At 41.2% G+C, this 288,358-nt stretch overlaps 10 protein-coding genes, 1 long non-coding RNA gene and 1 other non-coding gene across 19 annotated transcripts in view; 8 read left to right on the top strand and 4 right to left on the bottom strand.

Annotated features, from left to right (window-relative positions):
- The first annotated feature begins 6,351 nt into the window (after window positions 1-6,351).
- On the top strand, window positions 6,352-91,807 carry lekr1 (Leucine-, glutamate- and lysine-rich protein 1). The gene is made up of 12 exons (XM_085130351.1): window positions 6,352-6,471; window positions 9,168-9,250; window positions 28,418-28,902; window positions 43,674-43,751; window positions 46,402-46,565; window positions 54,764-54,845; window positions 65,000-65,077; window positions 67,889-68,092; window positions 74,645-74,720; window positions 78,718-78,882; window positions 82,411-82,614; window positions 91,241-91,807. The coding sequence occupies exons 1-12, from the start codon at window positions 6,468-6,470 to the stop codon at window positions 91,694-91,696; spliced, it is 2,079 nt and encodes a 692-aa protein (XP_084986477.1). The 5' UTR covers window positions 6,352-6,467; the 3' UTR covers window positions 91,697-91,807.
- A 14,574-nt stretch (window positions 91,808-106,381) lies between these two features.
- On the top strand, window positions 106,382-115,720 carry ccnl1a (cyclin L1a). Of its 2 annotated transcripts, XM_085184557.1 has the most exons (10): window positions 106,382-106,758; window positions 106,989-107,063; window positions 107,489-107,598; window positions 109,470-109,590; window positions 109,779-109,843; window positions 112,071-112,170; window positions 112,289-112,393; window positions 113,747-113,997; window positions 114,115-114,213; window positions 114,344-115,720. In XM_085184557.1, exons 1-10 carry the CDS (start codon window positions 106,519-106,521, stop codon window positions 114,816-114,818), a joined length of 1,641 nt encoding a protein of 546 aa, XP_085040683.1. In that variant the 5' UTR covers window positions 106,382-106,518; the 3' UTR covers window positions 114,819-115,720. The 2 variants fall into 2 exon arrangements, with proteins under 2 accessions (XP_085040683.1, XP_085040684.1); XM_085184558.1 differs by lacking the exons at window positions 106,382-106,758; window positions 106,989-107,063 and adding an exon at window positions 108,021-108,196 and having other exon boundaries at window positions 107,483-107,598.
- On the bottom strand, window positions 115,507-206,351 carry veph1 (ventricular zone expressed PH domain-containing 1). 2 transcript variants are annotated; one of them, XM_085184555.1, is made up of 15 exons: window positions 206,160-206,351; window positions 193,615-194,169; window positions 193,229-193,447; window positions 189,872-190,046; window positions 168,267-168,430; window positions 166,643-166,852; window positions 157,746-157,966; window positions 155,047-155,259; window positions 152,711-153,084; window positions 147,735-147,874; window positions 147,342-147,476; window positions 137,018-137,135; window positions 125,465-125,601; window positions 122,762-122,815; window positions 115,507-122,446 (listed from the first exon to the last, which is right to left on the bottom strand). In XM_085184555.1, exons 2-15 carry the CDS (start codon window positions 193,750-193,752, stop codon window positions 122,264-122,266), a joined length of 2,481 nt encoding a protein of 826 aa, XP_085040681.1. In that variant the 5' UTR covers window positions 193,753-194,169; window positions 206,160-206,351; the 3' UTR covers window positions 115,507-122,263. The 2 variants fall into 2 exon arrangements, with proteins under 2 accessions (XP_085040681.1, XP_085040682.1); XM_085184556.1 differs by lacking the exon at window positions 155,047-155,259.
- ptx3a (pentraxin 3, long a) lies at window positions 176,418-185,897 on the top strand. Its single transcript, XM_085184559.1, has 4 exons — window positions 176,418-176,798; window positions 180,049-180,208; window positions 180,573-181,009; window positions 183,976-185,897. Exons 1-4 carry the CDS (start codon window positions 176,663-176,665, stop codon window positions 184,626-184,628), a joined length of 1,386 nt encoding a protein of 461 aa, XP_085040685.1. The 5' UTR covers window positions 176,418-176,662; the 3' UTR covers window positions 184,629-185,897.
- On the top strand, window positions 181,016-182,223 carry LOC146504214 (uncharacterized). Its single transcript, XR_014877911.1, has 2 exons — window positions 181,016-181,275; window positions 181,307-182,223. It is a non-coding gene; the product is annotated as an uncharacterized LOC146504214 (long non-coding RNA).
- Window positions 206,352-207,731: 1,380 nt separating the features above from the next.
- Window positions 207,732-214,949, top strand: LOC146504215 (lysosomal amino acid transporter 1 homolog). 2 transcript variants are annotated; one of them, XM_085130257.1, is made up of 8 exons: window positions 207,732-207,898; window positions 208,221-208,593; window positions 208,702-208,831; window positions 208,988-209,075; window positions 209,989-210,098; window positions 210,193-210,294; window positions 211,499-211,684; window positions 213,936-214,949. In XM_085130257.1, the coding sequence occupies exons 2-8, from the start codon at window positions 208,391-208,393 to the stop codon at window positions 214,050-214,052; spliced, it is 936 nt and encodes a 311-aa protein (XP_084986383.1). In that variant the 5' UTR covers window positions 207,732-207,898; window positions 208,221-208,390; the 3' UTR covers window positions 214,053-214,949. The 2 variants fall into 2 exon arrangements, with proteins under 2 accessions (XP_084986383.1, XP_084986384.1); XM_085130258.1 differs by lacking the exon at window positions 207,732-207,898 and having other exon boundaries at window positions 208,388-208,593; window positions 208,706-208,831.
- A 910-nt stretch (window positions 214,950-215,859) lies between these two features.
- golim4a (golgi integral membrane protein 4a) lies at window positions 215,860-235,370 on the top strand. Its single transcript, XM_085130253.1, has 16 exons — window positions 215,860-217,794; window positions 225,612-225,686; window positions 225,919-225,968; window positions 226,114-226,167; window positions 226,349-226,499; window positions 227,769-227,851; window positions 227,978-228,061; window positions 229,560-229,697; window positions 229,821-230,087; window positions 230,385-230,671; window positions 230,848-230,918; window positions 231,051-231,130; window positions 231,489-231,698; window positions 232,165-232,233; window positions 232,432-232,509; window positions 234,241-235,370. Exons 1-16 carry the CDS (start codon window positions 217,608-217,610, stop codon window positions 234,385-234,387), a joined length of 2,031 nt encoding a protein of 676 aa, XP_084986379.1. The 5' UTR covers window positions 215,860-217,607; the 3' UTR covers window positions 234,388-235,370.
- Window positions 235,371-238,547: 3,177 nt separating this feature from the next.
- On the bottom strand, window positions 238,548-247,022 carry LOC146504217 (uncharacterized). Of its 2 annotated transcripts, XM_085130260.1 has the most exons (7): window positions 245,034-247,022; window positions 244,055-244,184; window positions 241,652-241,745; window positions 241,287-241,417; window positions 240,969-241,111; window positions 240,034-240,231; window positions 238,548-239,130 (listed from the first exon to the last, which is right to left on the bottom strand). In XM_085130260.1, exons 1-7 carry the CDS (start codon window positions 245,042-245,044, stop codon window positions 239,013-239,015), a joined length of 825 nt encoding a protein of 274 aa, XP_084986386.1. In that variant the 5' UTR covers window positions 245,045-247,022; the 3' UTR covers window positions 238,548-239,012. The 2 variants fall into 2 exon arrangements, with proteins under 2 accessions (XP_084986386.1, XP_084986385.1); XM_085130259.1 differs by lacking the exon at window positions 245,034-247,022 and having other exon boundaries at window positions 244,055-244,518.
- A 124-nt stretch (window positions 247,023-247,146) lies between these two features.
- serpini1 (serpin peptidase inhibitor, clade I (neuroserpin), member 1) lies at window positions 247,147-266,116 on the bottom strand. Of its 2 annotated transcripts, none has more exons than XM_085130254.1 (10): window positions 266,000-266,116; window positions 265,229-265,424; window positions 253,955-254,243; window positions 252,218-252,448; window positions 251,645-251,839; window positions 249,375-249,579; window positions 249,116-249,213; window positions 248,341-248,427; window positions 248,158-248,247; window positions 247,147-248,027 (listed from the first exon to the last, which is right to left on the bottom strand). In XM_085130254.1, the coding sequence occupies exons 3-10, from the start codon at window positions 254,220-254,222 to the stop codon at window positions 247,951-247,953; spliced, it is 1,251 nt and encodes a 416-aa protein (XP_084986380.1). In that variant the 5' UTR covers window positions 254,223-254,243; window positions 265,229-265,424; window positions 266,000-266,116; the 3' UTR covers window positions 247,147-247,950. The 2 variants fall into 2 exon arrangements, with proteins under 2 accessions (XP_084986380.1, XP_084986381.1); XM_085130255.1 differs by having other exon boundaries at window positions 265,990-266,106.
- Window positions 253,218-253,323, bottom strand: LOC146504219 (U6 spliceosomal RNA). The gene has a single exon (XR_014868902.1). It is a non-coding gene; the product is annotated as a U6 spliceosomal RNA (small nuclear RNA).
- The window catches only part of pdcd10a (programmed cell death 10a), a 23,983-nt gene continuing 1,693 nt past the window's right edge, over window positions 266,069-288,358 (top strand). For 2 of the 3 annotated variants that reach the window (XR_014868609.1, XM_085130261.1), the window contains exons 1-6: window positions 266,070-266,185; window positions 266,329-266,396; window positions 268,014-268,207; window positions 286,659-286,712; window positions 286,909-287,026; window positions 287,615-287,741. Coding sequence is in view for 2 of the 3 variants with exons in the window: in XM_085130261.1 (XP_084986387.1) it covers window positions 268,118-268,207; window positions 286,659-286,712; window positions 286,909-287,026; window positions 287,615-287,741 (389 nt within the window). In the remaining variant the exon portion in view is untranslated. Of the gene's footprint in view, window positions 266,186-266,328; window positions 266,397-268,013; window positions 268,208-286,658; window positions 286,713-286,908; window positions 287,027-287,614; window positions 287,742-288,358 lie in introns of all 3 variants that reach the window. The other variant, XM_085130262.1, reaches the window with a different exon arrangement.
- Window positions 272,379-285,356, top strand: LOC146504221 (uncharacterized). Its single transcript, XM_085131074.1, has 5 exons — window positions 272,379-272,444; window positions 272,544-272,606; window positions 272,705-272,767; window positions 272,875-277,319; window positions 285,332-285,356. Exons 4-5 carry the CDS (start codon window positions 273,421-273,423, stop codon window positions 285,354-285,356), a joined length of 3,924 nt encoding a protein of 1,307 aa, XP_084987200.1. The 5' UTR covers window positions 272,379-272,444; window positions 272,544-272,606; window positions 272,705-272,767; window positions 272,875-273,420.

Raw genomic sequence — 288,358 nt, forward strand, 5'->3', positions numbered from 1 at the left:
CTGTGACATAACTCAATCTGTGAAGTTTGATTTTTATTCCAGGCTCATTGTCAAACTAGATTTACTTCATATTCATTTAAAAACCACATTTATTTATGTCAAATCAGTACTCCATCTGTTAAAATGTACATTAGGTCTGTGGATGGCAGGTTCCGTTAATCTAAATAGTCATCACAGTGGCCTAACATCTTTTCGTTGCTTCACTGATACTTGAACTTTTGTATTCCTCAGGGGTTTGTGAGCTGACACAAGTGACAACAGACTAAAAAAATGTATTGTTCCGACTGGAATTTAGAAGCCATTTAAAAATGTTAAGTAGTAAAAAAATACATGGTATTTAACACAAGCAGGATAGCTACACATTTGTAGTGTAGTGTAATGTGTGAGTGTGTAGTGTGAGTGCCTCTCTCTCCCAGAGGTCATTGTCTCTGGGCTCCGAGGGCTCGGACTCGGCTTCTCAGTGTGTCTTCACTAATCTGCGTTAATTGTGCCTCGCCGCCAGCTCACTCACAGCCACATATACATGCATACACTCCTCATCTCCCCTACTTGCTCTCTCTTTGTCTCTCTGTTTTCTCAGGAGACCATAATCGTAGCCGCCTCAGGGTTGCTGGCTGTGCATGTGTGTTACACGGTGTTACCCATGCTGCTGAGAAAGAGCTCCAAGGACTCCCTTTACAGCTACAGCGCAAACAAAAAACGTCTTCGTGACTTGCAGCAAAAGGGTTTTCCAAAGCGAGAGCCACCTGCCGCACTCATCACACACTTCTCCCAGTTCTACAACTGTGACGCATATCTTCCTCGTGTTTCATCTGTCGTTGTCGTTGTCGATGCAAGAGCTCAGCGGGCATCCAGAATCCACACCACTTGAACAGGCTTGTAGCGGTTTAGTTTAAAGGTATGGCTGGTTGATTTAACCTTGAGATCTTTTTTTCTTCTTCTTTTGTAGTACGCATTTGGCAACAGTGGGAAGGAAAAACTCCCTTTTAACAGGAAAAACCTCCACCATAATTATCCTCAGGGAGGGAGGAGCAGCCATCTGCTGACCAGTTGGGGGTCAGGGGAGGGATAAAATCTTACATTGCCAAAGCACACTCCATCCATACATCCTTCCATCCATTTCTGTGGCTTATCTGAGTACTGCCTGTCCTCACTGTCTTCATGAAACATAGCCTTATGCCACTCCCTTGGCCCAAAAATGACTTGACAGCACATGAAACACTTATTTTTGGTTAAGCTTCAAAATAAGCATTTTTCACAGCACTGTAAATCTAAAGTAGTAACAGTACCACACGGGCAAAAACTGTAATCACAAAGCACGTTAGTGCACATTTATATGGAGCTTTTCCCACAGCTGCAATGCACGGTAAACAACAGTTATGTGACACACACACACACACACACACGACAACCTCAAAAGAAAACTGTCAGCACCGTGGTTCGTTCTTGTGGTAGATTTAAAAATGTCCACTGCAGACTTGTAAACAGTCATAGGTAGATATGGCAATGACCTTAAATATGAACCTTAGGTTGGCTATTTTTTAAGTACACTAGAATAGATGGTGTTTGCATCGGCGTGGGCGCTGCATTGCACTCTGTTCATTGTCACTCACTAGAAACGTCTACTCCAGAAAATAATCTCCTACAGACATGACAATTTTTTATAAAAAGAAACTTTATTTCCTTTTGTCTTTTCAAGCTTATTAAGAAAATCAATTTAACATGCGTTTTTAAAAACTGTAGCTAATGGTTATAAAATACGCAGTAGCTGTTGGAAATACACAAGAAAATGAAAGGAAATATCAATCTGAATGACCGAATGGGAGCAGGAAGCAAATGAAACAGGCGTAAAAACGAACCTTTTGTTTAAGCAAACAATCCAAAAATAATTAACTTAATTAAGATCCAGTGTTTACTGCCCCCGCCTGCACCCTCTAAAATAACACGTCTATTTTAAATCTCAGGCATCACGACTAAGTGTTTTAAATGACAATTGTGGTCAGTAGTCATTATAATTGCAGTGATGTATGTCAAAGTGAACTCTATTTAACCCCACAACGGCGTTCATGTATTCAGAAGGCAGGCTGGCCTTACAGGACGAACCTGTTCCTGTCGAAAGGAACTCCGTGGAGTGTTTTGGCCCGTGTGTCACTCTGTGCAAACCCCACTGAGCTCATTAAACTGTTAATATCTGTCTTCCTCCTCACGAAACCTCAAACCTCACAAGATACTGTGCACCACCCTGGACACACTCACACACATATATACAGAAGCACTCACTCCTACTCACATACAAAGCCCAGCAAAGCCTTTTCTGGCTAAATGCGTGCCTGGCTGTTTGCTTCAACGCACACACACACTCACACACAGAGACGCACACATGCACGGCTGCAGCACAGGCGCTCTTATTTAAACTGATGTGAGTGCTGTCACGACATCCGACCAGTCCTATTTGTTCCACAGAAGCCTTGGCGTGAGAGAGCAGGGTCACCCTACTGGCTCGCATGCAAATCCATTCAGCACACACGCAGACACACACACACACATACTGTGAGACGGTCACTTAATAGATCCATAGATAAGCAAAAATACAGAGAGAAAGACAGGCAAGCTACCAGAAATTCAAGCAGAAAGGGACCAGTAGAGAACCCATTAGGCTGAGAAAGAGCAAGAAACACGCGGGAAGGGCCAAAGACAGACAGACACAGAGGCAAATCAGAATCACACACAGTGAAACTGGTAGATATATAGCTGGACAGATATGTCTACAGCAAACAATGGCTGAGGTAGTCCATAAAAGATATCCCAAGCTGCTTCTCTCACTGGTGGCTTCAAATGGTAGGACAAGGTACTGCAAGCATCTTTATTAGACTCCTGTGACTTTCAGGAAACTGCCTCGTGACCGGTGCAGGTCAAGTTGGGTAAAAGGTTCAGCCCTTTTTGTCAAAGATATGCTCATGCATGTGTGCCAGCGATGAACCATATCTGAAAGCAAAAGTGTTTATTGTTCTAAGTGGCCAAAAACTCACTGGAGGTGACTTGTGACTATAATATAAATATGGGTAAACGGACACTCACCTTTGGTCAATCTCTCACAAAAGGTGTTCACAGTGTTGTCATTTAAATGTTTGAATAAGTGAAAAAGGACAGCTTTATAATAAAGTTCATATCCTTGTACCAAAGCGGAACATGGGAGCCATGGAACCTGAACAGTTTGCCATATGGGCAGACACATAGAGCAATACCTGCATTTAAATTTAGATGGAGACGACTCGTTATGTCTCATATGGATTGCAAATGGTGCCGGGTGCAAAGATGTTGGAGTCAATTATGGAATAAATAAGAGATGGATTACTAATTACTATATATACAGTATATACATGAGGTTAGACTATAACTATATATAAATATAGGGTATAAGGATTTGTACAACAGAACAGTATAAGGAGCATGCTTTGATTCAACATAATTGTAAAATTTCCATACCTCAATCAGTTTTAAAGACTGTGTGTGTCTGCGTGTGTGTGTGTGTGTGTGTGTGTGTGTGTGTGTGTGTGTGTGTGTGTGTGTGTGTGTGTGAGAGAGAGAGAGAGAGAGAGAGAGAGGGAGGCTCTAGGCCTATATCTGGGCCAGCATCTGTCAAGGTTTTGGGATTTTAAGGGAAATCATCACCAAATATGGAATTGGTGTACAATGTAATATCAGCTGAGTTATAAACAACAAGTCAACCAAATGTGAGCCTCTGACTGACAATGGAAGTCAAAGCATCAACTGCCTTAGCTTACAGTAACGCCACAGCTAAGACTATACCCATCTAACAAAGAAGATGATTTGTTTTCTCTATTACTTTTTGGTAATGTTTTAGTATGATGTTCGCCCACTCAGAGTGGGCTTGCTAAAGGAAGATTATTTAAATCAAAACTGGGCTATAATTGCGATTTTCTTTCCGGGTCTCCTATGTGGGGATCTGAAGCCTGATTTGCGCAGGAGCACTTGAATATTTTAAACAACAGATCTTGCTGCTGTGTGCGTTTGGGGGGGGGGGGGGTTAACAAATAAGTATTCTGAAGATCTTTCGTGAATCACACATGGGGGTTTCTTCTCTTACTCAAAGAGGAAACAAGTGAGTGGATGGTTGACAAAACTGGGCAGGAGAGCCAGCCACAGTGACGCAAGGTAACAGGTGGACATGTCTTACGTTTACACGGAGCTGACAATGCGTGAGGAACAAAAGGAACAAAAAAACAAAACAAAAAAACAAGCAAAGCTGCTCACGTATACACTGAAAAAAGTGTGTGGGATGGGAATGTTTGGCTTATTTCACAAAAGTTATATCCCAAAACATGAAAATAAAAGCCCGTGGTTATGTCTGTGGCACATTTGGCCATTTGGCAAGGTCTTTTGGTGAGTTCCACCTGCGTATTTGGCCTCGACATTTAATTTAATTTATTTATTTATTTGTCGCTGCCTAGCCTAAATATGTCAGGCGTGACAATATTAGTCATTTCGTGCCAAAAAAAGAAGAGTGGGTCATATTCACCCCTCCTCCCTTCTTTACTTGCACGCACAGATAGACGCACACACACGCACTTTCTCCTGTCGCCCCTCCCCCTCCCCTCTCCTTCCTCCCTCACTGCACACACACACGTACGCACGCGAGCAGACACTCAGCATGCTTCATTATACACTTGCCCACACAGCATAGCGTGCCGGAAACAGACTCAATAGACGCCAAGCTCCCGGTCCCTGCAGGCTCAGAGCCCCTAAAAACACTGGAAGCACCTTACCGAATTAGGTTAATTTGCCGCAGAGACCGCCTCAAATGCGGTTCAAGGGTAAGTCAGGCAGTTATGACAGGGAATGATTATTAGTCTTATTGTTAATATATTATAAATTACAGCTCTGGCCAGTTAACTTTGGCTGGGTTCAATTAGCAGATCAGCTCATGTAGATGGACAGTTATGGCAGAGTTTAAATACACATGAAGCAATAACTCGTGACGTGACAAAGGACTCAGCTGTGGTCACTTTGTGCTCTTGTGCTTATTTTCATGCCCTTGCCATGGGGGGTATTTGGGGATTTGGTCAGTAGCAGAGGCAAAGAGGAGGGGCGTCTTCTGTCTCCCCATTTTTGTTACGGTAGGGTGAGAGGTTTATTGTCTCTGCTTGAGTACATCCTTTCCCGCTTTTGTCACGATCACCACTCGCCCCCCCCGCCCACTTTCTTTCTGCTGCCGAGGCAGATAAACAGGCACGGAAGGGAGGTAGGCTAGACTTGAGTGGGCGAATGCAATTTGCATCAGAGCGACTGAGTCTGCACGATTCATTGATGGGTCCATAAATAGTGCGGCACGCATCCCAAATAAAATCAGACCAGGGATCTCACCCTGCCTCACGCTCTCAATCTCTATTAGGAAAGGCGACATTCGCAATTTTCCATCAGTCACGGGGAAAAAATACAAAGATGACAGCAATGATGTCCCAGGATAAGGCGCAAATGTAGGTCCAATGACATTTGTTAACCATTTACTACTATGAAACAATGTGTCCTGTAAAAGCCGACCCCCTGCGGGAATGTCTGGCCGCTATTTCGCATTAGTTCTGAGGCAATGAACTACATGCACACATCCCAAACAGCGCATGGAGTGTGTGACCTGTGCATGCGAGCAGGAAAAACTCGGATAATGTGACTTCACGGCACTGTGCGTGTCGCTGTTTTACACACAATAACTCAAATATGTCCTTTAAAAGTGACCCATTACATCTATGGTCTCAGATTAGGCCTACATGAGGGGATCAACGCCAGTGTCGCCTTCCTGTGTGGTGCTAATGAGTGAAGGCAGCTTCGTTTGGTAACTAAGTTAAAGTTTGTAATTGAATCACACACAGTATCAGTGGTTTTGCTTCTTTTCTTTCTTTCTTTTTGCCAAACTTGCCCATGTGAAACATGACACAGCTGGTCTGTTTATGCATTTAATATTTGTGTATTTTTTTTATTGTAGTCAAACTTGCTTTAGTAATAAACTTATGTATTATGCTGATATTATTTTATTTGAAAATATACCCATGTATACATAATAAGTATGGTTATGGTTAAAACTAACTAAAAGTACCCCATGTGCCTTCAGCACACTCCAGCTGCCCAAAACATGGACGAAGCAGTTGTCTTAAGTGTTGCTCAAGAGGTTAAAACAAAGCTGCTATAGCAACAAAGCAAACGGTTTCACAAATAAGTAACCGCTTCAAACGTGGTAGTGGGTGTCAAATGAAACAAAGGTCTCCAAGGTGGCTGCTTTTATTTTGGTAGACGATCGAGTATCCGGTGCTCGCGCTGGTTAACGTCGTGGTGATCTTTGGACGTTCTACATGTAGTTACGTCGTAGCCATAGCAACAGCCAGCGGGTGGCTCGCGCAAGTTGAACTTGTTAATGCCTTGTTGTTAGTTTTACCAATTTTTCAGGCCAGATAATGGGTAGGTAGCAGTTTGTTCTTTACTTATTTACATAGTCGACACATAAAAAAGTAACAAGCCTGTACATTCGTTTAACCCCAGTTAACTAGACCGAAGAAGAAGCGCACTGATTTGTTTCTAGTGTTAAGAGTTTATTTTTTTCTTTTTTATATTAGCCTTAGTTAATTATTCTCTTTGACTCATGTCCTTATGGGTTTTTTTTTAAATTACACTTTGTGACATACTGAAATTAAAAAGTAGCTGGCTACATTCTGTACACAGCGGCTAAACACATCGCTAAGCTGATCCAGCGTTTAGATATGTGTCTGCCTTCATTAGTAATGCATGCTCAGTGCTGTCCAGTTTTTAATATTTTATTCAGATTCATTATATTATAGACGTTTCTTCGCGCCAGCTGCTGCAGGAATACAACATGGTGTTGTGTTTTTTTTTGTTTTTTGTTTTTTTTTTTGGGGGGGGGGGGGGGGGGGGTCGTGGGAAAGCTGCAGAATAAGTTTTAGGTCTATGAGAACCTCTGAAATCTCATTCTAAACCTTCTTACACCTCTGCAGATTTGGGTGTTTTTCAATCATGCAGTTTGACGCTGTATTTACCAGACAGCACAGGCATATATTTGTCATATATTGTAAAACTATTACAGACTTCATGCTGCTATACTTCTTAAGCAGACAGTAGTCTTGGTGGATTATTAAAACACAGTTATATAATCTCACCGTGCATCCTTCATGATGATGATGGCTGAAGGCACATTTTCTTTCGCAGTAAAATCCTTTTTTTTTAATGGCCCTCGATGCTTGTCTTTGTGTTATTTAAGCCCCCTGTGAGCCCTGTTGACTTTTTGTGTTGTTGTGTATGTTTCCTCTCATGATTCAAGGCTTACACCCGTGCTGAATAGATGAGTTTATGAACAGCTTGCCTCTCTCACATTAGATTGATTAATAGTCCAATCAGGGCTAAAGCAGGCAAAATGTCACAGGGGAACGGTTGTCATGCAAAATCGGCCTTTTATATCTGTGTCCACGAAAAAGGGTAGGCTGGCTTAATGCTCTCACAGGGTGTCACTAATTTATCTGTGTTGTGTGAGCCAGTGATTGAGGATCTCTGCTGTGTTTTAAATGCAAAGCCTAAAGCTAGTAGGGGGGCAATCAGGATATTAGCGTGCGTAAGCATGAAGCCTGGTCTTTGATTGGATTGGGTTTATGTGTCTGCATTGCCGTGAGAGTGTGAAAGACACAGAGGGAGTACTCGTGCTTGTTTACATGCGAATGCTTGAAGGTTTCAGCAGGTGCATTGGGGCCAAACTGTCTGTCTTTGCATGACTTCATGGATTACTTGCAGTTGTTGATGTTTGTCTGTCTGTTTGCATTGTGCTGCTGGCCAAATCCTTTGTGTCTGTGCTGTACGTTTTCCCATACGTCTTCTCATTCAATATCTGCCAATGACCCGCAAAGTGCATTTAATGTGTGGCACATAGCAGGTCATCTGATGGGAGCAACCTCTGGGTCTGAGTGAGCCAGAGGTATCTAATTTGCGGTCAAATGTTGGATTGGTGTGTTCCGTTCCCCTCACTAATGGCAAGCCGATAGATAAATGCCCTAAAAGCGTGCACTCGCACATAGACAGAGGCCTGGTTACGCTTGTGTTGCTGTTCTCCTCATGCGACCTTCTGCATCCATTCCCGCATGACTGACTTTATCTCAATGGCGTCTATTACACAACAGGGAAAAGACCTTATCTGGGACTGTAGCAATTACACAAACTGAGAGCACAAGGCAGACAAATAATTGTTCTCTTGCATTACACCTATATATCACCTTCATCCTTAATAAACCATGACACACAGCACAGAAAGTTATTAAAGTCCCCAGGCTTGAAAATTGAAACAGTTTGCAGTTGAGGACAGGCAAGTGTTTGGCTGTGAAGTCAAAATACCTCCAGCAGCAAAAAGCTGCTACGGTCTCTTAGCTTAATGCTGTAATCTGAACTGATTAATCTACTGAATAGAGTGTACCACAAATGGGTTTAATATGGTGGACATCACGCTAAGGGATTTGCCCTTACATTAACCTTAGAGGCAAAGTGCTATTCATCAGTTTAAAAGTACCACCCACTTTTATGCTGAAAACAGCAGCCAAAATGCAGAAGCAGTGTGTGAAAAACTAACTACACCCCATGATTCAGTGACTTTTAGAACCACTTTTAGCAGCAATTCCTTAAAATAATTTTTTTCTGTATGATTTTCTCACTTTCTCACAGCTTTGTGCAGACATTTTGGTCCACTTTTCTTTATAACATTGCTTCAGTTAATTGTCTTGTTCATCTGAGGTTGTACTCACCTAATTTTAAGACCTGATTGTTATGCCCCAATACATAAAACCACGGAAGTGAAAGGTGTACTTTCTTTTCACTTTGCTCCATAAAAAAACTCCAAGAAACTATCTTTCCATTAAAAGCTTTACTTGACCAACAAAATTGCTCACAAACAATTTTTAAATCAATTAGTCATCCAGAAATGTATTCTTATGTACCAATTTGCTTCTGTTCTCTGTTGAATCTCAGCTTGCATTGATTATTTTGGGCTGCTGGTCAAAAGAAGCAATTTCAAAATGCCATCTATCCGATGTTATATAAATGGTTTGATTACTTTATTCTCTTGAAAGTGAAAGACTAACTAAGCTAATTCTGCTTGTTTCTAGGAGACCAGAAGGTGGAGGAGAAAGACATAAGCGCAGACCTTCACAGTCCTCTGATCTACCCTTTGCCTGAAGAGATTCAAAAGGTTAGCACTACTTTGAAAGTTCCTGGAGGCCCTTCCTGATTATTTTGGTTAGAATTATATCTGAACACACAGATTCTAGTCTTAACAAAGCAAAATTAAGTCATTTTTATTCTATACATGTGTTTAGTTTGGACCGTACTGTACCTTTTAAAGCACCATGTTAATGAAACACCATCTTGAAACCACATATGTTGTTAACAAATGTGCTTCTTTTTACAACTCAGAAATGTAAATGTGTTGAAATTACATTTGTTGCAATGTGAGGTGTGCTTCGTCGCTGCACCCTGTCCATATGCTGCACTAATCCATATAATTTGAATAAGAAATGGAACAATGCTTCCTCTTGTAATCTTCCATCTGTTTTAACGTAAAGCTCGCTCTTAGTAACACGGCAACGGCAGTGTGTTGCTTTGTCTCCTTGTCAATGTGAGGTGGCGGTTGCATTTTCCCATATGATATGCCATATGGTATGAATATTAATGATCAGGGAATCTTGCTTGTTTTTCCTTTTTAACCACGAATCACATTACAGTGGGGGAAATAATTATTTGACCCGCTGCTGAATTTGTGAATTCTGAAGGGGAAAGAAATGAAAGAAATCTCTTCCAAAGAAATCAAGAGTTTCTAAATTCTATGGCAGTTTCATTTTAATGGAGAGAGACAGAATATCAAACAAAGATTTGGAAAAAAAAATCCAAACATAAAAGTTATAAACTGATTAGCATGTCATTTAGAGAAAAGTGTATTTGATACCCAAGTAAAAAAAAAACTTAGTACTTGGTGGAGAAACTCTTGTTGGCAAGCACGGTGGTAAGATTTTCCTTGTTGTTGGTCACCAAGTTTGCACATGTCTCAGGAGGGATTTTAGGTTTCTTGGCTACTGCTTGGCAACTCGAAACTTCAGCTCCTTCCACAGATTTTCTATAGGATTGAGGTCTGGAGACTGTTAGGCCACTCCATGACCTTAATGTGCTTCTTCTTTAGCCACTCCTTTGTTGCCTCGGATCATTGTCATACCGGAAGACACATCCACGACATGTCTTCAGTGTTTTGGTTGAGGGGAGGACGATTTCAACCAAGATTTTATGTACACGGCCCCATCCATTGGCCCAGATGCAGGGAGGTCGTCCTGTACCCGTAGCAGAAAAACAGCCTCAAAGCATAACGTTTCCACCTCCGTGCTTGACTGTGGGGATGGTGTTCTTTTGGTCACACTCAGGATTTCTCTTCTTTCTCCCAAGCCTTTTCTGATCCTATAACCTCATCATTTAGATGTTCACTGGCAAACTTAAGACAGGCCTGTACTTGTGCCTTATTTAGTAGGGGACCTTGTGGGGACTGCATGATTTCAGTCCATTACAGCGTAGTGTGTTACCAACGGTGTCCTTGATGACCCAGCTGCCATTAACAAACTCCTCCTGTGCAGTTTTGGTCTGATCCACCACCTTTCTCATAGTCATCTTCACACCACAATAGTGCCCAGCAGACTGTTCACAAAGCTGAGGGATCTGGGACTCAACAGACGTCTGTGTGCATGGGTGTTGGACTTCCCCACTGGCAGAACTCAGGTGGTGAGGGTGGGTAGATGCGTCTCTAACAGCATCACCATCAACACAGGAGCACCACAGGGATGTGTCCTCTCGCCACTGCTCTACTCCCTCTACACTTCAGACTGTGTGGCCACCCGCGGCTCCAACACCAGTTTGCTGATGACACAGTGGTGTTGGGCGCCATCTCCAACAACGATGAGGCGGCCTAAATGGATGAAGTGAAGAATCTGACATCATGATACCAGGACAACCATCTCCAGCTGAACGTTGGCAAGACCAAGGAGCTCGTGGTGGACTTCAGAAGGAGTCAGCACAGAGACTACAAGCCCATTATTATCAATGGAGCTCCAGTGGAGAGGGTGCAGTCCTTCAACTATCTCGGTGTCCACATCTCCTCAGACCTGACATGGTCTTCCCACATTCAGGTCCAGACCAAAAAGGCTAGGCAGCGCCTGTACCACCTACGACAGCTGAGGAAGTTCAGGGTCTCTCCAGAGATCCTCAGGATTATCTATACAGGCACTGTGGAGAGCATCCTCACACAGAACATCACATCCTGGTTTGGGAACAGCTGTGTTAAGGACCAAAAAGCCCTTCAGAGAGTGATCCATACAGCTGAACGCTGCTGGAGGATTGCTCTCCCCCCGCTTCAGGACACCTACACCAGGAGATGCCGGACTAGAGCAGCGCAGATACTGAATGACTGAATGACCCATCCTGGCAACAAACTGTTTCAACTTCTGCAATCCGGTAGAAGGTTCCGCATCATCCGGGCAAGGACAGAGAGACTCAAGAGGAGCTTCTATCCCCAAGCCATCCGGGCCCAAAACCAAACATTTCACTGTGTGTTATACTTGTATAATTATGCATGTGACGAATAAAGAACCTTGAACCTTGAACCTTGAACACCATGAGGCAAGTTTTGTATGAAGCCAAATTTTCCAGTGACAATAGTATCGTTAGTATCCTTACAGCCAGCAGGTAGTTAATAATGATGGGGACCTTTGAAACTGTCTTGCTGTATCTGTAGATCTCAAAAGTCTACGGAGCTTGACAATACATCCTTGTCTTTGTCTGTCTGCGTGTGTACTATACCCTTGCTTTCGCTGCCTAGGGTTGGGCGTATAATTTTAAGACACTATCATGATTTTGATTAAAACTGTATTCCTGACATACAAGGTTTTTCTTTTTCCCATTTGCATTCCTATCCATTGAATGCATTAATTATCACTTCATCAAACAGATTCTGATGTGACTCATCATGCGAACGGTTTAGTTAGGTGATGGTGGGGTACGTGGGATGTTGCGCCTCTGCTCTTTCTCTCTAAAATAACTGAGACACTCAGTTTTTTTAGGTAATACTTCCACATTAAACTTAACAGTGCAGTTTCAGATTTGGGGATGTGGACTATTTTTGTTAATGTTGTTGATAATATGAAACTTTAAACACACACACTGAAACTGAAAAGGTGCCATATGATATGCTTCATCCCTGTTTGTTTTTCTTATTATCTCACACTCTTGTTGCAATAAATCTGGATTATCTTTCAGTATGTTACATTTGTCATTTATGACCCATTTATGTAGGCTGATCCAGTGTAGCAAGCGCAAAGTAGTAAAAAGTCCCTGTGCGTGTGCGCGCTTCTCTCTGCTGTTGCTTTGCTTCTTCTTTGCTGTTGCACTTCCTCTGTCTGCTGCTGTCTAGTAATTACTGGAATATGCTATGGCTTAGAACAATACACTCCCTGGTTTAATGTAATGGTGGCCATTCCATCCCCGAGTTCATAAAAAGGTCCAATAGTCTCCCCCAGCAGTCTCCCATAAACACCTTCATTCATTCACATCCCCCGTCTGTCTCTCTGCTTGCTGAGAGTCAAATGGGAATCCATTCTGTTATTGATTTCTGTGGCAGGTACCTACCATCCATTTCTGTCCTTCTGTGTATGATTTGTCACAGGGGGCATGTGATAACCAGACATGGAGCAAAGGCCTGAAAGAAAGGGGCATTAACATAATCTAATGCATACTGGAGAAGGAGACTCATTTTTGCCCCTTTGATTTAGTCAGGGTCTGTCTTCCTCCTTTCCTGTGTTCCTGCCTCTGTCATGTACTCAGATTCCAATAGATCTGTGAAATAGAGGACATTCTGGGCTTAGCCCCCCACCCCGCACACCCCCCAATGGGTGCACTTCAGTACCGTTTATTGGAGTCTTAGGCAGCCTGGGTCGAGTGAAGAGCACAAAAACCACAGAGGTCGTGTGTGTTGCATGAGCAAAGCTGTGGGCAGCACCATGTGTGCTGGTTGGCGTGGGAGGCAAAGAGGAGGTGGTGTACTAACAGGAACATTGAAGTGCTGTTAATCCTGGTGTGCTGGGAGAGGGCTGCCTGTGAGCTTTAATGGTGGGCTGCTGTTTTACACACACTCACACTCACACACACACACACACTCACACACACACACCTACGTCATGCCTCTCACCCACGCACTCAGGCACTGAAACAAATACTTTCACTTAACTTTCATGCCAACAGTATGTTTATTGTGAGGGATGCAGGTGATGAAATGCAGCCACAGGTTCACAGTCATTAAAGCTCACATTTCAGGACAGGACATAGTGCAACGTCACCAACTATCAATACAGTTTTCATGCACATGTAGGCTCTCTTATTTTATTATTTTTTATTTAAGCTGTTCATTCTTTTAACTTTGTAACTTTCCTCTGTATTGATTATTTTAGTGAGCCTCATTGAATGCCAAGGCAACAGTACCAGCCATCCTTTAAACAAAGCAGAACCTTTGTTGACCGATTTATGTCTCTGCGGTTGGCAGTTTTTTTCAAGAGAAACTAAAATTTGGTATTTGTACTTTCACTCAAACATGCTGCGAACGCATGCTGCTGCTTTGCAGTTTCACCCTGTATCATGTGAACGCAGTCACACTTCCCTTCAGTCTCGTTCTTTGTCTTTCTCAAGGACACATCAGTAATCATTATTCATGGAGCAGATAACACTGCCCCCCTTTTTCCATTGCTGGTCATAGAATTGAAAATCAATTCACACCTAACTGTCTAAGCTGATGATCAGACTGCTGTTGGCATGTTTCTACAGGTACCAGTGAAGACATTATTCAATTTGAGGACTCTGATGGTAAAGCTCTAAAATGCAATGGTATCATCCTTTTAGTCTGTCATAAGATAAAAATATATACATTTCTGACCAAAATTATATTTTTTGCAAATTAAAAAAACAACCAAAAAAGTAAAAAACAAATAAGCAAACTACCATGCCTTACTGTGCAGTACCTTAAATGAGTGCTTGAGGCTGACACTATAAACTATGATAGAGGAAAACAATGATTATATGCTATATAAATGCATATAATCATGCATTTATATAGCAAAATGGTTATGCCACAGTCGCTCTGAACAAACAGTGGCTGGAGATCACAGCAAGGCCAAAATTAGTGTCACTGTGTGCAATGGATTTTGTGACACTTACCTATGAAGTGTTTTTGCCAACTTATTACTGTGATGCCTGTATATAAGTTGGGAAAAATGCAAACATGTTGCTTGCACACACAGAAATTTATATAAAGAACAATTGCAATCACTCATCTCCCTGCTTTTCTGGGGGCTCGGCCTAATACATTAATTGATTTCTCTATGTCAATAAGACATGTCCATTTCTTCCAAATGATTAACACTCATCGAATTATTTACATTCAGAGTCCAGCTGGAACCTGATTTGAAATAGAAATTCAGAAAGTCCCCCGCAAATAGTGACATCATTGCTGCAGGATGGCAGTTTAACTCTATAATGACATAGGTGCTCAGCAACCTTACTATTATATAGAACTATAACTAGAATGCAACTATTTGGTAGCCAGTTGACTTGAGTCCCTGTTGCAAAGAAATATGTAGTAGATGAGTTCTGCTCTTCATCGCAGACTGACTCAGATCGATTACAACATGTTGGCAATCGGTCTGTGTTTATAAATTTAAAGCAATTATTTGCAAACCTTCACAAATCTGTCTGAGAGTGATTGCAATCAGTCTGAGACACATCGTTGCTGTTTAGAGACAGGTAGCCTCCCACATGGCAATCGCCTATCAATTGAAAATCAGCACCCAGAGGCTAAGAGTGTTGTACGTTGAACTTGTGGGGGACCAGCTGCTTACAGCCACTAATTAAAATCAGTTATGAATTTTAAAAAATTCAGTTCAATCACTAATCATCAATTTTCTTAGTTTATCTTATTTTTAGTTTAGTGTGCCATTAACTAGCTTCATTAACTAACTTCTTTATGACCAATGATGTTTGTTTTTTTTAAATAAGTTGCTTTTTTAAATTGTATTAAGACTTAAAGTTATAAGGGGGAACTCTGATTGAGAGGTGGATGGTGACATATGCAGCTATAGTTGGTAGCTATTTGTAAGCTAATTTGAGCCACTTATTGGGCCCTTTTGCTTCAGGATCTTCTCCTTTGCTAACACAGTGACACAGCATAATTCTTTGTCCTGTACTGCCCCCAAAACTCACAACAAAGTCTTTTCACTCTCTCCTTGCTTGTCAGGACTTTTCTTTATTCTCCAAGATGCCAAAGTGACACTTTAACTTAGAAAAGTGCTCCTTGTTTCTTGGCATAGTTTTCAGACACATTTGGCCTAGAAGGATGAGCTGTTTTCAGCGCAGCATCTGGCAGAGTACACCACAGTCTATTTATGCAACAGCAGAGCACCTCTTGTTCTCCATTAGCTGCTTACACCACCTATTTACTTCTCTGAGACGACCTGAAACACACACAGTGTAACAGGACAAGGCGTTCATCTTCTGAAGAGAGGGAAGCATCGTGAGAAAGAGATACAGAGAGGAAGCAAAAAAAAAAAAAAAATTAGAGAAGCAAGGGACATTACTTGGTGTTAACTTCAGAAATGTTGTGGTCTGTGAAGCAAAAACAGGTCGAGTCGTTCACTTTATGTGAGCAAGTGAGATGAGCGAAAGATGGTCTTTTTGTCTTTTCATCAGAGGAAGTCAGTGCAGAGAGTGACATCAGAAAGATGCAAAGTTCAAAACTCTTTCACTCATATATTTATATAGAGACAGAGACCCACATATCTGCATGTATGTTGATTCCTTTCAAAGCACAACACACGCTTTCTCAACAAAACAGGAGATCCTAAACAAAACATTGGTGCTTAAAAGTGCAAAGCTAGTGACACATCATTATATCCGGGTACAGAGCAAAGATCAAATGTAAACACAAAAGTAACTTAGGCAGTTTTTCTCCTGGAAAGTGTAATTGTAAAATAACTGCTTTAAACTTTTTTTTTTAAATGATAACTAAAGTAACTTAACCCTATAACTCTTATCACATAGTAATACCAAAAAGTAATACCTGGGATGCTGTATTTTGGGTCAAGCTTTTTAACCAGCAGCTTAACGTTCTACTTTTCCACCATGTGACCCCATCAGTAATTTCCATCTACTGTCCCTGTTGTATGGAGCACAATTAGTGAATGCTAGTGCAGTCATTAGTTTACTTGGTTTGCACATCACTGGCTGCTAGTATCTCCTTCTCTGTAGCCTGGTTTTCCTCGTTCCTGGTTGCTGAAGTAGCTCCTCTTTAGGTGCTAAATAATGGGAAGCTGAAATGTGGCTCCTGCTCCCAGATATGCCCAGGGCTGTTGCATGCAACATAAATGTGGGTCGTCATAGCAATGATATCACCAAATGACATTTTTATATCACATACAAATTGATGTGCCATATTGTGATATATGCATATATATCCTATTGCAAAGATGGGAGGGTCCTGTGGCTGCAACGCAACCTGAAATCACCAACCCTCCACCACCAGGCTTGATAGTTGTTATGAGGTGTTTGTGCTGACATGGATTATGTCCAAACAGTGCTGTGCATTAAAGCCAAATATCTCCACTTTTGTCTTGTCTGTCCAAAGGACATTGTTCCAGGAGTCTTGTGTGAGAAGTGCAAATGAACCATACTTGTTCAGTTTTTTTCTAATTCTACCTTCACGAACAATCACATTTAACACACTAATTGACATCTGTAGAGTCTGAAATGTAGCTTTTTTTTTTTTTTCTGGGCATTGCACGGTTTAATCTTGAGGGTGAATTTGCTGGGTCATCGTCAGCTGCTGTTAAGATTGAAAAGTCTCTTGACTGTTTTCCACTTAGAATGTCAGGCTTCAGATTGTTTGGAGATGGACTTGTAACCCTTCCCAGATTTATGGGGAACAGCAATTGCCTCTCTAGGTTCCCTGCCTTTTCTTGTTAGCATTGTGTTAACACACGCAAGAATGCTTAAGGCTAGCAAAGTGATCAATCAAGTGCATTTGATTAGCAGCAGCCGGGTTCTGCTTACTCTCTTAATTCCTATGTAATCAGTGAGGGTTTACTTAGTTATTCACATGACTGGATAGAGTCATGTGAATAACTTTGTTTTTCATATGACTATTCTTAAATAAGACAGTAACAGTGTTTTTTTTACGCATTAATGTAGAAGTAAATGTAAAAATGATGGTATTTTTTTCTTATTTTAATAATTTGGGACAAAGTGTTTTCCTCAATCACTTTTTCACTCTTCATTTTTTTGTTTAAATGTTTTCCTGCATTCACATTGTGTAATTGATGAAGCCCCTGTTTCCCATGTAGGATTACTAGTCTGCAGATACAGAGCTGCTGATGTCATTAACTGTAATCAGAGTCCATGTTGTGACCACATGCCCTCTGCGTTGATAGGAGAGAAAATAAGATCACGTGGCAGCTTTATCTTTATTACATATTGGAAGACTGAGTATTAGCAAACCTGAAAAGAAGTTTCTCCATGGTCTCTACCTACTCCACTTTTGCATGAGTCCATTTTTTTCTTCTTTGTTTTTTTGGCCCACACACTGAAATAAAGCTTGTGTATATATTATTAATGTCTTAATCTTGGTCTGCAAGTGCTATTACAGGAAAAACTGTTAAGACTGGGCCGTGATGCTTAGATTTTAGGCAATGAAAAATACAAGTTGTTATCTTATTAATTCTAAAAGTGCAAATTTGCTACATTTAATTGTTTTTTATGGCCTGAGTAATGAAAATTTTTAACATCCAAGTGCCTTCATCCAACATCTTTCTCTGGGTTTATTGTTATAGATGCCCAGGTTCAGATCAAAGTCATAAAGCCTCTGCCTTGTCCTATCCTTTGACTGTCCTGCTTAGGGCTTTCAGCTGCTCTTGTTCTGCTTCCACTCAGCCATCCATATTTAATGTGAGCATGGCAAAGTATTCCAGACAAAAAGGAGGAGAGGAGACACAGTCCCCATGTCTGAGTAAATTACACCATGGTACACATCTCTCCTTTCTTGTGTTGTTCTCTGTCTGTATTTTCTTTTTCACGTATCCTCCCCCCGAATAAATGGTAGTTTCAACCCCAAAACACTCCTCCCTCAATAATATTTCAGGAGGTCGTTGGCTAATGGTAGCACATGTGTTGTCTGTTCGCTATAATCATTATTAAGCCCCCCCCCCCCCCCCCCCCGCCCCCACATAAAAAAATTCCTCCTTCTTTCTCCTTCTGGCTGTTTTTTTGTTCCTGTTCCACCCTCACCTCTCATGCCCCCTTTTCAGTCTGTTTTTGTAAATCTAGGAGAAGACAGAAAGATTAAGACAGAAAGACAGAGGGGGGAGAGGGAAATGTTTCATCAGTTCAATGCTTATCTGCTGTAATGACTAAGAAACAGCAGGGGGATTATTGTGCAATATTGTCACGGGTGTTGTCAGGGTACCGGGTAATAAAAAGTGACAATATTGCATGATAACCTCACTGCTGCTATTAGGAAGGAGTTGGTTGTGAAGGATGCACACACATTATTGTACATTATTAATTGTTGTATATGTTTGTATTTGCTTGCATCTTTATTCCTGTTTGGTAAAACACCCCAACTTCCTTGGAGGTCAAGTCACGATGTCAAGTTGCATCTGAGCATAGGGGTGACAGGATCAAAGACTTCTTTTGCACCGATTTTTCAACAGAGAAGTTTGCTTGTATAAAAAATTATTTTCTCTATATTTGCCGACTGTTTTCGCCGCTTACAGTTAATTAATAGCGTGTTTTCTGGGTGCTTTCAACTAAATAATTATGGCAGATCCCATTAACTGAGGGATTTTCTCGTGAACATTCATTAACTTCGACATTCTGCTTTTCTCAGAAGGCGATGGTGATCCAGCCAAGCTCAGAACCTCTCTGTCTCAGTCATTCACGCGCATAGATTTTCTTTTTCGGATTCAGCGAAGTGCTAAACAGAACACTTGTTTTCACTGGCTGGAGAAGGTGAAATGAGGCTGCATTTGCTGCGCTCCGCTGATTGCCATCGGGTTAGACAGACAGTCATTCAACCCAGTTTAAACTGCAAATGAAGGACACAAAATTAGGATAAGATTAAGACGACACGGGTTCACCGACAAGCTGCACGTCAACAAAAAAAAATTGAAAATAGACACAGATACACAGAAAGGGCAGACACACACAGCTCAGTCGGCGTTACCTCCTTTAGCCCCTCTCCGCTGACTGCGCCCTGCCATGTCGTGCCGAGCCGTGTGTTGTGATGTGTGGCCTAGTGGGGCTAACGGAAACACATGTGTTGTCTGCTAACTCTGATTAACGTAACAGACTACAATGCCTCTTCTCTCTCTGGCTCGTTTTGCTCTCTGGCTTGCCCCGCTGTCCTGTCTCCACCTCCTGTGTCTGGACTGTGTCTGGGTTTCAAAACTCTCAGAAGACAAACCAAATCATCAGATCCTCTTGGCTTGATTGTACTGGTGTCATATAATTACAGTGCACTGTAGTCTATAGTGTAAGCAATCAAAAGGTTAAATCATAAAATAGTTATAAAGCGCAGGGCCTAGGACAGTTTTTGGAGAGTTATTATCACTCTCAGGAGATTTCCTGTCTCACAATCAGCTCTTGAAAGGCTCAACTTGTTGTAAAGGCAACAGGTCTGTATGTGCAACAATGTAATATTTATGACTGTTTGATGTGCAAGAATGTCCGTTATGGAATGGTAAATGAAACTCAAATATAAAAGCTGATAAAAACTGTGAGTTATAGACCTTCTTCTTATCATTATTTTTTGGTCTTCAACCTGCACATGTTACATGTTAGTAAGCTCATAATATTGTAATTAGTTTGACAGTCGTTAAACCACTTCATCAGGTGATGACCTCCATCTTGGACTGGTGTGAAACAGCAACAGTGAGAATTAGTACCAAGTGTGAGGCCATGCTTTAGGAAAAAAGCAGGAAAAAAGTGGAGCTCCCACTCCAGGTCGGGAATGAGTGGTTGCCCCCAGGTGGAGGAGTTTAACTATTCACAAGTGAGGGGAGAGTGCCGGACGGATTGGTGCTTCATTGACAGTGATGTGGACGCTGTTCTGTGTTCCTGCACCTTGAAAAGAGCCAACTGAGGTGATTCTGGCATCTAGTCAGGATGCCTTCTGGGCTTAGGTGAGATGTTTTGGGTGTGTCCTGCCAGAATGGGGCCCCAGGATTGAATCATTCAGGTGTTTCGGGAACACCTTGAACTCACGGCCAAGGTGGAGGAGGATTAACTTTTCTAGAAGTGCTAGAAGATGGATGGAAAGCCACCTAGCTACACTCAAAGCTAAGCACTGAGTCACTTCAAAAAAAGCAGAGTGATTAACTCCCACACAGCCAAAGTCTTCAAACAGGCACACAAGCAGAGCAAAATGAACACAGCTAGACCTCTGCCCACTGTCTACTCCTCGAGCTATGGGTTTTGTTGTGTGCCGTGCCGTGCCATGCCATGCCGTGCTGTGCCTCACCCAGTGTTTGTATGTGACGTGATGCGTGGCCGAGCGCCGGTCGAGGGGAGCCATAGGTGATTCTTTGCCTGCCGCTGCCCTTTCCCTGCCTCCACCCAATGGAACACGTGAGATAGTCAGCTAGGCGGACAGGAAAAGGAGGGTCAGGAAGGAGAAGACATGCAATCCTAGACACCATCCCCCTGTGAGCCCCACTATATTATCTTTCCTCTGTATTTATTTTTACAACCTGAGAAGTACCCCTCCAACACACATTTCAAACCTCTCCTTCCTTCCTTTGTCTCCTCTACTGACTTTTCCCTGATGCATTTGTGACCGTTGCTGATCATTTCAACCTCTCTTGCCTATGTACACACATCTGTGTGTGTAGGGGTGAGTGACTGTGGATTCCTCAATGTTAATCTTCCATATAGGCACACACAATCCAGATACTGACCCCTAATCTTTGACCCTATTTAGTGAGGGGATTCAGCATTTCTGATTTGCTGTGGTGCACATTTTGCTGAAGTGATCACATTTATCCTGTGATGGAATATTTTTATCCTGATGGGAATGGTCTCATCCAGGTTTACAGTGTGCTCGTGTACGGGACACGAGGGCGTTACTGATTGCTTTTGAAAGTATGAAAATGATGAGAATCATGTGCTATGGCCTTTGAGGTCACCAGGTCTTTGATTTATTTTAATTTGTCCCTTGCTGTGCTTTCATTCATCCACTCTGCAGATCCGCACCCCCCCCCCCCCCCCCCCCCCCCCCCCCCCTTCCCTGGTCCTTCTGGTCACTCTCTTTTCTCCTCTCTGCTATTCACAGCTCCCAACCCCCCTTTGTGCCTTGTGACTGCTACCACCCCTCCCTTCTTGCTTTTCCACACACATACATACATACACACACACACACACGCACACCCACGTAAGCTGAAATAGAAGAAGATATTCATTCACCGTGGCATGCACATGAGTGTGATGGTCGAAGAAGTAGGAAATATTCATGCACATGTCCACATCTACACTCACACACTCACTTAAAAACACACACGCACTCCTCATGTGATGTGTACGGTGCGCCACGGGGTCCAGATGAGTGGAATCTCAGTGTTGGCTCTCGCTACACTGAGCGCCACAGGGGGTCTTTATCGTCGCGAAAATCAACAAAGCTGCAGTCACGAAGTGCCGCCTTGATCCCACTCGCACACAATCAGGAACACCATGCACACCAGCGACGGACAAACAAAAAAATAAAAAGGAAAAAAAGAATAATCCGAAACACAGAAAAACAAAAAAAAACAAAAAACGTGCTCACACGCACGAAAAAAGTGACATAGCTCTGAAATCCCCCCAAACATTCTCATATTTTCATGCGAAAAAAGAAGAGCACAGCAGGGCAGTGTTTTCTTTAAAGTACACACACTCCACAAGCACCCTCATAATGTCACCGCCCAAAAAAGAAAATCATTTAAAAAAATTAGGAATAAAAAACCCACAAAAAAAACCCCCACGTGTAAGTCCTTTAACTACTTAATCCCTTCTTTAAATGCTTGCGTGATCTGCCATGTCTGTGATTTCACAGACGGACAGAGGCAGAAGCACGATGAAGTGCCAGATTAGCAGATAGCAGAGAGAAAGCATTTGTTAGATTGAAAGAGCGAGAGAGAATTGGAAAGCGAAAGCGTTTTGAAGGATACAGGTACACTTGCCTTTGTTTTTTTCCTCTAAATCCACCGCCCTTGATCATATCACTTGATTAAATCTAATCCTAATGCCTCTAATCCCCTGGGCACCCCCCCAGCCCACCCTCCAAAAAATGCTTAAGTGCCTTGTACCCCAAAATGACATTTCTAGCATGACATCTCTTTTACTATTTCTGCCCCTTTATGTATGTGCATGTGGGTTATATATTACCTTCCAAAATTACACAACAGGGTACGTGGCTTTCAAGTACCGAGGATTAGTGGAAAATAAACTGTTTAGTCTGTCTGTCTGTGATTATCTGCAGTGGCCGGCTACAAATCTCTGTTTCTGTGCACTGTGAGCAACCTGCACGCTGCACCAAAAGTGTTGGCCTTACTTGACAAATATAAAAATAGGAAAAAACACGACTTTCTTTTTTTTTTTTTTTGGGTCAGATTTTGGCTAAGATGATATGGAATGGTATTAGTGTCTGTCTAAGTACTATGAAATTGCAGTATGACAGCCAAAGTTATATTTAAGGTTTAAGAAGACCAAAACAAGCTCGTCTAAGCCTTTTAAAGAGTCCGTTGTCTGCTGCTTAAGAGACAGATTACATTCTAGGTTTCCTAAAAACGAAATCTCAAAATACATGAAAAATGTATGTTTTTTGTGTTAATTATTGTGGAACGTAAAAAATCGGAGTAATCTAGTGATCGTTAAAACGTGTTTAAAATTTAATACTGACGATCATTCATCTCATAAATCATGACTGTCGCATCAATATCAAAATTTGCAGTATTTCACAGCGCTATTATGTGTGACAGCAGACGGAGGTACATACTGCTGTGTATGTGTGCTCAGTGCATGGGGCTTTTTTTGTGTGTAAGTAAGTGCATGCCTGTTGGGCCAGTTTTGGTCACGGAAAGCATGCTTGGGTGTGTGAATGAACATGAGGGGGTATGCTGTGTCCATGTGTGCGTATCTGATGTCTGCATGTGTGTACGTGCGCAACATGAAGGGTCCGTGTTCGTGGCAGTGACCCACTTCTGGTGTTTTGACGAGCCAGATGGGTCACGGCAGCTGTAGCTTAGGAAGCAGAGTTGGCCTAGGGAGATGAGCAGGAAGAGAGGGAGGGAAAGGACAGTTGTTTGGGAGGAGGAAGAAAGAGGCAAGGACAAAGTGGAAGGAAAACTGGAATAAAATGTCAGGAAAAGGAATGCCGGAGTGGCTGTAAAAGGAGAAAGGAGTTGTGAAATATTTGATCTTTTTATTAACAATATATGCAGTGAAAAAGTAAAATTATTAACAAGATAGAAGAAAGGAGAAGACGGGAGTTTTTCCTTCCCACTGTCGCCAAGTGCTTGCTCATCGGTGTCACATGATTGTGCTAATGTTAGATTTTTACCTTACAATATAAAACACCACTAGGCCACTATTTTTGTGATTTGGTGCCATATAAATAAAACTGAATTGAATTGAATTTATGTTTCTGCTGTCTGCATGATTACAATGACAATTGCACAGAAACGCACGCATGCAGACAGTCAAAAAGTCATCACGTATATTAATTATGCTTCTTGTCCTGGAAAGACACTAACTACACAAACAGAACGACCCCACCCTGTTGTTTCCACTGGAACCCCAGCCCAACTAAGTGTTTCACATCAGGGGAGAAGTAATAGCACCATGTTTAATTGATGGAATATAGAGGAATTCTGGTGATAACAGGGACTGTAAACATGTTGCAAGTCACATAACACAGGCTACAGTCTTCATACCTAATAGTTGTGGAGACAACCCGTACATTCAGTTAAAGTATAAGTGATCAGTCAGTAGTTACTGACTGAGGACTGAGACAGACACACAAACACTTACATAGCTACAGCGCTGCCAATGCACCCTGAGGCAGTAATGCATGGTTTGCATAATTTTGAACCTTATGTAGGCTGACTAACAATCTCTCTCGGAGCAGATATGTATTAAACATACATATAAAACACAGGGTTCATTGCTTGAGTAATTAAACCAATGTGGTAGAAGTTTAAGAGCCTTATGTGGTCTGAAATCTAATGTTTTAAACCACTTTGGCAACAGTCCAGCATGCTAATGGAGTCAATCAAGGGACAGAATGAAAGGGAGATAAGAGCGAGACAGAGAGGGAGCTGTGTTGTGTGCACTGGAGGACAAAGAGGTCTGGTGTGTAGAAGAGAAGCATCGGCTGCTGGCATGAAACATTCAAAGGGCAACACGACCTTTCTCCCCTTCCCCCTCACTCCCTCACTTTTCCCTTTCTTTTTCTGTCACTCCGCAGTTTTAATGTGTCGCCTTTCTTTCTTTTTCTCCTCCTGTCAGGTGTTTCTCCAGGCGTTCATGCCCATGCCCGGCGTAGTAGTCATGTGCGAGCGTGTGGAGAGGTTAGGGGTTTTTTTTGCCATTTGAGCACTAAGTGAACGTGTCAGTGCCCAGGGCAAGGGGTCTCCCCGCGGGCCTGAACTCAGTCACGGGAGCACACAACCCACTGGTGGTGCAGACATTCTGCCCTCAGGGTGTGTATAAATGTGTGCGTGTGTGTGTGTGGTTGTTAATGGCGAGTGATTGTGTAAGTTTCCTGTTGGCCTGTAAATGCTTATATGACTAAATTTGCCTTTGTATGTGCCGGCCTATCTCTGCATCCTTTGTGTATACCATGTACATGTTTGCGCTTGTATCAGGGTCGGTTTTAACGTGTCCGTTTGTTTTGTCAATGTCTGCCTCCGCCTTTCATCTGCCTCCGTGCGTGCAGAATGTGTTTTAGACTGTTTGAGCAGTGTGAGAAAGCGTCTGTGTGTGTGTGTGTGTCTGAAACCATGGAGGAGGCACAATTCAGCCCTCAGGTCACTTAAACAGTGTGTATTGCCCCCTTGTTGTCTGTCTTCATGGCTACGTCATCATGGCTGGCATAAAGAACTCTCTCACCACACCCACCCTCCCACATGCACGCTCAAACGCACACAAATTTACATGCATAAGCATTTTCCAACAAAATATAAACCGTACTCTCTCTCTCACACACACACACTTAGTAGTCTTTGCTGTATCTATGCCTGCAGGAACCACAAGGACATCTGCACAGTAAACACTAAACCCCCCTGAGTCTCAGTCCCAAATATTGCTCACAGTTGCACGCTCTAACTCTCCCCGGATCTCCCTGTCTCTCTCGCTCTAACAAATACACTCACAAATAGATAATAGGCCTGATTCTCCAGAGTGCATTCTATGGCAATATAATGTAATAGGTTGTCATCTTGTGGAGCTTTTTCTCCATCCACCCACACAATACAGTCACCCCTCTCTCTTTCTTTTCTGCCTTCTTTGTTTCTTTTTTCCCCCGTCAGCCTGTTTGTAGACCTTGATCAGGCCAAACATCCAACAATAGGAACTTTAAAATAACATTTAGTGAGCCCATTAAGGGCTCTCCTTAGTAATTTCAAGCATCCAAAAGCACGGGGGATCGTGTGAAGCTAAGACGTGAACATACTTTGCTTAAAATATTTAGGAGTGGGAATTAACAAGTGTGTGTATAGCAACGTAATACTGTTAGATGGTGAATATTGCAAACATTATACCAACTATATGTCAGCTGATTTAAGTTTCTGGATCAGCTTCAGTAACAACAGTAGAGCTGTGCCCTCAGCCTTCAGGATTGCTGTGTTATTAATCGCTGAGCATAATGAGCGCATACAAAGTGATCTTCTAATTGTCTGTCTGTGTGTCGTGGCTGCTGAAAGACCGACTCCCGCTGTCTTGATGACATGAGGCAGATGCAATATGCACCTTTACCTGATATGGATTGACACGGTGCTAATACAGAGCAGGATCACTCTGATAGGTGGGCACAGAAAGAGAAAGTTGATTGTGGCGACTGCAGAGACAGAGAAACAGGGCCTATCTTGATTAACCTGTCACATGTCAATCATTTGTCATGTGACAAGCACTTTGCCACGATGGTGTGTTTTCTTTCAATCATGCCGATTACCCTCATATTCCCTTTGACTTCTGTCTTAACTGTAAAGAAGAAAGAAACACAAGGCACAGAGGAAGCACGAGATAACAGGACTGGAGATCATTTAATTAAACCCTTCTCAGTGTCTTTCAGGACTTTGAAGCAATGGCTTCCATTCTTTTGATCTCTGTCCTATTGACTGTCTTTTCATGTTTAGTATCTTTGCATGTCTTTAGACGTGTTTGTAGATCATCTCAAAGGACAAGTAATGGAATTTCTAGACACTATTTGAAAGCTGTCTATAGTCATGTGAAGAAGACAGTTTTTGGCAGGACTCTGTACAGTCCTGCTAAAAACTAAGCACACTTTTAAGCTTGTAGAAACTTCTTTATTGGCAAAAACTTTTTATCAGCCTCTCACATCTTTTTGAAGGACCAGTTTTCTTTAAAATGCAGCTTTAGTTCAATGAGGTTTCTGCATATTTGTTGATGCACAGCTCTCTTAAGGTCCTACAAAGGTATTTTAATCAGGTTGATGCCTGGACTTTGGACCATTGCAACACCTTGATTCTTTTCTTTTTCAGTCATTTTGCTGTAGATTTTTTGCTGTGCTTAGGATATTTGTCTTGATGCATCACCCAGCTTCATGCCAGTCTTTAGCTCTTGGACAGATGGCATCATATTTGACTCTAAAATACTTTGGTCTTCAGAGGAGTTCGTGGTTGCATCAATGACTGCAAGGTTGGGGTGACGATAGATGTCTAAATGTGTCATTGCAATCACAAAACCACTAAAATATCACAAATAAATGTGAACACCAAATTTCATGGTCATTACTTCTAGATAGTGAAAGTGCTCTCGAACTAATAGATCGTCAAATGGGTAAAAGCAATTACTTGACCTTTGAGACTTGACCAAAATAATCTGTTTTGTAAGCTGTTGTACTCTCAAGCATGCCATCTTTGTCTGCAAGTTTATTTCATCTTGTTTACATCATGTAGCAATTTATTTGGAGCTTTCTGACATGGGAGCTGACAGCATGCCATCCAAATATCTGTTGCCTCGCTGTAACATGTCATCATAAAGATGAAAGCTCAAGGGATACAATCTTATCCCTCATAAGCCTGAAAAAGCTTGGAGAGAGTACATTGACATGTACAGAGAAAGCAGGAATTATTTAGGAGAGAGGACAGACATCGGTGAAGACAATATCTGAAGGAGGGATCAGAGTATCTGTGCATCCACAACTTTGAACTGCTGACAGATAGAGTGAAAATACATTTTTGATACAGTGGTTAAAGAAGATTTTGATCAGTAACAGGACCTGCAGTTCAGTCTGAATGTGTTAGACTCTTTGAATGGTTAGCTATCTTTAGTCTCCCCATACATGATTTAAGCCATTAAAATCATATTCTAAACTCATCCTTAGTTTGATATCGGACAAAAAAATTATAGATTGTCAATTTATTTGCATATTATATGCTATATACAGGGTGTATCAAAATGAATCATATGGTTTCAAAGTGGTTTAATCTCGCAGTTGTTAGCGATTGACATGGGTAGAAAGAGGAGATTCATGAGTTTCAGTGGTAGTTTGAAGTGACAGTAGACACGCCCCAAGAACTATAGGATTAGTTTGACTCTCGGTATGGACATTAAGTACTTATGATCAAAAGTTTTGTATGTAAATTTTATATTCAACCATATATTTTGAAATTTACGCCATCTTCCATGTCCATTACTTTAAAAAGTGTAGTGTTAAGTAAAAACCACTTGTAGCCAGTTCACCTTCACTTAAGAGAAGGACAGCCATCCATTTTCTGTGAAAGTGATTAGTGATGCAGTTAGTTGTACCAACTGTTGTTACTTCCTTTGCTTTAAAATAAAAATTGTGGATTTTCTTCTTTTCTTTTAGACATGCCACCAAAGTGGTTTGGCCATGCTTTCGTGCTGCTATTAATTAGATTCAAAGCACAATCAAAGTTAGTGTTAATACTCTAAATAGATAACAACTGGTTTCAAATGAAGACTCAGCTATAGAGAGGTGCGGGTGTGAAAATGTTTTTCTAAATAGTTGCACTTCATTTAGTATTTTTAACACCTTGTTTGTTTTTGCCCTCAGATGGAGCGCACTGAGACGGTGTGCTGCTACTGCGGCGTAAGCTACCTCATCTTCCACGAGTTTCATCAGCTCCGCACCCAGCTGGCTCAGTTAGAAGCTGAGCTCCAGGACCTGAGAGAGACTGCCCAAAAAGAGAAGGCCCAGCGTGAAGCACTGGAGCTGGGCCGGTTGGAGTGGGAGAGGGCACTTCAGCTGGAGATGCAGAGACAAGCAGAAGTCAGAGAGAGAAACACACGAGAAGAGCTAGAAGAGAGGAACCAAAATGCAGTGAGAGCTCTGAGAGATGAGTTTGAAGCAAAATCTGAGAGTACAAGGAAGGAGGTGGAAGAGGAGCGTCGGAAAATATATAAAGAAAAAGAGAGTCGAGTTAGAGGAGAGCTGGAGAGGAGGAGCGACGAGAGAGAGAAAGTTCTGCGTGACGCACTTCAAAAGGCCAATAAAAATTCAGACGAGCTGAGAAAAGAACTCCAACAGCTGGAAGAGAGGTGAGGTTTGGAGGTGTCTGTACTTCCCATCACTGGTGTGAAATGATCGCCGTTGCCGGGTTTTGTGTGGGCAATTATCCCGTGAGTCATGTTATTCACACAAAAACACAAAAACTCGACTCTCAGGCACATCAGCTACCCCGCAGGCCCACATGAATATGTACATCTTGAAATATATTTTGCTCTGTAATTATAACTTCTGCAGTCGTCTTCCACACTGTCATCATAGCCCAGTGCCTGTTTTGGGCGCTGTTACAATGTGAGGATAATGAGCTAAAAGGAAAGTGAGCTTTTTTTAAAAAGAACTTGTGTTAAGTAAAAACATACCACCTTTCACTTTGGATCAGCAATGATGCAAGGGAGGACAGAGGCTATTTCTGGATCAGGATGTGTGGAGGTGTTTGTTGGACAAAAGATATCCCTGCAGGTTTTGGAGCTTTGCAGTGTTGCTGCTTGACTGACAGCTTTTATCTAATTACCCTGTGAGCACTGATGAAATTTCTCCTTTTTTCTGTATTAGAAGAAAAGCAGTTTGCTCTGAAGCATGCTCTACCAGTGCAAAATGCTTACAGGTGGCTGTCCAAGACCCTCAGATTTAAAGAGGAAAGATGATATTCAGTACTCACTGTCATGCGTTGGCACTGAACACTCACACGGAAGGAAGTTGATAGACAGCTTTCTCCATTAAAACCAGCTTTCTCGGCCCATCATTTATTGCTGTGCCTCTACCCGCCTACACATGTACTGTATCAGCTGCATGCAACAGGCTCCGGCATGTTTCCAGAGGGCTGTTGACAGCTATTCTGGGAAATGTAAGTGCACACCAGTAGTGGAGTTGCTTATGCTGCTCATAAATGTATAGCAGAGGGATCATAGTTTGCAATTATTATAAAGACATACTCTATATTAGTTTTAGCTAATATTAATCCCTAGTGCATATGTGTGTGTGTGTCTGTGCTGCAGAATCATGAAGACGATGGTAAATTTGCTGTTGCCATTTAATTTTTTTTCCCACTTAGTATGCTCAAGTTCAGGAAAAGTTGACATCATGGAGTTAGGGAAAGTCGTTTTTTGTGTGTGTTTGCACTTATCCGTAATATGGTGCACACACTCACTCACACACAAACAAACAAACAGGTGGTTAAGACTCCTGCTGGCTTACTTACATCAGCCTTCACATTTTTGGTAATCAAATAGCAGGCGTCCGCGAACAATCAACCATCAAAGGCTTGCTTACGTTGCTGCGTTTATGGGAAATATGTAGAAAATGCTTTTAATGTTGTGACTCATGAGAAAGCTACGAACAGCCCAAACTATTAGAAGTCTGTGCTGCTAAAAAACAAAACAAAACAAAAATGACACGGTTCTAAAGCAACTCGCCCTGTAAGTGACTGACACACACACCTGCACGTACACCTTGCAAACCACAAATTACCGGTTTACACTATTAAATTTGAGAGGATGTTGTGGATCAACAGAGTTAAAGGGTCGTTCATTAAAACACACGCTGACAATAAAAATAATTCTACATTAGCTCAGTTGGAAGCCATTTAAATAAAGGCCCTCCCAGGAGTTTTCCCTTGATTGACATTTTCTCTTTGTTGGCCTGTTTGGATGAGACATCTTGTACCTATTACTCAAGCATGAGTTTTGATGACTTCATGTAGTTCTTGGTAATAATGCTGTAGCATTGCTCCACCCACCTTCTGCATGATCAGATGCAGAAAGTGGAAATGTGTGGTTGTTCTGCAAGAGCCTCTTTCGAGCCAAGATCTACTTTTAAAGTCTCCCAGTATCTGTCAGCCCAAACCACGTTTTTCATGTGTACACAACACACAAGATAGTTCTTTAAATGAGAAAAGTGGAAACCTGTTTATCTCCTAGTCAGTAGGAGCTGACTGGAAGCCTTGGGCAAGCCATAAGGTGGCTTTGTCACGAGGTCACACACAGCATAAATAGGATGATCTATATTACTACAGTCACACCAGAGGAAATAGTGAGACAGCAGCCTGATGAAAGTTATTGTGACTGTGCACAATGAATTTGCAAACTTGCTGCAAAAGAAATGCATCAAAGGTGGGGACAAGATTTGCGACCACTTTCAGTTAGTTGCCGTATTTAAAGTTAATGTGTCAAGATGGTGAAGTTGGCAATTACATGTAATCTGTGATAATACCCAGTTAACTGTGATAAATCCATGAAAGTTGCAAATCTCTTGCCGTCTACAACAGATTTGTAGATGGAAAGTCTGTAACATTAAACAGAAGTTTAAAATTGACTATATACATTCATTGTTCAGACAGAATCTCATAGACCTGAAACAGAAACTCCTCCACGAATAGTTGCTGCAGGACGGCAATTTACGGCTGACTCCGACTGATTGCAGTGTCTCAGCTGTCTGTCAACAATCCCCTTGATCGAAGTTTCGATCGCAGGACCAATTGGACACAGCTACATGTGATCATTTGCAGAATAGAAAAAAAAAAAGAGTACCATCACCTGGCAACCAAAAGTTTATCCTAGTAACAAGGAGGTTATCATGCTGTTTTTGCTCTAGTGTGACTGAACCACAAAGTGGTGTCAAGTTTATTTTCTGCAGGGGGATGGTTTTGTTCCTGAACTCTCCATTCAAAAAGGTGTTGCCCTAGATTTGATGTTATTGTCATTTAGCAGCGTAAGAATATCTGTGTCAGCAGCAGAGATAACAAAATGGAAAAGTGATATTACTTTGGAAGCAATGCAACCTACAGTTTCACCAAATGACAAACAAACACACCTAGCTGGTCACAGTGTTGGATGAAAAGTCAGTAAAGCACTTATCAGATTCTGACTAAATGATGTCAGAGCTCTGCCTGCATGTCAAGAAAGTTTCTGAGATCACACCATTCCAGCCTTCTTGACATCAGATGTAGCTTGCTTTTAATCTTGTTGACTAAACCAATCACTGTGATGACATATTTATCATTGCCTTGCAGCTCTAAATTAAACTCCTTGAGCAAGTCATTGAGATCTGTCAGGAACACTAAATCCAAAAGCTACTGCTGAATATTCTACGTTTGGAAAGCTTCAGAAGATTTAGGATTTCAGGCAGTAATTTGGTGAATCTTGCCAGAAATTTAACTCTGCTTAGCCGCCTAATGCCTGTGTGCTGCAAAATAACCTTCTCTGGATGGCTCCTGGCCTGAATGGATTACATAATCTTTGCTACAACATCCATCATCTCTGTCATATTTAAAATGTTTGCCCTAAAGTGTTTACTCGTGAATTATACAATGATAATTAGGGAAGTCTGGAAAAGATTCACTTTGTTTATACAAAGCATTGAACCCACCAGTGCAACCTGGCATCACTGATGGAGATTAGCTTAAACTGAAGAGAAAAACCACTCGGTGGATTTCTCCTCAGCATCCTTTGCCTTTCCCTCATTGGTTTGTAACACTTTCTCAAGATAGTTGTATGTCTTTGGAACCACGATTTCCCTTTTGTTGTCAAAGTAACAGAAGAGCATGTTTATTCTACATTCTTTTAAACAGCTTTAACATCCTTGAAAGACTTTTTGTCCGTTTGGAAAAATGTGACTGATGCAATAAAATGTCATCATGTCAGCCTGACCCTTGGCAGTGGGTCTGGTAAAAACTGAGTGTTGCTTACGAAGCTTTCCATTCCTATACTTTTGGAGTGCATTAAGTTGTTTTGCACTTTTTAGAAATGCCAAACCTACTTTCCTTCCATTGCTATGCCAAACTGGCATTGCATATAAAACACATGAGCTTTGAAAGTTTTACATTTATTTTTGTGGATTCCATATTTGTTTGTCTACTTAGCTACCTAAATAGTTGACTGTGGACATCAATCAACCTGTCAAATTTAACACCGTAAATGAACTAAAGTGTACACACAGAAAACCACTAATAACTTTTTATCTTGTAGCTCTGGGTGGAGTACACGGTTCATGAAATCTGAGAATCAATACCGTATTTTTTGGACTATAAGGTGCACTAGTCAGGAGCCTCGTGGAGTAATCTGGGTCCAAAACTCCATCCGCTTCAGGTCCCAAAGTCACTGCGACATCACTGAGAGTTGAAAACTGTCTAAATAATTTCATCTTTAACAAAATGATCAGCGTTGCTGCTTTACCAGGTGTAACAATTAAGTTTAACATCCAGGCATCAATGAAAACAGAATTTATTAAATTTCACAGTTAGAAGTTAGCAGGAAGTTAGCTCGCTAGTTTTCACCTAAACATGATATAGCATGTTCTGACTGAGAGATTTCTGAACAAATTAAAATGTACAGCTCTGCTACCACTTCCAACATAAATGAAGGCAGAAAACTAAACAGCAGTGACGTTTGTAGGGTTACTGAAGTTGCACTAGCTGTTAAATAAAGCGACCCACCTATGTTAGTATAACATAAACACAGTGAAGCTGGAGGATGAATGCTAACCTTTTTCCACTCGTGAGGGTTCCCGATGGTTAAATGGACAAATGCAAATGCATGGGAGAATGCTGTAAACGGACCAAACTTCAGTCAGGAGAACAACTGAGATAATCCATCCACAATACGAGGTTAGTCATTAATATACTGCAACAACATGGGAATAGAGCAGCTGCGAGAGAATTCAACATTAATGAATCAATGGTACGGAAGTGGAGGAAGCAAGAAGAAGGAGTTGAGTAAATTTTATCTTATCTGACTGTTTTGTTTCGCTTAATGCGCCTTATGTATGAAAACAGACCCGTTCATTAACAGTGCACCTTATAATCCGCTGCGCCTTATGGTCCGAAAAAAATACGGTACTCATACCAGTGCTGACCAGTAGAGCACCTTTGGGATGTGAAGGAACGGGAGATTGTCATCATGGATGTGCAGCTGACAAATCTGTATCAGCTCTGTGATGCTATCATGTCGATATGGACCAAAATGGCTGATTTCTAGGACCTTGCTAAATTTGTGCCACAAAGAACTGAGGCACACTGGGAATTTATTATACTGAACGATTTCATTTTAAACGTTCAGATCAAATAATGGATAGTGACTGTATATACTGTATATACTGTAGTACTGTATAGTGTAAACAGAGTGTAGTACATGAGTGAAGTACATGTTCTCCCTGGTACTCTGGCTTCCGCCCACAGTTCAAATACATGCTTGTTAGGTTAACTGGTCATTTTAAATTGGCCTTAGGTGAATGTGAATGCTTGATTTACTGCTCAGTACCTATTAAGTACCCACTGGGAACATTGCAAATACTATCTGGCAAAAACAATAATTAGTATATTAGAATAATATAAGGAAATACCAAGAAATTACAATATACAGTAGGAATGCCAAAGTCTGGTTTAAGCTTCCAATATAGGTTGGTTAATGACGGATATTTTACTGTAATTTACAGTTTGTGTGTGTATGTGCGTGTGTGTGTGTGTGTGTGTGTGTATGTGTGTATACACCAAAGCCGTTGTGCTCATATGGCGAGCTGGGTTTTAGGGTGTCCGTATGTTGTTATTTGTGTGATAGACTGGTGAGCCAATCCCCAATCTGGTGTAAAGCTGATTATCTCTCTCTCTCATACGCCGTCTCTTCATGGAGCCAAAAACACATGTACACAACACACACAAACAAAAGCACACACAGTCGGAGACTAAGGGCCAAGGGCAGGTCAGGACGTCAAAGTTCAGACAGAGGTAATGACACAGTGAGAGGCCAGCATGGGCCCACAGCAAGGGAGTCTCTTTCTTTTTATACAGATATGAACGAATGTTTCATGCCAGGAGGGTACTGCCTCTGTTTTAATACTGTTTTTCTTCTTGAGCCAGAACATAGACACGATCAGACCTCCCTGAACTGGCCTTCCTACTCCCACATACACACAAACTGAAACCAAACTCTCACACAGGTTTTTCTTTGCTTCTTTTGATAATCTGTCAGCTGTCTGGTCTTGTGTTGATCTGACAGGATAGGAGATTTCTGTGTGTGTGTGTGTGTGTGTGTGTGTGTGTGTGTGTGTGTGTGTGTGTGTGTGTGTGTGTGTGTGTGTGAGTGCACATTCAGTGGGAGAACCTGACTGGTAACGTTACAAAAATAACCAAAAAATAAACCCCACCCCCTTACACAAGCTAAACCTAACCGAAAATGTCACCTGTCTGACCTCGAGTGTTTTTTAACGACACGTGTGTTTGAATGCGTGCTGTCTGTGTAACAAGCGTGTGACAGAAAAAAGAAAGGTGAGAAAAACCGTCATGTGCGCAGTGCAATTAAACCTGGTTTTAAAATGTCACCTGCTACTCGAGTTCAAGCGCAAACAAGCTGGAGATGTTTTGGTGTTGATGAGAAGATTAAAAAGACAGAAAGGGAAAGAGATAAGTGCCGTTTTTAGGTCATATTAGAAACCAGAAAAGCGCGTCATATCCAGCTTTCACCCAACGATGTCTCACATCGTCTGTGGACTTCTACTTTTTATGTTCCTACAATCTACTTCTATCATTCAGACGAAGACTGCAGCATTTTTACCTCTTGTCCTTGGGACCACATGCTGAGGCAATGTTCCACATTTTTATTGGCTCTAGTTTAAAAAAATAAACACATTTCGGTCTCACAATAAAAAGCAGCTCAAAGAGATCTACAGATGCATCACCACCAAAACCCAAAGCTGATTACAGTCAAAAGTTTTTTAGCAGTTAAAAAAACAGTTAAAAAAAGGAATACATGACTGGAACAAGACTGCATAAAGCCCTAAAAACAAACTTCAGCTTCCGTTACGTGCGATGTGCTTACTTAGTGATTGAGTTGGGGAAACTGCTACCGTGCATCGTTTGTGTTAGTCTTTGTTTAGTTTAGTTGTGCTTGCCACACAAGCATACTCTTTGCCCCACATTTAGTGTGTTAAAGCTCACCTTAAGCACCTTATTTCAGTTGTAAGGTTTTATCAGGACATGATAATGAAAAGATCATCTGGAACTACTATCTCAGATGATCAACAACAAGTGAGATTTTTTAGTTTTAATTAATCGGCCCCAAAATGCAGAGTCAATGGAGACAGTCAGTTACCTTTAGCAGCAATAACGACGTAAATCTTTTCTGTGTGACTCAATCAGTGTCTTACATTGTTGTGGTGAGTGTTTTGTTTTGGACAGCTTTTCTTCATTGAAATTTTGTTAATGCGATGCTCTGCTGGGTTGCTGGAAACCCTTCCACAAAAGCTATACTGGTCTTTTTCCAGTTGTACCTTCAAGAACTTTTAGCGTGATAGCTGAGCATTGTAGAGTCTGAGATGTAGCTCTTGGGTTGTTGCAGTTTCTCTGAGCATTGCACGGTCTGACTTTCAGATGAGTTTGCTGGGACCTCAATTCCTGGTAACTGTCTAGAGTGTTTTCCACTTGTGGATAATCTCTCACTGTCGAACGATTTATACTTCCATACGTTTGGAAATGGCCTTGTAACACTTCCCAGATTGTTAGGCAAAACGTCTGCTTTCATAGAGGTGCTCACAAATGCTGATGATCAGTTAATCAAGTTACATTTGATTAACATTGCTTTGCTATTAATTCTTGTGGAAGCGTTTCTTTTTAAGAGCTATTAACAACCAGTTGATTTTTCACTATGTCCTGATATGTAGAGCCTTAGAATTGAAAGAGTGTGTACTTTCTCTAATTCAGATTACATACAGCTGATTGCAACTTTATTAATGTTCAAAATTGAACCTTTAAGGGCAGTCTTACAGTCCAGTACACGTTCTTGATAGGCAGGAATGCTGAGCGGGCAGTCAAGGAGGCTATGTACGTGAAAAGACAATGACCATCTCTGAATCGAGGAGGGGTGCTAAGGGTACATCTTACACCATCTTACAATGCTGTGATTGCAGCCATTCCCCAATTCTCTGTGAATGGCACTCATGGCCCCTGATTAATGATCAGTAGTCTTTGATCAATGGGCTTTGATCAGTGGTTGTCGATCAGTGGTCATGACAATTTGCATATTAATGATCAAGAAACTGACCTCCCCGTCCATTGTTCCTTCAGTGGTGCTAGTTTCAGTCATTATGCAATGTACTGTTTATAAGATTGGGGAAACCTGCAGTCAGCTGAGAATGACGAAGTCACTTGGATAAGTGACGAAACGTTTTCCCACGGAAAACGCTACGTCGAGATGAACAGAATCTTTTAGGCATTTCCTTACCTGGAAGACTGAGCATGCATCAAGACTTATAGTTGTTACATATGATTTTTAAAGCAGATGCAAACCTGTTTATGTAACAGAGTTAATTCTTGTTGAAGTTAAGATAAAAGCCACCATCTGGTGCCTGACTTGCAGTTGCACTGAACTGCAGTTCTACAAAAGAAACATTTACACTCTGTGATTGTTTGCCTAAAAAAATCTAGCTTTTTCAAGTCTGTTTGTACAGAGGTTGGACCCAGTCAGGTGGTACACTAGTTTGTGTCACTTTGCTGATCTGAAAGAGTTAAGAGAACATAAGGGAACTGAAAAGTTCATCGCTGTATTTGAGGCAAAAATAGATTTGAGGATGGCTCATACAAAGGGGTTCCCTTTGTATGAGTCACTGATGAATAGGTATGGACGGACAAAGGTTACCTCACTGAAGACAGGTTGATATTGCTTGTGTGCGAGCATTGAAAGGACTGTCTGGGGTTTTTTATGCTCTGCTTGCTTCTTCTTGGCTGACTTGTCTCATTCTTGATTCAAATGCAGTGTTTTGATGTGAGTCTGTGTATACGTCAGTGCCCAACTGCGTGTACAGTGTATTTGCCTTCACCTGAGCCTGCGTGTATGCGGACAAGCCTGCATATACTTGTATGTACCTGCAATTGAGAGAATAATTACACTTCCACTCAGTAACAGAAATTAGACTTGGCAGTTATGAAGAATGAATCATAAACATGTGGGAGACATGCACGCACATGCACACACACACATATTCTATCTCACACATACACTCACTCTCTCTCTCACACTCACTCACACACACACACACACACACACACACATATATATATATATATATATATATATATATATATACACACACACACACTCCTGGGGCTGGATTACAATAATGATAAGACGACTTGCAGGTGGCAGAATGGGAGTGAAGGGGAGACAAATGATGGATGGCAAATAAAAAAGGGATCCATTTGTAACAAGGAAGTATTTTGTGGGAAATTAGTTATGTGCTCACTCATGTGGTTTTATTTCAATTCCTTGTTTCCAGTGGCAACCACAGAAACAATACACAAATCCACCGTTTGCCCACACATATGTGTTAGGTAATATGCCGAGCCGTAATGTACAGAGTCAAGAAGCGCTCGCAGCCAGCATGTGAGGTATTAGCAGCGATCCAAGCTGAGGTTCACATTACCACATCAAACAGTCTCTCTGTGTCTCCGCTTTGTCTGTGCTGTGTACATATTAGTTACACATTAGAGCTCTCAACTTTAGAGGACCTTTGTGCGGCTCTAACGTGGGCTTCAATTTATTGTGGGGCTCATGACAACACGATAAACAAAAAACAACTATATTACTGTGCGGTTCCTTGTGTCAGCGGCGCAGCCTCCTTCGCACAGACACACAATGACAAGTTTATCTGGTAATCAACAAATCCTTGTTGAAGCAGTAGCATAGCAACACACACACAAGTGAAACAAAGGGATGCTGTTTTTGAGAACTGAAATATACAAGCTGGAAAAACAAATGCATTTTCATTTCCTATGAGTTAATTCTATTAACTTCAAAATGATGTACTTGATTTGTGATTTCTACTTGTGTGTTTGTGCGTGTGTGAGTGACTGTGTGTGTGACTCAATGTGTGAGTGCATATGAGAGTGTTTTGATGATAGCAATCACTGTTATGGCGTCCCTGACATGGTTACCAGATAAACGGAAAGCAAAATATATACGGACAGGTGTTCACACACATACATACACACAGCCTTTTCCAGTAAGGGATTATGGTTAGCTGATAAAGTATTGACAGAAGCTGATTGACAGACCTTATTAAAGAGCTGTTAGTTATTACTGAAGCATTTACCTGGCTGCTGACAGGACACTGTTGTGTTTTTTAGCTTTGAAAACATGGAAAAGCTGAAAATGAATTGTGTGTGTGACTTTGTGTGTGTTACACTCCTTTTTTGCTCAAAGTAAAATGGCTTTGTGCTTTGAATGTCCTGCCATGCTGTTGATCAAAACAGTCTTTCAACTCACAAAAACACACAGTCACACACACACACAGACACGCAAACGCACACAGTGGGTGAACAGATGACACTTTGATATGGGAAAGCTTTTATGTCACTTTCAGTGACGACAGAAAATACCACTTACGCAAATAAAGTAAATATGAGGCCAAATCCACGCTGACATGCACTCATTTCACCTCGGCCGCTGTCAAAAGGCCTGCAGCCATAAGTTCTGGAAAATTCATTTGAAAATTATGGCTCTAATCTGATTAACTCTTGTGGTTAAACAGGGGATCACACCAGATTATTTTGTCTTTTTTTATTCCGTTGTGAGGACATCAGTGATGATTAGCTTGAAAACAAAGGTTGAGCTTGTAGAAAAAGGACAGCAGATAAAACAGCAAATGTAATAATCACACAATTCACCCGTCAAACAAAAGAGGCAGTGAAAAATGATAAAGTCTGGCCTAAAGGTCATAAATATCGCAATTACATGTTTCACTGAAATCAGGGTTGAAAAGACAAAGTGACTGTGAACATTTTGTACAGTCAGCTGCTGAAAATAAGCCTGCTGGATTATAAGTTTAGCTTTGTGATGCTGCCCTTCAAACAAACCTCCAAAAACACAGAAGAGCGCAAACTTGTAAACTGTCTGACACATACACGCCCCAAAACGGAAAACATTTGATTTGGTTGGACACGGTAACGCCGCGGCTGAGATCAGCATTGTTGATGTGTGTGGCTGACTGACTGTGTTTGGCGTGTCCTGTGAGTGTGCGTGACACGTCTCGATGATGCGCTTGATTTAGTCTGCCGGTTTGGGGTACTCTAATCCGCCACGCACTCGCTGGTACTACCTAGTTATTCCACTGACAGCTACTGCCTTGGGAACAGGAGCTGGAGCTCACGCATGCAAAGTACTCACAAATTTGTACACACAGGCAAAATTGGGACACACACACACTTCTTGAGGCACCGTTCATTCTGATCTCGCTTTGGGACTACTGGAGACAGATGGGTGAACAGTGGGAGTCTGGGCTGCCATCACTCCAAGAGCAAAGGCACGCAGGCATAAATACACACATTTTATATAGAAAGGATCACAGACTTGGTCAGAAAGTGGCACACATACAAACAAACGGGCTAAAATACTCAAGGAAACGGCTAACTCACACAATCTCACATACACACGCAACACGCTGGCTAAGCCACAGTCACACGCATACTTATTTAGTTGTAAACACTGTCTCAGAATTAAACACTGCTTCTTCTTCTTCAAACACACACACACACACATGCACACACACACACACACACACACTGGAAGAAACATGCATAGCTTCATCTATTCTCACACATCGAGAGAACAGTTAGCTTTTACTTGAAGAATTTTAAGCAGATATGTTACACAAGAGAACCAGAGCTGGTTTAATTGTGCGAGCAAAACATGAGCTTTTAGTTAGGTGACAACTGATTGCCCTTTTGATCAGAATCAGAATCGGCTTTATTGGCCAAGTAAGTGTGTATACAAGGAATTGGGCTCTGATTTTGTTGAGCTAAACACAATAAACAAATGTTTTCGTGTGTTTGCTGTCACAGGGGTGTTATCCTGGGCCAATCTGTACAATATGTACAGCACATAGGCACAAGCACATGTAGGGCTAACAATTCACAGGTCATGTAAATTACTTACAGAGTTTGATATATTTCAGATCAGTCTCCACCACAGATATCAGACAGTCCACATACAGCATACCTCATAACATATAGACATTTTAATAAGGAGAGATCATTATCATTTTTCTATTTTCTTCTTCTATGTGTTACTCCATTTCACCACTTAGAGAACCATGAGTATTGACGTTTCTTTCTCATCTAGTTCCCCTCATAAAATTTTTTTTCCCACCAAAGCACAAAAGCATGGAAGAGGATTAGGGCCTATTATTACTGTATTATGCATTACTCACTATAAGTGTATAATTCAAAGGTTGTCCAAATAAATTGGGTGGGGTTCGCCTTTCATGATGCACTGCTCAAAGTTTGACCCTGCGTGCCTGTATATTATCAATAGCACTCACTCTTTCCCATTACCACACCCATAGCTTGGTAATAAACAATAAAGCAAGTAAAGGTCATTATATTACTGTAAAACATATACTGGGCAGTATGTAGTTGCTTGATTTTACTACTAATAGCGGTAAATGTCCCGTAAACAAAGATAATGTTGATGTATAAATTCATCTCTTCCCAGAGACTTTCTTTGCACAGGGTCTCTAAACAGCTTACTTCACCTTTGTTTCTAGAGCAGAAAAATCCCCTGCCGAGTTCATAACATGTCACTCAAATTGCACTTCTTGATTAAGCTTCATGATTATTGTCTGTCTGGTTTTGTCTAGTCTGCCATGCATAACTCTGAGTGCTTATTATGTTTATTCTTCCTGCTCTCAGTGGTTATTTGCGGTGTTTTAGGAAAGAACGGGATGTTTTGTTCCTGCTTCCTAACTGTCCAGGTCACACAGTCTCACTCATTATGGGTCTCTGATTGGGGTTGATTACAGAAACATGTCAGATTTGATTGCTTCTGTCTGGGAAATGTACGATGAGAGACGTGTTCAGGAGTAGTCGAGAACATATCATAACCCTTAGCTTCCTTGTGTCTTTTTTTTAACCAAACTGTGGAAGCATTACTGATAACGGAGCAGATTTTTTTTTGTTGTGCAGCCGTTGTTAGACGTGTAAAACTATTCATTCCACTCAGCACAGTGCGTTCACTGAGTACCTGCTTCAGCTAAAGAACAGGTATCCATATATGCACATACTTTGGCAAATTCTTAAATTCAATTCGTAAATGTTACGTTTACACATTTCATCTTACACTTTGATAGATATCTATGCATGTGTATAGGTATGCATTATAAGTGAAGGTATAAGCGGCGCCCTGCAGCAAATGCTTTTAACCTTGGCTAATATATGTCTGTAAGCCATTAATAAAGTGGCTCTTCTCACTTTAAAAGGAGATGGATGCTGCCTTTGTTTGACGCTGTTACTGTCGTTCATCCATCCATTCTCACAGGCCACACTGGGAGCTTTGCCACGGCTAAAATAGAGAGACAGACAACCACAAACTCACATCCTAGTACAGGCCAGCTCCACCTACAGAGACACAGGACACTGACCAAGAGGTAAACCAAAGCTGCTGGAAGTTTATGCATGAAACGCACTTGTAGTCAGTCATTTTTAAAGAATTCTTGGGAGGTAATTAGATGAATCATCATGATCACACCAAAAACACACCTGGAGCTGTGGTTAGAAGTTCCTCATGGGATAATATTTCATCTAATCCAACTGTCCCTTGGTCGTATTTCTGTATATGATATGGCCTACTTTCACTTCACTGTTAATGGCTCTGTCACAGTTTGAGTAAAAGTAGGACAGGAACCTGCTTGTGAGTACCTGCGACATATTGCTGTTGGAGACTGATTGCAAGTAGTTGCAGATTGAGGTTGCAACACCCTCAACCTCTGGACAACCACTTTTGATCGCAAGGCTATTGCACAGGTTGTCTGGTGGGAGGCAATCGGTCTGCTTACTATTGTATTACTATTGGGGCGATCGTGGCTATTGGGGCGATCGTGGCTCAAGAGTTGGGAGTTCGCCTTGTAATCGGAAGGTTGCCGGTTCGAGCCCCGGCTTGGTCAGTCTCGGTCGTTGTGTCCTTGGGCAAGACACTTCACCCGTTGCCTACTGGTGGTGGTCAGAGGGCCCGGTGGCGCCAGTGTCCGGCAGCCTCGCCTCTGTCAGTGCGCCCCAGGGTGGCTGTGGCTACAATGTAGCTTGCCATCACCAGTGTGTGAATGGGTGGATGACTGGATATGTAAAGCGCTTTGGGGTCCTTAGGGACTAGTAAGGCGCTATATAAATACAGGCCATTTACCATTTTACTATTGTGACACACAATACTGTACCTACAGAGGCAGATTTCTAACACATCGGATTGCACTCAGTTTGAGCCAGTGTGTACCACTGAGCACAATTCATGTGCAGTTCCTCTTTTTAATAAGGTACTTGATTCAACTAGATGACAACTGGTTGTGTTTTGTTTATATTTTTATATAAAATGAAAGTTGCCAATCGCCTATGACATTTTGCAGTTAAATCATTATCCTGCAGCAACTTTGTTACTATTGTGAAGGAATTTTTGTTTAAGTCTACGAGGCTCTGAGTGTAAGAAGTCTGAGTTTCAGTTCACATGTGAATTTGTGTGTGTGTTAACACCAACAGAATTGCAATTTTTTTTTACTTATCTCAGTTAACCATGAATCATTAACAAGTTACATATAATTGCGAACTTGACCCCATGCAGTTACAAACTGATAGCAGACTGGCATTTTATTGTAATTTTATTGCGAGCTTGGTGCACAGTCTTTTTGAAGACAGCAATAATACACCAATAAGTTCATTGCACATAGTCACAATAATTGTTGCCATTGATCACTACTTGAATGGGAAACATTTTTCAGGGAAGTCTCATTAAAATGACAGATTTTCTGTAATTCTGTACTTTTTCTTCTTCCTCTACAGACTGGCAATAACAGCTGCCAAGAAAGAGGAGGCAGAGCAGATACTTGGGAAAGAGAAGCAGCAAGTTGAAATTCACAGGTAAATTTATGACCAGGAAAAAGTAAAATGGCATGCGGATGGGGGAATACGGTTATGTGTTAAGGATTTTGTAAAGAAGCCAAAAACAGCTTGAAAGTTTCATTTTCATCCTGTTGGTGTGCGCCACCCAGCTTGGCTGTTTAGTTCTGGACAAAATACATGACAGGGAAGTCCAGGGCAGATGGGAAACAACTGTGTGAGATGATAGCAGGAGGACAATAAAATAGAGAGTGGGAAAACAGAAGAGAGAAGGTTAATTCAGTTGACCCAGTGGTTAATTCCAGGAAATAGAAAAAGAGGATGGAAAAGACATGAGCAGCTAATGACAGGACAGAAGCAGATGAAAGAGGTGAAGAGGTAGAGAGTGGGAGAAAGGATATGAGAAACACCGAAAGCTGCTAAATGAGTAAACCAGTATGGGGAACGAACATGTGCAGTCTCTTTCTCTGAGTCTCAATTTTTCCACTGTTTTAGGACTGATCACCAATGACAGATCTGGCCCATATCTGTTCCTCCATTTGGTCCTGTCAGCTTCGTGATTTATATCATCTGACATTATAAAACTGGCTCTCGTGACAAGCAGTGCCCGTACTCCCCTCACCCTGCACGCACACATGCACACTCTGAGGCACTGCAGACCAGCTCAAGGTCTGCCCTCTCGTCCCGTCTTGTCTCGTTTCGTCAGAGACTCTGTTCATTTTTTTATCACCTTAAACCACAAACCCCAAATAAGCAAAAACAACCACTCAACCCTGCAGAGCTCTCAAAAACAGTCCCATCATATTGCTCGTAAAACCCAGCCATGCTCATAATGTTAGCTTGTTACTGTGTATGTCTACCTGTGTGCGCCTCCATGTGTGTTCCTGTGTCTGGATTGTGTGCTTCCACATCTATGAGTATGCAGGAAAATAGGAAACTGTTCGGCATCCTCTCACCCACAAAAGTGGGCTCGGAATAACAGAATGTTCTATTCCATTGCTCTAGTTTTCCATGCTTTACATTGGTCTGTGTGTCTGCCTGAGTTTGTGTGCGTGTGTGTGTGTTTGTATCCGTATGCAGATGTGAGTGAGGGCTAGTGATCTTTCATGTTTCTCAAAGTGCTTTTCGTCTGAACATATTTCTTTAAGAGTGAGAGAGATTTTGGTGAGGAAGAAGGCAGAACACCAAAAGACACTTTGTTTTTTTGTGGTTTTTATCCTCAGTCGCCTGCTGTCATTTATTTAGCTTCTGATTTTTGAAACTTTTACGTTTCTCCATTATTTTCCCACTAATTTATTACCTGCCCTACATTGCCTACATCTGTAGTGACAAAGCAAGACCAAAGAATTTAAGCAATGTTCAGTCCATGAGTCAAAATTTAGGAGAAATCTATTTGCACTCTGCCTCGATTTCCTCCTTTCTGTATATATTGTCTGCATCTCCTTCTATTCTTTGTCGTGTCCTCACTTGTTATGGGTGTAGCTTCTGTCTTTCTAGTTTCCAGACAGACTGCCAGCCCTGTTATACTTTTGCTTTTGTTTTCATGATATTTTACCAGCAAAAAAGCTGCAATTCTAAGTTTATCTCTGTCTGCTGAGTCCTGCACTCTGGGTCCACTTTCTGCCTGTCACACGCTCCATTTCACATGACACTTTAAGATAAACGTAGCTCTTTTTTCACACAAATTATTGTTTTATCCTATCAAATTAACAATGCCCACATGTGCCCACATGTGCCAGCCAGGTTAACATTTGGTGTGAGCTTTACTGACCTCTCAAAGTTCCCCGTAAAGTGTTGTTAAGTGTCAACTAGCAGTGTGCCAACTAGAGGGGGTGAAAATGGTACTATTGTTATTGATACTGCTGCAATTGAGTGTCTTGTATAATAGCAATTTTTAGTATTGATTAGTATCCTTTTTTTTTTTAATCCCTACCAGTCAGCCTAAATTGTTTCTCCCTGGAGCAAGTGTAGAAGGTTTCTAGTAACCGATAGCATACAGTATTGTTAGGAATATCAGCTGAATGAGAGAAGAAGATTTAGCTAAGCTCTCTTACTGAACTGGAACAGACAAAGTTGCTAATAATGGACTAACATCACTTTAACTTTACCTCTAAGACATCACCCCAATGTTCAAAGGCATCTGAATAGCTGTTTTAAACACTTTAAAAATGAAACTAGAATTTCTTAGTTTCAACATTTGTTTTGCTGTTTTATACTATTTTCAATTAAAATTAATGTTTACATAATGTGTAATTGATATTTTCTTTTACAGTTTTCTTTCAAAAATATTACATCTGGTTTTCACAGTGTGTTATTTGTTTCACACCAGAACAACGCCACACTTTGCTTCTCTCTTTATCACATTGATAAACTCCAGTGGAGTAACAGCCTTAGTATTTGTAAAGGAAAGGGAGAAAGAATTTCCGCTCTTAGTTTGCAATACAAAACAATGATCTTTCCAGGCAGCACCATTAAAAGTTAATGTGTGATTCGCACACAGCGCCCGTATCTTTATACAGGGCGCTCTATTTAGAGGTTCAGATATTATAATCAAATGTGTCAAAGCAATGAAGTATTGTAAATTTATTTTTTAAAAATCAAAGGCTTTTCTGGAAATTGTAAAATCTAAACTATTTCAAGCTGTCAGTTTGTGTGTGTTTGTGTGTTTCAGAGGTGCTTGTGTGCGGCAGCATCAGGCCCTGCGAGCAACTCTGTCTTTGCTCCGCTCCTCTGGCAGCGCGCTCACAGATGTACGGGGTTTCCTCAGCCAACTGACAAGGGCCTGGCAGGCCTTCAGGTCTCAGATAATGCAGCACAACACACAGGTGTACTCAGGTAATACAGACTGTGCATGCACACACACAACACACACACACACACTAGTTCAAAAGAGTGTAAGAGAAACAAAGGTTTATATGTATGAGAGTCATTTACAGGACAGTAAAGCAGAGCATGTGTTTTTGTAGAGTGCTAAAGTGGACATGAAAGAGGCAGAAAGAGTTGAGCAAATAATCTCTCAACAGGAATAAATATTAGTTTAACTGTGCCGTCGACTCTTTTAGTTCTGAGAGCAGCTCCCACAATGAATGGATCGCAATATGTGTGCGTGTCTGTGTGTTTATAGTTAATACACAAACTCTAACAATCTTTAAAGAGAGGTTAGACAGGATGAAATGTGTGTGCACGTCTTTATGGGTTCATGTGCCTAAAGTCTGTAAACCGATGAACCTCCTGCGATAAAATTTAAATAGATGTAAGCAAGTGAAGCAAGACTGCAGGCAGGCATGTGTTTGTGCGTTTTGTGTGTGTTCTGCACTGACAGTAAATGCCTGAAGGAGAGTTAACCTCCGGCTCACCTCATGGGTGGGTCGTTTTCTCTGTGCTGCACGTTCCAAACAGCTGCGAAGTGTAAGCATGTATGTGTGTGTTTATAGCGAAGAGAAAAAAGAGAGAAGGGGTTTGATGCAGGAAGTCAAAGAAAGTGGTCTACTGTCTGTATTGATGTCGTGTGAGTGTGTTTGCTCAGTGACGTGTTCGTGAAAACAGCTGCTGCACGAACCAACGGATATAATAAACTACACACTGAAGAATGCACGCACCCACCCCCATGTGGGTTCGTATACACAGTACATATGTTCAATGAAAGCAAATCTTCTGTAAAACAAATATAGAAACCTAATGTCGACGAGGCATTCTCTATTTGTTTTTCTCATCTTTAAAAACAATTTTTGGGTTTCTGAATATACCAATGCTACAATTTTATACTTTGTACACAGGCTTACAGATGGGCCGGCCCCTCCCAGGGAAACTTTGTTTGCTAGGCAAAGACATGCATATTTACTAGCTGGTTGCTGGAAGTTGTTGAATGTCGTCATGTGAAATCCGCTGCAAATAAGGTGCTGCACCCAAAACTTCCTTGTGTTTGTTTTGGTCGAAAGCATATTACTGCATAGTCCGCAGTAGTTTGGATGGAAGACGCGAACTTGAAAATTAGCCACCAAGCAGTAGTGAAACTACTACATTTGCCTTCAAAGTAAAGTTGCTCCTTTTGAAACGTGTTGGTTGCCTTTTACTTTAAAGGCAAACATTCATCCACTTCAGGGCCACTTTTCCTAGTTTCACTACTGCTTGGCGAGAAGTGTGTTCTTCTACAAAAAGTACGAGCAGCCTGCTAGTAAAGCAGGAAGCTCTGTATACCAGTGGTTCCCAACCCCCGGTACTAGTTTTATTTTGTTGTATTTATCTGCGACACCTTAAAGGCCGGTCCGTGAAAATATTGTTGGGCATAAACCGGTCCGTGGCACAAAAAAGGTTGGGGACCACTGCTATATACCACTCACATAGTGACTGCCAGCAATTCCAGCAACTACTCCCTTCCCTCACCCCTAACCAATGATAGCAGATGGCTTCCGCTCCCTGAGTCTTGTACTGCCGGATGGTTCTTGCTGTAAAAAGGGATGTTTTTCTTCCCAAGTGCTTTCTCATAAGGGGTCATCTGATTGTTGGTGTTTTCTCTTAACTTATCAAATAAAGTGGCTTGAGGCAACTGTTGTGGTGATTTGGCGCTACATAAATAAAACTGAATTGAAAGTAGTTGCTGTACCAGTAATTGGCAACACTATTTCTCCAAGCAGCCAGTGGTTGTCAGGGGATGCCCAACTGGTCTCTAGACCTGTATGACTGCGACTTCAGCAATCGATTTCACAGACAGCCAGCAACAAATTAGCAACTGGTAGGGGGGGTAGACATTTTTCCTTAAAACCAACCTCGGGGGTTGCTGACTGGTCTTAAGGCCTGTGTGAATGGGGCCTAAAGCTACAGCTTGTAGTCACCATGAGTCCCCTCTTACCTTACATAATCTAATCCTAATAGTTATACATATGAGTGTCGGTTCAGTTTAGTGACTAAAGTTCACCAGTTGCTGTATGTTTTGGTTTTGTGTAGTTTAAATTTAACACTAGTATTGTGTCTGTTGTGTCTTGTTACAAAAGCTCAAAATAGGTTACCATGCTGCGCATTATAGTCAAACTGATAATGTGCATAAGAAAGGCTTTTAACATCTTTATCTGCAACGTTTGATTGACAAGCAAAAATCCCATAATTATTCAGCTAGTTCTGGCTCGTTCCAACACCAGCTGGTTAATCAGTGACATGTTTTTAGCCCTACTGTGATACAATTACTGTAATTTCAAAACTGAACCACAAACCCTTTGCCAGTCACCTGAATGCGACTGCAAACTGATATGGGCGTTTGTCGGCTTTTAAACTGTGCTACTTGTCTGTCAGCATTCTGTGGTTAGCGCTGAACAGCAGACGAGCGGAGCAGGTGAGGTGGGGAAGAAGGAGCAGAGGGAAACATAAGGAGGTTGCCCCATGTGAATAGATAAATGTGGTTTATGGTTAGGTGGAAGAGAGGAGGGAGGAGAAGCCTTGAGGGGTGTGGAATTTTACAGAGAAAGCAAGATAGAGACACACAGTGAGATTGGAGGAAGATGAAGACGCGATTAATCCAACTTTACTTTTGTGCAAATGTCAGCAGTTGACTTGTATGACTTGACAGTTAGAGGCGATGGACCCAGAGGTTTGAATGTGTGGGATTTTGGTGGAAACAGACTCGAGTGTCATGTGACTAAGCGTGACTAAAGACACACAAATGTGCGTGCATGCTTGTGAGCATGTGTGCGGGTGTGTGTGACCGATCCGTGAACCACATATATCTGCCAACACCGTGGGCCATCCCAACACTCTATAGTATCTATTTCCCTGGGAGCCAACTTTCTACATGTGTGAGTTGATACTGATTGGAGGAATATAAAAACATCAAATATATGTTCACACAGCTTAGCAAATACTGCCTCCACATCTGTCTGTTTCCATTTCTCAGTCGCTCCAAAGCATTTTAATGTAAACATGGATAAGAATTGTATTGGGGTATAATCAGCTAAAGGTTTATGAATTCCTGTAGGGAGGTATTCAGGTAAAGCTGGTTTCTAAAAGACAACTACAATGCAGTAATAAGCCGTTATTACTGAGCAATTTTCCCTTCATAGCACTTACTTTCTCTGAGAACGTGTAGTGCGCTCCTTGGTGTTCTAGTTAGGTAAAAATAATTTCGAGGTAGGAACAGTAAACTCCTTCAGGGGTCTGCTGTGCAGCACTTACATCAGATTTTTTCCCCTGAAGCTGCTGTGGTTCAGAAGGTGGTATGCTTTTATTATGCATAATAAACTAGGCAGACACACAAAAATGCATGTGGTATGCTTGAGAATGTGATGTTATAGTAATGTAGACTCCAGTGTGTAAAAATTCCAGTGTGTGCGTGTGTAACTGTAAAGGTAGCTCCAATTTTGCAAGATCTTAATGTTGCCTTGACTCCTGTAGTGTAGGTTACTGTAACCTAGCTACGTTATGGGAGTCGGCTAGTTATTAGTGGCGTTGTTTGTTTCAGTCCATCCACAGCTTTAGCCTCAGGCTGCGGCAGTTGCTGCATGTTTGCAAAAGCAGTTGTAAACTGCTGTTTATGTAAATCACATGTAAAAGATGTTGATGCTTTGCCAAAGATAATCTGTAGTTTGACACCCCCCCCCCTCCCCCCCTTATCTCCCTCTGAAGGGAGCGGGCATGCAATCGGTTTCATTTGGTTGCTTGTCTGCCTGTTTGTTAGCAGTCGAGCATTTTAAGATATCATTTGTCAAATTGCTGATTTAATTGTGGTGAAAATCACTTCCAGGTCAAGATCACAACAAATGTCTAAATCAGTTAAAACTTACTATATTGCCCACATTTTTTTATGGATTGTTTTCAAAGTTCACAACAATATACTCGGCCTTGGGAGACTAATTTCAAAAAACCATAATCAAGCAATATGTCATGTGGCATGGAGAGATGTGGGTAACGTGCATACGATGCCCTATGACCCACAAAGCAAACTGAAATCATCATATTGCCATAAAACATCATAAATAAAACATAAAAGTTTTAGTTTAGCCCCTGCACTCTCTCAGTGATTTACCACAGTTTATTCTGCAGTTAGATTAGTCAAACTGTAGCTTTGTTTTTTGTCCTGTAACATATTTTCCCCTCCATGGAGTAAATCTTATTCTTGGTGTTTTTAGAGTGCTTTGAGTTCATAGCGTTGTGTTTGTGGTCCTAAGAGTTCTTATGTTTTCTGGATTGACTTTCTGATCTCCCCTGGTATTGGGTTTGAATTATTTGCAGAGCTGTACTCACTCAAAGAAAATCTTGGTCAGCTGAAATGTCCCAACACTTCAACCAATGCGTTTTTCACAGGGAGGCGTTACCTCAACATTAAAGCTACCGCAGTGTGTGGTGCGCACTCTACCTCCAAGCCATATTACAGCAAAAGAATAATAATTAGGTATAAAAAGCCAGTATACGCTCACTGAATGATTTGACCTCATCACTTTATACTTAAATGTTAGCAGCAGACTCCGAAGTGACCCGTGCCCACCTGCCAATATTGATGCAATTTTCTGAAATTAGAAATATATCAGCTGTTGATCTGAACAGGACAGTTGAGCTTAATGTTAACAAGCCTCATGTCCCAGGGGGAAAAACAAAATCATGATATAATTTTTCCATTTAAATCAGAAGAGGCTTCAGATCCAGCTTGGTCTAAGGGTGGAGCTGCTGCTGCTGCTCACAGAAGCTGTAGCTGGATGCAATTGTCATCTAAACCTATAATTAAACCAAACATATAGACATATGCCAATTCCATCATGTTGACACTCAAGCCTCAAGCCCTAAACACAGCCTAACAAAGACAAGTTAGTTCACTGCTCTTGGATGCTCTTCCTTGTTGGTTGTTGAGCTGTTATATGCAAACCGCCGCAAAGTTTCCAGTTGACTACTTGGCCATCTTACTTAACAGAATGGAGCCACATTAACGACTTCTTTGACATTGTTGTTTGCAGCCAAGCAAATGTCGAGAACACATAAACACTAAATACACTGGACCTGGCAGTTTGCGTTAGGTTGGGCGAGTCCAAAGTTGCTGAGGACTGAGGAGTTCTCACATGTTGTCTCGTCCTCCCTTTGCCAAAAATAACAAAACAAATGCTTTTCTCCCTAAACAAAACATCAATGATCGTCCAATCTGGAAGGATGTGGTCAGATGAGAACATATCAACCAAACAATCGATCCAGCCCCACATAACTGGTCAAAGGGAAGAAGTTGTTTATTAAAGTATTGGCACTCAAAAGCAGTCATGTACTGCTCTGTGGTGTATTATAGAGTAAATAAAATGTTCTGTGACTGCAGCACAGCACAAAGTACTACCCCAGTGACAATACAGCGAGGCTATTCTAAAATGTCTGTGGCCAGCTGCTAGTAAGTTGCTGTAATTTTTACAGCCACCTTGTTACACTGTGTGTGTCTTTTTGTTAGCAGCGAGGACACAATAGAAGAGCTGCAGAGAAAGTCAGACCAGCTGGTTCGCTGTCATCGCAAAACCTTTCTGCTCCATCAAGTATTTATACAGCTATTGCTGTTTGGACACGACTGCTGCTGCAGTGTTTATTTGCGAGTCTTTCTGTGCGAGCCTTTTGTCGGGGCTCGTGTTTCTGTGTGTTCGCTGCTTTTCACGCACACACTTCTTGCCTTTGCTGTGTGTGTGCGCGCGCGTCCTTCTGAGCGTGTAGCTGTGCCGCTTTACCCTGGCAGACCTTGTCATGTCACAGTGACCAGAAAGCAATTATCAGTGTATTGCCAGTTGGAGAAGGACCTCCTACACTCCCCTTTTCCTGCTGAAAGAGCGAGCGAAAGAAAGGGGGAATGGAAGTTAGAGCCAAGATAAGAAACAAAGAGACACAGAAAGAGAGGAAGCTGGATGAAAAAAAAGACTGAGAGAAGAGAGACAGTGAAGGGAAGAGTGAAAAGAGAGAAAACAAGAGAGGGAGAAAGCAAAGAAAACAAAGACGGGAGCAGGAGAATGTCAGGCTGACATTGCTGGATGGGTTTGAGAGCTCTCCAGGCCTGCAGCCACGATGCCCTGCCGTAACAACGCGTTATGTGGCAACGCAACAAAAATGCTATAAAGCTCCACTTCTCCGGCATGATTTCAAAACATCATAAATAACTTGAACTCAATTATGTTTCTACACATTTCTTCATACTGCAGCAGGTATTACAACCTGCAGGAGCTGCTTTTTTATTTTTAAATTTTTGAATATGTAGTACTTATGTAATGTACTAAATTTCCTAATATTAAATTAGGTTTGCTTTAAAGGTGACTCTCGTTGTTAACAATAAATAGCCACACACCACAAAAGAAGTAACAATATAAGCTTTTTTATCATAGTTATCTGACAAATATTACAATTCATGTTTCTAGACAACCATAAAATTTCAGTTTATGCTTTTATTTCCACCGGGATTGATTATTGCAGAGCCACAGAAACTAACAGTAGTTCATGCTAATAGCCCTCAGGGTTTAACTTAGTGAACAAAGCATTAAAAATCTACAGTTAAGTCCAAAAGTTTTTGTACAGTAACACTTCTTTTGTAGTTTTGAATAAATGGACAATTGACTGACAAGCAGTTTGTATTAGTTTAGACAACCTAACGTTACTTTAAATATAAAGATCATTTTTGACAGTTTTATAGAAGTCTTTTACAGTCAATTACTCCTTAAAGTCTTGAACTCATGATCACAAAATGCTGTGTTTCCTCCCTTGAGATGCTCTGCCAGGCCTTTACTTCAGCCGCCTCCAGTTACTGCTTGTTTGGGTGTCTCTCTGCGTTCAGTTTTGTCTCCGGTAATTCAAAAACATGCGCTATCGGGAGATAAAATGACTGACTTGGCCAATGAAGAATATCCCGTCTTTGCGTCGAGAAATTCTCGGGTTGCTTTTGCGGCACGCTTTGGATCATTATCTATTTGCACTGTGAAACTGAGTCTGATCAGTTTTGTAGCATTTCTCTGAATATGAGCTGAGAGTATTGCTCTATACACTTTACAGTTCATCCTGCTGCTTCTATCAGCAGAACCATCATCGATAAACACTGGTGGCCCACTTCCACTGGCAGCTGTACATGCCCGTGCTTGCTGATTATGCAATTTATGATTGCAAGCCTTTGTCATTTTATACATATTTAGCTGAAGACGAGGGCTGGTATGCAAATATTTACACTTATGACAGCTACATGCACATGGTTTTTCCAGTGAAAACAGTGGCATGTTATTCACTATTCAGAGTCGAAGCATAAGTGCTTTTCTCTTGCATGAGAGCCACTCTAGCATGGAGAAAGAAGTCCAGCGCTGCAGTGTTACAAGCTGTTGGCCTGACATAAAGTCTAAATATCTCAGTCAGCCATTTCCTCCATGTCCGTTTTTAATACATGTATTCAGTGGCCTGGAAACCGGCAGAATAATGATTGCCCCCCATACCTGTGCAGCACGCATCTAGATTAAGCCTTTGTTTAAAGATCCTTTCAAGATTCATGTTTCTCTGCTATTTTATTCTTGTTTTATTTTTTTAATCTAGTGATTTGGTTTTGTCTACATGCTGTATCGAACCACCAAGGTGGCAGTGAAGGAAAGAAGCAGCAGCAATACAGCAGCTACTTTGCGTCAGACACACAACAACACAGGCTACCCTACTGTCTCACTGTTTTACCTCCCGAGTCCCAGCTTTCCTGTCAACACATTCCCATCTTTCGGCTCTCCCTCTCTTCCTCGTGTTCAGCTCGTGTCTATGACTTTTTATTTTAACCAACCCTCGTGTATTTCTGACATCAGCTCTTGTTTATGATACACTATGAGCTTTATTTTGTGTTCTTCCTCCACTTGTGTTTTTTCCTCATTATTACAAATGTCACATTTGCACAGTGTTTTATTTGATGTGAGCCGTCCTCCTTTGCTCAAGTACAATGAACCATCTGATAGAAAACACGGCCCACTCCGTCGCTCTCATATACGCTCTCATTGTCTTTATGCAGGATGACTTTTGTAAGCTTTTACCGCATCTTCATCGGATGAAGTAAGCGTTTGTGTGTCTGTCTGTGTAAACAGCACTGAGTGAGGAGTTGAAGAATTCCAGCGTGGTGCTTCAGAACATGAGAGAAGAGAAAGAGTGCCTAAGTCAGCAGCTGATGTAAGTGTCTGCAGTATGTGGTAAAACAAACAAAACACACACACACAAACACACACGCAAACACGTGCACCGATGTGGACGCAGGTGATCCGTGGTATTTGAAATATGCCGGGTAAAGAGCAGGTCACTGCAACGCTTTTACTCTACACATAACTTCCCTCAGCCAAGTGCAGCCTCACTGACTCCACCCAGACCAGGAAATGCTCACTGTCTGCATACCAGGCTTGTCAGGTTGCAACACCAGAGGATTTTACTGTAAAGACTAAAACAAAGGTCTGCTCAGAGGATAAATACACGATATGTAGAAAATAGCTTTCTCAGGAGTGACTGTTTTTTTGTTTTTGTAGTCCATCCAGATCCTGGGTGTTGGTGTTTTATTTTAGTAACACAATACACAGACGTCATTGACATAATGCTGTAGTTGTTACATTCTGACACTTTAAAATATGTCATATTGTACATTAAATTTTTTTTATTGCCATCACATATTTCTGTCTGTTTGCACATACACCTACCTCAATTCCTCCTCTTTCCTTTAGGGAAGCACTTTATTAATTGTGACTGTAGTTTTTAGCTAGTCTTTTTTTAATAAATAAAAAAATGCAACTTTTTAATCAGACAAATAGCTAAAGCTGTACGTAATGTTATTATGTGGTGCTGTTGGAGGAGCTTTTTGATGAGCAGATGAGAACAAGTTGTGATTTTATGACTCAGGATGATAGTTGGCTCATATGCTGCTTTAGGCTTTCAAAAGTTGTTTTCTTTAAGAACATGAGGAACTGGGTCCAACTGTGCCAAACCCAGAGAAACTATGCAGTTCCTGCCAGTCTTCAGGTTTTGACAACTCTTGGGTTTATTGCGCTTCAGAGGTGTGAGTAAGATTGTTAATTTAGGTGAGATATATCATATTCGTCATTTTACAGACAAAGTAAAGCAATTTATTGCGCTCGCATTGTAAAAAAGAGCAGCTCGGGATGATAGAATAGTGTTTGTAACATGACGGCAAATTCATTTTGTCAGGGTGGAAATCTTTTGTGGTGCTCAAATAGTTTTGAGAAATAAAGAGGTTATACACACACAATATGGTAATATTATGTTGAAGCACAGTACGTATCACTCCGCGAGGCGCCTGCCTAATATAGCCGTAATGCTCCGACAATCCATCAAGCAGTCCGGGTTCGTAGCTTAGACAGATTTTTCGAGCGCCGTGTACGACATAAAATCGTTTCAAGGTCAGTAAACACAACCAGAATTCATACATAAGGCCCATTGGATTATAAGGGGCACTGTTGATTTTCAGAAAAATCAAAGGATTGATTTCAAGTGTGCCGTATTTTCCAAATAACACGGTAATAACGACGGCCCGCTAGCATGCTCTACCAAAAATAGTGCTTTGTTGTGTATCTGAGTACACCACTGAAGTTGCAGCATTTTTACAAACCAATTCTGGTTTATCCGTTTCATTCAACAATCTGCTTTCGCTGCCATGCTTTTTCCGCTGTGTGCGTATGAAAACAAAGGCACTGCGCATGCGCGTTTTACCCATATTCTATCGCGATATTTCATTTTTCTATCGTTGCCCAACATTATACTGGTATTACCGTGAACAGTATGATATGGCCCAGCCCTACCACTTACCATGCCAGAAGTCAGTCAGCAGTGCCGGCTTGATACCAGATCTGGGCCAGACCTGCTTGCTATGTGGGATCTAGAGGATTGTGAATAGCTGTGGTTGTTATATTGTGCGTTGGTTCAATTTATGTTCCTAACGAAAGGTGTCTGTGTTTACGAGCATTTAAGTCTAGATTATGAAATAAGGTAGAAAAGGTGTGCCCGAGTTTTTTTGTTTGGCATCTTTTCCAGTTATATCAGGCAAAACATTTTCCCGCTCCGTTAATTCTGTTGCAGTGTTGTCAGTGTTATGAATGATATCTGTCTGCGATTTCCATAAAGCTGCCCGTGTGTGGTGGAGAGCGGTACAGACCTGCAGCAGCATATTTTCCTTTTGCAGATTCACCTGTGCTTCTGGAATCATGTTCAATAAAATCTTGTATAAGAACCTCCGTGAGAGCACTCGAAATGGGTCATGGAAGGGGCTTTCTTTCAGCGTGACAGTAACCAGAGACATCCCAACAAGGCAACAAAGGAGTGGCTAAAGAAGAAGCACTTAAGGTCATGGAGTGGCCTAGCCAGTCTCCAGACCTCAGTCCTGTAGAAGATCTGTGGAGGGAGTTGAAGATTTCAGTTGTCAGCCAAGAAACCTAAAGGTTTTAGAGAGTTTCTGTGAGGAGTGGGCTAAAAGATGTGTGCAAACCTCGCGACCAAGTACAAGAAACATCTTATCACTGTGCTCGTCAAAAAGGGTTTCTCCACCAAGGATGAAGTCATGTTTTGCTTGGAGAACAATACTTTTTTCTCACAATAATATGGAAATTTATAACATTTATATAATGCGTTTTTCTGGATCTTTGGTTAATATTGTGTCTCTCTCTGTTACATTGAAAGTAAAATTATAGATTAACAGTAGAGGAGCTTGTTTCAGGCAGGGGCTAGACTGAGGGGCTGGGACCAGTGTGGGAGAAATAAGGATTATTTTGAACTATAAATCTTGCAAAGCAACTCTCCAAAGTCCCAGGATATGGAACTAAAAACGAGTGCAATATGTCTGCTTTAATTAAATGTTTTATTAAAATTCAGTCTGTTTACTAAAGTGACCAGTCCACCGAATTTCACCTTGGCTAATGTTTTCCAGCTCATGAGTTAGCTCTTGGATAAAGGAACAGTTGCTGGCCATCTTGCTGTCGACAGGCTTTCCACTTCTGCCACTGAGTTGACAGCCTCAGTCATTCTGTCGCTGTTTATTCGTGTTTGTTCTGTTCATGATTCCAGATCTGAGATAACCATTCAGTTTCGCATTCAGTGAAATGGCACTTCTTCTTTGCAGGTGTTTTATTGCCATGTTTGGCAAGTTCTGTCATAAGCCACAGGTGTATAAATAGATAGATAAATAGATATACACACATGCAGCTGTGTAAATTGGACAACAAAAAGAAACATTTGCATCCCTTTGTAAAACTTCACAGAGCATTTTGCTTCCTGCCTTTAGCCTTAAAGATAAAGATACGCAAAAAAATGGAGCAGGATGTTCGGTTAAAATTAATAATTTCTCAAACCCTCATGAGTCCCATGAGGATGTGTTCAGGAACATCAGTCTGACATTTATTGCTGTGGTAAAATGTCTTTTTACAGCTGTTTGATAAGCTGTGACTTGGCAGCGACATTTCATCAAGCACGAATAGTGTTTTCACATGCACACTTTAACTGCTCACTGCAGGTCAAATGTTCCCATCGATTACCTTTTTTAACCCTCGAAAAATTATTCACTAATGTTTCTTCTTTTTCCTGTTGTGACAAAAATTCGTTCTGTGTTTTTGGGGCAGGTTTGTGCTGCTGTCAGTTACACAAGCTTATCAGGTGGGTGGTGGAGTGGAATTCATGTGTGTGCTCATTTCTTTACATTTCGCTAGCTCTTTAAAGCTCAAACCGTGAAATTCTGATTTTTTTTTAATGGAGCGTTTAGTGAGGACTAGACTGTAAACGAGTGAAGAAGTAACCAAGTTTTAAGTAGCTTGATGAGGCTTGATAAGAGGCTTTCAGAATTGGAAACTTGATTCTGGAAGGTCTTCTGTCTTAAACAATTGGTTAGATTAGCGTCGTTGCAGAGGCATTGTATCAAGGTACCAAAATGTCAGAAAAAACACCACCCACGACAAAGAGATCACCCCAGTGTTCCTCAGTGTGATGATTTTGACGCCCTCAGGAGAGCATTTCAGCATTGTATCAAAGAAAAACAACACCTGAGAAAAGGTTAAATAAACAATGCAAGAGGAGAAAACTCAAGTGGAGGAGAATCACAGAGAAATGCAGTGCAAAGTCCAAAACATGTAGACAATAAACCAAGAGACGCAGTGCAAGCTCCAAGATATGGAGAAAAAATGAGGGCCTGCGAATGATGTTTAGTATAGCGCTCCAGAGAAATACAAAACTGCTAAAAGAGAAAGAAGAGCAGGAAACTAAATACAAAGACCTGCAGTTCAAGCTTCAAGAAAAACACAAAGAGATACAGTGCAAGCTTCAGAACATGAAGAAACAAAAGGAAGGGTTTCAAGTGATGTTTAATGAAGCGTTTCGAAGAAATACACAACTGCTGAAAGACAAGGTACAATTGGAAGAAACACAAAGAGAAATGCAACATGTTCTCCAAGACTTCATGAAGAAAAATACAGAATTACCATTATTTACAAAGCAAAGGACAAAAACAATAAAATTGAGGATAAGAAACAAGAACAGGGGAAAAGATGCACAGAAATTTAGAGTAAAATCCAAGCAATGGTGAGCAAAAATACCAATTTGAAAGGACTATATAACAAAGCACAGTACATAAACACTGAAATGCAAGAGAAGAAGTGACGACAAGAGAAAAAACATAAACTATCCAGTCTACACTTCAAGAACTGCAGAGGAGACATCAAGAGTTGCTGGGCATCCAAGACAAGGTACAACAAACAAACCACAACATGCATGAGGAAAAGAAAGTTCAAGAAGAAAAATATAAAGAGCTGCAAGAGAAACAGTGAGAACTCCAAGAAAAGCATGAAAAAAATCACGAAAAATTAAAGGGCTGGAGAAAATTTGAATTACAACACGAAGAACTTATTATTGAGATGACAAATCTCATAGCACAGAACAAAAGTCTACAGGAAAAGTGCCTGAAAAAGAAGAAGCACTTCACTTTTTCCAGAAGAAGGACTCTGCTGCTTCTTCACTTCAGCCTGGACAAGAGTAACCTCATCTTCCTCCAACAGGAGCAAACTTTACAATAAATGATGCAAATAAATTCACTGTGCTTCAGGATTTTTTCAATGCTAATCGGGTTTAGAAACATTACTGATGGTACCGAATGTAATATATGCAGAATGATTGAGATTGTGGAATTAATTCATAATTATTCTGTAGCGTGTGGGTCTGTGAAACACGTATCATGTGCATAAGAAAACCCCAAACACACAAAAAGGAAGGATCATCTTCAGAAAGCCTGGAGAACTATTGCTTATTGCGGTTCAAGACTTTTGCACAGCACTGTACACAGCAGTGTGAATATAATTCAAGGTTAATATTCACTGATGTTACTGGTGCGTATTTAGAATTAAAAACCTGCTTAGATACTGGTCTCCAGTTACTAGTCTGTTTGCAATCAATTGCAAAGAATATTATATTTCTTCAGTGAAACTGAAGAAAGCAAACAGTTTACTGTGGTGCACAAATAATAGTTTTCCTGTGTTTCTTTTCATGTCCGTGTCCTCTTCTCTTCGGCTGCTTTTGCATGAAACAGATCGTTCTCATTCTGTACTTTTGTTTTATTTTTAAGCTAATTCCATCTGACCCGCTGCCCTCTTTCTTGCCATAAAAACTGCTCACGCCTCTGCATGCTTGCATGTACCCAACCTTAATTTGACTTTGTGGCCACGCATGTGGAATGTGCACATCCATCTAACACAGGGATGAATGCAGAGACAGAGATGACGGAGGCGAGGTTTGCAGTCTGACGCGACCTGACATATGGAGATACAATGCTACAGGGAGAATCAGCCTTAAGGCCATGTTGCATGATGAGTTAGGTGAGGAGGATCAGGCAAATATGTTCAAGCCTAAGACTTTATTGCATGATAAAGGGTGTGTATGGAGATGATGACAGAGAAACAGGGGCTGACATGTAGGTATCTGAGCAGTTCCTCACTGTTGTCAATTACAATGGTAGCTGTAGGCCAGTTTGGCGCGCCAACTGTCTGAACATGTTTTGTAAATTTGCTTGAATATTTATCAAAACTGGGTACATTTATTTTTGTATCTTGGTATCATATTTCCTTCTTTAATCTTTTTTACCTGGAAATCAAATGAAGTACTTCTCGAATAAAAGTACAAAGTGCCTTAAGTGTAATATTGAGTAAACGTTATGTCAGTTAATTCAGGAATAATTGTGTTAGTCTTGATAAAAATTCATCTTGCTTTGCTTAAAAAAGTGCCAAAGTGTTAAAAAAAACCCAAACAAGTTATATTCATTCATAAATAATGTTATTATTACTAAAGCTGCCAATTTTGTTATTAAGTAAGTATTATAAGAAAGTGCAATAGAGAATATTTTTCAGTTTTATTAATTTAAATCCCGATGCATAAATATAACAGCTGATTTTAACTGCTGTGTGGTTTGCATGTTCTAAACAAGTTGTTAAACACTGCATGGGTGTGCCACAGATTTGTGCTCTACTTGAACGAATGTCGCTGGTTAGAAAAAACAATGAGCACAAGGGAGTGATTACTCTGTTTCGTGTGTGGCAGACAGTCAGCCGAGGTCAAGACTGAGGTCCAGATGGGACGTCTGAGTCGACCCTCCTTTCACTGTCCGCTTGACGCTGACTAAAACGCCCACAGTCGCTGTTTTGTGGGAGTTTATGGGCGTCTCTGTGCATCCTGAATCCTTTTAGTCTCAACTTGTATCTTCACGTCTCCAGAGCATGTTGGACCCTTGATTCACTCTTGATATTTAAGAGCATAAAAAAAAAAATCTTTCTGTAAAAGCCATCGCCATGACAACTCCCCAACCTTTGATGCACACCTCAATCAGACATCCACACCTGTTTTGCTTCTGTGGCACTATCTGGTTGCTTTGGAAACACACATATCTGAGGACAGTCCACAGCTGTGGAATTTTTTTTGATCCTGTTGTGCATTCTGACCAGCCAAGGGCAGCTTGTTCTCTCATTTGCAAACAAAGTGACTTACAGACTTTTAGGATACTTTTATAACCTTCCTTTCATCCAAAAATAACACTAATTTATAATACACTGTGCATGCAAACTCTGCTCCTTGTGTGGATTAACTTTTATTAATCTGATTTACGACTCACGCTACTGGCTATGTATCATCTGTCAGCATTTGTCAGTGTATCACAGAGAGGTTCACAAACCTCCGCCTATATTTCTGGATGAGTCGTTTGGAAGAGGTGTTGGGAAGAGTCCTGCTGCTTTCTGATTGGCAGGAGACACCGAGCTCGTCCTTTCATCAGAGGACGAACACATGGCTCATCCAACGCAGACGCAGGCCCGGTTAAAAGGATGGATTAGTTGGAAGAGAGGGTTAGATGAAAGATGGGATAGGACGCATGGAGCACGAGAGGAAAGATGAAAGAGTGGTTGGTGAAATGAGTGAAGGTCAAGAGAGAAAGAGCAAAGGATTGATGTGATTGATGTGAAACAGCTTGTTTTCATAAGGACGCTGGCTGCCCTGTGTATGTGTGTGCCTGCATGTGTGTGCATTAAAGCCAGTGTGTGTGCATTATGTCATATGTCTGTGTGGTTATTGGCAGTAGTATAGCGACTGCTCTCAGGATGCCCCGTTTCCCACGAGTTCTTTTTGTCCGTGACACAGAAACAGATTTTTTCTGTCTTTTTTTTTCCACCCTCACCACACTCTGCTGTTTATCACATGCTAGATAAAAATCAGCCACAGCCCTTTGAGAAAGAAGACTTTTTTTTTCTTTCCTCTTCCCTTTTCAAATTCAAAAGAAATCTCACTCTTTTGTAAGCACGCACCACAAAAATAAATGCATTTCCCTAACGTTGCAAGTGTCTGCTTTCCTGTGACCGGTTGCCAAGAACAACACCACTCTGAGTCAGCATTTCAGTTTTGGTGTTGCGATTCACCACATCCTCCACTGACTGCCACCTGTCCTGCTTCAGGCCCGATCGGCAGCAAACCGTGCGCAGCTTTGGTCACTCTAATATTTTCCTGGTCTGCTTCACTTTTACAAGGCATTCCTGAACTGTGTGACACATCTAATTACGCAGGGGGAAAAAATGTGGCCACGAAGGACGGGCGAAGATTAATGTGATTCCTTTTACCATCAGTCATCCAGCTGAAGCCTGCAAACAAGTGACGGCTCTGATCTGAATGCTACGTGCCGTCAGGCTGTGATTGCCACATCTGCTGTGGTTACCTTGATTAAATCTTGCACAACCAGGAAGCTTTTTCACCTTGTTTTAAGTTCGTGCAGGGTTTACCGATAGTGACATAACTCGGTCCACTCAGTGGGAAAGACAATTAAGGGATTTTATTGTTTTTATTCTGAACCCATCTCTCCTCCCCTGGAGGAACTTTCCTGGAATCCTCATGTTGTGATTGTAACCTGCTTCTGACACATCTACTGATAATATGTAATAATAGATTCTTCTAGAGTCTGACTTTGTTTCCATGTGCACACTGTGTGCACCACATGCCTGTAGCCACAAATGTGCCCAAAGTCCTCCGTGCTCTCACGGAGCACTGTGCACTTGACTGCACTTTGAAGCCTGCAAAGTCACAAAGAAAACACCACCGACCACCGTTTTACTTTGTCTTACTCTCTCTCTCTCTCGCTCTCTCAGTCATCCTTCTCTCCCTCAAAGGCCCTTTTCACCTCAGAGGAAAAAGAGTCAGGAACAGGAGACCGGGAGGTAAAGAATAGAAAGAACGGAAACAGCAGTTGAGAGTAAGATATTGTGAGATAGATATCATGAAGATATCATGTCATCTCTGACCTTGAAAACACAAAGGGAGGGAGAGAGAGAGGGACAAGGCATAGTGGTTTGTAAAGTATGAATTGTATTATGCTGTAGCTGAATAGAAAGAATGCAGGAGGTCTGTTCCAAATCATCGGTAGATGCCCGGGAGGAAAAGAAGGTTAAGAAAAAAACAGAGCAAGCGAGAGAGCGAATGGGATGGAGATGTGTGTGTGATAGAAGGTACAAAGAGCGGGAGGCTGATAACTGGAGCCAGACAGCTGCAAGTGTTACTCTCATTATGTGTCTGTATTTGTGCTTCTGTCTGTGACTAACATTCGCATACTTTCACTGGCTGCTATCACATTCACACCTTACGTGTCACCCTGAACTCATCTCTCCGGCATGGATTTAATGTGGTTGTCTGGCATTAGCTGCCGTTACTGTGTTGCCTTTTCTTTTCTTTTTTTTATATAGTTTTAGACGTACATCTCAGGGGGAAAGCTGCCATTTTTGCAGGGTCAGAGCTGTTAGTCCCCAAGCATTGGCTTGACAAATAATCAGAAAGGTCAGGCTAAAGCCACACTTTTAAAACTTTGCCGAAATTACAGTTGGTTTAGGCCTGCGCATTCTGATTCAGGTGTTTGTGCGAAGCATTTAGACATATTTCATGTTGCTTTTAGAGCTTGTACTGTTACTAAAAAGCAATCAAATCACTCATGAAATGCAGATTACAGAACTTATAGAGTGAGGAGCTGCTCCGGCTGTGAATCCACTTTTGTTGAAATGTACAAATAATTCCAAAGTGAAAACAGGCCGTCTCCCTCTGAGCTCAGACGTGCAGGCCTTCTCAGTCTATATCCTCGTTGCGTGTGTTTGCAAGGTCACAGGGCTAGACGGCCGAAAACATACTGGCACGCACACATACACCAAAACACATTAACTGATCATGCCGCCAGAGAGGGGATTAGACTGAGAAGCCGGCAGGGTTAGGGGGGTTAGGGTAAAGTATGTGTGTGTCTGTGTATGTGTATGCATGGAAGGTAGGAGTATCACACACTGTCATGGCACGCACTATTAGAATTAAAGCCGATTTACTTTCTCGAGAAGAGGCAGCAGCTGCCCATAGAACAAGAGGTGATCTAAAAAACACTATCTAAATTTTTTTTTACAATAGAATCACAACAAAGAAACTCAATTTAGTTGCAAACTGACAGACAGCAGCACTTTTTTGTGCTCGAAGAGTTACAGTATGCTTGAACTTTTGCTGATCCCAGAGGGAAGATTCATTGTTAAGCTTGGCTTCTTCCACATGGAGATTCAAGTCAAGGAGTGCGCAGAATAGCAGCTGTATTGATTTGGCATCTTGCTCAAGTACTCACACTCGAGATTGTAAAAAACATACCCAGGGAATATGGATTTCCTTCTGGCTGAATGTGAACTGTGGGTATGGGAGTTAATGCTTGCTATATTAGATCTATGCTCATAAATTGGTCATAAATGTATTTACTCAACAAATGGTGGAAATGATCACCTGTGCCATGTGCTTTTTGTCTCCAGAGAGCAGAAGAGACGGAGTGAGGAGCAGCTGTCCCAGCTAGAAGACTCTGAAAAGGAACACAGAGTAAAGCTCCTCAGGTTTGCTCCTCTTTCTGTTTCTCCACGCTCCGTGCCGATAAATTCTCTGTCACTCCAACTTTCCCACAACCACAACTCTCATCCCACTCATTCTTCTCCAATTATTCTCTTCCTGTGCTCCATCTCCTTCCTCCCAAAGAGAGGTGGCTGTATAACTGTTGGCTCTTGGATCATTTGTGGAGATCTTAGGCTCCATAAAGTGCCGGCGACACAGCCAAAGCTCGTGTGAGGCTGGCATGACAGATGGAAGCACTTCTTAGCTGCCATGGAATCACGTTTCACACACACACACACGCATCCGTAGACATACTGTACTGTAGCTATGCCGAGGTAAAACAGTAGTCCGTCACACTAACACACATGTGTGTCACACTCACACAACCCACATGTGTATACCCACAAGGCCTCTCATCTTTCCATGCAGGCGATAAATGTAGGGTGTGTATTTTTTCACATGGTATTTGCTGGTATTCCCGTTCTAAGATGCTGGCAGCCTGATGCGTTCAATTACACCGTCGATTTATTTCCCCTCCCACACTGAAGCCTCTGATCTAACCCTCTGGCTCCTATACGGCTCAACATAAAGCGGTGCTCCGCTGGGGGAGGTGGAAGCTATTTTAGAAGGATGAGAGATTGAAGAAACATCCCCCCATACCTGAAAATGTAACAGGAGACAGCAATTTACTAAACTGCCCCAAAAATGGAGACTATAGGTACCAAAAGACAATGTTTATCTGGTCAAAACACTTTGGCTTCTGCAGGGAAACCAATGAGTGCCTGCTTTCTAACGCTGCAGGTACTGATTTCGAAATTGAACTTCAATCTGTGAATCTGTCCAGTTACGCTTGCTTCAGGTGGTTTGAAATAGGTTTATTTGAATGTCCCTGCAATTTCCTTTAATATGTTCCTTTAAAGCAGATAAAAGCGAGAACAGACAAGAGAATCCATATCTTTCCGTGTTTGACGCCACTTTAGAGCTCTGTTTCTCTTTGTCAGCCCATCTCATTCTCTGTTTTCTCAAAAACACTTGATCCTGCTTGTCTGCCTCCTAATAAAGCATCGAGATCTATGACCAACGTAGATAGTGCACCTGCCCGTTCATTATTTTTCTCCTGTGTTTTTTCATGAATGAACAGTCAAGTAAATTTGGTACTCTGGACCAGAGATGGATACGGTAATCTGATTACTTTTTTCAAGTAACCAGTAATGCAATGGATTACTATTGCAAAAAAGTAATTGGATTACTGTTACTCTCCCGTAAGCACGCTGCGTTACTGCGTTGCTAAACTGTGATTTTGTTTGTGAGAGTGTCTCATGACAATGACGTACGAGCGTGCGACGTCCGTGGCACAACAGACGTATGTAGAACAACAATGGATAATCTGGGGTGTGGGGGAGAGAACGGCCATGCAGTGCTTAAAGCTTGAAAGTACTGACATTACTTTGAGTTTGATTCTGTGAAAGGTGACAAAAACATTAGTGTCTGCTTTTTAACTGTCTGCGGGAAGAAAACTTCTTTTTACAGCGAAAGATTTAACTTCAAATCTGAGCGAGCACCGAGCACGCTGCTACGGGAATGTGAAATTCACAGAGAGACACTCGGATCTCCCCACTGACATGACCGCTCCTGCTAAACAGGTGAAGATAGATTTAACAGCGACAGGACTTAGTGCTGTTGAATCTTTGATTTTATTTATTTTTTTGCTGTGTTTTACTTGCATCTATTTGAAAGAGCGAGTGTAAACACAAAAAAGTATTTTATTTTATATGCTGGAGAATGCAGAAAATAGGTTTAAATGGTAAACAAATTTCCTCCAGTCAGAGAATGTTGCATATAATTGCATTTTTGCTTGATGCAATGTGCATAAAGTTAAAAGATTAAAACTAATAAAGGAGGAAACATCATTTTCTAATTGGTGCATGGAAACGTTCTTACCCTGCACAAAGGACAAGGAAGACGTGATCTGTCAGCCCCAAATAGAAACTCCTGAAAAAAAAAAAAACCCTGACTCTCCAGCACCCATAGCACAGTGCCAAGAAATTAGACTCTGAGTGATGACATCTGGCAATGATTGAAGTCCTTTTTAATGGAAGATAATAACATTTAAGATATGATAAGAGGTAATGGAATATGTACGTTTGCAGTTATGTGGGCGTTGCACCAGTCTATTGAGTTTAAGACAGAGCTGAGTGTAAACATGAAGCTCGTCGATCTACATCCCCACCTTCACCCATGGTCACGAGCCAAAAGAATGGGATCGTGGATACAAGTGGCGCAAATGAGCTTCCTCCATAGCGTGGCTATGCTTTCCCTCAGCTGTAGTATTTATTTCCTTTACATGCCTGCTTTTGTAGTCATGAACACAGTGTTTTAGACAGCTGTATATAATGTCCAAAAGGCAATAATAATAATCAGATTGATTATTGTTGTTATTAGTAGCAGTAGTAGTAGTTGGCTTAGACTTGTGTTTAAATTCCAGCCGCTGGTATTTGTTCGTACGCACGGTCAGGTAACTTATAAATTTGTTCCTAAAGTACGAACAAATTCATAGCCAAAAATATTGGTAAATCATAGATTTGTGTATACACACTGTTAGTAAATGAGGCACAATGAACTTTAAAGGTCCCAGTTTTTTCTCACCTGCTGGATTCCTGACTTTTGGAAGTCTGATAAGGTTGGAGAATGAACGGCTTCTCTCTTATCTAACAGACTGTCCTTGGTGCTTACACAGACCGGTTGACCTGTCAGTACAGAGTTGAAAAGCAAACCTTGCCATGTGTGCACGCTCATCTTATGTGTCTTTTTCATAGGTTACAAGTGGAGCTGGAGGAGAAACATGAGAGGTGGTTGTCATGCCAACTGAGATGTGATGCCATGCAGAAGCAGCTGTTGTCTTGCAGTCAGAGAGAGGAGCAGATGAACCGGAAGTACTTTGCAGCTGCAGAGGAAGTGACACAACTAAGGAGAGCTCTGGAGAATACAGAGCAGGAAACAAGAGAGCTGGAGAAAGAAAGGTGATGACTGTGACTTCTGTTCTATTCTGTAGTTCATCATTTTGCAGCATAGGTGCTAACTTTGATCTATAGAAGTGCTGCCAGTGAAACAAACAGCAGTAATTCAATCTTATCAGAGTTTGTAACAGAGACACAGTGTGGAGAAAAAGCAACCAATTTTAGGAGTTACAGATGCACAAAAAATTAAGACAATTGTGGGACAGGGGGGTGCCGTGGGAAGGAGACATGGGGCCCCATAGCTCAGGTGGTATACTGTAGCATTTTTCATCTTCACACCTATGAAGTTTCATGACTCACACAGACACAGATTCACAAGGTGAAAATGATATCACCCTCTCTGTGGCTGCTGGTGAAATGTCGTGAAACAAAAGCCCTTTATTTTTTTCTTGCTGCAGACAACTTAACCACCTCCACCGACCTCCAGCGACCCATGAAAGGACATGCAGTTCTCTGGTCTTTCTCACCCTTTTCACATTACAAACTTTTGCTACACATCTGCAGCATCTGTCTTATCACCACTCCTTCTGTGCTTCCACTTAGAGCGCTACCTGGGTCCAGCTTTATCCCCTGTTGACACCCACCCACAGGCACACATTCCTCTCTACAGTATGTGCTGCACATTATCCCCTTCCAGCACTTTTATTGCCTGATTTGAGCAGAAACACTCGTCGTAGTTCTGTGCTCAGCATCCTCAGCAAGTATCATTCACCCAAACGCACGTGTATCCATCTATCCAACTCATTTATTTTATCTAACATTCACATGGATGCCTCGAAAGCAACTTGAGGTTCACTCTGGCCCAAGGAGAGATTGACCATCTGATTGGTAGATAGCCTGCTGTACTACCTGAGCCACAGGCTGTGCTTGCTAGTTTACTAGTTTACTATGTAATAATCCTTGGTCTGCTTGTAAGGATTCAAATCATCTTTAATATATATCACTTTTCTATTCTTACTGACCGCTCAGGGCAGCCTCTACTGTACTAGAGGAACTATAGGTACTTTATTTATGCTTTATGGTATATGCAAAGCCATTTAGTGAGCATATGTGAAAAAGGACTAAAAAACAAGATTGAAAGTAAAAGTGCCAGCTGTGTAATAAAGACAGCCAAATTACTGCTACTACTCAGTTGCAGCAGCAAGGATAATTCACCCCATCATCTCTACGTTAACTCAGAATGGCAGCTCTTTAAATAGCTGCCGATGAAAAGCAGTTGTGAAGTGACAGTGAAAGGGCAATCTTAACAGCTGGCAGGCAAAATTTTCCCCAGGCCAGAGTAAGATTGAGGGGGTGGTGAAATTGCAGGGATGGACAAGAGGGTCAGTACAGAGGGACGGTGAAGAGAGCAGAAGGAGGCAGGAAAAAGGAGAACAAATTATGGAGAAAGTGAGGATAGAAAGTGGGAAAGGAGAGTGAAAGAGAGAGGGAGGTAGGAGGCTAGGAGTGTTTCAGGGAGGAGGGATGGAGACTGGGACTGTGGTTTCGGTGGTTACTTCACACACTGTCTGGCTTTCGCATGCACACAGCATGGGTCACAGGGGCCGCACACAATCTACACACTCACTCATACACTCACACACACACGAAACTTGACAGCGTGCCCTTGATTCAGTCTAACTGACACAAAGTTTAAAACAGAGAGACGGAGCGGAGAGGAAAAGTGGAGGGAGAAGGAGGAAAGAAAAAGTGGCAGAAAGCGGGTTCAGAGTGAAAGATTTAAAAGTCAAGAGAGGTCAGGAGTATCCGTGTGCTTCCTCATCCATAAATGGGTGAGGGCTTGTTTCCAGTGGTTTCAAACTGCAGAGTTTTCATGACAAATATGAACTCGAGACTGAACTCTTTCTAGCCCCACAGAGAAGCGGTTTTAACGCCTCTGGCTTTTCTTATATAGGCTAATAAAAGAATAGAGGAGATTTATTTCAACCACACATCTAAGATATCGCCTTCATCTGTGTTTACCCTTCTCTCTTGCTGTCGGTGTTTTTTTAAGCTCGCCTCTTGGTGTGCTCTTGATCTTCAAACTGTTTTCTTGGGTGGAAAGTATTATATCATCCTTGTCTGGTTCTTGACTTTTATTATGGCTCTCCCTCCTTTTTTTTTATTAACAGTTCATAAATTGCTATTGCTGTAAATTTATGTCAATTTTTTCTTTACAAGGCAGCCCATTTGTGCTTTGAAAGCTCGAAAGCTTTGAAAGTGTGTGTTAGTGTGGGAAGATTCTCGCCTTTGAAATCTTCATCATCTTTCCAGGTGGAGAGTGGTGTCCCTGAGGATGTATTATGTCAGCAGAGATTTGTGTTAGCTGTTGATCCGCTTTGTTTATTCACAAACACGCAAAAAAAAAGGGGAAAAAAAGTGGAAATTGCCTTTGTGATGTGCGGACAGTTTAATTTCTTTGTCTGTGTGTGTGCACACAGATTTTATCAGCAGAAGTAGGCAAATAGAGTGTGCCTTTTGATGAGGCAGCACCCGCTGCACACAGCCGCTCACACACACATGCACACACACACACACACACACACACACACACACTCTGCACAAAAACACATTTGCCTGTCCTTAAAAGCAGCCTGGCGTGTGAGTGAACGAGAGAGTGTTCCCGGATTTTCCCATCATTCCTCCCTGTAATCCCCCGAGACCTCCTTCTGAGGGCTGAACTTGCACGCTCACGCTTCCCAGGGGGTCACACATGACAACACACACACACACACACACACACACACACACACACACACACACACACACACACACACACACACACACACACACACACGCACTCACTGCAAATTTAAAAGGTCTGATACACTTCATAGCTGTGGGGGTCTACTTATTTGATAATCAGAGGGGAATTATATCTGACAGTGAAACACATGCACACGCTGCTGAAAACACTCACATAAAGACACACAAATATTGTATGCATCAGCAGTTTCTCACATATTAAGTCTTCAGCTTCATGAAACTGTCAGATCCTAACTTGGAGGGTTCTTCGTCTTCACCAGCTGAACTGAAAAACATCTGCAGGCTCTGTGCTTTAGAAAACACACATACTCAGAACAGGCAAAAAAAGTCATTTTCTCAATATACTGAGTATGCAATGAAATGTACTTCTCTAAGCAGTTGCATGTAAGCAGCATGGACAAATGACACCAATCCTTGCTTCTCAGTCAGTTATCAGTCAACGAACATTTAAACTGACACCAGGAATATGCTTTGATTAGATTAACGGTATTTAAGCTGTTTGAAATATGACTGCCTTGTCACTGCTGCCCAGAGCACTGCAGCGACGCTGAAACGACCAACTGATGGATCATTTGCTAGAAATGTAACTTAATCTGCACTTGGTTTCCTAATTTATTGGACAAACACACAGTTTTTCTCTCTGTTCAATTATGATGTGACTGAATGCTGACCTTTAGCAGTCCTTTCATTTTTCATGCGGAGGCTTAAAGATAATTGAAGTCTAGGACCAATTTTCATCACAGAACGCTGTGTTTCCTACCTCGAATTAAGACTTTTACAGCAACAACCTTCAGCTGCTCTCTTAATTCAGTTATGTATTTAATAACTGAAAAGCTGCTCTACTGAGGGGAGATCAGGTGACTGACTTGGCCATTGGCATGTCTTTGCCTTGAGAAACTCTTGGGTTGCTTTTGCAGCATGATTTGAGTCATTATTCATTCATTCCGTGAAGTCCTGCCCAGTCAGTTTTGCAGCATTTGGCTGAACCTGAGCAGAGAGTACAGCCCTGTACACGTCACACTTCCTTCTGCTCTTTCTATCAGCACTCATATCATCAATAAACACTGGTGACCCGATTCAGGCTCTTTTAGATGTTTGGTAAAGTCTAATCTGACCTTTTTGTTATTGAGTGTAATCAGTGGTTTGCACCTTGTAAATTTCTCTTTCCTGTAAACTCTGACAGTGACATTCCTGCCTCCTCGTGCACCGTATTGACTTTGCTAGAAGTTGTGAAGTTGTTTTTCTTACTCATGGAAATAATTTTGTCATCATCCACTTTAGACTTCTGGTCTTTTAGGCCTTTTGGTGATGCTGAGCTGCTCAGAGAATTCATTCTTTTTTAAAAATGAACCTGATTGTTGTTTTTTCCTAAAGTTTCTGTCTGACAGGTTTATTTTGTTTTTTCAGCCTAATGATAGCCTCCCTCACTTGCACTGACATCTCTTTGGGTCTCGGTGAAATGCTCTAAAATACTAATTCAACACTTTGAATTAACTAAAGATATTTTATCTGCATCATTCGTCATGAAATACCAAGGCCATGAAACTGTGATGTCCAGTTACCTTTGACCCTTTGACAGTGGGACACTGTGTATAAAAGATGACTGTAATTCCTAAACACACAGCATTTTTGTAAACCGCACTTCAGCCACACTCCTTATTTTTTGGTTTAATATCCACTGTGGTGGTGTACAGAGGCAAAACAGCAAAACTCTGTTTTTGTCCAGCAAATAATGGACCTGACTGTAATTAGCTCTCACCATGTTTCGACAACAAAGGCTTTCTACTGATCAAAGATTTATATGATTACATTTATGTAATTATTGACCCAAACCAAGAGGCTGTTGAACTCTGGGTTTTTCTTAGGAATTAAAGTGCTTCAGTGGGTGTTGTATGTGGATTACAAATATCATATATCTTATTCTTAACATTTGTGACTTTACACAGTTCAGTTCAATAAGGAGAAATCATTAGAAGGAACTGAACAGGATTTATTGATATACAGAATTCAGTTGTGCTGTTTGGCGATTACACTCCGATGGCCCATCACAGCAGAATGAAATCTCCTACACACACACACCCGAGAGTCTGCATCTATTTTTATGCTTCATTGTGTGTGTGTGTGTGTGTGTGTGTGGTGAGTAGGCTGATGCGATTAGCCAGACCCAGTGGAGTGAATAATATTGTGTCTGGCCCGAGCAGGAAGAGATGGAATATAGCTGTTGCTCTTTATTATTATACAGTAGTTCGTCTACTCCACAATCAGATATGCACAGAGTCGTCTGTGTGCGTGCTTCTACACACAGCCATCGTACAAGACTTTTCTTTGCCCGATGATGCCACTTACATGCATGAGACACTTTGTTAATCTCTGTTACGCATGCATGAGTTCTCATGCCACTTTGAGTGTGTGTGAATGTGCGACAGCATGCTTGATGTTATTGATATGATTTATGTTTTATGCCATTTTGACCAGTGTTTTGAATTTTCGTGCATTTTTGATCGTTCTGTGTTATTTTTGAGTTCTCTTGTATCCTATGGTTCCTAGGTTATTCTGGTCAGCATGGTTTATTAGATTTCCCCTCGTGTCTCCCTCTGTGTATCTGTGAGTTCTTCTGTCTCGTTTCCCCTCGTGTTTTATTCCATGTTTCTCCAGCCCATCATGTCTGTGCTCTCCCTCCTGCTCCTCCGTGTGCTCTCTCCCCCTCCAGCCTGCGTCTCAGTGTACTTCCTGTTTTACTTTGATAGTCTCCCGTCAGTGTAGGTCGTGTTGTGTTTGGTCCTGCCCTGTCTAGTTATGATTATTCGTGTCAGCTGCGTTCCTTGTGTGCTCCCACATCCCTCGTTATCTTTCTGTGTATTTATGTCCGCGTCTCCCTCAGTCCCTTGTCGCGTCTCCTTGTGTGCCTCCCCGTGTGATTAGTTATTTATTTTCCCTGTTTAGATTAGTACCGTTTTGCCTTTTTTCCCAGCAATAAAGCTGTGTTTTTGAGTTCACGTCCCACTTCTGTGAGTTTTGCATTTGGGTCCTCACCTTCCTGCACACACTTAATGACAATTCAATATTCATATGTGTCTACAGGATCACTGCTTTTTGTTTGGTATTAGTTTCTAAGCCTTAATGTTGCTCCGGGTTCCCTCAGTGAGCCTTTTCTACAAATTACTCTGTATAAACATTTGCAAGAAAAAAAAAAGAAGGAAAAAAAAAGCTCAGCTTGTCTCACTGTGGCCTTGAATTTATGCTCCTTCACATCTTATCAGGCAGACCAGCTGCTGAAGTGACATATAATATTTGGACACAAGATCAACAAATCAATGAGGTTTACCCTTTCTAGCTCTCTCCGCTTTATCTCCCACACTGTCTTTCTTTCTTAGACTTCACACAGACAATTTTTGAGCTTTTATGTCTTTAGCATGTCTGTGGTATGTGGGCTGTTGATGGTTTATGTGTGTATTTTGTTTTTTCATTTACGCAGTGGGCAGGGGGAGTCTTTGTTAAAGTCAAAAGCAGCCAGGGACTGTGAGTGCATTATTTGGTCTCAGACAGTTGGTCAAATTTTTGTCACTACAGTCTGGTTTTACAAACAGATGGCTGCTATTTCTGCTGTAAGGAAGTAAGGAAGGGAGTTATCTTGTCCTCGGGCTTCAGATGTTGCAGTTGAACTGATGATATGTTGTCTCCCCCACAGTGGATGCTTGTTTAACGTGGCCCTATTTACATAAAAAGGAGAAAAATTGTATCACATGTGCAGTAGATTGTTTTTATTGCAAGGCAGGATATTTTTAATGAGTGAACTGTACGTGTTTGCAGGAATGTTATGCTAGAATCTCATGGCAGAGCCCTTAATATGATGAAGGAAGACTTCACTCAGCAGCTGGCCGCAAAGGTAAGTCTTTATCAGTATGAACAATAATCCTTTAAATACTGATACACAGCAATAAAGAATATGTTCAGCAGGTATGCACTAAACCAGTTTGTGTATTCAGTTTTTTGGGGGTTTTCTAAGCAGATTTTTATTTATTCCACCATTTATTTTCCAAAAAATGCCCCATTTGTCTCCTTTCAAATGCTTGCACTGCACAGCGCCCTGAGCAGCCTGGCATCTTAAGATCATTTTGACGTGGTCAAGCATTTACATGAACACGGTGCAGCTGAATTATGTGGAAGAAAGATTAATACCAGTCCTGTAAAATAAACACCATTCTAGATGCATTGTCAGCAGCGGATGACTAGCGGTGTAATTTGTTCAATGCATTGTTTTAATTTTGTATGATGAAATGAGTGCATCAGTTTACCAACGTCAGACATTCAGTTCCCGAGTGCTGAAGTAAACAGACGTTTAGGAGAGCGTCCAAGCTGTTGTCACAGTTCAGAGGAGTCTAATAGGGAGAATCCTGACTCACACAATGTGGACAACATTACAAGACACCAGGACCACCAGTCTGTTTAACACCAGATAAATTGAACACACAAACACGCACACAAAACCAATCTGCCTTTTATTAGTCAAACAGTGCACTGTCTGCCTGTCTGGCGGCAAAAGTCACTGAGGTTTTGCTGTGTGTCACAACAAAGAGGGCATTTCACCAGAAAAAAGAAGGAAATTAAGCTGCTTTCTGTCTCGTTTCTTTCTTTTTTGCTTATGCTGATTAATGTTTATATGAGAAAATACGGATGCACAGTTAATAGCACTGCAACTTTGCTCGAGAGCCATAACAAGCAAAACATTTGTGGAGAAGAATTCAAAGAAGCATGTTTGACTTGACGTATACACATCTCCATCACTACCTCAGGTCTTCTACACCCTTAAAACACATTTAACCCCAGAAATCGCATCACAGAAATCTTAGTCTTGAAGAAATCTGCTTGCAGATCTCTGATTGCAGCAATCAGAGAGAAACAGTATAACAGAGCTGACTAAACAGGTTGCCTTACTCTAAAGTTATATTAAAAGCGATTTATAATGCTGCTGAAGTGTTCTCTCTGTTCAGTCCATAAAGACTCCGCCCTCCCGTCAGCCATTTCTCTCGTTTGAGCCATCTGTCTGTCTGTCAGAGGCACATCTGTTAAGGAGCTGTACGGAGAGTGCACGGACAATCTGTTTTCGCTAGGCTGACTAACAGCAGAAAATTACTAGACAAAAATAGTTTTCACGTAGGCTCGGCAGGAAGAAATCAGCGTTGTTGTTATGTATTGATTAACCGATCTTACAGCAAAGGCCTGCGGTGAAACCAAAAAGCTTGTAAAGTTGCAGGTTGCCTTTGGAGAGCCTTGTTCAGTCATTACAGAGCATGTTGAAAAGGTGTTTATTCAGAAAACCACTCAAGATAGACAATTGGCAATTGACTGGCAAGCAGTTTCAAGGCAAGGTGAGGCCTGTTCCCTGGTTATTTTATGAAAAATAAAGCAGGTATAATATCTATACTTGACTCAAAGTGTTACATTTTTTTAAATAGCTTTTCAGCTAACCCTGTCAGAGAGAGAAAAAGCTTTAGAAGGGACTAAATCAACAATCTGGTTCATTCTTAAAATGAATTAATGTACTGAGCAGCTCAGCAACATCAAGAAGGTCAGAAAGACCACAGAAGATGACTAAAGTGCATGATGACAGAATTATTTCCATTATTAAGAAAAACAGCTGCAAACCAAATCAAGAACACACCTAAAAGAGGTAGTAGTGTCATTGCCACCGTCTGCAATCAAGAGACACCCTGTGAATGAAAATACAGCGAGTTTACAGCAAGGTGCAAACCACTGGTTAGACTTGAGAGCAAGGGGGCTAGATTAGACTTTACTAGAAAACATCTGAAAGAGGCTGCACAGCTCTGGAAAACATTCTTTGTACCGATGAAACCAAGATGAGGTCAAACAGCAAAGAATGGAGAAGGAGAAAAACATCGTATCATCTGTCAAACATGATGGACTCATGTTATGTGCCCCTGCCAGTGGAACTGGGTCACTAGTGTTTATTGATAATGCGAGTGCTAATAAGATAATTTCTGAAGTATACAGGGCCATACTCTCCACTCAGATTCAGCCAAATGCTGCAAAACTGACAGACAGTGCTTCACAGTACAAGTAATATGATGACTCAAAGCATACTGCGAAAACAACCCACGAGTTTCTCAACATAAGGAAATGGTTTCTGATCTTAACCCATCAAGCGTGGCTTTTAAGTTACTCGGCGTGGCTGCAGTACAGTCCTGACATCAGGACATCAGGACACAGTCATTGACTGGCCAAAGATGAACCTTCCAAGTATTAAAAACAATCCCTATATTTAAAACTATATTACTTTTTCTAATTAATTTTGAACCCTTGAACATGGGGCGCTGTGTATAAAAATGTCTTAATAAATTAATAAAGTCTTAATGCAAATTCCCAAACCCCTAGAATTAAAGCCTCCACTTCAATCATATATAGATTATTTAACTTTAATCTATTGTGGTGTACAAACCACCAGCTGTATCTAGGCTGTCAATTTAAAATTAATCATTTAAAATAATTACAGAATTGCTTTAGGCATTGTACTCCTAATCCTGAACAAGTGCCGGGCACAAATATAACACTGGAACACACACACCACAAATACACATAGATGTGAAGACATTGACACATACTTTATTTGGACTAAAATACTTACAAACACACACAAACACACACATCCATATGGGTTATTGTTCATTCTGGGCTTCCTGATTTCACATGAATTTATACCCATGAAAAGGAAGCGGCCACTCTGGTGCGCTTTTTAAATACACACGACAGCTGTATACATACACACACACATACACTCGCTCACAAAAGGATATACACATACAAACCATCCATGCTCTTCACACGTACATTCAGCCAGCAAAGAGGAAGTGGTGTTTTCTCATTTCATCCAACACACGCAATCGTAGTCTCTCATACAGTTCAACAAACCAAAACCATAATATGCATGCACGCACAAGGTCAAATACACACATTTTCACACGCCAATCTGCCCTTTTGTTTTCTCCCTGACACCCACGGCCACTATTTTTCTTGCACTTGAAGGCAAAAATGCACACAGACACATGCACCAGATAAACACATACAAAATCACAATGGTCCCAGTCCCTGGCGCTGGTGCACACTTTGTCTGATCTCTTTGCTGGTGGAAAGAAAACAAGGTGGCCTTGGCCAAGCCGGGCTAAAAATATGTCGCATGCAACTTTGGCCCCCGCTCTGAAAGCTGGTGTTTTATGTCCCAACAGTTCTTTTGTGGACTGCAACAGCATTGTGACAAGGCCAGTCACACTGCTATCATTGTAACACACTCTAACAAAGCGTTCCTCTCACATAGTGTGAAAGGAGTTAGGACATTGTTTCTGTTTTGAGCTTGCATCACCACTGAGCTGCAACACAGCATGGAACAATACAGCGTTTGTCAAAGTGTTTTATAAGATATTAGAAATTTAGTAGTAAAGAGGCAAATAAGAATCAAGGGAAACCACAGAGGAATTAAACACAACTTTGTGTGGGGTTTGCTGGCCAGACATCTTGATGTTGTATAAATATTTTTTACCCAGCTGTTTGATAACACCACTTTTATTATTTTCTGTGTGTCTCGAGCTTTTTCTTTCTTTTTTTTTTTTTTTTGCACTGACAAAGCTGACAAAGCCTTGCGTGACGTTCCTCCTTCCTGTTTATATGATGAAGAACGCCACACTTGGTCTGAATCAGAGACCGGCCTGAGGATGTTCTTTGTCTCAATGACAAAGTCTCTTTCTGTTTTAATTAGCTTTGCTGTTGTGCAAGTGCAGTGCTGTTGTCATTATTGTATGCAAGAATAAACATATGTAGGCTGGTCTTGTGTAAATGTTTTTTTTTGTGTGTGTTTGGCTTTAATTCTGTAGCTGACTGCTGCCCTAGAAGAGCAAAGATCCCAGAGTTCATTGCACCTGAGGGAGCAGATGGAGAAGCTTCGCCAGGAGATGGACCTAGAGCTGACAGTGGACAGGGAGAAGAGCCAGTTCATGCTTCTACAGTGTCAGCGAGACAGGTCCCAGCTTCAGCAGAAGGTGCATAGGTGTTAGGTGAACATGAGTGTTGTACACATCAAATTCCATTACATAAATAGAAGCAAAATGCATGCAGTTCTTAAAGCCTTTGTTCACAATATCAAGCTTTTGTGGTTGTCCTTTTCAATTTTGCCCCCCTTTATATCTCATCTTTCATTCACTGTATTATGAGAAAGAAATCTGAACAGATGGCAAGCAGACAGATTATTCTGAAATTGCAGATAAGAGGACAGAGCATGTGCTTCGCCGAGTACATCCATCGTTCTTGTGTTCTCTTTTGTAATTTGCCATCTGTCAACTTTTTCCTTTCTCTTTTACCATTTTATTTCCCTGTGTGTCTGTCTTTGTTTGTTTTCTCTCTGCGACTTTGTGGCCTCTAGAAATGTAAGACCAGGATCTGCTTGCACCAGCTTTTTGTAAAACTTTCAGTTTATGGGTAAATTTCTTCCTTTGTGAGTAATAACTCTTTTCAAAGTAGGGAATTTAGTACTCACTATGCATCAAATTCAAGTTTTCACAGGACTTGGTAGCTTGTAGAACAAATTTTAGCAATAATAACTTGAAGTAATCTGTATGACTTCATCAGTCTCTCATGTCATTGTGGAGGAATTTTGGTCCAGTCTTCTTTTCAGTTCTTTGAGGTTTGCTGGCATTTGTTTATGCACAGCTCTCTTAAGGTCCCTCACCAGCATTTCAGTCAGGCTGAGGCCTGGACTTTGACTGGGCCATTGCAACACCTTGATTATTTTCTTTTTCAGTCATCCTGTTGTAGAGTTGCTGCTGTCCATGGGATCTTTGTCCTGTTTATGACCCAGTTTCAGCCAAACTTTAGCTCAGACAGACAACCTCACATTTGACTCTAGAATACTTTGGTATACAGAGGAGTTTGTGATTGACTAAGACAGGGGACCAGTTCCTGTGGTCGTCACATCTCCACTACTCTTCTTGATAGTTGATATGAGGTGTTTGTGCTGATATGTTCGCTCTGTGTTTGTTTTTCTCCAAACAAGGTGCTGTGCATTATGGCCAAACATCTCCACTTTGGTCTCATATGTCCAAAGGACATTGTTGACATTCAAGTCTCGAGATTTGTTTGGATGAACTTTGTAAAAGTAAGCGGTGGTGTCATGCTCTTTTTAGAGAGAAGAGGCTTTCTCCTGGCAATACTTCCAAACAGGCCATGGTTGTTCATTTGTTCAAATGCATTTGATTATTGGCACCTGGCTGTTGCTTTCCCTCTTAGGTCCCAGTCAGTCAAGCCTACAAACCGGTTGGTGAGCCCTGGGGCTCTCCATTCACTGAGAAATAATGTGTATTCCCTAACCAGTCAGCAAGTGGTTGTTGGAAGTTGCTGACTTTGATGTGGTAAAAACGTCCTTGCAGCTGCTTTGGTCACTAGCAGATTATCTGCTGACTTGTCTGCAAACACACGCCAACTACTTACCCTAGCAAGAGTTAAACTTGAAGAAGTGTGACCCAAACCAGAAACAGAGAAACTTTGCCTTTAAAGTAAAAGGTGTGCCTTTTGAAATTTGTTGTTTGCAGATTTAAGGCACAACTTTTACTTTGAAAGTGAATGACTGCTTGGTCAGTAGTTGAAGAGTATTAACAGACATTCTCCTGCGCAAACTTTGGGCGAGTGCAGTAAGCTGCTGGTAATTGCAAGAATGTTTTCAGTGCAGTGGTATTTACCTCTTTGCAACCAATTTTACGTAGTGACTGCCAGGAACGTCCAACAACCACTCATCAGCTTGTCACTGACTGATCTCTAGGCCTTTGAGGATGAGGCTTTTGCAATTGATTTCACAGCAACTGCTGGTAAACACTTACAAACAAACTGAGAATATGGTTTTTGGTTACCAAGGTCTCTAGGCCTGTGTGACTCAGGCTGTAAATCATATGAAAAGAATTAAGGGTATACTTCGTTTTTCACACAGTGCTTCTGAATTTTGTCTTATTTTTGTAAATAAATACTGATGTGGTGTAATAGATCATGTGTTGTTGCGTTGTTGTCTGAGGTTTTGTATTTAAATTTACCTAATTTTAAGGACCTGATAGCTTATGTAAAACCTTAGAAAGATGGTGTACTTTCTTTTTGACATGGCCTTAATTGACTGCAAAAATTTCAAGAAAATATTTGCAGACATTTGTGCATTAATTAGTAATTAATTCTTAATCTAGTCAAGTTATAGTAACAATGTGACTAAACTAATGTTTCAAAATAGTGGTAACTTTTTTCTAGTGTGGGCTGAAAAGAAGCAAATTAACCACTAAATTTGGGAACTTGTAGAAGTTCCTCTAGCTGTTTATGAGGCTTGCATAACAATAAGGAGTAAAAATAAAGAGTCTTAAACCATTTCTGTATTGGGACTGTATCAGTTCCTTAATAGCTTGTAGGACGTCTTCATTGAATAGCTCGCTTCAGTTCATGCCACAGCTTGCATGTCATTTTCATGCAAGTCTCAGTTAGTCTTTGAAAACACGAGTTTTCTTCATTGTGACGTTGATTTACTTTTGTGATGGTTGTTATAGGTGATTGACTGCAGAACACTCACCTGTTGTGTTACGTCTCCCTTTTTTCCCCTTCCTGGTGGCCCTCTATTAATACTAGCTGTACCACACCGAACAGTGAAATTTATGGAGATGGATGTACTGCTTGTCCACATATTTTAGAAAAAGTATCAAAAATGCAATTCCAACCTCTATGTAGCATCGGACATAGGCACAAACATATCCAACAGTGTGTGCTGCAGCCCCTGTGAGTCAATCACAAGTAGGAAACAGGTCTGTCCGAATTGTTGATAAGTTGTTTTTAGACCAAGAAGACAGTGTACAATGTTAAACTGTATTACAGAATATCTAGGGCACACTGAGGAAGTGTAAATCCACCTCTTAATTAATTTAAAAAAAAAATAATTTCCCATATAAAACTTGATATCTGACTGTTAATGTTGGAAAGGAAAGATTCTGTTGATTTTCTGTGTCAGATTTTAAATCCAGATGTTGGATATGTGATAACAGTAGATGATGACGTGAGGGTTCGCAGGCTTCCCACACCCAAAAATATATATCCGCCCACATTTAAACTGCTGATGGTAGGAGACAACAATAAAAGAGAAAGCAAAACACAAACCAGTGTCAAGATCACAAATTTGACAAGCAGTGAATATGCCCAGTGTAGTAAAATGCTAAATTCCCCCCTCAAGCCCTTCAGCTCCTACTGTGTCTGTCACTGCTAATTCTCTTCCTGCCCACTTCTGGAACAAAGTCTAGACGAGGTCAAAGAAAACATGTTGTCCCCAATATATGAAGCAGAAACGCTTGAAGCTTTTGCATTTTTATGTCACCTCGATTTCCCCGTAATCCCTGAAAGACATTTTAATGAGTCCGTTTGAAATCCACAAAATGCCAGACAGCATCATTTAAACAGATCCACATCTTAAAACCATCCTGTCCTGCTTAAACAGTCTTTTGTTTACTATAAGTAACTGTTTTTATTCATGGATTAAAACATGTCTTCTTTTGCAGTTGGAGAAGAGTGAAATGAAACTGCGGGAACTGCAAGAGGTAATGCAGCAAGAGTGGAGGAGCAGGGAGGACAAGAGGAGAACCCAATGTGAGGAGAGGAGGAGAAAAGAGGAGGAGATACACCGACAGGCGATGGCGAATCTGGTCCAGGCTAAAGCAGCGATAAAGCTGATGACTGAGAAGAATGCTGAACTACAGGAAGAGGTGTGTGCATGGTTTGTCTAACCATGGGTGGAACTGTGGAAGGTTTCTCAGTTTTTTTGTTCTTCAGGTGAATTTAAAACAGAAAGTGTGCATTTGCGAACAAAGACATTTGCCTTAGCTTCACTTGTTCGTGTGCAATCCCTATTCACACAGGGCCGGATCGCATTAATTAAGCGTATATTTACATTAGCTTGATCACAGCCAGAGGCAGTGAGTGAGAAAGTTTAAGATGAAGAGAGAGCGAGAGAAGCGAGAGACAGACAGAGTTCATATTTGCTTTGGCAGCAGAGTGCGCAGTGTTGGATTTCTGTGCCAGTACGTTTCAAAATGGAGTCGAATTAAATTGCGAAGCAGCACATAAAGAGATGGAAGCGGCGCAAAGAGGAAGCAGGATGGGGCGTGCATATAAAAAGTTCAAATGGAGGAATGAATAAAAGAAGGCCACTGTGTGTGCACGTGTTTGAGGGAATGAATGAACGATAGCGCGGGAGCAAACTTTATGAACAAGAACAAAGACGGGACAGGAAGGAGAGCTTCCTGTAGTGATGAGCTTGACTTTGCCAAACATTCTGTGTGTGTGTGTGTGTGCGTGTGTGTACTTGTTTATTCTGCGACTTTATTTTTTATATGTTTTTGGTAGCTTTTGTATCTGTGTGTTATTCTTTCTGTCTGTAAACACCATAGCTGAGAGTTTTGAGTGAATTCTGATGAAACTTTGTGGGGGTGGGGTCCTGTTAATAGTCCACCAAAATTTGGCCTGAATCCACCAAGGTCTTAAAGGTCAACTTCATGATTTACTGGCCAAAATTGACAAAAAGCCATACAGCCTCAATAACATTGATTCTTACAGTGTGGTCTATATTGTCATAGATAGTAATGTATATAGATTTAAAATATTTGATATCTGACCTCCAAGGTTCATAGATTGATCTGATGGTCAAAGTGATAATAAAGCCATATAGAGATTTTTAAAATTATGTTTCTTGACCTCTGACCTCTTCTTCAAGGTCAAATAAGGTCAAATTTTCATACTTTTAAAAATCTGCTGCCTTCTTTTGTATTGGCAACATTTAGGAAATGATACTGTTACATGGGTATTCTAGCTGACCTCTGACCTCAATTTTACACTCCAGAAATATACTGCAGTGTAATATTATATAACAAGCTCGTGTTATTCATGTCTAGTTATTTACAAATCAATGCTTATTATCCATTACCTACTCCTACATAACGAATGTGTAATCAAAGTAAACATCTATCATGCTGCCCTTATCTGATTTTTAATGCACAACAAACTTTTTAAATTAAGTTTGGAAAGAACAAAGAAAACCAAATGAATCCATAATGCATCACAGTTCCCTTAAAAGTAAATGCTGCCCAGAGATTTAGCTGCCTTGGTTAAAGTTTGTGCTCTCAGAGTGCTTTTCTTTAATATTGCTTTGGCAATATGCTTTTTGGAAATTTAGTTTCAGCCTGTAATTAAAATGTGTACCTGGTATGTAAGAACTTTTAAATCATTTGTGGCGAGCCGGCCAGAGATAAAATCCAAAACCCTAAAGTTGTATTTCAGACAAAGGTCATACACACAGAGACAAAGGGGGAGGCAAAAGAGAGTCCAAAGAAACGGTGTAAAAGTAAGCGATGAAGAAGCCAAGCAGGAACACAGGGAAGCCTTTGGAAGTTAAAAAAAAAAGAAAACAAAAAAGGGAATACAATCTGGGAAATGCCTGGAAAGCTACGCTGTGTAAAGTACAAGTTCTGGCAACTGTAAAGTGAACAGTGGTTTGTGTATATACTGAAGAGACTGAGTGGCTAATTGAACACAGGCAGCATGTAAAAAGCAGAAATATCGAGCAAAGGGCAGAAGTAAACCCACAGACGAATACAATTCTCCAAATTAAAGTGGAACAACCAAAAAAAGAACCAGAAATGGGGGAATTTTCTGTCCTTTCACATTACTAGAAGTAATTAGAGCCACAGTTAGTATTTACATTTAGGTCCTTATATATTTGGACCTAACTAAACATAGTTTACTGAAATCTGTTCCAATTATAGTTATATATTGGACAAGGGCATAATTTGTAGACTCTCGGCTTTCCTTTGACTGCATCCATATTTAAATTAGATCAAGGGTTTAGGAGTTTCAGCTCCTTAACATGTGTCGCTTTTTAAAGGGACCAAAAGGTAATTGATTCAAAGGCTATTTCATGGACAGCTGTGGGCAATTCCTTCATTGTATCACTATCAATTGAGCAGATAAAAGACTTAGGGTTGATTTGAGGTGTCGTGCTTTCATCAGGAACGTTTTGCTTTGAACAGACAACGTGCAGTCAAAGGAGCTAAAAGCTATCCTTAAGCTGCAAAAACAGAAAAAAAATGATCTGAGAAATTGCTACAATAATAGGAGTGGCAAAATCTACAGTTTGGTACATCCTGAGAAAGAAAGAAAGAAAGAAAGAAAGAAAGAAAGCAAGCAAGAAAGAAAGAAAGCAAGCAAGCACTGGTGAACTCAGCAATGCAAAAAAAAAAAACCTGGACGTCCACAGAAGACAACAGTGATGGATGATTGCAGAATCATTTATATGGTGATGAGAAACCCCTTTACAACAGCCAGCCAGGTGAACAACACTCTCCAGGAGGTAGGCGTATCAATATCCAAGTCTACCATAAAGAGGAGACTGAATGAACGTAAATACAGAGGGTTCACTGTAATCTGCAAGCCACTCATAAGCCTCAAGAATAAAAAGGCTAGATCGGTCTTTGAACTTTTAACCTCTACCAGAGTGAGGTAAGAAAACAGTATGGAGAATGCGTGGAACAGCTCGTGATCCAAAGCATACCACATCATCTGTAAAACCGCAGAGGCAGTGTGATGGCTTGGGCGTGCATGTATGCCAGTAGCAGTGGGACACTAGTGTTTATTGATGATGTGACACAGGACAGAAGAATGAATTCTGAGGTGTTCAGAGACATACTGTCTGCTCAAGTCCAGCTAAATGCAGTCAGATTGGACAGTGTTTCATAATACAGATGGACAATGACACAAAATATACAGCCAAAGCAACCCAGGAGTTTATTAAAGCAAAGAGGTTGTATTCTTGTATGGCCAAGTCAGTCACCTGATCTTAACCCAACTGAGCATGCATTTCACTTGTTAAAACTTTGGACAGAAAGGCCCACAAACAAACAGCAACTGAAAGCCGCTGCAGTGAAGGCCTGGCAGAGCATTAAAAAGGAGGAAACCCAACATGTGGTGATGTCCATGAGTTCAAGACTTCAGGCTGTCATTGCCAACAAAAGGTTTTCAACCAAGTATTAGAAATAAACACTTTATTTTCAGTTATTTAATTTGTCCAATTACTTTACTTCCTCTGAAATGAAGGTATTGCGTTTAAAAAATGCTTTAGTTTCTCAAAGTTTTATTCAATCTTTTTGCTCACCACACTGAATTAAAGCTACATCTGAGTGGTTCCATTTAAAATTCATTGTAATGTACAAAACTAAAATTATTTTAAAAAGTCTCTGTCCGAGGTAAGTCCAGCTTTAAACGTTTAATCTTCAGTTGAAACACATTGTGAAGACATCCCACTATATGAGCTGCAATAGTTTAAGCAACAGTGAAATATTAAATTATGAAGAAAAAGTGCTTTAGGATCATTTATGTTGCATTTTTATTTGAACTGTTTACTGTACACAGCCACATAAAAGCATCACAGGCTGTTAAAAATCTTTGTGTGTATTTTTTAAGTTGTTTCTGTTAAAAGAAATGTTCAGTTTGAACTTCAAAGTAAAAGCAAAACTCACAGAAGACTCATCAGAGGACACCCATCCATCCCTAATCTTTAAGGTCGTTAAAGTCAAGTCATATTCTTCTCATCACTGCTTAATCACCTTGGTTTCCTCTGCATGACTGTCTCATTCATGCAGCTGAGCTTTGTATCGCTACAATCTGTCAGCCCTCTAACGACCCTCCCCCTTTCTGTCCGCCCACCGTCTCATCAGCGGCCTCCCGTTCGGAGCGCCCGTCCAAATAGGTTAAGCCAGTTCAAGGTGTCCTGATGCCAATTTCACAGCTGACATACTCTTTTAATGTCATTCATGGACCTTCAGCACAGCGGATTCTCCCCCCCATCACCACCCCGCCTTTCTGTTCTTTGTCACCATATTTGACTGTGCTGTGACTGAAGTTAGAGAAGATCAATCAGTATAAAGCTTCTAGATCATCTTTCCTATTCAAATGTGAGCTTTCGCTGCCCTTTCCTCTATGAAAAATGGTCACTGGATTTTGACTATGAACTTGTTATGTCATTATGCCATTTCGTTGGTCAGATACTGTTGCAACGTCTTGGCAACTTCCTTCAAATGACCTCTCACCAGCAGTCACGTCAGGTCCAGAATGTGATGAACTAAGCCTGTCCATTGTCAATTCAGCTTCCTTATTAAAGCAGTTTATTGAGGTTCAGCAAAAAAAGTCATAAACATATGCACCAACAGCAGAAAAATCAGACAAAGAGGGACTAACTTTGGTTCTTGTGGTTCTCCGGTGTATTCTGGAGGTGAGTTTGGCAGGTTAAGAGGGAGAATACATGCTCATAATTCATTAGTACAACCATGATTCAGTTTTTCATTTCTAAGGACATACTGTCCTGAAGAAGAAGGAGAAGAAGAAAAAATCCAAAAGGCAAAATTATTTTAGAAGCTTGTTAGAAGTTACATTTTTATTTTTATTAAGCGTTACATTGCATCACATGCTTTTATTTATTCTATTTCTGTTTCTGTTGCTCTGAACAGACCTCTTCCTGAAAGAGGCGGGTGTAGCTGCAGCTCCAGTTTGATTTAAAGTTGCAGATGCTGAAACCGAGCTCAAAACTGTGCAGGCGTGGAAGAAATAATGAGCTGTGTGTTATTTTAAGCTGAAACATACACACTCTGGGGACATGTGGTACTTGCATTAACTGGTTTAAAAGGGGTATAATGTGGAGCCTTTAGTAACTGTAAAAAAGTGATATTCAAACAATAGCATTGCAGATGCTGTGGCCTCTTTAGCGTCTCCCTCTGTGGCTGGAGCACTATGGATATCAAGCCAGCAATAACTGCATAATGTTCTCCTATTCGGCTTGAATCTCTCCCCTCTCGCTGCTTTGCTTTGTTTTTTTCTTTCTTGCCCGTCCCCTGAACTCTGTCTCTATTCCTTTATGTTGTCTGTCTCTGTCTCAGTCACTCTCAGTCCCTGCCCGGACTCTCCTTGTCTCCCTCCCCCTCCTGTCTGTCTGTGGCTTTGTTGCAGCTGACCAGGACAAGAGGGAAAGGTCACACTGTGTCTGGGGGATCAAATGGCTAACCTTTAACCCCCCTACTAACCACTGAAGTCACACAACAGAGAGAACACACACCACATGCAACGTTGCGTGTGCAAACATGCACTCCACAGTAGATCTGCATCACTAAATACAGTATGTATATGCTGATGAGGGTCTTAAACTGTATTTTATGTGCATTTGAGTGTGTGTGTGTTGCTAGTGGAATGTGGTTTACTGTGTAAGATTAAAAGCAGGGGCTCTGTAAGTTTGCGTGTGACTTCTTTCTAATAGCCCTGTAATCCTGCTCTCACTAGGAGCCCCTAATGATTGCAGCTAGACTGGCATGCATGACATCACACACACGTTTACACGATCTAACACATGGCTGCATATAAACATACAGGATGGAGACTCACATACACACACTTAGGAAGTGGCCCAACGTGTGCAAACAGTTTCACACACACACACTCTCACAATAATAGCGTGAGGTGCGACACAGCACACAAAGCTGGAAAAGTGTGTCACGGGCATCTGTTAACACGTGTACATATGCTGACAATTGTAGACAGATAATTATATATAAAATATGAATGTGAAAAGCCGGTATAAACGCATTTACTGTATGTCCTCCATGATGGGCCTGTCTGAGAAGCAGATGTGGATGTACACCCTGGGGCCAGGGCAGTATTTACACACAGAGACAATCTCACAGTCACATTCTCAAGTCAAGAAGTGTGTTTATGTTTCACACACGCACACGCACACACACACACACACGCACACACACATACACACACGCACTTTAAAAACGCAAAACTCACATTAAAGCATTTTTTGGCATGTTTTTAAAAATGATGGCTTTGTGAGTGTTTGATGTATAGTGTGGCTAGTGAGAATATTAAAGGCTTAAAATTTACATCCAATGCTTACTCAGACAAATCTGAAAGCAACATATTTCATTTTATTCTGGATTAAATTCATTCATCTTCAGGGTGCCTAAATCATCGGTTTTATCTGACACGCCTGTGAAAGCGTTAGCATTTAAGAGTCCAGACACAAACACAGGAGCAGCGCATTTTTGCTTAGCCTAGCTCCGAGATGTAGTTGATTGACCCATTTCGGTTCTTCACATTTGTTTCAGTTTTTAGTGCTGTTAGCAAACTGATGAACCTCATGACACTGATAAACGTAACAAAAACAAGTAAAAGAATTTTTTTCAAACAAATGTAAATTTATAATCAATACCTCCCGATGGCTTAATTTATCAGACTTTAGGTGGATATTAGTGTGTCTCTGTTTTTATTATTCCTTGTATGAATGCAGTTAGGTTTTGTAATGTTGATTGTCATTTATGCTTAGAAATATCTACTTATATATGCTTAGAGGTGTATAATTAATCGTGTAGTGATAGGATGTGTGATCTTTAGCAGGCTGCAAAGGCTTGGTGTGGATTCCAGAACACTCTGGAATGCACACCTACAACCTGGGAGCATGGGAAGAGGTCGTACCTTGTTTTATTGTTTTATGGTAGGATTAACGTAGCTATATCTGTTTTAGTCTAAGTGCCTTTTGTTTAGATGGTTTAGGGAAGTCATTTATGGGGTCACACTCTGACCCCACACACACACACACACCACACACACACACACACAGTATTCTTTGTTCACATGTATACCTATGTAAGACGTCGTATGTTAATGAACCTATGCATATTCATATAACCTCAATAAAAGAGCAGTGTTACGGGGGAGCGGACGAGAGCAACTGGGGTCAAGCGAAGGAACGGCGTTTGTCCGGTTCTCTCCCGTGCACGAGAAACATGAAGATCTTTGCCTACTTCGTGTCTTGCTTTGTTGTGTAATTATATTGTCTTCAACGTTCCAGCGAATAGGTTTAAGCTACAAACCTATCAAATGCTCTTGAGCAACTGCACATCTACCAAATACCACACAGTCAGCTAGCTGTTTGTGCACTGCCCTGGTTTTGTAAATATTGGAATAAGAGCACTGTTTTGCAGCCAGTCTGCGACAGTGGTATTCCTGCTTACACACAGGCCTGGGGAGAAGGTAGAATGGGCAAACAAAACACTGCATCTAAGAGTGAAAGTGAATGTGGCGCATGCTAACATGCTAAACAACACAATATAAACACATTGCAAGGAGAAATAAACAGACCAGATGGCCAGTAGAGCAAAATCTGAAAAAGAAGGATGCCTCACTCAACCTTTAAAGTGTTATTTTCTTCATGCAAGTCAAGTAGCCTTTTTTTTTAGCCTTAAAATTCATAATTAGAGTGTAAAAAATCCATTATGGAAGCTGTGCAGTCTATACATCACCCCGCTGTTGTGCTAAAAGCATGTGGGAGTGATTGCCGTAAGATTTGTGTGGTGTTAATTGCTTTGAGTCCACACAGACTGCTTACAAAGATCCGCCTTTTAGTATCTGTTAAATTTTGGTGATTAGGTTTGTCACTTCACCATTTTTGGGCTGCAAGCAACACGTGTGTGTTATCAAACAGCAGATGGCCATAATGATGCAAACCATTGAAATGGCACATGCTTGTAATTAAATGAGCCAATAAGCAGTCTTTATTGCCATGTGCCATATTGGTGGGAAATGCGTGTAAAATTAGGACAAAGCTATGAAGGGCTTTAAAAGAATGCCTATTTAATTTTTAAATGTTTGCCTGTGAGATAAACCGAGCCCTTTACTTCCTGTTCCTGGGGCCCTGGTGCGTTGTGCATCCTGTGTAGTGAAAAGGTGATTTTTGCACTGGTTTGTCTCATTTACACACACCATAGCTCAAAAAAGCAAACGTGCACGTGGGGTTGACACAATAAACACTCCTTCCAGAGTTTGCACATTAGTCAGGTAGAAGCCGGATGCCTAATGCAGCTTGGGATATTTGGTGAGAAGGCGAATGCAGTAAGCATGTTTTACAGAAAAATAAAACTTGCACAGGGCCCTGGTTAATCATTTTATCCATATTTCCATATTTATGGTCTCAAACAGTCACAACCCCTCCTTTAAACTGTAAATATTTAGCCATTTTTGCCAGTCATGCAGAGATTTAACAAATGAAGTACAGAGTGTATTTTATTTGTTAAATCTCTGCATGACTGAGTCAGCTTTGAACTAGTGCTGAACTTAGCTTAACTTGAGTTAAGCTTGGTTCAAAGCTGATTAGCTCATAAAAAATAGGTTAATATTAATATGTGTGCATGAGAAACTGAAACAGAGGCGAATTGTTCCTTCTTTATTTGAAAATAAAACAAAAGCTGTTGATGAGATCCTCTGAACGATTCATTTTGTGTTCATATCCAGGTAACGTTACTCGAGGACACAGTAAGGCGGGAGTGTCAAGAGAGGGAAGAGCTAACTGCTGCGTTGTCTCAGGCTCGCCAGGAGCTCCTTGGGCTGCGATCCCAGGCATCTCATCAGGACACCTTAAAGCTTTCACTTCCAGACCACTTGGAGAGACACACACCAACAGGGAACAAAAATGTACACGAACACGGTCAAGCCCGGGCACCGCTCACTCGCTCTTTGGCCTCCCCAAGCAGACTCCGGCCTTCGCCCGCCTGCATAGACAAAGGCAGAGGCCAGGATACGGGGAAAGAACAAGCGGGAGGGGGGAATTTGGAGTCCTGGAGCAGTGGGAGAGTGCTAGGTAGAGAAAAACAGAAAGAGGTGACACTGCCCAAACTGAAAACAAGCTGCACAGTGAGTGAAGTCAAACGTAAGGTTAATTTAGTGATGGGAAGGAAGGAGACGCTCTGAAAAGCAAGCCAAACAGCCCTGTATGTGTGTTAATCAGTTACTGAAAAAAGCAGATATCAATAGTAGTTTAATTATGTTTTTTACATTAATTTTAATAGTATCTTATTTTTCTTTTAACTCTTGAGCATCCCTTTAAATTTACATCCACTGTTGTCCCTTCGTACCCACACGGGTACCCATCCAAAAGGTGATATAGCAATATCATATATTAATTTTTTTTTCTTTTTTTTCACATCAGATCTTTTAAACAACTTCAGACCTAACCACAGATATAAAGTTTTTCATTATTTTTTTAATTATTTTTAGGTTTTTATGGCTTTATTGTCATAAAAACCCCTGTTTTTTTGGGGGGAAAAAACCATAATATGCAATATTTTCAAAAAATTAGTTGCAAATGGAACTACTTGGCATGAGGTTATTACAGCCTTGAATGGGTAAATAATTCATAACAACATTGATTTGGATGCATTATTATTTTTGGAGCAATAAGAGTTTTTGCAATTTACATCCACTGTTGTCCCTTCGTACCCAAACGGGTCCCCATCCAAAAGGTGATATAGCAATATCATATATTATTTCTTTTTTCATTTTTTTTCACATCAGATCTTTTAAACAACTTCTGACCTAACCACAGATATAAAGTTTTTCATTATTTTTTTAATTATTTTTAGGTTTTTATGGCTTTATTGTCATAAAAAACCCTGTTTTTTGGGGGGGAAAAAACCATAATATGCAATATTTTCAAAAAATTAGTTGCAAATGGAACTACTTGGCATGAGGTTATTACAGCCTTGAATGGGTAAATAATTCATAACAACATTGATTTGGATGCATTATTATTTTTGGAGCAATAAGAGTTTTTGCAATTTACATCCACTGTTGTCCCTTCGTACCCACACGGGTACCCATCCAAAAGGTGATATAGCAATATCATATATTAATTTTTTTTTCTTTTTTTTTCACATCAGATCTTTTAAACAACTTCAGACCTAACCACAGATATAAAGTTTTTCATTATTTTTTTAATTATTTTTAGGTTTTTATGGCTTTATTGTCATAAAAACCCCTGTTTTTTTTGGGGGAATAAACCATAATATGCAACATTTTCAAAAAATTAGTTGCAAATGGAACTACTTGGCATGAGGTTATTACAGCCTTGAATGGGTAAATAATTCATAACAACATTGATTTGGATGCATTATTAATTTTGGAGCAATAAGAGTTTTTGCAATTTACATCCACTGTTGTCCCTTCGTACCCAAACGGGTCCCCATCCAAAAGGTGATATAGCAATATCATATATTAATTTTTTTTTATTTTTTTTTCACATCAGATCTTTTAAACAACTTCTGACCTAACCACAGATATAAAGTTTTTCATTATTTTTTAAATTATTTTTAGGTTTTTATGGCTTTATTGTCATAAAAAACCCTGTTTTTTTGGGGGGAAAAACCCATAATATGCAATATTTTCAAAAAATTAGTTGCAAATGGAACTACTTGGCATGAGGTTATTACAGCCTTGAATGGGTAAATAATTCATAACAACATTGATTTGGATGCATTATTATTTTTGGAGCAATAAGAGTTTTTGCAATTTACATCCACTGTTGTCCCTTCGTACCCAAACGGGTCCCCATCCAAAAGGTGATATAGCAATATCATATATTATTTCTTTTTTCATTTTTTTTCACATCAGATCTTTTAAACAACTTCTGACCTAACCACAGATATAAAGTTTTTCATTATTTTTTTAATTATTTTTAGGTTTTTATGGCTTTATTGTCATAAAAAACCCTGTTTTTTTGGGGGGGAAAACCCATAATATGCAATATTTTCAAAAAATTAGTTGCAAATGGAACTACTTGGCATGAGGTTATTACAGCCTTGAATGGGTAAATAATTTATAACAACATTGATTTGGATGCATTATTATTTTTGGAGCAATAAGAGTTTTTGCAATTTACATCCACTGTTGTCCCTTGGGACCCAAACGGGTCCCCATCCAAAAGGTGATATAGCAATATCATATATTATTATTATTATTTTTTTTCACATCAGATCTTTTAAACAACTTCTGACCTAACCACAGCTATAAAGTTTTTCATTATTTTTTCATTGTTTTTTTAGGTTTTTATGGCTTTATTGTCATAAAGACAATAAAGCCATGTTTTTTTGGGAGGGAAAACCCATAATATGCAATATTTTCAAAAAATTAGTTGCAAATGGAAATATTTGGCATGAGGTTATTGCAGCCTTGAATAGGTAAATAATTCATAACAACATTGATTTGGATGCATTATTATTTTTGGAACAATAACACTTTATTGCAAAAAAACAAACTGAACTGACCTGAACAAACTCAACAACAAACTGAACAAAGATGTAATTTACATTTTATAGCATGAACCACAAGATGGATAGATTTTGCAGACAGGACATATCTTATATATATATCTAACATTTGCAGCAGTTACGATAATAATGTGCTGTATGCACGATGAGCCCTGCTTCCGCTTTTTGGAACGCTGCTCTTTCTCAGCAAAAGCCTCCCCTAAATTGACCGTGCGCTTCGTGTTGTTCGTGGCGTCTGTGCAGAAATGACAAGGCTGCAAACTATTCTCACAGACTTCAAAGGTGCACCTGAATTTAAAAAAAGATCATCCTCTATCTTATTGTACAGACAATTATCTTTTTCTGCCTCTCCCTCCTGTTCTGTGTTCCTGTGCCACTGGGAAACTGAACTGACCTGAACAAACTCAACAACAAACTGAACAAAGATGTAATTTACATTTTATAGCATGAACCACAAGATGGATAGATTTTGCAGACAGGACATATCTTATATATATATATAACATTTGCAGCAGTTATGATAATAATGCGCTGTATGCACGATGAGCACTGCTTCCGCTTTTTGGAACGCTGCTCTTTCTCAGCAAAAGCCTCCCCTAAATTGACCGTGCGCTTCGCGTTGTGCGTGCGCGTGTCAGTGCATTTCGTGGCATCTGTGCAGAAATGACAAGTAAGACAAGGCTACAAACTATTCTCACAGACTTCAAAGGTGCACCTGAATTAAAAAAAGATCATCCTCTATCTTACTGGATAGAGGATGATCTTTTTCTGTCTCGCCCTCCTGTTCTGTGTTCCTGTGCCACTGGGAAACTGAACTGACCTGAACAAACTCAACAACAAACTGAACAAAGATGTAATTTACATTTTATAGCACGAACCTCTAGATGGGTGGATTTTGCAGACAGAACATATCCTACCATTTGCAGCAGTTACAATAATAACGCGCTGTTTGCACATGAGCACAGCTTCCAAACTTCCCCAAAATTGACCGTGCGCTTCGTGTTGTGCGTGCGCACGTCAGTGCATTTCGTGTCGTCTGTGCAAACTATTCTCACAGACTTCAAATGTGCACTTAAATCCAATGACTGGAAAAGGATCTCTCTCTGTCTCTCCCCTCCCCCCGGCTCTGTAGTGTCACTGGCACAAAGACTGCCCTTCCCCTGTCTGCGTAGCAAACAGCCAGCCAGGTGGCTGATTTCACACCCCTCCCCCCTCTGCTTAACAAAGACGTGCCTGCTCTTGCACCCCACCCCCCACCCCCCTCACTGCTCAGAGCAAACAGGGCTCATTCAGAGTGAAGAGATTCAAACATTTAGAGAGATTTAGAGGAAGAGAAGAAAGTTGCAGGCTGTTGTTCACTTCAAGGAGGCGGCTCTATGGGCTGTTTTGTTTGCGACCGACACACACACACACACACACACACACACAGTATATATATATTCTCAATCACATTCACACCACTCTCTTATATCAGTTCCACTACATCAAGACTATTTTATGGTGGTCAGCTGTTTTATTGCCATGTAATTTACATAATAAGATAACCATGACCTGCATTCAAAACCACTGAAAATGTCTATGGGAGTGCTGTACCTAATATTGTGCTCATTTGATCCAAAACCTATTTTTCCTTTATTTTGAAGGCTGAGGCTTAGATCCATTAGGTATTCACGAGAAAAGAATTATCACATGTCAGAATTACAGTATATCGAAAATATGCGATTATAATGGGAGTCAATGGTACCCAGGCGGGACGAAGGGACAACGCTGGTAAGCCATATGTGAATCTCCTTAACTATACACCACACCATAGAGGGGATCATTGAATTTTTAAAAAATCCTAAAATACACATCCTGGCCAAGTTTCATGCAACTAGTCTTTAAAATGACTGATATATTGAGAATCAAAAATCCAAAGTTACCCAGGCGGGCCTGTTTTTTCGCTAGGGACTCTCGAGGGTTAAACTAATTATCTAACTGCCTACTTTAAAACTTGCGCACACACACACATTCAGATAAGGCACTGTGCCTGAGTCCTTGTTTGCACACTAGTAAACTCTCAGTACACATACTCAGCAACAGATATGCACTTGTTTTCTCACAACCTGACTCACGCAGACTCACTGGCACGCACAGGATTTCACAAACAACGCACACTCAAACACACACACACACACACACACACACACACACACACACACACACACACACACACACACAGCTTTAAGGAGCATGACAGCATGTCCCTTGCCACCCGTGGACACAAACAAAAGGCAGGCGAACACAAAAGAAACTGTATGGTAAGCATCCCCAGACACACAAACACACACACACACACACACGCACACAACAACAATTACCCAGCCTTCTCCCCTGAGGCTTTGTGTGTTATTGACATCATTCACTCTGTGGAAGGTCTTTCCATCCCTTCCTCCTCCTCTCTTTTCCTCTTCCCCTACATTTGGGATAAATTGGCATGATGGGAGAGATGTGTGAAGTGTGTGTGTGTGTGTGTGTGTGCGTGCGTGTGCGTGTGTGTGTGTGTTTGTTGCATGGAACTATTTTCCCTGCTTACTGGCACACATGCACACAAGCCTTCGCTCACCCCGTGTCCCTCTTTCCAATCCATCTGCAAGACAATGCACACGTGCACTTCATTCACTTAAAAAAAAAAGGGGGGGGGGGGAGAATTATTATATCCTGCCAACATTTCCTGTTTGCCAGAACACACACATATGGTTTATCTGCTAAAAACCTTTGTCGGCGTGGAGAGGATGTTCTGAAATGCAGCACAAACAAAGACTATGTGCCAGCAAAACCTGCACATATGTTCTTCAAAGGGTTAATAAGACATTTACCACAACACGTAACCGGGGAAAGTTTACCTCAAGTTGACTGTCATCATTGTAGTAATAAATTTGCTGCTGGTTAATTGCATTTTTCAATTAGGTTGTCACTTACTTCAGAGGCTTCCACTTGCTGTAAGCTTTGGTGATTCTATTGACTTCCTTCTAATAAAAACAACAAGATACTGGTTCTTAGTGTGATTTAAGTGCATTTTTTTGTGCTTTGTAACAAGCACAGTGTTGGCTTCCTGTGTTTCAGTGTGTGGCCTTGTGTGTGTTTTATACACTGCATGTGACTTTGCCGTGTGTGAGTTTTCAGAGAGTGATTATTTATATCCTTTTTTTTTTTTTTTTTTTTTTTTTTTTTTTTTTTTGCCTGTCCCGTTTGGTTCTTTTGCCATCAGAATTATTGTCTAAAGGCGAAGAAAGATGCCCAACGGATTTTCTTTACCAAATTGACCATCCCAGCTTTGCCGTAATGGTCCATTTGATTCACCTTTTATTCTTTATTTTATTTTCACTTGCTGAATACGGGACAGACTTGACTGGGGGAAAGAAAAGGGAGAAAGAAAGAGGGGAAGAAAAACAGTTGAGAAGAGGGACGGGGGAGAAGGGCAAAAAACAAAAACCAACAGAATAAGCAGAAGAAAAAAAAAAAAAAAAAAAATACATATATCGATCACCTGGATCACCTGTTGAGAAAGAAAAAAGAAAACAAGCAGAAGAAAACGAGAGTAATACAATAAACCACATCACAATGATATATGGGAATATGACAGTAAATACTAAATATTAAACATTATTGTGCAGCACGTAAGATCGACAGCACAGTGTGCATTGAGGTAGGAGCCAAAAAGGGTGTAGTTTGTGTGTGTGATCACCCGTGTGTACACCTGTGAGCATGGACGCGCTTGTTTTCTTAAAAGGTTCCCTCATGTAATGATCTGCTAGAGGGTGTGGGGGGCCACTGCCCCGTCCTCCAGGGCATGAAGCAGGTATGGAGGAGATCAAAACCCCAGACATCCAGAGGCCCCCAGAACACAAGAGACCAAGGAAGACCAACAGAGGGGCAGCCGCGCCACTGTCCCAGAAAGAGCTGAGGAGAGTCCCAGATGAGGGGTCACCCAGCAGCCACGGAGCAGAAGCCAGGGGGGGCTGCAGTGACGTGCCCGTGAGCTCCGCCGGCAGCCAGCTGTGCCTGAGTGACCGAGCCCCAGGCCGAGAGGCCGGGGGCACCCCACCTCCGAAGTGGCCCAAGCGAGCCCCAGGCTCCAGGCCCCGATAAGCAGCCGCCAAGGAGTGAGCCGGTGTGTACCCGGACGCCCACCCCCGGACACAAAGAACCACCAACGCACCGACGTCTGAGGGAGTCCGCCCCCGGCAGGGGAAGTGGTGGGGGGAGATAGGCCTCCAAACCTTGGAGGGCCTGAGCTGTCCTCAGAGAGGTGGCATCTGATACCCAACCTGACATACAGACACAGACATACAGGCACACACAGATACAAACATCCATTCCCACCCTCATGCTCTCATATGCACTTACTCCACACTCAACCAACGTGGAGACAGACATAAAGAGACGCTGTACACACAATCACACTCCCCAAGCGTACTCTACGAACCGGGTCTAGGTACCCTTGCCCCTGGAGGGGGGAACCGCACCCAGACCCAGGTTGTGTTACCCTTTTCCCTGCAGTGGGGAGAAGCAGACCGCCCCGACTCCGCAGCAGCAGGGAGGCCCCACACTCCGGACCCCAGTCGGACGGCCAACTCCTCCTCCTAGCCCCCCTGCTCCAGCAGAAAGCAGAGAACGAGGGTGAGAGAAGACTCCTAACCTCCCTCCACCCGCTCATTGTAGTGTTGATGTATGTGTGTTCTAAGGTGCGTTTAAAACCCAGGAGGGCATGGAGCCACCTGCCAGAGAGCAGCAGGTAAGCGCATAGTCCCTCCTGCTAGCCCTCAATGTCTACGTGTATTTAAAATTGAGAGGTGGGCAACGACGCCGGGGGTGAGGTGTACACCCTGATGGTAATTGGGATTCCGTGTAGCGTGCCCACCCCCAAGATCCTATATTTATGTGTAATGAGAATGTGAGTAATGTGAATGTCTAAGTTGCGGGATAAAATTGAGGCAGAGGCAGCCAGAAGGGGACAGAGGGGGGGGGGTTACCTCCTCTGCACCCTGGTGACACACCCCCACTCCAAGGCCCTGCATGTGTGGGTGGTTGTGGTGGAGCGGGAAGAGGGAGGCAGCTGGAGATGGGGAGGGAAGGAAGGGAGGAGCAAGTGACCCCTCCCTGGGGCCAGCTCCCCCGCTGACCCCAGTAGGCACCCCCATACTCCGCGACCCACCAGGGAAGGGGGGCCCAGGCCCATCCGAACCGGGGCCCAGCGCAGCGGCGCCGCCCGGCCCCACAGAGCCCGGGGCAGTCCACTCAACCCCACAACAGAGAAAACTGCACCCACCCCATCATCCACTCATCTTCCAGACTACATAAGACAATAGACGCCCAGGCTGAGATCTTCCTCCACCTCTCCTGTATCTCCCCCTCTTGCAGAGAGAGTTCCTGAGAGAGGAAAGCCCCTGCAAGATGTGACAACCCCCCCCCCACCAGTTGAAGAGCCCCCCAGCTGGCTCGGCGCACCGGCGGCACCCTGCGCCAGTGGCGGGCCCCCATATACCCACCGGCCCACAACCCCGGCAACACACCAACCAGGACCCAGGCCCCCGAGGCCCGGCCAGGGCCTTATTTATATCCTAACTCTACCATCACTCACCATAAGTCACAGAAAGTTCTTACTTGTATAATTGTGTCCATAGTGTACTGTCCATTCAGGTGTAAGAGGAAGACTTGGCTTACTTCTTCAAATTTGAGCTACATTTCTTCTTCTTCTTCTTCTTTTGTTCTATATTAGTTTTTTTTTTATATACATAACTGCTTGTGTGAGTGAGAAATCAGTGGACTCTTGACCTTGATCTGAAATTGTTGTTAACAAAACAATACCAGATTAAGCTCTGTGTACTCACTTATCGCAAATCTTCTTGCCTTATCACATGACCTTCATCACGTGGAGTTTGTTCAGTTGTTATGGAATTGTAGAATTTTACTCTCTAATATTGTGAGCGGTTCTCATGCACGTGGGCTCTCAACTGCTAAGGTGAACCTGGATAATTCAGCATTTAATTAATCTTTTAATCAACAAATTATCATGGACTATGTGTAAATGATGTGTAAAAAGTGTAAAACAAAATATCTGAAAAATCAAACATTTTATTATTAATCTCACAGGAACATTTTAATTAGAAAAAGAGGAAATTCAAGTTTCCAGCTAACACTTGCAAGCTTGATTAGCAGCTGCTAACTAACATAGGAACAATATGCTGGTGTTCACTCGCTATAACCAGAGTGAGGACAGTTACCCAGCAGCCCATTATTTGCCAAATTATTGCATTAAAAACACCACAAACACCATCAGGAGTACAAGTTCAGTGACGTGAATTTGTTCATGTGACATCTAGCAGATAGCTAATTGTTACACTGTTAGCTGTCTCAGTGTGGCCGTGCCCCTAATAATGCAAACTTTAAGCATTAATATCCTTTAAATGTGTGAATGATTAAAAGAAATCAGAGCCATTGAATGGAAGACTTGCGCCATCTCCATTCACTTCAATGGACCTTTTTTTTTACAGGAAGGGCAGAGTCTTACAATAGCTATGAAAGTTAGCAACATATGCTAGCCATGCTACAGAGATGTAGCAGCACAGAAGTTTAAAATGCATTTTTAAAGTTAAGAAGTTAAAAAACAACTTTGTATGTTATCAGCACACATTTAAACATCCAGGAACTATTTGAGGGCTACATGACCTGACACAACTCTGACTTACTCAGGGGCTCTGATAGAAATAAAGGGGGTTTTCTATGTAGACCAAACCTATTCTTGTGTCAGTATATATGATATATTAAGCTTCTGAGTGGCCATCATTTCTAATTAAAGCTACATAACTACCTGCTGCTCTTGACAGCACATCAGATTGGTTTTTTTTGCATTTTGATGCAGACAGAGATTTAAAAATAGTGCTCATGTGGATGTGAAATGTCAGTTTGAAAAAACACCTGTGCACCTGTGGGTGTAGCCTGAGATGTTTTTGGAGTCGCTGGTTTTTGGGCCGTATTCACTGCCGCTTGAGGCTAGCTAATCACGACAAACAATATGATTAGAAATCTGTTTAGTATATGACAGAAAACTACTAGGTGATTTACAATAAATCAAGGGTCATTTTCTCAAGTGTATGGAGGTTTGGTTACCAAACCCCGTGAGCCCATTTCACGGTGTACATTTTCATTTGCCAAAACAGAAAAAATAACATTGGATTTAATAACGTCAAATAAAGGCTGGTAGTACACAGTACACGCTGCCTCTGTGATAGTGATTTCCTGTGGCACTGAATAAAATAGAGCCATCATTATTGTTATTACTTGCACTGTGGTTTTCCTGCTTTGCAGAGACAAAATGTCCACCATGAAAGGCATCTGTTCCAAACATGTGCTGCTCGAATTCTGACTTTTTTTGACCTTTGTTTTATCTCTGTTATGCATCTTACCTTCATGACCGGCATATCTCCTGACTATATGAGGAGCTAACCCCTTTTTTTAGAGATGTTAAAATGCTCTCCCCACCCCTCGTCTGTACCTGCCACACTCACGCTATCTGCTGTGACTGCACACAGTTTCTCTCTTTCTTTCACCCTCAACACAAACACCCATCTCTCTCGCTCTCCTTGTACCTCTGGCATACACACACGCACATAAATCTGCCTCCATGTCAATACTCTTTTAATCTCTTCGGCCTTCTTTTGGTATTCAACCCTTGTGACCCTGATGCTCAAAAGCAATTCTTTCTTCCCTTTATTTTTGATCCAGTCAGCTCTCTCTCTTCTAGTCCCCTCTGTTCTCATACTGGGGACTATTTCTTTGCTCTTGCCCTTGCTTTGTAGCCCTTGACCTGGTGTCCTTCCTGGTGTGTGTGTTTGAAAACGACCCACGGGGCATGTGTGTGTGAAAAAAAGATGGTCTGAGTAGATACAACTGAAGTCCTTCTTGTCACTGATATGACTCCTTGAAACTCCTAGATCTCGATGCAGGCCCACAGCAGAAAGTTGGCACAAACGACGCTCTTAAACTCTCAGATTTGTCCATACACACAAACATTTGTACATACACTCACTTATGTCACACACACACACACACTGGGAGTGTGATCTCCTCAAGGTAATTATCATAGCAGGGCAGGCATGCACACGTGTCTCTGGGGAATCTGTGCAAGTTCCTCGTAAACACACACACGCTCCAGGGAGTGGCGTGTGTGTATAACTAAGCCCTTGTTCGTCACTGGGCGTCCCTGAACGCCTTTGTCCTACGTCGATATGGTCGTTTCGGAATTCGGATGCCCCGTGAGCCCTCCCACACCCCATAATTAGTGTCACCAAGGCAACCAGAGAAAGAATGCTTGTATTCTTGTCGTGGTGGCAACTGCGTAAGCGCTGGGGGCCGGAGGTGCTAGTTGTAGGTGTTGGGGGTGGAAGGGTGAGAGACCTCAGTCTGTCACTTCATGTGGTGTGCGACATGGGTAAATATTTATGACTGTCCCGTGGATGCTTCACAGACCCGCAGACAGATTGTGATACCGTGGATGGATCAAACTTTAACCCTGGGCGATAATTTCCTTGTCAGTTCAGCTAACGTTTGCATTTTCCTCTGAGTTGAACATGTAACCTGTTACCTGGTATAGGTGCCCTGTGTGAAAATGTAATTACGCCCTAAACCTACTGACTGGTTGCGCCACCCTTGGCAGCAAGAACTGCCGTCAGGCGTTTGTGATAATGGACAATGAGTCAACAATTTTGGCCCACTCTTCTTTGCAGTATCCATGGTTCCATTAATTATGGCAAGCAACAAAGCAGCCTCAGACATCACACTACCACCACCATGTTTGCCTGTCTGTCATGTACATGAAATGCTGTGTTAGTTCTACGTCAGATGTAACAGGACTCAAACCATCCAAAAAGTTTAGCTTTTGTCTCGTCAGTCCACAGAATATTTTCCCAAAAGTCTTGGGGATCATCAAGATGTTTTTTGACAAAGAATTTTTCTATGGGTGTTGTTTTTGCCCAGTGTCTTTCTTATTCTCGTTAGCTGGGTATCGGGGTCTTCACCCTTGGTCACCGCCTGGCACACATTGCACCTGACCCCTATGGTGCCCCCTGCGGGTGGTGGGCCTACAGGAATGTGAGTCCATGTCCCTTCTTTGGGCTATAACCAGCACGGCCCCCGTGACCTCAGGCACCCTCCCCAAGCCTGGCTCCTTGTCAATTGTGAGCTGTGGTGAGGCCAGCTGCTGCTGAACTTCATCGGTAACAAGCGGATGAGCAGTCCGGTTGCAGCCTTCATTTCTACCTGGTCGTGTTTCTACAGTAGAATAACTGTTGCCATCACTTTGAAGTGTATTTGTGCTGAATTTCATCTTTGTTTTGTGTTGTTGGCTTTGTGTTCATACCCAAATGCTAAGAGAAAGATGTGTCCTCATTAGGATAGGGATTTGTGTTGGTGTTTGGGATTGTAGCCTCAGGTGTTTGATTGTTAAGTAATAATTTTGATACAGTGTGTTTCAGGTCATTTTAGAGAGTAAGATGAAAGTAATGTAATGAGTGGTATAATGAATGATTTTCTCCTTGGAGCAATTAAGTAATGTACTGCATTACTTCTAATAAAAGTGTTATGTCTAAGGTGTGTAATACATCACCTTTTTGAGTAATGACTCAACACTGATCACAACATTAGACCACACAACATACAATTAATTTGCATAAATGTAATGTGGTGCTTAGTAATGGTGGTAACTCTCAGAGTGGAGCTAGTTAGAACCCAATAAGAATCGCTAAGAGAACTGATAAGGAATTGAATCAATAAGTAAAATGTATCATAGAATCCAAATGGCTAAGTTCTTATCAATTCCCATCCCTAGCCAATATTCCTTAACATCAAAAGGAGCCAGTTCAGGTGGTTCGGGCATCTGACAGGGGTACCTCCTGGGAGCCTTCTGGGTGAGGTGTTCCCAGCATGTCCCATCAGAAGAATGCCCCGGAGCAGACCCAGCACAACTGAAGAGATTATATCTCTTGGCTGGCCTGGGAACGCCTTGGTGTTCCCCTGGATAACCCTGAGGTGGGTAGGGAGAGGAAGGTCTGGGCTTCTCTGCTTAGGCTGTTGCTCCCACCACCTGGCCAGAAAACGGATGGATGGATGGATGGATCTTTTTTATTGTCATTCATGAACTCTGACTTTAACCAGTGTGCCCCAGGGCAGCTGTGGCTACAATTTAGCTTGCCATCACCAGTGTGTGAATGTGTGCGTGAATGGGTGAATGACTGAATGTAGTGTAAGCACTTTGGGGTCCTTAGGGACTAAGTAAAGTGCTATACAAATGCAGGCCATTTACCATTTAACTGTAACAAGTGAGGCCTACGGGTCTTTAGATATTGCTCTGGGTTCTTTTGTGGCCTCCTGGATGAGTCGATGCCCTTTTGGAATAATTTTGGTAGGGTGGCCACTCCTGGGAAGGTCCGCCACTGTTCCAGTCTTTCTCCAGTTTTGGATAAGGCTTAGAAATAGCTATCTAACCCTTTTCATACTGATAGATGTCAATGATTTTGTGTTTCAGCTGTTCTTGAACTTGTTTAGATCATGGCACGATGCATTTCTCTTTTAGCCTGCTTCACATTGTCAGACAGGTTAAGTGATTTCTTGATTCAACAGGTCTGGCAGTTATCAGGCCTGGGTGTGGCTCAGGAAATTTAACTCAGTTTTCTAAAAAAAAAACAAAAAAAAAAACTTGTTTAATTACAGTTAATCCATGATGATTTAACAAGAGGGGGCAGGGAGCTTTTCACACAGGGCAAGGTAGGTTTTAATGGCTTTCCCCCCCAGCTTACTAAAACAAATCATCGATTAAGAACTGCACTTTATATTTACTCCATTTATTTTTGACTAATTTGACTAACTTTTGGTAGATTAGACAAGTAGTAGTTTTATTTCCATCAAATGCTCACATTAAACAGTCTGGCAGCCTGGACAAGACGGCACCACGATGATTACAACCTCAAAAACTAACAGTACAAACTAAAAACAGCTACTACACACTTCAAGCAAGTGAACACAATGTTTTGCTCATTTGGAATGAAAGATTAATAAAACTCCTACAGGAATAAATTTTTTTTAAAAAGCTACATTGAAACTCTCTGTGTTATATACTGGCAGAGAACCACAAGTAAACCAGCAAAGACATGTTTGTGAGTAAAGATGAAACATTTTATGACATTTACTCTGGTCATCAGTTAACTGTAGTGCCTGTGGGTTTGTTGAAGGAGAAAGGGGACAAGATGAGCAAGATGAGCATGCAAGTCCTCACAGAACAAACTGAATGACCCGAGAAGCCACAGAGCTTATCTTGTAGCAACTGGTGGGTCTCTACTTTCCTCTGCTGACTGTTTTTGGTAACTACAAGGCTTCCGGCAATAAAATCCTGTGAGCTGAGCTCTCACTGAACAAAGTGTTCCCTGCATTAAATACTGTGTTGTTGCCTTTGACATGATCAAAGTCCTTCTGGAAGTAAGTGCCATTTCCCAACAATCTTGGTAACACTTCTGGTCAATTTTTTGAGGATTTATTTTGAAATTGTATCTTACTTTAATGGATATAAAACCTGCATACAGAATCGCAAAGTCAAAACTGCTCTCTAGGCATGTCTTAAAATTAAGTTTAACAGTTATCACAATTCATTCTACATATTTTTTTTAGTTTTTTGAAGATGAAATATAACAACACCCGTAGTCTGTGACTAGTCCATACAAACAGTTACTTATTTATTGAACGAAATATTTAAACTGGTCTTTTAAAAATACATTTCGCTAATCTTTTCTTCCCTTATTTTAAATTGGCGGATGGATATGTTCTAGCGGTAATAGTGACAAGTCCGGACTTTCCCGTAAATCACATCACAGAAACCGTTGGTGGCGACCAGTGGCGATGTGTTCTCTTCTGCTGCCTTTGGGTGACGTCGGAAATTTAGCAGGCATTACCGGCAGTGACGTTTAATGAGTAATACATAGAAAACTGTCACTAGTAGTGCTACAGTGAATGTTAATGTAGTGGCAGTAATAAAACTGATTTGATTCATGCGTCAAGTACATTTTGTTTTCGGGATTAAATTGTTTATGGTGCTTATCTGAAGTATTTTGACACAGGATTTTAAAGGTGAAATCGAAGCAAAGAGTTGACTGTAGCTTAAAACGGAAAGCAATGAAACATTATATACCAGGTGAAATGTTTTGCTTATTATTAAAATATTTGTAACTTATATTTAGAATGTTTAAATACATCCAAGTTACGTGCACTTGTAAAATTTAACGAGTCAGCGTTGCGAGACTATTTACCACCGCGGATGTACACAGCGTTTCCATCTGAACAGCATGTTGACGTCACGCACTTCGCCAGTCATCCTGCTCCGCTGTTACCGTGTGGAGGCTGTGTTCGCTGTAGCTGCTAACCGTTGTTTTTCAGGTGAAGATGGCCGCAGGTCCTCTCTCTGTATCTTCCAATGCCTCCACTAACAATGATGGGATTCTCATTGGCGACAAATTTTACTCAGAAGTGTACCTTACAATCGACAACTCGCTTGTACCGGAGGAAAGGCTCTCAACGACGCCGTCGATGTTCGACGGCCTCGACCTGAACACAGAGGCCGACCTTCGTATTCTTGGCTGTGAGCTGATTCAGTCAGCGGGTATTCTCCTCCGGTTGCCACAGGTAAGCGCTCTTGACTGCAGTACATTAGTGTTGGGTGTTTGATAATAATAGGCGAAAGTTGATGTGGCTTATAGTTTCTGCGGCCTAGTTGTCAGCAGTGTGCTAAATGTTAGCTCTTGACGTTGGCGTGGTGGAATTAAAATGGCGGCGATCCATTGTGCAAGGTTAGGCCAGTTTACACAAGACGATGTACAATTATTATGCTCTTTTTTTTCGCCCCCGTTCGACAGGTCGCAATGGCAACAGCTCAAGTACTTTTCCATCGTTTTTTCTACTCCAAATCCTTCGTCAAGCACAGTTTCGAGGTAAGTGTGTTAAGAGTTTCCGGAGTGTTGCCGGGCCGCTGGTCGGCCGGTATTGTTAGCATAGCATTGCATAACGTTGTACCTACGTTAGTGGCAGCCATATTGTCGAGTCTAACTCCACCAGTTAAACAACTCAACGATGAAGTGAGATCTCCTATGAGTGTGAAACTGAGCACAGACTCGAAGTACACAATAGCACTGCATTAAAACACTTGCACTATTGTAGTGTCAGCATTGGTTTCAGTACATCATTACGTTTGTAGAGTGGATTGATAGGTATGTAAAGAGTACACATCACCCCCCACAACAAAACAGGATAGGGTTTATATTGTTGCCTCTTTTTTTGTCTCGTGTTTGTGTTCTGATCACTTGAGCTCAGTTTCCTGTAGTAAACATTCCTGTTTGCTTATCATTTTATTTTCCAGATTGTTGCCATGGCTTGCATCAACTTGGCCTCCAAGATAGAAGAAGCACCACGGCGAATACGAGATGTCATTAATGTTTTCCATCACCTGAAGCAGCTCAGAGGAAAAAAGTAAGCACTCCAAATGAATCCAATGTTCTCCTCTTGAAAATAATTATTTAACATGTAAAAAATGTTGCATTGCAATGTTTTTGTTTTCTTATTTTTGTATTATGTAATGTTTGATGCTGATCTGTGTTTTTGCTGTGAAAGTGCCCTTTTGTTTATCCATGTACTCTAAACCATTTTAAAACTTTTCAGTTTCCGCTTCACTGGTAGTTTTGCAGTGTAATTGTCTACATTTAACATCAGTTTGACATTGCACTGAAATTAATGCCTCAAACAACTGGCTTCAAAAATTCAAGTCTATTATTTGTAAGACACAGTCACAGACAAAGCAGCTGTACCTGTGTCTTCATACAAATCTGTTGATGTCAATATTACAGATTTTGGCATTAACTTGACTTCTTTTTTCCCTTGCAACCAACTAACAGCGACCAGCTACATTTACCAAAGCCTGGGTGATGTGGAATGGTACGTAAGATGAAGCTGTCGGCATGAACCATGATGCGAGGGGGGTCTCCCTCCTCCCCCAGGCCCACCCCACCCCCTCCTGCGGGAGACTCCCGTGGTCTGAGCCACCGCGGGGCACTGGGATCGGGGATGACAGGTTGGCCGAAGGTCCTTGGCCCCCGGGGCGCCTTGAGGACTCCTGTGGTTCAGTCTTAAGCTTTGGGTATCTGTCCGTCATTCTGCGGACCCTTGGGTAATGTAGTTTTCTTCTCTGACTGCTCCTCACCATGCATTTTAATTGTGCTTAAAGAGCAACACCCCATCCACCACCAGCTGCAACCATGGCTTTTAAAGAAGTATCATCTCGTATGTTAGAATTAGAATGATTAGTTGGTTACTGTGAGTCTGTCGGTTTTTGTTGAGTAAGGGTCAGTGCATGTTCTTTAGCTTCAACAGTTTGCCATTATATGCTGTTAATTTGATTTTGCATTTCTTAAGTGTAGCTGTGAGGTATATATAAAAGAGGTGTAATGTTAGGTTGGGATTTGTGCTTGTTGTATTGTCTTTAGTCCTCAGAGGTTATTTTTGTTTTCGCTTTTTTTCCATGCATGTGGTTTGTAGTGTAACATTCACGTTAGAATATATTTGAGACATTAGAATGGCAGACTCTTTAAATTGAAGTTTACTGGTTTGTTAGGGGTCATACTATATGATAATTGACTCTCACAAATCATTGTGGTTTAATTCCATTCCAGATTTTAATTCATCTTGTGGGCACGATGACAGGCAACTTGAGCAGACGTTGGTGTATCAGCTTTGTTCGTTCGTGGTTTTTTTTTTTGTTTGTTTGTTTGTTGTTGTTTTTTTTCATCAGTGGAATGTTTTGGGGGTCAGTACAGTATGTCAAGGGTAACTTGACCCAAAAAATCCCTGCTCTGAATGTTTTTCTTCCAAGTCTGGATTGCCTGCATCCAGACAGTGGTTTTGGTCAATTAATTTGCAGTATACTGACATACAGTATAAGAATATAGATGAGAATGAGTTGTGATGGAGTACAGTAATGGCGGCTTTCCATTTTTATTGTAAATTGGCGTTAAGCTTGAGGTTCAAAACCTCTGTCGTGAAATCGTAATGTTAGCACCAAGTTGATATTTCTGTTAAGGCTGTGGCACAGGGTGTGTTTTTTGGGTTGAGGGCTGTCTTTGAATCTCACAAGCTTTCACTGAAACCACAGGAGTCCACAAACCCCAGCAAACTGTCAGGCATGCAAACAGTTAACTGTTGCTTTGAGTTGGTTGAAATGGGAAAAACGAAGGGGCGCAGGAATTCAGAAGGGCACTGTCTTTTTTTCTTTTTTAAATTTTGTTTTGTTTTTTTCTTTTAAATGCAAGAGGGAAACAATATTTTATTTTGATTCCTTTGCAAACTAGGACTCCAAGTCCATTGATACTTGATCAGAACTACATAAATACCAAAAATCAAGTCATCAAAGCGGAAAGGCGGGTCTTGAAGGAGCTTGGATTTTGTGTGCATGTCAAGCACCCTCACAAGGTGAGTTTCTTTTCTTTCTTTTTTCTGTTTTTTGGTAATAACATTTTAAATGTAATAAGCAGCTAATGCAGCTGTACAGGAGACAGGGTTAAAATATTATTCTTACTTAACAGAACAGGTTTGATCTTGGAGACGCTCCTGGGGCTATTGAGCAGGGTATTCTTTTTAACTTCAGATTATGATTACAGATCGTTGTCCTGTATCTTCAAGTCCTGGAATGCGAGAAGAACCAGACATTGGTGCAGACAGCCTGGTAAGTTAATTAATAGTTTTTCACAGACAACCCCCCCACAGCAGCAACCTGTGTCATGTCTGCAAGAAGTGCTTCCAGACCTGGGCTAAAGATGAAGTTGAACGAGTTTCAAATGGTTGAATTTCTGAAGAGCACTTGATTTATCTGCCAGGAACTTGGGACTGACCCATATGTGGACCACCTGTCAGATAAGTAATATTCAAGTGCCTACCAATTTACAGGCACGCATTTGAAAAACATTCAACAGCCATTTTGCCCAGGTCTGACAACGACATTTCCTCACTCCATTCGAACCCTTCCACTTTTTTTTCTTCTTTTCCCTGATGGAGCAATTTGTGTTATTACAAATTTACTACTTGTCTCACTCTCTTATCAGCCCTTACATGGCTTACTGTAAAGTCTTTAAAAAAAAAAAAAAAAAATTGCGGTGCCCAGGGGCCTTGGTTTAACTTTGTCCTTTCTCTCTACTCTTTGATTAAAGGGTAGTCCATGCTGGTAAGTCACATAAAGAACCTCTGAACTCTGCCTCCTCCAACCACATGACCTCAGGAAGCTCCCCCCATTGGCTGGCTGCCCCTCTCCAGACAGCCAGTCCCAATGCCGAGATTCACTGAAGGGGGCGGGCGGGACTTTACCCAACAGCCAGCATCGTCTTGTTTTCTCTTGGGTGTCCAAAAGGATTTGTATTTTTTGGTCTTGCTATAAAGGTTTTCATCTGTGATAACTATTTTTGCCAAGTAGCTACAGATAGATGTATATTCTAACTTTTTTTCGTTTACTTGCATTTATCAGTGAAGTAAACTTAGCCAGAACAGACTTTTTTTTTAACTAGTTTACCTGCCTTTTTTTTTTTTTTAAATTGACAGTAGGTATTGTGTCTTGTCCCCAACTGACGTGGTGTCCAGACATGTGTCTGTCTTACAGGCTGATCGAGTGCTCACGTTTTGCCTCCATGGACCTGTCTCACCCACGCAGCACTCAGAATCCAACATCCATGTGTTATCTATAGCAGAGTTGGCATGCTAGTTTTGTTCTAGGCAGTTTGGACTGAAGACACTTTATCTGAATGGCAGGTTTTCAGCATTTGCAGCAAACTTTGACTGGAGCCGTCCAAAATTTTATGTATGGTTGGAAATTGGTATTGACAAGGTAATCCCAGTGCCACTGCAATGCAGAGGAAGTTTGACTGTGTTAGATGTAGTTTTTTTTTTTTTTCTTTCCCCTAATGGTGGGTTTCTTGTGTGAGCTTTCTTTATTAGTGTTTGGGTACTTTAAGGAGTCTCACCGCCATGTTTCTGTTATCACACTTCTGTTTTTGTCTTTGTGACATCTATTTCTTAAGGACATAGATGTGACACTACCCAGTAACTTACCTGATTCACAACCTGGCCATCCTGCCATTCCTAATACTCTCCCAGTGTCTAATCTCATTTATTCATTGTCCTAGACAACCCTCTGACACATAATCTTTTTTTAGCTAATCATCACCTGATGTCTTCTAGAGAAGACCTCTAATGAGTCTTACTAGAAGGAAGTTTCACTCAAGTGGACTTTGTGGTCATTTCAGTTTGCATTATACAATTTTTACCTAAAGTGGTAAATGTTCTGTGGCTGAACCTTGAATAAATGTTAAAATCAGTTTTTACTTTGAGCATATCAGCATACCACTGACTCCAAGAACCACCAGTTGCATGCTACATGACATGCTGTTCTACCCAGTTCCCCTCAGATTTGTGGCAGCTGCATCTTAGATAAATATTCTACATCTGCGAGCCTGCATGTTCCCCACCTTGTATGGCATGTGCCCTTGTCTTAATCCTCATTAGAGCGTAACCTTGTTGCCCTCTGGGTACAATTAGATGAGGTGGAGTTGGCAGGTTATCAGTAGATAATTTTTTTTTATCACCATCTGTGTCTTCATGCTTTATTTGTGATGTGATGCGCTCTCATGGATGCCCCAGAGAGAAATGGACAAAGTTAAACCTGAGTTTATATCTCACTTGAGCACTGTGTCAAATCCAACAGTCCAGGGGTCCAGTTAACAGTGCTTGTTCAAAGAAAATTTAAAAAGTTCGATCCCTGGTTAGGAGCTTGTACTGTAGAGAAATGTTGCATATTATTAACCTGCAGTACTGGGTTATAGTCAATGGGTGTAATATTGAAAGATGGATTTAAGGTTTTGTGTGGAGAAGATGCTATGTTTTTGTTCGTTCTTTTGTCTCCATAGGAACTACATGAACGATAGCCTGAGGACAGATGTGTTTGTGAGGTTTCAAGCTGAGACAATTGCCTGCGCTTGCATATACCTTGCTGCCCGAGCACTGCAGGTGAGAGGAAATAGTGCAAATCTGAAACTTTTTTCCTGTTGATAGTCCCACATTGGCACATCAAAATGTCTTTGTCTAATAAGAGCAATTTAGATAAATAGCTGGCTTTCTTTTTCAGATACCGCTGCCAACCAGACCCCATTGGTTCCTGCTGTTTGGAGCCACGGAAGAAGAGATCAAAGATATCTGCATCACCACCCTGAAACTTTACACCAGGAAGAAGGTAAATATGAGTGCAGTGCTTTCCTATGCTTTGCATTAACTATAATCCATCCACAATGAGTGTGTTTTGTGACTATTGCTAAATAGATTGTGCTCAAGTCCTGAATGATAAAACATGTCTAGAACACACTGAAGCATGGGCCGTCTTTAGTCGATTTTAAAAAGCACTGGGTCAAGTCTTGGTTGGGTCATGTTGGGTCAATGGATCAACTATTGTGATTGGCCTGTTCCAATTCCTCAGTGCTTTTTACGGCTACTTTCCCTCCCTAGTTTTTAAATTTATTAGTGAGAGAGTAACAATCATGATTCCAGTATAAGGAATATTAATCATCGAGATCAGGACTCTCAAATGTGAGATTTCTGAAACTATCAGGATTCATGTGAGGGAATGTACAAACAAGTGGAAAAATAGAGGGATCCATCAGCTGCGTAATGTAGATTACATCACAGGCTCTAGAAAGATTCCCTGCAAGAGTCTGAGTCAGGCCTTACACGAGCTATAAGTAAAAATTAAAAAGTGCAGCTGTATTTAAAGTTTTCTGTTTTTATCAGGCAGTCGCTGAACTGTCCCTTTAAGTACTCAGATACACACAGCCCAGTGCTTAACATTAAAGGACCTTGCTCGACATGCTCCTGATTCTTCATTAAATGCTGGTAGTCCAGAAGCAGGACATCATCAGTTGAATGACTCACATAGCACTGTAATGTAGTAACATAATTATTGATAAACCATCAATATTTGTCTCAGTTATATTAGGCTGCGCACATTCCTTCTGGGCATTTAAAATGTGATTATAGCAGAAATCAGCCAAGCAGTTTGATGTGAATGGAGACTAAAGCAGACAGCTTACCCATTAGACTTGAGCTGGGACATGAAGCAAGCAGAGGCTTCACTGTAACTGAGAGCTTTTCTGTGTTCAGACAGTGTAGAGTCTAAAAATTTAGATAAAAACCCAAATTGTACAGCTCAGCTGGCTGATCCAGCAGCTGTGGATGGGAGAAGGATGATTGCTGGGAGGCAAAACTTTATTTGTCAGTTTATTTTCCATTTGTTCAAAACTGAGCTTGAGAATCTCAAATTATTTTCTGATTTAAAAAAAAATTACATGAAGTTAAAAAATGTTTTCACTTTAGGTAGGACTTAGAAAATTGAAAAACTCACAAGTAGTAGAGTTAGTTCTAAGGCTGATGTCATTTTTCTGCAATCTTGTCAACATATTGTGACAGATTACATCGATCCAAGGTTAAAATAAACTAGCATACACTCCTGCACTGTATGGCTCAGGGGAAGGTGCCTGAATGAAAGTAAGAGCTCTTGGCAGACTTGGCGTAAACTTTTTTTTTCTTCCCTTAGCCTAACTATGAGCAGCTGGAGAAAGAGGTGGAGCGAAGGAAAGTGTTCTTGGCAGAGGCGAGGATAAAGGCTAAGGGTCTGAATCCTGATGGTACTCCTGCACTGTCCACGCTGGGTGGCTTCTCACCTGCTTCCAAACCGTCCTCCCCTGTGGTCAAGGTGGAAGAGAAGTCCCCGAACCCCCAGACTGTCAAACCAGTTAAAAAGGAACCGGACAACCGTACCCAGGTCAACAAGAGTCCACATAATGGGTACGAAACACATTTTAAGTCAATATTTTGCCGTCATTTGTAACAAGGTAATAGTTGTGATCTGTTACTTGCCTGATAGTCTGTTTTTAAGTTCAAGTTCAAAATGTTTGTCTGCAGGTTAAGGAAGGAGGTAAAGATTGGGAGGAACAGTAGGAGTGGAAGTCGTTCTCGTTCGAGAACGCGTTCGCGGTCAAGATCACGCTCCTTTCGCAGACAGTAAGCTCTACAGTTTTGTGTTTTAACTTGTGTGAATGTGTAGCTCTTACCTTCCTTATGTTTAAAAAGATCTGATTTTCATAGTCTGGCTGTTTCTCATGTCCATTTTTCCCACCTGTTGTTTTCGCAGTTACAACAGCAGACGCAGCCACTCAGGGACCTACAGTTCTCGTTCACATTCTCGCTCTCACAGCCGTAGCCCATCACCACAGCGGCATCCGCCCTCACCACTCCTCCCCCACCTTAAATCCAAGTCCAGTCACCACAGTAATAGCGACTCCAAGCCCAGCGGTCGTCACAGCAACAGCGGAGGTGGAGGCTCCGGTCATAAAAGGAAGCGCTCGCGCTCTCGGTCGCGGTCCCGCAGTCCAGTCAAAGTAGAAAGGGACCGTGACAGAGAGAGGGAACGCGAGAGAGACAGAGACCGCAGCTCCTTCGACCTGTCGTCAAAGAAACACAAACATGACCGAGGAAGTGGCCATCGAGACCGGAGGGACAGGGAGCGGTCCCGATCCTACGACAGGGACAGAGAGAGGGAGCGTAGCCACAAGAGCAAACACCACAGCAGTAGTGGGCACTCGGGACACAGCCGCCACCGTCGCTGAGACCCAAACCGACCCACTCTGGCTCTGGGGCTGATGGTCACATGAGTACTTTGAGTATATGCAAATCAAATTAGACGCGCCCTCTGAACATTGACTGGCAGATTGATGCTTAAATTAAATATTTGTGCAGAAGGTAAAACAGAAGTTAACCAAACATCCACGTAACAGAAGAGATTTTTGTACCTTGCTTTATTGAAGACCAAAAATTTTCAAAAACCTTGTTGAAGCTGCCGTGACTGAAAACACGTTTAATTGGATTTGCCATTTTATATACCAGCTGGTGTCCTTCCTCTGAATTTGCTGGGTTTCTCATACACACCTGGCGTCAGACCATCAGCGTATACAAGTTGATTTTAATTTTTCTAATTTTGTTGAAGTCACAAAACATCTGCCAGCATTATGATTCATCTCAGTGGAAACAGTAGAGCCAGATAACTCACCACGTGTCTCATGTACAAATGTCTTTGATGGCTTTGAGTCTCCTACAGAGCAGCAGATCTGTAGCTGACATTTATCTTGGGTGGTTGATGGTTTTGCATCTACATGCAAACTGCAGCTGTGACCACCACCATGAGGTGCTCTACAATTACCTTTAAACATTTGCCCAGACTGGCAAAGGCAAGGTTGTAGTGTGACATCAGCTCCAGACCCAACCATATATCCTGACAAACCATCTAGCCTACCCAGCCCAGCCCCCTCTTGTTGTTGTTTTTTTCTCCCCTCCTCCCTTTTTTTTTAGTTTTACATATAATGTTATGGACATTTGGGGGGGAAATTATTTACAGTGTAAAGACGGATTGATGACCACTGACAAAATGTGAATGCTTTGATTTATAAAAGCAAATGGCTCAGTGGACGTACTGAAGAATAAATGTAAAATAAACATTCAGGAAAGATCAAAATGTTTGCACAGTCTTTGTTTTCTTTTTTTATTGAACAGATATGTTGCTGATGCTGTATTTTGTACAGTTTCAAAAGAGTACTGTCTATTTGACTTTTTCTTTTCTTTTTTTTTTTTGACCTCCCAGCAGGGAGTGCAGACTTGCTGCAAAAAGATTTTAGGGTTGTCCGTTTTGTTACACTGGTTTTTAGTCTGCACGTGTTCATGTCCAATTTTTATTCAGTAATAAATGAGCTATGCCACTGAGCTGTACACTCCTTTATTGAATTTGTGCCTGGTGTAAAAACAAAACAAAGAAACATTGGTTGTAGTGGCAGGAGCAGTTGTTTGATTTGTATTTTTGCCTTAAGTGGTGACAGTGAAGTCCCAGCTGATCGGAGGGCTAAACTGAAGCTATGATCTGAAATGCATGAACTCAAACAGTTGGGAATACATCCGATGCAAACGGTTTAATCCTGCTATTTTGAGTTGGAGGCACGGTACACATGAAGGTTACAAAAGAAGAAACTGGGAGGAAAAGTGACATTTATGGCAGCCAGGGGGTGCTGTAGGCCTTAAGTTTCAGTGTTATACAGCTTTCCATGTGTCCTCACTTAAATATCCTAAAACACTGATTAAGAGATTTAATGCAAGAAGGCCAAACGAGTTTAATTGTAGCCACAGCTGATACTTGAAACTCAAACAAAAAATGATCCCAGAAGATTTTGCTATGTATGTTTGTCATAGTTTCCATGATTGAGCAAAGTTTAAACAACAAACCTGATGCATGTGAAAAAAGTGAGTGGACAATTTCATATCCTGTTGAAATCCACATTTAAGTTAAGAACAATAGTAGAACACCTGAGTAGCAGTGCTTTGGCTTTTCTGTCTGAAACCGCTCTCAGCAGCTGCCCACATCGGTTTTGCCATTGTCTGCCTCTGTGTCATCACTCAGATCGCTGGTCCATCTTCCCCTCTGTGTGATTAAGCACTTCATCACGTTACAGTCACACAGTAGGTGATTACATGCGTGAGGAACCAAAGACCCCCTCAGAAAACAAAAGATTGATTGTGTAAACCGCACAGCATCGAGCATATTGATAATCACATTTAGGTTTTGAGATACTTTGACTCAATGGGACTTTCAGAGGAAGTAAGCAGTAAATCTGCTGCTCTTGTAAAGAAAGTGCAAGTAAAACTAACTATTTAGGGTCTGTTTTTAAGCAGAATTAATGATGGGTCATTGTAGCGAGTCAGCAGGTGGTATTCAGTCACCATTAATGGTTTTAAATACATTTTTTCCCGCTAGGACAGGAGCTCCGTGCATGCCTTATCAATCACATTATGGTGATTTGTAAAACGTGCAGGTATTCGTTGAAGCGATAGCTGATGGAGACTGCTGAGTATGTCAGAATTCCTGATGATGGACGTTAGTGGTGCTCCATGGAGACGGATGGTGAGAAAGGCAGTATTTTTCCACCAGCCCCGCAGAAAAATCGCTATGAACCGAGATAAGGTGTTGGAGGTCACTTACAGGACTGACATGATATTCTCTGTGATTCACAGATAGTCCTGTAACACGCTGTACTCCAGGCAAAGAGGCTTCAGATCAGTAGTCACTGTGGTTACTTGTGTGGTTATAGTACGAATAAACAACTGAAAGAGTGCATCACAAGCAGAGCCCGGCTCGCTCAAAACGTCCAGCTGTCAGAAATGATTTGTTGCAGTTAAACTGAGCTTGATCTGAATTTGATTATTACATGCAACTGCTACCAGCTCTGACATGCACTGTGCTGTGTCAGATCCTACAGCCACGCTGCCAAGTGCTCCCTAACGCTTCACACTGAGTCATCTCCATAGCTCGCGATTGAGGTGGTCCAGTTTTGTTCCTGCATGAGAAATGTGTCTCGAGGAATGAAGATTATGGAATAACTTTGGTAATTATCCTATTTTCTCCCTACGTGTTTCTTTCTGCACGTACTGATTAAACTTACACCATCTTTAAAGTGAGAGCCCGAATGTAATTTACACTTATAATGTAATGACATCCAGGAGTTTGGACAGTGTTTCTGTAAAAGAAACCTTTAACTTCTTTCCTAACTGAAGAGCAAAAAAACCAACCAAACAAAAATTCAGCGACAATCACGGCGTTCGGTTATTGTAAAGATTTATTACAGCGCTCTGTCTGATAGGCAGGCATGCAGAAGGTGCAGCAGGCAAAATATGACAATCACAACAATAACTGTTGAATTTTCAAATAGAATACAGCTTTCATTTGTTTGCAGTGTTAATTCAGAGTAATATAAAACAAGAGAAGAGGAAGACGAGGAGGAGGAAGTAAAATCTGGCATTTGTAGTTTCAGTCCTCTTTCCAGACACGATAAAAGTGTTAAATGCCTGTAAAAATAAATACTGACATTATATAAAAACAATCAAATGCAATCAAACAACATGCTAAAGGTTAAAAGCAAGAAAAAACAACAGCAAACATCTATGATTCGCCACACGAGGCTGATATTAATGCTAATGTTTTTATACATTCACTGGAATACTTAGAATCATCTTCACAGTTTGTGTGATTGTTAAAATCTACAGCAGTTTCCATCCTGCTTCTAACTGTGTACACATAATCTCACTGTGCTAGATAGATAGATAGATAGATATTAGGGGTGCAACGATACACAAAATTCACGGTTCCGTTTGATACTTTGGTGACAGGTTCGATATTTTTTCGATACAAAAAAATGTTCATGCCTTTTTAATTTATTATTTATTAAAATTATAAATATATATTTTAACTCAAAAGTACAATTTTTAAATTTAATGTTGCTGAAACAACAAAATAAAATAAAATAAAAAATCTATCTGATCGAGAAATCACTCATCTTTGGAAAAGAGAGTTTATTACAGAGAAATGGCTCTTTCCAAAATAAAAGCAACACTGTACGCTTCTTCTGGGGTATACTCTCAGCAGCATATTAAAGATATCAGGTCCCCATAAGGAGAATCATGTGCTAATGGCTGTCTAAATGACTCGGGTAAAGTTTGTAGCATGCGTGCTTGTTGTTTTTGTCTGCTTCCACTTGTCTTTGCACTAGGATGATGTCGGGGTAAATGTGCAGTCATAATCGTTGTGTTCCCACTAGTGCTGTCAGCGTTAATCTCGTTAAAATGACATTAACGCCATAACGCGGCAAATCTCTGTTAACAAGCTACCACGGATCGCCCTGTGCGTGGGGCTGGACAGCGTCAACAGGTTAACAAGCTAACTGCGCTAACGCACTAGTTCCCACCAATTGAGCATTGCGTGGCACATCCGACATACTGTTTTACTTTTGTCCATGACGCGCTTACCTTCAAGGTCATGCTTCACATGGAAACCAAGATAGTTCCAAACACCAGATCTGAATGAGGGTGAGGGAGGTTCAATTTCGGGTAGCGTTGAGGCAGTGACAGCAGTTGCCATGTTGCAACGAGCTTAGCTTCTGTCTTGCTAGCTTGCACTGTGCTCCGTGGATCTGCACTCGACAGTGCAGCCTAGGCGGAGTAGTCGAACGCAGATCCACTGAGCTCTCAACACAGACAGCATCTTCAGAAGAAAAGTTGATAAAATAAATAAAAAATGTTGTATTGTTCATACATATGTGTACCGAACCAAAAGCACTGTATCGAACGGTTCAATATCGATACGAGTATTGTTGCACCCCTAATAGATAGATAGATAGATAGAATAGAGATTTGGAAACTAAGCCACCATGGCAGCACTGACAGCTGATATCACTACTTTAACACAACTCTGGCATTCATGTTATAACACATTCACTTTAAACACAAATCAACACTGTTCAACTAAAAAGAGCAAGAGCTTTATGAAACCTTTACAATACAGCAGGTCAGCAGAGGTGCTGAATATAATAATGATATCTAATAGCATAACACTTTGTCTCAAATATAGTCAGGAAAAACTTTTATATAGCACCAAATCACAACAGCCGCCTCAAGACACTTTATACTGTAAGGTAATAAAGCAACCCTACAATAATAGAGAGAAAACCCCAACAATCAGACAACCCTATTGAGCAAGCTCTTGGTGACGATGGGAATGAAAAACTCCCTTTTAACAGGAAGAACGCCCCAACAGGACCAGGCTCAAAGAAGAGCAGGCATCTGCAGCTACTGGTTGGGGGTGATTGGTGGGAGATGGGACAAAAAGGCAAACTATCGGTGTGAAAGCCAGAGTTTAATAATTATTAGTGATTAAATGTGAAGATAGTGGTCAGAAACAAGATGGTAGGCTGTATCCATCCTGATTGTCAGCAATCGGAATCAGTAGGTTTCATTCATCTAGGACCAAGAATATCCAATTCCTTACTGTCCACAGTTTCTTGAGATGCTGCCGTACCCCAATGAATATAAATATTCATTTTATAAAAGCTTAAGTGCAGTCATGGGGGAATACACCACTGGCTTTATGGCCCAAAGTCATGTGTGTAAGTAGGTCATAAGGAAGGAAGGAAGGAATAAAAATGTGAGGGAGAGACATGATGTAAATAATATGATTTGTAAGCAGATGCAGGTCAGCTCTGCTGTGCGTGTGGTGGGGGTAACAGGGACAGCTAAAAGTACAAACAGGGGTAACCTGACCTGGTGGGAAAGGCTGTGTTATGGCTGCATTTACACAGCTGACAGGGTTTTAGCCGAAATACCGACGAGAGAGAGCTCGTCTGTCAAACGAGTTCAAATTAAGACCACCTTTAGCAGCTTTAATGTTACATATAACTTCAAAAAGTGCTAAGGCAGGATTCACCTGTGGGTAGAGAGAGTGAATACCTGTCTGTCAAAGTTCAATTGGATTATAGAAAGGTGGTGCACACTATCAGTTAGAGCCAATTTAAACACTCACATCTTCACTCTTTCTTCATCCATCCGTCTCAATTTTCAGGGAGAAAAATAAAAATCTAATGACACATTTCCCCCCAAAATAAAATAATAAAATCATACAAGCCTTTAAACCCAAACCCGAGGAACAGGCCTGTTCTAAAGTAAGCCAGCTCACCTCCTCTCTCTCTCTCTCGCAGAGTCATCAAAAATCAGTGTGACTGAACTGGCAACCTTTCTAAATCCACAAGGAAACCACTCATTTGCTTCAGTGATTTCTTAGAAACCTGTGATCCAAACTCCACTATTAGGCAACAGCTGTGCTGACGCTGCTCCTGGTAAAACACTGGAGTGGATTGCTGCAGACCTCTCTCGTTTGAAAAAGGCTGAGATAGCGCCGTCCGTTCGGTTACCGTGATTGCAAAAGAACAGAAAGTGACCCCTGTGTGGGGTCTTAAGGGACTTGCCTCATAAGCCACTTTGGGCAGAAAAGAAAAACAGCATCACAGATTTAAGTCGGGTTTGTGAGGAGGACTGTTTCTGGCATGGTTTTCTTTAAAAAAAAAAATACATTCTTGTTTAACAAAACTAACAGACTTCTGTTTAGTAAAGGAACAAAAGACTCTTAAACAAAAGACTCAACCAGTCCCCCTAGAGGCCCGTTTAAGCTAGAAAAAAACCCGGTTAGTGATGAAAAAAACAGAATACAGCAGGATACATGACACAAAATGAGTTAAACATATCCTATTATTGGCCCTGTTTGAGGAAATATGCTGTCCCCGGCTGCCACCCCCTTACCAGGAGTTAGTCATAGCCAGACTAGTCAAACTCAAATTCCAGTCTTTACACTAAGTTTTAGCTTCATTTCACTTGACTCACACAGCTACATGAAAGCAGCCTGAATCATCTCTTCCAGTTCTTGGCAGGAAGGTGACTGCATATATCCCAAAGTGCTGAACTATTCCTTTAAGATCACTCACTCTCTCTTTCACACACACACACACACACACACACACACACACACACACACACACACACACACACAATTCCAGTATCCAATGTGCTCCCCATCTGCTATCCATTAGGCTCGTTTTTCATCCTTCCTGCTTTCCAGAGGAACTGTTCAGTCTCATTATTGCTACAACTCCTTATGAGGTCTTTGCTTTGATGAAGTCTTTATTGTTGAATACTACTCTGGACTCTAAATGCGTCATTAAACGGAGAAATCCCAACTTCCCACTGATGCCTGCTTCGTTTGCTTGTAGGAGCGAAGCGGAAAAGTCAGGTGACATCTGAACACGTAAAACAAACATTTGCTATCGCTGATGGCGGCCTACGCGTCGAGAAGCATGGCACACGGGCAGGTTGGTTTAACGTAATGGTAAATACAGGGAGTCGTGTTTTTAATACGTAACCATCCTTCATTAGTCTTTTATTGCTGGTTTAATGTCTAAAAATCCTTTTTCTTATTTGTGTTCCATCATTACTACGACTGAAGACAGAGCTGGTGGTGCTATTGACAAGTTACTTAGTGCGCTTAGTTTTTCTTCTCAGAGTCACCTGCTGGGGTCTTTTTTATCCCCTCGTCTTGTAAATGCTTACAAGAAACAAATATCCTACATGTGGAAGTCAGCGTATGTTTGGCTGCGTGTTCGCGTCCCCGCCGCCGTCTCGATCGGTGCTGCTCTCACAGGTAGGTGGTGGTCTCTCTGTTCTCCCTCTCTTTGGCCTGAGCCACAGCCACGTTGATGCACTGCAGCCACTCTTCAGCGTGTTTCTCATCCTGAGCCTTCAGCACGTACGTTTTACTGTCGGTGAAGATCTCGAAGGCGCGCGGCAGACCCCGGTCCCGACGCTTCTTGGCTACCACCTGCAAACAGAACAAGTGGGTGGGGAAGATTAATAGACAAGACGACTTCATCATCTAGCTCGTGGGGAGGAGAGCTGCTGTCTTTTTAAAAAAATGTGTTTTGGCTTCATGTTGGTTTCTTCTATCATATTTATAGTAGCTTATTTATCCTTGTCAAGCTGATCTGCTTAGCTCTGAATCCTGGGAAGAGTTTAGACCTTTAGGTCAGATGATATAATAGCTTCAAACTGACAGAGGTGTAAGTAGCGCTGATGGTGATCAGTGGTGAGGATATGGGTAAGTGATGGAAGCGTTCTGAGGGATGATGACAGTCACCTTGACGCTTTGCACCTTGCTCAGCTCAATCGGGATGTCATCCAGCTCATCCTTCTGTGGGGAGGACACACAGTGACTTTAAATACTTTACTTGGAGATAAATAAAATACAGGGTGTATCGCAAAGAATCAGAAACTGATTTCAAAGTGCTTTAATTCATCTGTAACGATCAAACACATCCTGCTAGTAAGAGGAGATTCGCCAGGTTGCCGGTAGGTAGAAGTGGCCGGCTCTCCTCCCCCTCCCATCAAGTCTCAGTCAATATGGCGACCATGCAACAGAAAGCATTCTGCTCCTGACAGCTGTGCAGCGTGATTTATATTCTGCCAAGTATTGTCAAATGTTCGATGTCCATTACTTAAACACAAATATTGCCCTTTGAAGTCGGCTGATTCTCTATGACACACTCTGTACTTAAATGGCAGTTTCTTCTCTCTTCTCGTGCACGGTAAACCACAAAAGGACACTAAACTGACATTTGTCGTTAGATTAGATAAGAAAAGATGGAGTATTTTCTCTACAATGCAAATAAGTAGAAAGCAGCATATAAATAAAAGGCTTGACTATTGTCTGAAAGTTCACATCTGAAGCGACCCCGTCTTCGTCCAGCGCAAAAGTTTTCTTCTTGGGTGATTTTTGCTTGGACCTATTCATATCAGCGTGCTAGGAAATGTGTGAAGAAAACCACACAGAGGTAGCCTCTTAATTTTCTGGAACAACAGTTTTTCCTAGTGTTGCTTCCAGGACCCACTACCTCAGAATAATTACAGTTCACTGGAATTTCTACAGTCCTCCCACTCCTCAGTCCCCTCCTTTCTGTATTTTACCCACCTACTGTAATGGCCATTTGAATTGTATGAGCTGGTAAGTGTGTGTTTGTGTGCATATTGCAACACAGCCAAGTCTTCTTACCCCCATATTTGGTTAAGCGGTTACAACCACTTAACCAAATATGGGTGCAGACTCATGGCAAGTTACCACATCCTTTCTTTAGTGTGTGTGTGTGTGAGAGAGAGAGAGAGAGAGCTGAAAAGCTATTGGGGTCGACATGTTCACAGGCGGTGTTCTCTGCAAACAGACATTTGATTGATCTGAGCCATACGGAGGAATTTAAAATCAACTAAATCAGGAAAAAAAGTTCACATCTGACCTCAGAATCAGCAGATTTTAAACACTGCATTAGGTTTACTCTATTTCAAGAAGCCATGTATCTTCATGCTTTAAATATCTAGTACATAGGTGTAGTGTTAAGTTATGAAGACAGCCACGTGACATGTTTTTCCAGATTAGGAAATGCTGCTGCCTGTGAGCTGTAAGCATGAATGAAACTTACTTCACTATTTTTTTCTCTGTATCAGCAGAAATGTCGTTGTTGCAAAATTGAGGCTGTACCTAATTTTTACCTACATTTTCATCTCGCAGCTGTTTTGGGAGGTATAGACATGTTAATTTGTGCAACAACGTCAGCTTTCACATGATCAGTCTGGCTTACAGAGAGTCTCGGGATCAATGGATGATCAGAGTACCAGGTGACACACGAGGATGTGGACTTCATATAAAACACGACTGATGAATTTTGGCTGCAGAAAAGACGGCAAAAGGTAAACTGGATGAGGTGTGAGATACACGAACCTATGTGCTTAACCTCCACACATCCCAGCTGTTGTGCCATGAATGCATTTTAGGATGTGACATGTGTTAGGAGTATGCACACTTCAAATCCACTATAACCAGTTTCTTCCTTCCGGCTGCTTCCTTTTCGTTGCCACAGATTTCCTGATGCAATTTATGCCTTCCCCCCAGTTTCAAAATAGGGGTTTTTCATGTGTCAACCACTACACTGTGGAGCCACAGACTCACACATAACCTATATGTAAAAATGTTGGGGGGGTTTTCTCGTTCCTTTTACTTGTGCACCAGAGTACGATGCATGTCTGACAGTCAAAGCTGCCTGATCGTTCAGTACGAAGGAAATATTTTTTGGTTCTCGTCAGGAAAAAACGTCTTTCACAACATGCCAACCACCTCCAGAACCTGCTGGCAGAGACAGACAGGGCTCTGAGAACAAAGACACAAAACCTTCGCAATCTGCGGTCGCTGCAAAACAGCAGACTCCATTACCATCTGGATCCGAGCACAAAGACTTTTGTTTAAAGTTAGGAAAAAAACAAAAAGAAGCGGGAGAGAGATGAATATTCCCCTGTTTCCATAAACTCCTCTATGCCGTCCTCTAATTTGGAGAGCTGCTATTTTAGACACGACACTGGCTAAAGTCCAGATGACACTCGATCTCTATAACAGTTTCTCCTGTGCAGATGACTGCCATAAACTGTGTTTGATAAAGCAAGGAGGGAGAGATCACGTTTACTCAGATGAGAGTCAGTATTCCACGTTCAAGGCTCTTTCTCCTTGAGCTACTTGTGCATAACCATTTCTGCAAGTAAGTCATGTTTTTGTAGCATCACACTTTGGCTTTGCGAGTCCCGCCCCTCCCCCAAGAGTCCTTAGCAGGGCCAAGATTTGTTATAGCTGGATTCATCAGATGCTCCTGCTGAGGTGCAATTTCCACTGTTTCGTACAAATTCATCATGATTTAAATCACACGAAACATAGTAAGATCACTGACAGCTTTATAAGCGAGAGGACGGGACCATGCGTAGGTGTATGTTTATGTGTTAGGGTTCATCTTCAGTGTCTACCTACCGATTTGCCTCTCCGGAAAAGGAGCTGATTTCCCGCCAAGGTGAAGTAGCGGGTTTTCCAGCGCTTAATGAACTTCCAGCGAACCTGTTTCTCTTTCAGCTTCCCCTCGATCAAAGGCTGTCCCTCCTGGTTTACGACTATAGATAGTACACAAACACACGACAAACGTAAAGGAAAGAATGAAAATAATTCATTAATTCATTAACAAGATATTATACTTATTATACTTTGCAATAAACCTAACAGGTCGGTCACTCTGATGTCCTCACAAGCTGGTAAAGCAGAATCAATGCTTCAATCAGGTAAAAAAAAGCACCAAGTTTGTGACCTATGCTGTCAGCAGGTAAGAGATGTTAGAGAAAGCTTGTCCGTCTAATAAGTCATGCAGAGGTCGGTATGGGTTACCAGCCAGCTGCTACAGCTGATGGAGTCCACACATTCAAGCTAAAATCCAACTGATTTCTTTCTTTCTGTTTCTGTCTCCATCTTCTATAACTATCAAGTACTGTGCAAAAGGATTTGGGTGTGCAAACATACATGGAATTGCATTATATAAGGCATAAACACAGTGTACAATTCTAACAAGCTTGAAAGTCAATATTTGGTGTGACTTCAGCAAAGTCTGAACTCTCTTAGGTCTGGTTTCTTGTAATATCTTTAAGCAGTCTTCACGAATAGTTCTTTAGACTTCTTGAAGGACATTCAAAGCTTTTCTTTAGACGCTGGCTGCTTTTTGTTCTGTTAAGATGGTCCCACGCTGCTTCAACAATGTTGATGTCTGGGCTCTGGGGAGGCCTGTTTATGACTGATCGTGTTTTTCTATTAAGGTATGTTTTTATCACATTGTCAGTATGTTTGGGATCATTATCATGCTGAAAAATGAAGCTGTTACCAATCAAACATTTTCTAGATGGTGGATCAGAATCTGATGGTGCTTTTCAGCATTCTTAATTTCAAGAGTTTCGACACGACCCCAAATACCACTGGCTGAAATGCAGCTGCAAACCATGATAGCGCCCCCACCATGCATTTTAATCACGAGTTCAGCTTCCCACTATTAAATGAGCATTATAATAGTGCAACAGGAAGTGCTCCCAAATCAAGTGCCTTCAAATACCAATCACAGCCGTTCCCTGCATCGTGCAGCTTCCCTGCAGGTTTCCAGGAAGTTAAATTGGAACCGACACATAACAGATATTGTGTTGCTGTGAGAAAATGACCTGGCAGGTTAAAGACCGTTTCAATCTCAACCCGACTAAATCAGACATCAGTGTCATAATGCACTGCATGATGTCTCTAAGTGTTCGCGCCTGCAGCGCATGTGTGCAAACAGTTCCTGTGTACTCTAAGCGCTGTGCTCCGTGGGCATGTTTTGGCATGTTCAGGTTTGGCGCCAGTTTAGAGAGAAAGAGGAGCGAACAGAGCGGCCCTTTGTATCCGCCATATCGTGGTTAAAAACAGATTAGGCAATCTGATCAGTGTTTGGAGTGTGGCCTCCATGCTGAGCAGATGACTCCCAAAGGGGTTTGAAACCAAACCAAACACACCACGAAAGGTTATGGCAACCCCAAATCAGAAGAGGGGAGAGCAGAAAGAGGGGCTTCTTTTCTGTTTCCACATTATTTCCTTTCCTTTTATGGACAACAGAGAAACCAAAGACAGCACTTTAAACACATTATTTCAGGCGTGATAACTTTTTACTGGTATTTAATAGTATGTTTTGACAATTTATAAACAAAATAATGAAAATGATTTATGACAGCACAACAATATAGAAACACATTGTTACACAGGGCTGTGGAACACCGATTACTGCAGTCCTGCCACTGTGGGCAACTAGGCTGAGTGCTTCATCTAACAAACATTTTGATTTTTAAAAAGTCCTTTGATGCATAAATCCTCGTGTCTCATCGCTTCGCTTGGATGTAGACACCTGAAATGGTAACCTTTGTTGTCCGCCCCAGGCGTGCGCAGTACCTTTCAGTCTTTCATCGGAGACACGCTGATGTCAAACGAGCAAAGACACGGCTAATAAAACACACACACACACACACACACACACACACACACACACACACACACACACACACACACACACACACACACTAAATCATAAGCAAACACAAAAAGTCCAGAAACAGGAAGGTTTTGCATGGAGCTGTTGTTTAGTTTGCTTTCCATGTGTGGTCAGATCATTTTAGTGCCAAACCTGACAAGACCCCCTCTGCATATGGCTCTTGATCAATCACTGCAATGTTATGGGAGTGACAGGATTTCAAAAATGGGAAATGAGTCATGTCTCCAACCCAAATGATTTCCAGAAACATCTCCTACAAACAACCCTAATTTCTCCCTCAGGCCTAGACATATATATTAAAAGAAACCCTCTACAAGCTCTGGAGTTAGCTTTTATAACGTGTAACTGCTTGATACTTTGATGGTTTGCTGTTCTTGGGTTCACGACCACACGATCAACTCAATATTAGGTGTGAGTAGAGCAGGGACACGTATCCTGAACACAAACGCAAAATCTCAAATTACTCGCTGTGATGTTAGCAATTCAGTCTCCATGTAAGTGACCCTATTAGAAGGCTTTAAATTATTATATATTATTACTAACTTATTGTATAATAATTTAAAGCTGTATCACCAACCACAAATGTCTTCTTATGGTTTAAATATAATTTCCATGGAAAATGACATCACTAGTGGTTCCTGTAAATTTGAGCAAGGTTGAGTCAAAAAAAAAAAGAGAGAAAAGAAAACAACAACAATGGTGCCAGTAGAGTCAAAACTTTCAGCACGTTCTATTCTCGTGAACCACCCAGGCATTACATAAACTGTAAACACAGAGGTGGTTACAGAGTCCAGAGACAAATGCTACGTCGCACACAGAGAAAAATAAAGATTTCACAGGACTAGCAACGATGACTTGAGTAATCGTTTTTCTGTAAGAGTTTATCGGTCTCTCGCATTGTTATGGAGCAATTTTGGCCAGCTTCTCTTTACAGCGTCGCTTCAGTTTATTGAAGTCTGAGTGCATTGGTTTATGCGCAGCTCTCTTACTGGAGCTTTATATTTTGGTGTTAAATCTAGATTATACCCCAAATCCCCTACAATGTGACCTGCACCATAATCTGACGTGCACCTGCCTACAAATGTATCTACATGTCATGTGGACATTGCAATTGCTCTTTTCAGTACCATCGATTCCTCCCTTGCATTTCCAGCTACATTTTCGCCACAGTTTTTGAATCATTTAGTCAAAATGAGGACTATTCCTAAGGTCATGTCTCCAGGCCATGTCCCATGATTTTCTTACATCTAAGGGATGTAAAAAAATTCCTGGAAAAGATGCACAAAGAAGTGGATTTTTTATTTATTTATTTTTTAAAAGTCAACAACAAAGCTGAGCCCAGCATTTTTATTTGTTTCTATCGGTCATGGTCATGTCAGTCGTGATCATTAACATGTAAAATGCAAGCATGAATGCTAGCAGTGATGGCACCTTGGTGGCAGTTATAGATAGGTTAATGCACAGACTCACTGCAGAAGTTCGATTCAGCTATTATCCGGTCGTTAAGTCTGACGTCACTAGCCGTGTCTGGGCCTAAACTCCGCTGCAGGTCCATATATCAAACGATCACTATGGCATTACTGAGAGTTGAAAAACTGTCTAAAGTCTTTCATCTTTAATAAAATGATCAGCGTTCTGCTCTACCAGGTGTAACAATTGAGTTTAACATCCAGGCATCCATGAAAACAGAATTTATGACATTTAACGGAGTTAGAAGTTAGCAGGAAGTTAGCTCGCTAGCTTATATCTAAATACAATATAGCATGTCCTGACTGCGGGGTTTTGGAAACTAATTAAAACGTACAGCTCTGTTATCACTTCCAACATAAATGAAGACAGAAAACTAAACAGCAGTGACGTTTGTAGGGTTACTGAAGTTTGGCTTGCTGGTATATAATGATGTGCTACGTGACCGCTAGCGACACAGCTATGTTAGCATAATATAAACAAGCTAATTTTTTTTCCACTTGATAAAAGTTAACGTGAGTGTTCTCGGTGGTCAGGAACAAATGTAATCGCATGGCAGGATGCTGTAAAAGGACCAAACTTCAGCCAGGAGAACAACTGAGATAATCCATCCACAATATGAGGTTAGTCATTCATATACTGCTGCATGGGCTGGGCTGTAGTTACATCCTAAGGTTTTAAAAACTGAGCTTAAATAAATGATTAGCGGTAATAAAAGCCGAGGGAGGTCAACAGTGATCACTGACTGTTTTAGGAGATTTTTGAGATTAAATAGAAGAAAATACATAACATTAAACATGTTAACAATACAAAAGCCATATTAAACGCAGACTACTTTAGGCCCAGAAGTAGGATTCGTCACGTCATCACTTAACGACCGGATTGTCCCAGTCGGGTTGACGTCTGCACATTGACTTGATTCTTTTCTTTCTCAGTCATTCTGTTGTAGATTTGCTGACGTCCTTGGAATCACTGCACCACTGCATGACGCATCAAAGCTTTATCTGTCAGACAGATGGCCTCACATTTGAGTTTAGAATACTTTGGTACACAGAGGAGTTTGTGGTCGATTCAATGACTGCAAGGTGCCCGGGTTCTGTGGCTACAGAACATCATCACCTCTCCACCACAGTGTATGACAGTTATTGTGAGGTTTTTGTGCTGACATGATGTGTTTGGTTTTTCCAAACATGTTGCTGTGTGTAACTGTCAAACATCTCCACTTTGATCTTATCTGTCTAAAGAACTCTGGTCCCCAAGTCTCCCAGCCTCCTAATGATACTGTCATGAACTTTAATATTTAACAGTGAACTGAGGCCTGTAGAGTCTGAGATGTAGCTCTTCGGGTTTTTGCAATTTTTCTGATCACTGTATGGTCGAATTTTACCTTTTTAATTCCTGTGGAAGCAGTAAGTGTGTACTTAGTTATTCACAGGACTGCATATAACATAATGTAGTATATACATGCACCACTAGCACCGTTTCCAAATAAGGCTTCACCAAACCTAATGCCATATCCTACCTACAAGTGTCCTTGATTGTCATTGATTTTGTTGCCAAATCTGATTGATGGTTTCAAAACTGCTTCCAGAAAAAACCTCGGTGACTGACACAACCTTTACTGGAAACCTTAGGGACCACATTAAAAAAAGAGCGAGATTAAATTCCAAAAATATATCCTTATGTAGTAAAGTTTTAAATAAGAGAAGAAATATAAGCTGGAAAGTGTTGCAGTAGAGCTGCATAAATGATGCCACAACATGTACAAAGGCCATGACAGCCACATATGTATTAGCTAACATGCTTCCCTAATCTTGCCCTATGATGTCACCAGAGCCTCCAGTTGCACCCGTGAGAAATGCTGCCTTCATTTGACAAACTTTCACTAAGCCTCAAAACTCCATTTATAGCAATGACACTCAAAATTTCACCGTGTGATGAACGTCTCTCTTTTCCAGAAAATGAGCTGAAAATTTCTGTCTTCACTGATTGAATGTGGGAGGATGACACTTAGATGGGGCTTTCCATATTTTTGAAAGAAGTCGATTTGTCTTCCCGAGATTACCAAATGTGCTCAAATCCACACGTGGAGAGAAAACTGATGTAATCACCATATATTTTTATTCCCCTTTCTCTTCTGCTGCTTGCCAGTTAAGTGAGTGCAACAGCATGTTGTCCAAGTGAAAATAGGGAGCGCAGGATAAGAGGACACACTTGGTATGTGCTGTATTCAGGCATGTCCACACATACAAACACACACACACACACACTGAACTGGTCATTAACGCACACTTCAAAGACATTCCAGTAGTTGAACTCAACAGTATATCATAAAGTATTATGGAGTTGTACCAAACAGTGGCTGCACTCCATAATAAGTTGAAGTGAAAAGCTCTTTTCCTTTTTAGCTTTAAAAAATGAAACAAGTTTTGTGTGTGTGCGTGTGTGCGTGTCTGAGTCTGCTCTCGCCAAGTCAGCAAGTTTTTTTAATTTATTTATTTTTTAATCATTGTAGCACAACCATAAAAAGTATTATAAAGTCAAATCTTGGCTGGGTGCCGCTTGCTATATGAACAGCATGCATACATGTAAATATGTGAACGGACATGTGAAAAAAAACGCCATCTAAAAGTAAAATATTCCAGTTGTTTCAGGGAGATGAGCTGAGTGTATTTCTGTCATTTACTGTAACTTCAGCTAAAAAACTGGACAGCTTTCAGTTGGACAACCAAGTTCCCAGCGGATGGTTCAGAGTTTACTTCTTGGCCTTGAATACGTTATTGCAGTCTTGTTTTATGACCACGTTCCTTTAGGTGAAAACATGTTCACGTGCCATGAACTGTACTACCATGACTAAAGCCGCAAAATACATTTCCTGTAAATCCAGTCTGGCTGCATAAATGCAATCATTTCCAGTACAGAAGTGCAATAAATCTTGCATTTGTTGCATACTGAATGAAGCAATTCAGGTCATTTTCTGCTAAAATGACCTGAATTGGGCAATAGTTTTGCTTTTCAAAAAAACTATTTCAGTAACTACATATTACAACCCATAGTGAAAAAAAAATTGGTAACACTGCATTAAATATAAACAACAGAATACAATAATTTCTTAATTACTTCATTACTAAAAATTCTATATTTACATATTCCAACAACAGTGCTCTGGATTAAAAGATTTGTGGTATTAAACTGGAAAAGAAATATAAGGCAAAGAATGTCCTAAACTGTTGAGCTGATGTCCTACACCAAAGCAAGACTAGCAGAACTCACTTCCAAACCCAGGGCACACTCCTGTCTAAAGTTTATTTAAATGTGTTGCTGGCATCAAACTCAAAATGAGGATCTAGTTTTGTTTTGTTTTTAATGCTATTCTCATTATGCATGCTCCCCCTAGGCTTAATCTTTGAAAAATATAACATTTCTCGTCACATCTATGCCGACGATATAAAAATATATTTTCAGTTAGATCGTGACAACATTGCTCCGTCGTTGCACTGCTTCCTCGAGTGCATGAGAGAAGTCAGAGAATGGCTTTTGGGCAACTCCCTTATCCTGAATGAAAAGAAAACGGAAATTGTGGTGTTTGGCAACCATATCCCCCAGGGCCTATTAGCTGATACCCTTGGTTCCTTTGCCACTCCTCTCTCTGACTCGGTTGTTTTAAATTTAACAAACAAGTGTCCTCAGTAATCAAATCTAGATTTTACCAACTGCGCCTTATTGCTAAGACTAAGCACTATGTCCCTCATAAAGATCTTGAAAAGCTCATTCATGCTTTTGTGACTTCTAGATTGGATTACTGTAATTCTCTCTACTTTGGTCTTCACTCCGCTCTCCTTCACAGACTCCAGCTTGTCCAAAATGCTGCGGCTTGCCTCCTGTCTGGCACTAGAAAGCATGCCTCTAGCACCCCCATTCTTCCTGATTTGCATTGGTTACCCATAAAATATCATATCGAATTTAAAATATTGTTGCTCACCTTTAAAATTATGAATAATTTAGCCCTCAGGTCTTCAGCCCAATTACTCCTGGCTCAGCCTAGATCTAGATTTAAATCTAGGGCTGACCGTGCTTTTGCCCTGGTTGCACCTAACCTGTGGAACAACCTTCCCTTCGTTATCCGCGCAACACACTATCTTTACAATCCCGTTTAAAAACTCAGTTATTTAACATAGCTTTTCCATCTAGTTAGTGTCCCTATTTTATATGTGGCTCAATTTTTTTTTATCTATTTACTTGATCTTTTAGCTATATCTGTTCTTAGTAACTTTGTTCTTATATTCCCTTTTATTCCTGTATAATTAGTGCCCTCAACCTGATGACGTATGTGGTACTTTGTTAATAGTCTTTTATTTAATCATGTCTTAATTTTGTTGTTATTGTAAAGCACTTTGGTGTACCGTTTTTTAAATGTGTTATACAAATAATGTTGTATTGTATTGTATCATATTTAAAACCCCAGATTTCTCAGTTTTGGCATTTTACATGTTGTCACAGAGTTTGGTTTCAGTTTCAATTATAGGATTTTTAAGATGACTGGGGGTCTGTTTGATGGCTTCCTCAAAAAACTGTCATTAGTTAAGGTTTACTTGTGTATCCATGTTTGTTGTAACAGTAAGATATCTTGTATCAGGCTTACTGATTTCAGGTGTTCAGATACCTGACTGTCTGAGCCTGACTTTGGTACAGATGTATTGTACAGTTTCTGATTTTTATCTGTTGTGTGTTTTAATCAGAGCCAGGTGCCATAATAATGTGCTGGGTTAACTGAACTGTTTAAATACAAAAGAGTCATTTGGGCAGATTTGTACTCATCAGGTAGATGTGATACTGCTTTGACAAAAGGCTAAATTATCTGAAATAAATGCAAGGTGCAAAAAATCTGTAAAGGTGGTGTCTATCATCCACCCGTCCATCCATCCATCCTCTTCCGCTTATCCTTTTCAGGATCTCAGGGGTGCTGGAGCCTATCCCAGCTGGGCGAGAGGCAGGGTTCCCCCTGGACAGGTCACCAATCTGCCGCAGGGCTTGGTGTCAGTCATTTTATTTAAAAAATGTACTTGTATTCAACGTAATATCCTCTTTCTAAAAGGACTGTTAGAAAACAGAAACTATAACATCTGTCCAAGTCAGATCAAGACAGCCATGCATAGAAGAAACATGTATATATACACAGTATGGTGTAGCCCAAAAGTCTTGAGACACTCCTCACTTCTTTATATTTTGTCAGGGAAATGTGAAACAGGTGCAGCGATTTATTGAATCATGTGCAAACATTCATCAAAATACAGACTGAAAGACAAAAAACAGAGTCCATACAATTCAAACAGGACTGAAAGTATGTATGACTACCTTTACTCTTCAACACAGTCTGAACATTTCTTTAAGCAGTTTGCTGCTACTGATTTTCAGTCCAGTTCTTGTCTAATTTGCTGTACTTCAGACCTTTCTCCCTTTTTCCTTACAGCCACCCTGCCACTGAGACCAATTCTGGTGGTCTTTGTTGGATTTTTTCCCCCTATTTCTTAAGGACATAAAGACATTTAACAGTATCTTAATATCTTATGGACACTTAAGATACTTCTGCTACTATCTGCTATAGATAATTTTTTAGGCCTTCTACCTCTTGTTCTGTCTTCCACTTCTCTGGTTTCCTTAGTTTTTGTAAGGACACCCTGAACACCCTGAAAATACTATTTTGACAGACATAAAACACTATTTTATGTCTGCTAAATTGTGCAGAGCTGGCAAAGTACAGACTCTCTTTACTTAGAAAGTCCAGATATTTGTTTAAAAATGTAGGAAGTAAAAGTAAAAAGTTGTCAGAAAAAATCTTCTTCAGTACAGCAGCAAAGTGTTTGCACTTGGTCATTTGTTATTGTTGGCATTTTTTGTAGATTCAACTTAATAAATGAGGACATGTGTTATATGTTCTTGTGACAGGCCGCTAGTAATAAAGTGCCTAAAGATACAATTTGAAAATGGGTTGTTGCTAAGTTATCTGTTATGTGTAGACAACACTGCTTCATCCTGTGAGCTTTTTTATGATAATTCATAGGGCAGTGCTAAGTGGTTAAAAAAAAACATTTCTCTGCAAATGCTACAACGACTGGACGGAATAAAAGTGAAAAAGCAGCCAATGTCCTAAGAAAAAGTTCGAAACACATGGAGATCAGCTGCTCAAGAGCACTTGAAAAATGAGAACAAACTCTGGCAAAATACAAAGACGTTGGGAGTGGCTCTGGACTTTTGCACAGTGCTGTAGGCACACACAGACACACACAGAGCCCCACGGGGACACAGGGTATCACCGTTCCCCTTCTAAATCCTCCTGTAATGAAGAGAAACTGGCACCAGTCTAAAAAGGTAACCATCCATTCCTTGCAGTCATTCAGCCAGGTCAGTGAATGCACCAGTTAGCAGCGGAGCGCAAAGAATGGAGTTCAATTGGCTTCTGTATTGTTTATATCAAGGAGTCTTGAAATGAGCCATATAAATGTCAATACCACTTAAATGTATGAAGATCATTTGTTTAAACAGACTTCTCAATAATCTCATCTGATTTCTGATTATTATAAAGAGCCAAATCCAAGTGGACTGTGATCTGTGTGTTATTCCAAGTATCCACAGCTGGCCTGAACATTAGGGTTAGCCAATCTAGACCTGCAGTCCATCTATTTGAGATTTTGCCATACACAATACCAATTTTCTCATTAGATAAAGCAAAAGAAAACCTCACAAAACTTGAATAGGGCTTTCTGCTGATTCTCTAATTATTTATTTAACGCTACAATACAACAGTAAAAGTCCTAGTGATCTCTCACTAGGACTTTTACTTTGTGCCATGTATGCATGGCACAAAGTAAAAGTTCCTCAGTATTTTCAATAAATGATATTTAAACATCTACAAAAATGCGAAGAAATGTTTAGCTTTAAACACGTTTCATGCTCTGTCTGATTGATGGCTCCTACCCGTTTAGCCTGGTTCATAGCTCGTTACTTGCTTTCATGTCTGGACCAACTTGGACTTGATTCCATTAAGATGAAGTGAATACAGTTCACTTAAGCACATTCTGTGTGCCACGCTCTCACAGACGGATGAGGCTACATACCACTGATGTTACTCTCACTCACTCGCGCACACATGGAGCATCTTACAGTTAAACTTTATTACACGACTACTATTACGTGACTAGATTACATGCCTCGCTCCTGGAGGGATCTCTGCTTGAGCACTCCAGGAGAGGTTAGCAATGGTCCCGAATCTCTTTCATTAAATCCTGATCGTAGAATGAGTTTAGCTTTAAACTGGCTTCTCTTTATTTGATTTTGGGACTATCTGGTAGTATTGATGCAGAAATGTAGCAAACTATGAATGGTTTATACATTTTTAAGCTCTGCAATTTTCAAACCAAAGGTGATTTAAGATTTGATCTTTATTCCAAGTCTTACTTCATCAGCACAAAGCACTCACTGAAAGGTCACCAGTCCAAAGTAAAGCAATCACATCTGAGTCATGGTGGAAGTGACTGACTGCTTATAGTGACTTTAAAAATGTTTAAATCAGGGTGGCAGCTGTTTTGTAAGAGCTGCTCTCTGCTCCACTTTCCTTCACTTTTCCGGGGAAAGGTCATGTGCCTCGAAGGCATTCTGAGGGAAAACCTCCCATGGAGCTCCCCAGAGAGAGAAAACTGTGCCCAAGAGAGCTGGTGAGATGACATGAAATGAGAAAGCAATCTTTTAAAATCCCACTTTAGTTGTTGTTCATTCCTCTGTTTGGAGAAGACAGAAAAGGATGGGAGCCATTCAGGGGAAACCGCAGGAGGACAAAGTGTGTGAGGCAAAGTGTGTAATTTCGATGTTTGACGATATGCAAGAGCGGAAATGTACATTGAAGTGTTTATAAAGGTGGAGGGCTTCAATTTTCAGATAATAAGAGCTCATTTCTTCATTCCTTCTATTCTCAGTGCCCGTCTTAGCGTGCATATATGTGTGCGTGTGTATACCTGTAGCTTTCTCAGGGTTGTTACACATGAAGCAGAGCCAGCCTCCTTCCTCCTCACTGTATCCAAACAAGTCGAAGAAGCGCACCTCTTCTAGCTGGATCTGAAGGTTGTCCAGGTCCTGAAGGCAAACGGAAAGGAAACAAATACATGGAACAACTGAGCATCTCAAATACTAAACTGTCCTATTTAAACTTTCTATCTGCTGTGATCAATAGTGACTGCCTCCATCCAAAGCAGCAGACAGTGCACAAGAGAGATTAAGAACAGGATGTGGGCAGGGTGGAGCGGGTGGAAAGGAGTGTGAGGGATGATTTGTGAGATAGCAGAAATAGCAGCAAGTGAGAAAGGGTAGATTTACAAGATGGCATGCTATGATGCATTGTTTGAGGTGGTGGCAATACCAAAAAGACAGGAGGCAGAGCTGTAGGTGCAGATGTTCATACTGGGAGTGACCAGGATGGATAAGATAAGGAATGAGTACATCAGTGGGACAGCTCAGCTCAGCTCCCATTTCTCTATGTAATGAGAAATATCACGGAGAGATCAGGCATCTGAAGTGCTAAAGCAGAAGAATTTAACATTAGAAAAAACTGAGTGGTGTCCAAGATGGATCATTGGAAGCTTTGGAATCTGCATGAAAAGGAAAAAAACACATACAAAAATTAGGCTCGGGCTGAATTAAAAAGAAGAAAGCAGGTAGAGGACGAGGACCAGCTGAGGACCATAAGATGACTTAGCCAAAACAGGAAGGTGAAAGTTACGACATCATTCTTAGATTTATAGTCTACATAGTATTTATTCATGCATTTAATTAATCAGTTTTCACTTCTTTGTTTTTCTCACTGTTGTATATATACACATTTTTACACTCTCATATTATAAAACCCCTTGTGATTGAGCGAGTGAAAGAAAGTCAGGCACGGGTTAAAGTCCCGAAAAAAAGTTTTTTTATTTAACCCAAAAACAAAGGTGGTTAAATTATACAAAAAATCAAAATCTTGGGCCCATAAAAGAGGTCAAAGTAACAGAACTCGACTCAAAGTTAACGACAAACAATACTGGCAACTCAAACAAACTGACCTCCCTAAATGAGACAAAGGGGAAACTTAAATAGGGCTGATCAGCCCACAAAAACACACAAAACCTAACTGAAACTAACATAACGAACTCCATTCCCCCCCCCCCATGATCCAGAGCTATGGAATGAGCCAATTTGCAGTTCTCCATATAGGCTTGCTCCGCCCCCTTTTCACCTCTTGGCTCATCAATCAAGGGACCGGAGCAGCTGTAACTGAGGTAACTCAAAAAACAAAGAGATTAAATCATACATAACAGTGTAAACTAAAATGTGCGCACTTATTTTAGAATACAGTGTTGTGTGGATATGTGAATTAATTCTAAATCAAAACCAGTTATTTATTATCCTGTAAATTAAACCCACTGTGTGGCTGTAACTGCAGCCATCACGTCCCTAATAGATGCCTGTGGCAACTGAACTTTAACTTTATTGTAGACTGTACTATATTCATCCTTTATCATGCTGCTATAAAAAAACAATTTCTTTTGTGGGATCAATAAAGTATCTACTTATCTAACTATCTGTCATAAATGTTAAATATATTCTTTTTAATAAAAAAGAATAAAAAACATTTCATTAAAAGATGTGTTTAAGTGGGTTAAAACAATCATCATGATCAAGTTCATGGAAGAATTCTTGCACTGATTGCTGCACTTTTCCGGAGCTTTTCCTGAGCTGCTGGCGTAGCTGCGGATTGCTGTTTTTATTATACTCGTCACTTTGTGGTTTACATGCAACACAGAGACCCTTGCACGAAATGCACTAAAAGACCTTTCAAAGAGTTTACAGAATTACAGAATGACAGCAACATCAGGAATAAGGAACACGAGAAGCTCGAGAAATACCAAGGGCTCACAGATGAACTCGAGAAGATGTGGAAGGTGAAGGCAACAGTGGTCCCAGTGGTAACCGGAGCACTCGGTGCAGTCACCCCCAGGCTGGGAAGAGTGGTTCCCACTCCCAGGAACAACATTTGAGATCTCTGTCTAGAAGAGCGCAGTCCTAGGAGCAGCTAAGATACTGCGCAGGACCCTCAAGCTCCTGGGCCTCTGGGAGAGCACCCGAGCTTGAAGGATGAACCACCCGCAGGGGCGAGCGGGAAATTTTTATATATATCTATGTTTTATTTAGATTATACTAACATTCCTGTGGTTGTTAAACAGCTCAGGGCATCAGCAAATACAAAATCACACATGCATAAGGGATTCTTAACTCTAAGAAGTAGCTACTTAACAAAAATCCTGAAAATATCAACTTTGCATCTGTGTCAGAAGAGCAAACAATGGAAGACTAGACCCCCACCAGAAATCCCACAAGACCTCCTGCACATGGTAAGAGTTATACTTCACTTTGAATTCACACAAACACATTTCAGTGACACTTGACATATTTCTTTTTTCTTCCTTGGAGAAAAACATGAAAATGATCGATCACTACCATCAGTTTTGTTTTGTTTTTTTACATATACTGTACATTTACCATAAATTTACATTATCTTTAACTAAAACCATGTTTCTGCAGTGCTGTTATGTGGTTTCCCAGATCTCTTTTATCATGATTGCACAGTTCAAACACAGAAACAAACCTACCGCATACACGCGGCTTCAGAATTTCTCTAAAAACAGCTCTTGTACACTGATCATCAGTAAAACCTCTGACTTCAGCAAGCAGGCGAACAAATGCAGATGGATTTAAATGACTATAAGAAAAAACTGAATGTAGCTACACTGTGCTGAGCTACTAGTGTGTTTTAATTTATCCCCCTTGATGTTAAAAAGGAAAGATGTCACATCTGATTCTTTATGTTATTACTACTTAAATGACTAAAAATGAAGGGGATTTGCCTGCAGATACAGATAAACTCAGACCATATGTGGTTTGGGAGAGACCGAACATCTGTGGGTTTACGCCAACATTAATATACTCATAACGTGCAGTGGACCGAGTGGTCTTCAGGAGATGTAAGCTTCAAAATGAACAAATGCAGAAAAAGATTTGCAAAAGAAAAGCAGGAGCAAAAGACAAGAAAGTTAGTGAAAGGATAAAAGATAAGACGAGGAGATGAGAGTCGAATGGTATGACAAATACGTTACCCGACTGTTTTCGCAATATACTGTTTTATATTCTAGTACACTGCAGAGGTACCAAATATGTTAGAAAATACAGTGCACATTTTTCCCCCACACGTAGTTCCACTGTGTTTCATAATTACGCTAATACGTTCCTAATATGTTGCTATCTGGAAATATAGGAGAGCGTTTATTGTTTTAACTGATTATAATATGTTAGCAGGATTTAGCTAAAGTATCTAATGTTGGCCATCTGCAGCTCCGGGCAGTATTTCCAGGAAATGTCAGTAAGCTGCACCTCTGGGCTTCAAACTGGCTCCAATGTAAACCCACAGTGGGTGTCACGACTTTTTACAGCCATCTTTAAATAGCGTCAAAGGTGGGGTTATCTACCAAAGGGGCGACCATGGCTCAGGGGGGTTGGGAAGCACATCTGTAACCGGAAGGTCGCCGGTTCGATCCCCGGGCTCTCTGTCCTGGTCGTTGTGTCAAGACACTTTACCCTACCACCTACTGGTGTTGACCAGAGGGGCCGATGGCGCGATATGGCAGTCTGCCCCAGGGCTTGCCACCACCAGTGTTTGAATGCGAGAGTGAATGAATAGTGGAATTGTAAAGCGCTTTGGGTGCCTTGAAAAGCGCTATATAAATCCAGTCCATTATTATTATTATTAAATGTTAATATAGTTAAAGAACCACTCCACCCGTTTTAAAAGGAGTCCTTATCAGGCTGTGTTAGCATTTGATTATATATTAAAATCAAATGCTTGTAATGCATTACAATGTAATTCATTGTAATGCATGAACATATGTTCATGCATTACAATTACAAATCAAATCTTGCTCCATCAGCAGTCACATCATCAATAAACACTAGTGACCTGCTTCTACTGGCAGCCATTCATGCCTGTTTTCTCTTCCCATCATTCACCATTTGTCTTGGTTTTGTTTGTCTTTTCTATGTCTTTCAGATCTGCGCAGGCTTTTTTTAAAAAATGTTTTCTGTCTAATTTGTCCTTCTTGTTCTTGAGTGTAATCAGTGGTTTGCAGCTTGTTGTAAATCCACTGTTTTCACATTCATGAAGGCATCTCTTAATTATAGCCCTTGACACTCTTATCTCCCCAAGAGTGTTCTTCACTTGGTTTGATGTTGTGAAGCTGTGTTTCCATGGGAATAATCCTGTCAGCCACTTCAGTCGTGTTTTGTGGTACTTGAGGCATTTTTTGGTGTTGCTGAGCTGCTCGGTGGATTTATTGTTTTTAGATTTAGTCAGTCCGAATTTTTTTGTTCTCTCTCTCTCACACTGACAGGTTTATGTTTTTTTTTTCCGGCCTAACGATGGCCTGCCTCACTTGCACTGACATCTCTCTTTGGGCCTCAAATTTAAAATTATAGTTAAAATATATTAAACACTTTGAATCATATCAAATATCCTGAACAGTAAATGCAAAAAAACCCCCAACAAATTGTAAAATTCCTTGAATTGAAGTTGGAAGTCTGCACTTCAATCACAAATTGGTGATGTACAAAGACAAAAATACACAAACCGCCTTTGTCCAGCAAATTATGGACCTGACCTGACCTGACCTGACGGTGTTGTTCTGTGGATGGATGAGAAACCAGAACGACTCGTGAATCGTGTCGTAGTTTAGACTCACCTGAATCTCGTCTTTGTTGGCTTTACAAGTGGAAAAGAAAAAGCAGAAACAGCTTTTCTGTGGACATTCAAGGAGCCAATTACTGAAATAGCTTTAACATCGTTTACCGATGACACAGCAAACCTCTGAAAAGCAGCAAGTGGAGACAGAAGCAGAGAGAAGATAAAAGGACCGGCTGTGAGTCAGAGGTTGAGCAACAGTGTCTAACAGTGAATGCAAACCCGACATCTGCTGCAAAATACAAGAAGAAATGAATGACCAACAAAGAAAAATGAATAAGATCAGATGTATTTGCTTCCAGAGCCCATTACAAGAATGCCTTAAACTCCAGTGTATGTGTGTCTAATCAAATTATCGCAACTGAAAGGCCGTAATGCACGGAACAAACATCCAGTATGTGTTTTCAAATGTGAGCTTTGATGCTGCTGAGGTTGGAGAGATGAATTTGCAGCCGGGCAACAGCTTGATGTGGACAAACATGGCCATGTTTGATTCATCAAGCCCCGAAAGGTGGATTCAATAAAGAGATGAAGAAACAAAGGCTGGATTATGTGAGTCTGAATGTAATCTGTCTGTCCTCGCAGAGATTTCAATAAACCCCCTTTGTGCACCTCTCTCTATCATTCCTCTCTCTCCTTTCATCATTTTGTTTAAGTTTACAATTATATTTTCATCAAGATGCGAGATTGCCAGTGCACATGGCTGACGGCAACTGCAACAATGCTCAATGTACCAAATCTGCAAAACGTGTCCTTGAGGTTGTTTTTGCCTTTTAAAATCGTATCTTATTCATTTTTTTAACATAAATCCAGATATTCTAATAAACTGGGGAATGATAAAAGATTTTTTTAAGAAGCCAAACTGTTATTAACTCCAGAAATGGAGGGAAAAAATGTGGTTGAGGAGGTTGTAGGAATATAGGTGAAATTTCCACGGAGAAAACTGAATGAGACTGAAGCAGGAAGGAGGAGGAGGAGGGAGGGGAGTGTACGTCTGGAGAAAGGTGAGTGGATAAGAAGGGGGAGTGTTGGGAAGGGGGAGTGGAGGAGAGGCTGAAGCAATAAACAGGGACGTGCTTTATTTCTGTCCCTGCGGACTTTCATCTGCGGCTCTGTCTGGCAGGCCGGGGTCCTGACTATAAAACTCCTTTCACACGGGCACACGCAGAGGTCAGCTGTCTCCTCTACCCTTGTTTCGTCCCCAAGCATCTTTATCTAATCACAGCCTCGGCCCCATCTTTATCTTCGAGTACCCCGCCTTCCTCCCTCCTCTCCCTCCATCAAACATTATCTTCACCACAGTTGTATCAACAAACTCTCACGCGCTGGGCTAACTGAGTGAAACAATACTTTTCAAGCACCTCCTTCCACAGACTTTGCTCTGTCTCCTTTCGTATCTTGTGCCATGTCTTCCTCTCACTATGTAAGATAATCCCCACTCCTTAAGTATTCTCCTCAGCAAAGTTTACTCCTTGCTAACCGCCCCTTCAGTTCCTCTCAGTTTCCTTTTCTCTTCATCTGCATCCCATCTGACCATCTTTGCTCCTCCCCACCCTTTCTGCTCCTCATTTCCTTCACTTTTATCCTTTTACATCTTTATTCTTTTAACCTTTTACTATTTTCCAACTTTATGTATTTGTAACTTGTAAAACAAGTGTTATTAACTTGTTTAAGGTTCCCCCCCCCGCCCCTTGCCCATACCTCCCTCCATCCCCCCATCTTTGCTTCCACCAGCTTTTCCCTGTGTCATAAAACTACTAACCCAAAATGTCAGAAGCTAAACACAAGCCCCTCTTAAATCACCGAAGCCTTGTAAAGCCCTACGGTCTCCCTTTAAATCTTCCTGTCAGTACGGATGTAACTGGTAACCTTTTCTGTCTCACACATATAACAGCTTTCCTTGTCCCGCGGCTCTTCTCCTTGCTGTCAAATCATGTGCGATGCTGTTTGGCTGACAGTGACAGGAGAGAAGCTGTAGATCTCATTGAGGCGGAAAGAAAGCAAAGAGGCAGTGTGATGAATGTGGATGGAGAAAAGAGTAGTGGCTCTCTTTCTCCTCCTTACTCCTCTTAAATGACACCTTTGTTTTTTTCTTTCACCTCAACACTAATTTTGCTTGTTTTGTGTTTCCGGATCACCATAATCGAAGCTGTCAGCATCAGCATGTTTTTACATTCTGCTAAGATAATTTAGTAGTGGTGAGCAAACTTGTTTAAGTCTACCGGTGCAGTATTTACCACTCCCCGTCAATGCTTTGCACTAAGTACATTTTAATGTGAAGGCAGTGATCTTAACCATAACAATTAACAGTCCATTTACACAGTATAATTCTTTCACAGACATTTGCACTTATGCATTGTTGGAATGTTGTGCTGAAACTTTGCAGACCCTTTTCTAAATTCCCAGGCCAACAAATACGGCTGTTTAATCAACATCCACGGTGTTGTAGCTGTTCTTGGTGTTTAGTATCCTCGCCAAGAAGGCTTCAACATGCAGACTGGAGGAGTTGAGGACTGAGACACCAACCTTCTAATTGACAGGCAATCTGATCTGCCTCCTGAGCCTCAACTAACTACTACCAAGATACACAGTATACAGTAATGCACCAACTTTAGGCAGTGGTGATTATAATTGTCATTGCCACATGTAAATCGTTCTGAAGCCCAGGAGTCACAGTCACTGGGTAAGCTGGTTTTCAGAGGGTGAATGCTGTGATCCATGACCTTTTCTAAAAACTTAACCATCTAATTTTTTCTATTGCTTTTTCAAAAAGCGAGTGAAAAGGAAAGACTCAGTGTGTCGAAACAAAGAGCAAAGCACAAAGATTCAGGGTCCATGTCAGGATACGCTGTGTGGAGTATGGTGGACGTTAGCAGAAATTAACCTACAGCGAAGGTTTAATGCTGGAACAATCAAAGAAAAACACAGTCCAGGCGCCATGAGGAAAAGCAAACTACAGTGGGTAGCACTAGGGAACACATGAGGGAACAATAAATACAAAAGGTAATGAAGCTACAGTGGAACAGGGAACAGATCAGGGATAACGTGACCAGCACAAGGTACAAAAGACTACAAAAGTAAAACAGGAAAAAACTGAACATACTAAGACAGCGGTCCCCAACCTTTTTTGCGCCATGGACCCGTTTAATGTTAAAGATCGGCCTTTAAGGTGTTCGGATAAATACAACAAAATAAAATGACACGACCAAGACAAAAAATGTGGTATTTTGTAAATATAATAATAAACGCAAATTCACTGTGTAATTGTGTAACTTTATTAGCAGCGTCCTCCTGAAATGCGCCAACAACATTGAGAGTAACATCCTCCTCTCTGCCCCTTAATGCTCTCTGGTTGCTATGGTAACCCATAAATATTTCTTTCAAAATAAGACACACAACTACAACGCAGGAAAAGACCCAGGGAAACAGAGTTAACGTAAAAATCCTGAAAACCATAAATTTCGCACCCGAGCCTCAACTCTTGTGGCCCGGTACCAAACAACTCATGGACCGGCCCGGGGGTTGGGGGCCGCTGTACTAAGGTGATACACAAGGGCACAAGCGGGGAAGACTACAGGTTATACAAAATAAACATCAGGCAGATTGATCATGAACAAAACCAGAAACTGAAGCAAGGAATTAGGACTCAGTGACAGTAATAAATGTGGCACACAAGAAAATACGCTTTTAAAAGAGTCTGACAGGCACCTGATAAAACAGCAGTAATTGAGTGGGAATGAGAGCTTACAGTTTTACTAACATGAAATACTGAAAGTGAATGATGATCATAAGTTGTAAAGTCATTGTTATTGTTGGCACGTACAAGCGATTTCTCTGACCAAACACAACAACGAGCGTGTCAGCTGAAGCACTGTGTTATCAGCATCGCTATATGGCCCATAAATGTAAAAGATCACCGCATGTGTAGCTTCAGGGTCTGTGTTTTTATAGGCCTCCAGCTAAAACAAACAAGAGTTTAATGTGATCTAATTTAGGACAATTGAGATCATCAGGAAAAGTAATTCGCTTGTGGATAATCAAATCAGACAGTGAGAGAGTGAGGTTGTTTACCCTATGGGTATGTATGTGACGCAGGTATGAGTGCATAAGTGCTAAGCGCAGCTGATTTAACATGTGGCGACATAAACGTGTCCACGCACACTCCCAATTAAGTTTCCGTGATTGAACAACAAGAAAGCGACTGGGCAAAAAAGGGAGAGTTCAAGGAGAAAAACCTGTTGACAAAAGAGAAAACAAAAGTTCATCTCACATGTGATGATTCCCAAGACTTTTGGAAAAAGATTGTGTGGACTCATAAGACAGAAACTGAACTTAGTAGAAGGTTTGAGTCCCGTTACAGCTACCATAAAACTAACACAGCATTTCAGTCAAATGTGGTGCTGGCAGTGTGATGATCTGGCGCTGACTTCCTGTAACTGATGGAACCATGAATTCTGCTGTCTACCACAAAACCCAGAAGGAGAATGACCGACCGTCAGTTCATGACCTGAAGCTCAATCACACAGGGGTTATGCACCAGGACAATGATCCAAAACACACCAGCAAGTCCACCTCTGAATGGCTAAAACAAACAAAATGAAGGTTTTGGAGTGGCCTAAAAGTCCGGACTTAAATCAGATTGAGATGCTTTGGCACGACCTTAAACAGGCTGTTTATGTTGGAAAACCCTCCAGTGTGGCTGAATTAAAACAATTCTGCAAAGAAGAGCGGGTTAAAATTCCTCCACAGTGATGCAAAAGATGCATTGCCAGTTATCACAAACACTTGAGTGCAGCTTTTGCTGCTGCGAGTGGCACACCAAGTTATTAACGTTTAGAGGGCAGACAGGTTTGGTTAAATAAATAAAATCATCATTTAAAACCTGCACTTTCTTTTTACTCAGCTTATCTTTGTCTAATGTTAAAATTTGACATGTAAGTGTGCAAAATATGCAAACAAACTAAGAACACAAGAAGAAGCCAAACACTTTTTCTCAGCACTGTAAGTGTACTCGTGTTTTTTCTGTAAGGGCTCCATATGGGAACCACAGCTGGTTGCAACCACAACACACGTTTAGAGAAAGACAAATAACAGCTGTATTTTCTTTGTGAGCCTAATTATTTCCTAATGAGCACTTAGCTTGTCACACATAAGAAGCGACAGCACGAAGAACACCACCCATTTCCACGTTCTCACCAAACCAGACGCACATATTCACCCCCCACACCATTCCCACCCACCCATCCCTCTCGTTCAATTGCTTTTTCTCAGTGTTTCAAATCTGCAAACACACAAACAGACATGATAAAGATGAGAAGACAGGGCGAACGGAGGTCCTGTATACAAAAACGTCCATTCAGTGCCTTCCATATCTAAACAAAGTGGGTGCTGACGCTTCCCTATCTTTATTTCTTTCTTTTACGCAAGCGATGACTTCATCTTCTCTGGTGGAAACAGATAGCTTTTATGAGGAAGCTGCATGATTGCACACACACACCCACACTGCGGTGGTCCAGTACCTTCTTGTGTGGGGTAGTCTGCTGTGTCATGGCCATAGAAAAGCTGTGAGCTCCTTTAAGCTGCGTCTTTTCCCAAAGAGAACCCAGTTTTTGGACACACTCATCCCTGGTGCTGAGAGGTACGCTGGACTTACTCTAAGAGACAAGATACAAGAGCAGGAGAACAAAAACTAATTTAAAAACTGGGATATGGTTCAGATAAAGACACAAAAGACTGCATGAGAGCGTAAAACTATCTTAGTCAGTGAAGGTTTTCAATTATTCTCCAATACAAAATGTTTAAGAAACAACATATTTCAGACCTTCAGGCAACCAAAGACCAATGACATCAGATGCACGTCTTACACTTACTAACACATTTGTGTGCTTTTACAGCGGGACATTTGGGTGCACCTGTAAATGTAACAACATGATGTGAATCCATAGATGCGGCTGTCGGCTGGTCAGGTTGAAGCAGGATTTGGCGTACAGACAGTAGTGACCCTTCAAAGGACAAGAGAACGAAAGCTTGGCCGCACAACCTCGACTGGAATCTGCATCACGAAAAGAGCAAAAATGACAAAATATTAATATTTACCAAATCATTCAAAACGATTCTCTACATTTGCACGTGGTCTTGTGTATTTTCTTTGCTGCCTTCGGCAAACTTTGCTCAACAAACTGACAATACCAGTAATAATGTGCTCCGTGACAAAACCAAATGAGAGGTTTTTGGCAGTTATTTTAGTTTTATGACAAGCTTGTGAAATGTTGCAGTAAAACATGTCAAATTGAAAAAGTAACTGACTATTTATTTTAACTGGGCCCTTGCCCAGATAAAAAACAAACAAACAAACTAGTATTGGTGTCTGCACCAACACTTGTGACACTACTACTGATATGTACTGCGAGATCTCTTACTTGGCTTCTCTGTGTGATTACTGACAACACTAACTAAACTAAAGTACTGTGCAAAAGTCCTGAGTCACCACTCATTTCTTTATTTTTGCTAGGAAGATGGAAAATTGACAGTCTTGGTATTGGGATCGGTCTGCCAGGGCCTCCACTCCTGGCTGCCAACCAGCACACAATGCAGGCGACCCCTACGGCACCTCCTGCAGGTGCTGCGGCTGCAGTGATGCAGACGCTGTACCGGTCCCTCGTGGTGAAGAGCTAACTCTGAAGGGTGGCTGGCTTCTACCTTAGAGATAGGGTGAGAAGTTTAGCCATCCGGGAGGGGCTCAGAGTACAGCCGCTGCTCCTCCACATTGAAAGGAGCCAGTTGAAGTGGTTCGGGCATCTGAAAAGGATGCCTCCTGGGTGAGGTGTTCCGGGCATGTCCCACCGGGAGGAGGCCCCTGAGCAAACCCAGGACATGCTGGAGAGATTATATCACACGTCCAGCTTCAGATTAGCGGAAGAAGATGGATGGATGGAAGATGGAAATGGAGTTTGTACAATTCCAATGAGTTTAAAAGTCAATATTTGGTATGGACAACTTTATTCTTCAACACAGCCTAAACTCTCTTACATTAGCTTTCTTATCATTTCGTTTTAGGAATAGTTTAAGATATTCAAAGCTCTTCCTTGGATGCTGGCTTTTCTGTTCTCTGTCAACATGGTCCCACACTGCTTCAATAGTGTTGGGGTCCAGACTCTGGGGAGGCCAATCCATGACATTGTGTGTTTGCTCTATCTAGGTATGCTTTCACTTCACTGCCAATAAGATACATTCCAGATGGTATTGCATGGTGGCTCAAAATCTGATTTACATTCATAATTCCACCAGTTTTGACAAGATCCCCAACACCACTGCATGACAGAGCCTCCATCACGTTTTACAGAGGAATGTAGACACTCACTGTTGTATCTCTCTCCTGACCTTTTCTCTGCACAGTGACAAACCAGAAATTTCCCATCTGGATTCATCACTATCAGACCTGTTGTCACTGATTTTTAGTCCAGTTCTTGTGTGAGTTGGCATACCGCAGCCTTTTCTCCCCATCTCCCTTCCTTAACACTGGCTTCTTGCTTCCACTGAGACACGTCTGACATTTCTGATGAGGCTTTAGCATCAGAAATGGCCAGATTTTCTTTCAGATACTGTTCATCCTCTTGTGCCACTTGTTCTTTGTAATCCACTTATTCAGTTTCCCCAAATTATTTTAAGGACACACTTCATACTGCGCTCAGAACTGCCAAGTTTTCAGCTAATAGCTCTTTTTGAATCATATTGTTGGTGCAAAGATAATATTTTGTGCTTTTTCATAACTTCAGTGACAAAGAGCCTAACGATTCAATTTAAAATTGGTTGTTTGTCTGATCAGGTACAAAATCTGGTGTGAAACACAAGCCAGAAACACTTGTTTTTCAGACACAAAGCCTGAAGGACTGATTAAAAATTAGTAAAAAAACCCCAAAAACTTTTGCATAGTGCCGTACATGAGCTCCAGTTTAGAAAGTCCTGCATTATACTAATGCACCCAGCTTTCAAACAAAAGAAAGAGAACGAGTAAGACTGACGATAACAACAGAATCCCACCCAAAAGGCATCATCTACAAACCAAGAGCAGCTCACGATGAAACTCTGAGCAGCAAAGAGGCACCCTGTGAGTGCGGCATCGACAAAAAAGCATGTGGACGCAGCGTGTTTTTACTGTGTCCATGTGCACGTGCAGGAGTGCAGAATATTGTTTGGACTGAGCGCTCAAGCGCACTCTTCTGTGTAATCCTCATCCTGTGAGATGAAGGGTCAGCAGCTCATGGGAAGGTCAGCCAGGAGCATGATGACATCATCCAGCTGAGACCACCCGTGACATCATAGGCTGCGAGCCTTTGGTGGATTCTCATTGCCAGCAGGACCAAATACTAAGCCATCAAACTCAAAGTACACAACTGCTGGTTATATTTACATTCACCTTCAGATTTAATCAATCAATTAACCAGAGGCCAAAGGAGGAGTTTGTTATTTTCTGTCTTGTTTCCTGTTTTCATGTGCGTGTAATGTGTGGGTGCCGTTTGACTCTTGGCTGCCTCTCAGATAAAATGACATTAAGGCCAAAGGCGGAGCAATAACATCCTCACGTGTCAATCAAAATATCATCACCTCCTGTGCTGTATCGTGTACGCGTCTGGTTTTCTGTGTGTTTTTCATCATGAATATGGTGAAAAGAATAATGCCTCACTACAAGCTTGTGTTTGTGGATGGCTCAGAGAAAGGAGTACACACTGGATCATCATGTCTAATTGTTTACTTAAACTGCAGTATTATGCATATGATAACATGTATTGTTGAATGTGCTGTGTAGGCTCTGGGAGCTCTCGTTGTCCAGCTAAATGCGTTTCTTTCTAAATGTGCTCATTTTGTAAAACAAGTCCACATGATGCGTTTTTATTACTTACGTCACATTAGGATTTATCATCGTAGGAGGGGCTGGGTTGAGTTAAAAAACGTTTGGATATGCAAAAGGTGATGACAAGAGCCGCTAAAAGATGGCAGTGAAGGCTTAATCCAAGTGAACCGAATCGAATTGGAAAACTGAAAATAAGCAGAAACGAACTGAATGAAAATAAAGCGCCAAATCCTTAAATATGAGAAGAAGGAGTGTGGAATCGTGAAAATGGATTGGAAAGTTTCAGAAAATGGATTAGATTAATTTCTTGTTTCTTGCTTATTTGAACTGGTTGAACTGGTGTTTCGATTCTGCCTGAACTCCAAGCACAAAAGTGCTCGTCATTCACGCTCACCAAAACTGCTCCCATGCATACGTGTGCTTCTTGCAAACATCCTACATATGCATTCATCTGTTTCTACTTAGCTTTGCAGATTTTGCCTGTGTGATTCTTTCTGGTTGCCTGTTTTTCCACACACTGCCTCTTCTGTCATTTCACACTCAGCCGCTCCGGCCTGTCCCGTTTCCCACCGCTAGTCACCTGACCCTCAGTGCCTCTCTGCTCACTTAAACATATTGCCCTAATCAACTCCCTCTGTATTTATAACCCTAGTTCACTGTGCCTTAGCTGCCAGATTGCCATTGGCTACCTGTACACCCCAAACAGAATAGAAATGCCTCAAATAAACATCCCAATCAGAATAAGCAGGCCCGAGAGGGCTGGAATAAACCCTTTTGTAAACTGATTACAAGACAAATCGATTACTGATTGCTTTCTGGCTGTGTTTCTTCAGCGCATGCCCTCCGTCTTGATGTAGGTGCTTGGAGATGTGCATGTTTCTTCTTTTTCCAATTACAGCAACTTCCTATCTGAACTGTCACGCTGCTCCGATTTGGACATGGGCGCGCAGACAAGTCTGTATTAGATCCAAAATCTTTAGCTGAACAACTGTTACTGCAACCTTAATGCAAGGAAATCTGAAAGTAGTGACACACACACACACACACACACACACACTGCTGGTTTGTTTTTATAATTGAATCATCAGCCTTTCTTCAAGGCCCGATTTAATGCTAACAACCATTTTCAGTTCCCATTAAAAATAATGATATTTTGATCCTATTACGTTGATGTGATTTTGAACCTGAACTGCAAAGATTGGATGTCATCCAAAAGTTTTCCTTGTTTCTGTTATTCCTTTGTGGGGTCCAAATACCGCAAGCCCAGATTAGCAGCTCAGCTGAAACACTGGCAATTTTTTCACTGTGTAGTGTGTGTGTGTGCTGTTTCCCCTCTCACTCTTAATATCAAATAACCCCTAACAAGTCCCATTTATAAATGATTAATAGGAGATATTAGGCACGATTAGACATTAGGCACCTCACTAACTACATTGATGTCATCTGGAGTTTTAGCCACTGCTAAATTAGACGAGGCGGTCGAAAATTCCACAGGAAAATCACATGAACCTCATCACCTCACGGGCTGTTGATTCTCAGTAACTGGAAAGCCTTTAGCACACAAATAATCAGTCTACAGTATTTGTTCAGACAGCATAGAAATTTTGGGAAGACCAAAGAAAACGGCATTCAGGGGCGGGGTAGGGGTGAGGGTGTGGGTAAATTACAGTCTGGATAGGATTAAAATTGGTAATCAGTGAGCGCACAACTAAAATCAAATTAGTGCTCTTGGAGAAACAAATCCCTCTCAATTTGGAGCTTTGGAGGCAAAAATCAACCCTCAGCTGAGCGTTGCATCTGTGTCAGTGTGTTAGAGACACACCGTGGGAACGAAAGACAGGAGAAGATGAGGTATATTCATACCACATCCCATTAATACCCATTAATCACCAAGTCTGATTGTAATCTCATTCAGGTTCAGCAGGTTAAATAAACCCTGCCTTTGACAGTCTCCATGGAACCTACGTTTATTGATCAACTTCTGCTTAAATACTTGTGGATTAATACTGAAGACCAGCTTCTACCAGCATGCATTACCTTCTATCACACACTGCTCTGGGATGGGGATCTGCTGCACCATTACTTTACAGAACTCTCTGATCATCTCCATATTGTCTCTTAAATGGATGAAAAGTCTGTCAGGCTCCGCCCGCTCTCCTTTCTGTACATCCTTCTCTCTGTTTTGACTTTTCTCCACCTCTTTAGCCGCTCTGTCTAGCGGAGTGACGCCGACCAGAGAGCCATCTGTCAATTTCCTCTCAGCAGGTGAGACTTCATGGTTTTCTGAATGCTGATTAGGCAGAGTGTTGGAAAAGGCGCTATCTGTGCTGAGCTCCACCCCTCCACCGTCCTCCCCTTCGTCTGAGTTGATGGACCGAGAACGCATGGCGTGGAGAGCCAGGCTCTTTGACCTAGGAGAGAGAGCATGAAGAAATTAACAGTTAAAGCGATAAAAATGTTTCTGGTACCTCTTCATCAATATTTGTTGACTGTTCTACTTTTTTCTACTTTGAGAAATGATGTAATATCCTTAAGCCACAAAGAAATTACAACTTCCAGAGTAGTGGGACATCTCACCAAGAGAGCATTTTGTACTACAAAGATGATAATGAAAGGGATCTTTTGTGCCATATATATATATATATATATATATATATATATATATATATATATATATATATATATATATATATAGGGATGGGTACCAGTATCCGGTGCCATCATGGCTGTGATACACTTTCTTCTTCCTTACATTTGTATTGGCGGTTGGCAAACAACTGAAAGGTGCATTACCGCCACCAACTGGTATGGAATGATACGCTTTAGATTCTAGCCAATCATTTTACGTTTCCGGGGATAGTAGGCGTGTCCAGGTACATACGTTCTTTTAGAGCAGAGCTACAGATTAAAAATGCCCAAGGCGAAGCGGTCAAAAGTCTGGCTGTACTTCACAGCAAAATATGCAAACTAAGCAGCCTGCAACAAGTGCTTTAAGCTGATACTGTGATACTGTCAAAGGAGGTAACACCTCAAATCCGATGAAACACCTGGCGATGCATAGCGTTTTTTTTAAAGCAGAGAAATGCGCCGTATTTGATAGCTTGCTGCGAGACCTCACACCGAGCACATCTACTGCGGGTGTGGTGCCTGTTATCGGACCCGGAGTTAGCAACATCCCCCAAAAACCCGAAGTGTAGAGTCCTGGCCCCTAGCCCTGCCAGTGTAGCAGAAATGATGACGGATGATGATGGCAGCAGCAGCCGTTCTTCTCTGCGTGAGTAGCTTAATGTTGTCCGTGTGTAATTTACGTTGAGTAGGCTAACCACGTTATTACATTAATGCATGTAAGGTGAACTAGCAAACACCATCGTAGTTACATGCGGCTGTCTTCTTGTTTGATGGCAGATACTCCCTTCACCCTGGCCAAAAAGGCTAAAATGACCAAAGAAAAAGTGGAAAACAGTTAAACATGAGAGGTTTTTGGACAAAGTTTGTGTTTTTTCCATTGTTTAAGCACTGCTTCCAGCCAAGAGTGATACCATATATGCCCCATAGCTGCAGAAAAGGCTAACATTGTTATGTTTTTACAAAAAAACAGCTGAACATGAGAGGTTTTTGGACAAAGTTTGTGTTCTCCATTCTTTAAGCACCGGTTTGAGCACCGTTTAAGCACCGGCACCATTTCAAAAGTACCGGTTTGGCACCGGTATCGGATAAAACCTAAACGATACCCATCCCTATATATATATATATATATATATATATATATATATATATATATATATATATACATATATATATATATATATATATACCAGGTGTACTCCAGGAGATTCTATGTACAGTTTTATCCCACTAACAAAACACAGCAACATAAACCCCCCAAAACATAAAACGTCTAAATTTTAGAGGACAATATACAGAACAATTAAAGACATGTGCATGTTTTTGCGAAAACATGGCTAATGTTTAATTTCTTTCTATGCCAGCCCTCATTGTCTGCTGGCTCAGCTGATACCATCTCATTGGTATATCTCATAAAGGAAGCCCTGTAATTGCTTTAGCCTGCTACAGATGCAGCTGCTGCTACAAGCCACTTTGCAACCCACCTCCAACACAGTCTTTAACTTTTGAGGCAGCGATGTAACCTGGTCACTGTTTTATATGTAAATTTGTGTCATTTCGATTTCATAAAATAAACAAAATTTTCCAAGTGTGGCAGTGTTTACATTCTTCAACAAACACACATATAGAAACGTCTTCTTGGCTCAAGGCATCTCTTCAAATCCACCAGATTCTTCATAAAAATATGTTTTTTCTATCCAGTCAGATTTCAGAGGACACTGAACAGAAGCATGTTCTTACTAACTGACCTGTTGAATCTCATCTCACGCCTCTCCTCCCTGACTGTTTGGCTTAGGCTGTAGCGTCGCTGCGGGGCAGGAGAGTCCTGCCCTGCTGCCTCCTCCTCCTCGTATTCCACCGTGTCTCCCAGTTTCTCCTCAAAGGCCTGGATCTTCACCTGCAGCTGCTGCTCTGGTGCTCCTCCTTCTCCTTCTCCATCTGATTGGAATGCCTCATCCACCCTGAATGCACACAGAGCCAGTTTGCATTATAGTTGCTATACGTGTGACCTGAAGCTGACAATGTCACAAGTTTCTCCCCCTCTGGCAAACGTTGGCTTAATTTGGTGCTTTCTCACATTGATTGGTTCAAATTGTGTCGAACCCTCTTTCGCTCTTTTTTCTGTTTTTCGTTCCTTACTTGTGTTTTTATACAAATATCCTTCAAAACTTCTACTTGTTTGAAAGAGGGCTTCCTTTCCACTCCCCCCTGCTCTTTCACTAATAAACTGCCTTTGCCTCCCTCCAATCCTTTTTCCCTTCTATCTCTCTTCCAAAAGACCCCAAGCAAAGTCTTTCGAAGCCTCAAACTCTGCACACAATGTTCTTATTTAGAAGAGAGCTGTGTGTGTGTCATTTCCACAAGGCAGCCAGATGACTCTTGGCCAGCGTATGCACGGTATGGCGTGTTCACTTCTTGTGCACGCAGATTGTTTTGAAGGCAAAACCAAAAAGAAAAATATTTTAATGACCTTAAATGACAGTGTGCTGTAACAGACCCAGATTTGATTTTAGTGTCCTGATCAAAGTAACACAGCTCAATGTGTCGAGTCAGTATGTGCATTCTCTTTATGACTCAGTCTCTGACACAAAAAAAAATCCCCCACTCGCCCTGTGGGGCGGCCTTCATCCTTCAAGCTCGGGTGCTCTATCAAAGGCCTGGGAGCTTGAGGGCTCTGTGCAGTATCTTAGCTGTTCCTAGAACTGCGCTCTTCTGGACAGAGATGTCAGATGTTGTTCCTGTGATCTGCTGGAGCCACTCCCCCAGTTTGGGGGTCACTGTCCCGAGACCACTTCTGCCTTTACCCTCCACAACTTCTCGAGTTGTTCTCGCAGCTCTTGGTATTTCTTGAGCTTCTCATGGTCCTTCTTCCTAACGTTGTTATCACTTGGTATAGCTACATCCGTCACTACTGTCGCCTTTCTCTACTTGACCATCACTAGTTTGTCCGCCTGTATCTGGAAGTCCCACAGGATCTTAGCTCAGTCATTCTCGACCACCTTGGGGGTCCTCTGCTATCAACAGAATAGCAGAATATGTATTTTCAGACCGTTCTCTGTAAACCCTGGATATAATTGTGTGGGAAAGTCCCATCAGATCAGCAGTTTCTGAAATCCTCAGACCAAACCATCTGGCACCAAAAAACCATGCCTCATTCAAAGTCATATAAATTCTTCCTCATTCTGCTCGGTTTGAACTTCAGCAGGCTGTATTGACCATATCCACATGCCAAAATGCACTGAGCTGCTGCCATGTGGGTGGCTGATTAGATTTTTCTTTTTTATATTAACAGGCAGGTGACCAGGTGAACCTAATAAACTGGCCAGTGAGTGCACAAATCCCCTTTTAACCCTTTAAAGCCGGTCGGAGGGGGCACGCTCTGTTTTGCGCAACTATTTTTAAATCCCGGTAGCACTGCAACCACATAAGCTAGCACAATAATTTTTTTTGCATACGAAACCGGAGGAGTTGTACTTACATCTTATGCTATCAGCTTGTCCTAAGTCACAGTTTCCTTCTAAATAAAGCTTTGCAAAAACTGCATAAAAAGCGCTTGCAGCAACAAAAACATAATATTCCAGAAGCACGCTTTGCCGATCCGATCAGCTGTTTGTAACACTTCCTACGTCCATCAGCGCAAACTATCGCGGAAATGTAGTTTTTTACCATCAGGGCCTTATGAGCCTATACTGGTGTTTTTAAAAGTTATGTTTGACTTTATGACTTTCTGTGTCCTTTCTGGGATGCTTAGGACTCATATTACACTGCTGGAAATAGTTTATCTTGATGAATATGCTGGTTTTTTTGCAAATTTGCATTATAATATTTATATTCGTTTTTTCTGCAGTGTATAAAAAATTGGTGTATTTCAAAAATAAAACTATGAAGACACTTAAAATACATTTCCTGTGGTTGGAAACTATTTTGTGCAACTTTTTTGTATTTACAGTTTTGAGGGATAAGCCTCTTAAATTTCTCTAACTAGAAATATATGTTAAAAAAACAAAAACGATTTTAATTTTTTTTGTAGTTTATTGCACTAATGACTATGCACTTAATGCATACATATTATTACAATTTGGGCTATAATGGTTGTATTGATGTATATCAACTTGAAATGCTCCCAAAAATGACACAAAAATATAATATAAGCTCTGGCGGACTTGGTTCTATGGTAGGTCTTAAAGGGTTAAATAAAAGGAAGAAACATAGCATTGTAGTTGCTTAGTCTGCACAAACTCGAATTTTTATTAAAGTGACTCCTGAGCGAATGCAAAACAAAACAAGAATATAATCAGCAACACTTGAATATCAATCTCTAGTTGTCTCTAGCTACTCTCCATACTAGCTGCTGCAATCCAGAGAGGCTGTAGAGACACTATTTAAGATTTTAGGTGACCACCGCTAAGAGATTTCATGCAGCCCATGTTAACAGGTGTTTCCTAACCTGCAGTGTGACGTTGATTTCTCCTCCAGTCGTCTTCCCAGAAGCCTGGCTATTGCAGTGAAAGAGTTGCTCATCCTGTAGATGTCTTTACCACAGCCGCCCAGTAAAGATGGGTAACGGTCGGTCAGCGCTCTGATCTCCAGCAGAAGGGTGTGGTGAAAGCTGTGCTCCATGCTGCCCAGAAGGGACACCAGGTAGACCAGCGAGCTGTGAGCATGAGTCTGGAGAAAGGAGACCACACATAATATCAGCCCTGGCCGACACTGGTCTTGGTATAAAATTAAACAGAAAAATAACCAAGGACTTTCAGGAAGATTTTTTACTGCTTAATGGTTTATTTCTCATTTAAAATGGGGCCAGTGTTGTGTTTTGCAGCAGTTTGGGAATATTGTTGAGTCACATGTGTTTTGGTGAAGAAAGCGTGAATTTTAGCTATGGTAATTCAACACACATGAGTTTTCCTCTTCCCGTCTGTTTGGGAGGGTTTGGTGTAACTTCTTTTGTTACTAAATCATAGCAAACAATAATAAATACAAACACATGCAGGCTGGCTCCCAGCAAACCTTTTAAAATACAAACTTGTTCTTTTCCCAAATGTAATAGCTTTTCAACTAAACTGCCATAATAACCACATTTCATCATTCCCAGCATGTTTCTGTACAAATGAAATCCAGCACATATACAGTCTTGTGACTGTTGAGAGAGTAATACTTAACCAGGAATATGACCTGTGCAATACCCCCTCAATAGACGCCCCATGCCTCTCTTGTATATATATTTCTGTATACAAAATTGTGTAACGTATACTTTAATGTAATCAGCTTTATTTAACAGGAGCAGCCGCATTTTAAACAGAGCGCAGAAATCGGCGTGACAGGAGATGATCAAAGGTGAGTGAGAGCTCTCTTGTGGCGTTTTAGGGCAGAACTAAAGCCAAAAAATCCCCATCTGTGGTCAAAAACCTTTTTTTTTAAACACTTGCGTCTTATAAAACTCACATTGCAGAACTAAAAACTGAAAACACTCTCCTTCCTTCTCGAATTCTCAGATAAGAAGTGATTGATTGATGGCGGGCAGAGCCAACCAAGCCCTCTAGAACACCTTGTAACGAGGAGAGAACAACGCAGTTACAGCATCGTTCAGGCATGCCTCAAAAGCACTCTCTGTAGCATACTTCGTTTCTATTATGTGGATCCCAAAACTACCACAAAAGGAAGAACTTGACTTTTAAAAAAAGTTAAACCTAAGAACATGCCAAGCAGGTATTTAGGAGTTTCCACGGCTCTGCACAAAAAGGACTCCGGAGCGTGGCTGGAGCTCAGGCTTTGGCTACTTCTGAACTAAAGTTCAGGCTTTTACTGTCCAGATGATTTTACTTTTTAAGGACTTACTAAAATTCTTCCAAATATTGCAGCATACGCAGAGGCTCGCATCATTTTCATTTTGGAACTGAGAGTAATAGCATAAAATTTAAAAATCTGCTGGACATATGAAGATCTCTTCAAATTACGTTTAATTATTTGGAGACAACACTTTCGTATCCTGAACACATTACGGCTTTAAAAGCTAAACCCTTTTGTAAAGCTCTGCCAAAAAGGACAATAACAGGAAGGTCTTAAAAAAGAACTACTAGCTGTTTTTAATTATGAGCTTCCATGTTTTCCAGAAAATGATGGCAGGGGGGAGCAGATCTTCTTCCAAACTGCCAATCTGCAGAAGACTGACACAGATCTAGAGATTTATGGTTTTTCAGCCTCGTGTCTGAACAAATAAATTTCCAACTGCCTCCCTGGGAAACAAACTGTGGCCCATTCTGTTTCAGTCACTGACAATAATTTGAGCCAAGCTCCTCTGGCAATAGCACCTGCGCTGGTGTGTACAAAACATTAAATACCGAGGGATTCAAACCAAAAGAGAAAAAGCAAAGAAAGAAAACATTGCATCAGTACAGTGACAAGCCAAATCCTCTCGCTGCTTACCACCCAGTTATTTTCTTTTCTTTTCCTTTCTTCCCTTGCTTCTTTGCATTAGCTTCAATTGGAGCTGCAGTCTGGCACACAGTCACTCTACAGTCTCTTCATTTATTAAATAAAAACAACAGCAAACGAATACGATTATATTTATCTTTCAGGTATATAGAATTTGTGTAACACTGCCTAAAATCAATTGACAATCTTAATCATAATCATCTCAAAGAGTTTAAGTTAGTGTGGAGATCAATTTATTTAGAAGAAATTTGTTAATTCACAGAGTTAGATGCAGCATGCAAAGGTGGAGCGGGGTAGGGTGTGGGTGGGTTGCAAAGTGGCTTGGAGAGGCAGCTACAACTGTTGCAGGCTAAAGAAACTGCAATGATGCACATTATCCGAGATTTGCCAGCGGGCTCCACAGTCACCATCCGACATGAGCAGGGACTGTGATCAGCTGCTGGGTGAGTTTGACTTTGTGGCCTCGCTGATGTAAAACTAAGTTTACAAGTTTAAAGCTAAGTTAATCAAACAAATATATATATCTTTTATTGTTCTGTCGAATTGAATTTTTATATATATATATATATATATATATAAAAACACCCAGCACGCCCCTGCGGGCGGTTTATCCTTCAAGCTCGGGTCCTCTACCAGAGGCCTGGGAGCTTGAGGGTCCTGCGCAGTATCTTAGCTGTTCCCAGGACTGCGCTCTTCTGGACAGAGATCTCCGATGTTATTCCCGGGATCTGCTGGAGCCACTCGCCTAGCTTGGGAGTCACCGCACCTATATATATATATATATATATATATATATATATATATATATATATATATATATATATATATATATATATATATATATGTGTGTGTACCACCGGCAGATAGAGGAGGTGGCTGATATCCAGAAATCCTACCAGTGGCTGGACAAAGCTGGACTGAAAGATAGCACAGAGGCACTAATCATGGCAGCACAAGATCAAGCTCTGAGTACAAGATCCATAGAGGCTGGGGTCTATCACACCAGGCAAGACCCCAGGTGCAGGCTGTGTAAAGATGCCCCAGAGACAATCCAGCACATAACAGCAGGGTGCAAGATGCTAGCAGGCAAGGCATACATGGAACGCCATAACCAAGTGGCCGGCATAGTGTACAGGAACATCTGTGCCGAGTATAACCTGGAAGTCCCGAGGTCAAAATGGGAAATGCCCCCAAGGGTGGTGGAGAATGACCGAGCTAAGATCCTGTGGGACTTCCAGATACAGACGGACAAAATGGTGGTGGCTAACCAACCGGACATAGTGGTAGTAGACAAACAGAAGAAGACGGCCGTAGTGATCGATGTAGCGGTTCCGAATGACAGCAATATCAGGAAGAAGGAACACGAGAAGCAGATCCCGGGAATAACATCGGAGATCTCTGTCCAGAAGAGCGCAGTCCTGGGAACAGCTAAGATACTGCGCAGGACCCTCAAGCTCCCAGGCCTCTGGTAGAGGACCCGAGCTTGAAGGATGAAGGCCGCCCCACAGGGCGAGTGGGGGATTTTTTTTTGTGTCAGAGACTGAGTCATGAAGAGAATACACATACTGACTCGACACATTGAGCTGTGTTACTTTGATCAGGACACTAAAATCAAATCTGGGTCTGTTACAGCACACTGTCATTTAGCTGGGCGTGCTGGGTGTTATTATATATATATATATATATATATATATATATATATATATATATATATATATATATATATATATATATATAGAGCACCAATCTATAACATCAGCTGTCTGAGAGAGAAATTCTCTAGCCATCAGATGAAGCCCTACAAGCAAGCACTTGGTGATAGTGGGAAGAAAGAACTCCATGTTAACACCAAGATATCTCTAGTAGAACCAGGCACAGGGAGAAGTGAGAACTGCACACGCTGGTTTCTCAGCATTGCTTTGAGACAGGATGTTGCTAATACTACGCACATTATAGTTCATTTACTCTAGTTTGAATCAGTTGATGAGTTTGTAAATTTGTAGCTTTTTCTCAATGGTTTGGGTTTTTTCCCCACAGAAAATCTCAAAGTGAACCAAAATACGTCACTACAATAGCTTATAGCTTATAGGCCAAATGTAAATACAGGAAGAAGGTTGTTCTGTTTTGCATAACATGGAGAATTTACATTACTGTTACGGCTAGTTGCTAACCTGTACTGACCGTTTGGTATGCACATCTATGGTACGCTGCTGCACCCCAGAAAACAAAGCATACTTGGCTAAGGGAAGGTGTTTAGCTCAAATTTGCAGCATATACAGTAGCTGGTTATTGGTTCAGATCATGTTCACACCATAAACAAGGCCACCTCCTCCAAAAGGTCTCGTGAATTGAAGGGTAAAAAAGTACCAGAGTTCAGTTTAAACGGACTTAACACCAAAGGTGTCAAAATAGCCTTTGTTCATCACCAAGCCCCATCTTGTGATCCTATATAGCAGTCGCAACTATACTGTCTAAATTTCTTTCCAAATAATAACAAACTGGGTATTTTAAATGCATAGGATTAGCACTAAATGCAGAACGACTTCAGAGTTGAATGAAGTCCTCATCAATCAAATGCACACAAGCAGATTCTGGAGAAACTGCAGTGGGATTGTTGCTAATGCCAGATTTGGCCCGATGCTTTCTGCTACCATGTTTTATGCAAACAGATTAATGTTCCTACAACAACAAAGATTTTCTTGCAGGAAACCCCCTCCAAAACTTTAAACACAAGTGGATGGTGGCCCATGATGGTCCAAATTAATTGTTGTTGCTCCTCAATTGGTCACACCTGCATTCAGCTAAGCAGCAGTTAAAGTTAGCATGATGATGACGTTCCTTGTAACTGAAGGACTCTTATCAGAGTGGTTTAAAAACTGTGAGTGCCGCATGAAGCTGATGCACAGCTTTTTGTGTTCCTGGTGTTAAAAAACGCACTTGTGGAAGCGAGATAGAAGAATAGGTAGTTGCTGTTTTACTCCAGTAATCTTTGATGAAATTATAATGGATCTTTATGGGACAAGTAGATGACACTTCTCTGCCTCTGATGCCTACAGATTAAAGAGTGCAAGTCAGCTTGCTTTGAAAAAGAGACGATTCAGAAAAAGATGAAATGATGCCTGCAGAGTGAAAAGTATGAGCTCAGCAGTAGGTTAAAGAGAAAAGTTTAAGAAAAAAAATCTGTCTCTCCCACTCCAACAGTTAATTAGTCAACAGTAAGACACATTTGAGAAAACTAATGGCAGTAGTCACAAAGCGGTCATCTGGCTGTTTCAACAGTGTTTCCATAACACACTGAGTGGGACTAGGTTTGATTAGTTTTATTTCTGTATAGCAACGTATAGCAAGACTGTTTGCAATTCCATCAGTTTCTTTTTTCAGATTTTCCTGCAGGGTTGCTTGAATAAAAAGCAGTCCACAGCAGTCCACAGTGTGCAAGGGTTTCTTTCACCAGTGACATATTCTGGTCCAACACGCAATAAGTCCAGAAACACAATATAGACTAACTCCCTTCAGGTGGCTGAGGGAAGCCAGAGAAAGACTTGTGCAATCAAGAACAAATGCATCCCAGTGTGAAAGGTTGTGTGTATGTGTGTGTGCATGCTTGCAGGGCACAAACACGAACCCACAGGAGGGTCTCTCCACTGCCATCATCAAGAGGCCTCAGCAGGGGCATTTCCCAGAAAACACTGGTTATTTTCCAAATGGTTCCAATGTGAAGAAAGGCAGGACACCGAGGTCCAACAATCTGTGTATCTGAACGCGTATGAGTATTTGTGAGTGTGTTAAAACTGCGCTGGCAGGTTTTTTGACAAGAAGATTGAGGAGGAAGGGAACTTTCAGAGGGAAACTTTGCCCTGGAGTAATAGAAAGCCTATTATGGGTTCCAGCTTTGAGATTTCTGTGTACGTCTGTTTCTGTTTCTGTGTGTGTGTTTGTATATGAGTATGGGTGGAGGGGGAACACTTCATGTAGAGACAGTCATAATGGTTTTTTTTTTTGCTAATTTCCCCTAAATTGTTGTTAAACTGCCCAAAATGCACCCAGAGGAAAAGAGAAAAAGAAAGTGGGAGCTCTCACCTGTCTTGCTGTCAGTCTAAACCCCCCCAAACACACACACAGACATCACAGACTGACTATAACGTGGGTCTTTATCACATGCATGATTACACAGTGCTGCATAAATACTTAACAGGGTTAGAACAAGACTAGCAATAGAGCTGTAAACCTACAAGGTCTACACTGAACGCTTTTAGATGACGATGACATGATAATAATAATAATAATAATAATAGTATTTTCTGTCATCATTTTAAAACCTGAAAGAACACAACATAAGACAACACAACTTATAAAGCCATATTAGGGGCTCTGTGAGAGCTTGCTGATCATTAGCAGGAATCTTTTTTTTCTTCTTCTTCTGTATTAATTCATTTTATGAACTTTTGTTTATTAGTATTGAACTTGTGTACAGTACACAGCAGGTTTAAGAACTGAACTCATTCATTTAAACCCATTAAATAGTCATTGGACAAATAAAACACTGAAATTGGGGCTTAATATTGCTTTATCAAAGACAGACTTTATCGTCAAGACAATCTTTTATTGTTGTCCATCAGTCTATATATCATTGCATTTTGCTCTTTTAAAAGGCTATTTGTTGAGTAACATCTGATGGAAGCCATATGTGTGACCCATAGGTTAAAGGATGCACATGGAACAAATTGTATCTCTTTCAAAACAAATTTTGATATTCTTAATCTCTACAAAAAGTGAACTTATTGGATGTAACATGAGCTGTCATCCTGTATTAGCAGTATTCAAAGCCATGAATGCTTTTAAATCTGTGCAAAAGTCAATACAGACACAAATAACGTGTGTCTGTTTTTGGTTTTAAACAGAGGGGTGTCACGCTCTTGGTGTCATGTGATTCATTGAGTCAGCCAGTCCATTAATTGCCAACTCATGGTGGCGGAGGGGTTTGGATTTTTGAGTGCTCCTGAGATCTGTGTTGTCAGGGGCAATTTTCCCCTGGTAGGGTCTTTCAAGGCAAACTGGCTTTGGTTGAGGGGCCAGAGAAAGTAAAGCGTTGTTTACTCCAGGACAGGGTCGCTCGGGCTTCACCTTGGAGGTGGGCCTGTGGGAGGGGCTCACTGCAAAGCGCTTTGTGACCAGGTTATGGGTTAAATGAGCCACATGGGCCCAGCCCTCCAGTGAGGCTACCGGGAGCAGGAGCGGCTAGTTCACAGGGAGGTACTATGTGGATTTGGTGGCAGTCAGAGGCAGAGAACAGGCTCTATAGACATGAAATATCACCTCTGTGGTGGGGAAGGAGAACAAGCTTGTTAGTCAGCCTCACCTGGGTTCACTCGTGATGCGAGGCATCCAGTTAGGGTGGGTATGCTTGTATTCCCACCCTGGTGCGGTGAATGTTTGTCCCAGAGGATGCAAGGCTTATGGTGAACTAGCAAGTCAGGAGGGGGGTGTAGCTTATTAAGGATATAGTGAGACAATAGAAGAAATACTCAGAGGATCTGCCGATCCCCTCTGACACGCCTCATCAGACGAAAAGGGGTCTTGGGAAAAGGAGATGACTTGCTCATTGCTGTTGCTGAAGTTGCCAAGGTGCTTAAACTCCCTTGTCGTCGGCCCCTTGAGTTGATGAGGCTAGACCTGAGTTAAGGCTCTGAATTTTACTGGTCCCTCATGGTTTAAATGCCTCTGTGAAAGTACATGGGAGTCAGGGACAGCTACCTTTGAACTGAAAACTGAGGTGGTCGTCCTCCTTTTAACCAAATTGACAGCTTGAATCACATTGATACAATAACTCAGACTTGTTCATGGTGGGGGTTAGACTTTGCAAGGTCTGTCTTTTGTCACCAAATCTGCTGATAATTTTGGTGAACAGCAGGATATGGTGAGGTAGGCAATTTTAAAAACAAAATTTCACACATACTGAGCTAAGATTTCAAAATACATTTTCCAGTATAGCCGATTTTCCCTTTTCAGCACACAAAGGACCAACTGTTTACTGAGGTTAATGTTCCCTAAAATTGTGTCATGTTTGCAACAATAGGCTAAGGCTTAGAACATTGCTCCTTCATTGTTACTTCAAATTAGATCTTCACCTGCCAGAATAACAGACTCTGACCTTTCTAAGTCCTAAGAGGTTTCGGCACGTGTTGGGAAAGACAGTTCCACCAAACACTGATGTATGCAGGTGTCAGACAGCGGTCCAAACCTCCGGATCTGCCCGGCCTATCCGGTCTGTGTGTGTTTTATACTTGGCAGAGCATGAGAGAACAAGTCATATGAGTGCCCGTTATTTCCTACCCATTAAAATAATCACTCCTGCCTGTTTACAGTAAGTGTGTGTTTCAATGACCTCTACTTGTTTCTATTATTTCCTTCAGACTTGCTCCTCTTTATATCCTCAGTTGGGTTAATTGAGGTAATATGCTTGAACGAACAGTAAATATGAATTTATGTCATGCAGTTAAAGTGTTTACACAATGATGCAAAGTGATGGCCTAATCATATCCGGTGTGTAAAAGCCTTTACAGTTAAGCCTCTTCAACTTGAATTTCATTTTTGTCAAAAAATGGTAACTCTGGTGTGGAGGGCAGGTTTAGTGTGGTATGCTAGAGTGGCCAAAAAGCTGCCACATTTTCAGTGTGCTGCTGCTTATGAAAAAAAGAGAGCATACTCCTGAGCTTCCAGAGAGCTGCAGATCATGCACAAATCATCTACTTTGACCTCCAGTGGTCAAAAGATCATCTCCGGGAAGCTAAAAATAGCTGCAACTGGAGCGGCCCAGAGGTGTACCAGAAGTTGAACTTGAAGGTGAGATCATCAAAATTTGAAATGAGGTAATGCTCTTTTTTGGGGTTTTTTTTTTGTTTTTTTTACCTCACTGATAATGCCCACAGCACCGTGGATTTTGGCCACATGAGCCAGGAAAGCAGGGCACTGCTGTCCCAAGATCCTGAGCGGTGGCAGAAAGCTGACCAGCGAGGAAGGACTTGCTTGAGACACATCGACAAGTGCTCCCAAAAGAGCCTCGGTGAGAGACTGGTTCCCTAGGTAACCGACCAACGTTGGAACCTGAGGGCTCAACATCTGCATGGATGAGGGGGAAAAAAGAAAGAAGCAGAGAATTAGAGAGGGGGAAATAAATAAACAGAGCATTATTCATGACAAATAACAACTACTAAAAGGAGCCCTGATCTTTCCAGTGAAGGCCATAGGTGAGAGGAGTGACCTCGGAGTGAGATGAAGATACTCGTGACTAATAATAAACAAAAGCTTGGCTGTAGGGATGTCTGGAAAAACTGAGTGAATAAAAAGCTCCTGCTCATAATCTGTAAGGGTCACAGTAGACTGCACTAGACTGGAATGGTCTAACAATATCCACTATTGCCAGCTCTTTTAGTTGTTGTGAAAGATTATCAAGCCATATATGTCCTGTTAACGATTCTGTCTGACAAATGAAAAATAGGTTATGCAGTTCAAAAGTTCCACATGAGTGCCATTTTAATGCTGCATCACTTACGTAAAGTGAATCTCAAGATGCCAAACATTTGGTAACTGCTGTGACGAACACAGCTACAATATTTTCCTGTGTGCCTATGTGGGGGGTTCACATTAGAATAACTCCAGATGGCTGCTTTTGTTTCTCAACTGAGGCTGCGTTTTACAACCATGTGCTCTGCTTGGTATGTGGTACTTCCCCGCCCACCCCCTACTTCACGTTGAACATCAGCAGCTCTGGTCCAAAATATCCAGGATTAAGGGAATTCCTGCACACCACATGCAAAGTCCCAATTCTCCCAGTGCTTTCTCTTTTTTTTCTCCAATGCATTTTCCACATGCATTCATTTGCATACATTTGAGTCACAGACAGAAACGACATAATCACAGACATGCTGGATTTTGCAACTTCTTCACGAGTGTTTTTGTTTCTGGATACTGGATTACTTTCACATGGGCCATCAGTTCTGACTGTAATGCATTTACCTCATTTTAGTTTTTATTAATACTAGATATAGCATGTATATACTATGTTTAGGTGTCACTTGACTATGGATTCCTGAAACAGTCAGATCAAGGTCACTGAAGGTAGTGACCGGCAAAGCTTCAAGAAACCCAAAACACAGGCACTTAAAAAAGCCTCACCAAGCACACACAACTGAGGTTTCTACACGGTCTGAACTATGTGGTGGGAGGCATTTAAATGATGTAGAGCGCTGAACAAATTTATAATGCCACCTGTCGTAAAAACAAGAAAATAGAAACATTTTAGAAGTCTGTCACAACATTTTATATATATTATTATTGTAATTTTCACCGTGTTGGCTGCAAAGCGGTGACACAATGACTGAAATTTTAATATAAATTGCCGGTGAAGTAATAGTGGTGTGAGCAGCCATAACTTAACAGAAAAAATAATCCAAATAATCCAAATGAAAGTGGATAGTTTGAATAGTTGGTTTCAAACACAGTAAATTGTTAATTCGTCAGCACAAAAACTCACAAGTGGATGTTGCTCGGCAACCATTTGAATAAGCCTGATCAGGTGTTGTTGCTCGGTGGATTCCAGCTGTGGCATCATGGCGCTGAGGTTGCCTAGGTGGTGGTGAATGGTGTCTGGTTGTTTGGGGTAGACTGAGGGCAGAACTCTCAACAGCATGTGGTTACCTGGCGGGGAAAGAGAAACACATATGTTTTATTGAGCCCCAGAGAAAACTTCAAAGCCTTTTACAAACAGATTCCACACAAAGTGGTCATTGTGTGAAACAAAAGGTCACTTTAAAAAAACTGCACTGAGCACCTGACCTCTTTTTCAACATTTCCATGCATTTAAAGCATGCTGAATTTGTGTTTTATCTTCACTAATCTCACAAACCTGAAAAGGATAGGTGGAAGAAAATGGATGGAAGGATCTTCTGTGGTTGGGTACCAGTACCCAAAATGTTCAGACCAGCTAAACACCATCAAATTACACACATATATCTTGACAACGAACGAGCAGCTAAGCATTAAGGGGTCAGCTGCTCCTTTGCTTTTCCTATTAATCAAAATGTTAAGAAAACTTTTCAGGAAGAGAAAGAAGGTGAGAGAGAAGCAAAAGGCATTCTTTTGTTTACTTAGGAAAATAACACTGTGACAAAGTTTCTTTTGTCTGTTTCTCGCTCCTTGCTGTTTGCAGCAGGATGACCCAAACAGGGTCATTACAGAGTTAGAGGAGGCTGTTAGCTCGGTCTGGTCAGTGTTGCATTGGCACATTTATTACAGGAGGTGAAAAAGGTCATTTTTGCATTTTGTCATCCTCTCTGCAGAGATTTAGGTCTGACATGTCGTGTCCGAGCCTGTTTTATGTGCTTATTTCTGTGTTTGGAGAAGCAAAGATGTTGAGATATCTTTGAGGCATATTGTTTAAAACCTTTCTTTTTAAGTTGCCTTAGGCGTAGCTCTAATGCTATCCTCAGAAGACACACATCAGATTACCAGTCATGAGACAACATCTCTGTTCGAGAAAGAAATTTTCATTCGTTGTCAGTACTCATGCAGTGATGCTGAGACAGCCAGTACTGACGCATGACTGGCAAAAAGGCATTTGCTGATCAGCAAAGAGCCCAAGAAAACCCACAGTATTACCCAACAGCCTTTGACTAACATATAAAACATCTTTAAATGATTCACATCAGTGAACAAAGACTCTTGTTTACAAATGGTAAACATTATGGGACATCTCAGGGTTCTGTACTACGGTTCTTGAGTATTACATAAAGCCAAAAGCCCGGTCACGTTGTGTTTAACTGTTGCAAACGATATAAATTGTATAAACTGCTTTAAAAGACTAGGATTTACAGTATTTGCAGAGCAGATGGACCAAATGAAATGGTCAGATTGGAGGAATAACTACTGGAGGAGGGCTTTAAGAAGTACTTTAACACTCCTGAGCTTAGCTAGCCTTAGCACACACACCGAACAAACAGTGGCACTGCCCAAACACGACAAAATTAATCTACCAGCAACTTAAGTTCATTAAAGCTCAGGTAAGCAAATCAAGACTCCTGCACCTCCTCTGGGCCCCATCAGGAGGCTTTGGCCAATCACAGGCGGTGTCAGATCAAATCAGGTGAGATTTGCTGTTGGAGGTAAGATGTTAAGGAGCGGTGGCTTAAGCTGAGGTGTTTTTGAATGATGGGAGGGGCTTAGAACAGACGAGGCAGAGCCACAGGAAAATTACACATTACACTAAAACCAGTATTAACCTATAAATCACTGTAACCACAGGCTGTCCACTCAAAAATGTTCAGCAGGTTTGACGTTGGAACAGACCAACAGAGAGGTCTGACTGTTCTGTGCAAATGGAAGATAATATTTATAAGACGGTCATTGGCTCTATTTATGCTCACTTCTCTTGCTTTAAATGTTGCCTACAATGTCCACTAATGTACACTAATGTAGACTATCACGCACAGGCCCTGTACTTTAAACACAAATCACCATAAAAAGAGACTGACACAGTTAGTGCACAGAAAGAGAGAGAGAGCTGGTAATAACCATAAAGCCGAGGCTGCAGCTTTTACGGGTCTTTTACAGGAATGTTAAAAGGCCGGAGGAGACAAGAGTCTGCCCAGAAACACAGAGAATTTACACAGCTTACGTATTTGAGCCCCTTATACTGTCAGACACACTTGCATTTATAAAAAGTCATTTGAAAAATAAAATGAGTGTTACTGTAAATTGTTGGATTTTTATGAAATATTTGGACAAGCAAATGTTCGACTCCTGACAACAGATCTGTTTGAACGACATCAGAAGAAAAATGAGCTTTGTCAGTAATTGTTTCCAATAAATAAGTATTTTTCTCCGGTGAATGCGAGTACACGCTTAGCATCAGAAGCTAGTGTTTCTCTGTAGTCTCTGAAGCCCTGCTTCAGCATGTTGCAGGGGTTTCTTGTATATGTTGGCTGTTTGCTTCTATAGGGTGGCTGTAGCTCAGGAGGTAGAGCAGGTCATTCAATAACTGGAAGGTTGGTGGTTTAATCGCTGGCTGCTCCAGTCTCCATGCCAAAGAATCCTTGGGCAAGAAGCTGAACCCCAAGTCACACTCCACATCGGAGTATGAATGTTAGCTAGAAAGCACTTAGGTGTAGAAAAAGGTGATAGTGTGAATGAGACAAGTTATATAAAGTGTGTTATGTCCTCAAGTAGATTTGATTCGAAGCCACATGTTTTAGCTTTTTTGACTAAGACATTGATAACTAAACTATAAATATCTCTCTTAAAAAAAATCTTAATAGATTTTCTAGTATGCTTAGCAGGTCAACTTCCACTTTAACTTCGATTTATGTGTGTGTGTGTGTGTGTGTGTGTGTGTGTGTGTGTGTGTGTGTGTGTAGTGAGTGCTTGCATGTTTGCATACAATATCTGACCTTCATACCTTCATTCCAAACAACAGCTGACCTGACACTGTGACAAGTGCTCATGCACTGACCTTTGTTTTTTGTCTCTAGCAAACAAAGGTAACAGTTTTCTCTGACATTTTCACTGTGAAGTGTCATGTTTTCTAAATGTCACATCAGAATTACAAAACCTGTCCCTCAAAGATTTTTGTGTCCAAATCTACAGAGACATTCAACTTTGATTAAAAAGAAAGTAAAAAACAATAATAAAGCAGCCATTGTTTTTATGCATATTCTTTCTTGGGCCTTACTAAAATATAATACAGACAGTATTTAAGTACTACTAAAACAAGGGCACCCCAAATACCTGTCTTTTTTTAAAAGCTCCAGAGCTTCAGTTGTAGTCTGGATGTCTCTGGTTTCTCTGCAGTCAGAGAGGACACAACACTGAGCATTACAGCTACATGTGACAGACTTGAAAAACGTTGCCTGGTTTGATGAGTGTCCGTTTCTGCTTTGACACTAAGATGGTAAAGCTGGCGTAAACATCACGACAACCCTTTGCAGCGCTTAAACACCACCAAAGGGTCTTGTTGTATTGTTGCTTACCATGTCTATCCTTTTCTGACCACATCTTCTGATGGCTGATTCCAGTAGGATAACACACCATGTCACAAAGCTCAGAACATCTCAGACTGGTTTCTTGAACAGGACAATGAGTTCACTGTACTCAAATGGCCTCCACAGTGATCAGGGCAACAGAAAATTCAATAGAGCACGTTTGGGATAGGGGAACGGGGATTCTCATCATGGATGTGCAGCCAATGAATCTGCGGCAACTGTGTGATGCTGTCATATCAATAAGGTCCAAAAAGGAATGTTTCCAGCACCTTGGTGAATCTGTGCCATCAAGAAGTAAGACAGCCATTAGTACTGGGTACCTAAGACATTGGTTGGAAAATCCAAATGGATGGACAGGGCTCCATCAAACTCACATTCATAAGAGCAGCTGCTTACTGTCTGTGACACCACAGTAAACTGCTAGGTGCATTTTTAGAGGAAAAAGCATTTAACAGGGGTATGAAAAAGTGCTAAATTTAGTTACAAAGTTTCTAAATTGGCATCAATAAGGTTAAATAATGTGTCATGCTCACTGCTTCAAGAGAGAGGGATGTCCGGTGCACAAGTTCATATACAGAAAAATAGCTAAATTGAAACTGAAAATTAAGCGGTGGTCTGGAGAGGTGTAAAGAAACTTGGATATAGAGCAAAACAACAGCACAGAAACCCTTTAGAGGAAACGGTCTCAGTCTGGTCTTAAGCAAATTCAGGAGCAGTTCATTTGTGGCTGTGATGCGACCTGACCTCAGTTTGACTCAAAGCCTGAGCAGCAAACTGTTTTATTTTCGGGGACACGGCAGACCATGCAAACTGAAACAGCTTGGGTAGTTGTAGCAGAGGCTTATAAGAGAATGGGTTTTCTCACAACTATGGATTCCTTAGTAGAAACGTTCCTCCACTGTTTAATTTCTGGCCCCGGATACATCTAGCCGGTGAGGAAAGTAAACATTCTCACGTGTTTTTGCAGAGATGTTTTTTGGTTCTTTTGGATTTTTCTCTATGTGAAAATGAGCAAAATCATCAAGAAAATGTTATAAGTTTACAAACACGCAAACTCAGATGTGAATTATGCTGAAGAAAACAATTTGACTAAAAAAACAATTCCCTGACACTTCAAGACCAAAACCTCAAGAAGATCAAGATGCATTCACATGAAAATGTGGGTTTAAATGAGCTGAAGATGCGCCAGAAGTTCTGTGTTACATTTAAAAAGCTAGAAGGAGGTTTTCAGTGTCAGCTGACCTGCCGATTTATCTTAAGTATTGTTGATGAGTGCATTCTCCACACATTAAACAATGCACATGATCTGACAAAGAAAAAAAGAAGAAGAAGAAGAAGAAAACCCCTAGAATTTTTACAACAGGGAGGTTACTGCACGGGAGAAAACTGCAGAGACCAACGCAAACGATATCCAGAGGGATGTTTTTGGAGAGCTTTACGACTTTAACGTGTTTTCTGCAGCTTCCAAAGCACATTCCATGTAAGCATGTCCAGCCTGTCATATTTCATGCTAATCGAACACTCTGAGGTGGGTGATGGGAGGTGAGAATCTGTCAAATCAAAATGCAAGAGAAATCAGATGAACTTCTCCCAGAAAGCCCATACATTTGAGAATGCGTATGTTTTTGTTGGATGCACCAATACCACCCACCCCCATTACCCCCCAGCAGGGAAGGAAAAAAAACACAGTTTAAAATATTCAAGCTCATATGACACATGACTGCACAGATGTCTGGAAGGGATTCAGTTACCCGAAAGTAAAGAAAAGACTGCGAAGGATTTTCATCACGTGTGCACAATGAATAAAAATGTTCAGTGGATACAATTGTTTTTATATCTAAATCATAAATGCTGATAGATACTAGCACAGCTGATAGATCGATTCTCACTTTGAACTCTTTCTGTGGTATTGAGGATCTCCTCGGTGAAGCTTTCAGGCTGTTAAGACCCAAACTGCAATGTTTCTTTCTGCTGAGTCAGCGCTTAATGAAGTGCAGCGGGAAACACGTTGAACACATCTGTGTGGCTGATATTAAATATTCCCTTGGTGTAAAAGCTGTGTAACTAAGTCATACATAAACTATAAGTAAGTCATTTGTCACTGCAAGGATACAACTCATGCACGAGCACACCGTGAAGTCATTTCTTTGCTCGACTGTAAGACAAGCCTGTAAGATGTGTTTCCAGCTGGCTGAATTCCCACCTGACGTGGTAGCTGTGAGGCAAAACATGGAAACATTTACAATCCAAACACCCCCGAAACACAATAGAGCCTATATGAATGCTTCTTTTCTGAGTATAGAAGCATTCTGAAACATTCATTTGTTCTAAATTTTACTTAGTTTAATGATGCATTTGTTTAAGTTGGAGTCATTTAGTGTCAAACTACAGCAGGCATGTTAAAAGGGCGTCCTCAGGAGACGTGATACTGATCACTTTTGCAGTCTTTGTCCTGGTGGAAGAGAGGAGCAGCTCTTTATCCTCTTGAGGGCGTGTGGGAGTTTGCCTGACCAGTCTGGATGTGCTATGTGACCACATCACCGAGTGTCCTATGAGGATGCAAGACTTCCTGTTTGGTCACTCTTGGGATAACCGCTCTGTCTTTTTGTGGATGATGTGGTTCTAAGCTTCATCATGAAATGACCTCTAGCTAGCACTGGATGACTTGGTAACTGAGTGTGAAGCAGCAGGAAGGAGAATCAGCACCTCCGAGCCTCAGGCCATGCTTCCTACGTTCCTCTCCACACGAGCTGTGGTTAGTGACCGAAAGAATGAGATCAAGGATACCAGCAGCTGAAATGAGTTTCCTCTGTAGGGTGGCTGGGCTTTCCTGTAGAGAGAGCATAAAGAAGCTGAGTCATTAGCAAAGGGCTCAGAGTAGATGACTTCTGGGCGCCTCCTAGGTGAGGCGTTTCAGGCATTCCCGGGGCAGACCCAAGACACGCTGGGGTGATTCATATCTCTCAGTTGGCTTGGGAATGCCTCAGTGTCCACCCTGGAAGTGCTGGAGTAAGTTGCAGATTTCAATAAGAATCCACACTTTAACCAGCTTTTCTCTGCTCTTTTCCATGTTTTGAGTTAGAAGCGACCCACGCTGTCCTCTCATGCTCTATACTCCAAGTTTTCACCTAAAATTATAGCAAATACACAGACACCCTTCAAGTGTGTTCACACTGTCTTTATTTAAAAAAGCAATTGAACACAATGTTGGGAAACAGTGTTTCACAGGTACAACAAACAGTGATATCACACTGTACTCGAGCTGAGCACACTTCAGCATAAATGAAAAAGAAGAGTTGAACTTGAGTGGACTGCATGATCACCTTCTGTGGCGTGAATTAGCAAATCATGGACAAGTATACGGGAAAGACGACATCCAAAGTGTTCTAGAGGAAGCTTAAAAAACATGATAATGGACTCAACAGTTTCAGCCATCGAGTACTAATGCAGAACTAATGAAGAGAGCCAGCTTTCACTAATCCTTTCCCACGCACCTCTCTCTGCGTTTCAGTGCACGAAGAGGCTGTTCCACCCTGATAACAAGTGGCCAAGTGTGCGTTTCAGCGGGCAATTTAGGGAAAGCAAACTAACACAATGGAAGAGAGGAATGGGCAGACAGAAAGTCGGAGGGAGGGGACCAGGATGAGAGTGAGATTATCCTAAAATCCCGTGAGGAAGTCATTGTTTCCATCCTCTTAAAAATACACAAGCAAGCACAAACACACACACGCACGCACCAGCATGAGTATATTCTTCTATCACACGGATGCACAGACAGTATATAAACACAAGTACAGGCGCACAGAAGCAGTGAGGCTCACAAATAAATAAATAAATGGAGAGAAGCTGGAGAACAATAAACCCATTTAGAAACTTCTCCTGTCTGGGTTCCATTTAAACTTCACCCACTCACACCCACTCACAGCATCCCTGCATGGGGCAAATATCAGAAAGCTCTGTGTTCCCTGCTTCCTCCTCAACCCCTCTCCTTCCCTCTCCCTTAGTCACAGAAGCTCCCGTTATATCTGATTATGACACACACACAACCTCCAACGACGCATTACTCATCGTCTTACTGCAGTGCTTTCAGACTCCCTTTTATACTTATGAAAGCCAAATGTTTTCACAAGTACGGAGATTTAGAGAAACTTTCAGACGTTTCTTCACTCGCTCGGTGGATTTTCCCCATGTGTTTGATTGTTTATTTCTGCATTATGACCCTGATTAAGGGCCACAGGGCTTTAAATTTAAACTTACAATAGCAATTAGATTCAAAACAGTTAAAAGCTTGGGTTTAGACTTAGGTTAGTATGAAGGAGTAGACTGAATTGGCTTTTTTTAATGGCGATTAGACACTCACCAAATGAAACACTCACATTCAACTGAAAAGTTTCAGTCGTTTAAAACCTGCCTGATCAACTGTGAGACTCGTCCACGATTAAATACGGGTTAAGGTCAGCAGGTCAGAGTTTATGTCCCTAAGTTCTCATTCTCATAAAAATAGAAATGAGTACATGTGAGCCCGAGCAGCACCTTTCTCTCTATCTCCATACCAGTGGGCTTCCTGCCAAAGGATTGCTCAGCATTTACAAGACAGAACGAGAGAAGAGGTGGAGAGTCAGGGAGGGAGGAGGGGCAACATACAGTATGGGACTGTGGGGCTTAAAAAAGAGCAAAGGACCATGCAGCTCATGAAGAACGTGAGACAAACAGAAAGCAGCAGGACAGGCAGAGAAAGCAGACACACGCAGCTTATCTGACTCTAATTGCCCCATACAACACACACACACTTAGAGGAAAAAGCAGATAGAAAAACAGCACACACATTTATTGACTTTCACAGGAAAACAGACATTTTCTCTCTCACACACATTCAGGAGGAAGCAGCAGCAGCATGTTTCTGAGGCTCCTTCGGGCAGCGAGCCTGCTGTCGATGTGTTTGTGTCTGCCTTCTGACTACGAGGATGCTATCGAGCTCAACTACGGTCCCTCCTACTACAATGAAATCGCAGAGGAAGAGACGCCAGCACGTAAGTGTGGAAATGTGTGTGCATGTGTGAGTGCTGGGCCTGCACCTTTATCAAATCAAGACTCTCGGATGTATCGACCGCATTAATTGTCAAAAGCATGAAATTGAGTTTCTTTTTTTAGATTCATGTATGGATTGTGTGGAAAGTAAGACTGGGACACTAGTTTCCACAACACTTTAGTCTTTTGATGGATTGTGCATCAGCAACAAAAAAAATGGGAAGAAACTGTAGAATCAGATCGATATGATAATCGAGGAGGAGGGTGAAAGAAGTTCTGATGAAGAAGAGGGTAAAAAAGCAAATCTTTCACAGCTTGAGAAAAAACTGAAAATCTTAATCAAGTCTTTAAATAAATAAAGAAGGAAAAGAAAAGAAGAGCAGAGCAGAGATTAGAGAGTAACATGTATGTGGTTTGTATAGTGTACAGGCAGCTGGCAGAGACAGAGTTTCTGTAAGAGTTTACAGCCACAATCAGCAGTCACCAACAGCAGAAACACTTTGGTATATCATTAGGAAATTCCTCTCTCAGCTGTCTTGGATGGCATTAAAGCGTGTGTGCGCGCACGCTCGTTTAGAGCTGTATGTGTGGGATGAAAAGAGCGATGAATGAAAGCGAGAAAGTGCGGGTGAGTGTTTGTGTTTTTTAAGTGTCCAACTGGCCCTCCGCAGTTTGAATTTTGCATTTGTTAGCTGTTTAAAACCTGGCAGGAGGTGTAATTGCAGCACTAGCGGTTAACAGGCAGAAAATAGTCTGGGATATGATTAAAGAGGTAAATATTATACTGGGCGAAACAAATGACTGAGAATAGTAAAACAAACAAACACAGTTTACAGCAGCAGAGGTGGGGGGGGGGGGGGTTGTTTCGGCCCCCCAGAGAGGGTGCAAGAAGGGGAAAATCACGTGAGTTTGTGTGCAGGTCTGTGAGAGGTCAAAAAGCTGGAAGGAGACACAGATCACTGCTTCTGACCTGCTCAAATCTCCGAATCTCTGAGAGGAATTTGAATTAATGAGGCCACATGACAGGGGTCATGACACGGTAAATTTCAAAATGAATGACAGGCTAGAAAAATAACATGTAGCAGACGAGTGGACCAATTTGTTGAGTTATGCTTTGCTCAAACACACAGACACTGACTAGTTGTAAAAGGAGCCTACTACTGAGTACTGTCACTCAATATAGAAGCTTTTCAGTGCTCATTTCCTGTAGAATGCTGCTTAAATGTGCAGTAATTTGGAGATTATCACATTTTAAAAACTTACTCAATTTACTCAAGTTCACACAAGCTCAAGTTAGAGCTTTAACAAATGAAAACATACATAAAAATTCTTATTTATTTTCAATATTGTCAAGTTACTTATTGTCAGCAGATTAGACATGTGACCCACAGAGCTGACAATGAGCCTTCTAAAAAAGAGGCTAGTTTTAAGCTAATATTATGCTAGCTAACGTGAAGCTTGAGTGTCCTGAAAAGAAATAAATCATATTTTCCATTGATAATCATCTCGATTACATTCTCACATCGTATGAGAGTTTATTCGCTAAGTAACCAGTGTCCAACAATGTTTGAATCACTTCAAAGAAACTTTCACTAACGCCAGCTAACAGCAGCTATCAGAGACTAATAGCAGCTAACAGTGGCTAGCACTGACAAAAACAGCAGTGCTTACCAACAGAAAAGTTCAGGATATCCTTAACAACACACCTCACTGTTATCAAACAGAAGTGAGCTTTAATTACTTACTGACGCATATTGAAATCCTTTCACAAACTTTAACAGCCTCCTCCAGAGCAAATAGACATGGACACCCAGCGTATTGACAGCTGAGGTAAACAGCAAACGCACAGCCTTCACTCTATGGATGAACAGCGGCTAGAGTTGTTTGTCCTACACTGGCCACCATAGCTAGGATTTTGCACTTGAATCGGGAGGGGTAAGAAAACTGAATTCAGCTAAATGCAATCTGCAATCTACTGGCATCTAGTGGTGAGACTTTGCACATCGTACCTTTAAACAATTTTAAATATACATTTAGAGTAGATCATCGAAGTAACCACTGACATCTTTAAAAACTAGGCTCTATGCATCTAAAAGTTATTATTTTCACCCACTTACACTCTCTTGTACTAAAATCACTCAAAAACCAAGCTCAGCTCCCTTAGATTGAGAAGCCCCAGGGTCCAAAGTGCATGACCCTTATGTCTAATTGACTTTGAGCACTGAGAACAGGAAGCCAAAACAAACTGTGTAGCTCTGTAATAGTACCCCTCTGGAATATGTCTGCAGGTATAAACAGAGGTCAAAAAGGCTCAACAGTTAACCAGAACAGCGTGTCTGATACAGTGACCTACATATTCTTACTCCTGGATTGTTTTATCCCCCTTTTCCATATGTTTCAGAATACTCATGCTATCTCTCCCAATGTTGTCAGCAAGTCTTGACCTTCCTTTTCAACCCCCCACACCGCCCATCTTTCTCCTCATTCACAGCAGAAAACCCAATAAGCTCACAGGAAAAGCTCCTGCTTTGTGAGCTATTTGTCAGATTTCATTCTCACCCTCTTTCTCCCAACAACTTAACATCCTCTTCTGCGCTTTTACCATCTTCCTCCACCTATGCCCACTAATGCTTTTGTGGCAGTCAGCTATTCAAGCAGAATTAAATCCATTTCCTTCTTAAGATTGAAGTTGACCTTAAAGTTTCTGTTAAAGTTGGAAGAAAATTGGACATGAATTTAAACATATCCTGCATGCACACTTTCAAGCTACATCTGCAACTCCATCTGGCAAATAACTGCAGAAAGTAAAAGCTCAATTTTTTTCAGCTAAACAGACACTTTTTCTAAATAAAGGTCTGATACGTTAGTGATCTTTTTTCATATATTCAGCACTTTTCCTATATTGATACATAACTGATAATGGAGTAACTGAATTCTGTATTCTTATTTTTTTTCCTGTCTTAGTGGCCTTACATATACATTAAGTATAAATGCACAATTTAAAAATAAGACGTGCAATTTCTCTGGACCTGTTCAATGACAAAGTTAATAAATCTTGATATGATTTCAGTAGAGTTCCTGAAGAGTAAATCTTAGATTCTTTTTGCAGGAAAAGTCCATCTGGATCTCTGTGGAGGTGCAGGAGATAGGGGTGTGGCTGGCTCTAGAAGCTGTAGAAACCTGAATGAGTTTATCGTCTGTTGGATGTTTAAACGTTTCTCTTTTTCTTCTTTTTACCTTCCCTCTTTGCAGCCACACCAACTTCAGCCCCCTGCAGTTCTTCAGAACTGACCAAATGGGACAAGATGTTCTCCATGTTGGAGAACAGTCAAATGAGGGAGAACATGCTGCTTCAGTATGCCGATGATATCATCAAGGTGGAGATGGGGTCACTGCGCAGTGAAATGTTAAGGTCGGTTGTAAGACTGAGAAGTCATGCAATCAGCATCAGGTCACCATGGTTGAAGATGAGCAGCAGAGAAATGAGTGTTTGTGATTAAGCCAAAGACAATTTAAGGTCGCAGCAACCTAGACAAGACTAAAATGTAATCAGATTGAATCTTTTCATCACTTTGCTTAAAAAAGCAAAGTGATGAAATGCTCATCGCCTCATTAATGTAGCTCTGCTTCAGAACAAAACCCTGAACTGATCAGGTTCAAATTAATTTAGCAGATTTCTCAGCAACTATAGCAAATTCCTGGTCTGCACATGTTTAAACCTCTTCAGCTGAAAGGGTTCAAATCACTCATTTTGATTCTTGGTTCTGTATTGTCAGGTTTGTAGCTCAGTATGGCGGGTCCTGTGGGGCGGCGGTGGAGAATGCAGGAAGAAGGATGGAAATGCAGCTGGACAGCCGTCTCAGAGAGACTCTGGAGCCCCTCAAACTCAGACATCGGGATTCTCCTGCGGCTGCTGCAGGGAATTCCATTGGGAATTCCAACCAGCTGGAGACAACGCTACAAGAGCTCCTCTCTGCAGCACAAACACAAGCATCCAGACTTTCCAAGCTGGAGACCAGCTGCTTTAGCAGCCCAGGAGGGATGAATACCAAGGCAGGATTTCATCCTCTGAGGGGTGGAGAGCAGGGGCACCATGAGCAAGAAGTCACAACAACAGAGGCCACTTTAGAAATGGTGCTGGCTGCACTGCAAGAAGTGAAGGTGGAGATGGAGGAAGCCCTGAGATCTTCGAGGCAAAGATTCTTGCCTGCAGGTATAACACTGACCTTACTATCAACCATCCCTATCTGTCTTAAACTGTGATTTCCTGTTATTTCCATTTGTGTTCATAGCTCTGAAACAACACCCTGCTTAATCTTTTTCTGTATTAATTCATTCTGGAAATAAGAGATTCAGCTAAAGCTATTTGCACCGGGAGACACTTACAAATATTTGTAGAAATTTACAAGTAGGATTAGACTCAAGTAAAAACATGAAAAGATGATAACAAAGAAAAGCTTTGGACAAAACTCCTCATGGGTAATGAACCCTTATTGTAAATTGTTAGCAGAGCTAACTGGCTTCCCTGAAATTAGCACTGACTAATAAATATAAGATTAGGCTCAGCAAATTTAACTCAGGAAACTTGCAGAAGAGCATCACTGATATCAGTACAACAACTTTATTTCCTAGAATATATCAAAAAGCCACAAAAGGGCTAAATTATACTCTTCATCTTATGCGTGCACTTATACACAAAATTATAAATCTGGCCTAAACAGTGAACAGAGGGAGGTGTAATCATTAGCCAGTTGCCGCAAAAACCACACCAAAAGAACCCTGGGAAAGTAGAACCAGATGGAAACCATCATGAGCGCACACAAACACAGAATGGATTTTTTCACTATTATATTCTGAGTGGCGGGAACCTGAAACGAGGTCTCCGGTTTTAAGTAGGGAGCGTGTCTGCTAACTGGAGGGAGAAAAAAAGCGAGTGAAAGAAAGAGGGCTGGGGTAAGACCAACAGAGAGAACAGGAGAGAGAGAGAAAAATCTTGAGTTAAAAACTCAAAACTTAAAAATGCACGACAAAGAATGGGAAATGAGAGATGTTACGCTGTGTAATGTGCAAAATGTGCACAGTTCAGAACACATTTTCTCTCGCACACAATCAGAGCTGCAGAGTATCAAGCTCATCCTGCCCAAACACCTGTGAGCTCTTCCTTTATGGAATAACTGTGAGCTTAAACTGGATTGTTTTATGCACACAGGATATACCGGGAACATTATGCAACACAACTAAGAGTTTATATGCTTAAGCAGCAGGCAGAGCAAACACTGACTTGTATATTAGGGGTTATTAATGGGACTTACCAGATTGTTAGACAAAACTTTACCAGGATGTTTTCTTTGTTGCTCACAGCTGATTGTTGGGAATATTTTTAAACAGTGTGTATTTAGTTACTTATTCCCCAACTCAGAGACTTATCTGGATTTATCAGGACCAAATTAGAAAACCCAATCTTAAATTTCTACAAATTGGACAGGCGATACAGAGACGCTAAGTCTGTAAGCCAGTTAAATCATTATTGCACATAAACAGTGATGATTTAGTTTCAAAGTGATGAAAATCAGGAAATCATAAACAGTTAATTTTATGATTTCATATAAGCTAAATAACTATAAATAACTATTTCTAAAAAACACTCGGATGCTAGACTGGATCTAGCCACCCTGCTACACCCCCACCCCCACCTCACACCAACTCCAATAATTCAAAGCTGGCAATGGTGACAATGTGCAGTTACACTCCATTATGTAACGCAGACCAAATTGCCTAAAAGGCTTCAGTCAAAGGTGGTCTACACATATGCCACACACAGGTTTTCTCTATTTCACATGCCAAAAAACTAACCAACAAAAGTTGGTTTGACATTACAGTGTCAAACAGTGAGAGAGTAACTTTGAGAGAGTGTGTGTTTGAATGAGTAAAAACAGAGAGGAATGAGGGGAAAAGGTGACGACACAAAGCAAAAAAAAAAAGCACGAACCAGATGACCCAGAGAGCTGTGTGTCTGTGCGTGAGGTGGCGGGACAGGAAAAAACTGCCAGTGATTCATGATCTCATCACCTGACCAGTAACTGAACTCTGACTGTGTCACATTCAAACACGTTCACGCTGCCACCTATTTCAGCCTTCACTTCATGAACACTTCATATACCGTGGTACAACAACAGTAGAGGCAGCCCCAGTAAAACCACAGGGACCCAGTAACCTCAAGATAGTAATCTGACTTACTTAATTAATCTAGCTTTAGATTTCAATTTATTTTTATTTTATATTTATCTCTGTAGGACTCCGTTAGTCTGTGTAGGAGATCAAGTCTTATGATGTAAAGTGGAACTCTGCAAGGGTAAATTTCAGGCCCATTATTCTCCTTTTTTCCCCATCATACCAAATCACACATGGACAGAGCCCTGAGGGTCATCTGTTTGTTGTGCTTCATTTCATGTTCTTTCCCCTCTTTTGCTCCGTTTCTGCTCCTTCAAACATGTTCTCCTGCAAACACTTTCAACCTGCTTTCAACCTGCTGTGAAGCACTTTGTGGTTTTTATCCTGTGAAAAGTGCTATATAAATAAATTGGTTTGATTTGATTTGATTTGATTTGTTGGGTAATTTTGTGGAACGCACCCTCGCAACGGCCTCTGGGAATTTAAACCGATCCAGATCGGCACCAAATTGTAGCGGTTTCCTCGCTTCTCTGCCAAGTTCAGTCAAATTTGGCTTCAAATTCTGCGTGTAATCCTGCCAAAAGACAGACAAACAATAAAAATGTAATGCCGCTTGCTGAGCTACCATTGTCTTTTCACCGTCATCATAGGTTATGCCCAACAAAATCTTTTTTTCATGAGTAACAACAAATTGACGTCCAATTTTGGGCCGTCACAGTTAAATGAAAAAGAAAACTGTAATGATCACATTAAATTCTCTAAACTGAACCACTATTTTCATGCAGCTGGGGGTAAAATATCTAGAATTTATTGTAATTTGTAGATTTTACCACAAATTACAGGCATCCTTTCTTACAAAATTTAAAATTATACTATTTCTGTGCAAACAGGAGGATTTATTATTGCTGGATGAGTGCTTGAGTACTATATATGGCATAACTTCCAATTGTCAGGTCATGACCCATTTTTTTTTAGTAGCCCTGATCATCTTATCTTCCTGTTGGCTAGGTTGTGAGATGGCCCTCCTCTTCCCAATGCGTTCCAGTCGAATCTACACCTCTATCATACCAGATGTCCCCGTCTCCCTGTCCTCCTTCACTGTCTGCATGTGGTTCAAACCAACCAGCATCTCCAACAAAACCGTGCTGTTCACCTATGGAAACCGCCGCAATCCGTATGAGATCCAGCTGCTGCTCAAGCGGAACGCTGCCCTCTTCACCATCGGAGGAGAAGCTCACCTGGTGGAGGCACGGGGAGTGGTGAACCCAGGGCGGTGGACCCACTTGTGTGGGGCTTGGTCTTCAGAGCAGGGCCTGGCCTCCCTATGGGCGGATGGCGTGAAGGTAGCGTCCACTCCCGGAGTGGCCGAAGGACACGTCTTACCTGACGGCGGCTCCCTCCAGCTGGGTCAGGAAAGGAACGGCTGCTGTCCTCCGTCCTTAAGCAAAGGGAGCAGCGTGGCAGGGTTTGAGGCGGGATTCGACTCTAAGCTGGCATTTGCGGGGAAGATGACGGGGGTGAACATGTGGGACAAAGTGCTGTCAGAGGACAAGATTTCCCAGCTGTCTTTGCGGGAAGGCCATGGCTGTGAGCAGAGCGGGAACATAGTGGCGTGGGGTGTAACGGAGATGGTGCCGCACGGAGGCGCTCAGTTCATCTAATAGTGCATACTCTTCACTATGATCATCGTTTCCACAACATTGTAAGAGTTAAATGCTCAAAGTGAAAAGACTTACAGCTGCTTTTATCATCTTTCTTCCTATAATTAAGCGTTTTCATTGTTTCATTGTAGCAGAGACCACGATTTTCCTCCTCATCTCACTTTTTATTACTGTAACTGCTAATACTGCAGTTTTGAACTTTGGGCATGTTCAAATAAGACAAAATCAATGTTGTGAGAGACTTAAGTTTACTTTTTTCACCAAGCCTTTTGAACTGAGACAGTAATCACACACAAAAAAACCCACTCTGATGCACAGTCGTCTTAGAAAACGTGTAGTTTCGCCGAGAACGTGCTGCAAACAGTTTTTACCAAAGACTCAATTAGAGTGCAAGAAAGACAAAGAGGCTATTGTGAAAGTAAACGGCTACGCAGCACAAGTAAAAGAGGGGTCTCTGACTATTACAAGTGATTATCTTGTATTGCACAACATGTGTTTTTTAGAGCACCAAAGCATTTTTCATCTTTCTGTTGAGATGGCGAGTGCAGTTCATCAAAACATGCAAATAAAAAAAAAAAAAGAAAAAAAAAAAAAGAAACCCAAACAGAGGACAATGTTCTCCTTTTTTTTTTTCTTTTTTTTTTTTTTTTAGCATTTTAACTATTAATGTAACAGAAAACATTTGCTTTTATACCTTTTAAGTTTTGTGGGTACAATTAGCCATGTAATCCAACCCCATTACAATCAAAAGCACAGGCATCATACTGTTACCTGTGACTGAAAACTGCTGTACTTGCTATCATTTTAAGCATGACTGACTGTTAACTACAAATGTGCTTTTTTTTTAACTAGCTTACTATTTTTTTATTGCCATAAACTTTTCTTTGAAAGCTTTGAAAGAATTTCCAAACAATATATTTCTAAATTTGTACTCAGTGTTTACATTCATACGAGTTATGTGACTCCTGTTTTGCTTTTGTTTGGTTTTTTTGTCAGTGCATAGTTGTCATTTAAGTAGAAGGTAAAGTTTTCTTTTGATCCTGCATAAAGTAAGAAGAGTAAAACTGTTGAATTTGCCATGTGAGGTGTGATAAAAGGATAATGTTTACACAGTCTTTTATGAACTAACTTGTCTTGTATTATACTGTAAATTGTTTTTATTATTGTGAAAATGTAAAACTGAATGTATTTTGTACATAAATATATTTTTCATAACAGGACTAGATTAAATAAGTGAGGTATGAATAAAAAAGTATCCGCTGTCCTAAATGAGGAGTGTTTATGTATTTTTTCAAAATTTAAAATATTCAATTTTGACAAGATTTCCAACACCACTCCATACCATGACAAACCCTCCACCGTGTTTTACAGATGGCTGTAGACACTCACTGTTGTATTTCTCTCCTGAGCTCCTCTTTACATACTGACAATGATTTGAATCAGAAATTTTAAATCTGGATTCATCGTCAACAGAACTGTTGAGTGATTTTCAGTCCAGTTCTTGAGTAATGTGGCATATTTCAGCATTTCCTTCCTGTTTCCCTTCCGTAAGAACTACTTCTTGACAGCCATCCTTCCACTGAGATGATGTCTGATGAGGCTTCAGCGAACAGACAATCAGCTGAAGGGCAGATCCATCTCTGAGGGTCTGTGTCGGGACTTTGTTGGATTTATTTCTATTTTTGTAAGTACATGGATTTCAGATACTGTTCATCTGCTATAGATAGTTTTTCTTAGATCTGCCACTTCCCCTTTAGTGTTCCACTTCTTCAGTTTCCTCAAACTTTTTATGCACACACTGCACAACGTGCTGAGATGTGCCAAAGTTAACAGCTGTTTGGGAATCTCTTTATGTCTGCTCACTGTTGACATTGTTCACATATTCAGCTAAAGAAATGGGAACAAATTAAATGTTTTTGTAACAAAGTTATTGAGGATACTGTTTAAATTTGGTTCTTTGCTATGTTGTTTGAATGAAACTCAATGCCGTTTTTTTAAATTTATCTGGTGCAAAATCACAACAAAAGTTGCATCAAGGCATTTTATAGTGTAAGGCACACACACTGGTTCATCCCTTGAGTTAGGTGTCTTTTTATGCTTTTTAGGTCAGTGTGAAGCGGCTTGAAAAATATTCCTCTGAAAAGTGTGAAGTACAAGGAAAAAACAGACAATTACAATTTTAAAAGACTTCACAAAGCCCGGAGAAGTATCGCTCAACACCACTTAAAAAAATTACAAGACAATCTGCCTCCAACATAAAGAAATAAGGGGCGGCCCAAAACTTTTGCACAACACTCGATGTTACAACCACACTTTTGCAAATTATACTGTATATAATCTCTTGCTGATTAAAATTGATTCAGTGATGTCTGCGACTGTGGGGAAATTGTCTGCAGACTTTCTGCAGCTCACATATGCTTACAGTTTACTGCTGCACATCCTGCTTGGACCCACAGTTTCTTCCCGCAGCTACAACCTCCGTGTAACTGTGACCTGTTACAGAATCACCTTCCACATTCACTCACATACATTTCACCGAGTCTTCACTCACTTTTCTCGCCCTGCCATGTATTAACCTTACAGTCCAAGGTAGAGCCAAAACGGACACGCAGCTTTGATAGATAGACGACAGATTCCAAGCCTCTCTGCTAACTTAAGGTTTTACTCAGAGATTGAAAGAACCCTTGGCTCTAAACCCCTGTGGGGCCAAACGGTGAGTGCGTGTGAGACTGCTGTAGCTATAAAACCTTCACCCAGTATCCTGCTGTTGGTTTCCTGTAACTAGGAATCACACACACATGCTTATTAAGCACGGAACTCACTATTCTCCTATAAGACAGAAACTCAACACGCACCACCAAGGACAAGACGAAGGAGAAGAAGAAAATATTGCATGTGGCAACGGACGCACATGCATGCACAGCCATACTCAACTGCACACGCATGTTGGCGTCTAGGTTTCAGAACAAAGGTTCGCAGGCTTCTGGCTTGTTAAAGACGTCAACATGAGGTTTAAATGGTTACAGTACAGCACATTTAGAAGGTGCTCAAACTTGGAAACTGCCATGGTTACATTAAAAAGTGCAGAATGAAAGATAAATGTGAACTTGCTACAAATTTTTAAAAAAAGCCTTCGAGCAGGACTTGCTCACTTTCATCTGGTTTCTCATTCCAGATTCAATATCAGTCGGTCGATCCCTGTCAAGCTGGATTACAGCCACCGGACTACTTAAGTGTACAGAACTTTCAAACTATCGTGTTTTCTGTCTCTTTTATTTCCCTTTTCTCTGCTTCTTTGTGAGCCCACAAAGAAGGCTAGGTATTCGTGTGCACTTTCATGTCCAGTAGTGTAGTAAAAGGTGATGACTTTGAGGGTGTCGTGTATCTAGTGGAAAGAAATGTTAGCGCTATATTTTTAAAACAGCCGTTACATACATGCATCTCTGGAGGAGCCGGCAATCAGGAACTCGATACGTGCGGAGACTACAGAGTGCAAATGTTGAAGTGAAAAAGCATTACAGTGACACTGAGGTATTATTATTACCTTCCCTAATTTATCAGATTCATAAGTTTGACTGTGATGTAATACTCTGCGAGGGCCGACGACTCAAACAGCCAGAATCCTGGGATGATATGTAGAAAAATCCAAATGTGAGTAAACCACAGTTAAGTGTAATAGCACATTGAGCATATTGTTTGTAGCATGAATCCCTGTATTTTTCACTATTTTCAACTGCGTAACAGTGCATGTCTGTATTTGCAAGTTGTTGCTTTTATTCCATTCCTTTGTGGTTTAGCTGATTGGATGGGATGAAAGCATTTTGTAGGGAAAAGTTGTTTATTTAGTCATCATTTAGCAGCAGTTACTTCAACCTGTCTTTTTGGCAGCTTCTCTTTTCTTCCCCCTCGTATTTCATGTATCCAAATGAAAATAAAAAGACATCCCTTTTTTTTCTCTTTTTGTTAAGAAACTAGTTACACATTTATGGACTATGGGTGCTAATTGTCTTGCATCTATAATTAAAGCCCAAATCTGGCAAAAACTCACCTGGAAAACCAGACAGTGAGGAAATAATCTGTTTCATGTGCTGAGCTGCTGGCAGAAAAGTGGGAGCATCGAGCACCACTGTGGTGGGCATCCCACTGTGGTACAGTGTGAGGTGATTAGTGTGTGTGTGTGTGTGTGTGTGTGTGTGTGTGTGTGTGTGTGTCTGCACGTGAGGTTATAGGTTCAACATGTTCCCAGAGGCACTGACTGATTCACATAAAAAAAAAACATAACAGCACATCCAAATACATATACTCAGGCCCTCCCTGTATTATCCTATGATCATGTGTGTGTGTGTGAGTGAGAGAGCATGTGTGCCTCAGGGTAAACAGATCTCCATTAAGCAGGGCTGACTGTGGACCCTGTACCTTTAGGGACCTCACTAATGAGCAACATGTATGTTAAAAAGAGGTTAAAAGGGCTTCAAAAAACATAGTGGGCATAGCCTTCTGTAACCACCGACTGGAGGTCAGCTCAGTTACCCTCTCTGACCTGAGCTGTTAAGTAGGGAAGTTGAAGGAAACAGTAATGAGATCAGTGCCTGAGGACAATGTCACCTTATACTCCTCCCCAGTCCTCCCTTCCCTCACATTAGTTCTTCTTCCAGAGCACGTAGGTATTATTGGGCCTTCAGGAGAGATATTTAAAAAGAATTACATGGAAGTGTTTAATAGGCAAAAACAACCACCCAGCATTAGATGTCTTGATCAAAAAAGAGAGAAAGTAGAAGCATTTACAAAGACTTTCTGTAGCATCCACAGGGGCTACGGCAAGAAACACTGTGCAAACAAAAAAAGGTAGCAGTTCTCCTTCCTCCAAACTAATTCTTATACATCAAAGCTCCACGAGGGAAACAATGACGTATGTGACGTGCATTGTATGACCTCAGCTACAACTGTAGATTACAATAATAATTCCATTTTCCACTCCAGTAAAAACAGCTGATCCTATTGTTTCAGATCTACTAGGATCCCTCGTGGTACAAACGTGTTGTTCCTACAAGTCAAGACAACAACTACATTAAAAGACATTCAGTCCTGTAATACCCCTGTTAGAAAATCCATTAAAATTTCAGTTCTTCTCCAAAGCTCTTACAGTCTCAAACCACCCACACACGTAGTCGTTGTAGTTTCTCTACAAAATAAAGGTAACCAGTTTCCTTTCTTGTGTGCGAGCATTTGTACGTGTATCCTACCTCCCAGCACGCTGACTGTTATGGCCTCTGTGTGTTCAGCCAGCAGATCGGCCTTGGCTATAGCGGCCAGAGAGAGGTAACTGGACATGTTCCTGCTCAGCTCCCTGTTGCCCCTCTGCAGGAACCGCACAGCCACCGGGACAGCCAGCACCATGACCGAAGGACAACTGTAGTTCTGCAGAGACATGTTATAGGAGAGGAGACACTCTGTTAAAGACGACATTCTCACAGTAAATATTTGTTTTCTAACATTTTAAGAGACATGCCAGCGACTGGTCAAAGCAGCACAAGTCCACAGATTTTGTTTTTGTAAAGTGAGCATGATTGGCAATCACTGTAACTCTGAACAAGGGGACACAGAGCGAGCGCATTCACAGAGAAATCAGTCTGACTTGAATTAAGCTCACTTCTTAAAAGGAAAGGGCAGCAAAGCAGGCTTAATTTTACAGTCCTGACCTTTACTTCTCATTATCTATAAAGGAGAGTAACAAGATCAGATGCCTGTCCTTTGCTGTTTCTGATCTTTCTGAACAACATGTGCATGGTGTTAACGCTCATTAGAACAGACAGCACAGCCTAAAGATCCTCATTAACAGCAAGCCACGCATCAAATATATTTAGTAACTTGAAACAAAGAGCGCCAGCAGTACTTTCCTCAACCCATGTGATAAGTGCCACAGAGATTAAAACAGGCTATAAGAATGAAGAACAGGGGGAGAGACTGCATTGTATTGAAAGACATATGCACAAGTTTGTGTTCTGAACGCTCACGGACCGCGGGATCGGGATTCAAAATGCGCCAGCACCCTCCAGAGGACAGTTTGATACGAACTTCATGTTCACTGCAGCTCACATATATTTATTTAACACTTGTAAACCCAAATCTAAAACATCTTTTTCACATTTGTTTCTATTCACACACCTAAGGCCTCTAAGTCTTTACTATATATATCTATTTTCAGGATTTATATTTTATGTCTATCATCAAAAACTGCTCAATCAATGATTTGGGGAGTGTAGTCTCTCTCTGTCATGCCTCTGGTTTTTCACATGGTGGCAGTGCAGGCACTGCAAAAACTATTTTACCCACTAATATAAACTGTGTAAACACCTTCACTTCATTTATTATCAGGCACCAAAATATAGAAGAATCACCATGAAATGCAGTGTTGGCACTGGAGCTGAGACATTTTAGAGTACAAACTGTTTTTAGTCTGTCTAAAGAGGGACGATCTGAACACTCAGTGTGAAGGCTGTCATGTTTGACAGCTACAGGCAGCAGGCATGAGGTGCCAGTAGTGTTCTTCTTTTGACACATGAATTAATGCATTGATTTATTAATCTTTCCTGTCATCTTGTACTACACTTCAATGACAACGCACGTCAAAGAGCTCATATGACGTGAATCGTCTCTCTTTTTCTCTGAGGGAGTTTCTGTGGGAAAATAAGACAAGTGTCTATAATTCAAAATGACAGGGAGGGAAAGAGAGAACGGAAGGGGTCAGAGATAAAGGTGGATGGAGGGCAAGAGAGGAAGGAAAGAGATGTGGAAAAATGACATGAAGAGAAACAGAGTTTTAGAGATAAAGAAAAAGAGAAAAGGAATGGCTGTCCTGATAAGTGCAGGAGCTCGGACATCAGAGCCAGAAGGTGCCGTCAGAGCTGTCAGAACTTTTAACCTCACTTGTGTGTGTGTGTGTGTGTGTGTGTGTGTGTGTGTGTGTGTGTGTGTGTGTGTGTGTGTGTGTGTGTGTGTGTCTTTCCTGAGGAGTCAGTCTCATTATGGTGGTATTAACCACATTCCCTTTCCCAAGAAAAAAGAGGGAGGGAGAGAAAGAAGGTGGAGGGGAGTCGCTCTGCTTTTATACCTTTCAGCACTGGAGGTCTGAAAATGGGGAAAATAGGTGAGTTTTAAATGTACATTTTCATGCCTCCCCCCCAGCAGTGATTACATAAAGTATATTTGCTCTTAAAGGGAAACTTCCCCTCTGGAGATCATGTATTATTAATTTTTATTTTAACTCTTCTGCTTGTACCGTTTTGTGAGGCTTTTTCCCCCCTCGTGCACCAACGTTGCCTTCCTTAACTTGTTTTCCCCCGCAAAGCCTTTACACCCTCGTGTTTACCACCAATGCTTTAAAGAGCTTTAGCATAGCATTGCTCACGTGCATTAAAAAAAAACATGCAACCAGCCCCAAAACTATAACCTGTCAAAGGTCACATGACAAAGAGGAAGACGAAAAAAGTGCTTTTTTCTGTTTTCTTTGCATTTTTCTACTCAAATTTGATTATGCCCGTTTTCTGATGAGCTTGACAGTTTTACTTCTTAGAGAAGAAAACTATTACCAAACCCTTAATACAACAGCTATTGATGACGTCTAATGTAGTGCATATTAATGCATCAGTAAAATATGTTATAGCCAAGTGCTCCCAATGGCCTTTTTCCATTCTGCAAGTCTGTGTATTTGTGTGTGAGTATCCTGTAGACACTCATAAAAGCAGGCGGTTCAAAGTACTTAATGTGGTTGCAAGTTGCAACTGTACAAGCTATAGGTGTGTGGCTGAGATGAAAGGGAATGTTTGAGTACTTTGCAAAAGTCTGAGCCCACTCCTCATTTTTTTACGTTTTGTTAGGAAAATGGAAAATATGTGCAATGAATTATTAAAACTCGTACAAATATATATGGAAATCCAGAATACAAGCCAAAAACAGAGTTTGAGCAATTTTAATGATGAGTGAATATTTGCAGCGACCACCTTTATTATTCAACACAGCCTGAACTCTCTCAGGCAGCTTTCTTGTCATTTTCTTAAGTAGTCTTCAGGAAAAGTTCTCCAGATTTCCTATAGGAGATTTAAAGCTCTTCTAAGGATGTTTTCCTGATGGTATTAAATGGTGAATCAAAATCTGATGGCACTTTTCTGCGTTTGTCAATTTAGACAAGATCTCTGACACCACTGACTGAAATGCAGCTGCAAACCATGACAGAGCCTCCACGGTGTTTTGCTGATGGTTATAGACGCTCACTGTTGTGTCTCTCTCCTGACCTCCTCTGCACATTCTGACAATGATTTGAATCAGAAATTTGAGATTTGGATTAATCCCTCAATCAGACCTGTTGCCACTGATTTTCAGTCCAGTTGTTGTATAATCCAAAGAAAACTTTTGAAAGACTTTCAGAAACACTAAAAAACTACTGTAAATTTTAAGTTTCATCCCATGAGCACTAAAAGTATCTTGGAGCTAAATACCCTAAGCACACATAATATCCTGAGAGGTTTCTGAGTATGTGTGTCCTTTATGTGCTTCAGGTAAAACAAACAATGATGTGTGCATGCGAGCGAATGTGTGTATACCTGCAGGATACAGCTGGTGATGTCAGAGGCTATCTTAGCATGCGGAGTGTCCTCTGTGTTTTCACCTTGTGGGGTGAGGTTATGCTCCAGACAGGACTCCCACAGTCCCACCAGAGCCGTGCTGTGTCGCTCGATGGAGCCCGTCTCCCTTATGGCTGTGGTGATGCGTGTTATGCAAATCTCCACCACTGCCTGGTCATTGTCATTGGTCAAATAGTCCTGTCAGCCAGGAACAGGATGCAAAATTAGGAATACAATGATAAAGTAAGGACAAAATCAATGAATTATGCATAAGGGCATAAATAATTAATGGCATCTGCTTTGTAATTTTTGAATAAATACCAACTGTGTGTGTTGGTTGCACTGATCTAAACACATCAACTTACCGGTGAGCAGGAGATTGCCTTAATCTGGTCCAGAGCTTGAGACAGACAGTCTTCAATGTCTGCGTCCTCCAGAGAGAACAGATCACCTGCTCTGGACAGATCCCTCTGGCCGAGCACTTGGCTAAACAGCTGGTGCATCCTTGTCCTGGTTTAGGACCTTGAGACGAGCCTGGGACAGCCTCCGCACAGTTTAAGATCACTTAACTGAGAAAGTCGCTGACATAATGTCTTGAATACAATAGCAACTTTTCCTTCACCTCCTGGTTTTAGAAAGATATTTAAATAGACGACTCTTTTCTGCCAGGGATGGGAGAAAGCAAGTCTTTCTAAAATGTAATAAAGCTGAAATATATGAAGATTTTCAGGCACACACTTTTATACAGAAAGAAATATCGAATGCATCATATTAGGACTTGATAGTTTTATCATTTTTGTTAAAATCCTCTCCGGCGCAGTCCAGAATCAGGTAAGTTTGACGGGTTTGGCCCAACATTTTTCTGGGTCTGCCTGAGGCCTGTTACCATGGAGACAGGGCAGTCCTTCTGCAGCTGAGTCCTGAAGGAGAGAGGACAAAAAAAAAAAGAGAGAGTGAAGGATTAAATTAACTAAAGAGAAGGAAATGCTGGGATCGTCATTTTGCACACAAAATCGTCTTCCAGGAAGAGATCATTTGAAAAGCTGGGAAATTAATTCGGAGCAAGTCAGAGATACTGTCATCGGATCGGCATCGGCATCGGCATCGGATATTTAATTTTTAAATTTTTTTAATCGGATATTTAATTTTGCATGTGATTTTTTGCTCTCCAAAACATCTCAATTACAGGAGTAGTGGTGCATAAGAAACAACATTCATTGCAAGACATAGACATGAAGATTGATACAACTCTTATCTGTTAAAAATACTGCTTACTTTAGCTTAGTCTAAATCCTGGAAACAAAAAGGTTCAGCATGAATTTCACATTCTGTTTGTTGTACCAATTAAACAAATAAGATGTGCATTAGTTAGCTGCAGGTTAATTGTGTTTTCTTTTAAAAGGACCTAATAGTCCAACCAGTTGAATCCTGTTCCTAACCATTTTATTACAGTTAAAGCGCAGGATTCCAGTGTAGAGGGTTCAGTTGGGGGCAGTGGGGGTAGTGCTTTAACTAGCTTGTGTATTTATGGCCCCAAGTCCCATAACAACACAACGGTGCAGTAAAAATGTCCATACAGCTGTGACAGAGCTTTGAACCTCATAATGGCCACTGTGCTAGAGATGTAACTGAGTGTGAAAGCTCACCTGTGTGAGATGTAGAAAGGTACAGACTGAGATTCACCACTCTGCCTGTCTCTGGTAAATGGACTGGTTCTTATATAGTGCACTTCTACTCTACAACATGCCTCTCATTTGGAGAAAAGTTGCTGGGGCAGCATGTGAATGTGGGACTGAAGGTAAAAGCATGTGCTCCACTCCAGAGACCTGTGTGTTGGCATCGCTAAGTTATAGTAAATAAATAATCTTATATCTAAATCTTAGCCAGACAGCATTTAATCATATCGCACATATTTAGAAAATGATAGCAGGGAGCATAGCAAGTTAAAAGGGAGTCCCTGGCCCGCTGCCCAAATCAGAGTCTAACCACAAGTTCTCAGTTAAAGCCCGTTATTTATTAATGCATACCAATACCTGAGAGCAAATTACTCCAGGGTGAACCAAGGCCAGACCAACAAATGGAACCAGCTTTATCTGAAAGAACAGTGCTGATCACACACACAAACACACACACTTTTTTCCCGTCACAGTCTGACTAAAACCGAAATAAGAAATAACTAAAATACACACAAAAGTTTTCTTTTCCACAGTCATTTAAGTGCAATAAAGGAACTATTGTTCTACACTTGAAATTACTCGATATTTTTTTTTCTTCATCTTTGTCTGTTTAAAAAAAGAAACCTAACTTCACCTGTAAATGCACTTTGTGTGTATTTATTTGACTCTAAGCGCTATGTACTCAGACCTAGCTCATATGTACAAATGGCAAATAAAAGTTTTAATCTTTATCTATTGTATTTACATAAGTGAAAACAAAACTGAATGAAAGGCACGCGGTAAGCCTAACACCCTAAAATAAGCAAAGCGGAAGAAAACTGTGCAAAAGATAAATGCAGTTCACGCCCTCTGCTTCACTGACATAAACAACATGTGGGTTAATCGTTTGCAAAGAGCTGCAAAGGTCTCTAAACAAGAAACACACGCATTTTCACAGAGGTTTACCGGTCGAGGATGGAACCAGGGCTTTTAAAATGGCCAGACGTTGACCCGCAGGTACACTCAAAGATCCTCAAAGCTAAAGGCGTCACATCGGTACACAAAGAATTAAAAAAAGAAACAACTTACTAAACTGCAAGAAATGCAATAATAGGCATAACACCAACGTCTTCCAAAAGACCAAGAGAGCGCATCTGCCATCACATTCTCTGTTTCTTTCTTGAAAATCCTGCACAAGGAGCGACCACCTCACGAATCTGGATGGAGTATTTGGAGTAAAAAAAAACAAGGAGAGCTTTGGCAGTCTGTATCTAGCGGCATGAGTAAGTTAAAACATGACAATAATATGTTGCATATCTGGTGCAACTCTAACTGTTATACTCTACACTATAGCACAAATAATGTATTATAATGATTGGTAAAGTAAATAAAGGTAAAGAGTCGAACAGAATACACAGTGTCCTGGTGTTATGAATGGAGTTCAAAGTTGTGGTAACTGAAAAGTAGCATGTTAACCATTTACTTGCATTACTGTTACTCTTGTCAGCTTCAATTAAACATTAAATCGTTCACACCGGAGCGACGCCGGAAGGGCAAAGGATTACATATGCACACGCACACATACACACACCCACTGAGACTGCTTCTAAAAGTGTGACATAGGGCTTAGCGCTCCTTATTTTCTATACAGAAACGTAAACACGTAAACACGCTGCTATTCTCGCCATCGTCGCTGCTTTCTGGGCGGTTTGAAGTATTCGCGCACGCCTTCTTTCTGAAGCAGCCACCCGGCGTGTCTGCTGCCTGTAATCACGATGACTTTGCTCACAGCAGACCTCTGCCTCCTTTGAGAGGACGAGCAGCTAAACATATGTATCTGTGTCATTTTCTGCTTCCTGCACCAGCTTCCCTCTACAATCAGACATCGTCTCATCCTCGCACCGTTTCACTGAAAGCCACACTGGAGCGAGCCCAAGCCAGACCAAAAGGAACGCACAAAGCTGACCACTTGGGAGGCCGTTATCTGTCCTGCCAAGCCAGCGACGGCCATGGAAACCCAACCATTGCCAGGATACCACATCGGGAATTCTTACTGGTCCGAGCCGTGGCTTTGGGAGCGAAACAACAAAACAGCCATAAACACAGAGCAAAGAGGTTTATCTGTCGCACAAAGACAGGCCAACACACAGTTGTGAAGGTGAATAATCACAAGCTCTTTCTGTGCAAGGAGTTCCCAAAAATACAGTATGAGTGTGTTGTTATTTACACTGTGAACATATACTCCTGTACACTGTGTATTTCTTAACCTTTTGATAAGGATGTACTGTATGACATACACACTTTCCTGGAAGTGTGTACAGCCATTCAAAACTAATCCCACCAAGAAACCAGACATCAATGGATGACATTTTCTGGGCTAAATCTGGTCAGCTAGTGAAAGCCTTTAAAAATATGCCACTTCACATATAAATTTGTTCAAAAAGTAAAAGCTGAAGAGTCCTCTTTGCAGCGTATTGGAAAGACTAATTTTTAACAAATGTGCTTGTGCTATTTGTATACATGTGGCTACAAATTAGGGCATCTGAGAAAGAAGGTTTTGAGTATAAACCCCCCGGTTGGTTGGTTGTAGGCTTTCTGTGTGGATTTGCATGTTTTCCTTGGGCTTGTGTAAGTACTCAGGTTTCCTCCTACAGTTCAAAGACATACCAAATGTCAACATTGCTTAGAGGTCTTTTCGGTAAGTTTTTGCTCAGTGGGTTATGGTCTAATACACCAGTCCTAATAAATAAATTGTAGCTTCATTTGGACTAAAATGTCCCATTTTTGTGTTTTAAAGACATGATGAGCATTCAGAGCTGTAGAAACTGAATTATACTGCAATATCATGTGTATCTAGCACAAACTGTATATAATAGGTGAATGTAAGCTGTGCATCTGAACAGCATTCCTGCATTCCTTTTAATGGCCAGTAGGGGATGATTATTCAGTTTGCTACTAAAAAAAGCAAAACACAGTTTTAGAGAGAAAATTAAATGACTTATCACTTAAATTATGAACTCAGTTAACAATTTCTTAACTGTTTTTTTTGTTTACATTGCTAACTTGTTGTTGTATTTAATACAACATCGCAGTTATTTTGTAACTAATGTCCAACGCGGAGAAAGATGTTTCATCAAACAAACTTTAATGCGTAGCTAGCGCTCACAACGGTTTGGGCATGCAGGTTCCTCAGTCAAATCTTCAATCTTTACATCTGGTTTACGGATGTTACCAGAAATGATTTCTACAGTGCCATTTGGCATCATAATTGTGGAAACACGACAGTAGGCAAGGGGGCGGCATATGGCTGTAAGTGTTGTAGTCTAGCATTAGCTCTGCTCCAACTCATCGATATGAAAGGTAGAGACGGCTATGGAAATACTGGTCATTTTAATGATGATAACTGACTCACAAACTATATAAAAATTGTGTTATTGTGTTTTATTTAGACTAACAGACAGAAAATACTACAAATTTAATAAGCTGGCTATAAGACCAGCACCCAGAATTCAAGTTTCTATTCACAGTAACAACATTCACAATGTTATCCTTCTTATGGTATTCTGAAATGCACTTTACCATTTTGTTTGAGACAGCTGGCACTACCGGTGTGAAATCAACTTTGTTCCATGGGCTAAAATGTTAGCAATAGCTAAAATTGTGCCAACATAATGACACTGTAACGTTAGCATCCTACTCGGCAGCCATCCTAACATTTCAGTCTGTGTGTGGTCAACAAAATGTAAAGTTAACATTTTAAATAAATAATCTGCCACCCCATGGATGTGTCAGTATATGGGATGATCATTTAGGCATCAAACTGGGAGTCAAGAATCATGTAATACTACTGGTGTTGGTACCGACTGCTAAATTTCTGGTATTCCTAATCTGGTTTCAGAAAACCAAACATGGCAGTAGCCAAAATCTTAGACTCAAGTTTTTACAAATGAATGGTGGATAAGTCCAGCTTTAAAATAGAGTCAGCTCAGCTTACCTTCCCCAATAATAACTAAGACTGAAAAAGAAAAGAGGCATGGAAAAGAGATGGAAACGACCAAAGAACACCAAGGGGAGGAAAGAATGAGAAATGGAGGAGCCACCAGACCGAGTCCCAGACTGAGAGAAAGCTGGAGATGGATTATGTTTCCATTAGCCCAGCTTTATTCCACCTGTGTGCCCAACAACACTTGCATTCACCTTTACATACAGCATACGTATGCTTCTGTCTCTCCTTACTAGTGAAATGCTGTGTTATGTAATGTATCCTTTCCTACTCTTACTATGTCACAGCCCGCCTGAGTAACTGAGTAGCAGTGTGCATGTGCGTGTGTGTGTGTGTGTACAAGCAGAGAAAAAAATGGGCCTCAGGAATTTCAGTTCTTTAATAATCAGCTAGTTACTATTAATCACCAAGCTACGGCTCAACAAGCTTAGGAATGCAGCCTTTGAGCACGCACACACACACACACACACACACACACACACACACACACACACACACACACACACACACACACACACACACACACACACACGCATGCAGTCATATTTCTTTCACAGGACATTACATTACCTTAAATTTATTAACCTCACACTTAACCGTCACCCTAAAAGTTTACAGTGCAGGAATAGATGCGTCTGCACATATGAAGAACACAAATTGTAGTTCCACAGTTAACAACACACAGTGAGTTGTGTCTGTAAGTGTCTTGTTGTTGGTGTGTTGTCAGTCTTCCCCAAACCCGTTCTGATAAGATAAATGATTCCAGGGAAATTCAAAGAAATAGCGCTCTAGCAGGTACCCACATGTTGAAGGCAAGCTGGGTGCCGCTGGGTGAGGGGTAACAGAGGGTGCGTGCTTGGGGAGGGCAATACGAATGTTAGGGGGTTATGTGAGGACAATGGGCCTCTCCTTCTTCCTTGCCTCCACCACTGGCACTACTGTCTTGATTCAGAGAAAACACTGCCTCTTTTGTATGGCCTATGAAGACAGACCAGCCCCCCCTCTTTTCCCTCCTCTCTCCCTCTGCTCAGTCAGCCCTGTCTTTCTGTGTAATGTGCACCTGCTCGGCCTGCAAGACATCGCACACACACACACACACACACACACAAACTTGAGAAAGGAGCTGTGGGGAGACAGAAGAGACTATAGAAGAAAGAGCCTGCGTTGTGCATTCCCTGCATTCATATCAGGCTGAGCGTGAATTCAGAAGCTGCGTGTTGAAGAAGAAAGAAAGATTTGGTTCGTCAAACAAAGTTTAACTATCTCAATAACGACATTGAGTTGTACGTGTTCATGTTTACTTCATTTGCAAAGCACAAGTCAATGTTTGCTGCTTACGGTGGTTGTTGATCAGAGCGTATCCTGACGAATTTGGCCAACTCAGTCAAAAAAAGTTTAAGATGCCATGAAGTGTTTTTGCTTAGATATTCCTCCCACAGTTTTCCTAATGAACATTGAATGAACACATTTTTATTTATACAGCAAAACCCAGAGCCTACAGCCACAGAGGTGTAGACAGACTATTTTTCTATGAAATGTATTCAAATGAAATGTATTTTATTGATTGGTATGCGTTGAATTTAAGCTTGATTTAGACTTCTAAGGAAAATCTACCTCCTAATTTACAACATAAAGAAGCAAGCAGGAAACCCCTTTTAACCCTACACCACAACCTTCCACGCCATTCAGGTCGTCGCGGTTCGGGTCGACCCGACACAGATCTATTTCTCGGGAGGTGCACGGTCATCATTTGTTTATGCAGATATGAGTTCCAGTGCAAAGGTACAGAATGAGGACTCGCATAACCAAAATGTACATAAATAGATACAAATTTATATTAAAAAAAATTGGCCATGGTTGCTAAAATTATTATTATTTTGGCTTACAATAAAACTACTATGTCAATGGGTGAATTGTGTTAGTGTGGAACAACTGCCACAGAAAAATGTTATCCCTCAAAAAGTTGTGGTGGAAAATGTAAATCCAGTTCTAAGAATGTGTGTGTGGCCCACACCCATACAACCTGATGCATGGGGTGTTTGGAGGGGGGGCAGTCTTTAATCCGTGCTGGCTGTGGCCACTTTTGGTGATCTACTGCAATCTACTCCTGTCTGGCTGGACCAGTGACCGCTCAACCAACGAGTGACTACGGTGACTTTAATTTATACAATTAAAGCAAACAAATATTCAGCAAATCTGAACATCTCAAGTCTCCAGCAGTTAAAAGGAGTCATTTTATATTCTCGGTTTTATTTACATTTTTACTTTTTATACTTTAAATGGTGAAAATACGGCTTTTTTTGTCCTCAAAAATCCTTCTGCCGTATCCGTAAAAGACTGCACCTTCCATATCGATTACTTGATTAAAGTCTGGTTAGTTAAGTAGCTATTCTATAACTGGGCCAATCAGTTATGTAACTGATGCCTTGGATTGAATGAATAAGTACGATGAAGGCTCCCTGAAGACATCTGTGGAAGTAGGTCCACACTGCCACGGAGAACTGAGTTAAGACTTGAAAGATAGACCCCCGAGGAGCCTACTGTAGAGGTATTGTATTATATGTGAATCTGTGTGTGTGTGTGTGTGTGTGTGTGTGTGTGTGTGTGCGTTTGTGCTTGTGTGGGACAAAGGGGAAAGTTCTCCATAATTTATGTCCTGCAGTTACGCAGCTGTGGAGCAGCGATTGGGAATTACAGTATGATATGAGCAGGAGAAAACTGCTACAGTGAAACCCTGATGAAAGGAAAGATAAAGAAAAACAGAGAGTGAGCGAGCGAGGAAAACACGGGAGTGAATATCTTACCATCCCTACAGAGAGCGGTCACTATGGGTGTGATAAGACAAAGCAGACCACAGGAACACTTAATGTGACACTGATGGATGTCACACCAACTAAAGCAAGGAGAGCAGATACAGATAAAATCATTTCTGCTTTATGTGCCCTTCACATTTTACCCACAATCTACTTTAAAGGTGATGTTATACTTTACACATCTATGAGGATGCCATTGTCTGAATCCACACCCACATTAACTACATTTTGTCACCAGAGGATGAATGTGACACTCTCCGTGGCTGTCCACGTGCCCTTCAATGTCTGTGAACCACGCAGACATCACACTACAACTACTCATCTATGTGCCACGTACGAGTGAGTGAAATCCCAGCGGCTGAAGGATGATCTGTGAGCTCAACGGTTTCAGAGTCATTGTAGATTGTGTCCTGGGGCCGTGGCAATGAGCAGGGAATATATATCTAATCAGCACTTGATCATAATGTTAGCAGAAATGACCATCATACCATGCCACCGAGTATTTCAGAAACTGCTGATCTGATGGGAATTTCCCACATGACCATCTTTATCGTTAAGATAGTCTCAAAAAGAGGAAACACCCAGAGAGCAGGAGTTCTCTGGATAAAAATGCCTGATAGGAAGGCGACAGTAATTCCATTAACCACTTGTTACAACAAAGGTGTGCAGAAGAGCATCTCTGAACACACAGCAGAAGACCACACCCAGGTGCCACTGCTGTCAACTAAGAACAGGAAACTGAGACTACAGACTGAAAAAGTGCTGCCTGGTCTAATGAGTCTTGATTTCTGTCATCATCATGTCAATATGAACCAAAAGCTACGACGAATGTTTCCAGCACCTTCTTTGGGCCAATTAAGATAGCTCTGAAGGTGAAAGTGGCACAACCAACTACAAACAGCCTGTACCTAACAATCCTGTGTGTCACTGATGTCAATAATGCACTGAAAAAAAAAAACAATTTACACCCAAAATGATTACATGTAAATTCCCATTTAATTTTGTTACATAAGTGCAATGTAAATATTCAATATGATGGAATCTGGTCAAATTAAATGTACTTTTTTGCCGTACATTCAGTTTATGCCGAGCATATTTTCCTTACTGATTAATTATTTGAACAAATAAAACTTGGATTTTTATACATTTCATTTGCATTTTACTTCAAAAAAACATTGTGTCATGTCTAAAAAGTACAAGACGTTTTTTTGAGTGTATAATCATTTCAGATATTGTTGTTTGTGTATCTTGTTTATGTTCGTGACCTCACAAACTCGTTTCTCTGTAGCCTCATAGTGAGCAGTTGCGATAACACAGTTCAAACAATAAACCTCAACTGATAGTAACAACTACCTTTTATTGATTCTAACATTTCGACGAAATGGGCCACTACACTACTTATTGATTGTGCTGACAATTATAAAAAATAATGGCTCTTCTAATAATTAAATAAATGGATATTATTAATACTCATCATGCTGTTGCTACAGTATGCCAAAAACACATAATCTGTGATTAAAAGTTAGTTTTCTGCTTTTGAGTAATCACTTAAACTCTCATTTTCAGCCTAGAAACTTATTTTAGGACTCACTGTGCTACATTCTGAAAGTGAAAATAATTTAACTTCTAGACAGGTTGAAAAAATGAACACATCAAAGAGAACAAAGAGCCTCTATAGACTAATCTGAGTTGAGCTCATTCCTCCTTCCATTTTGTGTGTTTGTAGTCGTGTGTGTTTGTGTGTGTGTGAGCCCGAAATGTTCTCTGCAGGCATAACTGTGTCAAATAGCACTGAATCCACCCTAAAGAGTGCACGTTTGGGTTGCGGGCTTCTCTTTTTTCTCTGATTTGGCTCTGCTGTGCTGCGAGACTCATAACTGCTGAGAGGATTTCCACAGCAGAGGGGGAGCAGTGCTGGTTGAAATAGTGCATTACCGCCACACTCAGCCAACTAACACTCATGCACACTTTCAAGACCATTCATTATTCATTACTCCCCGCTGCCTTCCACAGCCCGAACTCGGTCTCGTGCTCGGAGCTGAGCGGAAGCGTGCTCCGGATTCAGCGTACGGGCCTGACTCATCATCATCAGGACGTGATTCTTATTAGAAAGCGATTGTTTAATGTGTATCTAAACTTGGAAGTGTTCTCATAACCTGCATCCTGCATGTTATCCAGGCTTCCTGTTTCCTGAGTGAGTGGAATGAATAGCAGAAATGAGCAATGAAAGTTGGCTTTTACTGTCATATATAATCACCTACAGTATGATTTACAGATAAGGAGCAAGGATTTTTTTTTAAATCAGCTTTTCCAAACAACCTAGTCTTATTTTATTTACTTACATTATTTTACTTAGAAACGAAATCAGCAATCCCAGTTTATTCTTCTTTGGCAAATTTCTCCAGCTCCTCCAGATTTGATGGTCTTCTGGCATGGATCTTGAGGGCTTTGTGCAGGCCAGTGAGCTATGTTAACTTTGGTTAGCAGGAGCGACGTATGGTTTGGCTCGTTGTTGTGCTGAAGACAAAGGGATGACTCAGATCCAGTTTTGCTACTGACTGCTGGAGGTTGTCACACGTCCTTCTTTCTTCATGATTCCTTCCACCTTAATGAGATTCCCAGTTTCAGATACACTGGAGCATCTTCACAGCATTTTGCTCCCATCACCGTGCTTCACCGTGGGGATGGTGATCTCTGGATTGTACGGCTCTCCCTTCTTTCTCCAAACAGCTGTGGTTTCGTCTCATCTGACCAAAGGATGTGTTTCCAGTAAGCATAATCTTTCTCCAGGTCGTCTCTGACATACTTCCGTGTAACTGTACGGTGCGTCTTCGGCAGAAGTGGAATTTTACTTGGTCTGTTCTAGTGATTTTCTTCTTTGAGACTACAATTCCTGAAAAAGTCATTCACTAATGCCCTGGCAGTGGTTCTGTGGCCTTTAGACACATCTCTCACAAGTTTTCTTTCCAAAGTCTTGGAAATCTTTGGCTTCCTATTTCTGACAGGCTTGTTGTATACTATGTGGCTCTCTTTGAATTTTTTGATGATACGTTTGGAAACTGTGATGCTGTATAGCCATCTCCTGCTTTGTGAGCATCAACAACTTTTTCTCGCAAGTCTAAATTGATGTGTTGTGTTTTTGGCATGATGCTTTCTCAGTGACAACTCAAACCCTCGCTAAAGTTTTTATACTTTGTGCAAATAGCATGCTAACTCTGAATTCTAACACATCATTGTACAGCAGTGGTTTGTGCTGTAGCTCAATGAAAAGGTCAGGTTTTCAGGTGGGGTAAGAGTTTTTTAATGACATATTTGTTATTTTGCACAAATTGAAACAATTGATTCTTTCTAAAGAAATTGATCATGTTCAGAAATGCTATGTTAAAATTACTCACTCTAGTAAAAAACAATTGGGAAAATTTCTAATAAAAAGCTTTTTCATAGCAAGGACTAATAATTTTGTCCCGTAATCTGCACTCTGTAATTAGTTTCCTAAAAATATCCAAGGTAATGCAAAGCTGTTGAGCAATATAACTCCAAATAAACTAAGGTCTGCCATCAACTTAAAATAAAACAGTGAACCTTAAATTCTAAATAATAAGCAATAAATGTCATAAATAAATGCTAAATCACACAAATAGAAATATGTATTTCTTTGTTATTATATGCACGTTATTTCATTTTAGAAATATTATGCACAAAAATACTAAGAGGTTAGTTCAAGTTCAAACAGTGAACGGTAATCTCCTTCGTTCCTGGGACATCAACATCTGTCTGAAGTCTGTGACCTTGAAGAGTCCCCCCCACCACACACACACACACACACACACACACACACACCGTCTGTATTCACACACAAATACAAGTGAAGCAACAGTATAGATCTGGATTTGAGCGGGGGATTAGGGGAAGAAATGCACAGACTAAATGTGAGTAATGCCACTGAACTTGCCTTTCAAGCTCCGGGAGCACATTCCTTTGCATGTAACCCTGAGAAACAGAGAGGCACAGATGACTACTCTGTGACATCAAAAAATGTTCAAAATGTTCAAAAGATGAGGTGCCACGCGTCCTTCTAGGATACACTACCTCCCCCCACGCATTTAGCCCGGAATTACTGAGTGTTTACGCGCGACAGCCCAGGAAAACACCTCTCATATCCACTTGCGCGCTCCCCCGGGTTTAGTAGTAGGCTATCTTTATCTGTGGCGTCATGGATTCTGGGGTATCCTCAGTAAAGACAGGAAAAAAGTCGGCTTAGTGGGCGACCAGAAAGTGTGTGGTGCATCCACTGCTTTCAACTCGTGCAGTCAACTTTCCCGACATCAAGGAATGTGGGTGACATATTCTCGTCCCTTATGACAGAGAGCATGCAACAAGAAACCCCCCTCCCAGCAGCCCGCTTCGTTTCCAAAAACCCACGGAGTCGGACAGCTTACCTGCTCCACGCAGCACGTCGACAGCACGCGGACGCTGAATGTGGATCCTCGCTCAGTATCTTCAAACCGCGCTCCAAAGCCTCACATAGCAACACAAATAAAAAAGCCCTGCGCAGATCCAGGTCCTCTCTCAGAGCAACCCTCACTGTCGTCCTCCTCGGTCACCATGGGAAAGCGCGCCATCTTGCGGCCGATCGGATTGCGCGGAGCAACAGGTGTATGGAGGGAGGGACAGGTGAGGACGCTGCGTTCAGAAGCCCTCGGAAAAATATGGAGATTATTTCAAACTCAGCGTCAGTGGTTAAAGCGATCTTTAAACAGGACTCGCTTTTTGTGACACGATTAGTTAACCCAATGGTTCATTTAAAAAAATAAAATAAAATAATGCGAAAAGGAAACAAAACAAGACAAAGAAATCATATGGTTTTCAAGCGTCAGGCGTGGCCAAGGTTATTATAGTTAACTAAAACTAAACACTAAAACTAAATGTGAACAAATCTTTTCAGTTAACTTAAATAAAGATAAAAACTAGACTTTTGAAAAACAAATAAAACTAATAAAATTATTTAGTGAACTTGGAAATCTAACTATCCATGCATGTCCAAAGACATGCAGCTTGTGGGGATAGGTTAATTGGATAATCCAAATTGTCACTAGGCGTGAATGTGCGAATGAATGTGAGTGCGAATGGTTGTCTGTCCCTGTGTGTTGGCCCTGCGACAGACTGGCGACCTGTCCAGGGTGTACCCCGCCTCTCGCCCTATGACAGCTGGGATAGGCTCCAGTGCCCCCCGCGACCCTGAAAAGGATAAGCGGAAGCGAATGGATGGATGGATGGATGGATGGATGGATGGATGAAATCTAACTATAAAAAATATAGAGGACACATCAGTTAGTTTGGCTAAAAAAAATAAATAAATAAAATCTTGCCAAATTGTACTTCAACTGAAACATATTACAGCATATTATTGGTGTTATTACAGGTGGGTTATTATTAGTTGTGTGATGATGGTTGTATTGTATATGCTGGTGTTTACATTAGTTTTTGATAATATAAAAATGTAATAAGGAAGAAAAGGCTTGTAGCAAAGGCGATATAGTTTTTCACTGTATTGACGTCATTTCATTCATTCATTGCTCTGGTCAGTAGATGGTGGTATTTTCCCAGGCATCGCGTCCGGCGTGAGACTTCATTTTGTGGTGCCTTCAAAATAAAAGCACATGATTTTGTCTACTTCATGGAGCGATACGTGAATGAAGTACATGAGAAATGAATGGGAACTATTAACGTCAAAAGTATGTATTTGTATATTATACACGAAAATACATTCTACTGTGGCATTTAAATAAAAACACACATGACTTTTGCTATAACGTATGTTGTTTTCGTAAATACGTACCTGGGTACAACTTTGAAAAAATGTTTTCTACATAAATATGTACAAATTAGGTATCCCAGTTTACAAAAAAAAGAGATATTATTTTTAAATTAATAAATAGCGTGGCATTTTATTGTAAATTTCTCAAGCAGTATTAAATTGTCCTCAAAGAGGATTTTACTTTGAATTCGCACCGGATGTTGCATCTTATCCTGGCCCGCTTCACACAGGAGACCGCTGATGGTGGACGGAGAAGCTATCCGTAATTTTTTTCAAAGGGCTTGAACGTGTGAGGATGCTGGTGAAGTTTGCACAAACTAGCAAACAGCCTGGAGTCTTTTACGAGTCCGTTTTAGTCAGGTGAGCGGTCACTGAACTTAATTATGCTCTTTTGTATGTTTGTTTGTTAGTTAGCATCTCTTCCAAATGCATTTAAATTAGCCTGAAGCATGATTGCGTACACATAAACACCACAAGTGGCTCTCTGGACAACTGTGAGCGTGGGTAGGCCAGACTGAGCGTGCACCATGAGCAAACTTATCGCTTACTGACCTATTTTTTAAAATGTAGACGTAATTACTGATTTGGGCTGGTCCTAACACTTTATGTTCTTTCCTCTGTACCTCCCACAGTTTTCTTTGTTCGTTTTGCTCACTGTCTGTTTTATTTTTCTGTCTTTCAGACTCGAGAAATGACATAAGAAGTCTGTTTGTACAGGCAGGTAGTGGTGCCACATAAATCTGCTTTCTCCAGGCTTTAGCTTTGCTGACAAAACAAAAACACACCCAGGCTACTTAGAAAGTTGAAGTTGGAGGAAAAGGAGGAGGAGGTAGAGGAAATCCGTCTCTCCTCATGGCCAGCGGGCGTTTTCCAGGCAAGAGTGCAGATGTGGCCATCAACAACTGGACTGCTCCATCTCAGGGCAGACCGCTGTGTGTCAACGGGACACCATGGATCCTTTACCTGCTTGAGGAATGTGTGGACAACATCTGGGAGTACTGCAGCGTTGTGATAGGACTCATATCCATGTTCTGTTTTTTGTTGTCCACGATACCGTGAGTAATTACTTTGATTATTGTCAGCTTATCGTGCAACCAGCTCAGCCAGTCAGAAATGTTAATGTCTTATATTTGTCTTTAATCTGACTTGCTGGGTCTTTCCAGGCAGGTCTATGAGGCCTATCGGAATGGAAAAGTGGAGGAGGCCATGTCTTTTGGGTTTCTCGTCTTCCTCCTCAGTGGAGACCTGACCAGCTTCGCTGGATGCTATCTCACTAGCCAGCTTCCCATTCAGGTGAACACAGACAACTTAGCCTGGCTGGTTGAGGTCTGCTGGCTCTGCAGTGTGAATCTCTATCAAGATTTTGAAGTGATAGTCATTATCCTGATACTGCTTTTCTTTTTTTCATTTTATTTGACATTTTTCTCTCTTGATTTGTCCCACTCTCAGGTTGTCACAGTGGTGTTTTACATCTTCACTGACCTGATTCTCATCTCCCAGTTTCTCTACTATAAGATCAAAAACAGCTCCAGCAGAAGTGAGTCCTGACATCGTCTCTGCTCTTAGGTTAAACCGCTGGCAAAGCATGATGCCTGGTTTAAATACAGCACTGTCTTATAACATAAAGAAGTGATTGGTAACGCAAGACTTTTGTGCACTTGTTATGTGGCATTTTCCATCACAACCATCTCAGGGGTTTATAGAGAATGGTCCAAAAAACAGAAAATATCCAGCGAGCAGCAGATGAATGGATAAAAGAGATTGTTTCGAGTACATAAGAAGACAAATAAAATAACCACATTACAAACAACACATGCAGAAAAGCATCTCTGAATGCACAGCACATTGTACCTTGACGCAGATGCGCTGCAGCAGCAGAAGACCACACCGAGTACTGAGTACAGAGCTAAGAACAGGAAACCGAGGCTACAGTTTACATAGGGTCAATAAAACTGGACAATAGGTGAAAGTGGACAATCGCATCGTGGTCGTGCAGCAGACAAATCTTCAGCAACTGTGTGATCCTATAGTGTCTAAGAATGTGTAAGAATTCAGGCAGTGCTAATGGCAAAATGGGGTGAATGTCTAATTACCTCCACCAAGGAGGTTGTGTTTTTGGTAATCTTTCTGTGTGTCTTATTTATAGCTCCAAAAGTTTTGAATGAGTTGTGCTAAAACCTTCCATGGGTATAGAATAAGGTTTAATATTATACAATAGTTATTCAAGTTATTTATATCCAGTTATCATCCGTTACCTACTCCTACATAATGTTTGTGTAGTCAGAGTAAACATCTGTCGTGCTGCCCTTATCTGATTTGCACTGCTCTGCAAACTTCATTGGGTAGTAATCTTAATTATACTGTTGCCTAAGCAAGACTGAACCTACAGGTACTGTTTTTGTTGTTGCAGGATACGTCTGTTACTGAGTTTGTGTGTGTTTGTCGTTTAGAAAATCCCGCGCTGAAGTGGGTGTGCTTCATGTGGTGTGGTGCTGGGACATTAGCACTCCTGGCTTTACCCAAGCTCATTATAGACAACGGTTCACATTTAAACACTCAGGTAGGACACAAACACCTTTCCACTTGAGATTACCCACTCTTCCGTAGGTGCAGCATTAATTTTTTTCTCTTTATTTCACTGTTATCTTACCCAGAGTCCAGCCAGCTCCAAGTCACTGGAAATCACTGGTTATGTATGTGGATATTTGGCATCTGTTTTCTACCTCTGCTCCCGTTTTCCACAAATCCATAAAAATGTAAGTAACTTTTTTTTTTTTCGACTCACTTTATTCTCAGAAACATGGTTTGTGTGTTTGGATTGGAGGCTTGTGGAAAGCTCAAATTACTATGTATGAGTTGGTCATAAATGGGGATGGAGAAGATGGTGAAGTATGGATATTTGTGAATACTGCATGTGTGTGTCAAAATGAAAGCCAGGCGTTGAAGACAATGGCGCTGTTGTGCTGAAGAAACACATTGGCTCGATTGCAGCGATTAATCACCAGAGGGGATCGTCTCAGTAGCGTGCCAGTGCCAGAGAGACTTCTGGGCACAAAGCATGGACTCCCATGATGTTGTAAATCATTTAGGTCGCCTTTGCCCCTGTGGAAATGTAAACATGTTAGAGCACGTCCAAAATGTCATTCCAAGTCTACAAAACAATTAAAACTGTTGCTGTTTAGGATTTCCTGCAGAGTTTCTCTCACATACACTCACTTGTTGCCTGACATTGTGGGGGAATAATCAGCAGGATATTCATACTCTGCTGCCAAGCACTTGAGCGACAGCAGAGTGTAAAACTCCATTTTATCTTTCAAGGTTGAAATGTGTCTTTGGTTTCTTAATATCGGATGGATACTGCCTTTCCTCAAACAGCCTGTTTATGTGAAGCACACATGCTTCCTGTTGTTTGTTAGTAGGATGAATTCGCCGTTGGCTGTTATCTCTTTTGGGGATTTGTTGATACCAATAAAGCAATTCAATAAATCTAGTCTTATCCTTTAATCTTGTTGAGGTTCTCTGTTTGTTTGGAGTGCAGGTCCACTGAATTGAGATTAATGTAAGTGAAACAACATGTACTTAACTCTTTTTTTCATTGACAGTGACTCTGGGTTTTTGTGTGTGTGGGGGCTTCATGAAACCAGGAGTTGTTGTCACAGGTGGTGCTATAAAAAATCCAATTCCACCAAATTAGCACTAAATTACACTTGTTGTTTAAATTCCTTTTTTCTTTTTTCTTTTGTGTTGAGGTATCCCAGCAGCCATTGAGGCAAAGTTTAAACCTTCACATAAGACATCTTTACAGGGAAAGTTGCCATTTTTATCTGGCTGTAGCTGTGGGAGACCAGTCAGACAAATGTTTCTGGCCATCCCTGCTAACAATAAGAGTCGCTATAAGCCCAGTGTAAGACTGCTGTGGTGCTTCTTGTTTGTCTGTTAATTATCTGTTAACTATTCTAGTTCCAGCGACAGTCTACAGAGGGCACCTCCTACCTGCTGTTTGCCCTGGCCATGATGGGTAATGGGACGTATGGGCTGAGCGTCATAGTTGTCCTTCCGGCATTGAAGGGCTCCAAACCGAACTTCATCGTCAAACATCTGGCCTGGCTCATCGGCAGCCTGGGAGTCCTCATACTCGACTGTTTTGTATCCTTCAAATAATAATAATAAGCCCAACTGTACAAACTTAAGGCAAAATCTGACCCGATAAATCATAATAGGGTAATATTGCTTGTAATGTTTTTGCATGTGCAATAAATTTAAAGCATTCAGCATGCTGATTTTGTCCCAACTTGTGTACAACTCCAATTAGAAAACAGCTCTCTGAAATGTAAATAAAATAAATGCAGTGATTTGCAAATTTGACAGTAGAACATGTCAGATGTTTAACATGGTTTATTATTTACAGGAAAAAATAAGCTCAATTTAATTCAATTCAATTCAATTCAATTTTATTTATATAGCGCCAAATCACAACAAATGTCGCCTCAAGGCGCTTCATAGATACAGAGAAAAGCCCAACAATCATATGACCCCCTATGAGCAAGCACTTTGGTGACAGTGGGAAGGAAAAACTCCCTTTTAACAGGAAGAAACCTCCGGCAGAACCAGGCTCAGGGAGGGGCGGCCATCTGCTGCGACCAGTTAGGGTGAGAGAAGGAAGACAGGATAAAAGACATGCTGTGGAAGAGAGACAGAGATTAATAACAGGTATGATTCAATACAGAGAGGTCTATTAACACATAGTGAGTGAGAAAGGTGACTGGAAAGGAAAAACTCAATGCATCATGGGTATCCCCCGGCAGCCTACATCTATTGCAGCATAACTAAGGATTCAGGGTCACCTGGTCCAGCCCTAACTATATGCTTTAGCAAAAAGGAAAGTTTTAAGCCTAATCTTAAAAGTAGAGATAGTGTCTGTCTCCCGAATCCAAACTGGAAGCTGGTTCCACAGAAGAGGGGCCTGAAAACTGAAGGCTCTCCCTCCCATTCTACTTTTAAATACTCTAGGAACAACAAGTAGGCCTGCAGAGCGGGAGCGAAGTGCTCTAATAGGGTAATATGGTACTACAAGGTCATTAAGATAAGATGGGGCCTGATTATTTAAGACCTTGTATGTGAGGAGCAGGATTTTGAATTCAATTCTGGATTTAACAGGAAGCCAATGAAGGGAAGCCAAAACAGGAGAAATATGCTCTCTCTTTCTAGTCCCTGTCAGGACTCTTGCTGCAGCATTTTGGATTAACTGAAGGCATTAGATTTTAATGTCCATGTTTACCACTGTGTACCGTCCCATTTCAGCACCTGGACTCTTCTACTGTGAAACTGCTGTTGTGATGGCAGCAGCATGTGGTTTAGCATTTGCTGAAATCTGCTAGGACTTCCCGGAAAAAGAAGTTGGTCCCTCTACTCCATGTTTTCCCAAACAAATTTGAAATCTTCTGACCACAGAACTGTTTTCTACTTTGCTTTAGTCCATTTTAAATGAGCCTTGGCTCAGAGAAGATCGTGTTCATATAAGTCTTCTTCTTTGCATGACAGAGCTACAATCTTTATTCATGAATATCATGGTGAACTGTGGTCAGACAGTGATTTCTGCAAGTGTTCCCGAGCCCATGCAGTGATTTCCATCACAGAATCGTGTTTTTAATGCAGTGCTGTTTTCATCTTTTGATGATGATACTCAGACGATAAGATATTCCAAGTCTTCACTATTTTACACTGAGTAACATTATTCTAAAATTCTCTCATAATTTATAGACAGATTTTAGTAGGTTGGTAGGTTTTCAGTGACTTCAGCCTTAAGGTCAAGGTCAGAGGTAGGAAAATCATGTGAGTGCGATAACTTGAGAACAAGGCGATGTAGGATTTTAACATTCATACCATAGGTGCATCTGCTAAGAGGCTGAGGGGTAGCACTGACTGCTGCCAGTATTTTCATTTCTGAGAAACACCAGTCTCTTAGATGTTCTTTTTATACCCAATCACGTTGCTATTCAACAGGTTTTCATCCCAATGTGTAACATACCAACGACTGTGACAAATCGTTACTATGTTACGCGTTCGGATGCGTGAGAGCAGGTTGGAATGAACCTACAGGTGTGGAGGCATGACAGTGAGCTGACATGAATCTATAAATGTGTTAAGGTTAGGAATAGAAAGCTGCTAAGTCATTGCTTTGAAATGACCTCAAATTTACTTAACATGGTAAATTTTCTCAGTTTCAACATTTGCTATGTTTTCCAGGTTGTGTTGTGAATAAAATATAGGTTTATTAGATTTGCAAATCATCGCTTTCTGATTTTATTTCAATTTTACACAGCGTCCCAACCTTTTTGATATTGCAGTTGTAAAATGTCTGAACTTACAGTGTCCGTACAACCCTTGACCGAATCAGGTAACTGCCCAGTTCATCATGTACAGGAAGAACATTTCTGCCAAAAGCAGTGCGCTACGCCATATCCCAGAGGTGGAACCTCTTCTGAGTGAGGAAGAGGAGCTGACAGTGTTGTAGGACCGAGATCAAACACCAGCAGCGATCAGACTATCAGTCTTTGTTTGGAGCTCTCAGGGGTTGCTGAACATGAGTCTCATTTTCTTTGCACACAAGAGGACAATCTCCTGTTTAGTGTGTTAATAAAGAAAGAAAGAGGAGGTAACAGTTTCCTTAACACTGGGGATTAACTACCAGTTTAGAAGCTCTTCCATAGTTTGCCTGCATGACTTGGGTCATTTTTGCACTTGGACCTCTTGATTTTGTTTATGGATGGAAAAACTATATTTAAAAGCAATCAGTGAGCTTCCATGTTTAAAATAGGGCTCTTAAAACCAATTAGTCATTTCTAAAATGAAACCTTTGCCAATATCTGCGGAACCTGATGTATTAACATATTTTTTAAGATAGTAGGTATCACCACCAAAAGCCCACGAAAGCAAATTTTCCAAATACTCCCCTAGTAAGCACAGAAGTGTGGAATTACATTGGTCTTATCTCACTTTGTGGCCCTGTAGCTAACCCTTTACAGCCATACGAGACAACGCTGGGATAAAAAGAACCAACTCTGATGTTTTAATGTGAATCTGATAGTGTTATATAATGTGAAAAGGATTTTTAATGTTTAAGGACTAGTGGATTTCTTTGCTTTGCGTCCTCTTTGTTGTCCTCCAGGAGAAACAGTGTGTACCCTTTAAAACTGTTAATAGTCTTAATATAAATGCATTGCATAAACACATCACTGTTTTTAAGCTAATGTGAATCAGATTGTTAAAGTAGAAAATAACTTAAGAAACTGTATTTGTAAAAACAGCAGTTGAACTGTTTGTTCTTCCAAGTCCCTGATTATGACCTCCCTGCAGATGTCCTCTCTTAAGTTTCCGTGTGCTGGCATCGTCTTTTCAAAAATGTTATAACGTTTATTAAAAAAGAAAGAAGACGCGTTCAATGACGTTATCTAAAAATAGGAGCATTATAAAATTAGTCCACGTATCTAATCTGTCATCAGGTTTGTGGGAGAGAGTATGCTCTTGTCAAGCCAAATTTATTTGCATTATTTCGTAGTGTGTCCTTATTAGCTTCTTTACAGTTGTTTCCAGAACTAATGCTAATTGAATAGATAACAACAGAGGAGAGAAAGGAAAAAAATGGTGTACTAATAGATGAGTAGTTTCATCTTATGATTATATTTTTTGTAAGTATTAATTTAGACTAATGCTAAAAATAATAATAAGTCTTAATAATATTAGTTAATTCACAGTAAATTAGTTATTAGTGAATTATATTCTTTCTTCTGACAGATGGTTTTCTCATACAGTATGTATGTGGCACAGTCACTTTTAACCTGATCATCTGTTTAACTTCAGTTCTGCAGATTTCTCTACCTCAGGCAAATGTGGGCATCTTTTTGTGTTAAAAAACAAACAAACATTAGTCATTAGTCCCAGTACTAGCCCGAGAAAATTCATTTGCAAATATGCAATAATAACTTCTTCACTAATAATTCAGTACTTCTAGTGAATTATTGTAATTTCAAAATGTTCCTGTTTCTCTGATTGTTTTTGTATTGAATATATTATTAGGACCTATTGCTTATACATGTATATAAGTTGTTGAGATGGGTTTATTTTATTTCCTTTTTTAATCTTCCATTGTGTTTGCTTTTAATAAATGTGTATTGTGCCAAGTATAAATAACTCCATTGTATCTTTATAAAATATACTATGTACTGTTTTGATTGAAAGAAATCAAGAATTTGGTCTCACATTTCACATCAAAGTTTGAAGGTTCTGTCTTTGAGTCACAGAAATGTACAAGTTTACAATGTCCTCTCAATCATGTCTGTATGCTGAATGAAACCGTGCACCTCCACAGTGGATTTTAAATCCAAAACTTGAGATGCGATTGAAATGCAGGCTTTCAGCTCTACTTCAAGGGGTTTTATAAAAATGTTGCATTAACTGTTTATGAATTACAGCCAATTTTATGCACAGTCCTCCATTTTCACTGACTCAGAAGTATTTGAACAAGCATCCAAAATAGCCTGAAGCAGCAGTTCTGGGAGAAAAATACAAAAAATATATATATTTGGACAGAAAAACAACATAAATTTATACCAGAATTATGGAAAGAGGCACATATGGAGGAAAAAACTGGCTCATAGTGGAGGCAGTTTTATGGCATAGCTTTGTATAGCTGCCATTGGAAGCTGGGCACTTGTGTCTAAGGGTGACGTAAAGTAGCAGGCTGAATTGTGAAGTGTACAGGGCTATACTCATGCAAAATGCCACAGAATCGATCAGACAGCTACGGTAACCATGAGCGCTCAAACTCAATGCGCGACTTCTGAAAACAATGCCGCAAAAGCACACATAACACAAACAGAAGGACATGCAGCAAAAGGTCATAACAGACCCCTGGAAGCGACAAGCCAACAGTAACCGTCTAATACCAAACATACAGTATTATATGGCTCAATTAAAACACATTACTCTTCCATCTTGCCTCAGCTGTTATATCAGAAACACTTCCGTTGTATTTTATTGAACTTCCGTTGTGTTCTGTGTTTTTGCAGTATTCCCATATATGTTGGTGTTTTTGTAAGTTGGGCCTCTCAGGGCTACCGCATACAGCACTCCACGGTGCAAATAATACTGACGCAAAGCATCCAAGAGTTTCTCAAGGCAGCGAAATTGGATATTTTTCAATGGCCAAGCCAATCACCTGATCCCAACCCAACAGAGCAGGCTTCTCAATTATTAAATACAAAACTGAAGGCAGAGAGACCCAGAAACGAGCAGCAACTGAGTGAAGGTCTAGCAGACCTTCTCCAGGAAAGAAACAGCATTTGGTGATGTTCTCGGTTTTATAGACTCACAGTTAACTTTGAGCCTCATAAAACGCTACATTTTTATTTTTATTTTTTTTTGGGGGGGGGGGGGGGGAGTCCTATCTTTCCTCCTTCACAGTCCTCGTTGCTTTTTTGAGTGAGTTCTCTGGCGACCAATATAATAAAAGCAGCAGTTACGGGGCGGGAGAAGGGGACTTTACCATTATTTCGGAGGAGGGACTTCCTATAGCGCTGCAGTTGGATGGCAGGGAGCCGCTCGGCTGACACGTAACTGAAGTTAAAGGTGCTATGAAGGCCTCGTCGTGGACCCAACTTTTAACTTCTCTGTAAGCTTGCCCGAGTCACGTCGGAAACTCTGCAAGAGAGGGAGAGAGACCCACGCAGGACTCGCCCGTCTTATTTATTTCGTTGCTTTTAGAGCTAAAAAGAAGGCAGAGCCAGAGTTTGGCTGTAAGTCAGGCGAAAATCTGAGCGGCTACTTTGAAGTTGTTGAGGAGGGAGAGGGTCGAGATTTGGACGCAGCTCTGCTAAAAAAGATAATAATGTGCCCAAAAGCGAGTATTAGCACGTAGCTTGTGTTTTCTGCGTGGAAATGCTCGGGGTGTGAGGGGAGGGGGAGGTTTCCTCAGTTCTCACCGGGAGGGGGAAAAAAGTTGAGTCGGAACTTTCCAGCGGCAGAGACGGGGCTTTCGCGCATAGAAGGCGGGGAGGGGTGCGGGTCCAACATGGGAAACGGGGTGTGCTCCCGGAGGCAGCGGAGGATCTTCCAATGTCTCCTTCTGGTCACCGTGGTCTGCGGGGTGATGTACGGGGGCATGATGTCGTACGAGATGCACAAACAGCTCAAGAGGACGGAGGCGATGGCACTGAAGTATCAGCAACACCAAGAGTCGCTGTCGGCACAGCTCCAAGGTAAACACAGGGGCGGAGAGGTGATCGAATGTTTGTCCACAGCTGAGTTACGTGTCACGCCAGACTCCGTGGATAAAACTGCATTGTCATTATTGTCGAGCATGCTGAAACACCCTTACATCTTTTAAAACAAATTGGAGGACTTGATATGAGACTTTACTTAACAAACCTAAGTTCGGCGTTCATTTAGCATCTTAAACCCCAGACTGGGTTCCAAAATGTTTGTATAGACGTTTTTAAGGTTTTAAATTAAACAAAAAAAGTTCCGTCTTCAACATTCCTGGCTTTATTGTAAAGACTGTGTGCGTTACTGGTAATGTTAATAGTCAATTAAATATTTGGATCTTTGGCACACAGCAAAACGGAGCAATTTGATCAATCTGAGATGTAGTTAATGATAAAAGCATTTTTGGTATATTTTAAGCATCCTATAGACAAACTAATCACTATATTAATCAGTAATAACAGCACTCATTAGCTGAGACCCCATGGAAACCACAGTTGTAAACTGAAAAGAGGCAGATTTCCCAGAAACATGCTAACTTTCCTGCCACATCTGACCTAGCTGGATTAGAGAAATTATACTTCAGTAAAGCTGTAAACTGCCAATAAACTGGTGATGGCTCCTGACCTTGTCATAAGATGAGCATATTTGCCTTTTAAAAAATGTTTTAAAAGCTTATTTGCCTTTTAACAAGAGTTCATTTGTTTTTCCAGAGGTGCAGTCAAAGTGAAATTAGCCCTGTCACTTCCTGCAGCTGTGGTCAACTGAGGCTATTACAACACAAGCACCTGGTTGCAGTCACTGTATCTTAGTTGTATTCCTAGAAGTCTTAGAGCTCATTTTGTCTTTGTTTTTGTTTTTTTTTTCTTTAATGTTTAGCCACCATGGTACATGCAGGATGTTGTTGCCATGCTGGCATCCTTGACTCTGTAAAGACTTTCAGGTAATCACTGAAACTAAAAAGCATTACGTTGGAGAAAATTCCCAATTGTGCCCCAGTTATTCCAGAGGATCACATCAGATTAGATTTTGCCTTAAACTTGTACGTTCATGAACAATAAGGAGTAATTTCCCACAGATTGCCAGAACTTCTAAACACTGTAACGAGATGCACGTTTATAGTTCCTGCTATAAACGTGGTCTTTAAGACAATGCGCTCATCAGCACAGTTTGATAGCTTACTTGACAGAAATCCATACATTTTCTTGTCATTTCTGATCATTTCATCATCAAAATGTTTCTGGTGCATTTGAGTAAAGAGCACCCATATTAACAAAAGTGCCCAAAAACTTATGGAGGACTGGGAGTTCCCCTATCTTGATACCAGATACAGTATCCCTATTATATCTAGAGGGTCACAGTATATCGCCACTCTGTTTCTGGTTATACCAGTATTACAGGGGGGTGGATGTATTTCCACAGACCTGAACTGAAGAATGACTAAAGGGATCTTCTTATGTCAGCGAAAGCATCAAAACTTAACACAAAGCAGTTCTCTTTACCTTGAAGACAAAACACTCCCTGGACCATATTCAAATGCATGCAGACTTATAGAACTGACCGGTGAAAGATTTAGGGCAGCTTCACGGTATGGCAAACCGGTGGGTAATAGGGAAAAATGGCTTACTTGTTTATTGTTGGATTAAAGGCTGGATTACATTGTCAGGTCCTGAGTCTGAGCTGAAAGCCTGACACACTTCTTTGCTTCCTGATGTGGGTGCAAACAAACCTTGTTCTGAAAAGCCATGTAGGAGCGGGCTCTTTGCCCATCAGCTAATTTTAAATTTATGGAATAATGGCAAGGCCCGAAACCTGACATCCTGTCAGCACAGCAGCATGTTCACGCACGCTTATATGGAGGAAGCACTCAGGGTACTGCCAAACAAGATTGTTAAAATGTTGTGAAAGTCGAGTGAAGTTCCTGAAGTTGGGCCTTTTAATAAAACCCTTCTGCTGCTAGTAGATTAAGATGCAATGAAGGTCTTTTAATGTGAACGGATTTGTGTGTCTCTATTTACTGGAAAGCAGATATAGTCCATATCTACTGATTTTCAGGACCACACATTGAAGCTTTTACTGCTGATTTTTATGCTTAAGGTGTTTCCAAATAATTGCTGGATTTGTGCCAATAAAGCCTTGCACTACTGGCAAATCAATTTGCAACAGGAGACTGTTTAAAGGTATAGACCTTCATAATTCTTCTGTAGTGTCATGACAGTATGGGGCGCTGTATGAGGAATCCAGTAAAAGTTTTTTAACAAGGTATATTTACAAGGCCTAGGCTAAAAGTTCATCGTTGAGAATGCAAAAGCTTAAAAGAAAAAAAAAAATCAGGCAACAGATTACATCACATCCAGTGAGGTCATCCATAACAGGGTCCTGCAGTGTACCAGCATACATTATATAGATTTCAACTTCCTGTAGCTCAGCTCTCTCCTGCTTGTGCGCCACACCCATAACTATCATTGTGAAACAGTGCATCATTCAGCCAATCACAAAGCCACTTGACAGCCACAGCTGACTACAGATTGCTGTTTTTCTGGCCCTATATTTAGAGGTTGGTTATAGCTTGAGGGGTGGGGGCAATGTGAGGGTTGTGAGCCAGGCACATTGATTCCTGTTATCCACTGCAGCCACAGGCTGGCAGTCATCAGTCATTTAAAGCACTTTAAGTCTTTAACTGGCACTTTGTGGTTATGCGTGCACGCTGACAAATGTGTCACTGTGATTTAATACCCGGCCCTATTTCCAAAAAAGTTGGGATGGCGTGTAAAAGCGTCAGTAGAAACAGAAAGCAGTTATTTACTAATCACTTACATCCTGTATTTAATTTAGAGCAGTGCAAATGGGAGCTCATGAAATATTTAAGATTTTAAATTTAATGTTTGTTTTGATGCTCATTTTGATGAGCGCGAGCTTCGATGGCACTGACACGTTTCGAGAAATTGCGTGTTTGTCGCAACACGTCATCTTTTAACGACACATGGTGAGCTTTTGGGAGCTGAGAAGCTGCAGTTTTGAAACCAAAATGTTTCAACATTCTTGCTTAACATCTACAGTTTGAGGCCTTGATAGTGACAATTGGTGACATGTCTGGACTTCAGGCAGGCTAATGCAATATTTAGCTCTTTGGCTCTTGATGTTGTAAATTTGCAGCTGATTGAGGGCCTGTATATACCGTGTACACTATTTACTCTGTTTACAAGTAGCTCAAGAACATTGATGTGAACTGTAGCTATCAACATATTTTACATCCTTTCAATGTTACCTGTAGACTCAAAAAACAAACTTGTTATCTTGTGATGAAAAAAGTCTTGTGGGGAGTAAATACGCAAACATGCCGTGTTTCTTTGACCTAATATCACTTCCTGGATCAGGTCATGTGTCTCACAGAGTTCCTGCCCCTGTAAGGCCTGACCTGATTGGAACAAAGGGTGACTTGTAAAATAGGTTACCTGTCAAAGACATTAGTCTTGAAGTGTGCAAAACTCAGTAGCAGACAGTTAGTTCCAGCACACATAAAATATTCAATCAACACTTTTTGGATTCTTGGGACATGCATCTGTATTGAACTTCACTCCTAAACCTAATTGGTCTGTTGTGTTTGTATGTCTGGTGTGTATGTGTGTATACACAATGGAAGTAGGAATGTGAACCAACAAAAACCCACAGAAAAAAAAAATTCCTGGCCCACATTTCCTTTTCAACACCCTGAGCCAAATCTAACTGATCATATCCTCGCCACATCTAAACCAGTAGGTCAATAACTGTCACCACCATAGAAGGCTCCCTTGTTCTTATCTGCGCTCAAACCACACTGTGTTTCATTGGTCTGAGGGGAGATGTTCACTCTCAAAGAGATGCCCCGATCTGATGTTTGGATCAAATATCGGATTGATCGTAAGTCAAAAAGCTGTATCCGTGACAGTGGCCTGAACTGTGAGGTCGGTGAATTCAGTTCTGAGTTGTTCTGTTTACTACGCCACGTGCCACCAACACTGCCAACAGCAGAGCTAATGTAGCATGGAGACAGCTAACAACAAAAGAGTCAACAGTCTGTGGCCATTTCACACTTGTAGCACACACCAGCAGCTCTTTGTATGTTTGCGTTATTGGCCCTCCTCCTGTAGCTGCTCTCTCTTTGCTGTAAGCCTGTTGCATGTATATATGTACATGCTAAGTGAAGGGCCCACGATAGCAGTGAAGTCTGTAGATGCTAAGAAGAGCTTTGCAGACTCACCTCTACATGTTGTAACTGTGAGCTACAACCACTTAGAGTATTGAAACATGTGGAACAGCCAGTTATGTGGCCTGCTCTGGTTTTTATTCGTGCTGTTGCTTATTCTTTAGCTTCCCCCCGTGGCAGAGAAGACAGAAGTCATATTATACAAAGAAGTTCTTTGAGGTGGATCCAGGTTGTAAAAAGCAATGAAAACTCTCCATTGTGCTGTCTTTGCTTTCCTTGTATGCTTTTATGACATTTGGTCTTTGACTTTTGACAGCTAAAATTGTTTTTTGTGTGTTTATATTGTGGACCTACAGCACTATTTGTTTTTAGGTGGCTAAGGTTCAGGCCTATATGATACTCGTTGCTTCTTTAAATGTAAATTTATCTGCACATTGCTCGATCACTCTTCTATTACAGTACATAATATTCTGCCAGTAGATATAAGGCACTTTTCATGCCCCTGACAGTACATGTAGTGAGTCTGTTTTGAAATCTTTTCTCTGTACCGTGTTTCAGTACAGTTAGCAATTGTTTGAGATCTATTAGCTCTGAGTTGACCACAAACAATTTAGTTTCTCTCGTGATGGGAAACCAAGTATAAATGCAAACCACAACATCACCCATTATGGCCTGGGCTCTACAGGGAATCAGTACAGTGCTATAAATTAAGCTTTAGACTCCAGCTGTTTGGCGCTCTAGCCCAGCCCAGTTGGCCCACAGTGAGAGTGTAGCCTAGCTGAGCTCATCTAAGAAAAACATAGCCTCATCTTTGGCACTGCTGAGGAGGTTCAATGCCTCAGAGGAGCCAAATAAAATCCAATCTGGTGAGGTTTTAGACAACCACCTGATCAGGCGTTGATGAAAGAAACTTCGGGAAAGTTTGTTCACTTCTGCTTTACTGCAATTAAGCGTTATATGCTACTTATTCAGAACTGATCCCGGCAGCATTATAACATGCGAGTCACAACTTAAACGTATTGTATTCTAAAATCCGATGAGGAAAGACCAGAGAGTCTGTTGGGAAACAGATGGGATTACTTTAACTTCTGCATGAAAAAAAAACAGCAAGTGGTGCAGCACAAACTGTTTATCTAAATGGAATCAAATGAGCACACCGTACAGAATCATAAAAGGTATTTTCTTTTTATACACCAGTGCCATAAAAAATGTTCTCACAACGCATAATGAAAAAAGTGGATTTAACCACTTTAAAGCAACATTGAGAGTGAAAAAGTGGTGAGCTGAATTGTCTTTTGTTGTCATTACATTGGCTTTTCATATGATAGAAGCAGGTTTTTTGTCCTCTTGATAGTTAGGTAGCTTTATTTACACTAGCACTGGTCTGTTAGGATCAGCTTTCCAGTTTCTTTTGAGCTTCGTTTCACTCTCTTGTTAATTTCCTGTCCCTTCTTCTTTTACCCCTATCCTCCTTTCCTTTTGCTGCCCTCATGATATTAAAACTAAATATAGATGTAGCGAACAGTTATCTTGGAATCTGTTGAGGTGGCACTCAGAGGGAAGAATAGCCACATCATCAGTTTCACTGCCCAGCCCCCAGTGGAAAGGAATAAGTGAAGATTTAATGTTCAGAGTTCTTGTTTTAACAGTTAAATCACATGCTGCCTGAAGATCAGAACAAAGGTTTTTGTTTTTTTTTCCCCTGTCCCGTTTGGCTCTTTTGCCATCAGAATTATTGTCTGAAGGCAAAGAAAGATGCCCAACGGAGTTACTTTACCAAATCGACCAACCCAGCCTTACCGTATTGGTCTATTTGATTCACCTTTTAATTTAACCTGCTAAATACAGGACAGACTTGACTGGGGAAAAGAAAGGGGAGAAAGAAAGAGGGAAAGAAAAACAGCGGGGAAGAGGAACGGTGATAAAGGGCAAAAAACCCAAAAACTAACAAAATAAGCAGACAAAAAATACACATATCAATCACCTGGTTCACCTGTTGAGAAAAAAAAGAGAGAAATCAAGCGGGGGAAAAAAGAGCAATATAATAAATAACATCATTGCGATGATCTATGGGAATGTAACAGTAAATATTAAATATTATTGTGCAGCACGTAAGATCGACAGCGCACAGTGTGCTTTGAGGTAGGAGCCAAAAAGGGTGTAGTTTGTGTATGTGTGAGCATGAGCGCTTGTATTAAAAGGTTTCTTCATGTAATGATCTGCTAGAGCAGGACTGTTCTTTTCATATTCTTTTAACAAATACAGCTGAGGTCAGGAGTTGACATACACGTATCAAGGACATGAATGGCATGGTAATTTGGGACTTTTAATAATTTCCTTGAACAAAAAACAAAAACAAGTGTGACTTCATTTAGGATTTTTTCTAATCCACACAGTGTCAAAATTATACATACTGTCTTAAATATATACATATACTCAAAGTGCTGATAGTTCTACAGTATATTTGCCACGGTCAAGCGCTGACTCCTCAGTAGTGATCATAATTGACTACTGGTAATTTTTCTCTGCAGCATAGAACAGATTTGTTTGACACCTTATTGGTTTGACCAATATTCAGAACAATAGGAATGTCCAAAGAACTCACTGAAGATCTAAAATTGTATTGTAGAAACAACCCAGGAACCAGCAAGGCTCAAGCCTGCCATGAACTAGAAATTGCCAAATCGCCATAGACTGAGAGTATGGGAAGAAATAAAGAAGTAGCTGCTGAGAAAGGTTTTATGATGAGAAAAGACAAAGACCTAGGAATGCTGTATCAGCTTTCAAGCATGGTGGTGGTAGCATTATGCTGTGGGGCTGCTTTGCTGCCTGTGGTAATGGTATTTTGCAGAATGTGGATGGGATAATGAGGAAGTTTGACAACATCTAAATTCTTCAACTTCACCTCAGATCAACAGCTAGGAAGTTTAACGTTGGAGGGAATATTGTGTTCCAACAGGACAATCATCCCAAACATGCATCAAAACTGTTTTTGTAAGGGATGAAGCTTCTACAATGGCCTTCCCAAAGCCCCAACCTCATTGTTATTTGTCGACTACACTTAAAAGCCCCAAAATGAGTGGTCAAATATCCAGCCAGAATTAATCCAGGAGCTTGTTGATGGCTACCAAGTATATCTGGTTACGGTTCTACTTGCTAAGTGACATTAGTGGGGATGTGTGTATATATTTATCCATAAGTAGTTAAAGATATGTGCTGGGAAAAGAAGAGTTCAAAGAAATCACTGAAAGACCAAAATTATCAGACATTCGTGCTCATGAATGCATGTAAACCTCTTTGCAAATGTATGCTCAGTATATCTGTATACTTAGCAGCAATAGAATGACGGTGTGTATGTAGTCAAATTTTACCCAGAATACTTTGCTCCTGCACTGACCTACTTCCCCATGCTTTGAATATTGCTTGATGTAGACTGTAGCTATCTACGTCAAGCTAGTTTGCTAAGAAAATTGCCAAAAGGATCTTCACTTCACTTCACTAATGTTGAGGTTGTTTTTGCAGTCCAAGTGTTGGTATTGGAGCTTTCTGTTTGGTTTGCTGGTCCAGATAGATGTCAAAGCACTCACTAATCCTTCCCTTAATTCATCCCCTCCATTTTTCCTGTAGTGGTGTATGAGCATCGCTCCAGGTTGGAGAAGAGTCTTCAGAAGGAGAGGTTGGAGCACAAAAAAGCCAAAGAAGGTGAGAAAAGTAGCATGCACACTCAGTCTTGACTTAAGGAATTTGTCCGTATTGAGGAGTTTGTGCTAAAGTAAATATTAGACTGCAGTAGAGTCAGTTTTTAAGACAACATAATTATTGAGTTTAAATTTAAGAAAAAGTTTCTGCAAAATAGTGCATCTATTTAAATTGTAATCTCAAGTGTAAATTTGGTTTCAATTAGCTTCTTTTCTGTTGTTTTTGTCTTTTTCAGATTATCTGGTTTATAAGCTCGAAGCGCAGCAATCATTGAACACGGAGAAGGTATCTTTTGTACACTACAGTGTTGCTATTTTATTTGTTAGTAAATGCATCACTTATTGGCTTCTTTATTTTGTCTGCTTGTGAGATATCTGCGCAGAGCTTGTGTGCAAACATCTCTCTCTTTTTTTTTTAAATCCTCTAACAGCAAGAATCAAACGGCAAATACAACTCCTTACAAGTCCAACATCAGATGTTAAAGGTCAGAAGCCCAAAACACACATAGATACACTCACTTATCCTCTGGTTTTCTTCTTCCTTTTAACACTGACATCCTCATATTTAACCTTTCTTCCTCTTATCCAAACAGACAAATTCTTCCTGGCCTTTGTCCCTTTTTTGTAGTTTTTGATGTTATGTTTGTAACAAGAGCTTTCCTTCAGAATCAGCACGAGGACCTGAAGAGGCAGTATTATGATCTGCACGAGCAGCACCAAGTCCAGGGCAAGGATCACAGCCGGCTGCTGGATGAACACAAGGAGCGCTACGATAAACTTCAGGAGGCCAAAGAGATAGAAGTCTCCCAGCTCAAAGGTAATGACTTGTGCCAGGTTTCTGCAAACAAACACTGAATGAAACAATGTGAATATGAGTGTAAGAAAGTTAGCTTTTATTATTAGCTCATCCGGATGATGAACTGATGAGCTAATGCCACAGCGGGGTGGACGAACTTTTTTCAGTATTTAGCAAAGTCATTAACATCAGAGTCTGTATGACATCATAACTGCACAGAATGATAAAGAAAGAACTTTCATGAATTAGATTTCCACATTAGCAGGGCATGGTTTGGTCCTTCTTATCACCATAGTGCTAACATCAGTTATATGGTCAAATGCAATGACTTGCTGTTCACATATTGTCATGCTTTTTATGGTGACCCATGTAGTCACACTGTACTCTGAACTCAAACCCTTTAATGTGCTGGTGAACAAGAGTGATTTCTCCTGGATGTGACCGTTTTTCAGCCTTCTTCACTTCACTCATTGGATTTTAATTCTCGTTAATTTATATAGCTGCCTTTTACTGTAAAATTGATCTTTTCTAGCTCGACAAATGACATCACGTCTCTGAGCTACAGAGATGAGGATGGGGGGCCTAGGATACGACTATAACAGAGATGCAAAACAGAAAGATTTGTATTGCAGAGAAATGATCTTCAGGGGAACAAGTGGAGCCACAAATAATAGCAATGAAAAAGGCCACATTCATCCAGATCCCTGAACCTTACACGTGTTCCTGAAGGAGCAGTCTAAAACCTGTGCACGTTAAAGCAGGAATAAAATATCTGCCATGACATCTGTCACATTGGTCCATTAATACATTTTGGACAACTGTATGAGAACCTGGGTGTAGTTTATGACTGAGGACAGCTTTGTCCCACCATTGATCCGTCAGCATGATTCCAAGCTCGCACTCTCTGGCAGTTTTGTCTAGTATCCAGGGCCGTCAGCGTGTCATATTTTGAGTATAAGTGATTTTTTTCCACTTTTACTCTGTCTCCATCTCCTGACTTAATAACATACTGCATGTAAAATTGCTTTTATTTTCACATTTCTGGACTGCAAAATGGTTTTGTCATATTTTACAGTTTACAGTTTAATGGTGTGAAAACAAACGTGGATTTAATTTGCCGTACTTTTATAAAATATTCAAACGTTGGTAATATGGAGTATAAGGACAGAAAAGCAAGAGTTAATATGACTGGTTGTAATAATTGAAAAGTTATTGCAGGAGAAGTTGTTTGACATGTTTTTTGTTTTTTGTTTTTTTCTTCTCTTTATTTCTGATTTGTTGCGGTGGCAGTGAGTGTTGTTAACCTAAGAGAGGAAAATAAACAACTGAGGAAAGCCCATCACGACATTCACATGCAGCTACAGGACGCCCAAGTGAGAAAGACTCTGGACATTTCTTACTTTTCTTCATCCTGTTTGTCTGCACAGATATATATTTTTCTTTCTTGTCATAAATGTGAATGGCTCCTTGGCTCACTTTTGTTGGATTTGCTTGTTCAGATCCACCATCAGGACCTGAAGGCAGCCCACGATCACCTCGCACTGACGCTGGAAGACCACAAGAGTGCGCTGGCTGCAGCTCAGGTAAGGGTTCAGCCTCCTGGTTTACTGCAGTCACTGAGTACAGCAGCTGATTGATGCTGTAGGCAGGGGGCGGATTGTGTGTTTTTTTGTTTTTTGTTTTTTTTGGCAAATCTATACTTGTCTTTCTCCTTAAGAGTGACCTCTGAACTGCCTGAACAGTTTACTGAATACACTGAGCTCTGCTGATAGATACTCACTTTCATTTCTCTCAATTCCCCCACCTCTCTCTCTCTTTCTGTCTGCATTTACTAATTTGGTTTAAAGCCTGGCCTGCTTTCCATCAGTGCGTTTGCTTGGACACACAAACACATGCATACACGCTCTTTCCTTCACTCCAGGGGGTTTGATTTAGTCAGGGCTGTCAGCGCAGTGCATCTAAAGCACACTGCAGCCAATCACCCAGAAAGCTATAATGGAGGGAGTGGAGCGAGACAAAGGGACGAGGGAGGAATTTAGCAAGAATTTTTAGAATTTAACCCTCTGGCCTGTTCTGAAAGTATGCGCGTATAAAAGGATTTAACGGTACGAGGGCCAAAACTGAATGAACAGTTTGAAAGAAAATGTCTGTATCGCCGCAGGGAAAGCTTCATTTATTTCTTTACACTTTTTTTTAAAAAAAAGATGGAAGCTAATTAATGGCTGTACAGGAGGTTGTTTTTGCTATATTTTTTTAAATGTATTTTTATTTATATAGCACCTTTCATAGATCAAAAACTGCTTTACAATAAAGACAAGCATAAAAAATACAGAAAATAAAAACATAGCATCATAAAGCCCAAAACTGGTTAAAAACCAGTCTGAATAAATGAGTTTTCAGCTGCTTCTTAAAAGAATCAAGACGGCGCAAAGATGGAGGCCACAGCTCTAAATGATTTATCATGGATGAAGAGGTTTAGGCTTCGGTGTTGTATAAATATAAACACACTCACTAGCCACTTCATTACACTTTGCTAGTACAGGGTTGCACCACCTTAATGCTTTGTGTCATTAATTCAACAAGCTGCTGGAAACACTCCTCAGAGACTTTGGTCCATATTGACATGACAGCATCACACAGTTGCTGCAGATCCCGTTCCACTACATCCCAAATGTGTAGATGTTGCAGCGTTAATTAAGACCTGTGAGACCAGACGGTGTTTTTCCAGTTTTCTATTGTCAAGTTTTGGTGAGCATGTGTGAGCTGTAGCCTCAGTTTCCTATTTTTAGCGGACAGGAGTGAAACCTGGTGTTGTCTTCTGCAGCTGTAGAACACATTCAGAGATGCTCTTCTGCATACCTTGGTTGTAATGAGTAGTTTGAGTTACTGTTGCCTTCCAGTCACCTCGTGTTCTGTCAGTGAATATTTTCTCTTTTTCGGACTGTTGAGTTGCTGCCATGTGATTGGCTGTTTAGATATTTTTGTTAACGAGTAGTTAAACAGGTTTACTTAATTTTGTAATGGTAAAATGGTAAAAATGTGTTCTTACTCTTTGCCTTTCTCTTCTCTTGTTCACTTTAGGCACAGGTGAATGAATACAAACAGCTCAAGGAGACCCTGCAAAAGGCGCCCAGCATGGCACAACATGCACAAGCCAACAAAGAACCCAAGTCCTACGCACATGAAGATCAGCAGGCTCACTGGAACACTGATTCAAGGGTAATCTGGGATTCTTTGGGATAAGTAATAATACTGTTTTATTGAGAAAGACAAAAAGTTTACTGTAAATATCAAAAGATCTCAAGATTTCTCTCATGGTTCTCTACTCGGTTGGCTCACCAGGCCAATGGAGCGCACGCCCACTCTGAGGTCCAGTCCCACTCCACTGTAACCCAGCACGCCCTGTCTGAGAAAGACGAGGACAGAGAGGGAGAGGCAGAGAGGAGGAGGGAGCTGGCAGAGGAGGAGATGGCCCAAGCTGGACAGCCTCAGAAGCTGGAGGAGGACCCAGACCAGCTACAGGATGAGCAGCAGGAGGAAGAGCAGGAGCCAGAACATGAAGAAGAGGATGAGAACGCATTGGATCGACGGAAACGCCAGCCACAGATGGTCAGCAGTGGTTTAGACTAAAAGATCTTATCCAAACAGGGTTTAAACAGATCTTGAAATGGACGTCTGTTTCCTGCTGGTATTAGTTAGTTCAGAGTGACTCTGCTTATGCAGTGGGTTTTTTTTTTAGCTTTGCTTTATTGAGGAAACATGGAGAAACCCCCCCACAAAGATTGTACCAAAGCTTTGTATTTATATCTAAACTTGGCATCAATTCAGTGCGTTTGATGAGCTCTAATTCACTTTTTTCATGCTCTACATGATATTTCCTCTCTCTTGTATTTATAACTCTCTCAGGATCCTCCTGTGAATCTGCATCCGGAGGACCAGCTGCAGGACAAGGTGCCCCCCCAGGTTCAGCATCTAAAGTCAGCCTACGAGCAGCAGCAGGAGCAGCAGCGGCTGCAGGCTCAGAGGGCAGAGGAGGGCAGGCAGATCCAGAGGCGGCAGGAGGCCCTCCAGGCCGAGAGAGAGAGGGTGCTGAAGGACAGGGAGCAGAGGCTGAAGGTGGAGCAGGAACGCGAGCGGCAGCAGCACAGGGAGGCCGACAGACGGGAGCAGATCCTGAGAGAAGAACACGAGAGGTCAGGTTTAAGATCTGAGTGAGCTCAGTTTTAAAGAAACAGAGCAGTCGCAGCGAGTAGTAAACTTTGAACCGCGGCATATTTTCTTATTACTTTCTCCAAATGAATTAATAAAATAGCTTTACAGAAGAACACGTGCCTGTACTTACTTGCACTGTATTCGTCTCGGTTATTAGGAAGAGGACTGAATACGAGAATGTGGACAATGATATTCGAGAAGACAACGGTCACGCTGAGGTTGATGAAGGTGAGGTTTGCAGGAAAACATCTTCCGTATTTCTCACTGCACAAATATTCCCTTCAATCATTAGAGCTCACAGAAGCAGCCGGTTGATGTTAGTGGATTTAGTTTGTGTGTTGCGTGTGTGTGTGTTAACAGAGAGAGACGTTCATATGTTGCACGAGCAGGAGGCGGAGGAGAATCGAGAGACGGATCACAGAGTGCCGCCACATCAGCAGGTGGATGTCTATCTGTCTTGCTCGCTCCATCTGTTAAAACATCCTCGGGCTCTCTCTGTCCTCCCAGCTCATTCGCTTGCTTAACATTCACACCGGTCTATCATACGCCTTACACTCATTCAGCCATCCATCAGAACATCGATTCTTTAATCACCCCAGCCCACTTCCATATTCATCTGTTCCCTCTCTATCCGCACTTGTCTGTCAACCTACTGAGCTAGTAAATCTTCTGAATACTAGCCAGAGAATTAATAAAACATTACAGGAAACTGACAGGTTGACAGTTTTATTTCCAACAAAAACATACTCATTTGATCATATCCACAGTTCTTATTCTAAATTTGTTATTTTGCTATAGGGCGACATAGACGGTGACTTGAACCCTGAGGACGACCCCAACAACCAGGGAGAGGATGAGTTTGACGAGGCCGAGGACGCCCGGCTGCCGCACCGCGCTGCCGAAGCAGATGAAAATGCGGCTGAAGAGGAAGAGGAGCCTGCAGCGCCAGCCCAGCACATTCAAATGCATCAAGACCCCAAACAACCGACTGTGGAGGAGGAACTGGTGGTGAGTCAGGGGAGGCGACAGTAGTGAGATACTCACAATCTCTATTCAGCATCTGCACACGCAGCTAGTGACATTACAGCAACATTACGGGCTGAACAGGAAGATGATTAGAGGTTTTGAAAATGCCAACAATGGAAGAGGAGGGGCTTGTTGGCAGCTTCAGACTAAATTCATGCACACACACACATACAGAGCTCAGAATGGCATACTGAAGCAAGCCATGAAAGTTTGAGAATTCGAGATGCACTATACAGTATAAAGTGCTGAGCTTTGTGCTGATGTTAATCATTCAGTGAGCTCTTCAGAGAGACCCATTGTTTCAAAAATGTTTATAGAGCCAGACTGCATGGCGAGGTGCACCTTAATATAAATATATATTAAGTGAGAGAGAGAAACTGCAGGATCTATGATGAAAAGTAAACTTTATATCCTGTTTTAACTTGTTCTGTGATTTGTGTGCATTCAGATAGCTGGAAATCCAGACCAGCAAGAGGACACACTGGATGACCAGTACCAGGAGGAAGCGGAAGATGAGGTAACATGCATGCTCACACACATGCCTTTCGTACTGAGTGATAGTAGAGTGGTGCAAAACACTTGAATGTAAGACTATCAGAACTAAATAAATATGTATGGTTTAGTATAATATAATGCTGCAATACATTTGCATCTCAGCGTCGTGACTAAAGTTTCATTGTTGCAATTCGTAAATGTGGCTTTTCTTGTCCTGAAGGCCCAGGAGGACATAGCTGGTGGACAGAAGAGAGATGAGGAGGGAGAGGATCAATATAACGAAGAGAACAGAGACCAGGTATGTTCTGTGGGAAAGCAGTCAATCCTCCTTTTCTCAATTCCTAGATTTCCTTGATTCCTCTCTCGGAGGCGGTGAGGAAAAGTCACAAGGGGAAAGAAGTCAAAGTAACAGGCCAAGTACATGAGCTACCTTGCTTTTTTTTTTTTTTATTTAAACATGGAGTAATGTTACTACATGTGACATGTAGTCATGCACATGGTTTAATCGTCTTAAATAACTGAAACGTGTGATTTTAAAAGGACAAACGTTTAAAGAGTCATCCCCTGCTGTTTGCCATAAAGGTTAAAAGACCTGTGTATCCTGGATTATAGCTCCTTTCTCCTCTGCCCTCCTCATCTAGGCATGATTTCCAGGAGGGCCGAGGAGACAAGGAGGCACAAATAAGAGAAATAAGAAAAACGTAATGGGTTTCCTGCTTTCAAACAAAGTCCCTTCTGGAAGCAAGTCTAGTCACTCGCTAGCCATTTTGGTACTGCGACTATGTAGATTATCTTTAATTTCAGCTATTGCCTGGACATTAAACCTACACCTTAATATGATGGATCTAAAAATACAGTCTTAGAAAATCAGGGATTTGTTGATGTCTGTGCTTATTTTTAAAAAAAATCAGGATCTAGTGGTCATTAGAAGTACTGCACTCCCGTTAAAGCTGCTGCTTGGTTAAGACAGAAAAGTATCGTCCTTAGATCAAAGAATTACGACACACTGTCTGTTAAATAACAATTTCAATGGCTTTACTATTACAGGATGGTTATTTTAAAACTAAAAAATACTCTAAGGTGTTTCCACTGGTCAAGGAGTTAAAGATTTTTCTTCACATCGCTTGAAGTTTACTCTCTGCTCATGCAGAGTCTTCCCTGCAGCTGAAACCACCAACCTCACAATCCGCTTTACTTCCTAGGCCTCCCGTTTCCCATTTAAGCTGCACAAATGTGGAATTCATTTTTATTCCCAGCATCATCACATCAGGTTCCGTTCCACCTCATGAGTAACATCACACCCTGAAACCTTTCCTGGAGGAAAACGGTCGAGGTGCACACAGCGAAATGTTCTGGGTTCACATCCAGAAATATATTCACCTGTGCAGGGATTCACTGGTGTGTAGCTCGAGTGTGTCAGAGCAGCCCTGTGCCGTCTCTGTAATGTAAACCCTGGCCCATGTGAGTCACGGTAAATGAGAAAGATAGGATGTCGAGTCAGTCGGAGTGTCGTGTGTTCGCCTGCATTTGGTTTAATTTGGCATATAAGGAAGTCTTAATATATGACAAAGTCTATAAGCCTTAATGCTCCTGTTATGTGGTATTTGAATTGGTTTGAGATATTTATTCAGTCTTTATAAAGTCTGCAAAACATTGAAACCTTTTGAAAACCAGCCGTCCACAGAGCTGAAGTATCCTTGAGGAAGACATCTGACTCCTCACTGTCAGCTGGTCTGTAACTAACACTAACTTCTGACCTTGGAGACCAATTAGAGCGATTATCATTTATCATCTTTAATGTTTAATATATTCAAAAAAAGACTTCATTAAAAAAATCACATTGATAGACTTATAGTTCATACTCTGCCACTTACCTCCTCTGCAACAGGAGCTCAGTGGATCTAAGCTTCATTCATGCATCACTGCACAGGAAGCAAACACTAACTGTAAATGTCTGAAATGATCGTGTTTACAGTGTTTACACGACTCCTGGTCATTAAATCAGGGTGTGTTTGTAATTCGCTTCCAGGATAAAGGTAAAAACCAGGAAGGACCAAGAATGGACGGGGATCACAGAAATGATGCCAAGAATAACGAGGACGTGAATTACGAGGAGGAAGAAGAGGAGGGGGAGGAGGATGCAGACAAGGGAAACGATCGAAGGGCAGAAATGTAGAAGTGCCTTTTTGTTTTGTTTTTTTAAAGCTTGCCTATAGTACCAATCAGGGCATTCTTTCCCTTGAATCCCAAAGGAATAGCACCAGCCATCCACTGAGATAAAACTGGGATATTATGCTCAGAAGATGGGGGACAATATTTAAAACACTTCTGAGATTTGAAAGGATCAGCTGACACTGTGGAAATGGACAAAATTTGGTGGGTGTAAATGAGATCTATACTGTATAGTTTTTATATAATTTTTATTCATTTAATTTTCCGTCTACTTTCTTGTCTGCCTGACTGCCTGGTTGTTCTTGTTTTTAAGAGCAGGCAGAGAATGTATTTTGTTTATCAAAGTGCTTTGTTTGAGCGTGTGTGTGTAAAGGATGCATGTTTATTCTGATGTCATGATCAGGCCTTCATACATATATATGTGTTTCATGCAGACAGTTGTAATCTCGGTAGAACTCAAATGTCATTTTCTGTTATTTATTTTTTTAATGGGACGAACTCTGACAATCATAAAAAGTGCAAAATTTTGATTTTTAAAAGTCTGTGTTATCGTGATCCTTACAGTTTCGTAAAGCTGATACATAGGTGCATAAAAAAAAATCCTGGATATTATGACAGATGCCAATCGGTAAGCCACTTCTGGTGAAGCTGCTCACTGTGACATGTGCCTTTGCGTTCTCCTAAGTCTTTTTAGGTCATTTTACATTTGGTAAATCATTTTTGATGAGGTGGGAGCGAGAAGAGCACACCAGTAGGTGATCCTTAAGCTTCATTCAGCATGGCCTTTAATAGAGAACTATTTCATGTCCACTGCTGATGGGAATTTACTCTTAATTTACTGCAGCTTCTCTAGTCTGCTGGGCAATGTATAGTAAAATAAATGCTGAATATTTGTACATTTGTACACCAGTTATATTTGATACAGAAAAGTGCGGGTTTCATTGTACTGAATTGCTGCCTGTGTGGAATAAAGAAGATTTCACATAATTGTAATTTGTGTAGTCTGATTCTGTATATTCACCTCTTTGAAACTGCGCTTTAAGGTTGCTAAGAATAAGTCGTCAGTGGTGGTTGAGCAATTGTAATACTCTGAGTGAGTGTGAGGAAGGTGGTGGAGGTGTGGGGGTCAATCAGCTTGTTACAATCATCTAAGACTTCATCTTAAGAGTCTTTCTGAATATTCTGGTAAAAATTTGTCTTATTTTAAACAAAATTAAAATATAGAAACTACATAAATGATCTACATTATTATTATTATTTAATCCATTTGTTAACTTTTGGGTTATTTCAGCTTTGGCTACTCTCACCTACCCTGTTTTCCCATCAGTAGGTCACTTGAGATTTGCACCTTTCATCGATTATCTAACACAGCTGTCAAACTCCAGGCCTCGAGGGCCGGTGTCTTGCAGGTTTTAGATGTGTCCTTGATACAACACAGCTGATTTAAATGGCTAAATTACCTCCTGTCTTGAAGTTCTCCAAATCCCTTGTAATGAACTAATCATTTGATTCAGGTGTGTTGACCCAGGGTGATGTCTAAAACCTGCAGGACACTGGCCCTCGAGGCCTGGAGTTCGACACCCCTGATCTAACAGCTTAGTCACACTTGAGTGAAAAAAAGATGCCAACCTTCTTGCAAGTTGGAAAAAATCTGATTGCATTAATTACTTTGCTGTTGGAGACCGATTGGAAGTAGTAGCGACCACTTTCACTTGCAAGGAAATTGCACAGGTCAACTGGTGGTAGGCAGCCTTTCTCTAAACAATCAGTCCGACTTGGACTGAATGCAGTCACTCAGCCAGAAATAACTGTTGCCTAATTTATAAACACACAGATTGCCAACATGTTAAATGTACTCTGAATTATTACGTGACTGAGGGCAAGTCGTTTGTTACACATCAGGGGGTTTGAGTCAACTTGCTGCCAAGTGGTTGTATTGTTGTGTTCCAACATAATAGCACAGTCACCGAGTGCCTATGCTATTTTGCAGTTAAATCACAGTTCTGCAGCAACTATGTCAGCTGGCTTGCACCAAAATCACTCTGAAGATGGCAGCTGACTGCGAGTGGTCACAGACCTGGTCCCCGCCATTTCAAAGGCGATGAGTCTGTTAGTGACCCCATTCACACACACATACAAGCTTCTTTTTTTTTTCAATATAACTCGGGGTTCAGTATCTTGACATTTGAACCACCCCAAATGGCACAAACATTTTGGTTGTGGTGTGGTCTCCCACTACAGTGTGTATAACCATTACCCCTAGAAATGGTGGGTTGTGTATAAAATGGGTGTAATTCTTAAATAGGTAATGCAATACTTTTCTTAAAGGCCTTGGATTAAAGCTGAGTGTCTGTACTTAATTCACATCTTGATTGCTCGATCTTAAATAAAAATCTATTACGGTGGTGCACAGAGCAAAATAAACTGCAACACTGTCCAAACTGTGCCAGTCATGCTCTGGTTCACATCTGTATGACACGGCACAAATGTTCCCAAATGTTCTAGCCCTGCTCCTTATCTACCACTCTGAGCTGAGAGGTAAGAAGGTCGTGTGTATGTGAGCTCACTCACATGGGAAATGAACCGGCAAATCAGGATGAAATGAAAATCAAACGAGAGGGGGTCGACGGAGAAAGGCAATTATCTCTAATGAACAACATTTGTCCCTAGCACACAGTCTCAATCAGATCAACCCTCCTCCCCTCAGTCTCTATTTACGTTCTCTGTTCCCATCTCCATCACAGTACTTGTTCCTCTGCCTCTTGCTGTGCCCTCCCTCCCTTTTCCTGTCATCACCCCATCCGCTCCACAGAGGGACTGCGGGATGCTGGAGGAGTACAACGGTAACAGGTGTCTCATCATTGCGCTAATAACAGGCCACAGGAAGATGTCCACACATATATTTTTATAACAACCAATGGCAGAGATGATAACTCCTCCACCATTCCCTTATATTCAGTCATTTCACGGGTGAATCACCAGGCATAAATAATTCTTACATGTTGATTGCCTACAGCCAAAAAGTCTATCTTGAGACAAATGCCCACACAGTTGCCACAAATGACCAAATCTTCCATTTAACACCAGTTCAAAACGTACATAAAGCTAAAACTCGAAGCAATATGTGTTCTTTTTCTACCCTCAGAGAAAAAAACAACAACAAAACAATTCCATCTTCTGCTTTAATGACACACTGCAAAAGAAGTCCTGGCATCGAAAACTGTCTGCAGAGATTATCGATAATACCATAACTTTTCCTCTTAACCCGTATCCAGCTTGCAGTACATATACAGATGCATCGAGCAGATCACACTGTCTCCTTACACCAGTAACGATCTCTCATTCATCAGCTGGAGACTTAGTTCGGCGCACATAACACACAATTGCACAAACAATCTTCCACACTTAAACAAACCCCAATGAAGCATGTAACTGGTAGCTTGTGCCTGGCTGTACGCTTGTTAGAGAGATATCAGCTTCTGTTTCTCTGTATTACTGTGAGCAAAGAGAATGCAGCTGCTTCCCATTATGTGCATAGGTGGCTGCTCGGGATGCGTGTGCGGCAGTATTCATAGTCATGTTCTGCAGTATCACATGGCAAAATGTGTTTATGCTGCAGGTGCAGAATGAAAGTGAATCCATTATTACAAGAGAACAGGCTCCCATGATGTATGAATAAATCAATATCTAAGCTGTAACCCCTGCAGCACCGTTTATCTAGAACAGTGCACGTGTCATTGACTTCACCCTTTTATCCAAACCGCTTTACAATGTCAAGAGCACACATACTTTTAGCCGGTATTAAATCCTGTCAGTGTGAGTGCTTTTAAAGCCACCGATTTCTTTTTATCTACTTTTTTGTGTGTGCAAGTTGTACGTGGGTGTGTGTTTGTTGGGTCATTACCCAGTCAGCCTGAGGACACAAGAAGCCATTATCCGAGGGAGTCTGGACTCTAAATGTTTGATAAGCCTCTAAAGCGGATGTCCTGTTTCTCCTCTCATATAATACACATGTCATGCAAACATGTGTAATCTAAAGTCGCAGCTACAGTTTAAAAAGAAATTAAATTTTAGTTCCCGGAATTGCTTTTTTTCATAGTTAAGACAGTAGGATGATAATAATAATAATCATAATAATAATAATAATTAATAAAATCCTCCCCCGTATGTTTCTGCTGAAAAGAAACAGGAGTGTAAACGTGCCGGCTCAGCAAAGCACTGAGAGATGCCGAGCAATGAGTCATGTAGCAGTCTGATTAGCTTGCTTTCCTTCCCTTCAAATCCAGAGTTTGTTAGAATCACCCCATCTGTATATCTGTACAAATTAATATAAAAAATAAACACTTGAAAGTCTTGATGGTATTTTCTATTTATTATCAAACTAGCTGTAAATTGTATATAAATCCCACTTTAAAAATATCAGTAATATATTGGTAGTTGTTACTTGGCACTAAAAGCATTACCTTACGATTATTCTTCTTAATGCCTCAACCCGTGACCTTAACGGCAGTAAGAATGACAGTTTGTGTAAATATTAAGTCCTTCATTTAAATGTTACCTGGCCACTTTCCCTCAGAGGAGATCTCTGAAAGCTGACATTTTCAAAGTGCAGGCTACCACGGAGGAATGTCACAAAATATTACACATCCTGCTGGTTTCTGGGAGCAGTAAACTGAGAGGCAGCAAGTCTTCTGGCAGCTTGGGGATTCCATCCAGGACCTCGAGATTTGGCAAACAGGAGAAAACACTGAAAATGAAGAGAGACAGAAAACGAGTATAAATTACACAGACATTATCCTCTAGAGCAGACCTGGGCATTGTATGGCCTACAGGAAATATCCGGCCCTTTGGTTGTCTCCAGGTCGATGGGAAATTAGGATGTACACATAAAAAAGTACACATCACACAGTTTGTCCCACTTCAGTCACCAAACACTCTTTGAATAACTCCCCATTAGAGACCAACTTAATGTTTTTTTGCAAAATCACAATACAACTGTTGCTTTTATTTTGAAACTGCAGTTTTTTTGTTTTGTTTTCTTAAACAATAAACTTGGCATTACAGTGTTAGGGACCGCATTTTGAACTTCATTACGAAACTCAACGCGCAAAGAAATACAAGAATGTGACAGATGAAGAGCGGGAACAGACATCTGAATCTTTTATCCAGGGATGGACCAGTCAACACCAAGATTGTGATTTCCCATAAAATTGGACCCCCCCCCAAATAAGTCATTCTCTGATGGGGAGTTCATAAAGACTTTGGGAGACTCTACTGTATTAAGGTAAACAAGATGAATTGAGGAAATTGTGGGAAATCTGGAGCTTCAGTCTGAGCTTTTTCCTACTGGGCTTAATACGAGAGCTGTGATGTCCAACACAGCCACTGGGACAACATAAATGTTTGCGATTATAGAGGAACTGGCAGCAATGCACTCAGTTAAAGGGACTACAACAGGGAGTGATTTGTTCGTGGAAGTGAGTGGATGTTTGGATAGGCGGGGGCTGAAATGGGACGAAATGATCAAAACGTGATAAATGTTGGTGTTTTTACTCTGCCTATTTCACATATTCACATTCTATTTGTAACCAGTAGTGGTTTAATTAATACTAAGTAGAACTGAGTTCAGCCTCTGGTATAGTCTGCTTACCGTGCACGGTAGTCCTGAGTGAAGGTCACTGGGTTGCGGGTCAGGTTCAGGGAACGGAGTGGGCTGTTCCCCAGAGCTCCCAGTCCCCCCAGGGAACCAATGGCGTTCTCAGACAGACAAAGGTGCTCCACTGCGGGGAGCTTTGGCAGCTGACGCAGACACACCAGGTGGTTACGGTGCAGGTTTAACACTCTGCACCTGCCCATGCCAAACACAAATACTGCTTAGCTTTTTGTTTTGTGCCAAACAGTACAGCACAGACAAGCATACTCAGAAAGAAACAAAAGAAAGAAGGTAAGAAAACACTAATTAGCATGCAAACAGTCCCATCACAGGCTGAACAGAAGAAATATTACATAACCTTCACTTATTTGTTCAAAAACACTGAGCTACTATCTTTAAATAACATAATTTAAAAAAGTGCAATGTGAGTTTCAGAAGCTGATTTCAACACTAAACCCACGTTGCCAACGTTCTAAAAACAATAATGATTAATTATAGAATATAATATTGTTTGACAGGACATTTGTCTTCATTTTTAACAGCTAAATGGATTTAATAAAGCTATAATGAATGCTGTAGTAATGTCAGTCAGATTAATTTCAGTTTTGGACTCTATCTATCTATCTGTCTATCTATCTATCTATCTATCTATCTATCTATCTATCTATCTATCTACATATATATCTACATATATATATATATATATATATATATATATATATATATATATATATATATATATATATATATATATATATATATATATATATATATATATCTACATATATATATATATATATATATACATATATATATATATATATATATATATATACACCATTTGGAATTTCACAGTATGTAATATTCATAGTTTCTCCAGGGAGCTGTTCCAGATGAGGGCGTTGTGCTGCAGCTTGGGTGTCATTTCATACCTTGGCAGACGTACAGAACTCAGGCTGGTGAGGGAGTTGTCAATCAGTTGAAGTTTCTCCACTCGGATCAACCGGCGGAGGATCCGGAGGAAATTTTCTTGCTGGAAGGGATCACCCAAGTCCTGATAGGACAAATTTAACTCCTGAGAAGAGACAGGTGGTAGAGGTGTCAGAAGCAATCTTTGTTGCCCTCTCCTCCTCTTCTTCTCAGTTTGCACCTTCACTTCTTTCCTTTCCGCAGCTGTGACTTTGCTCGTCTGTGCTATATATGGCATCTTTAACATCACACACCCACACATATCCTGCATGCTAGCTTACCAGACAGTTTTCCCAGTTCTCTTGAAGCCTCTCCTCCCATCTCTGTCCTTCTTCCTCTCTCCTCCTGCTCCTCCCTCTCTCCAAACAGATGCCATCCCTCTCTTTTAGATGTAACTCATCTTCTGATGGCCCTTTGATTATAATGTAAATTTTTTTTTAGAAGTCTTTAACAATTTTCACATTATTATTCATCTGGTGAAGAAGCTAAATTAAGAGACTCGCAAGTAATGAAAGCAGCACAAAAATGGCAGCGACACAGCTTCTTTAGAGGTTTTCTAAAACGCTTCATGAGCTAGAAAACTACAATTTATTTTCTATTGCTCTGGTTAGGTTACTGAGGTGGTTTTCTCACATCAGCCACACACCTTCTCTAACCCTGGGGCACGTCAGCTGGTCACCTGTGACATCACACTGCTCCAGGCCATGCCACAATGCAAACTGGAACCGACTTGATGGAAGCTGATGAGAAAAGATGAAGAGGAGAACAGGGTGACAGACGAGATACACAATAAATGTGTTACTATCTGACCACTTCATTAGGTACACCTGTTCATCTGCTTGTTAATGCAAATAGCTAATCAGCCAATCACATGGCAGCATTTAGTTATGTAGAGATGGTCGAGACAGCCTGCAGAACTTCAAACAGAGCATCAGAATTACAAAGAAAGGTGATTTATTTGACTTTAAAAGTGGCATAGTTGTTGGTACCAAATGGGCTGCTCTGGGATTTTCATTGTGTACCAATCTTCTGATGGCTGCACACTGTACTCACATGGCCTCCATAATCTCTACATCTCACTCCAATAGAGCACCACTGGGTTATGATAGAATGGGAGATTCTCATTATGGATACGCGGCCGACAAATCTGCAGAACCTCTCTGAGAATTTGGTCAATATGTACCAAATTCTCTGAGGAGTGTTTCCAGCACCTTGTTGAATCTGCGCCACAAAGGGAAAAGTCCAACCTAGTACGAGCAGGGTGTAACGCAGGTGTGGAGAACTCCAGGCTTCAAGGGCCGGTGTCCTGCAGGTTTTAGATCTCACCCTGGGTCATCACACCTGAATCAAATGATTAGTTCATTACCAGGCCTCTGGAGAACTTCAAGACATGTTGAGGAGGTAATTTAGCCATTTGAATCAGCTGTGTTGGATCAAGGACACATCTAAAACCTGCAGGACACCGGCCCTTGAGGCCTGGAGTTCCCCCACCCCTGGTGTAATGCATAAAGTGGCCAGCGAGTGTAGATTTCCTTCCTTGATTAAATACGTATTTAAGTGCTATTCGTGAATGCACCATTCTGCCAAGTTTCAAAGCTATGATATCATCTGTGACACATATGCAGTCACAAATCTGCAGACACCTTTCAGTGAGGTGTGTTGTGCAAATGACACCAGTTATGAGCCATATTCTCCCCCCAAGTTTAATCACATTCCCCTCATTAATAGTCAAATTAATTTCAGCTTCAAGATCAGGACAGTCAAATAACTGTCATGTCAATGGGCAAAAAGAGAGCGATACATAGGAATCGTTTAGAAGAACAGGAGACACAATTAAGTTTAATCTACTATGGTTGCCCATTAGTCCAACATAAACTTTATTCCCCGAGCATACAGAGAGCTAAAATCAATGGCTCATTTATAAGACTATTAACCAATACTGCTACCTGTGAAGGTCGACAAGAGCCGCTACAGTTTTATTATCCTGTAATGACACATTGTCTTGCTGACATCATCCTTCTCGTCCCTCTCTTTACGTATCAGTGCATGCATTCTTTCCCCAGTTTAGCTCTACCCCCCGTCTACAGGGCTGTGTATCACATCAACTGTATAAAATCAAATAGCAGCTGTTGCTCATAGTTTCACATTAAAATATTTTCCATTTATGCATTTTTTTTCCTCAAATGAAGACTATTTAAAAGTCATCTTGGGATATTTATGCAAATATTTATCATATGAAATGAAAGGTTATGTTCCTATGTTGACTGTTTTTGGGATGCAGCAGCCTTGACCTTATCAACCCTTTTATACTCATCCTGTTCACTCTTACTGTGTAACTCTCCACTCCCTCCGCCTGGTAATCTAGACACAGGAATGACCCAAATCCAGCTAACTGTTGCTCCTCCTTTTCCAGACTCTCCAGTGTAAATGTTTTCTTAATGGACGTAATCTAAATGGGAAGTGCGTATGATTCATTCCCTCATACAGTCTTTATATCACAATATCTGACAACATCTAAATACATTAATAATTTAAAAAAAAGCATCCCTGTCTCTACTAAAACAGGAGCATTAGTCATGCACGCAGCTCAAACCAGAAGGCCTTTTTCTTTTGCAAATAATTATTTAGAGATGCTATTTTGCTGCAGGATTTTAAGCAAAACACTTTGAAGTTGTTTAAGACATGACATACAGAGGGGTTTCGGGGGTTTTTTCAGCCCAAGTGGGAGAACTCTGCATGGAACATAAGAAGGATTAGGTGAGGAGTGATTTTTTTCCCCCCATCTTTCTTAAATCACATATCAGCGAGAGTAAGAGAGTGAGTGAGAAAACACTCTGCACAGCTGTCTAGGCGAGAGGCCAGTGGCTCGAGGGTAAAACAACGAGTGCAGAGAACAGACTGAGAATATTATTCAGCTCAGAGATGGCTAAAAGAGAGAGGGAGACGGGATGAAATGGAAGGCTGTTTAAGATGAAGGAAGGAGGAGGCAAAGGAGAATTTATGAGGGAAGGGTAATCACAGGTTTATCCAGTGTGTGCATGTCACTTACGGGTGTAAATACTAGTCCAGAGTCAGGACTTTGGTCCACAGACAGAGGTGTGCCTGTAACCCTGAATTCAGAGCCATGGGATGAGTGGGATTTGGGGAAACTGCCAGTGAGTGTGTTCACACCTGAAGAGCTGAGAAAAAAAATAAAAAGAGAGACAATAATTATCCCATCTTCCATCCCTGTTTGAAGTGGAGCTGTTCTTTGGTAATGTAATCCCTGGTGTGTGCTAAAACCCTGACCACCGGCCGAGTGGTTAGGGTTACACTGAACTGGGCCCGACAATGCAGATTAGGACCCGTTGCCATAGCTCCAGAGGACACCTGAGCAGGTGCTATTAGGTTATAATAACCTGTGTCGGCAGGGGGTAGCTGGACCCTCTATAATTGATACTGCATGCCCTGTGGCGGTGTGCTAAATAGTTATCATACAAAAGAACTGCGCAGATGATACTATATTTATTTATTTATATTTAATTAAATATATATAAATTAAACGATTTTTAAATGTTATACCTACGTTTTAAGCTAAATTGGCTTCGTTTTTTTTCTTACATATTCGAGGTCCAATAAAAAATATAGAGAGCAAATAAACCGAGGGTAGTAATAGAGACCATTACTGTGATGAACTAAATGAAATGTCAGGCAGAGGTAAGACGACTGTTAAGGATATTATCTCAAATTTTCGAGTTACTGACTTTAGTCTTCCACTTTTTAAATTTTATTGTTATTATATTTTATTTTTTCAGTAGAAACAAGCTTCCACATTTCATTGTAGCCATTTGGCTATGTCACTGAGGGCTAAAGCCTTCAAGTGTTAGCAATGGCATTAATGAAGGTTTCTCTCTATTTAGGTAGAAAACCTTAATTAATGGGCAAATTATTTCACATCACACAAGGTGCACTGGATGAAAAAGCTACACTGACGGGCGTCACAGAGTGAAGCTGGTGTCTATCATGCAGACACAGCTGATTCGCCTTACCTTTCTGACATGTCCCAAGAGCCTTGTGATGAATTTTCCCGGCCTTCTTTAGCACATTGCGGACGGCTCGCTGTAGCCCTGCAGCCCCGTGGCTGTTACCCATGGAGCCCGCCGTGTTTGTTAGGATTCACCCAGCGAGAGTTGACCGTCCTGCTGGCCGGCTGTGGCTCTGCAGAGGGAGACTGACAGCAGTGTGGGCCCAGAGCCGGAGCTGCCAAGGACGCTGCTCAGGCTTATCACTCAGGACAGGTAGAAATTAGAGCAGAGTGCGCGTGAGGGCCGCACCACGCGCTCGTGAAGCTGTTATTCAAAGTTCAAATGGATTGTGACAGCTAGTATAACGAAGGCTTTTCAAAAGTGACAAAATCACAAATGAGCCTGCTGAAACGCAAGTTTTTGTCAGAAAATGTGACCTAGTGATCTCTAGTTCTTTCGTCTTTTTTGCCACACAGCCTCCTCCTCTCGTTTTCTCAAGCAAATGCCTGCCCAAGAAATACCTCGACATATAACTATTTACAAAGTGCGTCAACTCTAAGGCAGTTTACATATGTGTGTAAATTATTGTTAATGTTCACTCGGTATTGTAAACCTTTTGGAAGGCTGACCATGCATTACATTTTGTGAGTTCAGTGGACAATTGTTTCTCCATAGTTTAGCTTATTGAGTTGAACATTTAATAGTGAATCTCACTTCTCACAGTTAAGTGAAAACACTAGGAACTGCTCAGCAGTGTGGAAATGAGTCCTTGTAACTTTGCATAGAGCTTTGGCTTATTGTTAGCTGATTTAGTGCTTCCGATGGACAGTATATAACTCATTATATGATGATCTTTCTTAATGACTTTAGTTGTATTTTTTTTAAGCCAACTTCATTTTGTGTGGCAAACGTAACAAAAGATGTGCACATAAATGTTACATATAAACACATTACATACAAACAAAAGGGAAATATTTTTTAATCAGGATTCTTTTATTCTATTTAAGATATATTAAAATACCGACAGTTTCCTGAGTACCTGATAGTGATCATGACCAGCAGCATGAACAGGTCTCACTCCCTTCACCAGCTACATGATCTGTGTGCATGTGTGTTCAGGAGGTACGTTATGCAGGCTTAAAATAATTCCAAGATGCCTTTGCTGGAAAATGTCTGGCTAAACTCCAAAGGCTTCAATAACTAAAGCATTGCGTGTTTATCATTCACTCACTCGTTTCTTAAAAGACACAGCTGGAGCTGGTTTGGCGCATTAGTGGTTATGCAGCTTTAGAATTAGGGAAAGGCCTGTTGTTTACAGTCTGCATAAGCTGTCGTGTCCTTGAATTAAAAGTGCGTTTAACTTTTGGTAACACTTTATAACACGACCCACGATGAAAGTCGTAATTCCCCAGCACCTAAATCAGATTTCAACATTTTTAATATAATGTAGTTATATTTACATGCAAGTACTTAAAGTCAGGGACATTCGAATAAGGGGCTAAGAAATCATGTTTTTGCTGGAAACAAATAAACAATTATACTGTAAGTAAATTTAAGCACAGCATAATTTCCTGGTAATTTAGTGGAAATTAAAATATATATGTACATTGCACATTTTGGGGTGTGGGATGTATCATGGAGTGGCTTAACCTGCTTAACTATTATTACAGGAGAGGAGACACACATTATAGTCTAAGTAATTTTATTACACCGTGAGTAAAAATGGACAATTGAATAATAGAGAAATCAATTATGCACATCAATTTAATAAATATCAAATAAGAATATATAAAAAAGTAAAGATTTAAAAATGTAAGTTTAAGCCACTCCAAGGTAACAAGGGGAAACTGTTTGTTTTTCCACAAAATTACCAAGAAAATAGACAGTACTTAAAATTCTTGATGCAGTCCTTAAAATGACCCCTTAAATTTACTTACAGTATTATTATTTAAATCTCTAAAAAAGCATGTTAATATATTTACATTTCATTTTAAAAATAAAATGCACTGAAATTCCATTTAATTACAGGGAAATTACACCCTTAGTTGCATGATGTATTATACGTGGTATAAACTGCAAGTGGTACCTACCTTTAAAAAAAACAAAAACAAGACAACAAACAACCTCTACACACAAAGAAAGTGGTACATTATAATGGGAACACATTCATGTTTTTATTGAATAAAATACTCAATACAGCTGGTGTTACTGTTTCTCCCTGTATGTACATCCAAAGCAGTGCAGCAGATCTTGTTCAGCGCACCTGCATGCTCCAGTCACTCTCTAAAGCAACCGCTTTAGCAAGCTTTAAGACGCCCAGCTGGGTCTTAATCAACCACTCTGATGTGATAAGGCATATTAGTTCATTAGCAGTGTAGCCATGTGCCTACAGTGTAAAAATGTCTCAATACTGTCTGGAACAGATATATTACTAAGATTTATCATATAAGGACAAAGTGTTTGCACATGTTTATTCTGCAATAAATATTGAGCATATATATGTATATAGAACACAATGTCAAATGTACAGGGATGTAAGTTAAAGTAAATATTTCCAAAGAGGAAGGGTTTTGTGCATTTTGTGGGCATGAGTGTGAGTGAGTATTAAGCTGCTGAACTTAAAAGGGTTGTGCACTAATTACATCCCAGGTGTACTTCCAGCTCACATACATACAAACCCTACTTTACTAGAGAATATTTACAGCCTCCTCTTTCTGCACGTCTCTATCCAGGAATTTAAAGCTCCCAGTATCAAAACACAGCCACGTAACGTGTCAAATGTCATGTTTCAATATATAATATATCATATAATATTCAGCTTATAGATCTATTGTTTTTTTCATAAAGAGTATAAAACACAGCTGAAGATGGTGACACAAGATAGGTAGCATTTATGACGTCAGGATCTGATTGGCTGAGACTGTGTGACCTCATGTCACAGTTACATGGAGTCAAAGTCATGGTCATTGGGATCGATGATCTCAGGAGTCATGACTCTGCCCATGAAGAGGATGGACCCTGGAGGAAGACAAAAACAAAAACGTATCCCTTATATGTACCAGCTTACTTAAAATATGTATTTTGAAGGTGATGCATAGACACACAAACCACTGATTACTCGTATTTTCACACACAGAGATTCACGCACCTGTTCTCCTGTTTCTGATAATGAAGAAGAATGGGTGATCAGCCATGACCTGTGGGTACAGGACCAGAGTCCTCGTCAGGGCAATCATTCCTAAGAGACGGGGGGGAAAAAACAAAAAAACATCAACACAACAACAAAATGCCATGTATTTAGTAATGTGTGGACTAAAACACAAAAATATACCTGAACCAACAGCTCCCTCTGCCCCCTCCTCTGTCACCTCCAGGTAGGCTTTCTGCACCGCTTTCCCAATGTACAGATCCTCAACATCTGGACAATGTACACAGAAAAAACACAGCACATCGCCTTTTCTTTATAAGATGTATGCATATCTATGCTGAGGTCTAGAATATATCCTGTTACTGACTGAATCAGGATTGCAAGCCAAACATATGGGTCACATCAAGTCACAAGCATTGGTCAGAAACTATTCTTTAGCCAATGATTGCTTTTTAACACTGCCCCCAGTTATCTACCAGCCTGTCTGAACAGAGCGTGTCCTCTGAGTAGATATTTGGCTGAGGAAGTGTTAGCAAGTGCAAGACGTGCCCGAATTCAGTACTGCCTACTCTGTTTCACTATACATCACCAAATCCACCTGATAAGAACAAGCGGTCTTGAGCTAGATTGATAATCCTGAGGGAAACTGACATTATAAAGTTGTTTCAAATGATAAGTAGTTATCAATTTAGCTGAATATTACTTATGTGTCCACGTTATTTACCCAGACATATTTATGTCCCTATTTCTTTGCCTCTGTGGATCTACCTGTCTCACTCTGTGCATCTATTTTTAACAGATGACGTGACAGCTCTGACCTGCCCACTCAGTGCCAGTTACCTTGGTTACCTTGGAAAGTACTGAAGGCTATTTCACTGCTCCCGAGAAGAAGAACAAGTATTAAATGTTACATACTGAAGCGTTTTAGGAGTTTATGTGCTTCATTTTTATGCCTCACCTGTCATGGCAGAGAGATCAGCATTGTTGGTAAAGATGTTCTTTATTCCCAGTTCCTGCAGAGTGTCCTTCAGATCAATCTTCTGCTCCACCTTAAACCTGAACAGGTGAGGTTTGACTTAGAGTTGAGTTTGGGATTCAAAAAGGGGACTATAATGTAAATGGTCTAAAGGCGCAAAGGTGACAGATGAAGCTAGCGACACATACCACAACATAAGTGAGAGGTGGTGAGTGGACTTGCACATCTATAAAAGTCTCACCTCGGTAGGTAGACTTCCACCTTCTGTCGTTTGACATTGTTAGCCCACTCCTCCAGCAGTGGCGCTTTAATGATGGGCTCCAGGGAGGCCAGAGGTACTTCCTGCCGAGGAAGAACGATCATCATGGACATGTCCTCTCCCTCGTAGGGCATTTCCAACACCTGGTACACACCGCCGGCCTCCTGTGAGCCGTCACTGAATTCGCCTGATAGGGAGGAAACATACAAATCTGTGGGTATTGATGGATATATGCGAAAGCTTGCACGCTCATGTTGTATGTGCAGGTGGCCCCCTGTAATGTGTTTGTGAAGTTCACTGAGGAAGAACATTTACAAATGGAAGCACGCTGAGGCGCATTGATTGGCCGTATTGATTACAGAGTGCGTGTGGTCATTTCCCCCAATGCTTTAATTAAAAACCACTGACGCTTAACTTCAAAGGCTTTTCTTACACTTTGTGTGAAAACGGATTACATCCATTGTATACTGTATGTAGTCGCCTAGTACTAACAGCACCCTGTTGAAAGCCCAAGAAAAATTCAGTTATGCAGTGAAAGTGAGTGTGTTTGACTATGTCTTTCAGTTAAATGCCCCCCCCCTCCGCACAAATGTGATCATGACTTTCTGCAGGTAGAAATTAAACCAAGTAAGCCTGTAAAGTATAGCGGTAAAAAACAATAATGAAACAAAAACACCTCAGTATATATCAATAAAGATGTGTAGCTGCATAGCAGAGACCACCCTCACTAACTTCTAATGCACACCCAGTCATTTTGTTTTATAAGCCTGAAATATGACAGAAACTGGCTTCAGGGGTAATTCCTAGTAGGCTTTTAAGGGGTAAAGAGTTCAATCTGAACATGCTGCTTAGATTTTGGAGTATAAGATAAAGTCTATGAAGAATTTGATCCAATTCTTTGCACATAAGTCTTCTTTTGAAACTGCTTTAGGGGGGAAAATTACAACAAAAAGACTCCTCACCCTTCATTAAGTGAGCATTCTTGCTGTTAGGGAAGCAGCCACGCAGCAGATAATGTGGCCTCCCGAAACATTTTACTTAACCAATATGATTTCGCTTCATAATGCACAATCACACTCTGTGGATCGTGCTGCAGAAAGCAACCTTTTCCCTAAGGACCTGTCCTTGTTTTGCAGCTCTCAAATACGCCATATCCACACCCATTCACACATGCACAAATTTCCTTGATCCTGCGTATGTGAGCATGTGTGAATGTAGGTGTGCGCGAGCATCCTCGCTGCACTCGTACACAGACGGGACCAAAATAACTGAAATGCACCAGCGTTTGCAGCAGAGCCGTAAGACTGTGATGCGACTGTTTTCGGCAGTACGGCAGACTAAGAAAGATGCGGAAGAAACAGACGAGAGTAAGTCACATGTAACAGCACAGCAGACAAACTGCAGGGTTCTGTGCAGTATTGCATCTCCCAGCAAAACACAGAAATTTACCGTGTATAGTACATCTAAGCTCTGGAACTTAAAGACAGCATAGATCCAGAAAATAAACCAATGGCACCTACGTCGATTTAGTTACATAATAACTAGACTGTAACATCACAACTTGGTTACAAAAAAATTACTACTGCATTGCTGCAATTTAGAAAACAAAATAAAACAAACAAACAAAAAAAACATGTCGCATTGTGCAAAACAGTGTGCATGTTGCAACGTAATGACAAAGACTTAATAACAGAAGTCAAAAAGTCTAATCAGATTTCTGCAGATCATTACATTTAAGCAAAAAAGAAAGAAAAAGAATAGAAAAGTTTGGGTTACTTTAATGGTATTAGAACTAGACACAGATAAACATCCTCCAGAGGCTAACAGAAAAGAAAAAAGGACATATGCTGAACAACAAAAAAAAAGAAAAGAAATCAACACACTTAAAAAGAAAACAAAGCAAAAGCCTCCCTTTATTTGTACCTTCAAAACTAATATAGTAGCACACAGCTTAGCACAGACTGTGACAATTAAGTGCTGATATTTCTGACACGAAAAGCTTTCAAAACCTCCACTAAGATGAAAAGACGTACCGGCGGTGTCTGTGCGAGTGAACAGAATTTTAACCGAGCTGAAAACCGGAGCCTATTTCAGGGAATAACACTCGACATGACATATGAATATTTTACAACAAAGATTAACATTTTAAATAACCTCAGGAAATACGAGCTGAAAATCAAGGCCTGCGGAGAAAATGCCACGAGTACAAATCTAAAACTGCAAACACACACACACACACTGTTCTTTCCTACCATAGTAGAAGTCTCCCTGCTGGTACATCATGAGTGTCTGGACTTCAGAGCCGTCATCTCTGCTGAAGGAAAAGGTCCTGGTGTTCTCCGGCCTGAACTGGTTTTTCCAGGAGCCTCTGAAATAAACTGCGTTCACCAGGGTCAGACGGGTCACGCTGCTGAAGTCATCGGCTGAGAGCAGAGCCCGGATTTTACCTGGAGGGAGCGATTTGTACGGTTTGTTTAAAACACCTTGGTTTCCATTAGCGCCAAGATAGCCCCCTACTGAGGTGGTTTTTAGCATGTGGATGCAATTACACAAAAACCAAGGTGTTGCAACTGCTTTGACAATGCTCCATGTCAGCAGCTCATAATTGGATTGTTGTTGTCTGAAGAAGAAGGTGCACGCATACACCATGCTCTTGGTTAGCAACGTGCATGGAGGCTACTACCATTGCTGTATGTTTAAATCCATTACTCCAGACTCCTAAACATGAGGCAGATTTTAACAGAGGATGGCTGTATATCTATCAGTATGCATTCATTCAGTCTCTTTAACAGCATCCCCACTTTTTCCCTCTCTCTGTAACTTACTGTCGGTGTGATTCTCCACCCATTTGTTAACCTGCTCAGCCACGGCAGACGATTCGCTGAAGTCAACCGTTTCCACGTCAGCTCGGAAGTACTTCTTCATCAAATGCAGAAACTCTGGGTTAAAGGTGACACCTTCCTGCAAAAACAGGCTGTTGGCAAATCGGATCACATAGTGGCTGTCATCATCCAACAGGGCCGCTGTCAGGTTCTGGAGCAAGGAGAACTCGACACCTGGAGAATAAAAGGACAGACACATGTTCTTACTTTAGACATTATTTAAAAGCTTTGAGCATCACATGTGCTGTTATACAAGATCATTTGAAAAATACATATTCGAAAATTCCAAGATTTTCAAAATTTGTCCGACCCAGAGGGCAGTTTTCCTCTTTGCACCAGTCCATCTTAAATACGCTTCATCACAGAGAAAATGGAGGCATTTTTAAAATCTTTTTTACCAACAACGGTTCCTGTGAGTTACACTACAAAACCTTATTTATTTTAAATGCGATGTCTGAAGGTCCACAGATCATAGCCTATCAATATCACTTCATCTCTTGTGTCCAGGTCCTCTGAATCTTTTAATTCTATTATGTACTATAACGAATAAAGCCCCCAAATTATTTTATCTTATTTTGACAAATTTTCTCCTTAAATTATTGATCCAATCTTTTTTTTTTTTTTGGTTGGTCATATGGATTCTTCATTGTCATTTACAAAGATACAAAAGTCAGCTGACTCAGTTGTTTGCTGATCTTTCCTGGGATGTAGATGCTGTGTTGTGTGAATTCATTACTCTCTTACTCTCTCCTGATGTTACTCCAAACTTTTGAACTTGACACAGGGAACATGCGCACGTCATCAATGTGTTTAAATATACTCTCATGTGAGTCACTGTCAGTGTTGGGCCAGAAAATAAAAATGACACACGCCGAGGTGTTTCCTGGGTCTCGAGCGTTACATGAATCTGCTGCGTGAGTCATTGTGCCGATGTCAACGAGGAAAAAATGAGGAACGCTTCACGAATTTGCGTGTCATCCTTGCGCAGGGGCCATGCTAATCTTCTCTGTATCGTTCCAATTTTAGTATATGTGCTGCCGAAGTAACACTATTGATCCAATCTTTCCAGTGAACCTCTCCACATCCCCCACCCAGGGGAGGCTATGACTCAGGCGGTGGAGCGGGTCATCTACTATTTGGAAGGTCAGTGGTTTGATCCATGCCTTCTCCAGTAACGCGATAGATTAGCGACCTGTCCAGGGTGTACCCCGCCTCTCGCCCTATGACAGGTGGGACAGGCTCCAGCCTCCCCCGTGACCCTGAATTGGATAAGCGGAAGAAAATGGACGGATGGACGGGAAGACACTAAACCCAGAGTTGCCTCCGATCCATCCATCAGAGTGTAAATGAATGTTAGGTTCAAAGCACGCATGAATGGTTGACTGAGGCTTGTAGTAAGAGCTTTGAGCGGTAACATAGAGTAAAAAAACAACCTCAGCTTATAAATAATATTCTATTCTATAATATATTATTTTTGTACCATAGCAATAGATATACAAAACAATATATAAATGTTTCAATCGTTCATGTGTATAAAGGTGTATAAGAGAAGGAGAGCCCCTGAATCCTACTCATCTTGTGTAAAGAATTACATTTGCATTTGTTGTGTCAAAGACTCATCTCCACTCATTTACTCCTGACCTTGACGTGTGTGAACTGCTGCTTATAAACACGTTTCACCTGGCAGCAGATGGCTGAATCCGACAGCCTGTCGTATCTCCTCTAGTGAAGCCCCCCTGGCTCCCAGCTCCACCATGCCCAGGGCCACGGCCACGCTCAGCGGGGAGAAAATGATGTTGTCTTGACCCCCTGCTGCCTGCAGCCTTTGGTACAGTCTGACCGAGAACTCTGATGTAGTGTCCTCTGGAATGTCCGCCGCACGGCAACCGTAGCCCGGCAACAGGATGGAGAGGAGGAGGAGCGGGGACAAAACGTCCAGGATCAACATCGCAGCACAGACCACAGAGAGCTGAGTGAAAGAGGGCGGGTATGCAGTGGATTGAAAGAAAAAGAAAGATGAGAAATTTATTATGAAGATTGAGAGAACGGTGGGATAAGAGGAGCGAGGAAGAAGGAAAAAGAAGAAGAGAGGAAATTAAGTTGAACAATATGTTTGAAATATAGATGGAGAGAGCCAAATGTATATGGAAGGTTGGAAAAAAGGAGGATGCAGACATATAGATGAGAGAAAATTATTAGGAATAAGAGATTGAGTCAAAAGTAGAGTTTAGATGGGACAGAGAGGCAAAGGTAGAGACAACAACACGCAGGAGAGATAATGAGATAAAGCAGAAAAGATTATTGAGCGGGGGAGATGAAGGACAAGAGGATTTTGGAAGAGACAGACAGAGATGAAAGACACAGTAGGGATGTAGGATAATGAATAGGACGAGAGAGAGTTAGAAAACATCTGTCAATCAACCAGTCTGCCAATTTTAATTTTACAGGGGAATAAAAAAAATACATGTATACAAATACTCACTGTACCAAATTCCCTCCTCCTTAAATCACAGTAAAGTACTGTCAGTACTGACATCGCATGCACTGTAATCTACAAAAACACTTCCTTACTCTAGAAAAATGTTTTATACTATTATGTTACTGTAACATTCAGTGTAACAGTCAGAGCTGAGGTGCTACAGGAAGTTTATATCTGCTTTTAAATTAAATCAACCAAAAGTGCTATAAGAGGCAGTAGGACTCTTGCAAAGGTAATGTATCATTATCCTAAGATGTTCAGTAGACATCCTGATGTTCAGTGTTACATGGTAGCAGAAGTCATTCGAGAAATGGAAAAATACTGTTAAAATGTATGAAAAAGAAAGAAAGAGGCCATGACACATACAGTACATGTGTGAAGCTGACTACAGTGAGTACTGCTATTCAGAGCACATTTGCTAAATGAACCTCTAAATATTTCATGGCCATTCTTATCATCTTGAGTAAAATCAGCTTCTTTCCTTTAAAACATGCTTTGCTCTGTGCGTTTTGAAGGTCTCTGATGTGAACGGGCGATTTTCTTTCCGTTTGTGGAGAGTAAGTGACTTGGAAAAAGGCCTTTACCTTCCCCCCCATATCTTGCCATGCCAACACAGTTCTGGCCCTCTTTTCCCCTCTTGCTCTTATCCATATTTAATCCTGTCCTCACCACTCTTTTCCTCTCTCCCTCTCTCTTTACATCCCCAGATTGATGGGACACACACACACACACACACACACACACACACACACACACACACACACACACACACACACACACACACTTGTTGCCAAGCAACATTGTTTTTTGCTGGCCAAACAGAAAAAAAAAAATCGAGTGATCATTTCCATAAACATGGAGGAAGTTATCAAGTGCAGGGCGCGTGAGATAGAGAGCATTTGTTTTGCTGTTTGTCTCTCTGTTGTGCTGTTACTATTATAGGTTGTATAAAGGGTTCAATTAGCAGCCTGGCTGGAATCTGCTGGCTGCACGTGTGAGATGGCAGGTGTTGGTGGTGACAATGTACCTGAGTGTCAACAGCATAAACAATGGGCAGCAGCCAGAAAATTAGTGCCCCACTCTGCTGCGTCCTGTTCTTTCCTCTGCTCTGCGCTGGCATGTGGCAAACAATCTACCTTCCTGAAATGAACCGGTCCAGCCCTGCTACACTGTTATATGCACTTTACTGTATCTGCTGCATGCTTCATGTACCCACAGTCCTCCACTGTGATCCAACAGCTACCTGATCACAGTGGATCAACATGTTCCTGTAATACTATTTTATTTTTTTTTACTCACAGCTCAGTAAAGCTCAGGTAAAAACAGCTCACAGAGGGGGAAAAAGGAAAAAAAAAACTAACTTTTCTTTGGTTTAGAAAAATAAAAATAAAACAAGCGTTCTTTTAAAAGATTTAAACCATCAAAAGAAGAAAGAGGCAGAGAAGAGAGTGAGTTTCACAGAAAAGGAAAATCAGAGAGTACTGAAAGACTTAAATAATGGAAATAAATGAACAAAAATCACTAGCCTTAACCTTCAAGTAACACCCCAGATTAAACCAGTACAGCTGAACATGCCTGCTTATATTTTACACCATACTGTTGCTCTCATTCTCATTCCTGCACACCATCACATGTCACTTCCTTCTCAGGTGACACTTCTCAGGTGACAGTCGCGAACTTGTCTTGTACTCTGGCATTGCAGGGACCATGAAGCCTGGTGGATTTGCATCCATCAGTCTGAGCAAATGGAAATTTATTTGACTTTCCAATTTTCCTTCACACGCAGTCACCTCCAGAATCCCTTGTCACTTACACTTTGCTCTCCATGTAACCAAGTAATACGCTCAGGGGAGACTTTATTGGGTACACCTGTTCAGCCAATCAGCCAATCACATGGCAGCAACTCAATGCATTTAGGCATTCAGACACAATATTAATTGGTTAAGTGTTTGCAGTTTTAGCATACAATCTGATTGTCTTGATCATATTTAAAATCTCACAGTTGCCAGCTGAGAGTCAATGAATTAACCATTAGCTGACCCTAAAAAGACACTGCTGATTGCCTGTGTAACCAAAGCCTAATACAGCTCATTATAGTGTCCCAACGCTCCCAAACCTATTAAAAACCCATCAACGAGCCACACAATCATATCCAGTAACATGCTGCTTCACTGAAGTCAACATGGACACTGTTGTTTACTTATTTTGTCTCAATGCCACACGCACTATCACCCTAGAGCAAGAAACACATATTAGTCCACAGCTGAAAATAGTCCCCAGCCGATTCGCAATTTACTCCTATTTAAGCAACCTTTGCCCAGCGGGTTTGAAAAATGTGACTTTTTGCTTTTTGTTTTACGTTTTCAGTTAAAACGAATGTGCTCCAGGCCGACATGCACACTGGCAGGCTGTTGGTTTGTGTGCTTTCATTGGATTTGGTGACAGTGACTCTACCATTATCCTTTAATGTTTTCATTCATTATGGTCAACAAATGCAGAGTGAAAACACTAAAATGTGAAAAGAAATAAATGCATTAAGCTAGCTGTATATAAACTGTGGGTACGGCCTTGAACATCAACTTCAAATAGACTTTAAAAAAAAAAAAAAAAAAGATTAAATAACTCCTTGAAGGCTCGACGCTGATATATTTTGTTAATTACACCATTCGTTACATGCACACCTGTTCTCACATATCATGCTGTAAGTCTGACACTACAGAGAGCAGAGAAGTCCAGAGAAAGTGTAAGGGGCCGAGGGAAAGGAGGGGGCGGCTGGCACAGATGTAAATGGAGATAATGTTCCTGACCTTCTGAGCTGTGGGAGCTGAACTTTCCTCAGACAGTCAGCCTTGTTTTCTGTAAGGAAAGATCCAGCCATGCAGTAAAGTCGGAGAAAGCGGCGTAGAGTGCAATTGTGCGCGCACCTCATTGTGTGTGTGTCTGCATACAAGTGTGCATGTGTGAGTGGATAATAACACCATGGGTGGCTGGCTTTTTACTTGTAACATCGACACCATTCTGACCTTTTTCGGCTGAGGATCCCACACTCTTCCATTTTAACCACTGATGACTATGAGACCAATTTCGGCGCTGATCTTCTCAAGTGGGTCTCCCAGCATGCCACCCATCTAATCCAGGAAAGACAACACCCAGCTACACATAATGTCCTCTCGTGACTGAAAGAACCTAATATGTCAGAAAATCTTTTATGGTTTAAGTTGCAAGACTTTAATCCTGATAACTGAATGAATTCTGTGCAATTAAACTCGGTGGCCTTTAAAGGCAGCCTTTAATCTCTCAGTGTAATCGGAATTCTCAGACAAAACAGATCGGCAGTTGACATTTCCACAATTAAAGCATGACGTCACCCAAAATCACAGCACATAGGTTAATCCTTACTGCCATTTAAACCCAACACCTTGAGGTGGCACGCTTCGGAGACCGGAGGAATTTATTAAACGTGAACATCCTCACTCACTGTTCAAATCCACACACACGTTTCCACATGCAATTCCAAGACAAGGTTTCTACGGCAACTACAAGTGATGGACATTTTTCATTTTGCCAGGAGACAAGTCCTCAGATTTTTTTTCCTCTACCCTCTCGTTCTCTTTCTGTTTAGGCAGATATACATTTTATGAATCTGTTCAGCAATTTCGGTCTTCACTAATCTCGTCTCTTTGCAAGAACTCTGCGCACCAGTTACAGTTCTGTCACGTAAAACTGTTTGGCACACACACACACACACACACACACACACACACACACACACACACACACACACACACACACACACACACACACACACACACACACACACACACACACACACACACACACACACACACACACACACACACACACACACACACACACACACACACACACACACACACACACTGCAGCTGGTTATTTTGCAAAAACAAGGAAAACTTCTGCTGTTTTTTTCCACTTTTCCCTGGAAACAAGGAGCTGCAGCAAAGTCCTCCAACTGTGCCTCCTGCTTAGGCACGCTTCAAATCTCAGCACTCTACTTCACTTTGGCTCCAAGTACACTTCCAAGCTGCTGAATCTTTGACAAGTTCTGTGAAAATGCTAACAACCCGTTTCATCAAGGCCTATTCCTCTGGGGGGAAAAAAAACCTTCAGAGAATGAGGTCTATGATCATCTGCGGCCCAGAAAAACCTTCAATTTCTACAACGGATGACCTGTTTAAACTGGCAGGGGCAATCTGGTGTGATTTGGAGGCGATTGTGGCTCAAGTTTGCCTTGTAATCGGAAGGTTGCCGGTTCGAGCCCTGGCTTGGACAGTCTTGGTTGTTGTGTCCTTGGGCGAAACACTTCACCCGTTGCCTACTGGTGGTGGTCAGAGGGCCCGGTGGCGCCAGTGTCCGGCAGCCTTGCCTCTGTCAGTGCGCCCCAGGGTGGCTGGGGTTACAATGTAGCTTGCCATCACCAGTGTGTGAATGTGTGTGTGAATGGGTGGATGACTGGTTGTGTAAAGCGCTTTGGGGTCCTTAGGGACTAGTAAAAGCGCTATACAAATACAGGCCATTTACCATTTCACCATGAATATGTTTATAAAGGCTTATAAAGGCCTTTGCAGTATGGAGATAATGGCGTCTGATTATCATTCATGAATTTAAACTTTTCCCTAGAGGTGCCATAGAAGCTGCAGTTTACATGGATTTGAATTAAGCCAGATGCCAAAAGAAGCATGCATGCCCGCATTAAAAACAATTACACTTCCATAGAACGGGCATCATCAATCTTAAACCGCTCGTGACTCTGTGAGCGTCTCTTTTGCCAGCTTAATGAGTACCTGTTGCTCAACCGCTCATGTGAAGAATCCCAAGGACAAGGAAATATTTACATAGGGAGGGCTGCAATAAAGCCCACTGCTGGTGGAGCCCATTGCAGTCAAAGAGCACTAAACTCCTGTGGTGAGGGAAGAGACTTCCATTATAGTGCACAATAAATTTCATCCAATTCATCAATCAAACTGTCTGGTCTGCTCACGCCCCCTGCTCCCATCTAACCAAGCAGCTAAATGGCTGCAAAGATGTTATCTAAAGAAGCCCTTTCAGGGACCTAACCTTTCAAACCACAATCATCTTCCTTGCAAAAGTACATACTCACCTCGATTTACTTAAAATGAATGCAGCAGAAAATGTTAAAGCACTCACAAAAGAATAATGTGCAATGGATGAAACAAAACCGCAAAAATTTTATATGATGGGAGTTATTTAATATTCAAAGGAATGATAACACAAAAAGCTGCTACAATTTAATATGACTCAGACTTCTTTTATCACCAGGTGGTTGATTTTATACATTAGTGGCAACATGATGCTAAAATGGGGTAAAGTAAAAGACAGTGACACGAACCAAATCACAAAAATCCCAGCTAACGTGCACAATATTTTAAATTAGTTAGGATTTAGCTCAAATTAACAGGAACACTAAAATCCAAATAGCAGCTCGGTTCTATTCTGTGCAATTCTTTCATTTAGCTTTTGAAAGGGAGTGAAAAAAAAATCATCTTCTCTCCAACAACTTTGGGATTAACTTGTTTATAGCTTTTAATTTGGAAAGGGGCCATTTTAATGAATTAAGTTTTCTCAATCACATGAAATTGTAATCGAGCGTGAAATGTGTTACAGATTGTTATTCTTTCTGTAACTAAGAAGTGAACAGAAGATTTGTGCTGTATTACACATGGATACAGAGGAGAGGAAAACTCTGTTTCCACAGGCTCAGGACTGATTACCCAAATCTGTCTGCTGCTTTTATAGCATTATTATTAGTGAAGGATGGGTTATGTATGATTGAGAGTGCAACCCACAATGATGACACAGCAGTCGGTGCTGTAGCAACACCTTATTAGTCACTGTTATTTAGTAACTGTTAAACAAAGCTGATTGCACCTACTTATGCTTAAGTTTGGTTAAGCACCACTCTAATTCTGGCCCTGCAGTTCACACCCATTCCCGTGGTACTTTTGTTTGCCATGTGATTGAATGTAGCCTGTGCATGGCTAATGTCAGAACATTAGCTTATCCAGTGCCTTGTTAGTAATGACACACTGTGCTATTGAAGCTGCCTGGAGTCCCAAGATGCTCACTGCACACTCCACAGAGGGCAAACAGAGGTTAACAACTCTTTATTAATCCCTGCTAACAGAGACATCCAGAGGGAGAAGCACATACACAGACACACACACACTCACAGAGGGGTACAAGGACCGTTTTTTGGTAGAAAATTAGCAAAAGAGGAGAAGACACAAATAAAAACAGAAAGACATATGTTTGTGGCAGGAGGTGTACTGAGGAGCTGCATGGAGGTAGCTTAGCAGTCTGAGCCAGTCATATCTCACGGCCCCCTGCACGGCATGGCAAGATGGTTGACTGCTCCCCACACTCTGCCCTGGCACACTAAACAGTGTCTCTTTTTCTTCGTCCATATCAGCGCACACACACACACACACACACACACACACACCTCTGGTGCTGTGGGAGCACATTTAGAAGGTTTGAGTTGTAATTGGATCGGCCTTTATTTGGGGTCAGCGGTAAAAGTGAAAAGACTGGGGGCTTTTTCAAATGGTCTACAGCACAGGAAAGGTCACTATCAACTAGTCCAGTGGGGGAAGAGTACACATACAGTCACGTTCGTAAGTGTTTGGACAACGACACGATTTTTGTGCAGTTTTGGGACTGTGCATCGCTACAGTGCATTTTAAAGAAAACATTCAGGATGTTAGTGAAAAATACTGTATTAGCTGTTTATGGATTACAGCCATTCTTATCCACCGTCGCCGATTTTCAGGGAGTCCGAAGTAAATTGGACAATTTCCTAACAAGCAGTTTCATGGTTAGTTGAGGCCTGCTCCCTCATTATTTTATTACAAATTAAGAAAATGAGAAATCTAGAGTTGATTCGATAGCATTTGATAGCTTTTCAGTGGAATATTAAATATTATAAACAATGAATGCACTGAGCAGCTCAGCAGCATTAAAAGGCCTGAAAGACCACAGAAGACAACTATGATGACAGATTTATTTCTATGGTTAGGTTAAGCATCTTCACAACATCTAACCAAGTCAAGAACATTCTTGAAGAGGTCGGACTGTCACTGTCAAAGTCTACAATCAAGAGACTTCTTCAAGAATGTAAATACAGAGTTTACAACAACCTGCAAACCTCTGGTTACACTGAAGAACAAGAGGGCCAGACTGGACTTTTCCAGAAAATATCTGAAAGAGCCTACACAGCTCTGGAGATTATTCTTTGGACAGATGAAACCGAGATGAACTTGTACCAGAATGATGAGAAGAGAAAGGTATGGAGAAGGAAAGAAATGCATATTATCTGTCAAACAACGCGATGTTATAACATGGGTCTATATGGCTTCCAGTGGAGCTGGGCAGCTATTGTTTATTGATGAGGTGACGCTATACTCTCTGCTCAGATTCAGCTAAATGCTGCAAAACTGATTGGACAGCGCTTCACAATATAAATTGATAATGATCCAAAGCAAAAGCAGTCCAGGGTTTTTTTTAAGGCAGTGAAACTGGATATTCTTCCATGGTCAGGTCAGGCACAACAGTGCATAGCTTTTAGTTACTGAAGGCGGTACAGGCCTGGCATCTCAAGGGAAACTGAAGCATTTGATGACTGCAAGGGATTTTTACAATTATGTTAGTTTGTCTTATTATAATCTTGTAATCTCTGGGGAAAAAAAGTCGGAATTTCAACACATTTAATGCAACTTAAAAAAAACTGCTTTGAAAGTCTGCACTTTAATCCCATATTGATGGCTTGATTTACAAAACAAGGCAAAACTACAAAAAAACATGTCGTTGTCCAAATACTTACAGACCTAGCAGTGCCCGTATATCTGGGGTGGTAACAGAGATAAGAAAAAAGAGACAAGGCAGGTGATCCTCAATAAAAAGCTGTGACGAGGCTGCTGAGAGGCAGAGTGATAATGAAGGTTTCGAAACTGTTAGCCTGCAGGTGTAAACATTTAGGGAATAAATTAAACTGATTTTGAGTTAAAGTCTTCTGACTACAGATGTAAAAAAAAAAAAAAAAGAAAAAAAAAAAGAAGAAGCTGGGCAATGCGAAAATCTTGTTCTTTTTTTTTTTGTTTGTTTTTTTCAGAGGAGACACAGGATAGCAGGAAATGCACAGGTGTATTCATGACGGCTGCATTCAACCCAGGTGAGGTCATGCGTCCTGTGTCTACACTACCTGCTGAACAGCTAGTGGTGCAAAAGCAGCAGTCTACTTTGTGAGTAGTATGTGTTTTGCATATAGATTGGGTTATCAAATGACTGTCACCATTTTATTTTCCTCCTCAGATAGATCTTCTACTTGCACTCATCCTCTCTCCTCTACACTTGGCATCACAAATCAATCAACAGATCAGTTCCAGGGTACAAGTGTATAAACACAGGTACGTATTACACTTGTTAAATGAAACAAAATAAAATTATTTTTTTAAAAAAACCTTTAATTGTATGCAATCCTCACTCTTGCAGATAAATATTTTTAAATCGTTTTCAAATTTTTAAAAGCATACCTCAGTATTTTAGGTAGCTTTAGGTGTTAATATCCTCGGTTTTCAATGCTTTCCAACATGGATGCATTTAATTTGGGATGCCAGCTTTTGGCAGCTTTGCTACCTAAATCTAAGATGAGCTATTTCCGTTGTTTTGACGTCTTCCCCTCACCTGACCTCTTACTCTTGTAATATTTCTGCTCCCTCATCCTCACATCTGTCCAAATATAAGCTAAATATCCTGTGTATTTGCTCCCGCTGAGCACACTCGGGACAAACCTGCGGCTTGAAAGAGTATATGCAGGTAGCGTGCTTCGGTGTGCGAGTTTATTTTACGCAGAACAAAAAAGGCAGAAGAAAGGCCGCACAAGTGCACTGCATGCACAGTGTGCTCAGTAACTGTGGGGCGAAGACATGTACTGCAGAACACAGATGTTAAACTTCTTCTTATGGTTCACACGGCAGCACATAGCAAGCTTGAGCCCAGCTTGAGGAAACAGAGTATCTTCCTTACTGCTCCTTATTCTCGCAGCCACACGTGTAGCTGACAGATGCATGTCAGCAGTCCTGCACACATATAGATTTGTAAGGTTCTTGTTAGCATTCGCACACACAAGCAATCACAGCTCGGCGTGCTGTGCCGTTCAAACCCAGGCACTTACTTTTCCCTCCTCTCTCATTTTGTTTCACTAGGACGATTTGAAAGACATTTAATTATTGAAATGCAATTAATGCAGTGCTATGTGGGAAAAGAGAGAACACACACACACATACACATGTATGCAAGCGCTGAAACCGTAGGCAGGCACAGGGGGGCAAACAGCAGGCTATCAGCGGGGATTAACCAGTGATTCAAATCCATATGGGATTAATACATTGAGATTATGACCTAAAAGGATACTCTGTTTTCCTGTTTCCCTAAATGAGGATTTAGAAAAGTCACTGTTTTAGTGGCAGAGATAAGCAGATGTGAGAGGTGGATTGAGAGAATGAGACATGAGAGAGAGGAACGCTGAAATATTTATTGCGGACTTTTGCTTTGCTAGACTCACATAAATGCCACAAGAATACGTGATATCATGAGAAAAAAAAAATCATAAATGTTTTAGTGCAATCTACTACTGCAATAATTCCATCTTTTACTGCAATGTTTGAGCAGATTTTTCTGTCTTTCTTTTGTCCACTGCTATTTAACATATAAATAAAACAGACAGTAGGTATAAATTTGACTTATCGATGGCCATCAAAGCCATTATGTACACACACATACATATACAGAGGTCTGCATTAAAGGAATAACAAGTGGTGTGTATGTGTGTTGCTGTGGGGTAGGGATAAGGCAGGACCAAGCTACTACAATCTGCCTCGTTATTTCACACACATTCACTCAATGCGCCTTTGCCTATATTTCAAGGACAAGAACCCCAACACATCGACTGAAGATGATTTCAGTTCAAAAATAAAAAAAACAAACAACAAACAACAACAAAAAACATGCAAGAACTACAACAATTTAACCATGCACCACCGATGAAAATTAAATAGCCCTGGGTAGTGGACACACGGGTAACGGCTTTAATCAGTGTGGGCTTGGGAAAAAATACGTTTGGCTCCAATGTGCGTCTCCACCCGCCCCCCCTATTAAAAGCCCACACATGTTGATTACAGCAATCATAATCCTTTTACACTAGTCCATAAAATGCCCCATTACACCTACTCATTCCTGACAGCTTAATAAACAGAAATTCCTGTGGAAAAACTCAGAAATATCACATTCTTCTGTTATCGTGCAAAAGCTGAGCACTTACGGTTTTCTTATCTCAATATGGTTCACATAAATCAGCGCCGGCGTTGTGCCTGAACCATAGATATGTATATATATTTATTATTGCCAGAAACGGCTCTTACCGATAAAGGGCGTACGGTTGGTTGGGATGGAAGGATGAATAAGTGCGGTCTCTCTCTTTGCTGCTCTCCTCCGCAGCTCACTGTTTTTTCGTTTGCCGCAGACCCCGCCCACTCCACGCCGATTGGTCCAATGAGCGTTGGCCAAAGAGTTTAGGCGTGAGGTGAAATAGTAACTGTCTCCAGCTTCCTTGTATGTCTGTGAATCCGTAAAGCTTCAAGTTACTCTCATTCCAAACATATTTTTTGACCATTCTCACGACAGCCTCTTGCTTATTTTATGAAATAGCAAAGATGTATCACATCTCTCTCTCTCTTGTTTTGCTTCTTTGTTTGTAAAATCTAACCTCCAGCTTAATTATGGTCCTGGAGGTTAGCGGTTAGCACAGTTTCCCTAGCAAACAACGTTCTACAGTAACGCACAATGCTAATAATTGTTAACAGCCGCATCCTGTCAGTATTAACGTACCTTTAATTAAGCCTGGTATTTCTGCGCAACTGACGATATTTTAGCTTTTTGGCAGCGAATTCTCTTGACTGTCGTGAAAACCGTTAATTTCGTTCTTCTGAGAGCTAGCTACCTTATCATTCGTATCATGTTAATTGTAGACGCGTAGACACAAATGTTAACTGTAGACGCATATACACATAAATATCAAGGTATTTTCTTCTTATGTGCTTTTTTAAACATGGTTAAAATGTGTGCGCTCATACCGCAGATAATATTCGTCTCACACTCGACTTAAGGGTTAAAAAGCCATTACCTGTACATACCTGGGAATTGAAGTCTATTTCGGTGTCCCCGGCAATAACGAAACATTGAGGACGTCCATAGAAAGAACTACAAACAGCCTGGAGCGACGCCAACGGGCAGCTCCCAACACCGCCCAACCTGGCTCTCGTCTGCACTTTTATTAGACAATAAAACTTCCTGAACGAGACACAACCCAAAACAAGACGGTAAGATAACTCAACAACACGTCCCCGCCTTCATTCAGCTTTATTTAGTCGCACTTCATAAGGAGGCAACTGGAGTGCTAACAGAACAGATTGAATCACCTGCCCTCGAAGCTGCTGTTCTAACGTTAGTTCGTTACCTATAGACGTGATTTGCTGTTTTCCGGTCAACGGTCCGCCGCTTCTCTCGTCACTGGCAACCGTCTTTTATCAGGTAAGGCTGGTACCGAAACTTTGAGCTCTTTGGATTTGTTTTTAATGTAGTTTGGCGTGCCTGCTAACCACCACATAAACTGGTAAAAGATCTGTGATGGAGCTGAGAAGCAGGGCAACCTCAAATATAGTGACTACTACAGCGAGGTCGGTACCCTTTCAGAAAAGGGCAAAATAAGAGAGTTCAAAACAAACAAACAAAAAAATTATAATACTTTGACTTATAAATGTCAATTGTGAGTTATGACCGTAACCTTTTCAGAGCAATATGCCTCTCTTTGATCCAAGGGTCATTTCACAGAGAACTCTTAAAAAAAAAAAAAAAAAAAAAAAAACCCACCCCGGTGGCTTTAAACTGCCCCAGATATTCATGCTGCTCTGAACACTTTTTTGTTATTCTCCCCCCTTTTTATTTCCAGGAAGAGCTGCATTAGTCTATGCAAATGTCTCAGAAGGGGCTGTAATAACCTTTTGTCCTGGAAGACACTGAATGATTGGTCTGCATTCCATATATATGTGCCAAATGCTACCATTGCCTCTCTGTCTTGGCCTGCACTAAGATTGGCCACACCTTAGTAATTTATGGTTCAGGGAAGTAACAGAGTCTGCAGTGTTACCTTTTTTGGCACATGTAATTGTATATGACGTATCCCTTATAACTAGAAACCAGTGCAATCCTTCCTGTAACCATGGCTGTTGTAAACACTGATTAAACCTCCTTTTAAAATCCTTATCAGATATAATAATGTCACACTTGACCTGTTTACAGTTTTACTCTCTATGCAAGAGCGAGTGCCAAAGGGCAGAACCAAGCATCTGATAAACCTAAGAGCACTCTCAGTTATGGCAGAAAGTCACAGGGTGACGACTTGTCTCGCTCTTGTTTCATTCACCTGCGTGAATAGTGAGCTCGTATGAAAAGGAGTGAACCTGCCCTTTTTAATTAGGGATTTGTTGTACGAATGAAGATTGTCACATAGAGCAATTGAAGCTGTTACGTACTTAAAAATGTAGGTGAGCAAAAACTGGTCCTGGATGTGCCAGGTGTGTGTTCCTGTGTACCCGACAGTAAAAGAGACAGAATACAGGCCTGTAAAAGAGGATGTGCTGGATCTTCCTCTTGTTTTTATTTATGACTAACCTGGTCTGGGGGGAAAAACAAGCTAAAAACCAATACCAAGGTCGTATATTTATCACACCGCCTTGCTTTATTGCAGCAGTCATTTTCAGAAGAGCGTGGTTTTCTGGCACAGGTGTGACTCGTGCCTGTTTTGTCGGCATTCCACCCAGTGGAGCTATAAAGCACAGTCTTTTAAGCAGTATGGCTGTTATAGAATGATCATATCTGTGACTGAAAGACTTTCTTGGAAGAAGTAAACATGGGGTTTGATCTTGTTTAATTGCACAAAAATAGAATTAGAGTGCTCCAGGAACCAGTTCTCTACCTCCTCACTACAATAGAGACATGTTTAAACAGGATAAATTTAGCCTGGTTGTAAACATGGATCATTTTATTTATTTATCTAGGTTTTTTTTTTAATCCCTTACACAGTTGTTTTTGTCAACTACCATCCATCTTTCCCTGCTTGTTCTCCCATCGTGCTCTTTTCTTCTTTAGATCCTTGTCTGCTCCCATTCTGTCAGTCTTCATGACTGATTGAATGCAGTGAAACCGGCATCAGTGGACGAGTGCATGCACAGGGGTCCATCGATTGGTCAAGGATGACCATGGGAGACATGAAGAATGATGCAGCTGCTGCCTCGCTGGCTCCGATGGCTCTCTACACCGTGATGTTTCCTGTCTTGAAGGAGGTAAAGAATAAGAAAAAAAAGAGAGAGTTTGTGACCTTAGAAGAAAATTTCAAGCAGGGGTTGTATTTAACTGTGGAAAGGCTGAGATTGCAGAGTTGATGGTGTAGCCGAATAGAAATACGGAAACGGTAGTGTTAACAAGAACAAGTGGTGGAGAACGAGCAGTAATGAGAAGTGAGCAGACTGCTACTACTAGCTACTACTCATGTTGTTCATCTGATGGTAAATCTGAGTGACTGTCAGTATCTCTGAAGGTTTTTTTTTATCCATGTGAAACATCTCTGTGTATCACACCTGCACGATTACAGGTTACACTTTTCCATTCTCTTTTTTTTTCTTTTGTTATCATTAAAGACCCAGAAAAGGAGTTGAAAACAGTTTTTAAAATGTGGAATTTATCCGTTTCCCAACAGCCATTTTGTCTTGACATTCACTCACCAGATAATTCATCAGATACACTTTAACACAAAGAATTAAGGCAGTTCTGAAGACATAGATTCAACAAGATCATGGAAACATCCATAAGGGGAATCTCCCATTCCAGCACCTCCCGAAGGTGTTCTATTTGATTAACTTCTATTTCTTGTGGAGGCCATTCAAGTACAGAGAACTTATGGTCATGTTCAAGTAACATGGTGTGCTATCCTGGTGGAAGTAGCCATCAGAAGATGGGTACACTGTGGTTACAAAGAGATGGACCTGGGCAACAACAATACTCAGGTAGGCTGTGGTGTTTAAACAATGTTAGTTGGTACTAAGGGTGCTAATATCCACCAGCCTGAACTGTTGATACAGGGGAGGGTGGATCCATGCTTTCATGTTGTTCTGACCCTACCATCCAAATGTGGTAGCAGAAATTGAGACTCATCAAAGCAGGCAACATTTCCCCCCCAATCTGATGTTGACTAGTTTTGTGTGAACTGGAGCCTCAGTTTCCTGTTCTTAGCTGACAGGAGTAGTATCCAGTGTGGTCTTCTGCTGTGTAGCCAGTGTTGGCAAGGTTACTTTTAAAATGTATTCCATTACAGAATACAGAATACATGCCCCAAAATGTATTCTGTAACGTATTCCGTTACGTTACTCAATAAGAGTAACATATTCTGAATACTTTGGATTACTTAATATATTATCATGCTGTTTACAACTACATGAATGTACTATTGCTGTGATTTATTACTGTTACTGAAGGTCCGCGGCTCCGAACCGTAGTAAAGGGACCTCTGGCTAATACGGTGGGTTCTGTGTCGGGCTCGTAGCCGAAAACTAGCTTTACTTTGTTGTCTGGGTCAACTTTGCTAGCAGAGACAGAGAGAGGCGTTGAAAGGCTGCTCCAACAGAACTTATTGTTTTTGGAGGAAAACACGAACACGGTGTACAGTCGAGTCTTAATAGCTTACTTACAACTGGGCTCGTCAGGCTCTCTTCTTGGCTGCAGTGGTTATTATTATATTTAAATGCTTCCAGCTCCCGTTTTTGCTCGATGACAGCTCGTACTTTTCCTTTTTCTCCCTCCCTCGCTCACAGACACATAACGTGTATGGCAGTCCATTCTCCCTGCAGCACGGACTACACTGCCTATGATGCTACATTCTTTAGAGCTATACCTGTAGCATTCTGCCTGTTAGCTTAGCACAACAACAACAAAAAGGCCTCTCTCACCCAGGAAACACGCAGAGCGAGAGAGTCACCCTGTAACCATGGCAACCGTAACGCTGCCACCTGGAACTACAGAACGTAGCTGTCAAACAAAACCCAAACAGTCCTGACCCGCCACAATATGAAACAGGGAAGTACCGCCGTGTAATCCATTTATTTCAACAAAGTAACTGTATTCTGAATACCACCTTTTTAAACGGTAACTGTAACGGAATACAGTTACTCATATTTTGTATTTTAAATACGTAACGGCGGTACATGTATTCCGTTACTCCCCAACACTGTGTGTAGCACATCTGCTTCAAGGTTTGTTGTTTTGCTCTTCTGCATACCTTTTAATAAGTGGTTATGAGTTATTGTTGAGTTCCCTTTAGCTCAAAGCAATCTGGTCAGTGTCCTCTGACACAAACAAGGCAGTTTTTGCCCAGAAACTGCCACTCACTGGATGTGTCTTATTTCTTTCTTTTTTTGGGTGGGAGCAGTTCAGCAGTTTCTGAAATACTTAGACCGGCTTATCTGGGAACAATTGTCATGCTATAGTCAAAGTCTCCTAAATTACCTTTATTTCCTCATTCTGATGCTCAGTTTGAACTTCAGCAGGTCATCTTGGCCAAGTCTTCATGTCTCAATGCAATGAGTTGCTGTTATGTGATTGGCTGATTAGACACTTGCATTATCGAGCAGTTTAATGAGAGTATCTAATAAAGTGGCTGGTAAGCGTTTAAGGTAGTTTAATGAAGGTTCTGTTTTGTTTAAGGCAAGAGCCTTAACTAATGAGATCAGTAACACCTGTATTTACCTGCACCTTTAAGCTAGCTCAAAATTAATGCTCTCCATCCCACGGACTTATCTCAAATCTCGTGGTGATAGATCCTTCTCTGTGGCAGGTCCCAGACTTTGGAATAGTCTCTCCCTAAATATTAGATCTGCACAAACACTTGAGCAATTTAAATCATTACTAAAGACACATTTCTATGCCCTGGCTTTTAACACACTATGACCCAAGCATTTTTGTCTTATTTTAAATAGTTTTAGTTATTGTTAGTAGTAATACACCTGCACTTTTTTTGCCCCCCACCCCCCCCCCCCCCCACCCCACCCCCCTCACCCCCCTCACCCCCCACCCCACACCTCCCACCCCACACCTCCCAGACATTGAGGAAACAGGACCTCCAGACTAGGTGTCTTTTGTCTCTTCGAGAACTCTGGGAAGTAGCTTGGGGAGTGTGAACCTTAAGGTGTGAAGCAGTTGTGTACTGAGGCTAGACTAATTTTATAAATCTGACAATATCTCAGCTTGCTGCGATGCATGCAATTTATTTTGAAAACGGCACAAGTGGGAATTTCTTCCGAATGGGTAATGTCGGCATGTTCACAAGCGTTTTATTTAATTTAACTAGTTTTCTTTCCAGGGTTGATGCGATCATTTTATTTAAAAATCGGGATTTCGCAATGTTGAACTAAGACTTTTGTCTCTTCGAGAACTCTGGGAAGTAGCATGGGGAGTGTGAACCTTAAGGTGTGAAGCAGTTGTGTACTGAGGCTAGACTAATTTTATAAATCTGACAATATCTCAGCTTGCTGCGATGCATGCAATTTATTTTGAAAACGGCACAAGTGGGAATTTCTTCCGAATGGGTAATGTCGGCATGTTCACAAGCGTTTTATTTAATTTAACTAGTTTTCTTTCCAGGGTTGATGCGATCATTTTATTTAAAATCGGAATTACGCAATGTTGAACTAAGGCAAACCTGTCTAGACAAATGGTAGGGGGTGGGGTGTAGTAAGGTTGATGGTGGGAAACAGGACCTCCAGACTAGGTGTCTTTTGTCTCTTCGAGAACTCTGGGAAGTAGCTTGGGGAGTGTGAACCTTAAGGTGTGAAGCAGTTGTGTACTGAGGCTAGACTAATTTTATAAACCTGACAATATCTCAGCTTGCTGCGATACATGCAATTTATTTTGAAAACGGCACAAGTGGGAATTTCTTCCGAATGGGTAATGTCGGCATGTTCACAAGCGTTTTATTTAATTTAACTAGTTTTCTTTACAGGGTTGATGCGATCATTTTATTTAAAAATCGGGATTTCGCAATGTTGAACTAAGGCAAACCTGTCTAGACAAATGGTAGGGGGGAGGGTGGGGTGTAGTAAGGTTGATGGTGGGAAACAGGACCTCCAGACTAGGTGTCTTTTGTCTCTTCGAGAACTCTGGGAAGTAGCATGGGAGTGTGAACTTAAGGTGTGAAGCAGTTGTGTACTGGCATTGTTCCTGGAGAAGGTATTTAACCGAGACCTATGCGAAGCTCAGGGTGAACTCACCATTCGTCGCGACAACATTACTTTCTTTGAGACCATCAAAACTATCATCGTTCTTTATAACATGGACATCTTAAGCGGTAAGTAAAACAAAACCTATTATTGTATTTTTAAAAGTGTTATGTTAACATATTATAGGATATTCAAACTATCTTTTTCCTAAAACAAAAGCTTAATTTTCAGGAGTTCGGGAGAACGCCACAGCACCCTTTTCTTTAGAAACGGGGGATTTTAAAGATGGAACAACATCTCTAACAGGCACAAGGTGTGTACAGAATTACGCGATTTTTAATCGTATGTATGTTTTAAGGTTGCGATTGTTTTAAATTATATAATAACAGAGTTTTTCTTTGATTTGTTCCAGGGTTAACAAACTGAGCAGGAAAACATTCAGACACCGCGACCACAGAGCCAATCCTTACAAAAGGTATGTATACAACGGGGTGTATAATTGTGTATTTAAAAAACAGCAAATGGGTTTAAACAATTCCAAATGTTCTAAAACCGACCGTTTTACACATACAGAGCCACGCCAGAGAACCTTATGTGCGGAGAACCAGGGCCGTCAGGAATAACGCACACTACAAGGTATATATATATATAAATTAGATAAAAAGAGATAGAGAGGGAGACACGCTTATTCTGTTTGAAATGGGTGCTTGTATAAATGTTTTAACACATATCTATCTTCACAGACTGCAGCACAGTACCCCTCCACATAATGATCAGGACACCGTACTCCAGACGTTTTTGGAATGTTTAAGCAGTATCGACCTCCCAGAACAACAAAAACCTGGACCTTTGTGCAACAGTGGAGAATCAGAAGCGATCTTCATCAGCGGTCCTGCAACACCCCCGAGTGAGTGCTTGCCTCGTGATTTCTCTGATGTTTTTGAATACAGTATATCAGATTTCGATCTTGTTCATATACCCACCCCACCAGAATGTGTCAGAAATAGCATTGATTCACACGTAGATTTTGAAGACGACGGTATAACAGACTCTCAAATATCAGCGGCGTATGATGCTTACATGAAGGTTTCAGACGCTCAACCTGTTGAACAGAGTCATATAGCTTCATTAGTTGATAAATTATGTTTGATTGAAGCTAGACTCAATCAATACCACCAAGAAGCACAGATACAAAACCAACAGTTTATCAAATTCATAAAAAAAGTGTGTAGTACATTAGACATCATCTGCAGCAAAATTTCAAGTCCCTGACTTTTAAAATCCAGACCATGGACCCTCCAAATAAATTATTTAAACATAATAACGGAACCTCCAGTCCTGTTAGATGTTTTGACTTAGAGGCTTTTATGCAGTGGGCTGAAGAAACAGATAACAAATTAGACAATTTTATAGCTAGACTTAATAGTGTGCCTGCATCAGCCTCATCTGATACACATCCTCGTCAGACTGTTCCTACGCCTGCTATTGCTGATGGGTCTATTGTTGTTGTTAATAATAGTGGTAGTACATCAGGTGATGCTCGGACCACTGTTGTTACTGATGCTAACCGTATTGCTGCTGCTGCTGCTGCTGTTATTGAGTCTGTTACCGCTTCTACTAGTACTACAGACGCACATGCGTGTCCGGGCACCGCTGCAACACCACACACCCCCTCAGTCATTGTAAATTTCTCACAAAGTGATACTATCGTGATTGAGCCCGTTGTGCAATCTGGATCTGGCAGGCGCTCCCAGCCACACATTAGAGAGATACCTAATTTTAATGCTCGCGAATTGCGTGAGCGCCTTGATTTTAGGGGTATAAGTCTTGATCATCCAGAACAAGTACCTGCGCGAGTGCGCGAGTGCTTAGCCAATGTGGTAGACCGAGCTGTGGATGGATCTCAACAGGGCAGCGTTCTAAACGTAGTCCTGCGTGGCCCCTCGCTGGCTTCAGATGTTCAGGCTGTTTTAAACGCTGATGATCGGTATGATCCGGAGCTGTTTCTCGATCGAATTGCACAAGTTATGCAGAGTAATGATGAATCTATCGGTGATGATGAATTAGAGTTTATTGTCACGGTAGCTCAGAACAGTAGTGGTGGGGCTCGCTTAAGACTGGCACAAATCCCTTATGATGAGATTCTCTCAAAGAAAGGCAGACATTTATACACACCAAACAACACACACAACAATTTGTGCTTCTCCCTATGTATAGCACATTCATTAAACTCATCAGCCTCTGAGCTAGAAAAACTCGCTACAGCTAAACGGATGCATGCTGAAGTAGGTCTATGCGACAAGCAGCAAGTATCATTCACAGATGTCAGTAAATTTGAGAAGCACTTCAACATTAAGATTGTAATCTATTACCACACAGAAGGGCGTAAACGCCTGGAATGTTTTTTCACACATGAAGAGCCAAACACAAACACGTTGATGATGTATCTCCATAATCAACATTACCACATGATTTTAAACCCAACCGCTTTTCTTGGTGCATCCTATGTGTGTAATTTCTGTTACAGTACATATAATTCACCATTACATCATTCCTGTAAACATAGATGTAACACATGTTATACACTCTGTCAACACCACAGGGGTCCCACAGTGAAATGCAGCGACTGTAACCGCATCTGCAAATCACAACACTGTTACCAGCAACACAAATTACCAGAATTAAAACACAACATGATCCCCTGTGATAATATGAAACATTGCATGCACTGTGGCACCACATATAAAGAATCCAAGAAATCGCCACACAGATGTGCCCAGCCTAGATGCGAGCACTGCCGCGAGCCTAAATTAACCGGAGACTCCGACCATCAGTGTTTCATACAGCCTGTTGAAAAACAGAAGCCTACCGATAAATACATTTTATATGATTTCGAGACTAGGTACCACAACGGTAAACACGAGGCTAACTTTGTGTGTGCGTCTGATCTGAAGGGCAATAAGTTCACATTTAACACATTAAAGTGTGTGGAGGCGTTTGTGCAACATTACAGACGCCCAAGGTTTCGTGGGTACACTTTCATAGCACATAATGCATCTGGCTTTGACAACTACATACTCCTCGAGTACTTTGTCAGACAGTGCATAACACCTAGTGTCATAATGAGCGGCAGCCGTGTGATTTTGATGTATGACAGGGACTATGACCAGCGATGGATTGATTCGTTCAGCTTTTTGCCCATGGGCCTTGCCAAAATACCCTCTGCTTTAGGTTTTCAAGACCTGCAGAAGGGCCATTTCCCACACAGGTTTAATACGAGGGATAATGAGCATTATGTGGGCCCGTACCCAGACCCCTCCTTCTACGGCTATGAGTACATGTCTGAAAGCGATAAGGTGCGATTCATGGAATGGTACCAGGTTGCCTCACAGAATCCCTTTGATTTTCAGGCTGAACTCAGGCGTTACTGTGTTAACGATGTTGATGTCCTGCGTAAAGCATGCAGCATTTATCGTGACACGTTACTGGGTTGTACACAAGTTGATCCATTCATGTATACCACCTTGGCTGCATTTAGTATGGGTGTGTATAAAACGCTGTTTCTGCCTAGAGACACGCTCGCTCTCACGTATGACGGGGCATACGTTGAGCAGAATAAGACGTTTTCTAACGTCTCTATCGAATGGCTTCAATACGTGTCCCATACCACCAACAAAGTGGTAAAACATGCTCTCAGAGGAGGCGAACAGAGGGTTGGACCGTATTTTGTGGACGGTTTTGACCCCACAAGTAATACAGCTTATGAATTTGCAGGATGTTTTCACCACGGCTGTGTTAAATGTTACCCCGAGAGCGAAGTTAATCCTGTCAGCAAAGCATCCTATGGACTGCTGCATCGCATGTTTTGTGACAAAGTTGATGCACTGAGATCACAACACAGTGTGAGCGTAATAGTGATGTGGGAATGTGAATGGGCTGGCTTGAAGCAGACAGACCCTACAGTTGTGGCTTTCATGCACACATACAGAAAGCCAGAACGCATGAATCCCCGAGACGCTCTTTTTGGAGGTCGCACAAATGCTATAAAGCTGTACCACAAGACTGGTTGTGATGAAAAAATATTTTACTACGACTTCACCAGTCTCTATCCCACAGTGCAGTCTAAAAAAGACTATCCTGTAGGACACCCTCAAGTCATTTACACCAACTTTGACAAGATAGAAAATTATTTCGGCTTTGTTAAATGCACAGTGCTCCCCCCTAAGGGTCTTTTTCACCCCGTCCTTCCCTACAGGTGCCACGGAAAACTGATGTTTCCACTCTGCAGCATGTGTGCTGAAGACCAAAACCAGCATACTGCATGTGGGCACAGGGACAGTGAGCGGGTATTGAAAGGCACTTGGGTCTCATTTGAGCTTGAAAAAGCTGTTGAGAAGGGATACAAGGTTCTTGCTATTGATGAGGTGTGGCATTTCCCCAATAAGACCGACACATTGTTTAAAGACTATGTGAAAGCCTTCCTAAAACTCAAACAGGAGGCCTCGGGGTATCCTGAACACGTCAAGACACCTGACGAACAGAAGAAGTACATAGACGAGTATTATGAGAAGGAGGGAATAATGTTAGACCCATCCAAGATTTGTGTAAATAAAGCTGTTCGTAACTGTAACAAGCTGTTGCTAAACTCGTTATGGGGTCGTTTCAGCATGAGGTCAAATATGGCATCATCTGAGCTCATTACAGACCCTTCCAGATTTAGCCAGCTAATGTTTAGCGACCAGTACGACGTGCGTCAGTTTTGTTTCATCTCTGACGACGTCGCAATGGTGCAGTGGCGGCATGCTGATGGTAGAGCTTCCCGTGTTAAGGACGTTAATGTTTTTGTCGGGGCCATGACCACTGCACACGCCAGACTCATGCTGTATGATTTGCTAGACAACTTGCAGCAGCGCGTGCTGTATTGTGACACGGACAGTGTCATTTTCACGGCACGCCCTGGCGAGTGGATGCCTCCTCTAGGTCCGTTTCTGGGGGATCTCACAAGCGAATTAGACTGTGGAGAGGGTGGTGTGGAGGATTACATAGCGGAATTTGTTTCCGGTGGGCCAAAATGCTACGCGTATCACACATCGTTGGGCAAGACCCAGGTCAAATGTAAAGGCGTGACACTGAACGCACTAAACTCAAAAGTTGTCACCCATGAATCCTTGAAAGGTTTAGTCCACAAGTTTGTAACCAATCAGACATCAGACGCACACCTAGTTGCCGTGTCTGATAGCATCAGACGCGATAAAAAGAAGCTTCATTTGAAGAATAAAACCATTGTGAAAAAAGTTAAAGTTGTTTACAATAAGCGCCGTGTGCTCCCAGACTATACAACCGTACCTTATGGATTTTAAATTAGAACAGGGGTTTGACGCCCGGTTGCAGCACCCGTTCAGTATGGTGGTCAGCGGTCCCAGTAACTGCGGCAAGACTTTTTTTGTTAAAAGCATAATTGAAAATTCTTCCCGGATTATATCATGCAGCATTGACAATATTGTATATATATACTCATGCTGGCAGCCATTATATGACCAGCTTCTTAAGATAAGAGACATAAACTTTGTTAACGGTATACCCGAATCTCTTGCTGATGACACCCTTCTTCCTGCAGAAAAGTACAATTTGTTAATTATAGACGATGTAATGAACGATGCAGCTAACAATTTAGAAGTTCAAAATGTGTTCACAAAGTATGTGCATCATAGGAATTTGAGTTGTATATATCTAGTTCAGAATTTGTTTATTCAAGGAAAATCCAGTAGAACCATTTCCTTGAACACTAACTATCTAATATTGTTTAAAAATCCGAGAGATAAATATCAGGTTATGCTTTTAGGTAGGCAAATGTTTCCGGGTAATACTAAATATTTTATAGAAGCGTTTAATGATGCCACATCCACAACATACGGGTATCTTTTAATAGACTATAAAGCTAAGACCCCGGACTATTTAAGACTCAGAACAAATTTACTATCAGAGCGTCCGGTTGTTTACATTCCAAAACAAAAATCAGCAAAGAGGTGAAAGGATGTCATCACGCATGCGGAGGAATCTGTCTCTGTTGGAGATGATATACAGGGCTCCTCCTACTCTACGCAGAGTTATTATTAGTAATTCAAACTTAGATTTTATCAATGCGCTGTGTGAGATAGCCTTTAATGTATTGCATGGTAACATACCACTGACCAATCAGCAGTACAAACAGCTGAAAAAGAAAAAATCAATAATCAGACTGATTGCAGACAAAAAAATAAAAACTTTGAAAAAGAGAAAGACAATCAACCAATCTGGAGGGTTTTTACTGCCGCTATTAGGGGCTGCAATCCCTTTCATAACCAGTCTGATAGCAAACAGGTGAAAATGGAACATGTGCAAAAGATGTTTTTGGTACCCCAACACCAGTTGGACTTAATAAAGCAACAGCAGCAGCAGCAGCAGCAGCAAACAGACAGCATCAGACAACAGTCTCAGAACGAGTTGGACAAGGAGATGTTACAAGTGTTACAAGATTCTGACATAGATGTGTATGAGAAGGCTAAAAAATACAGCGATATTCTCCAAAGATACCTTACCCTTGTGAGACAAGGTGCCCGTGAAAAGAATGTATTGTCTTTATCATTACCTGAACAATTTAACAGGGATGTGCAACCCCAGTCGACGGACACATCGCCTGTTCATGGTGATGCAGGGGTGAGGGATCTTGTTGCGGAGAATGTTTTAACATACATACCTAAAAGGTGTAGGAGGAATGCAGAACTTATTCTATCAGCGGTGAGCCGTTCGCCACACTTGATCTCTTACAACGACAAAGGCGAAATTGTTGTTGATAAACACACCATCCCTGGTTCACACATTTATGATCTAATTAAAGGCGTCACAACCACACACGCACCCTCTGAGGGTTTGAGACCTATCGGCTGGACAGAGTTTTTAAAAGCTGTCTCAGATTTAAACGTACCGTTATCAGCCATATCTAACACAGGCATACGTAAGACCGTCGCCATGTATAAAACCGATCACACACTGTCTGAAGACCCTGGTTTTTTAAAACACACACCAAAAAAGATCACCCCTGGTGGACCGCTGCGACATAGTACACTAAAAAAAATAAAGAATAAAAAAAACAAATTAAAGGGGGGTCCTGTAGAGTGGTTGGTTTTTTGAATTCAGGTTTTTTCTTATTGCACCTGAAATTGTTTTTCTGCTAAAAATATTTGCTGTTTGGTGTTTTTTCTACTGTAATGTTTTTTTTTTCACTTATTGCTGCTAAATTGTTTTGTTTTGTTTTATTTTATTACTGTTAAATATATTATGTCTTTATTATTGTTAAATATATGTTTTTCTTTTTTATTACGGCTTAATGTTTGATTTCTTTTATTTATGTTTAAACAATGTATGTTGTAAATCTATATATTTATATACGAGATTTGATAATAAATACCATTGACTCGATTATCATGCTCTCATGTTGTTTTTATTATTCTCATTAGTACATGTCAGTATCCGCATTGCACACACACGTAATCACTGCATACAGCAACAGGTTGTATGTTGTTGACAAATCGACACACCATAGCATCATTACAAATTAAATCAGACCCATACATGTTAAGCACACGCTCATAAGATACACCATTTTGCACATGATATAAAAAAAATACACAATGTTGACCGCATGTGATGGAGAAGTCGTTCTGCACTTGTTTTCCTGAATATAAAACAGTGGAACAGTTTTTTAGAAGAAACATCTTTATTGCTGGGGGGAAACTGTCTAACGAGTGACCAAAACTATCAAAAAAATAACCGCGTCTGTCTCTCGAAATATAAACAGCAAGCCAATGTTCCCCGGGCATCGTAGAAGGGTGGGTGTTTACAATACTCATAGCAGGGAGTCTTTGAAGCCGTTCAGTGGTTAGCTGATCATAGGCTAACACGCCTAGGAAATGTGTGTTTTTATTGATAATGCTGCCGATCACGGCTGATAGTTCTATAGTGTTCATGACCGTTTTTGTCTCAATAGTAGTCCAAGAGCACCTGTCTCATGTTAGATATTTCAATGACTGAATCAAATACCGAATAACACAAGAGGTTCACTGTACGGGGTAGTGGATTTCTGAAACGGGTTTCCAATCTCACGTTCCCAGTTTTAATTAACGACACATTCCCTGAATGTCCTTCGTCAGCTTCCAGATTGAAACAGAATAAAGTGTAGCCGTTACCAAAGTCCGCACGCGTAATAGCTAAAGATCTATCCTTTAAATGTCTTCCTGTGGTTTGTATCAGCTGGTAAAATTCTCTGGTATAGTGTTTTCTCTGGAAATTGGGCTGGAATGGTTTAGCAGGATAAGCCTGACTATCAGCATATAAAGACATAAATTCTATATCGCAGTTTTCAAAATGAAATGGATTACGCTGGTAGGAGCCAGTGTATGCTTCATTGTCTATAAATGCAATGATCACAAATTTAGGTATCCTACCCATAAATAAATTGTCATTTGTTGATATTCTAGCCCCTGCAGGTATGGAGAAGGTCTTTAAAGACACTCTGTCTACCGTGTATTTTGCGTTTGCATGGTGCAATGCCTTGCTGTGTGCAAGTCTGACGGTCGGTGATACACTAACTTTCTTGACAAAGAGACTGGCTGAGACAATTTTAACTCTGTATGCATTGGCATCCGCTGTCATGAGAGCAAATTCGTCTTTAGAGCGCACAAATTTCAGTGACAGGTCGATTCCATTAAGTAACAGTTTTTCTTGAAAAAACAGGTCTGCATGTACTGGTGCAATCAATTCAACAATACTGCTATTTGCTGTGTAGCCACCTCTGGTCACCAGGCCCTGGTTCTCTCCTTCTATAGATGTGTCATTCATGTGTGATGATGTATCCTTACAGAATAACCCGGTGCTGAACTGTGTGTCTAAAGTGTCCTTATTATAATTGATAAGACATTCTATCACACCTCTGTATGGATATGTGTTGGATGATTGACTAATGAGCCGGTCTCCCAAATTAACATCAACTTGACTAAATATGCTGCATCCAGGATAATTAATAAATCCTACATTAGCGTCCCTAGCCAGGTTTGAGCCATCAGCGTTTGTGATTCTCACACGTGTGTAGATATATGAGTCATTTAGATCCAGGTAATCTTCACCGGACGATGAGATGTAAAACTCGATCGGCCCTCCATCAGTGATTGCAGATACAGGTGGGATTTCGATAAATGTACTTTTCTCAATGCTAGTCTGTGTGTAGGGAACAGTAAACAGGTCCAGCTCTGTTTTTACACATTCTCCAGAATGACTGTGTAACAGTGCCATTTAGAATATGTCAAACGCTGCAGTTTTAGAACGACTGGTTCTGGGTCTTTTCACTCTGCGTGGCGGTGTCCGTTTGCTAGCTCTCCTGCTAGGTTTTGTGGTTTTACGCTTTTTAGACAACGGTTGCCCTGGGGGTGGGGTCTTAGATGGTCTGGGCGTATACACATACAATCCGCTACCGTCCTGCTTAGTGGTTGAGGGTCTGGTTATGTTGGTTATGACATCAGACACTATGCCCGATGCGGCTGTTTTTAGGTGTGGTTTGACTATGCTAACTCCTTTTTTAAACAGTGGTACAGCAAATCTAAACAAGCTGCGGAACAAACCACCCAGCCCTGACCCATATTGCGTACTGGTCCCAACATACCCTCCGAGCTCTCCACCAGCCTGTGATAAGTAGTATTTTACATATTTTGAGTCATCAGTGTTGTAGACGGCCATCCTTTTTTTCAAAAATGCTGGGTTATCGGTCGGAAGTGTAACTTGACAAACACCTTGCCGTATAAAAAGGGTATGTGTTGATTTCGATCGTCTTTCAAATCAATTTCTATGTCGTCGATCAATGTCTTTGACACAGGTGTGTAGTGTGGGCTGTCAAATTGTAGAATAGGCAAGCGGCGGTCATCGTCCGTGATATTTATAGCTCTTAATAGCCTCGCGTGGGCGTCACCCACAAGCTGGTAATCAACGATATCTGCATAAATAAAGATGTTATATTTTCCCCCGTATATGTCTGCGGGGTGCGGGGCATATGTGTTTTTATAATGAAGTACAAACGGCTCTCCTGTTTCGAATCCTAGGATTTCCGCCAGTCTCCCTCTAAATGTGAGAATAGTGCCCCTAGGTCCCATAACACAGGCATGGTTAGTAACTGTGTTGTATTGCATTTTAAGGTCTCCAGTGGTTTGGTACTGCTGACATTTAAAATTAAATTCTTTTATTATCTGTTCCACAGATGCATAATGACCCACAGACAGTTCGATCATGGTTACGGCGATGGTTCCATCTTTGACTGGGTCATGAATTTCCACTTGCGAATCTGATTGTGGAAAAGACATCCATATGCGTGGGTACTGTATCTCTATAACAGCAACCTCATACGGCTGATCCAAAACGATAGGTTTTGCTAGCTTTGTTCTAAAATTAGATATCTTATTACCCGGGTAAACATGCGCCGAAGCATTCGAGAAGAGGCTTACATAGAAGCCTGCATTGTTGTTGTTCTTTTTATTCATGCTTTCTCCGTCTATGCTCAGTGTTAAATGAATGTGTGTAGAGCTGTGTCATCTGAGTTAATTACGCCTCAACGATGTCTTTCTCTGGAATCCACGAATTAAAGCTGTCGGGCCATCCTAGCCATTTCACTAGCACATGCTTTTTCCGACCCACTTTTTTTCTAGCCAATATGTTTTCAATTTTAAATGTTTTGTTTTCATCAACAACCACACGTTGTATCTCAGGCTCATAAAATGACCCTTTCAATACCTCTCCAGCTAGATCCGCTAGTCTGTACACTGGGGGCTGTCTCCCTATACGTTCCTTGACTGTGAAAATCTCATCGGTGTAGGTCTGCTCGTATCCTTTTCGAAACTTTCCTCTCAGTTTTGATATTCGTACAGTGTCGCCAATATTAAATTTAAAGCACAGTTCCCTCTGAGGCCTCGTTTTGTACAGCGCGTTAAACACCGACTTCTCATTATCCTTATTCACCTCTGCCGGAGCCATTTGGATAGATCTGTGATAAGCATTGTTATATGCTTGTGTGAGATCTGGTATGACATCTACATATCTCCGGGAGTTGGCTGATGTTAAGTACTTCCACATTCTACCCTTGAAGCTACGATTGAATCTCTCGACAATACTGCATTTAACCTCGCTAGCTGTTGAGAAATGCTTGATATTATATCGCTCCATTAGGTGTTTAAAGGTTGTATTATAAAACTCTTTGCCTTCATCTGTTTGTAGTTTCACAGGGATCCTACCCTCACTAAGTATATCCTCAAAAGCAGCTGATACAACATTCGCTGTCTTGTTTGTTAGGCATCTAACCCATGCGTATTTTGAGAATACATCTATACATGTTAGCAGATATCTCACATTATCATTATCTGACACATATTCACACATGTCAACCAGATCGGCTTGAAACTGTTTGTCGATCCCTGTCACCAATACTCTATTTCTGGGGAAATGGATCCTCACAGGTTTATGGAGTGTGTAAGTGTCGTCTTGTTCTAAATAATGTTTGACCTGAGATATTGGAGGTGTTACACCTGATGCCTCCCCTGCCGCTATACGTAGCTTATTTAAACTGGCCAACCCCGCAGGATGGGCTGGATCATGATATATTTTATGCAATGTGCTTTCCATGACTGTGCAAACCACAAATGACTAAGAAGTTGGTGTTAACACGTCTTTTTATTTAATTTTCACACAGACACAATCACAGACAATGGATACTTGAACAGCACACATTAAACCAGGTGTCTCCCACCCCAGTAGTTTCCAATCATGCGGAGCATGGCTGGTTTAACACGTCGGGCGCAAGTACTTGCTTCTAGCAGGTCCACAATGTTGTCATTAATGGCGCATACTATATTTCGCTCTGATCTCAGTTCACACATGAGGTGTTCTGCAACTCTGCGGATTTGTGTTCCAGTCCCATCTGTGGTGTTTGAGCGTACAAACAGCTGGATGGCTGGGATGAATCGGTCAGTCTTGAGCCTTATCATCACATCGTCATAGTAGGTGTCGAAGAAATACTCAGACAATTCCTGCAAGCAGCTGTGTTGCACCTGACTGGGGTGGCCTGTTTGGCATCCGTAACATGTCTCTTGTAGAAACTCATTCAGCGCCAACATCAACAGGTGGAGAGTTGCGAGTTTGATGTCGATTACAGTTTCCTCCCACAGGTCTGATATGAGGGGGTCCTGTGAGCATGATGGTGAGGGTGGTGGAGTCTGGGGGGTCGGGATTAGCAGCCCTATTGATGGTGACTCTGACAGGTCCCACGACGGCGAGTCATTCTCTGTAAAATGAAAACCACAAGCTCTTAATTTGTCACATAGATACACACGCAACCCCACACACACCCCTCACATTAAACCTACCAGTTTATTGTTTAGTTGTCGGAAGGTCTTATGATTTTAGGTTTGCACAGGGTAGCAGGCAAACCAGTCTTCGGACAACTCGCCAGATCGTCAAAAACAAGGCGTTTTCTAATACTCTCGTACGCAGTGTTGAGTCTGTCCCTCTTGATCGCGTCGTCAATCTGGCTAAACAGACGCGACAAACCTCTCCAGTCGCACCACTGTATAAAAAACAAGTCCTTAAACCATCTTGTGCGCTCTTCAAGGTTTAGAGGGTAAGGATTTAACCTCCAGTTTTCAAGCCCTCTGGAAGCAATAAGACTATCCCTGTCATCACATGCACTGAGAAAAATAAAGTCTTCAGGGTTGCGATTGAAACGATCAGCCTCAACCCTGTAAAGCTCAGGGCCTGATGCACTGTTCCACTGGGAAACATACAGCACCTCTGGGAAGCCCACATTGTCCAGGTCCGCACACACTACGGTCCGGAAGAGCTTCCAGTTTTTGGTAGAGATGCTTTGGGGTTCCCCCCAAAACAATCCCTCGCCACAATCTACACTAAGCACAACTGTCCCTTCGGTATATTTAATGGTATACACATACCCTTCAGCGCCGCGATATTCTAACTTAAATACAGTCCCATCTACGGCATTTTCACAGCGTTGCTTTTTACGTTGAGGACCCCGGCTGCATACTCCTGTAGACATACCTAGAGCGGCTGTGGCATGGGCGATGTCCTGGCTGGGTGTCATGGTTGATACAGATGGTATTCTGTGCTCCTTAGGTCGGTGAGTCGTTGGGGTCCTTAGCGCGATGTGTCTGTGCTCCTTAGGCCGTGGCGGTGATGGTCTTAGAATGTGAAAGGATCACTTTTATACCTATATAACCTAAGCCATCCCACTAGGAGGAGTCGATACCGCCCAGAGGGTGTGTTTTCACACCTGAACGCGCATGCGCCGAGCACATCTGAACGCGCATGCGCACACGCACGAATCCGACCAAACGGGGTGGGAGGTGTGGGGTGGGGGGTGAGGGGGGTGGGGGGGGGGGGGGGGGGGTGGGGGGGGGGGGGGGGGGCAAAAAAAGTGCAGGTGTATTACTACTATTGTTTTAATTCTTTTATTGTCCTATTTTTGTTTTATATTGTTTTTATTGTATTACATTGTTGCTTTTTAATGCCATTTTTATATTGTTAAGCACTTTGTGCAGCATCGGCTGTTTGAAATGTGCTATATAAATAAACTTGACCTTGACCTTAAGCCCAAAAAGGCTGCTTTTGTTTGCATCTAAAAAATAATGAAACATATTAAAAAAATCTTTCAGCTCTTTACATTATTTTTCAGTCGTTGAACTGCAAAAAAAGCAGTCAAAAGCCCCAATATCAGCTAATAGCCATGTTTCACTGATATACTGGTGCGCTGCTGTTTTTTATTTGCCCATTATCATGTCTTTCATTTATGTCTTTTGTTATTTAGCATTTGCTTGTGGATTTCTGAGTATTAAGGGGGGGAATTTGTGGTAAATAAAGAGGAATTTAAAAAATGTACATGTAAACATAACAAAAATTTAAAACCCATTTGGTTTTTTTTGGTTTTTTTGGTTTTTTAAAAAGCAAATTACTGGTTAACACAAACCTACTCGGCAGTTATCCCCTGGCTTAAATTGGTTTCTGCAATTAGCTAATTTCAGCTTTTGTCACACCTGATTGCTCTCATTGTTTTTCTGCTGTGCTTTCAAGGTGTTATTGTTTACAGTATGAAATTATCTTATTGAAAAACGATCAATTTCACGGTGCGCAAACCAACAAGCAGCGATCTGGAGCTGAAGAAGCAAAGACCTGCCTGATGCCAAAATATCAGCTCAGAGGAACTGAATGCACTTCGATTCTTTCGAGGTTAACAATAGAATCCAATTCAGTCCACACAGATTTTCACATCTCAGCATCATTGTGTCCTCTTTTAACATGGTGGGATCCTTAGCTTTCATGTACTTTTTACAGAATTACATTTCAGCACAGACGAGAGGCCATGGTAAGAGCTAAGCTGTGTGAGTGTGAGTGTTAGTTTTTACCGCTGGCTTATTCTTGTGTGTTTGTGTATTACAACTTGCAGTTGGAGAAGATCAATTTATCAGCAGCGCAGACCTTGAGAACAGCTTTTATAAAGGTAAAGTTTTCTCTTAAAGTTTGTTTGCTTGCATTTCAACTGCCATCCTTCTTGTATCGACTCTGCCTGTACCCTTCACTTTGTAAATCCTCTTTACAGCAGCTTAGTGATTTATAACTTTGATTATAGTTTTATTTTCGCAAAACACAAAGGGTGACTGTGAGTCCTCAGCAGCTGCATGTTTGTGTGTCTCAAGGCAGAGAAGGAGACCCCGGGCCTTACCCAGGACGTTGTTGTCAAAATATTGGAAAAGAAGAAGTTAAAAATTAACTATAACGAGGCTCTGCTTCGCATGGCTGGAGATGATATGCAGGGTAGGTTTGGTTTCTTTTATTTGGTTTCTTTTTTTGTACTCTGCTGTAGACCAGAATGTGCACTTAAAGATGAAAGCTGTGGGAATACCAACTTGGTTTTTCTTTGGTTTCTGTGACGGCCCAGTGCTGCTGCAGCACAGATATCCACTGGGGGGAGCTGTTTCCACACAAATCAACCCCTCTGTCTGCTTTCAGTTGTTCCCTTGTTTCTGTCTGTAATTGAATTCCTTGTGCCGAGTGTACAGTGATTGATGGTAGTAATGAATTCACACACACACACAGTGGATGAATTTTAAATGTACCTCCTGCATGGCACATCCCAAGTTCTACCTTAATCTGGCTTTTCACTTAACAAACTCAACACGTTACTGTCCCTAACGTGTGTGTGTGTGTGTGTGTGTGTGAGAGTGCACACGCATGTACACATACTCCTGATGCTATGTTCATTTTTCACACTTGCACTGTAGACATAGGTTTTTAACACGTCACCAATATTAATTTCATGAGTTCTGCCCGGGTGCTGACGTGCCCATTGCTGCGAGGAGTTTGAGCTCTGTCTTTTGTTCTCTTCCTCTCGGTGTTTTTCAGAGTTGATGATTGACAGGAAAGAGCCAGAGTTCCAGGATCTGAACGAGAGGGCCCGAGCTCTGAAACACATCCTAAGCACCCTGCCTGATGAGATCAATGACCGAATGGGCTTGCTACATACCATCAAGTAAGACAGCTGTGTGTGTGAATGTGCACGTGTGTTGCAGTGTGACGTAAATCAGGTTCACTACTACGTGCAAAATTTCGATCAGATTAAGTGATTAAAGTAGCAGAAAACAAGCCCTTTTGACTTACAACATCTCGATGGTTGATTAAAAGTGAAAGAGTTGGCTTTTAGTAACTGTTCTCCAATTAATATTTCATTATATGCACTAAGACGCTGCCTGGCATTACATAGCTCTCATTTCTTTGATTCCAACTGGCCAACCGGAGCATGTCTTTGTTTCTAAGCCGTAAGATTCCTTTCAAAGGTTGAGCAGTGTGCACAGCAGTGATGGCGAAACTATTAACGTCCCTGTCCGCCGCGCTGCACGCACGCTATAGAGAGAAAGTGAGAGATGTTTCATCTTCTTGGCCCACTTTGCCATTATTTTGATGGAATTCAATACTCTTAGTGAGTCAGTGCTTAAGTTACTTACCCAGCGGAGGGCTTAGAAATGAAATCAATTCAAAGGGAATGCTAAGAAATTAAAGTTATGAAACGGCAGATTTCAAGTGCATGCGAGGGGAGAGGGAGGGAGAGAGAGACAGAGAAAGAGAGTTGAAGGTGAGAGCGTGTTTGTG

Source organism: Neolamprologus multifasciatus, chromosome 14, assembly GCF_963576455.1.
Source record: "Neolamprologus multifasciatus chromosome 14, fNeoMul1.2, whole genome shotgun sequence".
Lineage (NCBI taxonomy): Eukaryota > Metazoa > Chordata > Actinopteri > Cichliformes > Cichlidae > Neolamprologus > Neolamprologus multifasciatus.

Coding starts and splice junctions, on each gene's coding strand:
- lekr1 (XM_085130351.1), top strand. Junction 28,903..43,673: donor CTCCAACAGCTGGAAGAGAG/GTGAGGTTTGGA, acceptor CTTCCTCTACAG/ACTGGCAATAACAGCTGCCA. Junction 43,752..46,401: donor CAGCAAGTTGAAATTCACAG/GTAAATTTATGA, acceptor TGTGTGTTTCAG/AGGTGCTTGTGTGCGGCAGC.
- ccnl1a (XM_085184557.1), top strand. CDS start 106,519: ATGGCCGCAGGTCCTCTCTCTGTATCTTCCAATGCCTCCACTAACAAT. Junction 109,591..109,778: donor ATGTCAAGCACCCTCACAAG/GTGAGTTTCTTT, acceptor TTATGATTACAG/ATCGTTGTCCTGTATCTTCA. Junction 113,998..114,114: donor AACAAGAGTCCACATAATGG/GTACGAAACACA, acceptor GTTTGTCTGCAG/GTTAAGGAAGGAGGTAAAGA.
- ptx3a (XM_085184559.1), top strand. CDS start 176,663: ATGTTTCTGAGGCTCCTTCGGGCAGCGAGCCTGCTGTCGATGTGTTTG. Junction 176,799..180,048: donor AGAGGAAGAGACGCCAGCAC/GTAAGTGTGGAA, acceptor CCCTCTTTGCAG/CCACACCAACTTCAGCCCCC. Junction 181,010..183,975: donor GCAAAGATTCTTGCCTGCAG/GTATAACACTGA, acceptor CCTGTTGGCTAG/GTTGTGAGATGGCCCTCCTC.
- veph1 (XM_085184555.1), bottom strand. CDS start 193,752: ATGCACCAGCTGTTTAGCCAAGTGCTCGGCCAGAGGGATCTGTCCAGA. Junction 193,448..193,614: donor AGGCAATCTCCTGCTCACCG/GTAAGTTGATGT, acceptor CCTGGCTGACAG/GACTATTTGACCAATGACAA. Junction 147,875..152,710: donor AGAGCAGTGTGTGATAGAAG/GTAATGCATGCT, acceptor TTCGTGATGCAG/ATTCCAGTCGAGGTTGTGCG.
- LOC146504215 (XM_085130257.1), top strand. CDS start 208,391: ATGGCCAGCGGGCGTTTTCCAGGCAAGAGTGCAGATGTGGCCATCAAC. Junction 209,076..209,988: donor CAAAAACAGCTCCAGCAGAA/GTGAGTCCTGAC, acceptor TTTGTCGTTTAG/AAAATCCCGCGCTGAAGTGG. Junction 211,685..213,935: donor TCCTCATACTCGACTGTTTT/GTATCCTTCAAA, acceptor TGACCGAATCAG/GTAACTGCCCAGTTCATCAT.
- golim4a (XM_085130253.1), top strand. CDS start 217,608: ATGGGAAACGGGGTGTGCTCCCGGAGGCAGCGGAGGATCTTCCAATGT. Junction 230,919..231,050: donor TCACGCTGAGGTTGATGAAG/GTGAGGTTTGCA, acceptor GTGTGTTAACAG/AGAGAGACGTTCATATGTTG. Junction 232,510..234,240: donor ACGAAGAGAACAGAGACCAG/GTATGTTCTGTG, acceptor ATTCGCTTCCAG/GATAAAGGTAAAAACCAGGA.
- LOC146504217 (XM_085130259.1), bottom strand. CDS start 244,231: ATGGAAGATGGGATAATTATTGTCTCTCTTTTTATTTTTTTTCTCAGC. Junction 241,746..244,054: donor CTGGACTAGTATTTACACCC/GTAAGTGACATG, acceptor TTTTCTCATCAG/CTTCCATCAAGTCGGTTCCA. Junction 241,418..241,651: donor GTGCCCCAGGGTTAGAGAAG/GTGTGTGGCTGA, acceptor TTATAATCAAAG/GGCCATCAGAAGATGAGTTA.
- serpini1 (XM_085130254.1), bottom strand. CDS start 254,222: ATGTTGATCCTGGACGTTTTGTCCCCGCTCCTCCTCCTCTCCATCCTG. Junction 249,580..251,644: donor GCAGGGAGACTTCTACTATG/GTAGGAAAGAAC, acceptor CCTCCCTATCAG/GCGAATTCAGTGACGGCTCA. Junction 248,028..248,157: donor TATCAGAAACAGGAGAACAG/GTGCGTGAATCT, acceptor GTCTTCCTCCAG/GGTCCATCCTCTTCATGGGC.
- LOC146504221 (XM_085131074.1), top strand. CDS start 273,421: ATGGACCCTCCAAATAAATTATTTAAACATAATAACGGAACCTCCAGT. Junction 277,320..285,331: donor TTGAAAGGTTTAGTCCACAA/GTTTGTAACCAA, acceptor TGTGCTCCTTAG/GTCGGTGAGTCGTTGGGGTC.